Source organism: Mus caroli, unplaced genomic scaffold, assembly GCF_978045245.1.
Source record: "Mus caroli unplaced genomic scaffold, Mus_caroli_1 scaffold_17, whole genome shotgun sequence".
Classification (NCBI taxonomy): Eukaryota; Metazoa; Chordata; class Mammalia; order Rodentia; family Muridae; genus Mus; species Mus caroli.
This window is the reverse complement of record NW_028227272.1, coordinates 55,281,217-55,569,574: the sequence shown is the minus strand read 5'-3', so window position 1 is coordinate 55,569,574 and position 288,358 is coordinate 55,281,217. Positions and strand designations below refer to the sequence as shown.

The following is a 288,358-nucleotide window of genomic DNA, read 5'->3' as shown; positions in this document are numbered from 1 at the left end:
AACATCAATGGACTCAATTCCCTAATAAAAAGACAAAGACTAACAGACTGGATATGTAAACAGGACCCAGCATTTTGCTGCATACAGGAAACACACCTCAGTGACAAAGCTGTGCCACTACCTCAGAGTAAAAGGTTGGAAAGCAATTTTCCAAGAAAATGGTTCCAAGAAACAAGCTGGAATAGCCATTCTAATATCAAATAAAATCAACTTTCAACCAAAAGTTATCAAAAAGTATAAGGAAGGACACTTCATACTGGTCAAAGGAAAAAAACCTACCTAGATGAACTCTCAATTCTGAACATCTATGCTCCAAACGCAAGGACAGCCACATTCGTAAAAGAAGCTTTAAAGCTCAATGCACACATTGCACCCCACACAATAATAGTGGGAGACTTCAACACCCCACTCTCATCAGTGGACAGATCTTGGAAACAGAAACTAAACTGAGACACAGTGAAACTTACAGAAGTAATGAACCAAATGGAGCTAACATATATTTATAGAAATTTCATCCTAAAGCAAAAGAATACACCTTCTTCTTAGAACCTCATGGTACTTTCTCCAAAATTGACCATATAATTAGTCACAAAGCAGGCCTCAACAGATACAAGATTGAAAGAATTCCATGTGTCCTATCAGATCACCATGGACTAACGCTGGTCTTTAATAACAACAAAAATAATGGAAACTGAACAACGCTCTACTTAATAATAATTTGAACTAGCAAGATTTTGCTAAAAGGACCCAGATATAGCTGTCTCTTGTGAGACTATGCCAGGACCTAGCAAACACAGAAGTGGATGTTCACAGTCAGCTATTGGATGGATCACAGGGCCCCCAATGGAGGAGCTAGAGAAAGTAACCAAGGAGCTGAAGGGATCTGCAATCCTATATGTGGAACAACAATATGAACTAACCAGTACCCCGGAGCTCTTGTCTCTAGCTGCATATGAATCAGAAGATGGCCTAGTCGGCCATCAGTGGAAAGAGAGGCCCATTGGTGGTGCAAACTTTATATGCCTCAGTACAGGGGAATGCCAGGACCAAGAAGTGGGAGTGGGTGGGTAGGGGAGTGGGTGGGGGAGCGTGTGGGGGACTTTTGGGATAGCATTGGAAATGTAAATGAAATAAATACCCAATACAAAAATAAAAATAATAATTTGATCAAGGAAGAAATTTATTTAATATATCATCACCTATAAGATGTGCTTTGTAAAATTTCAACTTGGAAGGAATTCCTTTTTAATCACATAAAGTTTTGGCAACTTATTTTATTAAAGATTTTGCAACTGAAACTGAAAGTAGTGGAGGGTCCATACATTTAAATGAACTTCAGAAACCACATAAAGGAAGAAATTAAAGACATTTTAGAATTTAGTGAAAATGAAGACACATCGTACCAAAACTTATGGGGCACAGTGAAAGCAGTGGTAGGAGGAAAACTCATAGCTCTAAGTGTCTCCAAAGAGAAACTGGAGAACGCTTACACTAGCAGCTTAGCAGCACACCTGAAAGCTCTAGAACACAAAGAAGCAAATACACCCAAGAAGAGTAGATGGCAGGGAATAATCAATCTCGAGACTGAAATCCAAGAAGAATCAGAAAGAACTATACAAAAAAAAAAAAAAAAATCAACAAAACCAGGAGCTGCCTCTTTGAGAAAAATCAAGATAGATAAAACTTTAGCCAGACAAACCTGAGGGCACAGAGGCAGTATCCAAATTAATAAATCAGAAATGAAAAGGGAGACATAGCAAGGAAATATATCTTAAAATAATTATTCTGTCTGTTGAATATTAACAGTTGAATAATCTGATAATCTTTTTTAAGTAAACTGATTGTTAGACAATGTACACTGATATATAATGCATTTTAAATATTCACTCACTATGTCAGGTGATATCATATAAGGGCTTTTGAATATATTTCTTGTTTTGTTTTGGTTTGGTTTTGGTTTTTCAAGACAGGGTTTCTCTGTATCGCCCTGGATGTCCTGAAACTCACTCTGTAGACCAGGCTGGCCTCAAACTCAGAAATCCACCTGCCTCTGCTTCCCAAGTGCTGGGATTAAAGGCCTGTGCCACCACGCCCAGCTCTTGAATATATTTCTTTTTTTTTTCAATGTCCAGTTGTTATTTATTTCTTTGATTTTTTCCTATTTACTTCTTTTTTTTTTGATTTTTAATATTTTTATTACATATTTTCCTCAATTACATTTCCAATGCTATCCCAAAAGTCCCCCATAGCGCCCCCCACTTCCCTACCCACCCATTCCCATTCTTTTGGCCCTGGCATTCCCCTATATTGAGGCATATAAAGTTTGCAAGTCCAATGGGCCTCTCTTTCCATTGATGGCCGACTAGGCCATCTTTCGATACATATGCAGCTAGAGAAAAGAGCTCCGGGGTTCTGGTTAGTACATCATGTTGTTCCAACAATAGGGTTGCAGATCCCTTTAGCTCCTTGGGTACTTTCTCTAGCTTCTCCATTGGGAGCCCTGTGATACATCCAATAGCTGACTGTGAGCATCCACTCCTGTGTTTGCTAGGCCCCGGCATCGTCTCACAAGAGACAGCTATATTTGGGTCCTTTCAGCAAAATCTTGCTAGTGTATGCAATGGTGTCAGCGTTTAGAAGCTGATTATGGGACGGATCCCTGGATACGGCAGTCTCTAAATTGTCCATCCTTTCATCACAGCTACGAACTTTGTCTCTGTAACTCCTTCCCTGGGTGTTTTGTTCCCAATTCTAAGAAGGTGCACAGTGTCCACACTTTGGTCTTCATTCTTCTTGAGTTTCGTGCGTTTAGCAAATTGTATCTTATATCTTGGGTATCCTAAGTTTTGGGCTAATATCCACTTATCAGTGAATACATATTGTGTGAGTTCTTTTGTGATTGTGTTACTTCACTCAAGATGATGCCCTCCAGGTCCATCCATTTGGCTAGGAATTTCATAAATTCATTCTTTTTAATAGCTAAGTAGTACTCCATTGTGTAAATGTACCATAATTTCTGTATCCATTCCTCTGTTGAGGGACATCTGGGTTCTTTCCAGCTTCTGGCTATTATAAATAGGGCTGCTATGAACATAGTGGAGCATGTGTCCTTTTTACCGGTTGGGACATCTTCTGGATATATGCCCAGGAGAGGTATTGCTGGATCCTCCTGTAGTACTATGTCCAATTATCTGAGGATCCGCCAGACTGATTTCCAGAGTGGTTGTACAAGCTTGCAATCCCACCAACAATGGAGGAGTGTTCCTCTTTCTCCACATCCTCGCCAGCATCTGCTGTCAGCTGAATTTTTGATCTTAGCCATTCTGACTGGTGTGAGGTGGAATCTCAGGGTTGTTTTGATTTGCATTTCCCTGATGATTAAGGATGTTGAACATTTTTTCAGGTGTTTCTCTGCCATTCGGTATTCCTCAGGTGAGAATTCTTTGTTCAGTTCTGAGCCCCATTTTTTAATGGGGTTATTTGACTTTCTGGAGTCTGCCTTCTTGAGTTCTTTATATATATTGGATATTAGTCCCTTATCTGATTTAGGATAGGTGAAGATCCTTTCCCAATCTGTTGGTGTTTTTTTTGTCTTATTGATGGTGTCTTTAGCCTTGCAGAAGCTTTGTAGTTTCATGAGGTCCCACTTGTCAATTCTCGATCTTACAGCACAGGCCATTACTGTTCTATTCAGGAATTTTTCCCCTGTGCCCATATCTTCAAGGCTTTTCCCCACTTTCTCCTCTATAAGTTTCAGTGTCTCTGGTTTTATGTGAAGTTCCTTGATCCACTTAGACTTGACCTTAGTACAAGGAGATAGGAATGGATCGATTCGCATTCTTCTACATGTTAACAACCAGTTGTGCCAGCACCATTTGTTGAAAATGCTGTCTTTCTTCCACTGGATGTTTTTAGCTCCCTTGTCGAAGATCAAGTGACCGTAGGTGTGTGGGTTCATTTCTGGGTCTTCAATTCTATTCCATTGGTCTATTTGTCTGTCACTATACCAGTACCATGCAGTTTTTATCACAATTGCTCTGTAGTAGAGCTTTAGGTCCGGCATGGTGATTCCACCAGAGGTTCTTTTATCCTTGAGAAGAGTTTTTGCTATCCTAGGTTTTTTGTTATTCCAGATGAATTTGCAGATTGCACTTTCTAATTCGTTGAAGAATTGATTTGGAATTTTGATGGGGATTGCATTGAATCTGTAGATTGCTTTTGGCAAGATAGCCATTTTTACAATGTTGATCCTGCCAATCCATGAGCATGGGAGATCTTTCCATCTTCTGAGATCTTCTAGAATTTCTTTCTTCAGAGACTTGAAGTTTTTATTATACAGATCTTTCACTTCCTTAGTTAGAGTCACGCCAAGATATTTTATATTATTTGTGACTATTGAGAAGGGTGTTGTTTCCCTAATTTCTTTCTCAGCCTGTTTATTCTTTGTGTAGAGAAAGGCCATTGATTTGTTTGAGTTAATTTTATATCCAGCTACTTCACCGAAGCTGTTTATCAGGCTTAGGAGTTCTCTGGTGGAATTTTTAGGGTCACTTATATATACTATCATATCATCTGCAAAAAGTGATATTTTGACTTCATCTTTTCCAATTTGTATCCCTTTGATCTCCTTTTGTTGTCGAATTGCTCTGGCTAGGACTTCAAGTACAATGTTGAATAGGTATGGAGAAAGTGGACAGCCTTGTCTAGTCCCTGATTTTAGAGGGATTGCTTCAAGCTTCTCACCATTTACTTTGATGTTGGCTACTGGTTTGCTGTAGATTGCTTTTATCATGTTTAGGTATGGGCCTTGAATTCCTGATCTTTCCAAGACTTTTATCATGAATGGGTGTTGGATCTTGTCAAATGCTTTTTCCTCATCTAACGAGATGACCATGTGGTTTTTGTCTTTGAGTTTGTTTATATACTGGATTACCTTGATGGATTTCCGTATATTGAACCATCCCTGCATCCCTGGGATGAAACCTACTTGGTCAGGATGGATGATTGTTTTGATGTGTTCTTGGATTCGGTTAGCAAGAACTTTATTGAGGATTTTTGCATCAATATTCATAAGGGATATTGGTCTGAAGTTTTCTATCTTTGTTGGGTCTTTTTGTGGTTTAGGTATCAGAGTAATTGTGGCTTCATAGAATGAGTTGGGTAGAGTACCTTCTGTTTCTATTTTGTGGAATAGTTTGTGAAGAACTGGGATTAGATCTTCTTTGAAGGTCTGATAGAACTCTGCACTAAACCCATCTGGTCCTGGGCTTTTTTTAGTTGGGAGACTATTAATGACTGCTTCTATTTCTTTGGGGGATATAGGGCTGTTTAGATCATTAACCTGATCTTGATTCAACTTTGGTACCTGGTATCTGTCTAGGAACTTCTCCATTTCATCCAGGTTCTCCAGTTTTGTTGAGTATAGCCTTTGGTAGAAGGATCTGATGGTGTTTTGGATGTCTTCAGGATCTGTTGTTATGTCTCCTTTTTCATTTCTGATTTTGTTAATTAGGATGCTTTCCCTGTGCCCTCTAGTGAGTCTGGCTAAGGGTTTATCTATCTTGTTGATTTTCTCAAAGAACCAGCTCCTTGATTGGTTGATTCTTTGAATAGTTTTTCTTGTTTCCACTTGGTTGATTTCACCCCTGAGTTTGATTATTTCCTGCCGTCTACTCCTCTTGGGTGAATTTGCTTCCTTTTGTTCTAGTGCTTTTAGGTGTGTTGTCAAGCTGCTAATGTGTGCTCTCTCTAGTTTCCTTTTGGAGGCACTCAGAGCTATGAGTTTTCCTCTTAAAAATGCTTTCATTGCGTCCCATAAGTTTGGGTATGTTGTGGCTTCATTTTCATTGAACTCTAAAAAGTCCTTAATTTCTTTCTTTATTCCTTCCTTGACCAAGGTATCATTGAGAAGAGTGTTGTTCAGTTTCCACGTGAAGGTTGGCTTTCTATTATTTATTTTGTTATTGAAGATCAGCCTTAGTCCATGGTGATCTGATAGGATGCATGGGACAATTTCCATATTTTTATATCTGTTGAGGCCTGTTTTGTGACCAATTATGTGGTCAATTTTGGAGAAGGTACCATGAGGTGCTGAGAAGAAGGTATATCCTTTTGTTTTAGGATAGAATGTTCTGTAGATATCTGCCAGATCCATTTGATTCATAATTTCTCTTAGTTTCACTGTGTCCCTGTTTAGTTTCTGTTTCCATGATCTATCCATTGGTGAAAGTTGTGTGTTGAAGTCTCCCACTATTATTGTATGAGGTGCAATGTGTGCTTTGAGCTTTACTAAAGTTTCTTTAATGAATGTGGCTGCCTTTGTATTTGGAGCATAGATATTCAGGATTGATAGTTCCTCTTGGAGGATTTTACCTTTGATGAGTATGAAGTGTCCCTCCCTGTCTTTTTTAATGACTTTGGGTTGGAAGTCAATCTTATCAGATATTAGAATGGCTACTCCAGCTTGTTTCTTCATGCCATTTGCTTGGAAAATTGTTTTCCAGCCTTTCATTCTCAATTAACATAGATGGAGAGCTATGAGTTTTCCTCTTAAAAATGCTTTCATTGCGTCCCATAAGTTTGGGTATGTTGTGGCTTCATTTTCATTGAACTCTAAAAAGTCCTTAATTTCTTTCTTTATTCCTTCCTTGACCAAGGTATCATTGAGAAGAGTGTTGTTCAGTTTCCACGTGAAGGTTGGCTTTCTATTATTTATTTTGTTATTGAAGATCATATCCTTTTCTCTGAGATGAGTTTCCTGTAAGCAGCAAAATGTTGGGTCTTGTTTGTGTAGCCAGTTTGTTAGTCTATGTCTTTTTATCGGGGAGTTGAGTCCATTGATATTAAGAGATATTAAGGAAAAGTAATTGTTGTTTCCTGTTATTTTTGTTGTTAAAGTTGGCATTCTGTTCTTGTGGCTGTCTTCTTTTAGGTTTGTTGAGGGATTACCTTCTTGTTGTTTCTAGGGCGTGGTTCCTGTCCTTGTATTGGTTTTTTTTCTGTTATTATCCTTTGAAGGGCTGGATTCGTGGAGAGATAATGTGTGAATTTGGTTTTGTCGTGGAATACTTTGGTTTCTCCATCTATGTTAATTGAGAGTTTGGCTGGGTATAGTAGCCTGGGCTGGAATTTGTGTTCTTTTAGTGTCTGTATAACATCTGTCCAGGATCTTCTGGCTTTCATAGTCTCTGGTGAAAAATCTGGTGTAATTCTGATAGGCTTGCCTTTATATGTTACTTGGCCTTTTTCTCTTACTGCTTTTAGTATTCTATCTTTATTTAGAGCATTTGTTGTTCTGATTATTATGTGTCGGGAGGTATTTCTTTTCTGGTACAGTCTATTTGGAGTTCTGTAGGCTTCTTGTATGTTCATGGGCATCTCTTTCTTTAGATTTGGGAAGTTTTCTTCTATAATTTTGTTGAAGATGTTTGCTGGTCCTTTGAGTTGAAAATCTTCATTCTCATCCACTCCTATTATCCGTAGGTTTGGTCTTCTCATTGTGTCCTGTATTTCTTGGATGTTTTGAGTTAGGATCTTTTTGCATTTTACATTTTCCTTGATTGTTGTGCCGATGTTCTCTATGGAATCTTCTGCACCTGAGATTCTCTCTTCCATCTCTTGCATTCAGTTGCTGATGCTTGTATCTATGGTTCCAGATTTCTTTCCTAGGGTTTCTATCTCCAGTGTTGCCTCATTTTGGGTTTTCTTTATTGTGTCTACTTCCCCTTTTAGGTCTAGTATGGTTTTGTTCATTTCCATCATCTGTTTGGATGTGTTTTCCTGTTTTTCTTTAAGGACTTCTACCTGTTTGATTGTGTTATCCTGTTTTTCTTTAAGGACTTCTACCTGTTTGATTGTGTTATCCTGTTTTTCTTTTTTTTTTTTTTTTTTTAAAGATTTATTTATTTATTATATGCAAGTACACTGTAGCTGTCTTCAGACACTCCAGAAGAGGGCGCCAGATCTCTTTACGGATTATCCTGTTTTTCTTTAAGGACTTGTAACTCTTTAGCCATGTTCTCCTGTAATTCTTTAAGTGAGTTATTAAAGTCCTTCTTGATGTCCTCTACCATCATCATGAGATATGCTTTTAGATCCATGTCTAGCTTTTGCGGTGTGTTGGGGTGCCCTGGACTGGGCGAAGTGGGGGTGCTGGGTTCTGATGATGGTGAGTGGTCTTGGTTTCTGTTAGTAAGATTATTACGTTTACCTTTCACCATCTGGTAATCTCTGGGGTTAGTTGTTATCGTTGTCACTGTTTAAAGATTGGAGCAGAAGCTGTGTTCCACTCACCAGCAGTCTCAAAATCCTGTGGCGGGGGTCGTGGGTAGCTGGCGGGTGTCAGGCGACCCTGCGCTCAAGCTACCCCTGTACTGATCCGGCCGGATGAGGCCTGTGGCCCTACTCAGGCCGGTTTCTGCTTCCCTAACTAATGCAGTCTCAGGTCCAGCGCGCAATTGGATTGGAGCAGAAGCTGTGTTCCACTCACCAGAAGTCTTAAGATCCTGTGGCGGGTGTTGTGGGTAGCTGGCGAGTGTCAGCCGACCCTGCGCCCTAGCTGCCCCGGTGCTTTTCTGACCGGAAGAGGCTTGTGGCCCTATGTAGGCCGGATTTCTCTCTCCCCAACCAGAGCAGTCTCAGGTCCCGCGTGATTGGACTGGAGCAGAAGCTGTGTTCCACTCACCAGCAGTCCCAAAATCCTGCGGCGGGGGTTGTGGGTAGCTGGTGGGTGTCAGGCAACCCTGCACTCTAGCTACTCTGACGCTGATCCGGCCGGATGAGGCCTGTGGCCCTACTCAGGCTGGTTTCTGCTTCCCTAACTCTTGAATATATTTCTTAATGATTCATTTTTAACATTTTATGCTCTTTTACTATGCTTAATTCCTGCAGAATATTTTGTATGTTTTGAAACAATTTAGTATTCAACATAAGGTATAGGATCCTCAGTTACGGATAGTATTAAATATTCATTAATGGTATTTTTAGTGTATGAAAGGCTATGACTATAAAAGTTGAACAAAATTTTTGTGTATTGTTTGATTCTCAAAATATCCAATATTATTAATATGTTTGATGTATAAGATGCATTTAAATAATAAAAAATTAGGAAAAAAATGAGTAGCAATTTAAAAAATATGTTTATCAGGAGCTGGAAAGAGAGCCTAGCAGTTGAGGTCACTGACTACTCATCCAGAGGACAAGGGTTCAATTCCCAAAATCCACCTAGCAGCTCATGACTGTAACTCTAATATCTGAGACCCTCATATAGGCAAAACATCAATGCATACAACATAAAAAATAAGTAATGTTTAAAAGTCTGTTTGACTGCTATACTCTAAGATATTGTGAAAATGCCTTGACATAGTCTATCATGAGCAAAGGCCAGCAGATGAACTATATGCCCAGCTAGTAGAGTAAGGAGCATAAGGTTTTGCAATGTTTATAATAGCTTATATGACTTATAATAGCTCTGTGGCTTCCCTAAAGGTTTATGCCCACCTCCTGTGCCTAGTGTATCTTTCCCAAGATAACTCTCTGGTTATCTTGTGAACTCTCCAGTTTTCTTGTGAACTCTCCAGTTCATGCTTGTGTGGCAAACAAACATTTCCTCCTTTTGAAAGGCTAAATAATAGTTCAGTATGTGTGTGTGTGTTTCTTAGCTCACATCGCACAGCTGCTGTACTACTTCAACAAACATGCTTGCTCAAGGCTTCCCTGGAACACTGACTTCATTTCTTCTGCACATAAAGCTGGTCATGGGATTCCGGCATTACACAGTAGATCTAGTTTAGACTTTTTGAGAACACTCAGCGCTGGTTTCCACAGTAGCTGTTCTAACTTGTTTTCTCACTAATGCTAACAGTGTGCCAACATCCCCTCTGTTCCAATAATTGCCTATAGTTGTTATCATTTATATTTTTATACGTGTGGTTTCTTTCCGTCCCCCCCCACCCCTACCCCAGGGAAAGAATGGTTAGGTAGGCTCTTCTGTAACTCAGGCTGGCCTCAGACTTGATGTGTAACTTAGACTGGCTGTAACTTCCTGATCTTTTTGCCTCTATCTCCAGGGTGCTGGAATTAAATACATATACCACCATGCATAACTCTTAAATTAGATGGGTAGATGATAGATAGATAGATAGATAGATAGATAGATAGATAGATAGATAGATAGATAGATTTGAAACCATATTTAAGAAAAAGAGCCATGATTTGATAATGTGTGAGAAGCATGGTTGGAGGGAAGAAATGGAGGGGAAGAAATGGTGTGATTATATTTTAACTAAAAGTGAAATAAAAACTTAAAACCCTCAAGAGCTGTGCAGTGGTGGTGCACACCTTTAATATCAGCACTGTGGAGGCAGAGACAGGTGGATCCCTGAGTTTGAGGCCAGCCTGGTCTACAGAGCAAGTTCCAGAACAGCCAGGGCTGCACAGAAAAATTCTGTCTCATTCAACTTGGTAACTTGGCCATTGTTCATTTTGTTCCTAATGAAATTAAACTTAAAATTTGATATGAAAAGACAAAATTATATCTAATCAATATATCCACATAGGAAAATAAATGTAAAATGATAATATGGGTCAGAATTGGGCAGCCATGTCCTTTCATTTTGGAGAGGTTTAATAGCATTTAAAACCTCCTGCTGTTATTATTTTAATTCAGTGGAGCTGAAGGTATGAAAAATCTTTGTTGTTAAATTTAGAAGATAAGTCACAAACCCTGTTCTGAGTCTTTCAATCTTTGTATATTTATTTTTTAAAAAGAGGTTTTACTAGATATAAATATATTTTAAATTATTAACATGTTTATGTTGTATAAAAACTCAAATATGTTTATATCATAACTAAAAGCACAGATATGTTATTCTTATATGAGTAAGGACAATGGCCAATATAAATACATCTTAAGAGTAAATTTAACAATGAATTAAAGATATCTATCTCCATCGCCAACCCTATCTATATGCTTCTCTCTGTCACATACACACAGATGGCAGGGGAGGAAGGGGGAGGGAGGGGAGAGAGCGAAGAGGGAGGAGAGAGAGAATTGTCCTGTGGCTATTTGTACATATGTATAAACATTGTTCTTGGAAAAATATTTACAAGTGTTTAATTGCTATGTGATAATTGTTTAAACAAGACAGTAATGTTTATAACAATGACATAAAACATAACAAAAACAGCTGGATGTATACTCTTTTACAGACATATAAACATTTACTGAACTTGACAACATGATAGATTGCATGTGAAGTTTCAACAAGTTCTAACACATCATCAAAGTTACACTGAACATAACATATTCTTTGACTACACATTAATTCAGAAATAATTATACCATATAAAAAATTATATAAGTGCTGATCTCAAACTGTCATCAAAATTATATCAAATAAACTATGTATTTAAGTATATGACAGAAAAATATACAAAATATAGGACCAATGTACATTTTGGCTGGCAAAATTTCCTTATATAAGACATAAAATGGGGCTAGAGAGATGGCTCAGCAGTTAAAAGTAATGACTGCTCTCCCAGAAGTCCTGAGTTCAATTCCCAGCAATCATATGGTGGCTCACAACCATCTATAATGGGATCTGATGCCCTCTTCTGTTGTGTCTGAAGACAGCTACAGTGTACTCATGTAAATAAAATAAATAAATGCTTAAAAAATGTAAAACAAATTTTGAAAATATCCATTGGTCCTCATCCAAGTTTAAAACTTCTGCCTACTAAAAGTATATAGCATGGACGACTATATCAGCAGACCACAGAGACACTGTACATCTAGGTTTGTTGCTGCTTGTTCATAATATCTAAAATATCAAACCAGCATGAGTGTCCATCAATAGAAAAATGGATAAAGAAAATTTAGTTGATGTGTTGGCAGCTATTTTTATCATTGAGAGCACCTAGTTATTCTAGGATTAGAAATAAAGGCTTCTTAACATAGTACTGGAAACACGCAAACAAAATTAACCCTACAAACCTTATCGGAAGGAGTCCATGCTGGTGTTAGCCCACTCCTGGAATTCTAGCATTGCAAAGGCGCAGGCAAAAGGATTGGTTGAGGCTGTCAGACCAACCTAGATACAGACTGAGAATTTGTTTCAAAATATATATATATATCGAGCAATCACCCCCACCAACAACAAAAAGTTCTACATCAATATGGACATCTATATCACTGACAACCAACTTCAGTTAAAACTAGTTGGCACTGACCCCTTTCCAGTAAAATTAGTTAATGACCAAGGTGTCATGTTCTTGCCTGTGAGAAGGATAATCCTGGAGCTCTACCTGAACTCTTCAGATAAGTTTAGTGACATTTTTTTTTGTGTCAACTTGCCATTAGTTTCTTCACATTTACCACTTACTGTATCTTATGAAAAGTCTTGTCATGGCTAAGTCATTAACCATTGGGGAACCATGACAAATGACGGACAATGTACCCGTTCGTTAGATCACCCTCACAGTGCAATTAGCTTATGTACACCACGTGTTTAAGGCAGTCACACGTGATCCTTAGTATTGTTTCCTTCTCCTATCTCTGGTCAAAACTTCAGCTAACAAATCAGCTTCTTATTAATAACCCCCAAATTTCAGAATCTTCCCACCCAATATTCCAAAACATTGTTTAGTCTCCTGCAGTGTATGTGTTTGTCTAAGATGTGCTGCTGATACTATTTCTTAATGTGAACCGCTCATAGGAACTCACCCTGGCATCTCCTAAGCATGTTGTGTGGCAGTAAAAATCATCACAAGGAACTCTTTTAGTAACCCTAAACACCCTCCCACTCATCTTTTTTTCTTGCATCTAAAATGCCTCTTTTCAAATATAAGAATCTGTCTTGGAGCAGCCCTGATAAATGTGTTCCTAATGGTGTTATTGTGAAAACCCACAGCTACTCCACTTATTATCTCAAAAATAACAGTAAGTGCACATAAAAAGACTTCAGAATAATAGCATTCATCCATTTCCTACCAATTTGTCACTCACTGGCACCAATGGTCACTTTTGTCATAACAAGTTGAAGACATATAGTGAATGAGTAAAAATAACTTTTCTAAGTGAAGGGGCTATCTGTGGCTATAGTTTCCTTCTTCAAACTAATCTACAGCACTCACTCAGTAACACCTAATAAAATGCGTGTTTAGTAAAAGAAATTGTATTCAACATGATGTAAACTATAAATATATATAGCTATAAAATATGTATACATGAGAATCAGAATGCTAATTTATCACATTAGATGCTAGATACTGTTCCTATGCAACTATTTGTATTTTACTCATTTTATTTAATGGTCACATAGTTTTCAAAAAACGACATTAAAAGATTGTAATGGCCATTCCTGGCTATCAACTTGACTATTCTAGAATGAACTATAATCCAGAATTGGAGGGCTCACCTGTGATCCAGATCCTGAGGCTGGAAGACACAAGTTTCTGACCAGGATCTTGACATGGAGATCTTGGGGCATAGTGACCATGAAAAGTTTAGGCCCAGGCAAGGTAGTACACACCTTTAATCTCAGAGGACTGAGGCAAGGAGATCTCTGAGTTCAAGGTCAGCCTGAGACAAAGCAAGTCCCATATCCAGGCATGGTGGTACATACCTTTAACCTGGGCCATACCTTCTGATCAAGGCCTACATAAGGACATTGGAAGAAGGAAGACTCACTCTTCTTTGCCTACTTGAGCGTACTTGCCAGCACATCTGTTAGAACTTACTTCTACAGAAGAGCAGCTAAAATAACTAGCCTCACGGGACTGAGCAACTACTAGATTTTTGGACTTCCTACTCACGGCTGCCCATTATTGGGTAAGTTGAACTACAGACTGTAAGTCATCATAATAAATTCCCTCAATATAGAGAGATATTCTATAAGTTCTGTGACTCTAGAGAACCCTGACTAATACAGAAGTTGGTACCAGGGACTTGGGTATTGCTGTGAAAGGCCTGACCGTGTTTTTGTTTGAAAGAATGTGGGTTTGGGGACTTTGGATTTGGAAAGCTGTGGAATGCTTTAAATGGGGCTTAATGAACTATCCTAATAGGAATATGGAAGACTTTGTTACTGAAGTGATTTGAACTGTGCAACCTGGCCAAGAGGTTTCCGTGGAGAATTTCAATATGTGGCCTAGAGACTGTTTTGGTGGTATTTTGGTGAAGAATGTGGCTATTTTTTGCTCTTGTTTGATGAGTCTGCCTGAGGCTAAGGTAAAGAGAATCAGATTAATTGCAAAGACAAAGGTAGTCTCAGAAACACCCATCATAAACTTTGTTCTCTGCTTAAGTCTTGTGAAGAGCAATTTAAACAAGCATAGCACACTGAGAAAGGAAAAATATAAAATACATGGTTAGAGTATTAAAGGGGCACCAGGAAGTGAAATGGAGCTGAATCGTGTGTTCAAGGAGATAACAAATTAAGGGAGTGGGACTTTGGGGCAAGATCCTACCCAGCTAAATTTAGAACCAGGCAGCTTTGACTAGGGTGTTAAGGCTCACACCCACAGTGACACACCTACTCCAACAAGGTCACACCTCCTAATAGTGCTATTCCCTGGCCCAACCATATACAAACCAAAACAAGGATTTTGGTTAAGAATTCATTCAAGCCGGGCGTGGTGGCGCACGCCTTTAATCCCAGCACTTGGGAAGCAGAGGCAGGCGGATTTCTGAGTTCGAGGCCAGCCTGGTCTACAAAGTGAGTTCCAGGACAGCCAGAGCTACACAGAGAAACCCTGTCTCGAAAAACCAAAAAAAAAAAAAAAAAGAATTCATTCAAGTGTGATGTTCTTTGAGTTGCTCAAACAGGTAATAAGGATGAAATATGTAGACTAGGGATGGTTGCACACTCTGTTTTCAGTAGATATTAGATATTTTGTTTATTAGACAGAAAATTAAATTAAATTCATCTTTTTCATGAATGTCAAATACCTATATTTAAAGTCTTGGATCTTAAAGAATATGCAAATCTCCAAAGGCACCAAGTGATCTATGATCTAAAACTTATGTTCTCTGTTCTCTCTCTCTCTCTCTCTCTCTCTCTCTCTCTCTCTCTCTCTCTCTCAGACAGGCTCCACATAGCTCTGACTATCCTGCAACTCATGATGTAGACAAGGCTGGCCTCTACACACACACACACACACACAAGCCTCCTGGGGGCTGGGATTTAAGGTATGTGTCACAGTGCTCAAGCAATGCTACCTCTTTTTTTAAAAAATGAAGCACCATTTTGACAGAGCAATCTATGACAACTACTACTTAGAAGAATATGAGAGGTTCAAGGTCAAACACTCCTTAACTATTAGTAATGGCCTTGGCAGGCTGTTTTACTATAAACATAAAAGAATAAAGGGCTGGGGACATGGCTCAGTGGGTAGGAGCACTGGATGCCCTTCCAGAGGACCTGAGTTGATTCTCAGTACTTACATGGCAGTTCACAACTACTTGTAATTTTAGTTTAAGGGGATCTAATGCTCTCTTCTGATCTCTGCTGGCAGCAGACATACTTGAGGTATATAGATAGATACATATGCAAGCAAATCACCTATACACATAAAATAAAATGTAAATGTTTTAAAAAATTAAAAGACATGAGTACTTACCATACATACCATGCATGTCCTTTTTGGGTCTGAGTTACCTCACTCAGGATGATATTTTCTAAAGTGAATATTAGCCACACACACCCCATCCAAAAAAAAAAAAAGTACAGAATACCCAAGACTCAGTCTACAGAACTAAAACAGGTCAACAAACTGAAGTACCCAAGTGAGGATGTCTCAGTCTCACTTGGGAGGGAAAAGAAAGCAATCATAATTGGGGAGGGAGGGAGGGACCTAGAAGGGAAAGTGGGCATGGGGTGGGAGAGGGGAACCTGATCTGATATTGGGTGAGGGAAAAGGACTGAAGCCCTAAGAGCCAGCAGAAAGACTGGAAACAGGCAACTTGAGGAGATAGGAGGTTGGAGGGACCTCCAGAATGTACCAGAGACCTGGGAGGTGAGACTCGCAGGACTAAAAGGAAGGGACCTTAGATGAAATGCCTGACAGTAGAGAGAGGGACTTATAGAGCCCACCTCCAGCAGGAAGACAGGGCATCAAATGAGGGAGAGGGTTGCCATCCCACAGTCAAAACTCTCACCCATAATTGTTCCTGTCTGAAAGAGATGGAAATGGAGAGGAGCCTGGGGAGAAGATTGTCCAGCAACAGGCCTAAAGTGGGATCCAGCTCAAGGGGAGGTCCCAGGGCCTGACACTGTTACTGAGGCTATGGAGCACTCACAAAAAGGGACCTATCATGACTGCACTCTGGAAGACCCAACAAACAGCTGAAAGAGTCAGATGCAGATATTTGTTCCCAGCCAATGGACAGAAGCTGCTGACCCCTGTTGTTGAGTTAGGGAAGCTGAAAGAAGCTGAGGAGAAAGGCGATCCTGCAGGAGGACCAGCAGTCTCAATTAATCTGGACCCTGGAGATCTCTCAAACACTAGACCACCAAACAGGCAGCATACACCAGCTGATATGAGGCCCCCAACACGCATACAGCAGAGGACTGCAGGGTCTGTGTTCACTCAGAGATGATGCACCTAACCTTCAAGAGACTCGAGGCCCCAGGGAGTTTAGAGGGATGGGTGGAGACTGGAGGCCCCAGAGAGTCAGGTGGGGTGGGGGGATGGGGACATCCACATGGAGATAGGAGGGTGGGGAGGAGGTATGGGATGTGGAACAGTCAGAGGGTGGACTGGGAGGGGGGGCGGGCAATAAAATATGGAGTGTAAAAAATAAATAAATTATTTTTTTAAAAAAGAAATAAACAAGAGACTACTCAAAAAGGAAAAGGGTAAGCACCTTGGCGGCCTGAATAAATGTGAAGGACCTTATGTTAGGCAAAATAATCCATTCAGGGAAGACTTTGCACCAAATGGCCTTGCTTGAATGTGAAATTTTGAAAATCCAAGCTCAAAGAAACTGAGAACAGAATGGTGGTTGCTGGGGCTGAGGAAAGATGGAGACTGGGGGGAAGAAAATCAAAGCATGCAGGCTTTGAGTTATACTGGAGGAGTAAGGTCAAGACATCTACTAACAAGCTTTACCACCCTGAACACCAGTCTGTAGTAAACATCAAGAAGACCAATAGGTTTAGGTGATTCTCATCACCTAAAACAAAGGTCTGTAAGGCAATCCATGATGATTAGCTTCATCTAGCTATCCCATAGAGCATGTGTATTTGCAATCAGCATGTAGTGTGCCATGCTGACATAAATCTTTACATCAGTAAATAATTCTTTAGAGAAAACGATGAGGAAAAAAGCCAGAAGAGGTTAAAGAAGGTAGGAGTGGGAAAGAGAGAAAGATGGAGACGATATGAAGGCTAAGCCAACGAATTTAGAAAAGGGTAAGATGGTGGTAGAGTGGCAGGGCTTGGAGAGAGCTCGTGCAGCCAAATGCTTGCCCTGTAAACATGAGGACCCAAGTTTCATTCCCTGAACCCATGGGAGAAAGCAGGGAGTGCTGAGAGAGAAGTCATCTTCCTCAGGGATGAGCCCCAATCAGTTATCCAATACCAAGTGGTCAGCCTTGAAATCATTTACATGTAAGCAACACTAAATGGACTCTGTGAGGCTAACCTGATCTACATAGTGAGTTCCAGGTCATCCAAGACCTGTCATAGAGAGACAGTGTCTCAGAATAATACAGAAGAAGAAGAAGAAAGAAAAAAGAAAAAAATTTCCAAATACCAAAAAGGTTAAATAGAAAAAAGTGGCTGCTATGAGATTTTCAATGTCTTCGGTAGTCAACTTATAAGAGTTTGGGGTTGGTAGTCACATGGGTTGTAGTATAGCTCCCACACCATCGTTGGGCATCTTTGACTCCATGAACAAACTTCTCTGTATCTTAGCCCATAGCTCATAATTTCTTGTGTCATCATTTTCTGATCAAGGAAAACAAGCATTTGGTCAATAGCTACAAAGATCTTTTTGCTGTTCAGGCAAATGAGAAAGAAATCACTCAGAGGTCATAAAGAACCTTAGCATAAGTGACCTTTATGGTTAATAATGCCTTTGCTAAGAAAACGATTCACAGACTGGTTATGGCTGTTGGTTTAACTGTGTTCATAAATATAGGAGACAGACCAATGAAAGGTTATGATACTGAGCCAAAGAAAACAAAAACCACCCATTATTGTGGTGTAACATTTTTGTGCCATAGTCAACAAATTTCATCCAAACTGAGTGATCAAAAGGCAACTGCATGCACCTTACTAATTTTAATGGCAGCAATCACTGTGTCTGACACATGGATAAATCATTTTCCAGGTACAAGCCTTTCACAGGAAATGTCAAGTAGCTGGTGTGGGGTTAGAAAGTGTGAAAAGAAACGAAAAAATAATTATGCAGTCATTCCTGGAAACTACTCATTAGGGTCAAATCATATTATTTATTGTGCTAGGTAGGATTCAATAGCTTAATTTTTAATTTATTTTTCCAATTTACTGATTGGAAAAGTAGGAAGCTTGAGAAGAAAATTAATGAAATTTAGCCAGGCAGTGGTGGTGCATGCCTTTAGTCCTAACACTTGCAAGACAGAAGCAGGTGGTTCAAGGCCAGCCTGGTCTATAGAGTGAGTTCCAGGACAGCCAGGGATATACAGAAAAACTCTGTCTCAAGCAAACAAATAAACCAACAAACAAGTAAGAAAGTAAATTTAAAAGTAACTATGTTTTTCAAATTAGTCAGGATACATTCAGCTTCAGGCAACAGAAAATATTGTTTAAATGGCTTTAAAAATACAACCAAGACCCATGGAAGTCAGTTTACAAGTTTCCCAGAACAACTCAAACTTTCAGGAGACAGAGCCTCCACCTAGCCTTCTTTGTTGTTCTTGGGTTGTATGCAACCTAGCTTGACCTCAAAGTTGCTATTTGGTGTGGGCTAACCTTGAACACTTGATCCTGCTGACTGCTGGCATTACAGGCTTGAACCACCACACCCAGAGTTTATGCATGCTACACACACACACATGCACACCCCTCCATAACATAGTAGATTGTCACCTCACTGCTTGCTGGGTGGCTGTCCCCGTGTTCCCTAAAACACATGCAGATTATGACAATACTTAGGCCCCAAGATTTTAGATCAGATTTTACAATCTCTGATATACTTAATAGTTTCTCCTAAGCATGTGTTTCATAATAAATGCTTGAAATTTTTAAATAGTTGTAGTGGCTATTCCTGGTTGTCAACTTGACTATATTTGGAATGAACTACAATCTAGAATTGGAAGGCTCACCAGTAACCCTTATCTGGAGGCTTGGAGATAGAAGTTTCTGACCTGGATCTTGGTATAGAGATCTTGAGACATAGTGGCTATGGATTCCAGAAGATTAAATCTCCAAATTCAAGGTCATCTGGGATTAAAGGTATGGTGGAACACACCTTTAATCTGGGCTACACCTTTCATCTGGGATTAAAGGTGTGGTGGAACACACCTTTAATCTGGGCTACACCTTCTGCTGGAAACAATATAAGGACATTGGAAGAAGGGAGGCTCGCTCTTGCTCCCTCGCCTGCTTGCTGTGAGGGACTGAGTAACTACTAGATCCTTGGACTTCCATTTACAGCTACTACTGAACCATTGTTGGAAATTGGACTGCAGACTGGCTCAAATCTGGATATTGATTCACTGGCTGTTTACCACGATCTAATGTAGCCTTCCTTTCATTTGTTTGAGAGTTTTTCTGCTTATACAGATAAAACAAATATGCAGTAGGCTTCCTATGTATTTCGTTCCTGGAAACACCATGATTGATTAACCAGTATCAAAGGTCCAAGCGAGTCATGCCATTATAAATTTCACCTCTCCTGTGCTGACCATTACTGGGTATGTTATTATAAACATTGCATTTTCTACACTGTCTATTATAATAACTAGGTTCACCTTGTCTCTGGCGATTCAATGCTGCCACCTGGCCCTTGTTACCTCAGAATCCAATTAAACCCATTGAATTTAATTCATCTAATTGAGCAGAAGCATCTCCAATGCTAAGATCTGGCACAAGAAAAAGGGAAAGAACAAAACCCTTAAATGTGCTGGTACCCCTCTCACCAGTTTGCGTCTTATAGAGCTGGTGAAGGACATATCTTCTGGACCTTTCCACTGTGGGAGATTAGGTTTTACGCAATATATCCACTCTAGCATTGCAATTTCCCTAAGTCATCAATAAATTCCTTTACTATATAGAGACTATCCATAAGTTCTGTGACTCTAGAGAACCCTAAGTAATACAATAGTGATGTGTTCTGAATCCGAAACCACAGATAGCTGCGTCATTGTGGAATGTCTGGCTTTGTGGGATATGCCATGGGTTTTAGCTGCTGTCTCTAACACAATGTTGGAGGTAGCCTTTGCCATTCAGACTTCACAAATGGCAAAACTCCAAGTAGGAAGTTGTAAAATTCTCTCCCTATTTGTGCTGATAAACTACAGGACAGAGACTCTGAACATCGGACTTCAAGCCATCATATATAAAGTCACATATTAAACATCTGTTAGGGGAAACAAGAAATGATTGACAGAAGAAGGAAGGGCAAACTTGTAAGCCCAGTCAAAGACAAACAAAACAAAATGCTTAGAGTTTTGCTTGCAGCCATCATGTGGCTACAAAGTCATGGTGGATATTCAGATCTATTGAAGTGAACTAAAGCTACACTGCTACTCAATTTGCTGAGGTCAGGCAAACATCCTGGTTTTCATAATTTTTGATCAAGCTTACTCTGACCATCATAAAATCATCAGCATTTCCAGTAGTTGCCCCTGAGTATCTAGCCCATAAAAGCAACCATTCTTCTTGACACTTCTCAGGAAGTTTAGCTAAATGTAGTTCCTCACAACGCCCAGCTATAAAACACTCTTGATTTGATGACTCACAGAGCAAAACAAACTCCTTTTGCCAATAGGATATTCTATGAACTACCCAGGAATATATGTAAATAAACGCTGCACTTCTTCTTGTGCTTTAGTCTGGGGTCCCCAAGCAAATGACAATTGTAGCCCCTTTGTTCTAAAGAAAACATAAAAAAAAAAAAAAACAACTTTAGTGTCAAAGGTAAGTCCAAGAAAAGGGGAAAAATAAGATGGGAGTAATTCCTCAAATTCTCAAGTGAACTAGAAACTCACTTAGAGCAAATGTTGCTGTCAGAGACACTGCTGTCATCGATGGCATCACCGCATTCACATCTCCCACACTCACCCAGAAATTAAAGTGCTGACTCCCTACAACCCCAGGGTGCTTTGCATTGCCCGGCCCTTTCCGCTCCGCCGTTCTCCTACATAGAAACAGACATGGCGCCAGTTGGAATGGCATGATCCTGAAACCCCACTTCCACAGGGATTGGCAGCAGTGAGTGGACACTTGGTTCAACCAGCCGGCATGCAAAATGCACAGATACAAGGCCCCTCGTCCCTCGTCTGGCCCCATCAGGCCCATCCTGAGGTGCTCTACAGTTAGATACCACACCAAGGTCCGGGCTGGCAGGGGCTTCAGCCTGGAGGAACTCAGGGTGGCTGGGATCCACAAGAAAATGGCTCAGACCACTGGCATCTCTGTAGACCCAAGGAGGCAAAACGAATCCACTGAATCACTGCAGTCCAACGTGCAGCGCCTGAAGGAGTACAGTTCCAAGCTCATACTGTTCCTGAGGAAGCCTTCTGCTCCTAAGAAGGAAGACAGTTGAAGATCTGAAATTGGCCACCCAGCTGACAAGGACCCGTGATGCCCATCCGGAATGTATACAAAAAGGAAAAGGCCAGAATCATCAACGAAGAGAAGAACTCTAAGGCTTTTGCCAGTCTCTGAATGGCCGATGCCAATGCCCAGCTCTTTGGTATCTGAGCAAAAAGGGCGACGGAAGCTGCAGAGCAAGATGTTGAAAAGAAAAAGTAATATGCGGTTGGAGAGTTGCAAAAAATTTTCCAGAAAGAAAAAGAAAGAGAGAGAGAGAGAGAAGGAAGGAAGGAAGGAAGGAAGGAAGGAAGGAAGGAAGGAAGGAAGGAAGGAAGGAAGGAAGGAAGGAAAGGAAGGAAGGAAGGAAGGAAGGAAGGAAGGAAGGAAGGAAGGAAGGAAGGAAGGAAGGAAGGAAGGAACAAAGAAACAAAGAAAGAAACTAGGAAGGGCACTAGGTTGCAAAATCCCTAAACAGTTGCAAGCCCACTAAGACATACTTTCTCAGCCCATTTTGGGATACATTCCAAAAGCTCTCCTAGTTACCCAATACACCACCTCTTCGCCATGTCTAGCCCTCCCCTCTCCCACCTGACACCCATATCCCTCTAGCCTGTGGTGAGTGGGGTTGGTTCTAAAAGGAAGGTAAGGATATAAACCACTTCCCTAACACCTGGGGAGGAGAACAAAAATACTTTAGCTTAATTTTCATGACTGTGAACGAAGAAGGATTGTTTCACTTTGTGCTGTTTAAGTTACTAATATCCTCACTCATCGCTTTTTTTTTTTTTTTTTCCCGAGACAGGGTTTCTCTGTATAGCTCTGGCTGTCCTGGAACTCACTTTGTAGACCAGGCTGGCCTCGAACTCAGAAATCCACCTGCCTCTGCCTCCCAAGTGCTGGGATTAAAGGCGTGTGCCACCACCGCCCGGCATCACTCATCGCTTTAATAATCCAGTGCTACATTTGGGAGTTATATTTGAGAGAGAGAGAGAGAGAGAGAGAGAGAGAGAGAGAGAGAGAGAGAGAGAGAGAGAATGAGAAAATAAAGATTTAAAAATAAATTACTTAGTAAACCCCAAACTTATAAGGCATGAATTTATAACACTTATATAAGTTATAAATCTATTAAAAGAAAGTAGACAGACTTGGAGAAGTATGGCCCTGGCTTTTCATTCTGACTCCCTAAGCACTAGCTGAGCTATAGGACTAGGTAGACAATTAATTTCATCATTGAAATGTAGTAATGATACTGACCTCTCAACTTGGAATTTGTGCTGTGTCACATGGACCCCCTCATTAAAGGACTGGGCTCAGAGTGTAGATTGGTGGTAGAACACTTTGTCCTGGTGTATTAGTTTTCTGTCGCAAACTTCTTTTAAAAGGTATTTATTGTGGCTTTGCGTTACAGAGGGATAAGGGTCCATGAGGATGGGGAGAAAAGGCTGCAAACTGTAAGCATAACCACATGAACAGGGATGTTTCACTGCAGGCCGGAGCAGACAGAGCAAACCGGAAGTAGCTTGAGGCTTTAAACTCTCAAAGTCCATCTCCTAGTGAAGAGTTTCCTGCATCAAGGTTGCAGCTCACCATTAGCCTCCCCAAACATTGCCACCAATTGGAGAGCAGATGTTCAACCAAATACCCAAGTCTATGGGAGAACATTTTCCATTCAAAAGACCACACCTAGCAACACAAAGCTCCGAGTTTGATCACTAGGACCAAAATAGAAGCAGTGACCATCAAGGAAGAGGGAGAAGAAGGACTGACAGCTAAAGATTGGGGAAGGTCTAGAGCAAATCAGGATCTTCTGTACAGGACAGGATAGGACTGCTGCTCAAATGAACTCAGCCCCTTTGGTCGCTTTGCATGTTGAACTGGAAATGAGATGAAAGCATTATCTGGCCTCCGGAAAGGCAGAGCAAGGTTCAATAACAATGGCATTTACTGAAAATGGAAAAGCTGAGTCACTGTGCCTAAAGCATGAGTATATCCTTAATCATTCTGAAAAATGTATATGCCCTTACTCGCAATTCATATAGACAATTAGAAGGTATGGCCAAGATGGAAGTGACCTTTGTAGGTGAAGAAAATGATTCCCAATTCATGGCATTCAAAATATGACTGCTCTCCCAACATTTTACACAGAAGAAATGCAACGCACCACAAAAGTTCACAGAGAAGAAGAATGGCTTTCTTCTGAGTCGTTTGCATTTTCTACATATTAGAAAAGGATATGTGGTACAGCAGCCGTGACCGTGTGATTTCTCTTCACAACTTAAGACTGTCTGCGATCTCTGTTTCGGAATCCCTTTGCTAAAGGAAAGCAGGAGCACAACACTAGCTGGATAAAAAACTGCCCAACCTTGGGGAGATTGAGGGTGGGACATGGGGAGTGAAGACAGGAATACTTGCAAGAAGGCATAACGTTATCTTACTCCACTACTGTGAAACAACAACAAAATTGTATTCCCTTTTCAAGTCCTTACCTTTTGCTTAGGACTTGAAAACTGCCAGGCAGTGGTGGCGCAGGCCTTTAATCCCAGCGCTCTGGGAGGCAGAGGCAGGTAGATCTCTGAGTGAGTTCTAGGACAGCTAGAGCTAAAACAGAAATCTTGTCTTGAGAAACCGAGAGAGAGAGAGAGAGAGAGAGAGAGAGAGAGAGAGAGAGAGAGAGAGAGAGAGAGAGAGAGAGAGAGAGAGAGAGAGAGAGAGAATCCTTCAGTCTCTCCTCAATTCTCATCAAACCTGATTCTGTTGATGTCCATATTCAGCTGCTCCTCAGTCAGCTCTCCCTGCTGGGGAGGGGCTTATTAATTGGCACAATAGGTCAGCCTGGAGTTTTCCTTCCTCATCAGAAGAAAAGAGGTTTTGATAAGCTGTCTCTCTGTCTTCAAATCCCATTCATTGACCCATAAAGATGTTGTCAACTGGGTTTCTGGGAATATATTCTGAACTCCAACAACAAATGGAGGACCTGACTGACAAGTGAAAGATTCAGTTAATTCTTCTTTAAAACAAACAGAAGAATTCTAGAGATTGAGACCACATGGAAGAGTTTGGGATTATTTAGGTATAAGATAATGTGGAAGGAGGAGGTCAAAAGATAAATGAAGAGTTAGTGCAAACTTTTGGTAGAAATCAAATTTCATACATTTATAAGGCATAAAGATGGAAGCAAAATTCCATTTGATTACTAATAGAGGTTTGTTCTGACCTTCTGGGAATGGTATGTATATAGAGAGTAGGCTAGACAGTTTAAAGAGTTACATTTAAGGTGACCAAATCATCAAATTGGTCTAAAACTTTCCAATTCGGGCATTGGGTTGTTCACATCTTAGGAATGTCTTTAGTCTATTAACCTTGAGTGGCTGGTTACCCTAAGTTGTTAGTGCCTAGTTTCATTTCCCAGAAGTCTAATAACCTCTAGTGGATTTTTTTTTTCATTAAAGAAAGAAAGGAACAGTTGAAGAGAATGGACAAGAAACTATGATGAGGGGCTGGTGAGATGGCTCAGTGGGTAAGAGCACCTGACTGCTCTTCCGAAGGTCCAAAGTTCAAATCCCAGCAACCACATGGTGGCTCACAACCATCCGTAACGAGATCTGGAGCCCTCTTCTGGAGTGTCTGAAGACACTACAGAAGTACACAGCTACAGTGTACTTACATATAATAAATAAATAAATCTTTAAGAAAAAAAAAGAAACTATGATGAAATATTATACTCAAACTCTGATTGTAGAATTTGAATTTCCTTTCATTTTTTTCAGTCTACAAGAAAAGCCAGGTCTAGAACTTAATTAAAGAGATAGGGTGGGGCATAGTGGGGTGAGGTTTTGTTTTTTGTTTGTTTGTTTGGTTTTTTTTTAGATATTTTCTTCATTTACATTTCAAATGCTATCTCAAAAGTTCCCTGTACCCTCCCCCCCGCCCTACTCCCCTACCCACCCATTCCCACTTCTTGGCCCTGGCGTTCCCCTGTACTGGGGCATATAAAGTTTTCAAGACCAAGGGGCCTCTCTTCCCAATGATGGCGGACTAGGCCATCTTGTGCTACATATGCAGCTAAAGACACGAGCTCTGGGGCTACTGATTAGTTCATATTGTTGTTCCACCTATAGGGTTGCAGACCCCTTCAGCTCCTTGGGTACTTTCTCTAGCTCCTCCATTGGGGGCCCTGACGAAAGGAGCTAAGACAAAAGGATGGACCATCCAGAGACTGCCCCACCCGGGAGTCCATTCCATAATCAGCCATCAAACGCAGACACTATTGCATATGACAGCAAGATTATGCTGAAAGAACCCTGATATAGCTGTCTCTTGTGAGGCTATGCCAGTGCCTGGAAAATACAGAAGTGGATGCTCACAGTCATCTATAGGATGGGGTGAGCTTTTAATCCCAACACTTAGGCAGCTGGGCCAGGTGGATCTCAAGTTCAAGGCCAGCTTGGTCTTCAGAGTGAGTTCCAGGATATCCAGGGCTATACAGAGAAAACCTGTCTCTGAAACCAAAATATAAAAAAATGAATTAATTAAAGAGATAAGAAGGGGGAAATCATTAAAAGTTGAGCAGAGAGGCTAGAACAAGTAGTAAAGGAAAACTAATGAAAAGAAAGAAAGGAGATGTGTGTGTGTGTGTGTGTGTGTGTGTGTGTGTGTGTGTTTCTATATGGATGAAATGTTAATTACACATGGTTCTGTCCCTCAGGAGACATTATCAGATCCCTTGGCTGTTACAACTGGAAGTAGGACATTTGTGTCAACTGAGTGAAAAGGAAACCGGTACACATCACATGATGCATACCAACATCAATAGAAAAAAGAACTTCTTGAACCCAAAGTGTCAATAGTGTCAAGATTATAAAATTCTGACCCAAAGGAGGGGATCGGTAAAGTGCAAACAGGAAGACTATTTTCCCTTAAGCCATATTATTCAATGATATTGAAAAATAAAACAATTTTCAAGTATATAAATTGTCTTATCACATAAATATCATGCTAGGAGAACGTGAACAAAAAGCAGTACTTCAGTGCCAATTTATTGCATTAGTCTGCCATTAAACAATCTGACAGACGAAAATAATCCTTCTTCTAGGTTTTCTGACTTTAGTAGGAAAGGGGGTGTCCCAACTCAAAAGCTATAAAAAACTACTGTTAAATAGAAATTAAAACAACAATTAGGAAAAACAAAAGTCATCCCGTGGTCACTCCAATCCGCTGATTCATTCACTCCACAAGGATAACATGTCTTCAGGCCAGAGTCCATGAAGAAATTGGTTATGAAGATGAAGATTGGTTATGAAGAGTAGCACGCTACTCTGAAGCACAAAAAGGCCCCTGACTAAAGGTGAGCATTGTGCAGCCTCAAGAGCATATCACAGAAACCTGTTCTGCTTGAAGGTGTCTCAGAATATACAATAATTCCCCAATAGTATGTTACCAACATGTATACTGTGCTACCATATGAAGTGCCATAGCAACTAGAACATAGCAGTAAGAATTTCTGTACCTAACACACCTAAATTTACAAAATGAACAGTAAAAATATAACGCCAGGTACTACTAGGGTACTTTCTGTGAGCACAGTATGCCAGTCTGAAAGATGCTCTGAATGGTTTAAGGACAGAATAGTGCATAAAAGTAAAGCCTAAGGCAACAAACAACGTTATGGGTTGCTGCAAAGTTTATAAACAATAGATCTATAAAAGATGTTTTTTCCTAATTATAAACCAATCATAATATATAATTATTTTTACTTCCTTGTACTAGCTCTTAGCTTGAAATAAAAGCATAGGGCTGCTAAGACAGCTCAGTTGTTTACAGCATTTGCCTTGTAACCCTGAGGTGGAGAAGGGGGACTCCCTTGTGTTCAGTTGCAAACCGGACTAGCTTACTTGGCAAACTCAAAACCAGTACAGACTCAGTCTCAAAAGCAAGGGGAAGGTTGTCCTTGGCCCAACAAAGCACTGCCCCCTTCTTCTTCCTCCCCATCCTCCCCCTCCTCCTCTTTTATCTACTGAGGATCGCACCTAAGGCTTCACACATCCTAGGGCAAACAAATTTGAGATAACTGGCTAGGTTTGCAATCTTCCTGCCTCAGACTCCTGAGTGCTAGCTACTGCACTTGGTATGACAGGTGTGCTGTATTTTTGGATGTCTGACAGTGCTGGACTATACCAGCATCAACATGAACACAGGAATAAATACAACTTCCATGGTGCAAAACAACAGAAAAAAATTCGACACTGTACAGTTCTTTACAGTACTACCATCACGTATGTGGACTATTATAGGCTGAATTATATGACATCACATACATACACACACATATGATTATATAACTGTATGATATAAAGCAGTGTTGTTGGTAAAGACATATACTAGGTATAGATATAATGTAGCAATTGTAGCTTGTTTTATTCCTGTGGACCCTGAGGGTAATAGTCAGACAAAAGGTTGTGCATGTATAGTACAAATTCTTGGCAACATTAATTTTACTATTGACAATCACCTAGTTATGACCAATACTGTTTATTATAGTCACAAATCCATGTCCCATTTTAATCACAGTCACAGACTACAAGGTTATATTGTTCTTTCTCTGTTTAGAGATTTCTCGTTCAAAGATGGATTTAGTTTTGCATCTCAGATCTTTTTGCACATATACCAGTATATAGTTTTGTACATATACCAGCGTATAGTTTTGTACATATACCAGTATATACTTTTGTACATATAGCCAGCTGCAAAATAGAGATAGTTTCATTACTTGATAACCAGTTGTTAAATATTAATCACACATGGTAGAATTTGCCTGTGAATTGTACAAGAACAAGTAGATGCATTTCTTTCCTTTAAGTTGGAGGATAGATGGGTTTTAGGATCTTCAGTTATTGATGACTGTATTAGTTACTTTGCTGTTGCTGTGGTTAAACGCCATGACCAAAGCAACTTATAAAAGAAATAGTTTATTTTGGCTGACAGTTCCAGCAGGCTAGAGTCCATAATAGTAGGAACAGTATGGCATCAGGGAGGCAGGCATGGAGGCTGGAATAGAATGCTGAGAGCTCATATCCTCTATGGTAAGCATGAGCAAGAGAGAGAGAGAGAGAGAGAGAGAGAGAGAGAGAGAGAGAGAGAGAGAGAGCTCCAAGTTTGCCTCTGGTGAAACACTCCCACCAACAAGAACAAGTCTCCTAAACTTCATCATCTGCACCAACTGGAAACCAAAACCAACCACTCAAATATAAGAGCCTAGGAGGAGCATTGACATTCAAACAATGTTGTAACCTTGCCTCATTTCATCATAGGTCTTATGGCTGCAGGAGATGGAAATAGCAAGGGTGAAAACGTCACAGGATCTCAGGCCTAAAGAATGACCATTTATGGTAGACCAGAAGTCCAGGAAGAGTCTACACCACTCCCTAGGAGGAAAGGCACTTGCTCAAGGGCCCAGCTAGTTTGAAACCCAATAGGAATTTGACTCTAGGCCTCTGATGCTGTGACCCATGAGTCTCATTTTATTCTTGTCATTTGGGAATCTCAGGAAACTGGGACTCAGGGTGTGAATAATTGCTCGCAGCATCCTGCTGCCGTTATTCTCATGCCACATAAAGGATGCCATTTATTTTATTATCTGAATGATGAAACATTGACCTTAAATTCAGTTCACAAAAGAACCGCACTTTCTGCTCACATTCAGAGATAAGCAAGAATTCAGAAGAGTGAGCAGTCTCTTGCTCATCCACAAGTAACGTTGTGTCTTGGTGAACATTTCTTGAAAACAACTCCTTGTCTCGGTGATGATACCAAAGCAAATGATAGGTTTGTTGTTGTTATTGGGGGGTTCTTTTTTGTTTGTTTGGGTTTTGTGTGTGTGTGTGTGTGTGCGTGTGCGTGTGCGTGTGCGTGTGTGTGTGTGTGTGTGTGTGTGTGTGTGTGTGTGTAAGACGTTGATTTGGGAGTAGTCAGTTAAGATGGAATGAAGAATTTTCACCAGCCCTCCTCTCAGGCAGGCTTTTGTGAGAAGTTAGAAGGAAATGAAGTTGTCAATTGCTGGTAGTCACCTCGGGACAGTACTGAAGAGGTTTGAGTCATTGTTCCCCAGTTAGTTTCTTCTCAGCTGAAATCTACTCTACCAACTCACCAACTTCTCCCACTGCTTCCCTTTCCTAACAACATGGCTTTCTTTTGGTTAGATAAAAGCTAAGCTTGGATCTCCAGGAGAAAGACTATTTAAAGATGCTACCTCCATACCCCTCACCCCCCTCCCCCCAAAACACACACACACACACACACACACATACACAGGTTGAAAGTACTGGAGTCAGCACAGGACATATCAAGGCCAAGTTCTCAGCACAAAGGAATTTGCCCCAGAGGGACAAAAGGCAGGGAATAAGAGAGGAAGTCAGGAAACAGAGGATGAGGGAGAAGGGAAAAGGAACAAAGGACAGGGAAGAAGGGATATTTGTTCCAGAGAGACAAAGGGTAGCCTATGGATAGAGAAGAGACAGACATGATCTATAGGCAATTGGCAGTTTATAAAGGGAAAGGGGGAAACCTTGTGTTAGAATGAATTGGTGTGCTTTGATTAGACAATTATAGTATCCAAAAGAGTGTTTTATTGTTGGATTTTAATACTTTGATAGCTGGACCTTGGTGGTCAGCCTCAGGAATAAGTGGTCAAATAAGGATGTAGACCTTGGTGGCTAGCTTTAGCAATGATATCTATGGTTTAACAAGGAGGAGGGAAGGGGGAAGAGCCAAGCCTACCAGGCCATATTTGACATGCTTGGGTTTGTTAGGGTTCTTTGGGGTTTCTCTGTGTATCCCTGCCTGTCCTGGAACTCACTGTGTAGACCAGGTTGACCTCAAACTCAGAGACCTGCCTGCTTCTGAGAGTGAAGATGTACGCCACCCCAACCCAGCCACTAACTTCTATTTTAAAGAGGAAATTAAAGGGGTGGAGGAGCAGAGCCAAGCTCTAAAAATAGGACTGAGACACAGCTATGGTTTCCTGTAAACAGGAGACTTGCGACTTCCCTCCTGATAAGTGTTTCTCTGCCTTTGTTGAAAAATGTTGTAGTGTCGCTCACCTATTTTAACAGCTGCCCCCCTTTTGCATCTCTTTTCCTAACAGCTTGACCTATAGCTGTGAGGGATAGGACAGCTTGGTCTTTGCTCTACTCAGATCAAAACTGTAATTTCATTACAGTACACACAACAGATCACACTTCACAAATCCCATCTCGGTTCATCCCCAGAGCTATCCAGGAGAGAAGATGCTGTCATTATCATTGTTTCAAAAACAAGGAGGAAGAAGACTTGGGCTATCTGTTCAAGTTTTCTGAGTTCAAGGCAGCCAGTTATCCTGATCAAGTGTGCCATAGGGCAAAAAACCAACTTTCAGAAGTCTCTAATGAAGCCAGAGTTTAAATCTGTGTGGTGATCCTCGGTATTTTTCTACCTGCTTGGCAGAGTCCTTCCCCACATGAGATCTGATTAATCAGTGTCATTGGCTACTCTGAACACTTAGTTCTTGTACCCCTGTGTGAAAATAGGTTGATCTCACAGCTCCTGACTACATGTAAGATAAGACTGGTGCTAAAGGCCCTCTTTCTTTCTTAACTTAACCCATCCTGGTTGTTTGTTTCACTGACCTATAAATAGCAAGGCTTCCCTTATCATTTAGGCTCAGATTAAGCATTCCTTCCCCATGGAAATTTAATTGGCCAGCAGTATTGCCTTCCATGTCTCCCTAGGACATCGCCTGGCATAAGGGACACCGCCCACAGAGCAGATGTAACTCTCAGCAGAGCTGGATTCTCCATGCACAGGTTAAGTGTGTTTCTGGGGCACCAGAAAAACGGAGGCACCACATTATTTTTGGAGAAATTAACAAATTATTATTTTTCAACTACAGAAGAAATTATTTGGGGACACAAGAGGATCTTGTCATTCTATTACTTAACTTACATCCAATGTTGGTTTTACTTCATCTTATATTGTCTTTTGGCACTGTTGGGAATTGAACCTAAGACTTGGCACAAGCTAGGCAAGTGCTACTCTACTGACTAGCAGACACAATTTAACATTTCCTTTTTATCATCATCATCATTATCATTATTATCATTATTATAAAAGAAGAGAGTCCTGGGCCCGCCAGGTACCATTGAACTCACTCTGTAGACCAGGAAGTCCTCAAGCTAGCCATTTTCCTGCCTCAACTTTCCCAGTAGCTGGGATTACATGTAGTCAGGCAGCACTAGGTCTGGGGCATTGGGGTTATTTTTATGTAGAATTACATATAGGTATGAATTCCATTACAGTTGACTTTGAGTCTCTGAAAGTTTCAATTTATCACTCTGTATAGTATCTCTTTACCAATACTTCCATTTTTCTGAAACATTTTAATAACAAATGGGGCATCTATTATACTCAGTTCTATTTTGGGGGAATAAAAACTACAAAAACATTAGAGAGAAGTGTGTGTGTGTGTCTTTGTGTGTGTGTGTGAGAGAGAGAGAGAGAAAGAGAGAAGGGGGGAGCATAGATCCTCTTAAAACCTTTCCCAAATTTCAGAATGTTACTAGATATATTCGATAATTAAATTGAGCATTGATTGATCAAATTTCAAAGTACATGTCCATCTCAGCTAGTGTTTCTATTATCATAATAAAACATTTCGACCAAAAGCAACTTGGGGAGGAAAGGGTCTGTTTCACGTTATGCTTCCACTTCACAGTTCATCATCAAAAGCAGTGTGGTCAGGAACTAAAGCAGGGCTGGCATCTGGAAGAAGGGGCTGATGCAGGGGCTATGGAAGAGTGCTGTTACTGATTTGCTCCACCTGGCCTTGCTCGGCCTGCTTTCTTATAGCTTCCAAGTCTACCAGGCCAGGAGTGACCTCACCCACAACCCACTGGGCCCTCCCCATCAGTCACTAATTAATGCCCTACAGGCTTGCCTACACAGCCTGATCTTAGAGAGGTATTTTTTACCCCCATGGTTGAGGCTCCTTCCTCTCTGACAGCTCTAACTTGTGTCAAATTGAAATAAAACTAGACAGCACAATGTTTGTTCCATGCTCAAAGCCTCTGTACTAGTAAATAATTTACTCTCAGTATGTTTTATTAGGACAAGACCTTCACCTTTCTTGTGTTTAAAAAACCTGGGGACTGAAGGAGACAATCTGTGAGGCCAGGACTGCTTGAGCATTAGGTAATGATACTGTGAATAAATGGTCAGAGACACTGTTGTCCAGAGGATTGGGAGAGCCAAACAATGTTGTATGGAAGCTCTTTTTATCTGATGAAAGTAATTTTTCATTCATCAATGATAGACACTTTACACTTCTCAAAACCTACTTCTCTTCTTCTTCGGGGCTTTGAATTTGTGCCACACTAATGGGTAGGGACAAAACAGTGCAGAGGTTTCTCCATGTTGTATTCCTGCTGAAGCCACTCTGAGATTTAGCTAGAATCTGGTCTCCATGATGAATACTGCCTCGGAAAGCTACCGAACTCTATTTCTAAGAGTCCAAGGTCAAGATGGTCTAGCCAACTTAACTTAGCCTTTGTTAAAACTGCCTTTGCAAAGCTCCCTGCAGCTGCAGAGAGAGATAACCTATACAAGGTTATCTTTGCCTTTAAAAACCTGGTATTCTGGACACTACGGGCCACACCTGGGTCCCTGAACACTTGGGTGTGGTCCCAGCGGGCTGGAATAAAGACTTTTCAATTGGCTCTACAGCGGGGATGGTCATTTCTGGTGAGCTCCCCAAAACACTAAGCTAACATTTAACTTCTTAACACTGTTCATTTGGAAGATATTAGGGTACATGTCTCTAGCTACTTTCTTGCTCACTTCTGACCTCAACTTGGACACTAGCTCCAGCTGTTTTTGTTGTTAGTTTTGTTTTTGTTTATTTGTTTGCTGCTTCTCTCTCTCCTTGTGCTAGAGCTTAGCTCTTGACTATCCTCCAAAGGCCCTTGTATTGAAAGCCTGGAAACCATCCATCCCTTGGCGTTATTTGGAGATGTGGAGGCCTTTGGAAGTGCAACCGAGCGAAGGTAGTTAGGTCAGCTGGGTGTGCCTGTTGACAGGATATTAGGACTCCTGTCCCTTCCCCCCTCTCTTTACAATCTTTGTTGCAATAAGATTAGCAGTTTCCTCTGCCACAGGCTTCTAAAATGTTGTACTTATTCTGTGATCACAGGACCTAAGCAACGTGGCCACCAAAACAGACCACACACTGAAACATCTGAAACCGTGAGTCAAAAAGTCAACCTTCCCCTCCTTTAAGAGGATTCCCTTGGCTATTTTGTCACAGTGAAGGAAAATTACCGGCCTTGACTGTGATTCTCTTTACACTTAGACCATGAAGTAGTCCTTTAGAAAGAAGTTAGATTGCTTTGATTGTTACTTCAAATTCTTTCTATTCATTCACATTTAGAATAATCCTGACTTCAGAGCCTTATCTTCAAGGCCCCCTGGGACTCCTGATCTAGCTTTTCGTTCTCCTACTTCCTCTACTCAGATAAGGACTCATTTCACTGCCTCTAATAACAGGCTCCAGGTAAATTGATCTCTTGCCTTTTCCTGCATGTGAAGCACATACCCAGCTGGGATGTTTGCATGAACTTGCCATGCCTGGATTGTCCAGCAGATCTACAAGTTAAGTTTATACTTGAAACTCTTCTCAAAATTCGTCTAAATTGGATAGAATAAATCAAACAGATATGAAGTCACTGCCGTGAAAGATTTTTTTTTATACTTGCATGACTTCAGAAACAAGGCACATGGGGAAATGTGGAGGTCATTCAGAACAGGAGAGACTGGAGATGAAGATGGCAAAAGCCATGTGGCTTCTGAGAAAACAACAAGGCAAGGAAAGGGGAGAGGAAAAACAAAACTGGTTTAGGATTGGCTCGTTTGAATAGGTAACTAACAGGCTCTGCAGTATAGGGACAATGTTCTAAACTATCTGTTACTTGGCCCTGGGCTGTTAAGGCTGAGGTGTCAGTTAGGGCTTGTGTGGTACATTGGTTAATTCTGCATGTGAGCAGCATGCTATCTGTACCCAGGAATTAGATAACACTGAGAAAGAACTCTCTTCCCAAATCCTTGAAACTCCAGAAGGCAAAGCACAAAGCATCAGGAACATGAAAAGATGGAAAGGCAAAGAAAATGCTATAGATATACAATTATTATTCTGCCACTAGAGAGAAAAAATATATGCCAGTTCTAAGAAAATAGATGGAACTAGATATCATCGTGTTAAAGCAGTCTCTTAGAAAAATATCATATTTTCTCTCATAAGAGGAATTTAGACAAGAAGTACATATAAGTAGGGAAAATGGAAGAGATGATGACGGGGGCAATGACGAGCGAGAGTGATCAAAGAATATAATATACATACTGAAAATGACACACTAAAATCTAATCTTTTATATAATTAAAAAATTATGATTTTAAAAGAGAAGATAGTCTGGTATGATAACATATGCCTGTAATTCCAGAACTTGGAAGGCTGATCCCTGAAGACCTTGAGTTAAAACAACCTAGACTACATACAGAGTCCCAGACCAGCCTGAACTATATATATGTAGAGCTGGTCTCAAAAGAGTGGATAGGGTGGGGGACTAGTGACAGACCACTTACCCAGCATGCAATAGGCAATAGCACATAATGAATGAATGAGTGAATGAATGAATGAATGAGTAATTAAGAAAAATGGTACACCCAGACATTAAATCTTTGACCACTGACATCTCACACCTAGAAAAGAGAAGAGGGCACCTGACTTCCTGTTTGTGCTGTTTATTTAGATATAGATTTCCACTATACAGTTCAAGCTAGCCTCTGAAACTCAACAGCCCACAGGTCTCACCTTTCTAGAACACTGGGATTAGAGCCCTTCCCACACTAGACCCTATCCATCTTTTTTAAGAGTCAAGAAAAGTATTTCCCAAATGTTTGCTTCTCCTAGTCCATCGACTGTTGTTCCACATGTCCTTCAGCAATGACAAAAACAATGGTTGCCACAGGAGAGCTCAAGGTGGTGCTCATTTACACTTAGGGTCTGGAGAAAAATCCAGGCTGCCTTAACATTTATGTGCCAAAGATCTCTAGAGCCAATAGTTTTATATTGACAAAAGTGAAGGCAGTTTGCTTTGGTCAGCAACCTGTACAAGGAAGAGTTCATGTTATGAAAAATAATGTTTCTCAAAGATGCCTGTATCTTTGTGTGTGTGTGTGTTTATGAAGCTTTTTTTTTCAATTTTTAATTTATTTACATTTCAAATGTTATTCCCTTACCCGGTCCCCCCCCCCCAGAAACCCACTATCCCATCCCCCTCCCCCTGCTTCTATGAGGGTGCTCCCCCACCTACCTACCCACTCCTGCCTCCCTGCCCCAGCACTCCCCTACACTGGGGCATCTTTCAAGCCTTCATAGGACTAAGGATCTCTCCTCCCATTGATGCCTGACAAGGCCATCCTCTGCTACATATGCAGCAGGAGCCATGTGTACTCCTTGGTTGATGGCTTAGTCCCTAGGAGCTCTGGGGGGTCTGGTTAGTTGATATTGTTGTTCTTCCTATGGGATTGCAAACCCCCTTCAGCTCCTTCAGTCCTTTCTCTAACTCCTCCATCGGGAACCCCCGCAGTCAGTGCAATGGTTGGCTGAGAGCATCAAACTCTGTATTTGTAAGGCTCTGGCAGGGCCTCTCAGCAGATGGCTATATCTGAAAGATGCCTGTATCTTAACCCATAGAAGTGGTGAATACATTGCCTTATATGGTGTGATGGTTTGTATATACTTGGGCCAGGGAGTGGCACTATTGGGAGGTGTGACCTTGTTGGAATAGGTGTGTCACTATGGGTGTGGGCTTTAATACTCTAGTCATAGTTGCCTGGAAGTAAGTATTCTGCTGGCAGCCTTCAGAGGAGGATGTAGAATTCTCACCTCCTTCTGCACCATGCCTACCTGGATGCTGCCATGTTCCTGACTTGAGGATAATGGAATGAACCTCTGAACCTGTAAGCCAGCACCAATTAAATGTGGTCATTTATAAGACTTACCTTGGCTGTCCAGAGCAGTAAAAGGCTAACACATAGGGCAAAAAGAATTTTGGAGAAGTGACTGAAGTTTAAGACCTTAGAAGGGGAAGACTACCTGGGTGGATAATGTAATCACAAAGTCCTCTTAAGAGAAATAGGAGTTGACCTCAGTGACAGAGACAAGAAGGTACTACTGTGCTTCTGGCTTTTGGTAAAAAATGATGTGACCCAAAGAATGCAGGCACCACTGTGGCCTCCAGATAAGCAATTGTAACCTCTCACCTCCAGAACTATGACACTGCTTGGAGCCAGAGAGCTGTGGTAGTGCCTGCAGCAGCAGGAGGGGCTCAGGGCATGGCTGCTCTTTGATCAGGTTCTGTCTTTACTAGTCAATACAGTCCATGGACAATGCACACCTTTACTGAGTTGGGAAATACAGGATGTCTCCACGCTTGCAGTGGATTTCCTCTTGAAAGTGGCCCAGTCTCTGCCCCTTGTGATGGAGCTCTCCTGGATTGTCATGCTATCCCAGTCCGTGTTTCTCCCACTGGTGCTGTCTTCAGGAAGTTTGCTTCCCAAGGTTAAGATCCTCAAGGGCCATACACAAGAAATAAACCCTCCCCCAACCTCAGACCAGCTTTATTCCAAATTATAGCATTTTATCTATTATAGGAACAGAGAAATGTTTTCCTTTTAACCCAAATCACTAAAATACCTATCTATGAGGAAGAGAAAAAAGTTATTTCCAGTCAAAACATAATAATGCATCTTTACTTTAAATTCGAATTTTGACCATTTGTAATAGAAGGAAGCTTGGGTCTTCAACTTAACCGATCATGGCTGTTGAGAAAACGAAATATTAAATTTAGCTTTGTCTATCTCATCTAACTGCATTTTATAAACATTCTAAGCCCTGTTTTCTTCATCACAGCAAAGATACTATCTCTTTTGCATCTTTTTAGCAATGGTTTTAATTTGGTAAATTAATATGTTTAATCCCTTAAACCATGCTTCTTAAACTGCCACCTCTAGACTTGCTACATCAGCAACTTCAGAGCAAATGCAACAGCAAAGGTCACACTGTAGTCCTACAGAATTAGAAACACTGACCACGGCTAAATATACCCTGTCAGATCATGTAAAAATTGGTTTAAGCTTGCCTGATGCAAAGGTTAAAACTCAAGTCACTGTAGTTTGTTAGGGTAAGACATGCATATTGAGATGTTATTAAAATACTACCAAACTCAAAACACAAAAAGACTGCTTGGCATTTTGCATCACTGTTAGAGTTCCAAATATGTCTTGGACAGGTTACTTCAACAGTGGCTCAGAATCCTTGGGTTAAAAAAGAAAAGATAAAAGCAAGCAAGCTTTACTTTTAAGTCAGTGGTAAAAGGCATCTTTAAGAAAGAGAGATAGAGAAGAAAGCATAAAAAAGGTTGTTTCTTCTTTTCCTACTACCTTATGCATGTGTCTCGTAATCATAACACTGCTGAACACTACCAATATGCACATCTATTCTAATCTGAATAGCTGCATCCCCATTCATATTTTGAAATGTGCAAACGTGATCATTTTAGTATTCAAGGGCTTTGGGCAGTGATTAGGTCATGAGGGTGAGCCCTCTGGATTGTAGCCTTTGCAGAAGAGGTTTCAGGAAGGTACCTTTTCCTTTCCACAGCTGAGGATGTAGAAGTTTCCTTGTGTAAAGAAGCAACCATTCACCAGGCAATCTCCCCATCTCCTGCTCTACTCATGATTCCTCTGAGTCTACAACTGTCATGGTTTGTATATTCTTGGACCAGGGAGTGGCACCATTTGTAGGTGTGGCCTTGTTGGAATAGGTGTGACCTGGTTGGAGTAGGTGTGTCACTGTGGGTGTGGGCTTAAGACCCTCACCCTAGTTGCCTGGAAGTCAGTCTTCCACTAGCAGCACCCTTTGGATGAAGATGTAGAACTCTCAGCATTGCCTGCGCCATGCCTGCCTGGATACTGCCATGCTCCCACCTTGATGATAATGGACTGAACCTCCGAACCTGTAAGCCAGCCCCAAGTAAATGTTGTGTCTTATAAGATTTGCCTTGGTCATGGTGTCTGTTCACAGCAGTAAAACCCTAACTAAGACAACAACCATGGGTTTGTTTTTGATTCAGGGTCTCATATGTAGCCTTGGCTGGCCTGGAATTCACTATGTAGACTAGGCTGGCCTGGAACTCACTAGGTATATATCAGGATGGTTTTGAACTCATAGAGATCTACCTGTCTCTGAGTACCCAATACTGGGATTAAGGGCTTGTGCCACTGGACACACAAGCTTCTGCAATTGTGAGAATAAGTGTTTGCTGTTTACAACAATCTAATTTATGATGTCTTATTACACTGGTCTGGATGTCTGCTAGCCCACTACCATCATTGAGGCAGGGAACCTTCCAAGGCCCACTGCATTCTCTTGAATGTAACACAGCACACACTGCAAACAGAATCTCAGCAGGGATATGTGGTCTGAATCTTCCTCTAGCTTGTCAAGGCATGCTCTCATATAAATGGATGAGTGAATGAAACCATTATATACTCAGAATCCCATTCTCATAGTCAATGCACATTCTGGTATACCATATAGTTTTCCTGGAAATTAGATTTGGGTTAGTGCCAAAGGAATTTCTGTTGCAATAATTTGGTTATAGTAATAAAAAAAAAAGTTAAAGAATTTTTGCACAGGCTACTTTAATTAGAATGAGGAAAGGTTGTACCTGAACCAAGACAAACATCTATTCCATGAATTCTGAACTAAAACAACTTAAAATAATGACCAATGATATTAAACGTTTAGCACAATAAAATATTAGGGAATGGTAGTATATGTTTCCAGAGAACAATAAATAGCAGTTAATAAATAACTTGACTTCACAAATCTGCCATTCAGTGCATCTCTACACTTGTTTCTCCTGAAGTGACCTTCATGTGAAATCTTCTAGAATATGGCTGATTTCTTGAGAAGATTCCAGACTGTGTCGTTCTCTAATTGGATATATGGAGAACCAAATCTGGGGGGGGGGGGGGTGGTGGAACGACACACGACTGTTTTCTTTTTCTCTTTTCCTTTCCTTTAAATATTATGTTACTTAACAGTTTGTTTATGAAAAAGAAACAAACCATGTAACATGTTTCTCAGGAGAGCAACTATGTTGCAATTAGATTTGCCTAGCTAAAGTTCAAGACCCCTCCTTACTGTTGCTTTTGAGAGCCTGGGAGTTACAAAATCCCTGGAAAGCCGACTAGACAGGCTTTGTAATAGAGGTGGCCAGCTTCTTCCTTACCCCCCTGACACGAAACAAAAACCTGACAGCTTAAACCAATGGTTTTCAAACCTTCCAAATGCTGGGATCTTTTAATACAGCTCTTTGTATTGTGCTGACTCCCAACCATACAATTATTTTTGTTTCTACTTCATAGCTGTAACTTTGGTACCGTTATGAATAATAATATAAATATCTGATAGGCCGGATAGCTGATATGTGACCAGTGTATTTCTACTTCATAGTTGTAACTTTGGTACTGTTATGAATAATAATATAAATATCTGATAGGCAGGATAGCTGATATGTGACCAGTGTAGGGGTTTTGACCTACAGGTTGAGAACTGCTGACTTAACCTAAAGGCTTTTAGGCTTTTTATCTCCACTAGCCCACCCCTTGCTGATGGACTGGCTAGACAAAGCCTGCTCAGGACATGCCACACAACAGTTCTGAGGCAATCAAACCTTCTGGCTTTCTTCAAACGGACCAATCCTAAATTGGGGGGGGGGGGGGAGTGGCTTCTTCAGACACTGTCACATGAAAAAGAAACTAGATTGTTTTCCGCTTTCTGCATCCCCACCCCGACCCCTTGCTTTCAGAGGGTCTTTCTCTCTGTGTATCTGCTCCATGTGTGTTTCCTCACCCCAACAAATGCCTTTCTTCAACTGCTGACTCTGTCCCTGCTGCTACCTTTTGAGCTTCTGATTAGCCCTGCCCTTTGATTCTTTAACTGGCAGAGAAAATGAACCTGGGAATCTGATCAAGACCTCTAGACTATATCACTTTAAAAAAAAAAAAAACTTATTAGCATGTTTCTAGCAGTATGTACTGGTTGGAGGTGTTGTGAGAACTCAATCTTTCTCAACTCAAAACCCTTTATTTTTGGAACTCAAATTAGTAACTCCCAACTGGACCCAGTTTGGGAAAGGCTACTCAATATCAAAATCAAGAGTTAACTCCTTCCTGAACTAACAGCCCACAGCACAGTGTCTCACACTATGGTTTTCCTCAGTAGACTATTCCCAGAAGAAACTTTAATCAAAAGCAAAACAAAATAAAACAGCTCAAGTTCTGCAAAAGAAAGCAAGAAAAAAATGGTGAGGGAAGAGAAGAAAGAAATGGAAGTCTGAAACAAACAAAAAGAAGTGAACAAGCCGTTACTTTATGACATTTTAAAAATTCTGTTTTACATACATATAAAATCTCTATCTCTATCATCTCTATCTCTATCTCTATCATCTCTATCTCTATATCTATATCTATATCTATATCTACAGGCCCAATCCATTGAGGGTTTTCCGGTGAGAAGCTTCAGTCCCTTTCTAGCTTGTTTTTTGTCATGTGAGACTTGCTGTGGCTTTGATCTGACTCAGATCTGAGTTTGAACCTGGCTTCCTGCCTATCTTTCTTGTTTTGGGTTATTTCAGTCATACATACCTTCCAGGGTTACTGGAAAGTCACCTGCCTACCTTCTACCCATTCCCTGTTCTATGGACTCCTCAGGTCTGGCTGAGGCTCGTTTTGGGCTTCTTTACTGGCCTTGTATGGACAGATGACTATCAACAAGAGTCGGTCTCATATCTCTTAATGTTGCTTCATCTACCACTCTTGTACATATTTCTTCATCTCAAGGGAGTAATGAAAACTTTATACTTGTTTTGGTGGCCTAGTGCTTTTTTTTGTTAGAGCAAAAGAAAGGTTTTCAGCTATATAGGAGTCAGCCCGATGTGTGGCAGTCTTGTTTAAAAGCTCAAAACCCAAATTGGGTGAACTGAGTCTGGAATACTCAAGTGTACCGTTTGACTTTGTTTTGGGAGAACAGGAGTTGCATGCAACAGGACTAGAAGGTTGTTCAAGAGAGAATGGTGCGGGGAAGAGAGGAGAATTAAGGCTGGAAGGAAGGAAGGAATGGGAATTGGAAAGGGAAGAGAAGGGAGTGTTTAAGAGGTTAGCCTCAGGCTAAGAAGTAGAAAGGTGGGTCTCTAAATGCAGTGCACGTACAAAATGACCCACAGCTCTGGGGTGGAATCTCATCTGGGAAGCCTCAGGAAGCAAAGGAATGCTGAGTGAGAAAAAGCACAACTGAAATCAGAGAAGGGATCAATCAGCAAGGGGACTGGAGGGCCCTTTCTGTCCTTAGCCATTAGCCCTTAGACCACAGACAGGATCTAGGAGGCAACTGACTTCTGTCTTTCTCTAACTGCCTTGGCACTGAGCACACCCACATTTAGCGAACGGCAGGCACACATTAAAAACATCTTTAATGGCTGGGTATGGAGTGTGCTAATGACTGGAAGGATGATTATTCCGTGGCTTGGGGAAAGGAAGGTGAGGCCAGAATGACTAGAGATTTTACCAGTGAGGAAGGGGGTGACTGGAGAGTTATCACTATCATGCTGGCTGGGCAGGAAGGCTAAATAAAGAGATGGGTTTTAGACTTGACACACTGCTAAGCTCATGCTGAACTGAATGCAGAAGATTTAATTAGGAAAGTAGTTTCTATGGCTGGAAGTGCACTCTCGGAGGGATGTCAGGTAGAGGGTAAGTGTGGGAGTGGAGAGTTATGTGAACCTTTCCCATGTATAAGTGAGCCTCAGAATAATGCCAAAGATGTCTTAAATGTCCAGTGTTGACATTTCATTACTTTGTAGCCTGAAATGATGTCTCTCTGATAGATACTTTAAGGGCAGTATTATTCCTCTTGTCTCCAAAGGGCAGAGGAAAATTCAAAATATTTAACTTTGTCATCTACAAATCTTTTTTCAGTTATACAAAATTTGGAACATCCAAAGTCTAAGAGCTACACAACATTAATTTATCATGTGATAAGCACAGAGGCATGTAATTAAACCTTGCCCAGTGCTATCTCTTTTTGCAGGCAAAAACCAGAAGTGCATATGCTTCTTTTCAGCCCCTTAGATAGGCATACAGAAGGCCTTTCATGGGATATGTGTCACACAGCAGACAATTGCTTATTTGTCAGGATATTAAGGCTTAATTAATGGGCTTGTCACAGTTTGTAGCCATTTTTTATTATTAATTTTTTATTAGATGTTTTCTTCATTTATATTTCAAATGCTTTCCCCTTTCCTAGTTTCCTCTCCGAAAATCCCCTATTCCCCCTCCCCCCCACACACACACACTCCCCAACCCAACCACTCCTACTTCCTGGTCCTGGCATTCCCCTATACTGAGACACAGAATCTTCGCAAGACCAAGTGTAGCCATTTTTTTTTTTAAACTATTCAGGATTTGCAAAGATTGTCCTTCCTTGGATGCAATGACTACAAAAATGAAAGCAAAATGTTAGCAAAATGATACCACAAAAACTAAAACTACGAAACAGAGTCCTCCTTTAAGTCATTAGTAAACAGTTGTCAGATTGAATTCTTCTCACTTATACTTCAGGTTTTCACAGCTGGCTGGGTATTCAGTCCGTTTGGGTTGCCATCACGAAGCACCATGTCATATACTGGGTAACTTACAAGCGACTGACCCACAATCCCTGCCACTCTGGAGTCTGTAAGGCTGAGTTGAGGGGGCTGAGAAGCAGGGACCCTATGAAATGCCTTTTTAATGGCTGCCTAATTGCCTGTCATGGTGGAGTTATAAGACTCCTCAGGGAGTCTTCTGGGGTTCCTTCACAAGAACTTTAATTTCATGCATGGTGGCTCCCTCCTCACTGCTCAATTACAGATCAGAAGCCCCACCTCTTAATACCTTCACACTCAGAGATAAGATTCTGCTTAAGAAATTATCTGGGGCCAGGCACATTCCATCACAAATGGTTCCCGGTATCTCTGCCTTTGTTCTTTTACTCATGTCTTATCTTACAATGAACACTTACCAGTAGGTAAGGAAGGAGTAGAGATGGAGAACTGAAGCTCTAGGTGTTCTCCTTCTGGAGGAGCTGTGGGACTCATTCTCTCTGTGGACAGCAGCCAGGAGTTGCTGCTGTACCTTAAGACCAGGAACCACAACGCCTAGCATGCAATCAGGCCTGGCAAAGGGCACTGGACCTGTTATAAGGAAGGGTGGCTGGTGTTCTGGGAAAAGCGTTTGCATTAGTTGATGTTTTCTTTATCCTTGGAGAAAGAAAGCCTGAGTTGGGAGCAGTGATCATGGAACAAAGGGAAGCAGAAATGACTATTTTATTCTATCACCTTATGCTCAGCATATCAGAGGCCCATCTGTGCTTGACAGGATTCCCAGCCAACTTAGCACAGTGTTAAATGTTTTCCAGAAATGTCATAATCCAGAGCGGTGGACAATAATTTTTCTCATATGAATAATTGGTTGAACAGAAAGAAATTAAGCCATAGGTATAAAAGGAGGGCTTATCACTTAATCTGGTGAAGAGTACCACATACTTCTTCACAATATCAGCTATGTCCAGTCCTCTCTGACAAGCAACTCTCCTTTCTTAACAAAAGTTAAAGCCTGGGATACTGGCATATACCTGTATTCCCAGCCAGGACTTGGAGGGTGGAGGAAAGAGAATATGGGTTCAAGGTTAGCTTTGGCTATATAATGAGTTTGAGTCCAGCCTGGGCTTCAACAGACCCTGATGAAGAGGAAGAAGAGAAGGAACATGAAGAAGAGGAGGAGGAAAAGCAGGAGGTAGGGGAGGAAGAAAATAAGGAAGAGGAGGGAGAAGAGGAGGAGGAAGAGGAAGAGGCTGCTGGTGGTGGTTGCAAAAGCAGCTGGGAAAAAAAAACATACAAACACAAATAAAATTGCATTAGGTGTATTCCTAACAAATGCATGCTTAGATACCCAAGGTGGAAAACACTTTGTGACTAAAGAACTAAACAAACAATACTTTTTCTTTTTCAGTTACAAAGCCAATAGGTACTTATTAGGAAACTCAAACATTCAGAAAAAATTGTAAAGGTAAATCAAGCTTTGGGAGCCACTTGCAATGTCAGACAGAGAAAGGAATAGGCTAATACTTTTAGGCATTAACAAACTAGGTAAAAAGGTCAACACAGAGGCATTTATAACACTTGAAAAGAACATGGGTCATGGGACTAAAGTAGAAACCAGAGGGAAACTCTAGCATCTCTCCTCTCCTAAAGTGGAACTTTTCCACAACTGAATAAAAGCTCTGGGCAACTGAGGAGAACAATGGCTTCCCTTTGGCTCTGGCCTGCAAGGGTCAGAGCAGTTAATTGGGGGAAAGTTCAGGAGCCATCCCTCCTGGAAGGGAGGGATATCCTAACATAACTTTCTGTGGGGCAGAGTTTTGTCTTGTTCCTAGTCAAGAGTTCATATTTACTCGGAGAGGAAGATGTCCTTGGATCTGCTGATAAATAGTTCCTTCTTCTGAAGAATGTCCTTGTTATGAGACAATGACTCCAAAAATGATAATATTGTGTGCCAGGTGTAACTAAGTAAAGATGTTATTTTTTTAGCAAAAATTGCCAAGTCATACCCCATGTTTATAAGCTGAAGAAATCAGTAAAGCTTTACTACTTGCCACCAGAGCTGTAGTCCGTCTGTCTCTTTAAGGCGTTTGTGAAGCTGGTCTTAGTCATTTAGTGCTGAAACCGGGGAACTTCAGAACCGAAGGAATGAAGGAAAGTCACTTGCCTCCAAAAGCCGCAGCTAGGTAAGAGAATCGGAGGTAAGGAATAGAGTAAAAATAGGGACAGTAGTAAATTGTAAATACAGTGAAACTAAAAGATGGGACTTTCTGCTAGCGCTGAAAGAGCTCTTTCTGAAGGAATGCTTAAATCATTGATATAAGCTAGAGGGATTTCTGCACATGCAAAACAGATTCATTGCTTTCTTGCTTTTATAGAGGATGTGTGCCCCTGGTTTCCTAGGGATGGTACTATTAATGTGGAAACATGGAATAAAGTTGGTGAGTGAATTAGAAGCTTTTATGCTGCTCATGGTCCTGAAAAGGTGCCCATTGAAGCTTTTTCTTTGTGGTCCTTAGTAAAGGAATGCCTGAGAGGAGATACAGGAGATGAGAAATGGTCACGGGGGACTGGGTCGACAGTAAATCCGAGAAAGGTAGGAAGAGTGGCTACACTATGGGACAAGCATTAAGTAAACACGAATTGTTTTTAAGGGGATCTCAAGGAGAATCCCTCAAGACACGAGGAATATGGGTTAAGAAAATTTGTTCACAGCCAAGAGCTGCTCCAGGCGGGAGGAATAGGACTTAAAATAAAATAAAATAAAATAAAATAAAAAGAGTAAAACACAAAACTACAAAAACAAAATAACAGATGTTAGAAAAATTCTTAGCTCAAGTACATTTATGTTGTTCTTAACTCCCAGAAATAGGAATAATATATGTGTGTGTGTGTGTGTGTGTGTGTGTATGAAAGAATTTGACAAGTTTGAGGAGTAATTAGGAAAGTTAGAAAAGCAGGGCACTGGGGAGCAACTATCAGAAGCTACCACTGTTCCCACTGTGACTCCTCTCCCTTCTCTGGCAGAATTCCCAGAAGAAGGAGATAAAGAATTAGACTTTGAATGAGAGAGAGAGAGAGAGAGAGAGAGAGAGAGAGAGAGAGAGAGAGAGAGAGAGAGAGAGCAGAAAAGCAGTTATCCCCTGTTCGGGACCTTTTAGCAAAAGAGAAGGAAAATGGAAATAAGCTATTTCAAAGCTCTCCTAGGGACAGGAGGAAATCGGGAGACGTCCTGCTTCCTCTCTGGCTCCTATGGAGATAGTCTTAGTTCTGGTTAGGATATCTGGATCCCATTGAGACATCAAGTTCTCTTCCTTCTGTGTCTATTGTCTGTCCTTGGTGCACCAAATTGTCCATATGTCTGTCAATTTATGTTTGTTTTTGTTTTGTTGTTTGAATGATTGTTGTTCTGTGTTTCATGTTGGAAAAAAAATGGTTAAAACTTTATCTGCTGGTTGTCCATCCTTTGATTTAGTTTAACTTGTTTAAAAGGCAGTCTCAATTTGCACAGCAGAAACTGATAAGTTACACTGCATTGTGGCTGGGAGTCAAGTACAGCTGGAAAAGCCCTGCTAGAGGCTGATTATCTACACAAGCAGTACTTAAAGGGGCCAACAGATTTTTGCTTGTAACAGAAAGTTAGCTTAAAATTGGTAACTCAGGGTTGGAGTCATTCTAAACAACATGAGGCATGAGCCAACCCAGGAAAATAGGTCTTTAAAGATACTTCTAAATTGGGATAATATTTTGTGTAATTATTATTCTAGAAACTAGACTTATAAAGGATAGAATTTAAAACAATGTCTCTTCAATGAGGTATTCAATGCTTCCAGCACTAAGGTTATAAGGAATGTTTTAAGTATATTCTTAAGAAAGAATGTCCAAAAATTAGAGGCATGGACAGACAGTCAAATTGTTCCCCTGGTATCTGTTCTCACTGCAGAAGGGATAATCCTTGGGCCAGGACTCTGGCAATATGCTCAGATTATATTTGAATTAATACAAAGTTCAGAGCAGCCTCATCAAGGCTTGTGTGGTGTTTCTTTGGTTTGCAAACCCTTCCTAGGGAAGTTTTGGGACCTCACCTCTCCTCGCCTCCCGAAAATTATTAAAAAAAAAAAAAACAAAACAATCTTGATAACCTGATGAGATGTCTATTTCCTTTTTTTTTTTTTTTTTTTTTTTTGGTTTTTCGAGACAGGGTTTCTCTGTGTAGCCCTGGCTGTCTTGGCACTCACTTTGTAGACCAGGCTGGCCTCGAACTCAGAAATCCGCCTGCCTCTGCCTCTGCCTCCCGAGTGCTGGGATTAAAGGCGTGAGCCACCACACCCGGCGAGATGTCTATTTCTTGTCTCAAACAGCAATTAATTTGGTTATTGCAGAATATTGACATTTGGTCTCTTACATAGTAAATATTTTAGGTAAAATTGATAATCATTACACAAAAGATAAGTTGTTAAAATTGTTTCTATGCATGCTTTTGTATTTCCTGTAATTTTACGCATGCATCCCATAAAGAATACATCTACTGTATTTATAAACAGCCCTTCTATGGGATAGAAGTATATGTGATTGGATCACATGTTTATTCTTTGGAGTTTCCTCCTGCTTCGGCACAGATAATTGAATTGTGTGCTGTAGTCAGTGTTTTGATATCTTAAAAAATCAAGCAGTTGGAGACATTCATAAAGGATATTATAAAATAGCAGTAGATTTGTAAGATCTTTTCTTTGCTATTCCTTTGCATTCTCGGGATTGTGAAAGATTTGCTTTCAGTGTTCTTTCTATTTATTTTAAAGATCCAATGAAAAGGCATGGCTAACAGTCCTACATTATGTCAAAAATTTGTGGCACAAGCCATTCAGCCTAATAGACAACAATAACCAATAATATACATTATACATTACATGGATGATATCTTATTAGCAGGGAACGATCCTCAGAACTTGCTTCTAGGTTATAGAAATTTACAACAGGCATTATCTGATAAAGGATTACAAATAGCTCCAGAAAAAGTGCAAACTCAAGATGCTTATAATCATTTAGGTTTTAGGCTTACAGATCAAGCTGCTTTCCCTCAGAAAATACTTATTCATAGGGACAATTTAAAAACATTAAATGATTGTCAAAACTGTTAAGTGGTATTAATTGGCTTCATCCTTATTTAAAGCTTACTACAGGAGAATTGAAACCCTTATTTGATATTCTTAGGGGGAGTGTTGATCCTACCTCTCTTTGAGTTTTAACTTGTTGGCCTTACAAGTAGAAAATAGCTACTGAAAAACAATTTGTTACTTATATAGATGATTCTTTGCCTTTTCATTTGTTGATTTTTAATATGACTCATACACCTACAGGGCCTTTTGAGGTCAATTGCCTCAGTCTGTGGAACTTGTCACACAGATCCTATTGGAGGTGGTGTGGCACAAACACCATTCTTGCTTGAAAAAAAATTCTATTTATATTGGTCATATAAAAGCTCATCCTGATCCTCCTGGACCTTTAACTGTAGCAAAGATTGTATTGACAAAACTTTGATAGGAGAAGCTTTAGTTTTGGATCCTATTGTTTTGGCTAAATGTGGTGGTCACTATAAAATTCATCTTTGTACTCATACCTTAAGGCTCCTACATAAGATCGCTAAGGAGCAAACTAGAATGATTTTAAAGCAATGTTCTTCTTGCTCTCCATTCTTGACTGTATCTCATTATGGTGTAAATCCCAGAGGTTTACAGCCTAATGATTTGTGGCAAATGGATGTTACACATGTTCCACAATTTGGTAAATTATCTTATGTTCATGTAGTTATTGGTACTTATTCTCATTTTTGTGTTGCTAATGCATTAACAGGAGAAACAGTTTCTCATGTTTGCACACATCTTTTGTCATGTTTCTCTATTTTGAGTATACCAAAGTTCATTAAGACTGATAATGGACCAGCCTATACCAGTAAAGCTTTCCAAAGATTTTGTATGAAATTTGCCATTGTTTTGAAAATGGGAATTCCTTATAATCCTCAGGGACAGGGAATAGTTGAGAAGGCAAATGGTCTTTTAAAGGCTCATTTCAAGAAATTAAAAAGGGAGACATGGGGATTTAAGAATACTCCAAAATCTCTTCTTTTTTATACCTTATTTGCTTTAAATTTTAAAAATTTGGGTGCTGATGGGTTGTCTGCAGCTGACAGGCATTGGCATCCCGAAGATAAAACAAAACCTTTAGTCTATTGGAAAGATCCAATGGATGGCTCATTACACAGCCCAGATCCTGTACTCTTATGGGGGCCGTGGGTATGTTTGTGTTTCCCCAACAGACACACCTTCCCCTCGGTGGTTGCCATCCCGGTGTGTACACCATGCCAAAAAACAAGATGGGAAAATTAAGAAGACAGATGTCTTGTCTTTCCCTTCAGTGCCACCGCCAGGAACCTCGAATGATAACTTCTATGACAGCACAGGATTGAATGCAGCTGATTGCCATGTTGATTAGCATTATCTGGATGTTATATCGAGGCTGCTCTGCATAAGTTTATTGGGCGTATGTTCCAAATCCACCTATAATTCATCCCATCTCTTGGGATGAGACTGTAGATATTCCTGTTTATGTCAATCAAACCAAATATTTAGGACAGTATTCTGATGGTCATATATTACAATTTCATGCCTTTTTAAATTATTCTGGTAAATATGAAGGATCTTTGTTGTGTTTTGGCAAGAACTTGACTGAAAATTGTGAACAAGTTAACATACAAGATGATTGGGACAATAATTTTAAGGCAGGCATACATTGGGACCTGGACTTTTATTATCCAATATTAAATGATCCTAGAAGAGGCCCTGGACATCATCCACAATGGATTCCTGTATGCAGGACTGTTTTGCTCCCGAAATCTGTTTTTTCTCCCTTTTGGAGATATTGCCATGCTAATGAGACTGTTTGCTCTAATACCACCTGTGTGATTGGAATATTTTGGATTATACTAATCATCATTCTATTAATTTGGTTTATGGGATTTGGGCAAAAAATAATAAAACTTATTTTTCTTCATTACGAAAAGCCATTGCAGCCCTTGGGATGACAACAGTTAAAAGAATTAACATCACCTGGATTCCTATCGGGAATATCATTGCATTTCAGGACGAACAAAATAAGACAGAAGTTTTTGTACTTGCATGTGTTCCAGAACCATAGGCCTTTTTGAGTGGGAATTTTTGATAGATAATAATACTGTTAACTGTACTAATTGTCAAATAACTAATTGTGTTAATTCTACTTTAAGTAATTTTTTGATTGTTAAGCAACCTGATTATGTTTATTTACCAGTTAATTTGACTAAGGATTGGTATGATGATAAAGGCCTAGCAATTCTTGAGCATGCAACCACAGAGTTGTCGTTGCGATCTAAAGGGCCATAGGCATGATTATAGCAGGAATAGCTGCCTTGATAGTTGCTATGACGGTAACGGCCATTGCTTCGGTGTCCTTAGTGCAAAGTATACATGCTGCAGCATAAGTTAATGGCTTGGCTATTAATGTTACAAAAGCCTTATATGCTCAAGAAGAATGGGATGAAAAAATTGAAATGAGAGTGAATTCTTTAAAGGATACAGTTGATTTATTGGGTCGTCAATTGCAGATTATGGCTACCCGAGAATTGCTCATTTGTCACGCTGAATTTAAGACCATTTGTGTTACCCCAGTTCCATATGATGATACTAAGTTCTCATGGGATAAGATACAAAACCATTTACAAGGAGTGTGGGATAATTCTAATATGTCCCTTGATTTAGACGAGTTAAAAAAACATATTCAAGATATTATGAACACTCCAAAAATTGATATTAGCATCGCAGAACAGACTAAAACCTTTGTTGATGCTCTTAAATCTGCTTTTCCATCCTTTACATCTTTTAAAAATTGGATAAATGGTGTTATAATTATGGCAGGATTATTAATAATGGGATATATTTTATTTCCCTATTTAATTCGTGGGGCAGTGCAACGGACTCATAAAAGCTTGATTGAAATGAAGAAGTTAAAACTTGCGGTGGAAAAGGATCATCTGCCTCCCATATTCATTTAATTAAAGAAAAAAGGGTGGAATAAGAAGAACAATGGCTTCCCTTTGGTTCTGACCTGAAAGGGTCAGAGCAATTAATTGGGGGAAAGTTCAGGGGCCATCCCTCCTGGAAGGGAGGGATATCCTAACATAACTTTCTGTGGGACAGAGTTTTGTCTTGTTCCTAGTCAAGAGTTAATATTTACTCGGAGAGGAAGATGTCCTTGGATCTGCTAATAAACAGTTCCTTCTAATGAAGAATGTTCTTGTATGAGACAATGACTCCAAAAATGATAATATTGTGTGCCAGGTGTAACTAAGTAAAGATGTTATTTTTTTTGAGCAAAAATTGCCAAGTCATACCCCATGTTTATAAGCTGAAGAAATCAGTAAAGCTTTACTACTTGCCACCAGAGCTGTAGTCCGTCTGTCTCTTTAAGGCGTTTGCGAAGCTGGTCTTAGTCAGACAATGCACCTCATTATGTTGCTGTTTGGGGGATTGCTTTTCTCCTCTGACTCTAGGAAAGGACTCCAGCATTTCTGAGTTTTAGTGAGAAAGAACCACACAGCAACCAGAAGTTTGTTCCTGTGTTGATCAGCATAGCTAAACACCCACTGAGAAAACTACACTCTTTCCCATCCATCTTCCTCCTCCTCCGTCCAAGCCAGTCTCTTGGATTTGAAATCCAAACCTGAAGTAACCTTATACATTTAGTAGCAATCACCAAATTGTTCTCTCAAAAGGAAGTACCACTTTATAATTCCATGATTATTCTTCTGACACTTTTTTTTTTTTGACAAAAGTGGACTCCAGGAATCTTTTAGTTTCTGTAAAAATTATTTCTAATTGTTTATTTTTTTTTTAATGGAACATTGTTGGTATTTAAGACCATTAAGGAAGGGATGGCTCAGTCATTGATAGCACTTATTGCTCCTTCAGAGACCTCAGTTCAATTCCCAGAACCCTCATGGTGGATTACATTCCATCTTAACCCCAGTTCCAGGGAATTAAGTGCCCTCTTCTGAGCTCCTCACACACCATGGTCACATGAAGTGTGCTTACTTATTTACACACAGACAAGCAAAACACACTTCCTAGAGCTGTTGGTATAATTTAAAAAAATACCAGAAGGTCCATTACAGATGAGGGATTTTGCTACAGCACTTGACACACTGTCAGCTTTGAGTTATACTCGGCTCCTTTCCTCCCAGTATGTAGCTCTGCTCTCCTGGGGCGGCAGGGGGTGGGGATGGGGAGGTGGGGTGGGGGGGGTCATTTGACATGTGTTAGTATTTGACAGGCTGGGGCTGTGAGTTGAATGTTAAACAATGAGTTATTTGACAAACACTGCTGCTGAAAAAGCATTCAGAGCTATATGCAGGTCTGAGGGCATTGACCATTGAGGTGGCTGGTGAGATGGCTCAGAAGATGAAGGTACTTATGGCCAAGCTACGGTCGAAGGACATATCCCACTCCACTAAGCTCTTCACTGGTGTCCACATGTACCCACTTGTACTCACATAGGAAATAGGTAAATGTAATTAAAAGAACCTTGGAAATTTTGCATGTTTGTGAGCCATTTTATTAATTATACAAATTACTTGTGATGAAGGCTCTGTCTTCATGGTTTTTTTTTTTTTTTTTTTTTTACAGACTCATAACAAATCTTTGTATTTTCTGGGTACTAATTGACTATTAATTAGCAATGGTTGACTGTGTATTAATTTGTTTCCACCAACCTCATGTTCTACATGTTATGTTCATGGAAAGTGTTGGGATCTGTTCTCTAGTTTATAGAAAGAGAGAAAATCCGGTTCTTAAGACTAAATTATTATACCTATGAAACTGTGTTTAGGCTGTGTACTACTGGATAATCTTGTTTTCAGAGTAAAAATGTCAATTATAGACTCAAATTCCCTTTTCATGTGTGAATCTTCAAACTGGAAAAATTATTACAGCAGATAAGTATACATACATAAATATAGTTGAGACCTCGGTCTGATAGACTTTGGGAAAGTATGGTGCTCCCACTAAGACTGAAGTTTGCAAATGTAATAGCTTTCCCACATTATAGTCCTACTTTTTAAGTCACAATACAGACAATTTATGCACTGTGGCTATTCTTTCTGAGAAGTACTTGCTCTTGGAACAAGTGCTCACAGGAGATAAGACCCTATGACAGCTAGATGATAGAACAGGCAGGATATTCACTTAAGCTGTGGGAGGGTTAAATGGAAATAGAATCAGCTTCTTCAGTCAGGCTCAGCCTTGAGGGAGACATTATTTAAAGCTGAATGACCCTCTGGGTGTTGGTGCTTGCCTTTAATCACTGCACTTGGGAGTCAGATGCAGGCGGATCTCTTGAGTTCAAGGCTGACCTGGTCTAAACAAGAAACAACTCCACAAAACTGAAAAACCCAAGCTTTGAGAAGTGTTTAAGAAGCAAACTGTTAAAAGTTATTACTAAGTTAATGTGTTATATAGAGTTAGCTTGTCACTTTTTGGGTATTTTCAGTCCTGGGGTTGGTTGACTGTGATCTAACACAACTACTGTAGTGTGAGCACTCACACTCACGTACGAGTTGGTTTCCTCTCTCAGAAAGTCTTCCACCAACGATGCTGCAAAAAGCTGGGCTTGAATAGGATTGGTTTGCGCAGTCTACCTGGACCTCCAGAAGAAATACCAGTTTCCCGATCCTTTCTTTAGACCAATGGTTCTCAACATTCCCAATGCTGTAAACCTCATGTTGTGGTGACCCTAACCATGAAATTATTATTATTATTATTAATTTTGTTTGTTTGTTTGTTTGTTTTTGTTTTTGGAGACAGGGTTTCTCTGTATAGCTCTGACTGTCCTGGAACTCACTCTGTAGACCAGGCTGGCCTCGAACCATAAAATTGTTTTTGTTGGTACGTCTTAACTGTAAATTTGCTACTATTGTGAATCATAATGTAAATATTTTTGGAGCTAGCGGTTTGTTGAAGGAGTCGGAGGAGTCCAAGGCAGGTGAGTAGGTTACAGCCAATCTTTGCAGAATATGCAAAGTCATAGTGGTTACCTAAGTGCAGCTCCTATCCTCCTCCCTTAGCATATTTCTTTGCAGGATTAAAAAAAAAATCTAGACAGTGGGGCTAGACAGATGGCTCATTGGTTAGAGAACTCTCTGCTCTTCCAGAGGTTCTGAGTTCAATTCCCAGCAACCACATGGTAAATCAATCTCTCTCTCTCTCTCTCTCTCTCACACACACACACACACACACACACACACAATCTAGGAGTATAGTGTATTCAGGTAGTATCAGCATTTGGAAGAATGAGGCAGGGGGATTATCAAGAGTCAGAAGCCAGCTTTGGTTACACAGCAAGATAAAAACAAAACAAAACAAACAAACAAAAAACACCTTATATAAAAGCAACAACACAACAAAACGGAGGAGAATCTAGGAATGCCCCTCCCCATCGCATCACTACACAGATGGGTATCCCAGTACTTCAGAGTCTGAAAAAAGGGAACGGAGATTTCCATGCCAACCTAGATTACACAGGGAAGTGCTGTCAAAAACAAATCGAGCACACAAAACCTAGGGGGTCAGAAGGAATAAAGCAAAATGCAGGTTTCATTTTGAAGATCATGAAGAGAGCATGAGAGAACTCAGCAGAAACTCTAAAAATTTGTGGTAGTTCTCCAGAAAATTTATCTAGATGGACAAATTCCAGGACTTTTTTTTTTTTTTTGACTACCCTGATGTTCCAAGAGCCAAGCATATAATTACAAAATCTATGTGAGTTATGACAAAGGTAATCTGTAGAAAGGGTAAGAATCGGAATGGTTTGAGCCCTTTCCATGTTTGGATTGGAAAAACAAGTGCAATTTCCTAGGGCTGTTGGTATAATTAAGAAAAATACTAGAAGGTCCATCACACTAGTGGAAGGTCTTCGCTGCCACACACTGTCAGCTTTGAGTTGCACCCAGCTCCTTTCTTTCCAGACAGGAGCGCTTCTCTCCCGGAGGTGGGGGGAGGTCATTTGATTGCATGTGAGTATTTGACCAGACACTGATTTTTAAAAAACATTTAGAGCTATGCAAGTCCGAGGACATTTTTTTTTTTTTGGTTTTTCGAGACAGGGTTTCTCTGTGTAGCCCTGGTTGTCCTGGAACTCACTCTGTAAACCAGGCTGACCTCGAACTCAGAAATCCGCCTCTGCCTCGGGAGTGCTGGGATTAAAGGCGTGCGCCACCACCGCCCAGCGAGGGCATTCTTAATACAAACTTTTTCCTAGTGAAGGCTACAGAAAGAAAGGATAGGGAGAGAGGGAGGGAAGAAGGAAGGAAGAAAAGGAAAAAAGACATGAGGGAAGGAATGAAGAAGTGCCCCTTCATTCTTTCTGAGGTAAGGTCTTTTTAAAAATATAAGATGAACTATATGTTTACACCTACTCCTCTAACACTTTTGTCTTTGAAGAGCAGAGGCAGGAAATTATGTAGCTTTGTGAACACCTCTCCCTTTCAGCTAGAGACCAAATTACCCACTGGGTCTGATGTCACAGACAGTCCAGGGTGAAACTAAACTCTGTTGCTTTCTGCCTCCCATAAGCGCCTGGAAGGAGAGCCCCTTACAGCCTCCCGCCTTTGCTCCCCCGCAGCTTTCCCAACAAACCCGGGCAGGATGGGAGTGTCTTCTTGGCTCTGGAAATCAATCCTCCTACCTTGTCCTGAAGCCACCCGCCGCCCTTTCCCGGCCCTCCCTTCGCAGTGATTTTCCTGTCGGGGACTCCCACTGAGAGCAAGCGGCTGGTGACCACCCCGCCCTAAAGGTAGGAGCCAGAGAGCACAGCTACCGCCCCGGGGGGTCTCCGAGCCCACCCGCAGCCACCCGGCAGCACTTTTCAGCAGGAACTTGGGGGCGGCGGCCACCGAGCATCTGGCGCTAGCAATAAGGTGGAGCTTCCCGCGGCGTCGCACGCAGCCGCCGGGAGACCCAGGGTCCGAAGCTGAGAGCTGTAAGGGGAACGTTGGCGGTCTCAGCCTCCGGGCCACAGTGCGCCTCGCTCCGCTCTGCTCCTCCGCCACATCGGGGGTAGGGGTGGGGGGAAGGGATCGCGTCCTTGTCACCCCGCTAGCTCAGGTTTCCGCTCGCCGCCTGCTCGGGACCCGATGCTGCAGACGCCACGGGACAGACAGAAGCGCGCTGCGGAGAGCCCCGCACATGTCTCTGCGGTGGCCGAGCTCGGGCCTCGGCAGGTAACTCTGAGGCTGGCCACGCTGCGGGTCTGCTTGGCTCCGGGTGCGGGGAAGGCTGCGTTCCCTACCTAGCGTGGGGTTTCGGGATGCTGCCCAGACACTCCGATTCTGCAACCGCTGCGGAGTAGGGAAGGGGACTCTGTGCACTCTCAGACCCTTCGTCCTCTGCCAAATCACCAGAGCGGTGAGGAAACCTCGGGCCCTGAGATCCTCCAGGCAGCAAGGTGTGCGGGGTGACTGGCCAGGAGCTCTCCTGTAGGGTCCCCGAGCTGCTAGGGAGAACTCGGGAGAGTGGTGCCCAGGGGCGCTAGGACTCTGCTCTCCTGGATCGCCCCCCAATCTATGCAGTGGGAGACCCACAGGAGAGCATGGTTCCTCGATCACCATTATTTGTGAAAGGGTCTGTAAGCGAGGAGGGGTGAATGAGACTGGAAGGGTCTTTTTTACCTTACTGAGTTTTCCAAGAAATCTTTCTTGGCACAATAAAACTAAACCTAACAAAATGCCGAGACAGTTTGTTTGGACTGAAGGGCAACGGTGAGAAAACTGCAGTTTTGGCTGCTGTGAATTTTTAAGAGAAGAAACTTGCTATTTTGCGGTGGTCGTTGCCTAGGGAGCTCTCATGGGCTTAGCTCCTTCCTTGTGCACTGTTATTTTGATTTAAAAGAAAAATCTATAAAAAGCGATTTCTAGAAACTAAAGAAACTCCAAGTGCCTTTTAGGGATCGTTAGAGGAAGCCGGGAGAAGGGCAGCCAGGGTGTGAAGGATTATGTTTAAAGGTAATGGGACAGGAAGGACGTGGTAGGTGCTAGCCTATTAGAAACCACGTAGATTTCAAATTCAGAAGTCAAGTTTGTTTTTAAGAGAAACACCTTAATGCCATGAATAGTGGATGGTTTAGAAAATAGCAGGTCCTTAATGGCTCCAGTGCCCTGTCCTGCTGACCTTCAGGCTTCTTCAGCATGTCCTCAGATGGCCATGCCTCCCTATTAGGCTACCCCGACGATTTGACTTTCCCGGTCTTCAAATCCAGAATTTCCTTCCAGCTTCTGACCACGGAGCTATCTTTTTATTGACATGGTGATGTGAAATATTTGGGAAGCTCTGATCAATCAAGGCTTTAAGTGTCACCAAAGATTGCTTTTGAAAGCAAGATCAGAAAAGAAAAAAAAATTTAAAAAATCCCTTAGATAGTTAGTTTGACTTTGAGTAAGGCTATCTGTTTCAGAGGCACCTTAGATAATGGCGATTTGGGATCAAGGGAACTTTTGTGGAAAATGTCTGTATGACTCTGATCTGTTTTTCCAAGCTGCCTCTAAGGCTTGTAGACAGGGTGGAGTGGTCATTCCTTGCCTTATAGTACTTTCCCTGAAAAATGTTCTGACATAGTCCTTGAATGTCACTTTCAGATCCCATTATGTCTTGATGTATTAGTGGTAAAACTAAATAGGACTGCAGTTTTGAAAATATTTTAGGAGACTTGTGGCAGGCACTTTTTTTTTTCCCCGTCTGAAATCAATACAGAAAGAATGTGAGAATCAAAGAGTAGACACCCCTGTCAGAGGGATGCAGTCAAAAAGCATCAGTCCATCTTTTGTGAAATGGCAATTCTCAAGTTTCTCATTCCAGAACTCAGTGTCAGAGAACTGAATTCCACAGCCCCTTTCGTCTACTAGAGATATTTCTGCGTTCCACGTTGAGAAGCACAAATGGATAATGCCCCGCTTCCTACATTTCCATGATAAGCATCGTCAGCCCACCACACACATTCCAGTTGGCTTTCATGCAATTATGAATCTTTACAGAGCTGAGACATCTCTTTAACCTGCATCTAGATGATGTCCACTGGGGGATGAGGGTGGGGTGCGGTGGCATCATGGAGTGTGTATGGAGCACCCATGTTGATCTCTGGTGGTGTCATTTAATTTAATATTCCCAGCAATGCTGAGACAAGACTTTTATCCCGATCTTAAACCTAAAAGTGAAGTCTTCCTTAAGTTGAGGTATAATGAATCCTGTGAAAGTCTGCTTCTCTCCATTTTACATCTTTGTGGAAGACTTACCCATGACATGACATGCATTCTTCACAAATTCTTCCATTGTTTGTTTAAATCTTTACATACATACAGAGACACATAGGTAGATACATAGGCACACAGACACACATAAATGGACATATAGCACACACACACACACACACACACACACACACAGCACTTAGAGCTTGAACTGGTTATTCCTTCCTAACTACCGTTCATTCCAGAGAGGCTTTCTGGTCTGCATGCTTTGGTACTCTTTCCCTCTGATACTCTCAGACTTTCTCTTGTTTCTGTCTTCTGCAGAGTTTTTATGAATCCCTTCGTGTTCTATTAAGTTGGCTGTCTCCAGTGGGTTATATTCTAAACTCATTAGCTTCCGAAAATATAGTTTTCCTGACGCTCCTGCTTCCTTCAAAGGCCAGCTCTGTCTTGCCTGTCACTCGTCTTTCAAAGTCACATTCTCATGCTTCACAATAAGATGAACCTTTCTCTTGTGTATGCCTGCTACTGTGGATAATGGCCTACTAGTCACAGTTCTAAGCCTTATGGTTCGAAAATGTAGTGGAGGCCGGGAGATGATGGCTCAATGGGTAAAGGTTTGCTATCAAGCGTGAGATTGATTTCTGAGACCCATGTGGTGGAGGGAGAGGACTGATCCCAAAAGTTGTATTTTATGACATGGAGCAAGGTTGGCATGTGACAAAATGTGTGCATTATATATGTCAGTCTTTATGGTTCCATATCAGGGTGCCAGAAACTGGATTGTCTCAGTTTTTGTGGTGGCAGGAACTCTTTCCTGATGGCAACGCCTCTCATTGTAGTCACCTCAGACTTGATCAAGAACTTGACTGCTGTACCCTCAGGCTAAGGAAAAGGTTCTAGGAGAGAAGTTATGAGGGTGAGAGAGAATAAGAATCTGCTTTCTCCCACGTCTAAATTTCTTTTCTTGGTCACCCAAAGTAAGAGTTGCTGAACTATCTCTCCTTGCCATACTTTCTGGTCAGATGCTAGTGGAGTTCCTTTTGTGGGAAGTTGAGGAAAAAAAAAAAAAAGCAGGAGGAATGCAATCAGCTCTTAGGAAGTTTTTCTCATCATGAATAATGAAAGCCAGTGTGAAAAGGTCCTGTTCTCTCCCATTCTCTCTCCTTCTCATACAAAGCACGTAGACGACATTGGTTTTTTTTTTTATTTTTTCAGTAGCAGGTAAAAACTCAGAAGACTCTTCATTTTTGTGCCTTTTATCCCATAAGAATGGAAGGATTTTTGTTTTATTTTAACATGGTAAGAAATAAGGCCTCCAGATGAAATACAAGAAAGCTAGATATTTCCACCAAAGCTAGAGGGTCATTCCTGACTTCCAGGTTGTGGAAGTAGGTCTAGAGTTGGTATGGAGGGAATGGGAGCTGCCCTGGGATGCAAGGCCACAGAGAAAAGTAGTTTCCAATGAATCCTGGGTGGCTTGTTGCATACCCATGCATAAGGTAGGGTATTCTTCATGGATAATAAATATAGCTTAGTATGCCTGTATAACAAGAGATGTTATTGAAGGTTGGAGAGGTGTATAGTGAAGAGACAGATAAAACAGAAAGACCCCATGTTCTAATAGAGTGTTGTGAGATTCGGAGTCAATAGGAAAGGTACAAGTGAAAAACATATTTCAGATGGGCTGGGTGTGGCATTGTAGGGATGATGCATCGTGGTGCTGATCCAATAAGATGTAAGCGGGGTGTACTGGCTGGTTTTGTGTATCAATTTGACACAGGCTGGAGTTATCACAGAGAAAGGAGCCTTCCTTGAGGAAATGCCTCCGTGAGATCCAACTGTAAGGCATTTTCTCAATTAGTGATCAAGGGGAGAGGGCCCATTGTGGGTGGGGCCATCCCTGGGCTAGAAGTCCCCTGGGTTCTATAAGAAAGCAAGTTGAGCAAGCCAGGTGAAGCAAGCCAGTAAGTAACATCTTTCCATGGCCTCTGCATCAGCTCCTGCTTCCTGACCTGCTTGAGTTCCAGTCCTGACTTCCTTTGGTGATGAACAGCAATGTGGAAGTGTAAGCTGAATAAAGCCTTTCCTCCCCAACTGCTTCTTGATGGTGATGTTAGTGCAGGCATAGAAACCCTGCCTAAGACAAGGGGGTACTGAGGAAAGCAGACAACTTCTCTGAAGTGGTGCAATGGGTGAGATGCGATTGAGGGAAAAGCCAGTAAAGTAGAGAGCACAAAGAAGGAGATTCCAGGAAGAGGAAACATCAACTCCAAAGATTCAGGGCCATGCGTGGATTTGGAGTGTTTGGGCAAAGAAAAGTCAGTCTAGGAATACTGGATACTGTGTATTCACAGTCTGGATACTGTGTAGCCTTAGAAGAGTACAAAGCGTGGACTGGGAGATAGAGTCCAAGATACACAAGTGGGATGGATTTTGTGGTGCTATTAAACCTGGCACAGAGGATTAACGGGAGCAGCTGGACGCACTTAACTGGACCAGCCTTTACCCATCATGCCCCACACTGCACAGAACTACAGCTTCCGGTGACTGACTCATTGGCAATCATCGAGCTTTTCCTTCATCCCAGCACAGGGGCAGGGCGCAGAGAACCTGCATGGTGTTCCTCCCAGCCTCTGGGGGGAAACAAAAAAAACCAAACAATAAAAAACAAACCTTCACATACTTAATTTCACGTTTGCAACTCTGCTCTGGACTGAGTATCTCATGTCTCTGTGCAACCTTTGGGTTGGCTGGAAACACGTGAAACCACATACCAGAAATTAATTATCTATTCAAATTAAGTCATAGCTGTAAACAATAGCAAGGCAGCCGCTGAGAGAGGCACTGCTCTAAATAACGACAAAGGCTGGGCCTCGCTGAGTTTGTTTCCTATCCTCTGTGTGGTTTGTCATCGGGGTTCATCTTGTCTCTGTCGTGGGAACGTAGTGTCTGTGGCAATTCCTTTTTCATTCTTCTCCAGACATTATCTTGGAAATGTGAGAGTAGTGCACAGATGTGGGATTTTTTTATTTCTGATTTAATAGTAGTACTGGTTTATTAGTAATGCTCAGACGTCCTGTGTCAACTTTCGATTATCCTTTGATTCCAGGAGGTCTCGTGTGACCTACATGTTACTCTCTGGAAAAGACTGACCTAGATTTTAGAGAGAAAAGTCGCCTTTGAGAGTCTTTGATATATGTTCATTTCTCGTTACTTATCTACTAGCTGCTTACTTTGTTGTTGTTGCTGTTGTTTGTTTGTTTTTTGTTTTCTTTTCGAGACAGGGTTTCTCTGTATAGCTCTGGCTGTCCTGGAACTCACTTTGTAAACCGGGCTGGCCTCGAACTGAACTCAGAAATCCGCCTGCGTCTAATTCCTTTCTGTTTAAGAGGACAGCACTGTGGTCAACATATAGAGGTGGCAAACAGTTAACAGACAACACAAATGTTCTAGGTTGCTTTATGTTTCGGGGATAAACACTGACCAAAAGCAACAAGGGAAGAAAAGGATTCACTTGGCTTATAGGTCCACTGCTGAGGAAAACTCGGAAAGGACCTTGAAACAAAACCTAAATCCTGCTTATTGGCCTCCCTTGGCTTGTTCAGGTACCTGTTCCATACAGCCTAGGCCCGCCCACCCACCCAGGGATGACCCCTCCCACAGTGGGCAGGGCCTTCCCACATCATTCAGTAATTGGTGCCCTGGCAGACATGCCCACAGGCCAAACCAAACTGATAGTGGCAATTTTCCAATTTTCCAAAAAGAGATTTCCTCTTCCTGGATGTGTCACGTGGACGACCAAAATGAGTTATCACCCACCTAATGCTTACATCAGAGGTTAGTGTTACTATATTAGCTCAGTTATAAGACTGTCACATTCAGCATGCATCCTGGTAGGTATTGTGATTATCAGGGTGTTGTTTGAAAAGCTCCTCCCGCTGGAAAAACAAAATCAGGTTCATTTCCATAAATTTGTTTACGCTAGCTGAAACTCTAAGCAGGACATAGTGGTTGTACCTACTTCTAATCTTTGAATTTGTGTGGTTGAAGCAGGAGTTTAAGTACTGTTTGGGGTACGTAAAAGAGTCATCTCAAAAAGCAAAACAATCATTCATCGAGAATGGAACCAAAAAACCTTTAAGAGTAGGGGGAAATACTGTATTTTTTTTTCCTGGAAAATTCCAATGTAATTATGCTGGGAGAGATGGATATGTAGATGCCAGCGAGTGAGTATTCTGACTTTTGTTTTCACGTACAGCAAACTGTCAGTACAGCTTCATAATTCCCAACTGTTGGTAATTTGTGTTGGGTTGCTCGGGTTTGGGGCTGCATTAATGAGGCATTTAAGTGTGCCCTCATCATGAATAATAAGATTAATCGACTCTTTAGGAATAAGACATCTTAGCAGGCCTGGTGACTCAGCTCTATCATCACCGTTGCTTTGGAGACAAGAAAATTGGAAGTTTAAGGCCATTATGGACACCTTAGTGAACCTATGTTTCAATATTTGGGTCACGTAACTTGCATGAAGCTAAAAAATCGCTTATGAGCTTTGTATTCATAGTTTCATGCATTGTCTTTCCCCCAAACAGTTTCTTAGGCCACAGTTTCATTGCTAATCAAGTTTCATCTGCTTGTTCTGGTGTTTCCTGGATCCCTATTTGGTATTACTTACCTGCTGTGAGATATCTCCTTAGCAAAGCTGACAAGGCTGGGTGATTGCTAGATAGAGGAAGCTGGGACTGCAGAAAGATTGGTGGGGTTAGGGGGAGCTTGGGCAGGATCTGGGTAAAGCTGGAGAATAAGGGGAATCCTACATTGACGGACCCCTGTTTATGGATGACTGACTATATTTAAAACTTGAAAAATACCTAGGAACGTGACTGAGTGGAAGAGTACTTTTCTAGCATGCATGAGGCATGGAGTTCAACATATAGATATACACACTAGAAAATGAAATTATGCCAGGCAGTGGTGTGGTACATGCCTTTAATCCCAGCATTCTGGAGGCATGGGCAGGCAGGTGGACCTCTGTCCAGTCTACAGAGAGAGTTTTAGGACAGCCAGGGCTACACAGAGAAACCCTGCTTGAAAAAATAAACTAAAATAATTTTTTTAAAAAATCTAGGCCTTTAAATGGTATGGGTGCTTAGCTGCTTTTCCAAGAGGAATTAATTTATAATTTTAACAGAGTGTGACGATTTTAAAACTTTTCTGTTGTACATGGATCTTACAAAGGACACTGCTCTCAAGTGACTTGCTATTCGGGGCGATGTTTCAGGTAAACAGCAAATGACTTAGTTTTACTTTATTGTACCCGTCCTACAAATAAGTTACAACGCTTTAAAAATTAATAGGGTATTAGAGACCGTCGTGCTGTCCGAACTTAAAGCACACATGTTTTTAGACTCTGTATATTTTGGAGGATAGATTTTGCTTGTTTACCACAAAAGCCCGTTTTTTACAAATTTGGTGAGCAGGGCTCTTTGGCATTCATGGTAAAAGACACATATTCAGCCGGGCGTGGTGGCGCACGCCTTTAATCCCAGCACTCGGGAGGCAGAGGCATTTCTGAGTTCGAGGCCAGCCTGGTCTACAAAGTGAGTTCCAGGACAGCCAGGGCTATACAGAGAAACCCTGTCTCGAAAAACCAAAAAAAAAAAAAAAAAAAAAAAAAGACACATATTCTTATAAACCTTATCGGACCAAGCACTCTACCTACGAACACCAGTATTCCAGTGCACAAAACATTCATTCTTTAGCCTAATTTCTTTATGGAGGTTTTAAACTTCTCTTTTAAAGCCCACTACTATGTCACATGATCTTTCTTTTCAATGTCTGGGTTTGACTCTAGAGTCACGGCATCCCCTGGGCTGCAGGCAGGGCTGTGTGGTAACACTGGAGGCCTTTTATTTTGATGTCACACTCTCGGTTTTCTCAGATCCCAACATCATGGATTATTATTTCCTGACTGACTGAGCTACTTAACTCCCCAGAGCCCTGATTTTCCTCACCTGGAAGTGATGGCCACGGAGTAGTTGTCACAATGACTGAAAAGAAAAATACAAGAACAGTTTAGCATAGTTTCTGCCATGTATTCAAATGTCTGTATCAGTGTTATCTACTGTTATTGGTATTACAACTTCATTCTTTCGTTTGTTTGTTTTGAGACAGTGATTCTTTATGTAATCATTGTCCTGTAGACCAGGTTGGCCTCAAATTCACTGAGATCTGCTTGCCTCTACCTCTTGAGTGCCGGGGTTAAGGCGTGTACCACCACTGCCTGAATTTATCATTTTATTCTTATATCTTTCATTGCAGCTATTACTCAGATAGTTAAACCTTATCTTCCTCCCGAAAGCCTTTTAGGCTGAACTTACCAAATGTTGCTGCCCACCCACCTGGTTTGTTTCTTCATAGACGCTGACTTCACTTTGGACGATATGACATAAATATTGTGCTTCTTCAGTTATTTGTCAGTGAATAACACCAGATATGAACTATATAGCTAGTTCCTAGTTAGGTGACTCTAGGTTGATGCCTCTACTTTGAAACTTCCCCTGGGCTGCCAAGACCCCGGTGTCTTGGATAATTTCATTTTCTTTAATGATTTAAATATACACCCCACACACAGATAAACACATATATAGTTAAAATTATTCCTGTTTTAACATGACTTTATGTGCATCTACTTTCTTGGGCTCTTCTACATCTGAACCAAATTTGGCTCTGAAGAGCAGAATTTTAGAAAGAAGCTCACTGGGAGGTAGGAGAGTGGGGATAGAATTTCAGGGACATTGCCAAAGGTCCCTGTAGCCATGACACAGTGTCCAGTGCGACTGAGAACTGCTCAGTGTCTAGTGTAACTAGAGCATAACATTCAGAGTCAAGCCCCTTTGGAGATGAGATGGTTAAGGCTGTGGGAGCTGGCTTGACCAGAATTAAGGACCATGATCTATATATTTATTTATATTTAGCCTGAAGGCTATGTAGTTAGGGAGACGGCTCTATATGGGCAGCTCATAATGGGCAAATTCAATATGTTTTAAACATGGATCTGAGATTTGTATACAGCATCTTAATTGTTCTCTTTTAACTCCCGTTCTTATAAGAAAATGATTGAAGTGTTAATATCATCTCACATTGGGAAGGTTTTTTTTTTTAATTATTAGATATTTTCTTTATTTACATTTCAAATGTTATCCCTTTTCCTGGTTTCTTCTTTGAAAATCCCCTATCCGAATCCCCCCCTCCCCCTGCTCACCAACCCACCCACCCCCTCTTACATTGGAAGCTTCTGTTACTTGCAAATTTCTCTTTTGTTTTTTCTTTCTTTCTTTCTTTCTTTCTTTCTTTCTTTCTTTCTTTCTTCTTTTTTTTTTTTTTGCCAGTTGAAATACTGATAATATTTAATATAAGCAAGTTTTTTTTTGTTGTTTTTTTTTGTTTTTTGTTTTTCGAGACAGGGTTCCTCTTTATAGCTCTGGCTGTCCTGGAGCTCACTTTGTAGACCAGGCTGGCCTCGAACTCAGAAATCCGCCTGCCTCTGCCTCCCGAGTGCTGGGATTAAAGGCGTGCGCCACCACACCCGGCTTAAGCAAGTTTTTAATGTAACAGACTAAACTGAAAAGAGCTTCTCTAGGCAGAAGAAATAATGCATGAGAAACTTAGGAATAGTCCAATAAACTCAGAAGTATATACAAATCACAAAAATAAAGAATCGTCACAGATATATACTGCTAACTAAGTTAATAATTGTTAGATTTTTAAAAACTCAAAAATTTTATTAGAACAACATTAGATTAAAAGAAAAAATATAGTCCAGGTGACTTTCCTTCCTCACCATTTTCTCATCTTGACATCTTGGGTTAGAATGATTCACTTTTTCAAACTGACAAATCAGTATTTGCTAAAGGCTATATAGTTTATATGGGGGCACTGTGTTGGAAATTCTATGGATTCTAGAGTCTAAATGCTGTGTGAGAGTAGAGGCAGACAACGGAAATGATCAATAGCTTTCCTGGAAATATATGCTTTGAAACGTGCACTACTTCTATAATATAAAACAAGATACTTTATAAAACTGTGTATTGACCTACAGCTTCTTTTTGCATAATTATACTTTTTATAATTTATATGCAAATTTTGACCTAGGTTTGATCTAGATTTGTTAGCACTGCGGTTAAATTTTGGCTTCCTTCCTCTCCCTTGAGTTGATGAACCGTTTGTTATTCACAGTGTGTGTGTTACCTGATGCTAAATGTCTGAATCATATTTCTAGAAAAACCTCTACCCTTCTACATCTCCTGTTTACTAATGCTACTGTTGCCTAGTGCTTTTCATTTTCAGGTTCGCCTCCTTGGAAATGATAGGAAATAGGACCCAACACATTCTAACCCTAAGAGCTTAGAATTCCTAGGAAAGAAATAGATGTGAGAGGAAAACACGTTGACAGTTCCTCAAGCAGTAATGAGCTTGGAGATGGAATGTGAGGGGGAGATCTGCAAGGAGGATAGGAAAATAGAGATAAAGCAGATATGTCAGCACATTGCCAGCACTGTGCCAGGCAGGGTGTAATCTATGGGTATGTGCTTATCACTCTTGGGTTTGCTTACAGAACTTGCCAGTTGGTGTGTTCAAATAGACAGACTCCTTGGTATGTACATTCAGAAGAGCAAACTGCATTGCATTTCCGGTTTCACACCTGCCTCCAGGGGGAGCTCTTCCTCGAAGGTGAATTGATCCCTCAGGGAGATGCCCAAGCCTCCTGTGTGGAAGGGCTGGTTCCCAGCTGTGTGGTTGCGCTGTGTGACTGCTGTCCGTGATTGTGTTGGTGTGACTAGATCTTTCTTCCTTTTTAAATGGTTTCATTTTATTTATTTACTTATGTGCATTGGTGTGAGGGTGTCAGATTCCCCTCTAGAGTTACAGACAGTTGTGAACTGAACCTACAGGTGCTGGGAACTGAACTTGGGTTCTCTGGAAGAGCAGCTAGTGCTCTTAACCACTGAGCCATCTCTCCAGTCCCCTAGGGCTATGTTCTTCTTTGGAAATCGAATTGCATCTGATGAGGTCATCCTGGAATTGGATAAGCCCTTAAAACAATTAACTGATGTAAGGTTTGAGGCCTGGGGAAAACACCAGGTTAAGGTGGAGTCTTGAGGGATGCAATTAGTTTATAAGCCACAGAACACCTACGCTTGCCAGCAAAGCTCACGGAGTGCGAGAGAAGGAGCTCCCGGCAACTTCCAGAAGGAACGTAGATCTGCCAACACCTTCCTTTCTGACTTCTAGACCTCAGACCTGTGTGAGACAGCACTTAATTGATCACTTTAGACCCGGCCCCGCTCCAGTTCCTGTAGGCCTGGACACTGGTACAGGGGGTCGGCAGGGGACCAAAGTTCCGCCTCTCTTTGAAGAGCATTTCCTGGCTCTGGGTCTCAGGACTGCCTCACAGAGCAGTCCCAGGCAGACTCTGCCGAAATTCCCTTTTGAGCTGACTTTCAGGCTTGATCACTAGGCCCTTGTCCCTCTTTCTGAAAGCGCCCCATGGGATGCCAGGGGTCAATACCATCATCATGGTTCATTCAGTACCATCAGGTGCCTTTGCCTTCTCCCTACTCAGCTTGTCAAGAGCATTTTCAGGGGCCTGCTTGCTTTCCTGATTAAGATCTGGGATAAACCTTGAATCCTAGCTCTTCTACCGTTTATCTGGCTCGCTCGCCAAGTCTTTATCTTCTCTCTGGGTTTTCCCGGAGTCCCAGGATGAAGCCATGTTGTGGGTGCAGTCTTCTCATTTCTCTGCTCCGGAATAAGCTTTTGAAGGAAAAGAAAAGAAACAAACAAAAACTTAGCATTGCTGTATTTTCAAATGAAGGCCCTGCTTTCTGAGTGGTGTGATGTCTTATGAATAGAGGCTTCGTTCTGCTGCACTTGGTTGGGCATATTAGAGAACAGTCTTCATTTGAGAAGATATACCCTTCTGCTCCAAAACAGCTGAAAACGAGATTTTCAATATTAAGAAATTGTTCAGAGCTTATAGGATATTTTTCTGTTGTTTGGGTTGTTTTGTTCTGTTTTGGGTTTTTTGTTTGTTTGCTCGTTTTCCTTTTTCCAGCAAAGATTGATTTCACACTGTCTTATTAGTTGCTTCAGTTTTTATTTGGGGCTAAGTTTCTAGTGTGATCACAAAGAAAGCACTGTTTTGAAATCCCCAGGGTGAGTCCACAGACACGGCCCAATTCCCGTGATTTGTGCCTGTGTCCTGTGATCTGTGTCCTGGCTTCCAGTCCTAGGAACTCAGCTGGCAGCAATTCCTTTACATACTCTGAGCACAGACTGCCTTTCAGTCTCAGATGAAGTCCTCAGTAGAGGGGCTGCCTAGTAGATATGTACCCTCCCTTCCCTAGCCCTTCCCTTCCTATGAGTTTAAGTAATGTGATTTTTTTTTTTCCTGGGTTTTGGTTTTGGTTTGTGTGTGTGTGTGTGTGTGTGTGTGTGTGTGTGTGTGTGTGTGATATTTCTCAGTCCCTTGAGTATGTTTCAATTCCTTGTTCTTGGGATTTTTACCTGCAGAAAAAGGCGGGAGTTTTAGGCTACTCATATCTTTTAGACAATACATATATTTATCATAAATTACAAAGCAGTATACCTTCAACAAGCAGTTAAGCGATCAAGAGCAGAACAAAGGGTCCTGTTTATGTTCTGGTTAACACTGCTTAAACGTGTGACTGGGGATTTGCCTGTCAGGTGATGGTAATTTGAGCTCAGCCCTTGCATCCTGAGAGTCTGTGGTTTGACCGATGGGGTCTAGCAAATCTAAGATGATAGGGTGAGCTTACAGATGCGCGGGCTGGTGGGCGGGCAGGCAGGTGGGGAGACACATATGACTGCTGCCCCCTTCATCCAGCCAGTTTTCTCACTAAAGTACTAACGTTTCAGTTGAGCTAGTCCAGTGGCTCCTGAAGGGTAGGAAGGAGGATTTTTTTATTTCCCTCAGCCCAGGATTTCTTGGACTTCAGCCAGGAACTGAGAAGAGGAGCTGTCTCCTCGCCTTGCCTACGGAATGTGCTACGGCATATTTGTCGTTGTTTGTGAACACACCACTAAATAGTTGGACTCCATGGAGACTCCTGTGCTGGCATGACTTCTTGCGATGGAAACATCGATTTTTTTTTTTTATTTGCCCCTCTTGGGAATGTGTCATTGTGAGTTATCTCAACTCAACCCCCCCCCCAAGACAAACACCCTTCTTTTGTAGATTGTGGACATAAGTAAATAGTTATACATATTTTGAAATATCTAATGTTTGAAGATGGGTTTTCTTTTTTCCAGACACATTTTTATACAAATAATATTAACGGTGCAGGAATCCCATAGATGAGTCTTCATATATTTGTAGCTCCGACTTCAGTTTACACCTGACAGTCAGTATACCTTGTTCTAATGTCCTTCAGCTAGACATGAAACAAATGCCAGTATTCCTGTTTGCAATTAATAGGTCTCAGGCGTCTCACCGAGTTGTTTAATTGTTGTAAACATTGTCTCTGCAGCACAGTACATACTTCACAATCCTATTTCCTTTAAGAAAAAAAGGGGGGCATTTTTTATGTTTGTACCTTGGGCACAACACAAATGTATTAGACAGACCACATCTGACAAAGAATTCCAGGGAAGCTTTTGTTTATCTGCTTCTCCACACGGTAGTTTTTTTCTGTTTAGTCAGCATGGTTCTTGTAAAAAGAAAAAAAAATCTATTTACTTCTGCATTTGGATCCTTGCTTTTGTTTTGTTTTGTTTTGTTTTTCAAGAAAGGGTTTCTCCATGTAACCCTGGCTGTCCTTGAACTTGCTCTGTAGACCAGGCTGGCCTTGAATTGTTTTATCTGCCTGCCTCTACCTCCCTAGTACTGGGACTCCAGGAGTGTGCCTGTGAGGGTGCTTGGTTGTTAACATTATCATAGGTTCATATAAACTAGAAATTTATTATCTGAAAATTTTTTCACTTATTTTGTTTGTGTATTTGTGGTTTTGCATGCACATGATCATGCCTTGCGCACGTGTGAAGGTCAGAGACAGCTCATGGTGCTCAGCTCTCTTCCTCCTTGGTTCTGCTGACTGCTCTCAGGCTGCTGTTGGATGGGCACGGGTGCCATTCCCCCTGTTCCAAATGTTTTTCCTTCCTTCGCTGTTTCATCTGAAACTGTCTTCCTCCTTTCCCTGCCTGGATCAGTTCCCATAGTTCCCAACCATAATGTGATAAATGTTCACGAATGGTTTGCTGATGGATGTCTCTGAGACACTGTATCCCTGGTGGCTAGAACAATGCCTAGGATTGAGTGGACACGGGGAATTTGTTTAGTGAGTATCACTTTAGAGATAAAACAATGCTCAAAGTTAATTTTACCAAATACTAAATTTTAGCCAACAGTCTTTGCTGTAAGGATTGTTAATAGACTGACAGGAAGTAAATCTACAATATATGGTTTAATAAAAATATATACTAATGGTTCATTTATCACACACACACCTATAGTATACATATATACAGATACTCGTATACACAGATACACGTATACATATATACATATATACACATATACATGTATACACATATACATGTATGCACACACACACACACACACACACAAATTACTCCAAATTAAGACCCTCCTCTCATTTGTAACTGGCTTAGGCGATCATCTCCAGGGCAGCGATACATATGTTGTCACATGTGTGTGCTCTGAGAAGCAGCAGGACAATTCCTAACACTGGAATCTTTGGGTTTGATTTTTGTTTTCTCTCAGCCTGATTTGTTTCTTTATCCGATGTTGTTGCTCGTAACTCAGGAAGGCAACAGGAGAGATGTTTTATTTTTTGTTTCTGTCCTTTCTTTGCCTGGTACCAGGAAACAACTTGGGCTCCAAACATGCCAGTTGTCAAGCACTTCCCCACTGAGCTCTCTCTAGCCCCACTGTTAATTTGTTTTTATTGAAATATGAGCTTACTAAATTGCACAGGCTGGCTGGCTGGCCTTGCCCTTGTTCTTTCCCAGCCTCTAGAATAGCTGGAGCTCCAGAAATGGAGCAGCAGGTCTGGCTTGGCCTGTGTTGATTGTAGTATTATTTTCTCCAGAAGAGAAACGACGAAAGGATGCTCACAGCTTGAGAAAGGGCTGCACACAGATCTGTATATTTTTCCAGGGAAGGTTTCAAAGACGGTTAGGAAACGATTGAAAGCCCGACTTATGGGGCAGGGGTTGGGGAGCAGAAGAAAGTATGAGCGATTGATGATCCAAGTGGGTCTTAAATGCATTGCCAGGCCTAGAAAAAGAACAGAAAGCTACACAAGGGCCTCTAGAGACTGTTGCAGTTACCTTTTACAGTTACCCAACTTTATAGAAATCATTGTGACCTTTACAGCCGCCTTTGTCACTTTCTGTGTTACCACAAACTAATAAATTATTGGCTGTGGTTACTTTCTAAACTCAGGACAAAAGCACTGTTTTTTTTAAAAAATAGAAGTGAACTTCATCTTTGAAATTGTGTACAATTATTACTCAAGATATGACTGTAAGGTTCTCAAAAGACCATGATATCACACATTTTTTTTTTTTTTTGGAACTTGGGAGTGTCCTCATCAAACCTCTTAACCTGTTATTAATCATCATATGCTCCCAAATCAGGGGCTGGAAAGGTCCTGTCCAGCCCGTGTGTGTGTGTGTGTGTGTGTGTGTGTGTGTGTTTGTGTGTACAGGAGAGGAGCAAACACACACACACACACACACAGAGGACTGCATTTTGGGAAACATTGGTTCTTATTCATACTCCATCTTTACCACAAGAAAATATGGGGCCATGGACTAATGGCTTTGAAATCACCTGGGAACCTGCTGGAAGGGAAAGGGATGAGATTGCTCCTCAGCGCTACAGAATCAGAATTGGCATGTCCAGCTGACGCCAATGGCTTTTAAGTGCTGCTCTGCAAATCCCACCAAGTAGGCTGGAGAGCAGAGTAAGTCTATTTAGTAACAGGTGACTCACTTGCCCACAGTGAGACATATTATTATCTTTAGGTAGCCCAAATCTTAGGAAATCTGTCCCAGGAAGGAACTCACACCAAATTCTGTGAATAGCTTTCAACCCATGCAGTTCTCCTTTGTGAAGATCCTTTGTAGACTAGGCTTGCTCCTCTCCCGAATTATTTTCTCTGGGTGTACCAAGGTTCTATCCCCCAAATGGTTTTGACATGACATTGTTGGCTGTTCTTTACGATCTGTTCAGATTAAAGAACCTATCCAGCATTGCAATCTGGATTCTTTTACTCCAGTTACTTAAGTAGTAGTTAGTAGTAGGTGACAGAGACCCAGGAACTTTGTGTCCTATAGATTCATGGAGAAAAATTCTAATGCATAAATTTATCCTGATTTATAATTCATAATTTTTTAGGTTCAAAGTTCTGCCTCACAGACCTTTGTTATTATATGTTAGGGTGGTCATTCAAGGCACCACTTCTGAGTTCTAAAGGTCTAATTTCTCAGTACTTAAAATGTATGTAGTATATTTAAAAAATAGTATTTTTATCTTTTTCTACAAGTTAAAACCCTCCATGGCACAGAATACTGACTGACATTTTTCCTCAGCAGTTTGTCACACGTGTTTGTTTAGACACACACTGAAATAACCTTAGTGTGCTCAACTTTGTTATCTATTTTTGGTGAGCTCTGACTTTCCCTGGCGTTCCGTGATTTTATAACCAGCACATAATTATTTGCCTAGAGTTCAGAAATAAAAGTCCCCCCCCCCCCCCCAGTTTGCTTTTGTCTATGGGTTTACTAAGATCAAGTTAACCTTGTGTAAGAAAAGCTGTATGAGGAGCAGCAACAAAAATTTCTTTACAGGTCTTGTCTTGTCTTTTCTTTGCCTTTCTTTTCTTTTTCTTCTTTCTTTCTTTCTTTCTTTCTTTCTTTCTTTCTTTCTTTCTTTCTTTCTTTCTTTCGTTTGTTCTTTCTTTCTTTCTCTATCTCTCTTTCTTGTAGGAAGTGGTCCATGGCATTTTCTGACTCCCGCTGCTGGTTGTATTGCACCATGATGCTGTCCTGTTCAGTCTGCTCTGTTTTTATTTTCAACCCCTTCCCATTTTCTTCCCCCTTTTAAGGCTTTGAGAGCTAGTAGCTCCTCCTTTCACTTGTGCCTTTTAACAATAAAGGTGAGCTCTCTCTTCTCTCTCCTCTCCCCTCCCTCCCTCCCCACCCACCTCTCTTTCTTTCCCATGTGTGTGTGTGTGTGTGTGTGTGTGTGTGTGTAAGGAGAGACAGTTGCTGCTTTCACTTTCAGCTTGCTTTGGATTCATTGAACTGGATGTTATTTTTCAAAGAGAGTAAGCTGGATCCTTTGGAAAGCCAATCTGGAAGGACAGGAATGTAACATGGACTTTTCTGTTTAATTCATTTAGGTCTTGTGTTTGGCAGTTTCATCTAAACATCCCCATAAAGCAGCTCTTAAGAAATCCTAAATGAGCTGTCTATGCATTCTTCTTTTATTTTTTAACAGTTTCGATTTCTTGTAGCTTAACCATTCTCTAAATATACCCTTGGTGTTTTGTTTCAGCACGCACACGTGAAGCAACAACAAAGCCCCTCATCTTGGATTATTTCCAGCATCAAGACCTCCACATGTCAACAGCAGGCTCCTGAGGCAGTCCATCCTCCTCCAACTCTCCTCACTACATTCTTCAGAAAGAGAGGGTCTTCAGGAAACACACCCCAAAAGCGCAGGTTGGTGGAGGCAGCCCTCCTGCTCTTAGGTTCCTTCTCAGGATGTGATTTTCAGCCCTGGAAATGTGGTGTTACTTGCAGGTAGTTTGGCTGTGTTTCTAGCTGCAAGCTGGTTTTCTTCTTGCAAGGTTTGCAGGTGGCTAGAAGGCTTAGGAGACGTAAACGTAAACTGATTGGTTCCTCTTCAGCATATCCAGAAGTCAAACTGTGGAGGTTAGAAAGCATTTCTTTTAAGTGTAATTTATTTTTATTTTATGTGCACTGTTGCTTTGCATGTCTGTGTGAGGGCATCCGATCTTGGAGTTACAGACAGTTGTGAGCTGCCCTGTGAGTGCTGGAAACTGAACCTGCATCCTCTGGAAGAGCAGTCAGTACTTTTAACCACTGAGCCATGTCTTTAGCCCAGGGAATTATATTTTTATAGTCAACCTGACATGCTTTCTTTGCAGCTGTTTTATGTCAGAATGGAAAGTAGGAGTGATACAACTCCCAGAGGTCAAAGCAGGACATTACCTACATGACAAATAGAGGAGAACCGTGGTGGGTAATAAACCTTGGGTGTGAGGCCTGCTCATTGTGGGCCTGATTTTCTGTATAGATTCCATTTCCCTCTGTCTTTAATGACAGGATTAATAGTAACTTCATTACACCACCCTAATGAACATGTTAGGCTTATTCTCCCAACTGTTTGCACAACTTTCATACACCAACTCATCATTAATTATGAGATAACTTTAAAGCAAAATATCCATCAGGAATCAGCTACTTAAAAACAAACACGAGCTCTTGTAGTCTTTTGGATCCATTAAGATTCACCAAGACAGGATTATTCTACTAGCAAATTTGCTATGGTATAGCCTTTTAAAACGAATTTTGTTAATGTGTGGGTCTGTGTGCTCCTGGGCGTGATCATGAATGTTTGTGTGCCTGAACACCAATGCCACTGCACATGTGTGGAGGCCAGAGGACTCCTTGCAAGAGTTATTTGTCTTCTCCTTCTACCATGTCGGTCCTAAAGATCAGACGCTGGTTGTCAGCCTCGGTGGCAAGCACCGGCACTCACTAAGTCAGTGGTTCTCTACCTTCTGATGCTAGGATCCTTTAACATAGTTTCTAATATGTAGTGATTCCAACCATAAAACAATTTTAGTTGTTACTACTGTTTTGAATCCTAATCTAAACATCCCATATGCAGAATATCTGATAAGTGACCCCCAAGGTGGTCGAGACCTGTAGGTTGAGAACCACAGCACTCAGCCCCGTCTTGCTGGCCCAACTGTTCTATCTTTGGAGATCTTTTTTTATGTGGGGCACATCTTGGATTGAGGATCTTATGCTTTAGCAGCACTGGAAACTTAAATATTCACTGTGCTCTTGGAATTTGGTCCTTGAGAATTTCTTATTTCTTAATCCTGAGATTATCTATGGTGTTTCATAGCTCCACCCCCATCATCCATCATTGAAGGAAGGCTTAGTGTATGGACAGTTTTACTAACTGTAAGAGAAAAGTTAAAATAAGATTTAAAAAGTTATCCCAATCTGCCAGGTGCCTAAATGACAGTTACTACTTGTAATATACTTTTGTCACATAGCATCTTTAATCCCCACGGTGCAGAGGGAAATGAGCCATAAAGAGGCTAAGCAGGGTCTCTTGAGTCGGCAGAGAAATTGCCAAGACTCAAATCTAAGGGTTCAACTGCCAAACGGGTAGCCTTAGCACCCAGTTATGCTCCTGCCTACAAACTGAGAATTGCCTGAAGAAGACCATGGAAAGGTCATGGAAGAAGTCCATGGAAGGGCCGAATCATGGGAGTCTAGAGTGGTGGCCTTAGTGATTTTATATGCAGGTGGCAGATAGCCCGGGCAAGTTTTAGTGTGGATGCGTGCCAAGATAGCTACTGCACTTGGGAAGATTTATGCCAGCTCTCACATGCAGGCTGGCTTAAAGGGAAGATTAGAGGTCATTAAGAGTAGGAAAAATGCCCCAGTGTAGAGGAATGCCAGGGCTGTGGATAAGGCGGGAGTGGGTGGGTGGGGGAACCCCCTCATAGAAGTAGGGGGAGTGGGGAGAAGATGGGGGGTTGCAGATGGGAAATCTGGAAAAGGGATAACCTTTGAAATGTAAATAAATAAAATTTCCAAAAAAAAAAAAAACCCAAAAAACAAAACAAAACAAAAAAACCCAAAAACAAAAGAAAGAAAAGAAATCAAGGAAAAAAAAGAAATATAATAAATACTCAAAAAAAAAAGTTAGAAAAAAAAAAAGAGTAGCAAAGGAAAAAAAAGCGGAGTGAGAAGAAGTGAGTAAGAAGGAGGATTTGGGAAACAAGATTAAGATAGCAGCCTGAGCCTTGTGTGAACGAGGAGATGGAGACACCCAGGCAGAGGAGTGACATAAAACCCAGGCAGGCTCTTTTGGAACCACCCAGAGAGAAGTGGGCTGGATATCTAACACCTTAGAGACTAGAGAGACCTGGACAAAAGACAGAGCAGTGATGTCAGCAGTAGCGTTCATTCCTTATTGATTTGTTTATTCTTGAATAAGTATCACCGTGCCATCACTATGGGGCAGGACTTGTGCTAAGGGGTAGGGTTTTAATCCATATGAAAATGCTCTGCTATGCCCAGACTTCATTACTTCCTAGATCTTCCATTACACATAGCAGTAACTGGAAATACTGCTGTCAGTTTATGAATGGCGATTCATTTGGAGCTTTAAAAAAAAAAAAAAAACAGACCTTTAAATTACATTTTTATTTAATTGTTTGTTGGTTGGTGGTGGTGTGTGTGACAAGTAGCCAGAGGATAGTTTGTGGAAGTCGGTTGTCTCCTTTTCACCATATGTGTCCTGGGGATTGAACGCAGGATCTAGAACGTCTCTACATATTTCCTTCCCAAAACATGAGTAGTATCATGAGACAGTGGTTTGCTTGCTAGGGTGAGTGGGTCTTTTCTTCAATCCCTTTTATCCTCAAAGGGTATTTGTGTTGCCCCGACCCCAACCCCGAGAAAATTCTGTTCATTGGCCTGAGGCATGGAAATTGGAGGAAATTCTAAAACCTTAAACCCCAAGTTTGAGGACTCTCTCAGTGGGGTTCTGTTTCCTTGCCTCTGACTTCCAGTAGTCTTTTGTAAGCACACATCACCCAGGCAGAAATCCAGATTCTGACTCAGAGGATCAGGGCAAGAGTGTGCGTGTCTGTTACCGTGCTGGTGATTCATACTCTGAGCCACGCTAGAGTGCCAGGGAAATGAAATATTTTTTTCTTTACTAGTAACAGATAGCCAAAATGATTTTTGAATGTGTGTAGCTTAACTTTAGTAACCATACTGTGTGCTGTTTTCCATAACCTTGGGTACATATGCATCATGTTGAACCATATGACCATAATCAATGCATTATCACTATTAATACAAGGAGAGCTTCTATGTTCAATCATTGTGTTATCCGACAGCACCAGTAAGACAAACAGTTATAAATTTATTTCCATTTTAACTGGCTGAAGCAAATATGTTTAAAAATTGATATCTGAATATAATATAAAGCCTTTGTATAAAAAATATTTACTGTACTGTCTTAGTGTGATTTCTGCTGCTGTGATAAAATTCTGACCAAAACAAACATGGGGAGGAGAGGGTTTATTTGGCTTTTAGGTTCCATCAACCACTGAAGGAAGCCAAGGTAGGAACCATAGAGACTAGGAACACTGCTTATGAGCATGCTTCCCATGGCTTGCTCAGCCTGCATTCCTGTACAACCCAGACCCGCTTGGTCAGGAGTGGTGGTACCACCTTCAGTGGGCTGGGCCCCTCCCACAATCATTTACCAATCAGAAAAGATGCTACATGTATATACCCACTGGGGGCATTCTCTCTGTTGCATTTCCCTCTTCCCAAATGACTCTAGCTTATGCAAAGTTGGCATAAAATTAGCCAACACATGATTGCTTGGCTTGCTTTCTTATATGGTCCAGAACTAGAGTGAGCTGGGCCCTTCCACATCCATCAGCAAGAAAATGCCTTCCAGAAAGGCCCAGAAGCCAGTCTGACGTAGGTAATCTTTTAGAGCTCCCCCTTCACAGGCAACCCTAGTTTGTGTCAAATTGACAAAACCCAACTAGCACATATACTTTCCCTGAGACTATTTCTGAACAAAGAGCTATATTTGAATGTTCACTGTAGTTTATTTACACTAAACAAAAATCTGCAAAAGAAATCAAATGTCTCTTTTCAGGGGAATGATAAATCAGTTCCTGCATTACTAGCTACAGTGGAAGACTTCCTAGCAATGCAAACTCGGTACAAGCAGCAACAATGAATGTGCTTTTAAGGCATTATGTTAACATAAATAAGATACACCCTGTGTGGCTGCATCTCTATGAAAGTACAGAAGCAGCAAGACTCTAGGCTGTCAGCAGGGATCTGCAAGACTGAAGCGGGGAGCTGACTGCAACCAAGACAACTTGGGGATTGATGAAAATGTTTGTTCTCCTCACACTGGTGATAGCTACAGGATTAACTACATTCTCTAAATCTCATCAATTTGTACAACTGTACTGATGAGGTTTCTGTATGTAAACTCGATTATAATAAAGCTAATTGTAAAAACTAAGCATAGTCGTTACATGTTTATATTATCAAATACTTTTTGCAGCTGGTATCTTCCCGGTAGAGTATTAAAATAGAAAAACCATCCAGCTGTGGTGGTTCATGCTAATGATCTCAGCACTTGAGACGTGGAGGCAGGAAAATCAGGACTTCAAGAGTAGCTTCTGCTATGATGGGGAAGCCAGCCAAGACTATTCTGAGACTAGCTGGGTTTACATGAAACCCTGTCTCAGAAACAAACAAACAAACAAAACCAAAACATCTACTCTAAAGCAAGTGGATCACAGGACAGTAGTGGCACATACCTTTAATCTTAGCTCGAGGAGGCAGAGGAGGCAGAGAGGCAGAGGCAGATCTCAGAGTTTGAGGTCAGTCTGATCAACAGGGTGTGAGTTTCAGGATAAGCCAGGGCTACACAGAGAAACTCTTATCTCAAAAAAAAAAATTAAGTGATGGGTTAAGAGAGGGGAAGAAGGGGTGAGGAAGGGGAGAGGGAGGAGAGAGAGAAAAGGAAGGAGGGGGAAGAGGAGAAAGGCGATGAGACAAGAGGGAAGTGGGGGAAGGGAAGACAGGAGGGAAAAGGGAGGGAAGGAAGTGGGCCCCTGAGAGAAAGCAGGAGTACATAGAGGATGCAAAGTCTCCTGAACACTTCCTTGTGTTTGTGTAATGGAGTGAGAGTTCTAAAAACAGGAACTTTAGTTCATTTATTTTTAACACCCAATAAGTTGCCGTTAGCTGAGTGGTTTTCATGTCCAGCTGTGCTATTAAAAATAAAAATTCTGCTGAAAGCGATTTCTCTCCGTTTCATGTTTGCCGTGAACTTGTTCCCTGTAAGGGGGGTTAGGAGAGTGAGGGGGTTTGGTCATCTGCCTTGACAATGACAGCCTTCATTCAAGTAGATGAAACAGGCTGTCTGCATATGCGCATGATGAAATCTGTCTGGCAAAGCACAGGCTTTCTGCACAGACTGAGAGAAGAGCAAGTGTGGCCGAAGATTAGTGCATTAGCCAAAGAAATGGTGGATGGGAAACAAAGAAACTTAATTATACATGATGGTGCCTTGCTGCTGGGAAGAAGAAAAATAACCATGGCTTTAGAAATTGGTCAGAATTCACATAGTTGGGTACAGTTAGTTGAGACTACTCAAAATAATTTTGGTAGTTGGGGACAGTTAGTTGAAACTACTCAAAATTTAATTTTTTGGGGAGGAGGGGATAAAACTCAGATTATAATTTTCTATAGGCTTATTTGTAGGTGGTTCTCTCTCTCTCTCTCTCTTAATTAGATATTGTCTTTATTTACATTTCAAATGTTATCCCCTTTCCTGGTTTCCTCTCTGGAAACCCTTTATCCCATCTCCCCTCCCCCTGCTCACCAACCCTCCCACTCCTGCCTCCTCACCCTGGCATTCCCTATACTGGGACATAGAGCCTTAACAGGATCAAGGGCCTCTCCTCTCATTGGTGTGCCACAAGGCCATCATCTGCTTCATATGCAGCTGGAGTCATGGATGGGTCCCTCCATGTGCGCTCTTTGGTTGGTGGTTTAGTCCCTAAGGAGCTCTGGAGGATCTGGCTGGTTGATGTTGTTCTTCCTATGGGCTTGCAAACCCTTTCAGCTCCTTCAGTCCTTTCTCTACCTCCTCCATTGGGAACCCTGTGTGCAGTCCAGTGGTTGGCTGTGAGCATCCACTTCTGTATTTGTCAGGCACTGGCAGAGCCTCTCAGGAAACAGCTATAACAGGCTCCTGTCAGCAAGCACTTGTTTTAGGTATTTTCCTCATCTTATTTTTTTTTTTTTTTTAAGATTTAATATATATGAGTACATGTAGCTGTCTTCAGACACACCAGAAGAGGGCATCAGATCCCATTACAGATGGTTGTGAGCCACCATGTGGTTACTGGGAATTGACCTCAGGACCTCTGGAAGAGCAGTCAGTGCTCTTAACTGCTGAGCCATCTCTCCAGCCCCATATTAATATCTTGTAGTCAACTAGTAGTAGCAAATAACAACATTTAAAGTAACAGTTTCTTTTGGTATAATCATGCATCTGTGCTTTGTTTCTTTAATTATAGCCTAGTGAAAATTTTCCAGATATTCGTAGCAGAAAATTCCACCAATGCCTTCAAGTATCTCTTTTGTGAGATAGGTTGATAGGTTAGTATTTCTGAGTCAGTGTATTTTAATAAACATTTATTTATTCAGCGTACGTCATGACATTGTTTACTTTCTATGTGCGTGGTGTTGGAAATTGAATCTAGGGCCTTGTGCATGCTAATAAGCACACAGTCTGACACTGAGCTACCTGCCAGTCTGTCTTTGTTCTAGATTTAAAATGTACCATTACGCTCATACTGTTACACCTTAAAATACTGTTATTATAGATTTCTAAGTTCATTGTGTAATAGTTAAAAATACAGTTATTATGGTTTTACTAATACACAGTTTAAAATTGTGGGCTATGAAATCAGAGAGTTGCCAGTTTGTATTCTGACCACTGCTTTGAGGATTATTAACAATTTCATAGAGTATTTTAAAGCTCTCGACTTAATTATTACATATCAAAGGGTTTAATACCATGCTATGCATTTACTGTGTGCATAATAAACTATTCTGTTAATTACATGGCTCCAGAGGATCAAGGATCTCAGATGTAAGAGGGCCATCCCTGAACATTGGGATGGACCATCAGGTAAAGTAATAAGGACTGTACTTCACAGGGAGGTTGTGAGTTAAAGATTGAGGCTTTCCCATCTGTCAAAGTGGGGTCCAGTGTTTCCAGTAAGTCCTGGGCTAAACAGAGATGGCTGGGTCTTGGAGGCTCAGGCTTAGGGCTGGATCTAAATGTAAGAAATTAATGTAGACTCAAGCTTTTCGTTTTTTTTGTTTTGTTTTCTTTTGTTGTTTTTGCTTTGTTTTTTGTTTTTGTTTTGTTTTGTTTTTCTTTCCCACTTGGGCATGTAATTGCAGAGAACAGTCACAAACTGAGCAATACATATAAAGGGGAAGGATGTGAGCGCTGCTGACCTCATTCCAGGCAGTTTGAACGAGTGTTAAGTGAGCTGAGGATTAGCAGAGGGCTGAATAGACACATGGATCAGCAGCATTCCTGGACCAGGATGTAGAGGTGAGCCACAGACGGACTGGAGGGGTGACGAAGGAGAAAGTTACAGCTGAAGCCTACCTGTGTCGAAAACCATAGGTACTGGGTCACCACAGGCATGCATGGAGCTAGTGGGGTGTTCTTTTCTAATTTGCACAAATATGTAACTTACTAGGTCTTGCATCAGCACTCTGGGTATGAGATCAGGCCTAGTGTGAACCCTTAAGTCATATATCAGTGGCCAAGCGGAAAGCACAAGAAGGCTTCATTTAACACAGAGAGCACAGGGACATGGTTTAGGACCTTAGTAACTTAGAAGAGATAAAAATAAAGTTTGGCTGCCAAGCTGCAGGGAGGAGGGGCAAGTGAGATAGAATATAAATAAATGAATTCAGATATTAGAAAAGAGTGATGTATTGTAAGTACCTACTGGTGGGAACCAGCTTTGGCAAAAGAATGCACTCTGCAGGAACTTGATCAAGCTATGGAGCTGAGCTGCTAACTCTGGGCTCTGCAGCCTGCCTTTTCCTGAACCAAGATCAGCTTAGTCTACAATTGGATATTCAGAAGCCCCTGGAGAAAGGCCAAGAAGAAAGGGAGCCATAGAAACCAGACAGCAGGGGTCTACAAATGCTCAGCATTGGTAAAAGCAAACACCACGGCTGTTTCAGATCTGCTGGTGAATGATCTTGATTTCAAGACCCACAAGGTATTTTTGTACTTGGGGAGTTTGTTTTCACTACTGTTGTTGAACAAACATGCTTTTTTTTTCTTTCATGGCAGTTGAGATTAGCAAGCTCCCTTGGGCTGGAGAAAATATTAAGAGGCCCCCCAAAGAAAAGTATGACCACTTTTCTAGTACCATTTTATAGGGTTTGCTTTGTACGATGGGGAGGGGCAGGTTGGAAGGAAAAGGGTTGAGAATAAAAATTTCAGCAGAATTTGTGTCAGACTGTCAACTTTCCACTCTATTAATTGATGCTGTGATAATTCTGTTGAAGAAATGGGTGGAATTGGCAGCTATAGAAACACTCTGTAATGTTTGATCCGGTGTTAGAAGCACAGAACTGGTCATCTGTGAAGCGTGCCTCTGGGAGAGGCGATGCGTATAAAGATCCTGTTATGACAGATACAGTTTGAGTCATGGTTCTGCTATATGTCAGGTGGGAAACTTCTCTCAGCCCTTCAGTTTTTTCCTCCTAAAATAGCAATGGTGCAAGCTTACCACTTCCTCCGAGGGTGGCTGTCAGGGTGGCAAGCAACGATGACACACCGGCTTCCTTTCCCAGATGTTTTGTCACATACATACCAGTGCTCATTTCTCAATGAATTTATGCCATCATTATTCCTTGGGCAGGTGCCACATGCAAGGAATTTACAGAGAAGAATTAGCATAGAACATTGAGTTCTGATATCTGCAACTAAATCCAACACCCAACTATTCATCAACTTCTGTGTGACAGACCCTGTGCTGGGAGTGAAATATGACAGGTCGTGCCTTCTTTCAGCAAACATGAAGCCATATTTGGGCCACTTACTGAACCATCTGTTGTGGTCTCCATACTTCAACAAACCCAATCATTTTCTTTTCCTACTTCATGGTTCTATAGTCACTCCCAGAGCAGCAAACCTCAAACTTTGTAGGCATTAAGAATCTCACGTTCAGGGTGGTAATCTGGTCACGTGGCTCCCATCTCACCATGACAGGTACTGACCCTTGGTTTCTGCTCCAGAGATAGCTCCTCTTTCCTGTTATCAGCACTTCCAGAACAACCACGTACAGTGAGGAAGTCTCAGATGACAATTCTCCCTTTCAGGTTCTCCTCTTGCTTTTTATCTTGAGATGGCAGGGTGGCATTGGAAGAGATCTCTAAGGGTCAGGCTAAACTCTTTCTCTTAAAGTGTGTGATGGGAGACAACCTTTCTCATCAAGAGGCTCATACCCACATAGCCACTTAGCAAGCTTATTGTAGCCTTTGTTGGGCATGGCTACAATTACTGGCTGTTTGTGAATTTAGAAGCTCAGTACAAACAGTGCATTCTTTTATTATTGAAGAGAAGGGAAAGCTGTTGTCTTAAGAAAAACTGTGTGTGAGGGGGAAGGGGAGAGGAAAGGGAGGAGGAGGGGAGGGGGAGGGAGAGGTACTTACTTCTATGTGTAAGCAGGCCTGAGGTCAACACTAGGTATCTTTCTCCATCACTTTCTTCCTTATTTTTTGAGACCCTGGAGTTCATCTGTGTAGCTACACTGGCTGGTTGGTGAGTTTCCCGACTCCATCCCCACCAAGTGGTAAGGTTACAGAAAGCGCATCCATATCCAGCTTTTTTGGACATCAGCACACAGGTCCTCAGGCTTCCACAGCAAACACTTCATGGAGTGAACCTTTCTCCCAGCCCAAAGGGTTGCCATTTTTAAAGCTTATTTTGCCACACAGGAAAAGTTCATGCCGTGCCCTCTAGGTGAGTTCTGACTTCCTCGAAGCCCCCAGTCCATGTGTGAAAGTTTGTGACTCTCTGGTTTGATCAACGCCTGTGCTTCCAAATCAGCTACCCTTCCTGTTTAATGCCAAGCTCTTAAAATGCACTTGCTTGTTCTGTGGAAGTTAAATTCTAGGCCTTTATGGCTTTCTGAAGCCACATATCCTATATAAAATCCTGGCTGGTTTTCCTTTGTTGCTCCCAGCAACATGGTCCATTCCATGTACTGTGTTATAGTTAGAGAATTAGTCTATTTGTGGAAGCTTTTTCCTGTGAACAAACAGAGGGACCTGCATGTTTATCACCAGGATATCCTGGTTGGCCCTGGCCTTCCTTGCACCTTGCATATCAAAGCTTAAAGTTGGCCACGAAATTCTAGAAAGTACCTAAGCTTCCTAAGTTTCCTTTTTTCAAGTGCTGTGTACAACACCACTTCAAAAACAGGTTTATTTTACTTTGGGAAGGAAAGAAAACAGAGAACATTTTCTTTCTTAACATTTCCTTGTTTTCAGTTGAACCACACATTAGTGAGTGAAAAACAAGACAATAACAAGATTCTCACTTACACATAATGCTGTACTTTATAAAATTACCCCTAAGCGTATGACCTAAGGGATAAAGAAGCAGATTGAATGCTAAATGCTAACAACTTTTTCTAGGGCTCTTAGTTGTAACTATATTTTCAAAGTTTTGCTGATAGTAGTAAATTATATCTTTATCATTTATTTACATGACATGTTATTTTGAGCAGAAATGTAAAGGCTTGTTTTAAGTATTTTTTTTTTTTCTTTGACAACCTTCTACCGTGGTCAGTTGCTTTCTAGGACAGTGTGATAATCTGCTGACACTGAGAGTGTGCTTGTAGACATGTGTGGGCATTCAGATACAAGTGAACTGGTTGACCTAAGGCCCCCACCCTCAGGTGAAATACACAGACTCAATTACAGGTGTGTGTGTGTGTGTAGACTAAAGTTTATGCTCCTAACTCTTCGCCTGTCACTTGAAACTAATTTATTATAATGGTACTTGGGAGGGGTGCCTGACATTCAGAAGTCGCAAGCAAATGGAGTCAGGTGGTCATTACAGTTTAGAGTTGTAGCAAATTTCCCACACCAGGGAGTCTCAGCCATGAGAAAGCCAGGACAATCGTGATACTTAAGATGACCCTCTGTTAGAAAGACAAACAAAAAAACTTAATTTTTACTTTTTGTTTTTTGTTTTGTTTTGTTTTTCGAGACAGGGTTTCTCTGTGTAGCCTTGGCTGTCCTGGAACTCATTTTGTAGACCAGGCTGGCCTCGAACTCAGAAGTCTGCCTGCCTCTGCCTCTGCCTCCCGAGTGCTGGGATTAAAGGCGTGCATCACCACAGCTGGTTTAATTTTTACTTATTGTGTTCCATTTACAAAGGCAAAAACTGGCTTAAGATTTTTAGCTGGGGGATAAGAGAATAGCTCAGAAGTAAAGTACTTCCCATACAGGCGTAAGGAAAAGACAGGAATCCCACCCTCAGAATACATTTAAAATACAGGGCATGGTAGCCCCCTCCCTTTTTTTTAGGCTTTGGAAACAGGGTTTCTTTGTGCAGCCCTAGTTGTCCTAGAACTCTCTCTGTAGACCAGGATGACCTCAAACTGACAGAGATCTATCTGCCTGACTCTGTCCCCTGAGTGCTGGGATTAAAGATGTGTGCTACCACTGCTCAGAAGGCAGAGTCTGGAAGGTCGCTGGGGCTGTTTAGACTAGCTAGCCTGGACAGTGCCTAGGAAAAAAGACAAAAGACAAAAAAAAAAAAAAAAAAAAAAGGACGATAACTGAAGAGGAATGGGACTTGAGCTTGACCTCTGGCTTCTACCTGCATGCACACATACATGTGTATGTGCACACACAAACACATACACAACTAAAATACAAAGATTTTTCACTTCAACTTATTTTCCTTCCTTTCACTTACTTTCCTCTTAGAAGAAATTGCAAATGATTCCAGCCTGAGCTCACTTTGTGTACTCAGGTGTTTGCATTGAGGTTGCTAAATACGGATAAGAAAGAAAGGACTGGTGTGTGCAGTCATTTAGATCATTTGGGACCTTTGTAAGGGACAAATGCACTGAGATCAAAAGATGTGTTCTAGAACTAGGTATTACTTGTCTTCTGCATTTAATCACATAGCAGGAGTTTTTCGTGTCTGTTTTTGAAGAAATGAAGAGGGGGTACCAAGCAAACATACTTCAGATGTTTCTGGTGGTCCTCAAATTTCCTAATGCTGCAATCCCTTGTAAAACAGTTCTTCATGTTGTAGTGACCTCCAACTATAAAATTCTGTTGCTACTTCATAACTGTAATGTTGCTACTGTTCTGAATCATCATATAAACATCTGATTTGCAGGATCTTTGATCATGCAGCCCCACAGGGGTCGCAACCCATAGGTTGAGAACCACTGGTTATATTTTCTGCTCCATACATTATTGTGTATATGTTTATATGCTAGAGAAGATTGCCGACTATATTTTTTTCTGACTATGAAGGTACAATAAATAACACACTAATCCAAAACAAAACTGGATGTGCCTATGCTGTGATGTTGGAAAGTCCAATATGAACATCTAAAAGTTGAAATGTTTCAACATTTTTTTTTCCTGATTTTTAAAAACCGAAAATGAGCTCTGAAACTATTACTCATGATATTTGAAGTCAATTCAGGCTCCAAGGGAGTAAAATGGTTATTCACATCTTGAAGCATATACTTTTTATTAAGAAGGATCAATTAAAAAAAAAAAGATATTCTTCAGTGTTTTTGAAGAAAGGTTTTGGGTATGGATTCCGTTTTTTGAAACAAGTTTTTACTCTTTTACCAAACATGAAAAAGTTTCAGGGAAGCCTCTATCTAGCTTTGATACTACAAAACTGTTGGCTGTTGAAAACTTGTATCCTATGTTGGGAGGCTACTTATGAGAATAAACAGAAGTGTTCTTTATGTTCGGTGAACATTTGCAATGTTATAGACCCATGTCTTTTTCTCTTCTCTCTCTCTAGATTTATTTACTAATTCATGTATTTGAACCATCGTGGAAGACCTCTGCATATTCATCTCCCCTCACTTTGGACTCTGTTTCAGGCAGGCCAGCCATGAAAGGGTATCTGGTGGCCATATTCCTGAGTTCCATCTTCCTCTATTATGTACTATACTGTATACTGTGGGGAACAAATGGCTATTGGTAAGTTTCAGATTTTACTATGCAAACATGACTTCTCAACTAGTGTCCCCCCATCTAACAATTGGCCCCGAATGGGCCAAGCCCTTGCTGCACAGGTGTGTGGACCTGGATGTAGATTGCTAGAACTCACGTGAAAACCAAGCAGGACCCTGGGCATTTGTAACCTGAACCCTGGGAAGGAGGGATGGATTAGATACAGGAAGGTTGCTAGTGATGGCTAGTCAAAAATCAGAGTTAGTTCCAGGTTTAGTGAGAAACTGTCTCAAAAGAATCAGGGAGAAAGGTAGAGCAGCAAGACAAAAACATAACACACATACACACACACAGACATACAAATTCCTGTACACATACACAAACTCACACACACACCTATTCATGTTCACACAGATACATGGTTGTGCACACATACATGTGCATATACACACGCTCACATACATGCTTACAAACATGCACACACATACTTGCACATACACACATATACATATAAAAATGTACACATGTATACATGCAAACACATACATACATGCACACAAACTTGCAGGCACATTCACACTTGTACACACACATGCACAAACACATGCATATACATACATGCATAAATACACAACTCAAACATGCAGGCACACACAATGCAATATACATACACGCATGTACACACACACAAACCCTTATATTCATGCACATACATACATACACACATGCAAACACAAACACACACATACAGACATACAACGAGAGATTTTTTTAAGGTTAAAAAAAAACCTGTTAGATAGCCCTATTTCTTAAAAAAATTAATTTTGTGAATGTATGTACATATTTTTGTGTGATTATGTATGTATGTGTAGATACCCAATAGAGGTCAGAAGAGGGTGTTGTTGGATTCCCTAGAGCTGAATCTCCAGATGGTTGTGAGCTACCCACCATGCATTCAGGGAACTGACCTGAGGGCCTCTTCAGGTATAATATGTTCTCTTAGCCTCTGAGCTTCCTCCTCCAGTCTCAACCTATTGCTAAGTCCCCAGTAAAGCAACAATATTGACTGTCTTCATTCAGAACATAACATTCCACGTCTATACAATAGTTCATTTTCTCGAATTAAGCAGTTCTTAGACTCAGTTTTAAGTTGTTACTGCTAACATATACACTCTACATTTAGTTTCCTTTGTTTAAAAGTGCAGTATGTATTTCAAAGTAGTTTTGATATAAAATACTTAAAAATGTTGAGGCATACTGCAGAGAAATTTATAAGTGTGTTTTTCATACTTCCCATTTCAGTCCATTGGCTAAGAATAAAGTTTAGTTGACCTTTAATTCGTAAATGGATGTCAGTACACAATTCAATCCAAATAAATCAGATCATGACTTCCCATCTTACACAGAAGATCAGTGCTTTGTCAGTGTTTCAGTGGATCTTAGGTTGTTTCTAAGAGATGGAAAAAATTCCCATGTTTCTGTTTTCTGTATTTCTGTCACTGAAGAAGGATGGTAGTGCTTTCTCGTGGAATAAAGTTGGGCAAATACTACTGGAAGGAAACCTTATTCCAGGTGGGTGGTTTGGTCCTACAGGTTTAGCCTTAAGACTTAAATGCTTGAAGTATGGTTAAGAATTTAATGAATATCATCCCACAGGAGTCTCTCCCTTCATGCCTGCCACCTCCTATTAATAGAAGAAATGAAGAAAGAGCAAAATGCTCGCTCTGTTACTATTTTTAATAGGGTTCTCTAGGAGAATAGAAGTGATAGAACATGCATACATGATAAAAGGGGATTTATTAGAATGGCTTCTATGGTAGGGGCTGGATACTTCAACAGTGGCTATCTGACAGCTGGAGAGAGGCTCAGATCATGTAGTCACTCAGTCTGAGAAGCCGGATGCTTCTGCAGACGCAATCCTCTGATGAAAAGCTGGAGGATCCTTCAGAGTTGCTGAGTGTTGGTTCACATTGGAAGACAGAAGTTGGAGTCTACGTCAGTGAAGGACAGACACACTCCTAAGCAGAAAGGACAAGCGAGCTCTGCTGCTTTTTCCCTCTGATCTTTTTCTACCTGGGTTTACCTGGCAGAAGGTGCCGTCCACTCTGTGGTTGGGTCTTGTTCCCTCAAGTAATCGTTACCAGAAATGCTCTTAATACCTACCCAAAGGCATCTCTCTTAGTTAATTCCAAATGCCACAAGATTATATTACCTACCATTCTACGATTCTATACATCCTGTTTTATCACAGAGGAAATGATAAAGATGATAATAAGAAGACTTCGGATGTATAACTATTTTTGTCATCAGAATTTGAAGAGTGTTTAAATTCAATGAACATTAATGATTGACAGGACCTGGGAGATCACGGCTAATGTGCGTGTGCGCTATGGCCTTGTTTCCTTCAAAGCTGTTTAAGGGAGGCTGGGGTACCAAGGCCTTGCATAGTGTTCAAGGATGGACCTGATGGAGCCATCAAGGAAACAAAGACAAGACAGGCAGATGGACATATGGATAGAAAGCTAGGACTGGGTGTCTGGGCTTTCTGCTAGAGAAGCCTCAGCACCCTGGAAACTCAATGTGTTTAGCGTATACAGTTGAAATGAGAGGTCAAGTTATTGTATACAGCTAGAAAAGAAGGCAGGGTTATACATACATGTAAGCCAGGAGGCAGGGTTTAGGGTATACAGCTAGATCAAAGTGACAGGTCAAAATTATCTTTATAGGAGCCGTCTCTGTAGGGGAACAGTCTTCAGGCCATACACATTACAGGAGAAAGCTATGGTGGATACCTTTGTCGTCATATACTATTGACACACAGAATCAGTCCCCCAAGGAAAGCCTTGCCAAACCCTGTGAGTCTGAAGCAATGGGGTCCATGTGTGGCTGTGTCTATTTCAAAAGCATACTTTCACTTAGGACTTTATTCAATCAGGGCTTCTTTTGTTCCCTGTACTTGGGAGACAGTTACATGGGCGGGGAAGATGATTCAACTGGTAAATATTTTCTATACAGACATAAAGACACGAGTTTGATCCCTACCTCCTACATCAACAGCCAGGTGTGGTAGTTCATACTGGCCACTGAGCCTAGCCTAATCCATAGACCTAGGTTCTCAGTGAGATGGTCTAGAGACAGCAAGGTAGATGGTAGTTAAGGATGAACCATACCCAAAGGTGTCCCCTGGCCTACATAAACACACACACACAAAAACCAATAGGAGATGCCTCGGGGGCTAAGGCACTTGCCATTCAGGTATGAGGACAGGAGTTTGGACCCCCAGATTGCACAGTGGATATTGGAGCTCACCTATCACAGATGACATAGTGATTCCCCAGAGCAAGCTGGCTAACAAGTATTTGTGATTAGTACAGTAGTAGTGAACTCTCGGTTTGGGTGAGTGACTCCTTCTCAAGAAGAGTGTTCAAGGGAGATTCCCAATGTCAACCTAGAGCCTCCACTCATACATGCACACACATGGGTGCATCTACACATATGTGACATACATACGTATACATGTATTGTATACATACGTATACAACACATACAAATGAAAAGGAAAAATATACTAGGGACTGTCTTTGACTTCAAAACCACCGAAAGTTTGTCTTCCTAATATTCTAAAGCCGCTGTTTATTTTCTGTCATTGTTTTGCTTCTATGTTTCCTAATCTTAGACAGGAAGTAACAGGCTCATTGAGTATAATACAGTGTTTGCAGCTCGCTGTGATAGTTGACCACATCTGTGTGTTGTTATGTATAAACGGAGGGGTCTTTGCCATGGCAGAATTCTCAAAATATCTTATTACATAAGGACTTACATCCTTCTTGTTCGGTAGCTTACTAGTTCTAATTGTGGAGATTTTACACCTTAAAACAAAAAAGAAAATGATTGGTCTATAAAAGGTTCAGTCTATTCACATTGAGTCCTATTGATTAATTTTTAACTGTTTTTTCTCATTCACTTTTTAAAATTAATTTCTAAAGCATCGATTCTGTACCTCATCAATGACCAGTGAGTTCTTTCGTGAAACTGTTTGGCTCTTCCCTGGCTCTTCCCATCCCCCACCCCTCCTCCCATTTACTTTCCTTGTTGTGTTTTCCAATACCCTTTCAAGTTGTGGAGACAAGTACTCTATTCAGGAGCCAAGGAAGCCAAGAACCTAGGGCAGTGAGATCTAGCTCTCAGTGGTGTGACTTGTGACAGCCTGAGACAATGGTCTGTTGATGCTACTCAGTCAGGAGTATCCAGTCTGCTGTCACTAGGTGTCCCACATATGACTTGTGGATGAAAGCCATGTGCACTTGGGCTGGGTTTGGTTTCAAAGGCCTTTGAGGTCTTCTAAAACTAGAGTGTGGGTTTGACTCCCACCCTGAGGTAACCCAATACTTAGGTCTCCATGAATCACTTCCAACCCTAAAGGTCACCATGGCCTTTCCCACTCTCCATTGACTTTCACTTGTGAATTTCCAAGCTTGTGTAGGATTTGCAGAAGTCTGTGTTAAACAGCAGGGGGGTGCATGTGTGCACTCATGGGACTATGTGCATGCATGGCCTCTGCCTACAAAGCTGGTTAGCAGTGGAACCCAGTGGGTTCCTGGGGTACACATTCCTCCTTGGGCAGGACTCCTGGGGTTTCATTGCCGCTGTTTCTGTCTCTTAGGTTCCCAGCTGAAGAAATGAGGACTAGAAACAATGTCAATAATTGTTTTAAAAAGCCAGCTTTCGCCGATCTTCTGAGGTAAAAAATTAGACCAAAAAAAAAAAAAAAAAAAAAAAAAAAACCTGTAGCCATCGAACATTTGCAAGGTGTCTTCGTAGTCATTTTTTTCACACTCTTTGTCCTTTTCATGCAAACTTTGGTACATGGTAGACCCTGCATGTGTAAGAAAGTGGGCAAGGAGCTTGAATAGTCTGTTCTTGTGGGTTTAGTCAGCACTCTGAGTATAGGAAAGGCATGGGAGTGGCTGTTCTCACTCAGGGGAGACTAGACAGGCCTACTTGCATTTGATCGGAAAATAAAGAACTATTCTTTGTTTTTTTTTCTACCTCTTCTCCCACTTTATTTTTTACTTTTGTTATTTGAGGCTTTTTTCCTCATGTACTATAAACACGATCACGAATTTTTATTAGGATTTCTTCATTGTAGGCTACAACCATTGCTGTCTCCAGGCGCTGCTACTTGGATAGATGGCTAGGCGACACACTTTTATTTTATGTTTATGAGTCCACTGTGGCTGCCTTCAGACACACCAGGAAGAGGGCATTGGATCCCATTTCAGATGGTTGTGAGCCACCATGTAATTGATGGGAATTGAACTCAGGACCTCAGGAAGAGCACTCAGTGTTCTTAATCGCTGACCTATCTCTCCAGCCCCGACACTTTTAGATAGCAAAACTGGTCACAAATTCAGTGAGGTGTGTTTAACTGTCTAACCCAGTATTTGAGACTCCCCTCCCCCAGGTTACGTTAGTTGTTCAGGACTGCTGACTGAGGAATCTAAGATCACAGTTAAAGGGACAGGTAGGCGTGTGCTTGTCGTTTGTGCAGTGTTCTCTGAGGATGAGCAAGACAACGCCTCAGAAAGAGGGAGAGTGAAGCCAGGAGATGAGCCCCAAAGAAGCCCTGCTTGGGAAGCTGGGTTGTGTGGGAGAATCTCAAAGTCAGGCTTGAGTGCAAATTTCAGTTGTCGCTTGTGGGCTAACGGCTCCCACTCCAAACAAGATCTTCACTGCTCGTACTTAACCATAGCAAGCTTTTTGTAGGAGTAACAACTGCAGAGCTGCATTGTAAGAAAAGACATTTTAATCTATATAGTACATATTGTGATATTCATAATTATCACCAGGAAAACTAATACACATCGAGGTCCTTGCTATGTCTGACATATTGTGCCAAATAATCATTTCATTTAGAACATAAATGTAAGCAACAAATAGAGGTTTGACTGCAAACACATGCTAGTTACTGGCTACTGTTATTGTCATATCACTCTGACCAGCTCAGAAAAAGAGAACCCTTTACCATTATTGCCACGTATGACAGCTTGGTTTCTTTAAGAAGACAGGGAGGATTTGGGTCTGTTCCCAAGCTTGAAGCTGGAGACCTGGCACTTCCTCCTCCCTGGTGTAGATCCTGGACTTGAAGAATCAGCACCAATTTTAAGATGACATTTGCAGGTTGGCTCGCCTCCGAGGCCGCTGTCACTGCCAGTGCCAAAGCTGAGGACATACATTTGGTCAGAGAACACTATGCTCTTACCTGCTTCCTTTGCAATGCCAGTTTGTAATGAAGGAGATTACAATTGGAAGCATGTCGGTTTTGCTCCATTGCTATTTCCATTTGTCACGCAGCCGTGTAAAGGTCTAGCCTCACTCTGGTTTCCTCCTGCATGTTTAAATATGAGCACACAGCCGTTGGATGAAGTAAGACAGTGCCTGTGTAGAGCTTGCAGCAAAGTCTGCCAGGTCCTGCCCTGTAGCCCCGTCGTAGTCTTTCTGCTGGGAGAAAATAACGAATTAGTGGTAGTGTTAAGATTGTTACTCTCTCTTTAATAACACACATACGCACTTTTCCTACCTTACAATGGTCCCTTAAAAATTGATGCTGAGTTAAAGTTTATCCACCCATTTATTAAACAGGTGTTTATGAACTGTATTCTGTGCCAGACTCCACCGTGGCTCTCCCTATCTTTATCTTTATGCCCAGGAGAGCCAGGGGAGTCACAGGCCACATCTGGAAGTCAGAGCATGTACCAAGAGGACAGATGTCTGCGATTTTTCTTCTTGAATCAAGTTTAATGACATGAGGGCAGAGTTGAGTTCTCTAACTTTGCTTAACTTTACGTATATCTTCATTTTTACAGTTGGTACAGTTTGTGCCTATGTCACCTTAAAATCTTGGAATGGCTTAGCAGCGATACCTACATAACTTCTTGGCCATCACTTTGCCACACGGAGTTGTTGTGAAAGCGTGGTTAACTTACACTGTGATGTAATGTTGGTCCCTATACCTGAAAACTGCATAGCTCTTCTATCTAGCATTTTACATTGAACTCTTTAAAAACTATTTTCACAGCCCAGGCCATTGGCGGCCATGAGTTTCAGTTGTGAGCTTAGACGGCTGACAGCCAAGCAGGCGTTTGACAGGACCATGCTTCATTCTTCCCTTTCAGATTTCCCCAGCTTTACCCATTTCTGTGCAGAGCTGACTTTATAAAGGTTGCTGCCATGTCCGGTACCAATAATTTTCCGTTGCCCTATGGAATAAAGACCTTTGGTGAGTCTCAGTGTTCTTACCCTGCCTGTTAATTTGAGAGCCTGTTTGATCCGAGACACATTTTGTTGTTGTTGTTGTGTTGTGTTGTGTTTTGTTTTGCTTCCTAACGATTCCCAGGAGATATGACTTGTGGACAGGATGAACATTTTAAACAAAAACACTCTTTTAGAGGCAGTGTAGTGCCAAAGAGTAGTTTTTAAAATTTAATTTAGTTTTAAAATGGTAGTTTTTAAAATTTAATTTATTATTATTATTATTTGAATTTTGAGAAATGGTCTTTCACTGGCTTGGAATTCAGCAGATAGCTTGAGTGACAGGCCAGTGAGCCTCAGGGATTGTCCCAATCTCCTTCGGTCACAGCCTGCCCTGTGCTCTGATTGCAAGCACAGGCCACCATGTTAGGTATGCTGGTTTCAAGGATTAACCTTAGGGTCTCATACTTGCAAAACAAGTGCTGTGCTGATGGAGACATGTCCCTACCCCCGGTTTTCCTCTTATTTATTTTATCAGCAAGGTCTAGATGAATTCCCAGCCTTCCTAATATTGTGACTCTTCATGTTATCGTGATCCCTTGTAATAAAGTTATCCCATTACTACTTCATAACTGTGTAATTTCTCTACTATTAAGAATAATTACCTGTTTTCCGATGGTTTTAGGGGACCCTGGTGAAAGGTTTTTTAGACCTTCCCCCCAAAGGAATTGTGACCCACAAGTTGAGAACCGCTTGCCTATATCTTTAATATTTTAATTTTATCAGTAGATTTTATTTTCATTAAATTGAGAGGGTATTATTCAATCTTTTAGCAACACAGCCATCATCCCACTGCTCACTGGGAGCTTTTGGGCTTACATAGCTTTGACTTCTAGGTTTTGTGGGGAGACTAAAGACACAGTGGTGATAGAACTATGATTTTGGGGGATTTTACTTTTTTAACTGACCCAGTGTTAGACATTTTCACATTTATAAATATATTTTGCAGAAAGCTAGGGATATAGCTCAGTTGGGACAGTGCTTACCTAACATGGTTGGAATCCTGGGTACAGTTCCTTGCATTACATAAACCAAGAACTTCAGCCCAGACCTATAGTTTTGGCATTCAAGAGGTGGAGACAGAGAGATCCAAAGTTTTAAGGCATCTTCAGCTATAGTTTGAGGCCAGCCTGAAATACATATGACCCTGTCTTTCATTCATTCATTCATTCATTCATTCATTCATTCATATGTGTGTGTGTATACAACACATACCCTATATATCAGATTTTGAGTGATCGCTTGAAATTCACTGAATTCTATGGTTAGTTTCAGAATCATTTGATATGGCTACTTTTTGTTATCACTCTTGGGGGGAACCTGAGAACATTTACTATCGTGAGTGTGCTTTTCGAGCACTGTGAACAAATAAGTTGTTAAGTTTTCTACTGATTAACTCCAGTGTGGCAATAGTACTTAAAATGTGTTTGGGGAGGGGGGCTGGTGACCCACTGCCTCTAAGAAGGCGTGTTTCTCCTTTTATTTATAATTCTCCACTTGTTTTTCAGAGACATATTTCAGCTCGGCCCTTTCAAAACTGCAGAGTTGTGATCTCTTTGACGAGTTTGACAGGTGAGTTTATTTCCTTCTCTCTGACTTTCTTTTTTTTTTTTTTTTTTTTTGGTTTTTCGAGACAGGGTTTCTCTGTATAGCCCTGGCTGTCCTGGAACTCACTTTGTAGACCAGGCTGGCCTCGAACTCAGAAATCCGCCTGCCTCTGCCTCCCAAGTGCTGGGATTAAAGGCGTGCGCCACCACCGCCCGGCCTCTCTGACTTTCACAGCTATTGAAAGTGCCTCAAAGTATTTGCCTCAAGAAATGCAAAGAACATTTACTCTGGGTGATTCTACTGAATGTGTGCGATGCTAAAAATCCAACAGTTATCTCTATTCTTATTCCACTGAAAAGAAACAAACTATGAAGTGAACTTAGGAGCTGCAGCACTGGCTGGCTCAGAGGTTTGTAGAGTATTTTAATGAGGAGGAACAGGAGTTCCCACCCATGGCATTTGTAACCCCCATCCATCACCTCTAAGCTGTTTGTACTAAAGAATGAATTCACTTGACTGCTAATGAGTACAGAGTCTCCATCCATGGTAGTCTCCCACACTTCCTGCACGTAGCCAACAGGTTCCTGATAGCTTCTCTTTTTCTTGTTTATGGTTTACTGACATTTGTTATAATTTATAATTCAAAACAATGCCACCCACTGAGAAGTTTCAATTTTTATTTTTATTCAAGAGTTTATTTGGTTGGTTGGTTTTTGGGTTTTCTTTTGGTTTTTGATTTTGTTTTTTGTTTTTTGGTTTTTTTTTTTTTTGGAACAGGGTTTCACTTTATAGCCCTGGGTGACCTGGAACTCACCCTGTAGACCAGGTTGATTTCAAACTTAGAGATCTGCCTGCCTCTGCCTCCTGAGTGCTGGGACTAAAAGGTGTATACAACTACCACCCAGAGCATATCAAGTATTTTACACACACACACACACACACACACACACACACACACACATCACATGTTTGTGCATGTGTGCGCGAGTGCGCACGCACCCCACCTAGCTTACTTTTATATAGCTTTCATTTATAGAGTTTTGATTTGTGAAGACGTTTGGCTTATTTAGGACAATTTTCTCTAATTATTCCAACAGTGAGAGTAAGGCTGGACAGATAGACAACTTGCGGTATCTGGGAAATGCCTGAGCTAGGAAAAGAACTGGGTGCTGTGGCTCCAGTGCCCAGATGTCTGAGGGAAGTGCAAGAACAAACCCTGTAAGGGTTTGCAGTAGGGATCTGTGATTGTTCTGCACATACAAACTATCACCTTTGAGAGTGAGTGACTGGAAATTCCATTCTTGCCTGCTTTTTTATGTTACTATTAGAGGTTTTTTTCCAGTTGCTTTGCAAGGATATCTCTGGCAAAGTGAGGTCTTCAGCCATTTGTCTGTGCCTTAGCTAGCTGTGTTCTTCTTTCTTACTGACTTGGTCTGGCTCAGCCTACTTTTTCCTCTGCACTACTACAAATCTTCCCACTCCCCTCAGCCTGTGCCAAATTCATCCAACAGAACCTTTCCCCTTCATTTTATCCACTTTCACATTTTTTTTTTCTGTTTCAAATATAAGCTCTGTGAGACTCTATTAGTGTGGTTCAGAGCACTTCATCAAGCAAGCCTGCTACTTTGGTGGAGTCCTCTGTTTGGTGATTTGAATAGGTTTGGCCCAATAGACGTATGTGTTTGAATGCTTAGCCCACAGGGAGTGATACTATTAGGAGGTGTGGCCTTGTTGGAATAGGTGTGGCCTTGTGGGAGCAAGGGTGTCACTGTTGGCATGGACTTTAATCCCCTGGTCCTAGCTGTCAGTTTTCTCCTTTTTGCCTGCAGGAACAAGATGTAGAACTCTCAGCTCCTCTAGAGCCATGCTGGCCTGGATGCTGCCATGTTCCTACCATGATGATAATGACTAAGAAATCTGTGAGGGAGAAAAATCGGTTATATTTACAAGTTAGATACCTCTCTCTCTCCCTCTCCCTTCTTCTATCTGTCTGCCAGTTCATCTGTCCATCTGTCTGTTCCATCTATCCATCTGTCCATTCATCCATCCATTCGTCTGTCTGTCTGTCTCTGTTTGTTTACATGCATGTACTATGCAGGGCTGTCTCAGCAGTTCTGTGGTCATCAGGGCAAAGGCCACTCTGTGTTGGATCCTGCCATTCCTCAGTACATGGCTTCCTCTTTAGGGGCCAACACGCAAGCTAGAGTTCAACCCATCACATCTTTATTCTCACATCTTCATTCCTGTCAGAAGAGAGGAAGAATGGGAGAAGGGCATGTACCATTCCTTGAAGCTCCCCACCTCCCCGTTTAATGGATCTCTCAAGTAGCCATAGAAAATGCCTCATTGTACCTAATGATGAGCTAGAGCCAGGGACCCAGCAAGGGAAAGCTATATCTCTTGCCAGCTCCAAGTTTAGCAGCCTCAGCTGGAAGCTTGACCTCTTCCCTAGAGACATAGAGCCTCTCAGCCTGTCTCTTCCTTCTTCTTCCCTCAGAACTGACCAGTAAACATTTACTAACAACCTCTGATAACACTGGATAAACTCAGGTACCCAGCCATCCCTGGCTAGAAAGGTGATGAGAGGTGTTACCTGTTGTCTATGTCACTGTGTGCTCACCTTTAAAAACAGCAAGTCCTGGGGCTAGTAAGATGGCTTGGGAGATATGGGTGTTTTCTGCCAAGCCTTTCATCAGGGATTTAATTCCAGTATCCACATAGGAAAAAGGAAGAACCTAGGGCTCTCTGTCAAACAAAGTAAACAAAAAATGTAATGACAGGAATGTCTTATTTAAAGGACAAAGGAAGCACAATGACAGTCCTTTTTAGTAGCTTTCCCTGTCATTTCTTTGGTCCCCAAGTGTTTCTGAGGCATGGAAGGTTCTGAAGTCAACTAGGCTAAACAGCCCAGTCTAGCTCCTGTCACCCAAGCCCAGTGAGCACTGCTGCATTGCTTAGCGAGCTTCTCCAAAAATAGACATTTCAAGGAGATTGCCAGGGACACTTAAAACTAGCCCAAATCCTAAGGTTCCAACTTCCTTGCTGTCTCTGTCACCCCTTTCTCTAGCTTAGCCCTGCTCCTAGGGATACTGCAATCTCTTGGGTGGAATTTTATCCCTCCCCAGCTAGGAGCAACAGAAGCCTTGAGATGGCAGAACTGTAGCTTCCATGGAAAGTGCACAAACTAGCTCCCTACCCCCCATCCATCAGATGAAGAATGCTTTAGTCCTGTGGCTTAGTTAGTTATATAGTAACTGCATATTAATAGCTTTCCAAGGGAAACACCTGTGCTAAGTCAGTTGGCAGCTAAATGGGAGATGGTCTGTAAAAAGCTGCCTTCTGCTCACTGAAGTGGGACCCATTATGTCAGCTCAACAGACTGGATTGGTTATGAGGCGAGGTGGAACAGGAGGCTAGGATAGAAGAATTAAAAAGAATAGGCTGGAAGCTTGTCAGAGGCACAATGAGCATGGTAAAGGTCTACCACTCATCCACACGCCATTCGACATCCTGCTGAATGAAGGGCTGTTTACCTCATGACCTTTGTAGGGTGGAGGGAACAGAGGGCAAGAGGAAGTTGTGATTTTCCATCAACAGTTGGGTCATTTGTGGGGAAATCACAGTAGTACAACCACGACCTGTTTTCTCTGTCTCTGGGCAGATGTTGAGCAAAGATATGAGCTAGGGCTCTGCAGGCTGGAGAAAGGGATCCTGTCTAACAAAACAACAGGGAAGACAGTGTTGACTACTCTATTTCACACAACAGGAAAACTAAGATGACAGAGGCCAGATCACCAAGCCAAATTCCCCAATGTGCTAGGGAACATGAGTCCAGAACCTGTTGCTACCACCAGTCTCTTGCACATCATGTTAGGGTGTGGCTGCAAGGAATATAGATTGCTGATGTACGATTGCTCACATGGGGTTTCTGATCTGACTATTTGTGGTTCCTCCTGTAGGATGCCATCTATGGCTCCCCTGAGTATAAAGAATACAATCCCAGGAAGTACCAATTTATACCCATAGTTGTCTGAATGAATGTTCCTGAGTTTAGACTACTGGTTCTCAACCTGTGAGTCACAATTCCCATAAGGGTCAAATACCAAATATCCTACATATCAGACATTTACACTATGATTCATAACAGTAGCAAAATGACAGTTATGAAATAGCAACAAAATAATTTTATGGTTGGGGGTCACCGTAACATGAAGAAACATATTAAAGGGTTGCCATATTAAGAAGGTTGAGAACCACTGACTTACACTATATACAGTCTTGGCATCTTCATGGTGTATCTGGTTGAGGGGTTGAAATAGTGGCACAATGGTGTTAGCAATCTAAGGTGGACTCTCTGTGGTTCTTTTCTCTTACATATAAGATGACTGCAGCTGCTCTAACCTTAATTCATCCAGAGCTGGGGCTCCCAGTGTCAGTATCTAGGCTGAAAGGAAGGGGCAAATATATATATATACCATTCTCTTTCCAAGGGCAGAATCTTTCTGAAAGCCTCTGATGTATTCCCTTACTATCTGACTGGTCAGCGATGAGTCATGTAGCTGCCACTAGGCCAGTGATTGTCAGGGATAATGAGCCCAGCATTGTAGGCTTACAAAATAGGCTTCTGGGTTATTGGGAGCATGGCCAGTAGTGGAATCTGTCATAGATTCTTACACGGAAGACAGAGTGATGTGTTTTGATGTATTGTGTTGCCAATGTGAAAAGAGGATACCTAAAAGCACTCAATAAAGATTGTAGGTGGTTTGTAATAGTTACCGCAGTTGGTTTTCTCTGTATTGCATAGGGCAGTAAATCTTCTAAGCGATATGGCTCTCTGCACTGGGTAGCAGTTTTGCCCAGGGTTATGACTCTGCACAGTAGAGACTCTGCCAGGAGTTGTGGCTTTGCAGTGGGCAGTGACTCTGCATGGGGGTGCGACTCTGTACAGGGTAGTGGTTCTGCCTAGGGTTGTGACTCTGCACTGTAGTGACTTTCTGGGTTTTGCCTGGTTGAAGAGAAACCTGTGCTTCCTCTCAGGGAAGTAAGTCTTAGCCTTACTTCCTAAGTGCCTGTTCAGGTTTTTTGGTTAACAAGTTCAGACATGTTGCAGTTATTTGATTTTGTGGCTAAGACGATTAGGAGCCTGTATATTTCCTTACTCCCCACCCCCACCACCCCAGGGTAGAATAACAGAAACAAGCATCTCCTCCAAACACTTAATGTGAGAACTGAACTGATTTGGAAAACACCTGGAAATGAGTAAGCAGTTTAGTTGGGATGGTAGGCAATAGAAATGACACTGCTCTTTCCTCTAGGTATTCAGATTTCACTGCAGCTATTTAAGTATGAAGATGGAGTTAAGGAAGCATGATAAGAGTCACACGGGCACCAGAGGATTCTGAGAATCATTGCTCATATTCAAGGAGCCAGGGCAGCCGGATTCTGAAGTCAAGTGGACCTTGAAAAGTGGGAAGCGTCTGTTCATTTATAGAACAGGAGAATTTGTTTTGAGAGAAACGAATTCTAAAACGAGCAATTCAGAAAGTGTGTACCATTCTGTGCCTGCAAGAATTGTTAGGGAGCTGCACATAAGATGCTAGTGGAGAGGGGCCATGCTAGGAGCACCCCCAATATCCTGTAGCCTATGTGAGCTTCAGAAAAAGACACAGGCCCTTGTAGTTTTCTTTCCTTTGAGGAAAAGTGGGATCCCAGTTGACAAGGTTTCCCTTGAAAGGGCCTGGAAAGCTATCCCACCAGTAAAGGTCCTTTCTCCCCCCCCCCAACCCCCATTTCCTGTAAAGCTGACAAAGATGAAAGTGGAAATGAGATTCCTACAAGCATTGGACACTGAAGTGTGATGAGCAGTGACTGCACTTTGTGGGGATCGAGTCATAGAGGACTCTGTAGAAGAGATCTGCCTGATTCCTATATTCCTTGCCCTCCTGGCTGTGAGTATTATGTCTGTGGGAGATCCAGGACTTGAACACTGAAGGGTGACCAGTAGGAGTGGCATGGCACATAATGGCTACCATCAATCCTTAGATAACTATGTGACACACAACCTTGTCTGATAAGGAGGTACATTCTGGGAACACTATGATTCAGTCTGTCAGTGCACTGCAACATTATGGCGCTAACCCAGTTTGGGCCTGAGCCGAGTTACCTCTTCCAGGAATCAACTTCAGAGCTAGAGCTTATGAGCCAGGAATCCTTTGTTGAAACTCCAGTGTAAGTCTCAGGACGTGTGCTGGTAGCCTTCACTCCCAGCAGCCCTTATCCTATGTGTTTTGTATAGTCAAGCCTGTACTTTGGTATTAGGGACTCCAAGCTAAGGTAGAAGGTGGAGTCCTGCAGTTTGTCCCTGGATAGAAGAATTGAAGTGGTTTTCAGTCTTCAGTGGAGGCAGAGGGATTAGACTGGTAATTACAGATAGTCCTCCCTAATCTCCATTCATGTTGTTGCTTGGAAAGGGTTGTTGTTTCTAACCTGTGTATTCTGAGCCCTCTTGATGCCCAGCCTTGCTTAGGACTTTAGTGAGGAGCCAATTTCAGCAGGATCAGCCTGAGAAAGAACTGACTCTGAGGTTCTGGAGAGGTAGCTGCTCTCTGCAGAGGGCATTTATGGGACAGATCTCCTGAGGATAATAGCTATAATACCCGGACAACAGTGGTGGCCTCCCTTTAGCAGTGAAGAGCAGAGAGCTTTAGTATACTGGGCTTTCTGCAGTTCATATTGAGGCTTGTTAATACAATTCTCTAGAGTCAAGATAATTTCTTAAAATATGTAGACATAAAAAGACATCTCCAGAACATATTGTGACATGTAGGGTATTCATGATGTGAAGGTTTGTGGGCCCTTTTTATTGGACAGTGCCCCCAAAGTCCTGACATATAAAAGTAACTTTTATTTGCCAGATGTAATTGTAGTCTCGGAGGCTCACTGATGAATAAGCTCACCCTTTCTAGCTCTTTCTAAACTCTGGCTGGTTGGTTCAGTTCAGCTGCTCTGGCTCAAACGCCTCTTCAAGCTGACTGATTCAAACTGGCTTCTCTTGGCTTCTGACCGAATTGCTCTGCTTAGAAATACTGCTTCTGAATCTCAGGACTTGAACTTCACTGAGTGCACGAACTGAACAGAACTGCACAAACTCAACTGCATTGAACTCAACTGAACGTCACTGAATTGCCTGAACTCAACTGAACTGCACTCATTATACTACCCTCCACTCCTGACTCACTCTGCGCTGCTCTTAAGTAGCATCTTTGGATGTCATCTTTTGCCAGAGCAAGCCATGTTGCCAGAATAAGATTCCTCTACACTGGCACCCATAAAATTGTTACTTCTTGTTCTTATCTGGTAAAGTAGACACCGATGTAGACAGAACTGATACTTAAATGGAGCTAAAAAGAAAACTCCAGTTAAAGGGGTTTATGAGTGTTTGCAGGAGAGGAGCTGGTGAGATAGTTTAGTGGGTAAAAAGATTTGCTGCCAGTTTTGGTGACCAGGGTTTATTCACCAGCACCCACATGATGGAAAGGGAAAGCCAACTCCCATTAATTGTCCTGTGATCACCACATTTGTACTGCCTATACACAGACACACAGATACACACACACACACACACACACACACAGACACAGAGAGAGAGAGAGAATATAAATGTAATTAAAATGGGTAAGGAATTTATATTTTTAAAAGTGCCTTTGTAATATTAATGCTTAAAACATAAACTAGGCTCTTCCGGTCAGAAAAGCACCGGGGTAGCTAGGGCGCAGGGTCGGATGACACTCGCCAGCTACCCACAACACCCGCCACAGGATCTTAAGACTTCTGGTGAGTGGAACACAGCTTCTGCTCCAATCCAATTGCGCGCGGGACCTGAGACTGCATTAGTTAGGGAAGCAGAAACCAGCCTGAGTAGGGCCACAGGCCTCATCCGGCCGGACCAGCACAGGGGTAGCTAGAGCGCAGGGTCGGCTGACACCCGCCAGCTACCCACGACCCCCGCCACAGGATTTTGAGACTGCTGGTGAGTGGAACACAGCTTCTGCTCCAATTTTTAAACAGTGACAACGACAACAACTAACCCCAGAGATTACCAGATGGCGAAAGGTAAACGTAATAATCTTACTAACAGAAACCAAGACCACTCACCATCATCAGAACCCAGCACTCCCACTTCGCCCAGTCCAGGGCACCCCAACACACCGGAAAAGCTAGACACGGATCTAAAAGCATATCTCCTGATGATGGTAGAGGACTTCAAGAAGGACTTTAATAACACACTTAAAGAAATACAAAGGAACACTGATAAACAGGTAGAGAACAGTAAAGAGGAAGCACAAAAATCCCTTAAAGAATTGCAGGAGAACACTGCTAAAGAGTTACAAATCCTTAAAGAAAAACAGGATAACATAATCAAACAGGTAGAAGTCCTTAATGAAAAACAGGAAAACACATCCAAACAGGTGATGGAAATGAACAAAACCATACTAGACCTAAAAAGGGAAGTAGACACAATAAAGAAAACCCAAAATGAGGCAACACTGGAGATAGAAACCCTAGGAAAGAAATCTGGAACCATAGATACCAGCATCAGCAACAGAATACAAGAGATGGAAGAGAGAATCTCAGGTGCAGAAGATTCCATAGAGAACATCTGCACAACAATCAAGGAAAATGTAAAATGCAAAAAGATCCTAACTCAAAACATCCAAGAAATACAGGACACAATGAGAAGACCAAACCTACGGATAATAGGAGTGGATGAGAATGAAGATTTTCAACTCAAAGGACCAGCAAACATCTTCAACAAAATTATAGAAGAAAACTTCCCAAATCTAAAGAAAGAGATGCCCATGAACATACAAGAAGCCTACAGAACTCCAAATAGACTGGACCAGAAAAGAAATACCTCCCGACACATAATAATCAGAACAACAAATGCTCTAAATAAAGATAGAATACTAAAAGCAGTAAGAGAAAAAGGCCAAGTAACATATAAAGGCAAGCCTATCAGAATTACACCAGATTTTTCACCAGAGACTATGAAAGGCAGAAGATCCTGGACGGATGTTATACAGACACTAAAAGAACACAAATTCCAGCCCAGGCTACTATACCCAGCCAAACTTTGAATTAACATAGATGGAGAAACCAAAGTATTCCACGACAAAACCAAATTCACACATTATCTCTCCACGAATCCAGCCCTTCAAAGGATAATAACAGAAAAAAACCAATACAAGGACAGGAACCACGCCCTAGAAACAACAAGAAGGTAATCCCTCAACAAACCTAAAAGAAGACAGCCACAAGAACAGAATGCCAACTTTAACAACAAAAATAACAGGAAACAACAATTACTTTTCCTTAATATCTCTTAATATCAATGGACTCAACTCCCCGATAAAAAGACATAGACTAACAAACTGGCTACACAAACAAGACCCAACATTTTGCTGCTTACAGGAAACTCATCTCAGAGAAAAAGATAGACACTACCTCAGAATGAAAGGCTGGAAAACAATTTTCCAAGCAAATGGTATGAAGAAACAAGCTGGAGTAGCCATTCTAATATCTGATAACATTGACTTCCAACCCAAAGTCATTAAAAAAGACAGGGAGGGACACTTCATACTCATCAAAGGTAAAATCCTCCAAGAGGAACTATCAATCCTGAATATCTATGCTCTAAATACAAAGGCAGCCACATTCATTAAAGAAACTTTAGTAAATCTCAAAGCACACATTGCACCTCATACAATAATAGTGGGAGACTTCAACACACCATTTTCACCAATGGACAGATCATGGAAACAGAAACTAAACAGGGACACAGAGAAACTAAGAGAAATTATGAATCAAATGGATCTGGCAGATATCTATAGAACATTCTATCCTAAAACAAAAGGATATACCTTCTTCTCAGCACCTCATGGTACCTTCTCCAAAATTGACCACATAATTGGTCACAAAACAGGCCTCAACAGATACAAAAATATTGAAATTGTCCCATGCATCCTATCAGATTACCATGGACTAAGGCTGATCTTCAATAACAAAATGAATAATAGAAAGCCAACCTTCATGTGGAAACTGAACAACACTCTTCTCAATGATACCTTGGTCAAGGAAGGAATAAAGAAAGAAATTAAGGACTTTTTAGAGTTCAATGAAAATGAAGCCACAACATACCCAATCTTACGGGATGCAATGAAAGCATTTCTAAGAGGAAAACTCATAGCTCTGAGTGCCTCCAAAAGGAAACTAGAAAGAGCACACATTAGCAGCTTGACAACATACCTAAAAGCACTAGAACAAAAGGAAGCAAATTCACCCAAGAGGAGTAGACGGCAGGAAATAATCAAACTCAGGGGCGAAATCAACCAAGTGGAAACAAGAAGAACTATTCAAAGAATCAACCAATCAAGGAGCTGGTTCTTTGAGAAAATCAACAAGATAGATAAACCCTTAGCCAGACTCACTAGAGGGCACAGGGAAAGCATCCTAATTAACAAAATCAGAAATGAAAAAGGAGACATAACAACAGATCCTGAAGACATCCAAAACACCATCAGATCCTTCTACCAAAGGCTATACTCAACAAAACTGGAGAACCTGGATGAAATGGAGAAGTTCCTAGACAGATACCAGGTACCAAAGTTGAATCAAGATCAGGTTAATGATCTAAACAGCCCTATATCCCCCAAAGAAATAGAAGCAGTCATTAATAGTCTCCCAACTAAAAAAAGCCCAGGACCAGATGGGTTTAGTGCAGAGTTCTATCAGACCTTCAAAGAAGATCTAATCCCAGTTCTTCACAAACTATTCCACAAAATAGAAACAGAAGGTACTCTACCCAACTCATTCTATGAAGCCACAATTACTCTGATACCTAAACCACAAAAAGACCCAACAAAGATAGAAAACTTCAGACCAATATCCCTTATGAATATTGATGCAAAAATCCTCAATAAAGTTCTTGCTAACCGAATCCAAGAACACATCAAAACAATCATCCATCCTGACCAAGTAGGTTTCATCCCAGGGTTGCAGGGATGGTTCAATATACGGAAATCCATCAATGTAATCCAGTATATAAAAAAACTCAAAGACAAAAACCACATGGTCATCTCGTTAGATGCGGAAAAAACATTTGACAAGATCCAACACCCATTCATGATAAAAGTCTTGGAAAGATCAGGAATTCAAGGCCCATACCTAAACATGATAAAAGCAATCTACAGCAAACCAGTAGCCAACATCAAAGTAAATGGTGAGAAGCTTGAAGCAATCCCTCTAAAATCAGGGACTAGACAAGGCTGTCCACTTTCTCCATACCTATTCAACATTGTACTTGAAGTCCTAGCCAGAGCAATTCGACAACAAAAGGAGATCAAAGGGATACAAATTGGAAAAGATGAAGTCAAAATATCACTTTTTGCAGATGATATGATAGTATATATAAGTGACCCTAAAAATTCCACCAGAGAACTCCTAAGCCTGATAAACAGCTTCGGCGAAGTAGCTGGATATAAAATTAACTCAAACAAATCAATGGCCTTTCTCTACACAAAGAATAAACAGGCCGAGAAAGAAATTATGGAAACAACACCCTTCTCAATAGTCACAAATAATATAAAATATCTTGGCATGACTCTAACTAAGGAAGTGAAAGATCTGTATAATAAAACTTCAAGTCTCTGAAGAAAGAAATTCTAGAAGATCTCAGAAGATGGAAAGATCTCCCATGCTCATGGATTGGCAGGATCAACATTGTAAAAATGGCTATCTTGCCAAAAGCAATCTACAGATTCAATGCAATCCCCATCAAAATTCCAAATCAATTCTTCAACGAATTAGAAAGTGCAATCTGCAAATTCATCTGGAATAACAAAAAACCTAGGATAGCAAAAACTCTTCTCAAGGATAAAAGAACCTCTGGTGGAATCACCATGCCGGACCTAAAGCTTTACTACAGAGCAATTGTGATAAAAACTGCATGGTACTGGTATAGTGACAGACAAATAGACCAATGGAATAGAATTGAAGACCCAGAAATGAACCCACACACCTACGGTCACTTGATCTTCGACAAGGGAGCTAAAAACATCCAGTGGAAGAAAGACAGCATTTTCAACAAATGGTGCTGGCACAACTGGTTGTTAACATGTAGAAGAATGCGAATCGATCCATTCCTATCTCCTTGTACTAAGGTCAAGTCTAAGTGGATCAAGGAACTTCACATAAAACCAGAGACACTGAAACTTATAGAGGAGAAAGTGGGGAAAAGCCTTGAAGATATGGGCACAGGGGAAAAATTCCTGAATAGAACAGTAATGGCTTGTGCTGTAAGATCGAGAATTGACAAGTGGGACCTCATGAAACTGCAAAGCTTCTGCAAGGCTAAAGACACCATCAATAAGACAAAAAAACCACCAACAGATTGGGAAAGGATCTTCACCTATCCTAAATCAGATAAGGGACTAATATCCAATATATTTAAAGAACTCAAGAAGGCAGACTCCAGAAAGTCAAATAACCCCATTAAAAAATGGGGCTCAGAACTGAACAAAGAATTCTCACCTGAGGAATACCGAATGGCAGAGAAGCACCTGAAAAAATGTTCAACATCCTTAATCATCAGGGAAATGCAAATCAAAACAACCCTGAGATTCCACCTCACACCAGTCAGAATGGCTAAGATCAAAAATTCAGGTGACAGCAGATGCTGGCGAGGATGTGGAGAAAGAGGAACACTCCTCCATTGTTGGTGGGATTGCAAGCTTGTATAACCCCTCTGGAAATCAGTCTGGCGGTTCCTCAGAAAATTGGACATAGTACTACTGGAGGATCCAGCAATACCTCTCCTGGGCATATATCCAGAAGATGTCCCAACCGGTATAAAGGACACATGCTCCACTATGTTCATAGCAGCCCTATTTATAATAGCCAGAAGCTGGAAAGAACCCAGATGTCCCTCAACAGAGGAATGGATACAGAAATTATGGTACATTTACACAATGGAGTACTACTCAGCTATTAAAAAGAATGAATTTATGAAATTCCTAGCCAAATGGATGGACCTGGAGGGCATCATCTTGAGTGAAGTAACACAATCACAAAAGAACTCACACAATATGTATTCACTGATAAGTGGATATTAGCCCAAAACTTAGGATACCCAAGATATAAGATACAATTTGCTAAACGCATGAAACTCAAGAAGAATGAAGACCAAAGTGTAGACACTGTGCCCCTTCTTAGAATTGGGAACAAAACACCCAGGGAAGGAGTTACAGAGACAAAGTTCGTAGCTGTGATGAAAGGATGGACCATTTAGAGACTGCCGTATCCAGGGATCCATCCCATAAGCAGCTTCTAAACGCTGACACCATTGCATACACTAGCAAGATTTTGCTGAAAGGACCCAAATATAGCTGTCTCTTGTGAGACGATGCTGGGGCCTAGCAAACACAGGAGTGAATGTTCACAGTCAGCTATTGGATGTATCACAGGGCTCCCAATGGAGAAGCTAGAGAAAGTACCCAAGGAGCTAAAGGGATCTGCAACCCTATTGTTGGAACAACATGATGTACTAACCAGAACCCGGGAGCTCTTGTCTCTAGCTGCATATGTATGGAAAGATGGCCTAGTCGGCCATCAATTGAAAGAGAGGCCCATTGGACTTGCAAACTTTATATGCCCCAATATAGGGGAATGCCAGGGCCATAAGAATGGAAATGGGTGGGTAGGGAAGTGGGGGGCGCTATGGGGGACTTTTGGGATAGCATTGGAAATATAATTGAGGAAAATATGTAATAAAAATATTAAAAAAAAACATAAACTAGTTAATTGAAATATGTGCCCTGCTAAAAGGGTAAATTCTATTACAGAATGCATACATCATCTCTTAACCCAGTCTGGTTCTTTTAAATGCTACATGCTTCTACATTCTCTGGATTTAAATATTACACAGTTTTATTGCACCTTTTTTTTTAAAGTCTTAAAAGTTTTGAGGTTGACTGGTCAGCTGCTTTCTTAAGGAACAGGTTTGCCTTTAGTGTTCCTTTGCTTCAAGGACTAGGAAGGACTAGGGAGGGGCCCTTTGCAAGACTCCTTGTCTACACCCCTGTGTCCCAGAGAAGGAGCCTTATTTTGTAGGCCTAGTGAACAAGAATCCCAGGCCAAGGTCACATTGGCTGAGGACCAATACTGTTCCACCCCAGGGTTTGACTCTGGCCTGCTACAGGAAGCCCCCTCTGTGCTTTCCTTAAAGCCTTTTCAGAAGTACTGTGAGCACAAGTACTGTGAGCACAGTGCTTGCATGAAACAAACAGAAGCAGTCAGTGTTCGAGAAGTTGAAGTGAGCCCAGGCAGGGTAAAGAGAGCTGCCCTCCCTTTACCACATTCCAAACTGGCCATTTCCTCACTCGTATGGTGCAAGAGAAAGCCAAGGGTAGATGAGGAATGGGGAATGCTGGTTTTAAACCTAGATAGCAATGTCGTGTGAGCCATGCTTGCACATGCAAGCTCGAGCTGAGGAAACACCTTAGCACTCTGGAAGTTTGGAATCCAATGCTAGTCCTACGTGTTTAGAGTTTGGACTTTGAATGCTACATATTTTTTTTTCCTCCAAATTTATTTCTTTGTTTGTCTATCAGGAGATAACCAGGTTTCTCTTTCTAAAGTGGTGGTTTTTAAGGACCACAGAGGGAATGGATATGTGCATGAGCCACTAAGGGGTGATGTCAACCATGGTGCTATACTTTCCCTAACAGCAGTATGTTTCTTGAATCTCCGGATCTCAGACACAGTTGGTTCTTTTTCTACTTACGTGTCAGGTGGAATTTGACTTGGTTCCAGAAAGCAGCAGGTTCTTAGAATCACCCGGTTTTGTAAATGCGATGACTCAGTTTTTCCCTTGTCTGTTTGCCCAACAGAGTGCCATGTAAAAGGTGTGTGGTGGTTGGTAATGGAGGAGTGTTGAAGAATAAGACATTAGGAGCAACAATCGACTCCTATGATGTAATAATAAGGTAAGTATATCTCCTAGTCACTAACCTAGAACTGCTTAAAGAGAATGTGGTTTTCTACTCCAGGACAGCTGTGTTTAAAGAGTACTTGGCCACTTATGCACCTGATTATACAGCTCTGCTGCCTTGGTTACTGGCTATAGTAAACTAGGTTTCAGATCACTGATTCAGCAAATATTTAACTAGTCCACTTGATATACCAGGGACAAAGCTAGGCGTAGGGGAGATTAGTGCATGATAAGAGTGTGTTTGTACCTTGTAGTATTTACATTCTAAAAAAACAGTAATCAAATATATAAGCAGATAGTATATCATAGACAAATAAAAGAGATGATACAGAATTATCAAGTGACTACTTGGGAAAGGGTTACCGTTTAGAGGTGAAATTTAATTTAAGCTAGACCAAAGGACACATGCAAGACTAGCTATGTGAAGACAAGTGGAGGAGTTGTCCAGACAGGATAGGTATTGCAGTTTCTCAGGAAGCTTTTATCCATCAGAAGAGCAGCAGATAAACCCTGGTTCAGGAGAGTGGTCTAACCAGAAGCTGCTGAGGTGGGCAAAGAGCAGGCTATGCAGGGATGTTTAAGGCTCAAAGACTACATTATTAAGGCCATTAGGAGCGTCAGAAGCCTTTCACATAGGATCTCAATGAAACATTTCTTGAAAGCATTCTGGCTGCAGCAGACAATGGTGCCTGAGGGATAAGGCATGGGATGAGGCATCAAGAGTCGTTGCTATATTTGGGCAGCAGATGCTTGGGCACAATTGGGGAAGTGGACAAACTTCATGCTAGGTTACACTTGCTGCTTTATTAGATGTGGTGACGTACTCCAAATAAGCAGCCATTGTGGCCACACACTGGGAAGGCCCTGCAGTGCATCTGGAGGTTTTCTGGGTTATAAGCTAATAGCTGCATAGCAAGACATCTTATTTTCTCTTTATTACCCATTTTGAAGAAGTTGTGGTAATTTATAGAACAGTTAGATTCATCCATTTTCCCACGTAGAGATGTTTGACTTGGATACTTTTCAGAACTTTAGCCAGTCTTTGTAGGGAAATATCATGGGTACCTTTTGAAACCCACTGCAAGAATCTAGTAGTATAGAGCTGGTGGCAAAAGGGTAAAACAGCATTTATCCTCCCAGGGAACATTGTTTTAGAAAGAAAACATTTCTTTTTCTAATAGAATGCCTTTATAGTGTGTCCTCAGTGAGTGTCTTGACTTTGGCCTTGAATTAATCCAGCAGTAGTAATCTTTTGTAGTGTTTTTAGTTCAGTTGCAAAAGGCATTCCTCTAATTGGGCGATGAGTGTGATATAGAATTTTTATGGGGCTAATTTCAGAATACTTAAAAAACAATAAGGATTTACTTTTATGAGTGTTTGCGTGCATGTATGTAAGCACACAGTTTGTGTGTGCCTGGTGCCTGTGGAAACCAGAAGGTGGCACAGGATTCCTTGGAACTGGAGTTAGGGACAGTTGTGAGTCAGCATGTGGGTGCTGGGAACTGACCTTCAGGTCTCTGGAAGAACACCAAAAGCTTTTAACCACTGAGCCATCTTTCCAGCCCAGAACACAATTTCAGTGGGTCTTCATGCTTAGTTCAAATGTGATTCTTCATGCTTATCAGTTATGTAGTATACACATCCTCGTATTTTAGTGCTGTGTAGCCTATAGGTATGTAACTTTCTCAAGAATTCTGGGCCTTTAGTTGTCAATCCAAAGTGGCTTTGCGTGGTTATCCACTATGGTCTCTTTCTAACTGCAGTAACTCTTGTGGCTCTGTATTTTCATTTCTTTCAGTTGTGTGCAGGTCAGACTGAATGACTGATGCTATAATTAGTATTTGAATACAGATGACTGTCTTGTGAGAAGGAATGTCATTACTGTAAAATATTAATCTTGGGGTTCTAGAGTGCAGACACCTGCCCATTTCTGAAGCCTCAGAACTCGATGAAATGGCTTACCCTCCACTTATCCTGTATTCTGTTGTCTTACCACTCACAGAATGAACAAGGGTCCTGTCTTAGGCCATGAAGAGGAAGTTGGGAAAAGAACAACCTTCAGGCTTTTTTATCCAGAGTCTCTCTTTTCGGACTCCAGTCACTATGATCCCAATACGACAGCGGTTCTCGTCGTCTTTAAGCCACAGGATTTAAGGTGGCTGGTGGAAATACTGCTAGGTAAAAAAATAGTAAGTTGGCAAAACTATTTAGGTTCAGATTATCTTCAGTATTTCCCCTCCCCCCTCTAAAGTAAAATACATTCCCAACATCCCATTTTCTGTGTTCTTTATTTCAGAATACTCAAGGGTTTTGGAAGACACCAGCCTTAAAACTGATCTATAAACAGTACCAAATCAGAATATTAGATCCATATATCATCAGAGAAGCAGCTTTTCAAATGCTTCGTTTTCCCAGAGTATTTCCCAAGGATCAGGTATGTATATATCATCCCACAGTTTCACACGAAGCATCCAGCCCAGGGCATAGAGGGACATGAGAGCTCTCAGCAATTGCTAACTAAGAACCATGGCTCAATGATAATTTCTTAGGACTATAGATGTGTTCATGAAATTGGACACCAAATGGATATGCTCTCATGTCTTACAGGTTGCCAAAAATGTCTTTAAGGGATGAGTGTATGTTTTGGGGTTCTTTTGTACACACAGCCTTCAGACTCCTTTTTCCTGAATGGCCAATAGTTCATTTCTTACAATGTCATCCTCAGTGTTGTACATCAAGGCCTGAGTGACTAGTGGACTGCACAGCGGCCTTGTGTACAGAAGAGCTTCAGGATAAGGATGTAGCTTTTAAGAGTGAAAAGAATTGTCTCAAGCACTGTGTCCATCCACATGAAATACCTGAGGCATACACACATGTCAGGAAGCAACTCTCCCTCCCCCATTTTTCCAGATAGGGTTTCTCTGTGAAACCCTGCCTGTCCTAGAACTCACTTTGTAGACCAGGCTGGCCTCAGACTCAGAGATCTCCTGGCTTTGGCCTCCCAACGCAATAAGAGACCCTTTTAGCTCCGTTCTAGAAGTTCCTGTCATATGCTGGGGGTGACACACTGTTGTGGGAGTGTGTTAGAATGCTCCAATCTCCAAGGCTGGAGAAGGGAGAAAAATAAAGTGTTGTCCACAAGGGCACAAATTAGTGAACAGACTCTCCTGACCTAAAGACTTTCCAAGATATCAACCATAGTGTTACATCCTTGTCAGAGGAATGTGTTCTCTTTGGGGCTTGAGTCTTACGACATAACGATGGCTGAAAATGTCTCTGTTACTGTTTAGAAATCCATTTTCATCAGACCAGGGCAGCCAACTATGTTTGGAAAGAATGTAGCCTTTTCTGACTTTTGAAGTTTCTGATTTCTTCTTAGAAACCCAAACATCCTACAACAGGAATTATTGCCATCACAATGGCATTTCACATATGCAGTGAAGTGCATCTCGCTGGTTTTAAGTACAACCTTTACAGCCCCAACAGTCCTTTACACTACTACGGGAATGCCACCATGTCTTTGATGAAGCAGGTAATTTTCCCTTTTTACTGCTTTAAAAAAAAATGTATTGTGTTCATGTTTGTAGGTACATACATGTGTGGGTGTCTCAGGAGGTCAGAGTTAAGTGTTAACGGCTCAGTTTCTTTTAGTCTCCCACTGGTACAGAATTTACTAAGCAGTGTAGGCAGGTCTGGCCAGCCAATCAGAGATCAGTCTGTTGCCATCTCTCCAGTGCTGGGATCACAAGTGTGGTCAAAGTTCCCACACTTAGCATTTTACACACATGCTAGAAGTGGAACTCAGGTCCTTACAAGTCCTTTTCCTGAGTTTCGTCTCTCATGGCCTATGTTTCCCGTTTCACATTCTTGAGTTCCCAAAGGCTGAAAATGGGATTCTGGTCGAGTAGTTATTTTCCTGTGGCAGCAGTCTCTAAATTGTGGGTCTTGGATTCTTTGGCTAGCCTCATGGCGTCTGCTGTTTCATCAAATCCCAAGAGGGACTGAGTCTTATTTTAGATTTCTTTAAAAAACAAAACAAAATAATATTTATTATAATCAACTGGTGTGTCAGAGACACATGAACTCACAAAATCATCACTCTGGTCATAATAATTATGCTCCCACTTCAGTTAAGGAGACAAGGCGGTCTAGAAACATGAAAACCCTATAGAAGACTTCATTCACATAGACAATGTGGCAGACCTCTTTATCGGGTCATGAGCCTCTTGATCAGACACTGATGCTGGTCTTGATCCTGAGGGTCAAGTTTTGAATGAGAAGGAATTTCCTATTTTTGGGATTCTTAAGATTAATTATACATCATAAATGTTACATTTAAAAAACATGAAATAGGGAGTAATTGGCAATAAAAGTATCAGGCGGCGGCTCATGAAATCTGTCCTGTTGAGTAATCCCAGAGTACCTCAGAGCTGGGGAAGCAACACTCATGTTGAACTTTACTGCTGCTTCTTGTTCCTCGAACATGAGACCAAATTTTTAAGCTTAGAATCAATTTTGAGCCTTTTCCCTCAGCCCATTTCCTATAGCACTTACAGAATATTGAAACAAGTAACAAGTGCAGAATACCGGAAGCAACTTCCTGGGGATTTCAATAGGACAGCGCTTTTTTTTTTTTTTTTTTTTTTTTTTTTTTAATTGTGGGGCTGGTGATTGGACTAGTATACTATACGAGGCAAGCAGTCAGCCACGGAGCTACCCACCTAGCAGAATCACTAGTGTTTGCAGGATTAAGAATTGAACTCAGGTGTGCAAGAAGGCTAAGCAAATAGTCTACCACTGAGCTAATATCTTAGATCTTTTGAAAAATATCTTATAGGATCTTCCTTTGTAATCCAGGCTGGCCTCTTCTTATGAGCCTCCTGAATCACCTTGTCACACAGTCAAAAAGATAACCATTGGAAAGCCACGTCAGGCTCAGAACTGTTGTTTTAAAGGTGGAGGCAGGAGGACCAGGAGTTTAAGGTCATCCCCCACTACCTAGAAGTGTGAGTAGACCTGGGCTTAAAGAAATGCTGTTATCAACTCACCAACCCTGCAGCCATTAGGTTTTATGATATCTTATCTCCAGGCCAACTTCTAAAAATGGGTTCTAGGTGCTACCCTTTCATCGCACGTCCTGACTTAAGTTTTTGGTCTCTGTACAATTCAGGTGGAAAGTGAGATTTGGGGTCATTCTTGAACCAAAAAGGGCAAGCAGGGAACAAAGGTCCATGCAACTTGTTACTAACTTCTGAGCTTATGATGGGAACTTTTTACCATGCGGGGTATTAGAGCATCTCACTTTGATAATGTCCGGAGAGTAGGATTGGTGACCAGCCTATCTCATTTTCTTTTCCAGAATGCATATCACAATCTGACTGCAGAGCAGCTCTTTCTAAACGACATTATAAAGAAAAAAATGGTGATCAACTTGACTCAAAATTGACCCTATGGATCCAAAAGATGATGATGCTAAACAGTATTAGTTTTATTTTTGTACCGCAAATTTTAGTTTATATTTAAATATATTGGATGAACTTATCAAATTATGTGTATTAAGTCTTGTTGCTGCCTGGTGACTTGTAACCACCGGCTAAATTGCTGTGAATATATTTATGAAAAGCAAGATTTTTAGTTAAGATATCAGGGAAAAATGTAAAGTTTTGATTATGTTGTTTTTAAATGTGATCTTTTTAGCGTTCTGAGGTGTTTTAAAATACCTTTTCATAGTTCCTTCATCTTAAAGAGTTCTAGGAGATTTAGTTGACTTCGCTTGTGCTGATAGTCACATATCACTTTGAGCTGCTTAAGATTGGTTACCTCTTGGGCATGTGACTGGGAGCCAGGTGCAGAACACGAGAATTGCCTGGAAGTCCGTGGTGTCCATTGTGGTTTAATTAAGTTCTCTTTACAATTAATTAAACCAGTAATAATGTAATGATTTGCTGTTAGGGAGAAAAGATAGCCTTCTCCATGCTTGAAAAGCATGCTCTTCTAACGAGCATCCTGAGACTTTGATTTGGAAGGGGTGGGGGGGTGGGGTCAGCTTCTTACTATGTAGCCTAGCCTAGGCTAGGCTGGAACTTGGTTCTCTTGCCTCAGCTTCCCAAGTACTGGGATTGCAGCTATGTGCCAATTGCTGCACCCTCCAGCATCATTTTTCAAAACTAAAAAGTTTTTTTTTTTGTTGTTGTTGTTTGTTTTAGACAGGGTCTATGTAGTGCTGGATGGCCTAGAACTACAATGTAGTCCAGACTGGACTTGAGCTCAGAGGTTAGCCTACCTGTGGGAAGAAGGGTGTGTGTCAGTGTAACAGTTCAAAGAAAACCTTAAATGTTTCTATGAAGAAAATCTTAAGAGTAAAACAATGCACGTAAAACCTTAAGAGTTGAGCTTTTTTTGTTTATTTGTATAGGGAAAAAAATGTCCTATTTCACATGACTAAATTTCACCTTCAGTGAGACATTCAGTGAGGTCATTTCAAGCACATGAGAGAAAAATCTGAAGAAACACAAACAAATGGTAGCCTGCGGGGCAAGTTCCACCTTTCAACTGTTAGTAGAGACAACCAAAGGGGGAAGAATGGGAGAAGAGCAAACAGGAAGTGTTATTATTGGAAATGCTGGTGATAATGGCAATCAATTTGCCTCCTCCCTAAAGAGTTTGTGTGTAAAATAAAAAGAGCGAAATGTCAGAGAAAGAATAAATGAAATACTGACAAACTGTAAATAGGAGGGATCTGATAGTGAGGGTAGCTCATGCTAGCAGTGTCCAGCTCCTAACTGGGGGAAGCTAGCACTGGCTGGCTCTCCATGCTGATGGGGTGTGCCCCTTTACTCTATAGCCACACAGAGCTGGGCTGCCCAGATTCACTTCCATAAGGCAGGCTTGAGGGTTATGGAGTTGCCAGCAGGGGACAGTGGCAGGGGGACCAATGATGCTATACCCACTATAATACTGGTCATAAAATGTGACTGTTGTCAACTTTGAGAAATTTGGCATTTTCTGGACTACGATGTCAAAGTTGTTTTATTTAATCCAAATAATCTGAGCAAGACACACACATATAATTTATTAAAAACACATTAGAATCTCACTATTTTCAACAGCCTAAATTCTAGCAACATATACAAATATCAAGTGACTACAGTACATGCCGAGGTAAGAAAAATACATTCTGGGAGGATATCACGGACACTCAGCCACTTCCACTTCTTCCGTATTTAAGTTTTATTTTCACCATTCCCAGCGCCAAACACAGGTCTAGTTGAGGTTGGTGCCACAGTTAACCTAGATACCCTACAACCATCCAACTGCCTAGAGTTTCTGCAGTTCAAGGACTTTCAAGTTCAACCCAAAAGGTAGAATTAACAACTCCTTTCCACACAGCGGAGCCCCGTTAGTTCTGCTCCATGGAGGATTTGGAACCTCCCCGTCCCGCCCCCCTAATCTCTGGGCTCGTTCTAGTGGTCTTGTCTGTCTTTTCTCTATCTTGCTTTCCTACTCCCTTTACTGTTCTCTGGGTGACAACGTGGAGCCAAGGCACGGAAATGGCTACATCCACTTTTACTGCTTCATCCCTGGAGGCAGGAGGAGGAGGAGCATACACAGAACACGTGATAGCTGTAACTACTGGATACATTCTGTGTGCGAACAGCAAACCCACCCACTGTTCAATGGAAAGTGCAAATAGTGAAACATGAGTTAAATAACTGGACTGGTCCTGTTACTCTCAACAGGAATGACTGCGATCTATAAACAGCATTTAAATAAATGCAAACCAGAATTCAGAATATCTGTGCTGGTTCCAAGGATCAAGTGACAGCCAAGTTAGTGTAATTTTTCTGAAATCTCCTAAGGCTGCACTTGCCACACTGCTGTCTCTAATCAATTGTACTATCAGGAAAAGAGAAACCCACTAAGCCACAGTGACTTAAGTATTGAATATCTCAAGCAAAGAATTAAAGCAAAACAAAATAACCAAGGGGTTTGGTCAGCAATGGTTACTTTCACATTTTACTTGATTGTCTTCCAAAGATTTACCAGACAAGTCATCTAGAATACAAAAAACTAAAAGGAAAAGTACAAAACCAGAAAAAAAAAATCATTTGAATCAGGCTCAGCTCTTTATCTGCAAAAGAAAACCATGTAACAATAACTAGGTACGTTATGAAAACCATTGGTAGAGTGCAAGGAGAGCAGTGGTCATAGGAGTCAAGTCTCACAATGTGTATCGCATCAACAACCATGGCCTCAGTCTGTTCTGAAACAGTTCTGGGACACACAGTTAGAATAGTAGGCTTCTTTGGGAAAACAACTTCATCTTCAAAGGGTCTCTTAAAGCTTCCAATGGGTATGTGACTCGAAGGAAAGGCTACCCTCTGCCCACTAAGCACGAACGAAAATGAAACAGCTAAAGGTTTGCTGTGTTCCCACCTGAAAGGGGACAACTGCATCTTGTGCTCTACACATTCTGACATGCTTTAGTACAGCATCTGTGCTTTTTTTTGCTTCGTAACAACTTTGAAACAAAATGTGCACTGATATTTTCAATAAGGAGAGAGAATTGTGTCCGAGACTCTGCAAGACGAAAGGCAGTTTACAACGAAAGCGATGCAAACCGTCTGAGGAGGTGGCAGAGAGCCTGCCAACAGTGCTGAGCAACGTTTTAAAACGCTGATGTACTTGCGGAAGGAAGCACAGTTAACACTGTTCACGGCTATCCAAATCTAGAGAGGTGTGGCAGTTCTATAACCAGGATGGTACAAGCTGAGAAACGGCTGGGGACCTGAAGGCTAAGTGTACTCTCAACCTGCACACAGGTTCGTGGCGAGGGATAAAGTTTGTGTTTTCATCCAATGTGCTGCTGCAGTGCTAAGCCACTGTAATGTTTAATTTTCCCGACCTGACGGGAGTGCAGCCCTGACAAGTACGTTGCTGGGAAGGATTACACACAATTCCGATGGCACAGCATCTCTGTCAACCAGGTCTGGCACAAAGGACCACTTAAGTCTCTCCCCAGACAGAAGGCAGCAATCACCCAGACCTGGAGAACGCCTGTTACCCTTTTTTCTTTTTGTAGTAGAGGGGATTGAACCTATGACCTTGCACTTGTTACACTGGAGCACTAAACCCCTGAGCCTGAGCTCCACCCCTTATTTTATGAGTGGCCTAGGTTAATCCCAAACTCACTCTGTAGACTATACAGCACTGACCTTGGGGTCCACTTGGGTCAGTTGGGATTGCTGGCTTGAACCATCAGACCTGGCTCATGTTGGTTTTCTTTTTCTTACAATGGTTTACTGAAGAGAACTGAAATTTAAAAAAAAAAAATAACTAAAGTTATAAAATACCTTGGGCCGCCCAGAAAATTTGCAAATTTTTGGGCTTGTGTGTAAAGAAAGCAAAGAAGGCTAAATTTTAGTTCCCCCTTAACTTTTTCCCTAAAGTAATTTACAGATTACTTTAGTGATGCAGAGGACTCCCTTTATAGCTTTTCTAAATTGTAAGTTGCTTCTCTCCCATTTCCCTGTGGAGAAGTATACTTAAAGATGGGAAGGGCTGGCTTCCCGTGACTGCTGCTGAAAAGGAGGCTGCCAGGGTTTATGAACACAGGTTGGAGCAAGGCCACAAAGGGTGGGTGGGATGAGCAGAGGTGAGACCAAGCCCTGTACGAGGAGGTGTTAATACTGTTAAAAGTGTCATCAAACAATGAGTCAGTCCCCCAGCTCACCGCAAGGCAGGCTGTTCTAACTGTGCACCTTCCTAGGGAAATACAGAGAAGTGTATGTGGCCACAGCTAGAGCAATGCTTATCACTGATGGATGTGAGGAGAAAAAAAAAAAGAATGCAGACATCACTACAGGATTAAAGGAGAAGGGACGCGTGATAGTACCCACCTTCACAAAGGGAGAATTTCAAGCCATTCGGTATGTCAAGAACAGTACCATGCATTATTGCCAGCAAGGCTTACAGAACCATCTCAAGTCCATTAATGTACCTGCAGCATTGGTAATAAATACTCAGTGATTTTCAGTTTCTCTCAAGTGCATTATAGGGAGCTTTGTTTCTGTATTAAAAATAGTGTTTTACAGTAGTAACAAACAGGATGCTTGACATGTAGCAGGCGAGCAGTAACTGTGCCACACAGTATCACCTTTAAAGCAAGATGGCAAGGCAAGTAGTTTCTTGTACCTCGGTCACCACATTCCCCTAACCACTTCAGTGACAGATACGTAATACATTCTACATCACTACCACTAGGAATGAAAACAGCCATGTGCTTTAAATGGATGCCTTGTCAGAAAGCAGCACCACCGTCAAAGGATTTCTTTAAAAGCATCAAACTTCTCATCCCTTCCTGCTCCTGATAGCTCCTGGGTGCTCTGGGGCACCTGGTACACCAGTTCCTCTGGGGTAGCAGCTGACTTTCCACCTTTTGGGGTGTCGTACTGAGCCTGGCCGGAGGAACAGCTGTCAGTCCTGGAGAGAGGAGTGTTGTAAGTTCCCACTAAAGCGGGAGGCTGGGTCCCTGCCGTTTTGAAGGTGGATGTGGAGGGCAGACCAACTGAGGCTGTGGGGTGTCCTGACATGTCCATGACGATCGGGGTTGCGTACTCAGGCCCCGTTACGGGCAGCGGTTCAGCATAGGCGTGGTACACTTCCTGCACTGGAGAGTTGTAAGGATCGAGGTCTGCATAGCCTGCTTCCTTCCCTTCCTCAGGTTTAAAGGTGGATCTCTGATGGAGTGTGCCAACAATTCCTCCCACGAGGGGCTGTGCATATTCTGTGGGTACCATAAGATACAATGGGACACTTAGGAAAATGGAGATTATACGCTTTTAAGGTGACAGCTAAAGGTTACGCCAACACCAAGCCCTTTGTCGTGGCACTGTGGTTTTATCAACGTAAAGCTACAGAATTTCCACCCACAGGGACCAGCTGAAAAGCTTGTTGTTTAAGCTCTCTCACAGTAGTAATCTGACATGCCAAAAAGTCTTACTGATGTACTTTTGCATCAGTATTTATGTATGTTCTGTAGATTTACAAGTTGAATCTGAATGGACGAAAATATTTTGACTAAGTATTAGTCTTGGGAAACATCACCGCATCCCCGTCTGGAACTCTCAGGAAAGGTGAGTCTGCAGACACTGGGAGGCAGGATGCCACCCACATCAGGCTCTTTCAGCCTTTCCTCATCTTTCCTGCCTTGTGCACTGGTTTCATGTACATGTGGGGGCCAGAGGTTCACACTGGCCGTTATTTCTCAAGGGTCCGTCATCTTGTTTCTGAGACAGTGTCTCTCACTGGGACCTGGGGACAAGCCAATCCCCAGGCTGATGGATTAAAATGCCCAGTGTCCATAGAAAAGGAACGCTACAGTTTATGAGAGATACGTCTAAGAAGAAATGATTTGTTCTCTCAAGGTCAGCTTTTGAAAAAGTTAACCTTCAGAACATAGTTTATATATTTAAAAAATGGTATGTACCATGTATCTATGTACTCTGTGTGGACCTGGCGCCTGCAGAGCTCAGAAGAGGGCATCTGATCACTGAGTTCCCAGTGTTGTGAGCTGCCATGTGGGTGCTGGGGATAGAACTTAGATCCTCTGCAAGAGCCACACGTGCTCTAAGTGCTGGGCCATGTCTCTGGTCCCAGAACACAGATGATCTTTAACATGTAAGAAAGAGCAAATATATGGTAAACCCTGACACCCTCGGTACAAGCATCAGTGTCTGTCCTCCAGCCTGGCCCTCAGGGCTGCGGAATCCTACCTGCAGAGTCAGCTTGCAGTACTGTGGTGACTTCCCTGGGACTCAGGTGACTGACTTCACTAGTGCTGTAGCGCACTGGCGTCTCCTCATGGTCCACCGACTTAGCAGGGAGAAGCTGCTTCATTCCTTTCCACCAACCTTCATTGTGAAGGGAAGCCAGGGAGCACGCGTTACTTACGGACAGAGACCCACGCTACAGAAACCAGCCCCTCGTGACTTTGCTCTGATAGAATGTTCAGGGCAAAGCAGCACATGGACACATCTCTACCTAATATGCACACAGCAACAAGTCACTATGAATACATGCCGGTGTCACCAGAGAATTTTTAAAAAGGTTTTCTCAAAACTGCCAACATTTTTTCAGCCCTCCTTAAGCTGTACCCCACTATACTCTGGTCATGGCACCATCCTCTCCTCTAGTCGGGAGACTAGGAAGGGGACTTTCAGCAATTCAAATGACCAAGGACCTCCTAGGTTCTGAAAGTGCTAGACTTCCAACTGCTGCTCACAATGGCAGTCACACACACACACACACACACACCACCACCAGAGAGAGAGTTCCTGAGACCCCAGTCCTCCTTATGCAGTGCTTTCACGGATCACACGGGAGGCTGGTCTCCACAAGAAGAATAGTTACAGGAAAAGACCAACTTTCCGGAGGAAGAGATACCAATGTGTGTTTACATTTCTCCTTTAATTACTTATGAATCACATGGTGGAGCATATTGAGTTCTTTTTTTTAACATGATTTATTCATTTGTATTTTATGTGCAATGGTGTTTTGTACGTGTGACTGTGTGAGAATGTTTCAGATACCCTGGAACTGGAGTTACAGAGTTGTGAACTGCCATGTGGGTGCTGGGAACTGAACCCGGCAGGGACCTCTGGAAGTGCAACCAGTGCTCTTAACTGCTGAGCCATCTCTCCAGCCCAGGACAGCATGTGAACTTCTACCTGAGGAGTCCCTAAGGACCTGAGAACATATTTCATCCACCAATATACCCAGGAGAGGGGAGATTTCTGCCTGAAAACAGAAGGAAATCCACAAGTTACCTGCCCGATCCCAGTGGGGTAAATCATAGGCGCCTTCAGTTTTCTTCTTCCTGAAAATCAAAGCGAGGAAGCAGTGACTCCTCTCGCAAAGGGCAGCAAACCAGCAGTGACCACGCAGTCAGGGGCATGAGGTGAGTGGAACAGAAAAGCCTTTAGCTTCTCATACACACTATATTCATGTCCTCACCTCACCACCCCAACAAACAACAATGTCACAACTAGCAGTGACAAGTGGTGGGGGAGGAAGATGCTCCTCCAGGCCTGGAAGGACCTACAGACATCTGTGAGGAAGAGGAGGCACAAGGGCAATGAACAAGAATCATACTGCCTACTCATCTAACTCAGAGCTCTGACTTGTCCTCCCAGGAGAAACTGCTCTGGGTGAAGAATTATTATCTACCCTGATCCTTTTACTAAAGGAGCCCAGGGGTGAAAGGACACTTCCTAATACCCGTGCCAGTCTCACTTGGGCTGGTGAGATGGATCCGCAGGAAAAGGGGCTTGCCGTCAAACCTGAGGACCTGAGCTTGATTCCTTAGAACTCACAATGTGGAAGGAGAGAAACAGACTCTTGTAAGCCGTCCTCTAAGCACACGCAACATGGTACGTGTGGACCTATATACACAGCATATATATATATAGATCAAGACATAAAAATTCCCAGTATCCAGAGGGGAGGTGTTCATGAAATTCCACCCCTATCTGAGGAGCTGATGATAATTAATAGCTACCTAAAGCGGGAGAATAATTACTTTTCTTCAAGGGTGTAGCTCCCAGTAGGTAGACCAGACTCCACTGGATGGCCACACACCACACACCCAAGCATATAAACAATAGGTTAAACAAGTAAAGACAACGTTGGATGGGTATGAAATGGAGGGGGGGGTGTGTGGATCCTGGAGGAGTTTGAGTCAAGTTTGATCAAGATATAATTACGCAATCCTCAATTAATAAAAAAATATATTATAGGGCTGGAGAGATGGCTCAGCAGTTAAGATGTTCAATTCCTAGTACCCACATAGTGGTTCACCACCATCTATAAAGGAATCTGATGCCCTCTTCTGGCCTGCAGGTGTACATGCAGCAGAGCACTCATAAAATCAATAAACAAATAAAAAGAAAAAAATGCTATTAAAAACAACAAACAAGAATTACTATTCACTCACAGCCTTTTACATAGAAAACTTACCAAACTAAAGACCACTAATAGAATCATGAAAATCTCTCCTAACTAAAGGTAGTGTTTACAGGCTACCAAGAAAGATTCTGCTTTATAAATAAGGATATACATAGCTTATGATCTGCTTATACTATCCCAAGTGCATCTTTCACAAAGAGCTCAATCTTACCTGCTAGGATGCAAGGATCTCCAGCTGCTAGAGTCTAGCACATGGGCCAACAGCTGGCATAAAAGAGCAGTCACGTATTTAGATATACTATTTATTGAACAGTGAACAAATACGTCATCTTCTTTCTCCATCAAACCCATCCCTTCTGATGTTCTGTCAACCCACAGCATCGCTACATTACTCCAGGCTGCTGCTGCTTCTGTCACAGAGTCATGCGTCCTGCTGACATTGCTGTAAAGCACATCCCTTTTGTAGAATCATGCTGTGGTACTTCTGTTTGACTAGACTGCTTCCAAGTTTATCCCGATGCCTCTTTCCCCCTCTTTTAGGCACCAGAACCACACTTTGCAAATCCTGTCACTTTCCAGTCATCAGATAATATAATCAATCTGCTTAGCACTCAAGAATTTTCTAATCTATAAAAAAAACCCCTACATTTCTCTTTCCCAGAAAGCCCTTTCTGACCCAAGCTCAGACAGCACCTCCGTAGTTATGTTGGTGGCTAGAGATCTGTCCATCCTAGCAGGCAAACAGCTTGAGCCCTTTGTGAAAGACACACTTGTGATAGTATAAGCGGATCATAAGCTATGTATCCTATAGTTAGGATAGATTTGCATGATTCTATCAGTGGCCTTTAGTTTGGTAACTCTCCAGGTGAAATTTGCTTCCTATCCCTGCACCCCTCCCCCAGTCAATCATGTAAGCAAGCTGGGTACTGACCTGTTTCTCCAATGCCAAGCACACACTAGAATGAGGATGAGTGTGGTGAGGGCCATGACCAGCACAGGGACCAGAACAGCAGCCAGTGCGACATCTGAAGCCATGAAACAGAACGACCACATTAAGAGCGAAGCAGACATCATGACAGAGAAGTCGAAAGCTCAACACTTTGCATCTCCAAGAATATCTTACACATCATTTATGAAACAAAGCTGGCCACAACTGGGAGACACAAGTGTTTACAGACTAGTGGACAGGTCACTCAGCATGCTGCTGGCTCATTCCACCTCCACCTCTGCACACGTTTAACTGCGGGGCTATGGGTATAGGGGAAGAGGGATGAGGGAGAAGGCCCGCCAGAGCTCCTGTGCTCTGGGCATGGTGGACACAGGAGGACTGCCAGATGCTTTCCACTCCTCCCCAGGTGGGCATCTGGCTGTGTGAAGCCACTGACCCCATCCGGTGGGGGTTGGACAAGGGGCAGCCCCGTACCAGGTTCTCAGTCTCTGGCATCCCACGCTGGATATGGCAGAGGAGCTGAGAACAGAATAGGAGCCCCAGGACAGCACCAGGCCCCAGAGATATGGTAAGAGGGCAGAGGGAGAGAGGTTCCCATGCAGGAGAGAGTCCTTAGTCCAGGCCTTGATGAACAGAGACAGTCTATGATTTTAGAGCTTTCTTGTACAAAGGCAGGGGGAAGGAGAAAAGGTAGAAAGAGAGAGAGAGAGACCAGCCATGGTCAAGAGGAGAGAAAGGGAAAAAGGAGAGAGAGAAAAGAAAGGCTAGAGTAAGAGGGAGAGAATGAGGTGGGGCCAAGCAGTCCCTCTTATAGTGGATTTGTTATCTTGCTGTTGCTAGGTAACTGAAAGGCGTCTAGCCTGAAGGTCAGAAGCTTGGGACATTGTGTACGTGACTACTAACCACAGGCTTCTCTTGGCTGTGGAGGCAGTAACTTCGACAGGAGCCAGGGGTCCAGGAGACATGAGGGAAGGCCTTCTGTCCCACGTAGGTGAATTATCACCACTGGGTTTCACCGGGGTTCATGACCTCAGCTCAACTGGAGACCAGGCTGTTTGTGCATAGCCCATTGCCCCACATTTAACAGCAGTGTAGGGTTCTGTTTTGTTTTGTTTAGTTTTGGTTTTTTGAGACAGGGTGGTTTCTTTGTGTAGCTCAGGCTGTAGCCCAAGTTGGCCTCAAACTCACAGAGATCCACCCACCTCTGTCTCTTAGTGCTAGGATGAAAGGCATGTGCCACCACTGCCTGGCAAAAGCAGTATGTTTTAAATTACCAGAAGTCACCAAAATTTAAAAGACGAATGGTAAACTAGAAAGCATCTTATGTATATGTAGTAAAGTGTATATTGTAAGACATCACCGGCCAAAATACATATTATAACAAGTCCACTGTCACCTAGAAACCCATCAAGACAATACAGGTACACCTCAGCTGCAAAGAACTGTCAGGTAGAATGAAAACAAGATGCTATGCTTGCTAATCACACTGGCAGTCACTTGAAAGGAAAATTGAGAATACAGCAAGAAACAGGTTTGCTCATGGAATATAAATAAATATAAATATATATTTCTGATGGGTATTTTGAGGCAGTATGTACAAGAATCTATTAAAGGATACAAGTCTACACCAAGAATTTATTTGGGGGAAACATCAAGATATTGAAAGATACATCTTTAAAGATGCTCACTCCTCTTTCTGCATAAGAGTAAAAACCAGAAGGACACCGAGGATCCAGTGAGGAGAGGGGAACGTGAGCTGCCCTGTGCTTGTTACAGATGAGAGCAGCTACCAACTGAGAAGGGCGTTTCCACAGCATGACAAAAGAGTTACAGATATGGCCAGGTAACAGTGCAGCCAAGCCCAGAAAGCCATGCTGGGGTTAGACCTTGAGTCCTATCGGTCTAGCCTCACCTCATCCCACTGAAAATGGTCTGTTCCAAGTTACTTGGAATAGTAATTCCTTTCTTTATCTCACAATCCTCTTCTGCCAGTGAGCAGAACAGGGGCAGAAAATGCTGACAGTCACGGAGGGCTCACAGCCAGGCACTGTGCTGTCTCTCCCACAGCATCTCCTTTACTACAACTGTATCCAAGAGAGGAAGCAGTGTATGACAGAAAGGTGGATAACGCATCAGGTAGATACTGCATCAGGTAAATGAATGGGTGCCAGGCTAGAGGGAGGGGTGGGCAGCACACACCACTCCCTTTACCAATGCCTGGGACAGAGGAGAGGGGCGTCTGTAGGCTGCCCAAAGGGATTCTCCTTTTTATGGTTTCCACGTTGTAAAGGTGGAAGAGAAACGGAGAGTGAGTGAAAGTCGCTTGGTCAAGTGTTTGAGAATGTGGGGAGTGTTTATAAGAGCGTTAGGAGAGAACAGAGGAGCTCACTGGGGGCCAGAGTACCATCACACATCTGACCGTGACAGGATTTTCTCCATGAAATTAAGTAGAGGAGGGGGAAGAAGAAGAGGAGGAGGGGGAGGAGAAATAAAATCATGACTGAGGCCAGGAAGCACTCAGAATCAGAAACAAATATGCATTTTCTTTCTTTTTCTTTCTTTTTTTCTTTTTTTTACAGTGGGAGGAAACAACATAGGCTTTTATGGCTAGTTTGATTAAATCTCAGACATTCGTGATTAAGACAACTGCCTAGACTCGGGTGCTAGTAACATAGTGGCCTTTGAAACACGAGGTCTTAAATTCAGTCACCAGAATCCATGTTAAACACACACACACACACACACACGCCATGAATGTTGGGAGTGTTAGTATGTTTTGGTCATCCCAGTATGATGGAGACAGAGACAGGCAGAACTAGAGGATCAATGGCCAGCTAACATGGCTTGGTTGGCAAGCTCCAGGCTAGAACAAGATCCCATCTTACAGAAAAGATACACAGTGCCTGAGGAACACATCTGACGTTGTCTTCTGGTCTCCATTTGTACACACAAACAATTCACCTTAGACTTGGAAAACACACACACACACACATACACACACACCCCTGTAGACGACTACCTTCTACCACCCCAAAGCTGGGGTGTACTTGCTTTGAGCTCTCCAGTTTCTCTCTAGCTTCTTCTATACCATGAGGAAGATAAGAACAGGGAAGAAGCTCATGTCTGCAAAGTTGGAGAAAACTATCTGAATTTATACAAACGTTTAGAAAGTCAAAGTCATTATTAAATTATAGAGGGGGAGCTACTGTGGAGGAAGCGCCCTCTAGTGGCAGGAGAGAGTGACTGGGGCTGGAAAGCTCAAGATGAAAGCCAGACCACAGGAGGACTGGACGCTTTTCCCACAGGATTTCATGTGCAAGTAGAGAACGTGTGAGCAAAGCCTGTGAAATACAAACAGAAGTGCAAGTGCAGTTAGACGTCCTATAAAAGGACCGTGTGGCCCAAGAGTCTGGAAGCTCTCCTTCAGCTCAGTAAGCCCACTTGCACTCCTGAAGTGTTTTTTCCTTATAAACTATCTACTTTATTTCTAACCCTGCATCCCTGGTACAACCCTTTTGTGCAGGAGCATAAGAGCCTACCATCAGTCCAGTAGCCTCGCAATCCCAGGAGCACTGCACTGCAGCAGCCTGGCAGTGAAGCATGCTTTTCCTCGTCCTTCTTTTCTCTTTTAGGGTATCCCATGTGCTCCCCACCCCTGGGGGAGGCTGGTTCTCACTTTTTGAGGCCCTTCTCTCCCACACAGCGCTCACCCTGCTTACCAACTTTTCTCCTTTCCTGTTCTCCACCCAACTCTGCGCCTCTGACCATTTCCAGCTTATCTGCCCTGTCGTCTCCTCATCCTGCAACAAAACCGTACTAGAGAGATGCTCTCTTTGACCGAGATGGGCACTGGGTTTTCCTGGTAACACTTTCTTTCCCATACTTTGCTGAAAGTGAGTATTTTTTTTCCATGTTAGCCCTGCTTGCTAATTCTCCTGTGACACCGACATTCTATTTTCTGAATTTGTCTGAAAGTTTTCTTTTCAACAAGCAAAAAGAACAATGATTTGTACAATGTAACACTGTATTTCTCACTGTAATGCAATTTACAAATAACTCTAAGTCTGAATGAATAATCAAAAAGGAAAATTACAAATGTATAGGAAGCAGAGGGCATTTAAAAAAAAAGAATTTTAATTGAAGTACATTTTAAAAATTTAAATGTTTTAAACAATTTATAGATGTTTTTCACTCTCCTCTATCAACTCTCCCCATTAGTGAATTAATATATAATGTGGGTAAAAAAGCTTGTTTGCTGCTGTGGTTTAATCATGTCTAGAAGTGATGAGTTTCTGAGCTCGAGGCTCGTGCTTAGCGGATGGGGATCACAAGAGGAGGCCGAGAGGACACAGACCACACAGCTGAGCACCAGGCTTTCCTGTATCAGAACAGACTGAGCGTCCCGCAGGCTTTTCCGTAAAGACACACGTTTATATATTTATTTATTTTGGATGAGCTGGAAAAATACAGATGAAGTAAGTGAGCTGGAAACTCTTCATTGAGAGCAAGAACCACACCAGGGAAGAGTCGTGCCTGACCTGCCTACCTTTGGTCACACTGGGAGTTACAGTCGTGTTTTTTATATCAGGAGTGGTAGTTGTCTCTGCCGGCTGTAGAGGAAGTTCATTCCTACTTCGAGGTTGGAGCACTTGAGTAAATTTAGGGGCACGACCTTGAAAACAGTTTGAAGAAACCTTTATTTATTTTTTAAACATTAATAACTTAAGGAAACTTCAGTTTTATGTTTTAAATATAGTTACAGGACATGTCACAGACCCAGGGCGAATCAAACTCTCACATTAAAAGCAGGCATACCTTTACCTAGTTTGGGACGAGCTGTAGTATTTTTGAGGTTATTGCTGTTCCGAGGAGGTGGAGTAAGCTTTGGAAGGCGACCTTAAAAAGGGGTTTAGAAATGCTTATACATTTTGCTTTGAAAAAAAAAAATTATAGCTTAAAAAGAGCAATGTTAAATGTTCAACATTTCCTAAATTGCTTAATTCTGCAGAACAATTTTAAATCTCAGAATCCAGTGGATAATTATACTTTGCATTAAATGCAGGAAAACTAAGATTTTTTTCAGGCTTTATAAGATTTTCCAGATTTTCAATAATTAAATAATTAATTCATAGGTAATCTTAGAAGATTATTGGGGAGCAGAGGGCTGTCCAATTCTATAGCTATAACTTAATATGTGCTATATTCAGTTCATTTAATGAGTGTGTATGGAGAGCCAACTATGTCTGGCACAATGATAGCTTTGTGGAATATAAGGAAATAACATTAAAACGTTATAAAATATTGGGTGAATTTATTCCAGTTTTTTGTTAATTCAAAATAAAAGTTACTCAAGCTTAGGTTGCTGTTCTAACCCTCAATGCATGGATCTCAATACACAGAACCTAATTTTAAAAGTCTCCAAGACCAGAACTGGAGAGCAAGGCTGCTGCCGCCATCTCATTTGTATTGTGAAACTATTCTGATGGCAACATTTTAACAGGAAAACAAATGAGCCGTTCCTACTAGAGACAGGACTTTGAAAGGTCAAATACAAAGAAATTGTATCTACCTGACATGATCATTACCTGATCTGATCATTATACATGCATTCACATACTGAAATGTCTCAGTATACCCTAAGTGTGTGATGACTGTGTGTCAGTTAAGTAGGAAATTTTAAAGGGCAATGGCGGGGACCACTGTTGGCCACACTGGCTCTTTACCTTTGAGAGTAAACTGACATCCGAGCAGTTCCACTTTCATGGCAATTTTCTGTTGCCACTGGACAGGGTTCACTCTAATGAAACGTGCAATAATTGGTGGCAAAAAGTTATTACGAACATCCTTGTGATAATCTTTGTTTCCTTGAAATATCTTTAAAAAATAACAAAAATTGGTATTTTACATCAAAAAGAGACCAGAACTAGACTGCTCCACCTAAGCATGTTCAACAACATTGATAAAGAATGACGACAGGACAGACTTCTCAGAAAACAACTCAATCACCATTTGGAAAAGCAGTTATTAAAACACATTTTACCTGGAAGCTTATCTGAGGGAAACACTAAGTATAAAAATGTTGTTAGGATGGCTTAAGAACTGAACAGGAGTGCTAGCTAACCTGGCAATACGGGAGATGTCTCAACTGCAGGGCCACAGTTCATTGCATCAATAAACTATCATCGTCAATCCTTGTGGAACTAGGGATCATCTAAAGTTTATATTTAAAGTGAAAAAGAGCCATCACACAAAGGCCTCAGTTCATGAACCAGGCCTCTACCTTCACCTGCTGGACCAACCATGTTACAGCACTCCTCACACCACAATCCCAGTTGTCATCACTTGCTGCTTACCCAAAGTAGCAACAACCCTGAAATGCTATTTTGTGTTTGATTTAACGACTGGATCTCAACAGCTACAAATGCATTATAAAAACAATCTTTAAGTAGAAAACATGATTAAAAGTGATTATCTCATTACCTCAATCCTTTCAAGCAAATGTGTTTTCTCCTCAGTCAGCCCTTATTTATACAGTACTTTCATGGACTTGCCCTTAGTGGTCCTCAAGGCAGGGCACAGAAAGAGTGGCCACAGAGTGACAGTGTGAGGCCAGCAGCAGGAGCTGAGCTGATTGTGACTACTGACTTAATCGCAGGGCTTCACTGAGTTAAGCAGGGCCTTGCTTTCCCCTTGTGCCAAATGAGCCACATCCATTCCACTAGCTAAAGCGAGAACATGTGCACACTGGACTTCCTAAGTCATGCCCAAGTAGGACAGCTATTTCTTCCTGGCCCATCTGCCTGTAACTAGATTACACATGCTGGAAGATACATTAAGATCTTTTAGTTTCTATAATGTTCTCTCTATACTTCCAACAGTCCCCCTTTCTGTAAGCTTCCATACTTTCCCTAGCTCCTGCTCTAACATAGATTAAAGGCCAATGCTGACAGTTTTGTTATCAGTGAACAGGAACTAACTGAAACAACATTTCAGGACATAACTGTTGGCAAAGACTGGGGATGTAGCCCAGGTGGTAGACTGCTTGCTTATGTGCACAAAGTTCTCTCCCCATCGCCTTATAGAACTGGGTGTGGTGCAGCACATCTGTAATGAAGTCAGCTTCAGAATCACAAGTTCAAGGTCTTCATCAAGTATACAGTGCACACTAGGCTGGCTATATGTGACCCTAAAGAAATGCTCTAGTCCATCTGCCAACATTCACTGAGAATCTGGTGCACAGGGAAGGTTGTTAGACATCCTTAGGAAAATTTTTTGAAAAAGTACACACATTCTCTCTCATTCTCCCCTGAATACAAACATGGTGTAGTATTAGAAAGCAATAAATTATGGAAGTTTAGGAGATTGGTTATACTTTCTGGTTATAAAGTCAAGTTCAGGCTCTGTAGGTATGTAGAGACCTAGAAGACATGTCAAAACAAATACAAGTTATCCGAGAAGTGAAGAGACGGACAGATTGAAGTGTGAAGAAATGTGCTATTTCATTTAGTTCAGAGCCTTCCTCTTCTGTCAGTAACTGACTGAGAGAAGCTGGACCTCAGCCATGAACAACAGAAGAACTGGAAAAGGGCCCGACACAACGCAGTAGTTCTTAAGACACTGGGCAGCGGGCTGCACAGGCTCAGAACTACAGAGTAGGGGCCCAGACATGGCACACTCTGCTTATCAGTACTGACTGGTGAATATCCAGGCCACAGGGCAAGGCTATCCCACACTCTAGAGAACCTGCTAGCCATGAGGTCTGCAGAAACCTAGAATTTCTGGGGTAGAGCTTAGCAGAGTAAGGACAGGAAAGGGACAGAATGAGTCAGCAGGAATGGATGAACTACAGCTAGGCCACTGGGCTCTGTATGAAACTTCCCCTAAGTCCTCAGCCAGAAGCATCTTAGAGTAAGAAAAAGAACCCTGTGACAAATAGAACAAGCTTATGACAACACAGGCTTCAAAACGCTCTCCATTATCAGCACACGAGTAAATTTCATAATACTCAGGACTCTGTCTCAATGGTGACTGTCAAGTTAGAAATACGTACAAAGAAATGTTTTCCTGGTAGCTTAACTGCATCCCAGAATAAAGCTTCACACACACGCGCGCGCGCGCGCACACACACACACACACACACACACACGTAAAGGATTAATAATGCTAATAAAAACACCCAGAAGCAATCAATAGCATTAATGGCTAGCACTGAGGTGTGTGTTTGGTAAAATTACCAGATGAACACACTCCATGCTCATATGCCTATGAAAAAATATATGGAAGAAAATTTAAAACCCAAGGTAAAAATGAAGGAGAGAAAAATACAGTATTGAAATTAAAAATCCATTAGATGAAATTAAAAGGTTGGACACTGCAGGAGAATAAAACAATGGAAAGACAAACTAAAACAAAACAAAGAACCCCACAAAAATCAAACCAAAACAACAAACTCCTCCACGATACTTCATGGGGAGAAGAAAAACAAATTTAATGAAAGAACAAGAAGGGGCAACAGGGTCACTGTGCGGTTGCCATGAGATTATGAAATAAGAGATTATGAAATAAGAAGCGGGCTGGGAAAGTCTCTGAAGGGAAGTACTGCACTTCTCACTGAAAGAAGGCCGTCAGTCCCCACTCCACACAGCACCCATCTTCCCTGGGGACAGAGGCGCCTTCATTTTGAGATTCTCTCAAGGGTAGAGCAGGAACCTGGGGATAGGACAACACCCCAGTGACACACTTCCAATACTCTCCCATGTTGTCCCTGCTTGTCCAGTTCCAGTGTCTCCACAGGATTTCACTAAAACAAAAATGCTGTAACTGTCTTGGAAACTATGGGAATTCTGCAGTGGGAAAACCAGATTTGTCCTGGCACAGAAACTGCTGAGGTGATCTTACAATGGCCTTTCTATCTTTAGTGTACTTCACCTTTTATTCCGCCTCCCTTTCCTCTTGCTTAGTCAAAATCTGAGAACAAAGTCAAGGTTCCATTATTTGGTAGACTTTATAAAAAACAAGGAACTGAATATAACTATTTAGAAATTCTTACTTTAGCAGCCAAAATACTTGGATAATTATCCAGTAACAATTATAACCAGTTCTAATTATACAATCACAAAGACCTAGAATCACCAACAATTTTCTAAGCCTGCTTAGAAACACTATGAAGACAGTAACAAGCAGTACCTAAAACAACCAGAAGAGAGCAGAGTGAGACAACATGGCATTTAACATTACAGGATCGCCTTACCTTGTCCTGGTCCACACCAGGTTCTCTGTACACAGTCCATCTCTGCCCATCGTCACTGTACAGGACTCTGTAGGCAGACACATAGTAACTGTGTTCTATCATGGTAGACCCAGTGGTTACGATACCTGCAGGATAGAGTTCTTCTCATGAGTGCACAGCCTCAGGCTCCCAAAGTCAGCTAGACACACCTGATACGCCCTGCAAGCATTTCTATGGCTTGTTTCTATCTTTGTGGACAGTTTCATTGTATTAGCAGCTAAAGCCCTGGCTTTGCTCCCTTGGACAGATGGAAGAACTGCGGGAACATGCAAAGAAAGGACTATTGTACGTTTGCAGCTTGCATTCATACCATTAGAAGCTACATTCCAATTACTAGGAATGATTTCGATTGCCTGGGTATGGACATTAAGCATGATGACTGGTAGGCAAAAGTCAGTCTTTTAACAAACTTTTCTAAACCAAAATTATCCCAAGTCACTGCTAAGTTTACCTAAGTTAAGTTGATACTCAGTACATGTGGAATACAAGGTACTTATAGCATTTAAAATACATTCTCCTTAACTATATATTTCTAAATAACTAAGATTTTTCTTCTTTTTTTTTTTTTTTTTGTTTTTTTCGAGACAGGGTTTCTCTGTGTAGCCCTGGCTGTCCTGGCACTCACTTTGTAGACCAGGCTGGCCTCGAACTCAGAAATCCGCCTGCCTCTGCCTCCCAAGTGCTGGGATTAAAGGCGTGCGCCACCACGCCCGGCTCTAAGATTTTTCAAGACTCAAAGATCACTTTACTGAAACTCTACCTTAAAAAGATCACATTAAACTAGAACTATTAAAAATTAAATACTAATTCTTCTTTTGGCCAAATTGAAAAAAAGTACCCAAGCAACATTAATACCCGCAAAGAAAACTGAAGCTATATAATTTTCAGTGACCTAATTTCCAAAAATTTCAGCTGCCATGGGTTTCCAAATAAACTCAGTGCTAGCAGTGCTGCAGAAAGCCGTGTCTCTTAACCTGTTATCTTCTTCTCCTTATTAAGGTCTATCTGCAGCCACTGATGCTCATCAGTGGCAAAAGCAGCCCAGGGAGGCCCGGGTTTTCTCAGCCTGGCCTTCTCTGCTGTCCAGCTGTTCTCCTGCCCCATGTGGTCAGTCCACTCCAGTGCAGACGATGCTGTTATCTGGGGATCGGCAATCACACCAGACTCCATCCCAAGAGTCCCATAGCAACCTGAAGGAGAGAGGAAAATCAACTTAGTTCCCTAGAGTTAATTTTGAAATCTCTAAAACAGTGTGTGCTGCAAACTTCTGATTTGCAAACAACTAAGTAACTGCTTCTTGGGACCTTGCCTTTGTGTCCCACCAGAAACCTACAAACACGCAGTCCGTCCCTTGTTGTCTGTGGGGGTTCACTTCCAGGACATCCCATATTCCCTGGTGGATACTAAAACCTGCAAATGCTCCAATCTTTGATATAAACTGGGACAGCACTGGCACATAGCATGCTATCTGTTAACACTAAGTCATCTCTGGGATACTTACAATGCCAAAGGAAATATATATGTGATATACACACACAGTTGTAACACCATATTTCTTGGGGGAAAACAACATAGAAAAAAAGGCTACACAGCACAGACAAAAACAGGATTTCCTCTGAATCTTTCCAATTTGTAGGTATGAAAGCCATGGATTTGAAGGCCGTTGGTGAGACATATCTACAAGCATTAGCTGTTAGTCTAGGGAGATACACTATCCTGTCTCTGGGGACCCAGAGGCTAGAGGGCAACATCCCCCTGGCCTTCTGTAGGTTTTGCTTTATTCTCTGTAAAGCCATCCCCGTCTGACTTCAAGCATCAGACCAGTGCAATGAACTCTTCAGATAAGCTCAAATCAAATTCGTAAAGGGATCCAGTACTTGCTTATAATTCCCCAGTGAATAGTGAACTTCCAATTTAGTCTGTTCTTTACATAATTAGGGCTCTATTTTACTCATGGCGTTCTCAAAAGCATATGAGAAAGAACAAACAATTTGGCAGTCACTAGGTGCCTGGTTGCACTCCATACAGCATTAGTTATTATGCAAAGATGATGGCTTAAGTCCTTGGAAGGCTTACCACTTGTCTTAAATGTAAACAGACTTGCAGATAAGTATCCCCTGAAAGAGAGAAAAGGCCTCATGTGACACTCAATATGTTCTTCATATTCATCACAGTGAATTTCTCCTATTATTTAAAGGGCTAAGATCTCAGGGCTACAGATCAGACAATGATATGCATTAAACAGACAAGTAAACAAAAACCCACCACCAACAAAAAACACTGTTTGAACATCATGTTAAGGGCAGGGGGTAACTGAACACCCTCCAGGTCTCCTGGAGTCTTAAGTGTTCTTGGGTCCCCAGGCAAGTAAGTTCTTCTCTTGTCTGACCCTTCCTCCTCCTCAGCTCACTCACAGACAGGCTCATTTTCTCCAAGGGAAATGCATGACCTATTTCATAAAAAAAGAAGAAATAAGCCTTAAAGGTTACAAGGACATTTGCACAATTGTGTGAACTTTCCATGAAATAGGTCTATAAAACTTTTTTCTTTTCTTTTTTCCTGCTGTGAGAGAACATGAAGACCTGTGTTTTCAGGGAATGAGGTGAGACTCAAAGTCTCCTGGTAAACACACCAGAGCTGGCTACTGCATTTCCCTTGGAGAAAATGAGCCTGTCTGTGAGTGATCTGAGGAGGACGAAGGGTCAGACAAGAGAAGAACTTACTTGCCTAGGGACCCAAGAACACTTAAGTCTCCAGGAGACCTAGAGGGTGTTCAGTTACCCCCTGCCCTTAACATGATGTTCAAACAGTCAGGAGAGGGATGCAAAGTATTTTTTTACTTTGTTTGAGGCAGTATCTCTCACAGCCTTCCCTAACACTGAAATCACTAAATAGCTCAACTCGAGTGTGAACTCCCCCCATCCTCTTGCTTCTATGGCCTAAGTGTGGGGATTGCAAGCACGCACCACCACACCCATCTTGGATTCCATCAGAAACCTACACACACATGCAGCTGTGCCTTGATATCTATGGGTCCCAGTCCCAGGACTTCCCATATTCCCTGACAGATATGAAATCAGCAAATGTTCCACATATTTTATATGAGATGGTACAATATTGGCACATAACCTGTCAACTCTTAAAATGCTGAAAAATATATACTTTTTTACATACGAAAGAAAATGGCACATACCCCAAACTCTCTCTAAAGGGTAGAACACAGAAAAGAATGAAAGGAGGTACAAATAATTATATAAAAGAAAGCAGCATGCTTACTACAAAGAACATTTGCACTTACACCATGGAAGTGACGTTGTTGGCCAAAGAACTTTCATAATACGGGGTCCCTTTGCTAATCACAATGCTGATTTGTCCACCCAGCACATTTGACACTACTCCTGCATGGATTCCAGCCATACACAATGGTGAAGACTTGAAAAAGCAAACAACAAACAAAATAACAAAATGAAAACTTTTCCTGATTCATAAGCAAGATACTTATTCTTTCTCAAAACATTATCTGATCTCAGAAACATAGGTTATTGTAACAAAACACATTTTTAGCATGAGTTAGTTTTACTATAAAGATGTCAGACATATATGAAAAAACAGAGACACATAAGTCAAAGTCATCTTGGGACAACCAGGTGGCATCCTAAGCGTTTCTGAGTTTAAAATAACAGTACCCACAGCAGCGAAGTCCGTCTGCATTCAACTTACATCTCTGTATCCATGAGGAATTGTTCCAGATATTTCAGCAAAAGGCAAAAGACAGCCAGCTGGGCAGTACTTACTGAGAATGAAAACAAGTGAAAGATTACAGAATGCTCACTTTCTGCAGGGAAATATGCCAAAGAAAGACCACATACACTTCGTACGTGCGTCCATTCAGCATATACAGCACAGCCTCAGCATGAAATGGGGCCATGTCTTGTTAACCCATATAGACTTCTTCCACCCACACACATTGAACAGACGGACAGAAAATATTCTCAAAAAATCTACAATTCCTTATTTTACTTCACCATGAGCAGCAGACGTCTTTCTACTGTCAGACCTAGTTACCATGGCTCACAGGTTTATATGAATGTCCGCCATGTTATCTGATGAGGCCTGGGACTTATGAATGCTAATGAAATAAATACAGCCCTGTCACCTAAGTCCATATTCAAGGAGCAGATGAAAACACTTAGCCAATACTCATACAGATATTTGGGGTGGAGAAGATGGATTTTGAAATAACTAGGAGAATTACTAATTAACAAAACATACATTTATCAAACATGCTATGTATGGGGCAGAACCCCAAGTGTTTCAGAATCCCACATAGGAGGTACTTTTATTATTATTAATTCCATTTTACAGGCAAGGAAAGTAAAAGAACTGTGCACAGGAGTCACAAAGATGGGCTCCTATTACATACAGCTTGACACAGCTTATTTGAGCTAGTGGGGTCTCACTGAGGTAAGTCCGTGATGGGGTATGCACACTGGAAGCTAGAAAGAGCATGGCCCCAGACAGAGAAAAGTACAGCGAATACAGGAAGGTTAGAGGGGCAGGATCCAGACCCCGCAGAAGCCATGTGGGTCTTCTACTTCTACAGATGTAGGGGGTACACTTCTAGATAAACAGAGGAAGCCAGTGAAGGATCAGAACAGCTTACAGGCTTAACCAGGTGAGGAGTTTTTTAGAGAGGTTATTCTGGCTTCTAGGAAAGAAAGAGAAAATGAGCAGGAAGCTCACGAGAGGGTGACGAGAGCTCCGATGTGGGTGGTGATGACAGTGCTGGGAACCAGAGGGAGCCCAGCTGACCCTTCCGCCATGTTGCCCAGAATACACTGTAACAACAATGAAGGTAGCATGTTTCCCACAGAACTAACAATCTATGTGCACACATGTCTGTGTGTGCATGAATACATGTCCATTTGTGTGTAGAGGATGGAATCAATGCCAGGCACATTCTTCAGTGTTTCTTCACCTTATTTTTTGGAGAAAGGTTCTTGCCCTGAACCTAGAATTCAAACTTGGGGTTGGAGAGATGGCTCAGAGGTTAAGATAACTAGCTGCTCTTCTTGAGGTCCTAAATTCAATTTCCAGCAACCACATGGTGGCTCATGAGCATCTACAATGAGATCTGGTGCCCTCTTCTGGCAGGCACATTTGCAGGCAGAACACTGTATGCATAATAAATAAATAAAGAAGAACAAACTCATCAACTAGGCTAGGCTGGCTGGCTCTGGGTTCCAAGGTTCCTTCTGTCTCTAGCTCTCCTGCACTGGGATTATAGGAGTGTGCTGAATGGTTATTTTGTAAGGTCTGGGAGACTGAACAGCTCTACTGTCCCAGTCTTTGGGGGAGTACCATCATGGCAGAAATCACCGAGAAGGGCATTAAAAAGATGAGGGCATTCTGCTAAGCGGTGAGGGATACAGTAACTCTATGCAAACTGTCTTGGGAGAAGCTTAAACACTGCATAGAGACAAGACTGCGGGGAAACCCAAGGGTTACCTGTCAAAAACACTGGAAACTGGGCTGGGAATATGCACAGCTAAACACACACACACACACACACACACACACACATACACACTATAAAGAGTTTCAAAGAGTTTTAAGTAGGAAAACCAGGATTGAATTTAAGAAAATCAAATGCCAGGGGTATGACTAACAGAAAAAACTCAACAAAGATTAGAAATAAGGGCCCGGGGTGGTGGTACACGCCTTTAATGCTGGTACTTAGGAGGTAGAAGCAGGTGGATTGTTGAGTTTGGGGCCAGCTGGGTATACAAAGTGAGTTCCAGGCCAGCTAGGACTACACAGAGAAACCCTGTCTTGACACTCCCCCAAATACAAAAGATTAGAAATGGGAGATCAAGAAGTTAGTTCTTATCCAAGCATGAAACAAAGGCATAAAGCAGATATTGCTGGAGGTGCTAAGTAAGAACACTAAGAACTAAGAATGCTCTTATAGCCTATGCCATTTATCTATCTATCTATCTATCTATCTATCTATCTATCTATCTATCTATCTATCTATCTATCTACCTACCGATCATCTATGTATTTATCTGAATAGAAAAATAAAGACTATGAGCCCCAAGCTCTATCTGAAGAACAAGTGATGGTGGCTGAGAGAGAGGGTTTGGCCACTGGCTTGTGCCCCAGTGATGGCCACCCATGCATGAGGGAAGGTAGTGGTGGATGGCTATTACCAATATATATATATTATAAATGTAGGAGACCTTTAAAGAATAAAACACTATTAAGATAAAATTTAGAAAGATTTCGCCACTTTAGGAGCAGCCTTGCCAGATTTAAGAGACTGAGCCCTTTTACCTTCAGGGTAGACTTTACCTAGAACCCCAGCTTCTGGGACACAGAGGTGGGATTATCTCGAGTTCTAGGCCACACAGTGAGACCCTGAATTATATACATTACCATAAAATCCATAAACAAAATTAAAATTATGCTTTTGTTTTAAACTCCGAAGTCAAATTTAAACATGGCAACTGGATGACTTTAAGTACAGTTTGACTGGAGTGTTAACCAATGTATCACACTTTACACACTACCATGCAGTATAAAAGAATGAGAATGAAGAGCTGTGCTGGAGCACAGACAGACAGACAGACACACACACACAAAGTACATACCTGAACTCTGGTTCCAAAAAATTAGATACAGTATCCAAACAAGTGATTAAATCTAGAAAAGATGTAAAATAATCTCAAATTGTATTCATCTGAATTTTAAAATGTTACTACCTATAACTTTACAAACTTTTGTTAATCAGTTTCTCTCATTTTATGATCTTCGTTTCTGAAACTGTTTCCTTAATATAGCTTTTTACTATATCACGTCCTGAGTTCAGAGACCATATGTAGTCATAGAGAAGTAGAGTTTATATATTCTTCAGTGGTTTCCGTAAAATACAACCCTCAAGTCAGAGAGAAAAATATTTATTAGTTATTATGACTAAAAATGACCTATGCTATTTATAAACAGAAACAGAAGCAATGATAAAATACAAAAGAGGTAAGTTAATCTTACGGCTCCAACTAGTTAACTCCAAATGTGCACAGGTGGAAGCAGTGGCAGCGACATCTCCTGGGAACTCTAAAGAAAGCGAGCCTTCTGTCGCAACCAATGCTCCATGCAATCACTAAGCACAGTCAAGGTTCAGTGCTATAAAGGAACTATAACTTCAACAGTTAATATGAATAAAAGCGAACATACCTCTAATTAAAGACCCAGTCCAAGGCACATAAAAAAGTAGCTTTTACTTAAAAAACATTAGGTGTCTTCCCTTCCTTCTGTTAGGATAGAATACACAGCCCAGATTGCGGCCCACAGCAGGATGCAGGGTTGACCTTACTTCACTGTCAACCTCATCCTCACTTCAGCTCTTGGCCACATGGCTCTTTCCTGCATCCCTGGGCACATACTCTCCTGCATCCATAGGCGCACACACTTTCCTGCATTACTGAGCAACAGTCTCCTACATCCCTGGGCACACACTCTGCTGCATCCCAGGGCACACACTCTCCTACATCCCTGGGCACACACTCTCCTGCATCCATGGGCACTCACTCTCCTGCATCCCTGGGCACACACTCTTCTGAAAAGCTTTTCTATTGCTGCCCCCGTCTCCTCCCAAAGCCTAACTGACTACTAATATCTCAAATTTACTGTCAAAAGAGCTGCCTAGCCCTTTACATGTGAAATCCCTTTAGCCACAAACAACACTTCCATTCTATTTGATTTAACCAACACATCATGCTCCCAGCATAATATGCGTGATAAAAAGACTAATTTGCTGACAGATCTGTAAAGTTATAGGCATTATTGTAACATCTCATCCTTAGACAAAGGGTAGAACTGTGTTTTCCCTTTTCTGAATTACAAAAATTAGGAATTACCGTGTTTGAGTATACAGGGGACTTTCAATGAACATTTTCATGGAATATCTGGAAGAACTAAAGGTTCTTTCTGTTTGTTGGCTTGTTTGGCTGCATCCACTCATTTACTGAACCTAAGGGTGAAAACCTGGAAGGAGACTGACTGGAAGGCAGTAACAGAACTTGTTATGAGCATTCAGTGTTGGTTAACTTTGCCAACTTGACACAACCCTAGAAATATCTGGGAAGAGGGAATATCTTTAACTGAAAAAAATGGCACACGGGCAAGTCTGAAGGGTACTGTCTGGATCAATGACTGATGAGAGAGGCCCTGCCCACCGTGGGTGGTATGAGTGGTACTATTCCTGTGCAGGTCGTCCTCGGGTCTGTAAGAAAGGATTAGCAAGCCAGCAAGCAGTGTTTCTTCATGGCCCCTTCTTCAGTCCCTGCCTTTGAGTTACTACCCAGACTTCTCAGGATGAGGGACTACAAGCTATGAGATTAAATAAACCATTTCCTCCCCAACTTGACTTTGGTCAAGGTGTTCTGTCAGAGCAGTAAAACCCTAGCTGAGATAGATGCCTTTCAACCTCACTGTCAGTACATAAATGTCTCATTAACAGTCTCAGCAGCAAGCCCAGGATAATCCATCATTTCACATAGTTACTCTAAAAAAAATATGTTCACTACTCAATTGAAGTATGTCTTATAAGACCCTGCGTGTAGTGTTAAACAGATAGGAATGCAGTGTTTTCAGAGCAACTTGTAGAGATCAATATGTTTGCACCACTGTTAGCTGAATGATCAGTTAAATCTGTGTATTAGGAGTTATCTACAGGGTTCACTGCTACCTTGTTAGTTCACAGGAAGGGTAACCAATGGAAGGGTTTGCCTATTCACCTTTGCACAGCACCAACAATAATCATTTTCTCCTTTCTTGATCTAGCAACAGAATTTCAAACCTCTAAGGTGAGAAGCTTAGCTTCTGAAATGAAAAGCCTGCCATGGGCAGTACCTGTGTTCTAGCTGCCAGTGGCCTCGGTTACCTTTAGACCACACGCACAACGGTGCTTCAGCACTAGGTCCATGCAGGGCTTAAGCCACACACCAAGCCATGCTATGTGCAAATAATTACCTGGCTCTCAAATTCCACTAGGGCTGCCCAGAGTTCCTGAAGAGGAAAGTAAGAATCCAAAGTGGACAACTCGGAGAGCCAAAGGACTGAAGACAGGAAGGGAAAACCATGAGTACAAACTCTGACATTTACAGCTCCAGGAAGGCAAATAAAAGCCACCAAATTAAGGAGTTAAGAAGTTATATGCCTTTCCTGAAAGCTTTTCCCAAGGAACTACCTTTCCAGAAAACTGTTATTATGAAGCTCTCAGTGAATAAGAACACGGCCGGGGCAAGGTGAATATAGTTAAAAAGAATATATCTGCCCTTAGAGGCACTGACAGCAATGCATAGGAAGTTATTGTGATGAATTGGAATAGAGTTAAACCTTCACATTTATAACCAAGTAAATTTTGACAACTGTATTTGGATAATGCAATGGAAGAGAATGTTGGTGTGTCAGTCTTTTTAATAATGCTAGGACAATATGACATCTCTGTATAATGACACATTCATTCTCAAAAGAACTAGTTACCTACCTCAGATACACAAACACTAACTCAAAGTGACCTAAATTTAAGAACTAAAACTGCAGACCTTTCAAATAATACAGGAGTAAATCTTGACTTTGGATTAGGAGTTGATATCTTAAAAATGACGGGAACTACAGCAACCCAACTCAAATAACCTGAAGTGATAATGATAGACTTCTATGCTTCAGAGGATAATATTAAGGAGAAAGCTGGTGACAGGGATTGAGTGAGAATGTCCCCATAGTCTCTGGCATTTGAACACTTGGTCCCCAGGTGGTGAGGGTGTTCAGGGAAGACTTAGGTGGTGTAACTCCCTGGAGGAAGAATGTCACTGTGGATGGGTTTGAGATGAAAAAGTCTTGCCTACTTCCAGGTTAATCTCCATTTCATGCATGCCTGGGCTTCAGATGTGAGCTTTGAGCTCTCTGCCTCGCCACCAAGCCGTCCCCATAGTATGAACTCTAGCTCTCTGGAATCATAAGCTCAAATATATTCTTAATCTATAAGTTATGTCTGCATTGGTGTTTTATCACAGTAACAGAAGAACAACTAAGACACTGGCACACCAAATTATTCTTGCAAACCATACATCTGTTAAGAATCTAGAAGCAGCCAGGCGGTGGTGGCGCACACCTCTAATCCCAGCACTCGGGAAGCAGAGGTAGGCAGATTTCTGAGTTCGAGGCCAGCCTGGTCTACAGAGTGAGTTCCAGGACAGCCAGGGCTATACAGAGAAACCCTTTTTCAAACAAACAAACAAACAACAACAACAACAAAAAAAACCAAACCAAACCAACCAACCAAACAAAAAAGAATCTAGAAGCAATATCCAAAAGTATTAAGATGTATCATTAAAAGGACAAATGCATATCTAGCCAATGGAATATAGTTTGGCTGCAAAACCAATGAGCACTAGTTACAACCCGAAAGAACTTGGCAAAGCCAAGTAGTCAAAGCCACCAGTCACGGTATCCCACATTATCCTTGATGAAACATCCAGAACGAGTGTAGCTAGAGACAAGCAGGAGTGGTAATGATGGTGGAGGGAGTTCAATGTGATGAATGGAGACCCACTAAGACTAATTGTGGGCTGTTTTTAAGATGTTGAAAAGAATTTTAAGATGTTCTCAAACTGTGGTGAGGATGACAAGAACCTGAAAACTCTGAAAAATAAATTACATACTCTGAGCATGACGGCCAACCTGTATAGGAATTTCATCTTTATAAAGTTGTCATAAAAATTAAAAATAAAGTGGTATTATAAGAATTAATAGCCATTTTACTTTAATATATAACACATCAGCATGGCTGGATAGCATAAGGCACAATAAAGAGCCACAGTGGGCAATGCATACAGTTATTTCCCAGCAAACATCAACTATATAAATATGACAGGTATTAGCGAAATGGCCAGTCAGACAAAGATATGTGCATATGGAAAGTATACCTCCAAGTGGGAGAGAGTAGGAGAATATATTATTATAAAAATGGATATATAGTAGAGCTGACAGTGATATATACACACTTTAGACAAACAAAAGCAGTAAGAAGTCACAGGAAGTAGAGAGAGGGAGGTAGGGGAGGGAGGACGGGAGGGAAGAAGGGAGCATAATCAGGTGTGGGAGGAGACACGGGGTGGGGGAGAAGTACAGAGGGTCAGGAAATTGAACAGAGGAGTGTAGCAGTGCAGGCTGGGGAACTGGGAGTAGTCACTAGAAAGTCCCAGATACCAGGAAAGCAAGAAGCTCCCAGGACCAGTGGGGATGACAGTAGCTGAAATACCCAAGAAAGGGGAGAAAACCTGTAGACCATATCCAGTGGTTAGGCATGGCACCCTGGTTGAGGGATGAGACCACCCACCCATCTCAAAAATATTAACACAGAATTGCTCCTGTTTAAAGGAAATGCAGGGACAAAGAGTGGAGCAGAGACTAAAGGGAAGACCATCCAGAGACTGCCCCACCTAGGGATCCATCTCATCAGCAGACACCAAACCCAGTCTGATGCCAAGAAGTGCTTGCTGACAGGAGCCTGGTATGGCTGTTCCCTAAGAGGCTCTGCCAGAACCTGACCAATACAGATGAGGATGCTCACAGCTAACCATTGGACTGAGTATGGAGGACCCCAAAGGAAGAGTTAGGGGAAAGACTGAAGGAGCTGAAGGGGTTTGTAACCCCATAGGAAGAACAACAATATCAACCAACCAGACCCCCCGCACCCAGAGCTCCCAGGGACTAAACTACCAACCACATGGAAGGACCCATGGCTCCAGGGAAGGGAAGCCCTTGGTCCTATGAAGGGGGATGCAAAGGCACTGAGGCAGGAGTGGGTGGGCGGGGGAAGCTCCCCCATAGAAGCACAGGGGAGGGGGATGTGATGGGGTTTTGCAGAAGAGAAACAGGAAAGGGGAATAACATTTGAAATGTAAATAAATAAAATAACCAAATTTTAAAAAGAAGTCAGGAAAAGCTCAATACTTAACTTTTAAGAGGTATGTCCAGTATGAACTTTACTGCAAAGGCAACATCTGATTAAAACTTTAACTGGGTGATGAGGTTTGGGGTATGTGGAGCTGAAGGTAGGTACAAAAATCAAAAGGTCCCCGACCTCAGTACCTATGAAGCCACGGTGAAACAAAGTCAAAAGAGCAATAGGCAATTGAATCCTATAGGGTCCTGGAGGCAAGAACACTTGGCAGAATAAGATGGGAATTTCATCTTAATAAGATCACACTACTACTATATTAAAAGCAGAGTCAAAGAGAAGGGTAGAAACATAGGTCAGAAAGAAATCCATTATCATAATTGAGGTCAACGCTGACAGTAACTTCAACTGCAGTGGTTAAGAGTGTAGCTGTGGACATGTAATCAGATTTTCATATATCTCAAGGAATGGCAGATGATTTGGGAGTTTAGAAATAATGGCAAGATCTTTGGACTGAAGAACTTAAAAGACCAGCTCAAATGTAAAGTATTTAATATTAAAATAATAAATACTGATGTGGATTCTACTTGGTTACTCTGAACTGCCAGAACATCAGTGCTCTACTAGATGTGCAGACAGTGTATAATAATAATAATCACATTCTTAGCTAAGAGCTTCTGCACGGGGCTTTTCTATAAGTGCTAGTCAAATACATATGTACAAGACTGCGCATGCGCACACACACACCCGCACAGGAACATGTGCACACACGGGCGCACACATTATTATACAGCATGTTACTTCTCTTCAGGGCTCTGGGAAAGAGCATCTACCAGGGCCCTTCACTCTTGCTCTTCTGTGCAGCTCAAGGAGAAACCAGCATCTCCAGAGGCAGCACTACACTAGCTGTCGCAATAGAATCTAACCCAGAGGGAGTGCCTCACCAGCATCCCCAGAGGCAGCACCTCACCAGCATCCCCAGAGGCAGTACCTCACCAGCATCCCCAGAGGCAGCACCTCACTAGCTGTCGCAATAGAATCTAACCCAGAGGGAGTGCCTCACCAGCATCCCCAGAGGCAGCACCTCACTAGCTGTCGCAATAGAATCTAACCCAGAGACAGTACCTCACCAGCATCCCCAGATGCAGTACCTCACCAGCATCCCCAGAGGCAGCACTACACTAGCTGTCGCAATAGAATCTAACCCAGAGGGAGTGCAATCTTAATTCCCACCCAAAGCCCCATCCATCCTCTAACTCTGAAGGGCCAGACTCAGTTATATTTTGGTAGAGACCATCCTATTTTTCTACAGCAACTTGAAATTTAACACCATTGCTCACAATATTGCAACAATTTTGATACATTTAAAAAATAAATTTAAATATAATTTATAGAGAACTTTGCAACTGCTCTATGAACATGTATTTGCACATAGTTTAAAACCTTTGGCTGACCCATATATATACTGTACATATGATAACTTTTTTATGCCAGCAAATCATTTAACATAGAACACATTAGTTTCTCTCTTAGAATAGGCTATTTTGATTGATAGCACTAACTTTTTCTGACATAGCGTAATTATGACTATTTTAATTTAGACTTTCCCTAAGTCATACTTTAGTCTGTTCTTGATTGAACTGCAAAAACTCCCAGTAGCATTGGGAACTATTATATAAAACAGTTTCCACTATATTATATAAAACATACAGATGTGGTATGCAATATTTTGTACAACTATAATCATTTCTTTCTACAGGAATAAAACCTAATTGTAACAAAACATCAAGTACTGTTTGTAGGTGATAATATTTACTTACTAGAACTGAGAAAACAGGGGAAAAAACCCTAAATATATACTTACAAACTTTACTCTTTCGTTTCCTCTAAAATTCCTTAAAAGGCCAGCTCCCCACACACAACCTGAGGGAGTCCCTGGCATAGCAACACTGTTTTAGTAACATTACTTAAGGGTATGTAGATGTCTTTGTTTAGAAACAAGAGGATGTGGAATATAGATGATTTCTCTGATCAATACTTAGAGGCAGAGCTTAAGTATTAGGCTTCTCTTAGACAATGATCCCTGAGGAAGCAGATCTCTATAACAGGGGGTCGGGCATATTTCTGTGATGAAGAGGAAGGTTTCTTAACAACGATGTAAAAAAAATGGCTAAGCTGCCTAAGTAATTAACAGTATAATTAGATAGGCTGTAAGCCACATGCAGTTAATGTCATCAAATGAGACACACACACACACACACACACCCCATCTAACTTCCCACATACATTCAACACCATGTTTCTTTTGTCATCTACACAGCATCTAGGACACTAGTGACTACTAGTCACTAGTGACCGTTTGCCTTAAATCAGTGAAATACCTATGTGGCTCTTTCACAGAGTTTCTAAGTTATCAGAATCCCCAACAACACAGAAAACACTAGAGACAGGATGGTCACCAGGCGGTGGTGGCGCACGCCTTTAATCCCAGCACTCTGGAGGCAGAGGTAGGAGGATCTACAAGTTTGAGGCCAGCGTGGTCTACAGAATGAGTTCCTGGATGGCCAGGACTGCACAGAGAAACCTTGTCCCCTCCCCCAAAACAAAACAAACAAACAAACAAAACCAAAACCCAAACAAAACAAAAACAGAGCCAGGATGGCACACTTCAGGTTGTTTGTATGTTTCCATCCCATAGGGCTGACATGCCTCTTTTGGCCCACCATTTTAACAGATTCATTCTATTTTAAATCTTGTTTAAGATTCGTCCTGTCTGCAAAGCTGGTGAAACTGCAAATCAATACGCTTGTCGTCTAAATTAACACTAAAATACAGTTGTTTTCTGGTATGCTATTTATATTACCCACACATGACTGTGTGGGTTCCTTTTTCATCTACCTACAAACAAGGGCACATCTGGAGAGAGGATACAGATGGAAGCTTCATAACAGCTTCACTACATTCTGAGGTTTAATACGTGTGCAGGACACGACAATTACAAAAACTAAAACCGCAGCATGGCAAATACAAACAGAAACCTGACTAAGAGCAGACCCTGACATAAAACTGATCTTGTGTCACCACTGTGCAGTCAAGGCAACAAACAGTCTGAAAAATTCATACCCTAGTGTCAAAAGCAAAAACACTCCACATGGAAGAAAAAATAACCAGCAACAGAAACTAATATTCTATTAATATATATATATATATATATATATATATATATACATATACACATACATATATATACATATACATATATTTTCTGCCCTATGTGTCACAATATTTTACACTCTGATGTAAGACTGAAGTAATGGAAAAAAATTCACAAAATATGTAGTTAAAAGAAAGTAACAATCAGAAAACCTTTATGACATTGGTGTTGATTCTAAAAATACTTCAACATCCTGCAACCACGACCCGCTAATGGGGTGTTTTCAGGCTCAGCTGTTCAGAAGTCTTACGTTCAGTGTCAGCACACTCTAGGGTAGAACACCTATGAGAGCTCACGCTAGGAAGTAAATGCGGATCCATATTGACCATTCTGTGTCACATAAACTATTTACTACTTTCCTCCAAAACAATAAAGGCATGTTTAGGCTCCCTACTCCAAAATTCTGGGTTGGCGAGACCCAAAATAATGTAGTATTACCTTTAACATTTTGATTCAAACCTCTCTAAAATGTGTCTAAACTGTAATTTTCCAATCCTGTGTGTACACACCTATCTACATACCAGTTATGGAACATACAGAGGAACACTGCCTTGAGGAATTTGAAACTTACTTTCTTTCTTAATTTGAAACTAACTTTTCTTTCTTTTTCTTAATTTGAAACTTTCTTTCTTTCTTTCTTTTCTTTCTTTTCTTTCTTTTCTTTCTTTCTTCCTTTCTTCCTTTCTTCCTTTCTTCCTTTCTTCCTTTCTTCCTTCCTTCCTTCCTTCCTTCCTTCCTTCCTTCCTTTCTTTCTTTCTTTCTTTCTTTCTTTCTTTCTTTCTTTCTTTCTTTCTTTCTTTCTTCCTTTCTTCCTTCCTTCCTTCCTTCCTTCCTTCCTTCCTTCCTTCCTTCCTTCCTTTTTTATATACCTTTAAAAAACTTTTTTAATTTATTTTATGTATATGAGTACATCATTGCTCTCTTCAGACATACCAGAACAGGGGGACATCAGGTCCCATTACAGATGGTTATGAGCCACCATGTGGTTGCTGGGAATTGAACTCAGGACCTCTGGAAGAGCAGTCAGTGCTCTTAACCACTGAGCCATCTCTCCAGCCTGAAACTTGCAATGTATAATGTAAGCTCACTGCTATGTAACAGAAGTTCTAGAACCACTGTTGAAAATACTTTTAGAAGTTGGCCAGGGTTGACATGATTCGAAAGCAGAAATTTAGATCACACATTTATAGAATTCATTTTATTTTTCAAGCCCAATTGAATGCTGTTTTTAACTGAATTTTATGTGTATGCTTTTCCTGCATGTATGTATATGCACCCCATGTAGGCCTGGCACCCTCACATGTCAGATGAGAGTGTTAGGTCACCTAGAACTGGAGTTAACAACACTTATGAACCACTGTGTAAGGGTTGGGAATGAACCTGGGTCCTCTGAAAGAATAACAAGTACTCTTAACTGCTGAACCGTCTCTCCAGCTCTCAATGACGTTTTTGAATTGAAATTTACTCATAAAAAGAGTTGCATTTATTACCAACCCTGATTGAGAGATCTGAGTTACAAAGTTATGAACTCTGAGAGGTTAGGTTTGACTCTTACTGAGACCAGCAGCAACTCAGGAGCCCTTCTCTGTGGAGAACCTCCTTAGTTCTTGCTCCTATGTTCTGGATACCTCACGGGCTCATACACATCTTTTCAGAAAGTCCAGTTGGAATGTGATGTGATTCTGCCAGTTCACAGCAGAGAGGCTGTGGTGATTTGAACAGGATGTCTTGGGCACTGCGATACTTGGTCTCCAATTGGAGATGCTGTTCGGGAGGCTTTAGGGGTGTGGCCTTGGTGGAGGAGGCATGTCACTGGAGGCTGGCTTTGAGAACTATTTTGACTTTTCTCTTGGTTTCTTGCCTGCTGCAACTTGGAGTTATGAGCTAAAATAAATCACACTCCGCCAGTGAGTGGGGGACATAAATTCTCAGCTTCCTGTTCCAGCTGCCCTACCTCTGCTCTGCCATCATGGACTCTTCTTGTCCTTGTCCTTCCGGAAATGTAAGCCCCAACACACCATGTCTTCTGTCTTTGGTGGCGGCATTTTTAGCACAGCAAAGGAAAAGTAACTCATAGGACTGTCCTAAGGCTTTGCAGTGCCCCCTTCATGCACTTCTGTTCACCTGCACTGACTAGGAAGCATTGTTCCACAGTAGATGCAAGAGACTCTCTTTGGTCTAAAAGGAGGGAAAAAAGGACAAAAAGCCTGGTAACTACTGCTCACTGATAATTAAAAACAAAACAGGAAAGAGGGAAAACACCCCATGATGCTTTAGAATCAAGAAACAAAAGTGGAAGGGGATGCTAGGGAAAGACCCCAGTATGACATGGGCATCGACAATTCTGGGCGCCTTCAAGAGAAATTTGCCATCAGCAAAATCTCTCATTATAACTTAAAGCACAAGGACAACGAATTCCAATTCTCTGAAGTGTGTTCTTATAGAAAGTGAATCTGTTCATGTCTTTACAATTGGACATCACTCTAGTGTTTGTATCACATGACCTTTTAATTCTTGGAAGAGTATCTAACACACACACATACACACAAACCTGGTCAAGTCACTCTACCAAGTCTAAAGCACAAAATGGAAGAGAACATAACTTTGCATGTGTTCTGATACAAAATAATGAAGTCACCCTATCTTACACAAAACTGTGACTCTATACATACTATATAGTATGCATATATAGTATATATACATATAAACCATAAAACATACATTAGCAATCTTTGTGAGAGTCTATGAGAAACCAAGCAGCTGCTGAAGCAAGACTGTTCACACATACACATTTTATTCTGTTACTCTACATTTCAACTAGACTCCTTAGTTAGGGACAAGTAGCGATGATCCTTCTATGTATTTACGGAATTTAGTGGCAGCTCAGTTTCCTGGATGGAAACAAACTGAGATCTTAACAAAAGCCAAACAGCCTCTGAGTAAAGTGAGTTCCTAGAAAAAAATAAATGTGACTGAGAGGCCACCCAAGAAGTAATAAGAAATTCAGCCAGTGTTTCCTCAAATATGTTTTTGCCAACTGACTTCAGTCAAATTAAACTATGTTTGATGAACAGGACAGGACATACAAAACTTCATGCTTTCAGATGTCAATTGGGTAATGAGGTTTCTCAAGATTGTCCCCTTGGGAAGTGTTAGTATCGAGTTCCTAAGGAGCCTATCTCTAGTTTGGAACAGAGATTTGTAAGTCTTCAGTGTGCTGACTCTATGGGATTACCAAGAACGTCAGAGATCTTAAGACAGCCAGCTTGATTTATCGGCACCAGTTCCCAGAGCTCAACGGTCTCATCTTTGGGAGGCTCTTGAACTTTTTTCATTTAAAAAGCATGAAGTTAAAGTTAATTTTTAAATTTAAATGGCCAACTTAGAATATTTACTGTTGAACATAGGAATAACCATCTATTTTCTAATGCAAATGGCTGTTTCCATAATCCTTCCAATGACACCGCTTCTGAGCTGCCTTCTTCAGTGCCTCTAATAATGAAGATGAAACACAAGCCACAGCAGTGAATGCACGGCAGGTTTTCTATTAGAGACCAAATACATTCTGGATTCTATTCTATGTAATATCCTTGACTTTAACCCCTCATCCCCTTTAGATCCTAAACATTAACAATGAGAAAAGACCTTGGTATGTCCGGCCTCAGCATTTCTTAGGAAGCTCTTGCTGATATGAGAGCTGAGCCTTTGTAAGCAACAATATGGCCTTTTATACAGAATTGTGAAATTGTATCTTGTAGATAGTAAACCTTTAAGTTGATACAGTTTACCTCAATGTTTTACAGATTTCTGTTAAAATTAAGACAGTTTGTGTTCTAATCTCACAGAAATAAAAAACTGGTATTTCTTCTACTAAGGAAAAGAAAGTTCAAGGACTTTTTATAAACATCCATACAGTCACGTTTCGGAATGCAGACCCAGATCTTCCTGGCCTGGTGTGCATTATGAGATGCTCAGTCTTTCTGTTCTACTCCAATGTCAGATGACGGGCATTTGAATCATTTCCTTCTTGCTGTTAGAAATGACAAAATGTGGGACTATAGTATAAAGTGAAAATTACCTTCTTTATCTATAACTGAGTATGAAGCCAAAAATCCTCGCCCAGCAGCATGGGTTCCACTCATAAACAGCACTGTGACTTCACTGCCTTTGGACTCAATTGACTGATTCATTTGTAAACCCAGACCACAGTATTTGCCTAGGAATGAAAGAAAAGCATGCATTTAGTATGACTCTCATAAGGTCAATATTTGTAATGCACATAACAATATAATACAATAAACCAGTTGCTAAATTAATATAAAGAAATAAGTAAACTTAGGTTAAAAATCAAATTATTATGGAGGAAAAACTGAATGCCAAGTAATAACTATTTAACTGATTCAAAACAGAACAAAACAAAAGCCCTACAGATTTTTAACTAAACTTACAGAGATTTAATTTCTGTAAAAGACAGATATGCTTTACAAAACCATGATGAAATAGCTTTAGAACTAGGCATTGCAGACAGGTGGTAGCTGCAAATAAGAGATCGGTCAGCAGTGTTTATACAGGGTTCCCTCAGGGCCTCCTAGTTTCACCTCAGCACATTCCTCAAAATGTCCTCAAGCTGGACCTATGCAGCTTTATTTCTGAGTATTATCAGATCTTTCTTGATGTTTCAGTGATCAGGTGGACTCGCATGGACTCAGCTACGAACCAGAGACTCAGTCACTTAACCTCTGCCCATAGCCTTGACCTGAAACTCAGATGCATGTATTCAATGTGTAACACATATGTATAACAATATATACGCTTAGAGCAAATCTAAGTGAACTAAGATAGAAGAGAGAAGGAAATTATTGACACAAAATAGCCACCAATAGGTGACTAAAAAGGATTTCCTTATGTGGCTTGTAATGGAACTAGTAAATCTGGAACAGAGAGTCCTAAAAATTGTTTCAAACTGTGGCGACATCATCATTTGAATAAGAATAGTGTGCATTTCATATGATATCATTCATCACTGGAGAAATGATATTAAAACCATGATGATATATCATTACACATCCCAAGCTGTAGTCAATAGAACAGATAGTTTATGAAGTATCAGGAAGGGTGTGGAGAAATGAGAACCTTTACAAATCAATGGCAGAAATAAAACAGGCAATTCTGAAACAACTGTTATCTATGCAGGAGAAAAGAAATACACCCACAGAGTATTCCGAAAATGAGCCAGAATATTCGCTAATTTAGACAGGGGTGAGGCTGTTGATGGGAAAAGCCAAAGGCTGCTGCTGTGGGAGGAAGAGAGCACTGGACACTCTATAGATCTGCTCCAAAGTATCAGTAGCCCCTTCCTAATGAGGGAGTAATATGTGGAAGAAAAAAGATGGGACATGAGAGAGAATGTATGTGTTATCTTTATATTAGTGTAAGAAGTGTACTATAGCCTTAAACATCAGATAGTCATTTCCCAACTCTCTAGAAGTTCCAAGTTCTGAAGAGTGATTATCAAAATATACCAGTAAGGGAGTGAAAAGATAGCCCATAGAATGACAGGAATATTTGCAATCTACAAGTCCAAAAGGAACTCATAACTGGACTGACTATATTTACAGAACTCCTACAAATGAATAAAGACACAAACAAAAGCAGGAGAGCCAGGCACTGGGACACACGTCTGCAGCTGAAGCAAGAGAATCATTTGAGGCCATGAGTTCAAGGCCAGCCTCAGCAACATAGTGAGATTCTGGGAAAAAAAGAGGTGGGGAATTAACCAATAGAAAAAGTACAGAAAAATCAACACTCTTCACAAGAGAAAGCATTCAACTGGTTAATAAATGTGACCATGCACAGTGTGAGCCATCATGGAGACACAAAGAGAATTATAAGGCAGCCTCAGCACACATCCTATACAGTGATACCATTAAAATTAGAGAACACTGCAGTGGAGTGAGTAACAAGTCAGCACTCACTGCAGTCACTGAAGCCCCTAGGGATATCCAGGAATCTAAGCATCATCAACAAATGACCCCAAACTCTCCTAGGTATAGAAACGTATGCTGAGTCCAGAGTGGATGGCTAGTAGTTACCCAAACCTGGTCACACCACAGGAAGAACTTCATCATGTTTAGTGTGAAGTTGGACTCACTTCTAAGTTTTCTACATAGTAAATAATGCTAACACTGCAACAAACATCATTCTAACACACGTTAAGTTCTCTAGTGCTGACTCTTTAAGAGTACCACCCAAGCCAACTCCACTCAGTATGGTATCCTCAGTATAAAAACAGGGCTACCTTAATCAAACCAACAAAACATCTGAAACTTTAAAATCCTTCACTTATGCAAAGCACAGGGAAGGAATGCAGCTGGTTTTAAAATCTTTGGTTGTAAGTATTACTGACCCCTGAAATATTCTCTCTTGGGATTGCAGCTGACTGAGGCATGCAGGAGTGCTAGCATGGCAGACCAAAGCATCCTAATACAAAGATTACAGCATCCGGAGGGATCAAAGTATCCACTCAGTATGACTGATTTGCCCTGTCACACTCTTCTGAGTAGACCTTCCCCCACCCTTGTGATACTTCCACAAGAAGAGAGACTTCTCTAAGAGAGACTTAAGAGGTATGATAGGTCATACAGATTCACATGGTTGAAAAAGAAAACCAGTTCTTACAAGTCCTCCTCTGATATGCGCATATGCATTCACAGACATATACACAAATAAATGTAATTATTTTTAAAAATTATTTTCTGAAGGCCAGTTTGGTGGTACATGCCTGTACCTAGCACTCAGGATGCTGAGACAGGAAACTTATTCGAAGCTTGAGGCTAGCCTGTGCTACATTATGAGGCCCTGCCTCAAAAGATCAAACAAACAAAAAAAAAACGAGCTATCTTCCAGAAAACCAACAAACTTCTGGCTAAAAGTAAACTTCATATTCTATTTAAATGTCTTGATAAAATCTTCTAAAAGGGTGTTGTTATAAGATCCTGGCTCTTCTAAAGCTCACAGCTTTGTAAGGATAGTGTAGGATAGTGTAAGGATAGTCCCTATGCCAACCACTGTAGTCTAAAAAGCAGAGGGTCGGCACGTGTAAAACCAGACCTGTTGCCAAGCAACAACAGGGCAGCACGCACGGCAGCCAAGAAAGCTTTCTCAAAGCTTTTCTCAAAAAATAAACTTTTATGTGAAATATCAAAACTTTAAATAATTCCTAAGAAGACTCACAAATGAACCAACCGTACCTCAAATGGATGACATAAGCACAGGGAAGGCCTGGAAGAGAAGGGAAGGTTGGTTGGTTGTAACAGTGTAGAGGCAGCACTCCCTAAGGCGAAGATCCAGACAAATAATTTTAAGTAACAGTCTCCTGCAGGCATGGCCAACCAACCGCCTACAATCCAGGAACTCACTTAGAACAGCATGAGATCTTTGCTTTTGTAAGCTCATTGCACAGCTCTTCAGGGTTAACTACAATGAGAGCTAGATATCTCACTAAGAGAGAAGTGACTTAGAGCATGCGCGTGTGGTGGCGTGAATATGCTTGGCCCAGGGAATGGCATGATTAGGAGCTGTGGCCTTGTTGGAGCAGGTGTGCTACTGTGGGAGTGGGCTTTGAGATCTTCCTTCTAGCTGCCTAAATTACAGTCTTCACCTGGTTCCCTTCTGAACAAGACATAGAACTCAGCCCCTTCTCCAGTGCCATGCCTGTGTGGATGCTGCCATGCTCCCACCTTGATGCTAATGGACTGAACCTCTGATCCTGTAAGCCAGCCCCAATTTAATGTTGTCCTTTGTAATTGCTGCCTCGATTATGGTGTTTCTTTTTTTTTTTTTTTTTTTTTTTTTTTTTTTTTTTAATATTTTTATTACATATTTTCCTCAATTACATTTCCAATGCTATCCCAAAAGTCCCCCATAGCGCCCCCCACTTCCCTACCCACCCATTCCCATTCTTTTGGCCCTGGCATTCCCCTATATTGGGGCATATAAAGTTTGCAAGTCCAATGGGCCTCTCTTTCCATTGATGGCCGACTAGGCCATCTTTCGATACATATGCAGCTAGAGACAAGAGCTCCGGGGTTCTGGTTAGTACATCATGTTGTTCCAACAATAGGGTTGCAGATCCCTTTAGCTCCTTGGGTACTTTCTCTAGCTTCTCCATTGGGAGCCCTGTGATACATCCAATAGCTGACTGTGAACATCCACTCCTGTGTTTGCTAGGCCCCGGCATCGTCTCACAAGAGACAGCTATATTTGGGTCCTTTCAGCAAAATCTTGCTAGTGTATGCAATGGTGTCAGCGTTTAGAAGCTGATTATGGGACGGATCCCTGGATACGGCAGTCTCTAAATGGTCCATCCTTTCATCACAGCTATGAACTTTGTCTCTGTAACTCCTTCCCTGGGTGTTTTGTTCCCAATTCTAAGAAGGTGCACAGTGTCCACACTTTGGTCTTCATTCTTCTTGAGTTTCATGCGTTTAGCAAATTGTATCTTATATCTTGGGTATCCTAAGTTTTGGGCTAATATCCACTTATCAGTGAATACATATTGTGTGAGTTCTTTTGTGATTGTGTTACTTCACTCAAGATGATGCCCTCCAGGTCCATCCATTTGGCTAGGAATTTCATAAATTCATTCTTTTTAATAGCTGAGTAGTACTCCATTGTGTAAATGTACCATAATTTCTGTATCCATTCCTCTGTTGAGGGACATCTGGGTTCTTTCCAGCTTCTGGCTATTATAAATAGGGCTGCTATGAACATAGTGGAGCATGTGTCCTTTTTACCGGTTGGGACGTCTTCTGGATATATGCCCAGGAGAGGTATTGCTGGATCCTCCGGTAGTACTATGTCCAATTTTCTGAGGAACCGCCAGACTGATTTCCAGAGTGGTTGTACAAGCTTGCAATCCCACCAACAATGGAGGAGTGTTCCTCTTTCTCCACATCCTCGCCAGCATCTGCTGTCACCTGAATTTTTGATCTTAGCCATTCTGACTGGTGTGAGGTGGAATCTCAGGGTTGTTTTGATTTGCATTTCCCTGATGATTAAGGATGTTGAACATTTTTTCAGGTGCTTCTCTGCCATTCGGTATTCCTCAGGTGAGAATTCTTTGTTCAGTTCTGAGCCCCATTTTTTAATGGGGTTATTTGACTTTCTGGAGTCCACCTTCTTGAGTTCTTTATATATATTGGATATTAGTCCCTTATCTGATTTAGGATAGGTGAAGATCCTTTCCCAATCTGTTGGTGGTTTTTTTGTCTTATTGATGGTGTCTTTAGCCTTGCAGAAGCTTTGTAGTTTCATGAGGTCCCACTTGTCAATTCTCGATCTTACAGCACAAGCCATTACTGTTCTATTCAGGAATTTTTCCCCTGTGCCCATATCTTCAAGGCTTTTCCCCACTTTCTCCTCTATAAGTTTCAGTGTCTCTGGTTTTATGTGAAGTTCCTTGATCCACTTAGACTTGACCTTAGTACAAGGAGATAGGAATGGATCGATTCGCATTCTTCTACATGTTAACAACCAGTTGTGCCAGCACCATTTGTTGAAAATGCTGTCTTTCTTCCACTGGATGCTTTTAGCTCCCTTGTCGAAGATCAAGTGACCGTAGGTGTGTGGGTTCATTTCTGGGTCTTCAATTCTATTCCATTGGTCTATTTGTCTGTCACTATACCAGTACCATGCAGTTTTTATCACAATTGCTCTGTAGTAGAGCTTTAGGTCCGGCATGGTGATTCCACCAGAGGTTCTTTTATCCTTGAGAAGAGTTTTTGCTATCCTAGGTTTTTTGTTATTCCAGATGAATTTGCAGATTGCACTTTCTAATTCGTTGAAGAATTGAGTTGGAATTTTGATGGGGATTGCATTGAATCTGTAGATTGCTTTTGGCAAGATAGCCATTTTTACAATGTTGATCCTGCCAATCCATGAGCATGGGAGATCTTTCCATCTTCTGAGATCTTCTATAATTTCTTTCTTCAGAGACTTGAAGTTTTTATTATACAGATCTTTCACTTCCTTAGTTAGAGTCACGCCAAGATATTTTATATTATTTGTGACTATTGAGAAGGGTGTTGTTTCCCTAATTTCTTTCTCAGCCTGTTTATTCTTTGTGTAGAGAAAGGCCATTGATTTGTTTGAGTTAATTTTATATCCAGCTACTTCACCGAAGCTGTTTATCAGGCTTAGGAGTTCTCTGGTGGAATTTTTAGGGTCACTTATATATACTATCATATCATCTGCAAAGAGTGATATTTTGACTTCATCTTTTCCAATTTGTATCCCTTTGATCTCCTTTTGTTGTCGAATTGCTCTGGCTAGGACTTCAAGTACAATGTTGAATAGGTATGGAGAAAGTGGACAGCCTTGTCTAGTCCCTGATTTTAGAGGGATTGCTTCAAGCTTCTGACCATTTACTTTGATGTTGGCTACTGGTTTGCTGTAGATTGCTTTTATCATGTTTAGGTATGGGCCTTGAATTCCTGATCTTTCCAAGACTTTTATCATGAATGGGTGTTGGATCTTGTCAAATGCTTTTTCCGCATCTAACGAGATGACCATGTGGTTTTTGTCTTTGAGTTTGTTTATATACTGGATTACGTTGATGGATTTCCGTATATTGAACCATCCCTGCATCCCTGGGATGAAACCTACTTGGTCAGGATGGATGATTGTTTTGATGTGTTCTTGGATTCGGTTAGCAAGAATTTTATTGAGGATTTTTGCATCAATATTCATAAGGGATATTGGTCTGAAGTTTTCTATCTTTGTTGGGTCTTTTTGTGGTTTAGGTATCAGAGTAATTGTGGCTTCATAGAATGAGTTGGGTAGAGTACCTTCTGTTTCTATTTTGTGGAATAGTTTGTGAAGAACTGGGATTAGATCTTCTTTGAAGGTCTGATAGAACTCTGCACTAAACCCATCTGGTCCTGGGCTTTTTTTGGTTGGGAGACTATTAATGACTGCTTCTATTTCTTTGGGGGATATAGGGCTGTTTAGATCATTAACCTGATCTTGATTCAACTTTGGTACCTGGTATCTGTCTAGGAACTTCTCCATTTCATCCAGGTTCTCCAGTTTTGTTGAGTATAGCCTTTGGTAGAAGGATCTGATGGTGTTTTGGATGTCTTCAGGATCTGTTGTTATGTCTCCTTTTTCATTTCTGATTTTGTTAATTAGGATGCTTTCCCTGTGCCCTCTAGTGAGTCTGGCTAAGGGTTTATCTATCTTGTTGATTTTCTCAAAGAACCAGCTCCTTGATTGGTTGATTCTTTGAATAGTTTTTCTTGTTTCCACTTGGTTGATTTCACCCCTGAGTTTGATTATTTCCTGCCGTCTACTCCTCTTGGGTGAATTTGCTTCCTTTTGTTCTAGTGCTTTTAGGTGTGTTGTCAAGCTGCTAATGTGTGCTCTTTCTAGTTTCCTTTTGGAGGCACTCAGAGCTATGAGTTTTCCTCTTAGAAATGCTTTCATTGCGTCCCATAAGTTTGGGTATGTTGTGGCTTCATTTTCATTGAACTCTAAAAAGTCCTTAATTTCTTTCTTTATTCCTTCCTTGACCAAGGTATCATTGAGAAGAGTGTTGTTCAGTTTCCACGTGAAGGTTGGCTTTCTATTATTTATTTTGTTATTGAAGATCAGCCTTAGTCCATGGTGATCTGATAGGATGCATGGGACAATTTCAATATTTTTGTATCTGTTGAGTCCTGTTTTGTGCCCAATTACGTGGTCAATTTTGGAGAAGGTACCATGAGGTGCTGAGAAGAAGGTGTATCCTTTTGTTTTAGGGTAAAATGTTCTGTAGATATCTGCCAGATCCATTTGATCCATAACTTCTGTTAGTTTCACTGTGTCCCTGTTTAGTTTCTGTTTCCATGATCTGTCCATTGGTGAAAGTGGTGTGTTGAAGTCTCCCACTATTATTGTATGAGGTGCAATGTGTGCTTTGAGATTTACTAAAGTTTCTTTAATGAATGAGGCTGCCTTTGTATTTGGAGCATAGATATTCAGGATTGATAGTTCCTCTTGGAGGATTTTACCTTTAATGAGTATGAAGTGCCCCTCCCTGTCTTTTTTGATGACTTTGGGTTGGAAGTCAATCTTATCTGATATTAGAATGGCTACTCCAGCTTGTTTCTTCAGACCATTTGCTTGGAAAATTGTTTTCCAGCCTTTCATTCTGAGGTAGTGTCTATCTTTTTCTCTGAGATGAGTTTCTTGTAAGCAGCAAAATGTTGGGTCTTGTTTGTGTAGCCAGTTTGTTAGTCTATGTCTTTTTATCGGGGAGTTGAGTCCATTGATATTAAGAGATATTAAGGAAAAGTAATTGTTGTTTCCTGTTATTTTTGTTGTTAAAGTTGGCATTCTGTTCTTGTGGCTGTCTTCTTTTAGGTTTGTTGAGGGATTACCTTCTTGTTGTTTCTAGGGCGTGGTTCCTGTCCTTGTATTGGTTTTTTTCTGTTATTATCCTTTGAAGGGCTGGATTCGTGGAGAGATAATGTGTGAATTTGGTTTTGTCGTGGAATACTTTGGTTTCTCCATCTATGTTAATTGAGAGTTTGGCTGGGTATAGTAGCCTGGGCTGGAATTTGTGTTCTTTTAGTGTCTGTATAACATCTGTCCAGGATCTTCTGGCTTTCATAGTCTCTGGTGAAAAATCTGGTGTAATTCTGATAGGCTTGCCTTTATATGTTACTTGGCCTTTTTCTCTTGCTGCTTTTAGTATTCTATCTTTATTTAGTGCATTTGTTGTTCTGATTATTATGTGTCGGGAGGTATTTCTTTTCTGGTCCAGCCTATTTGGAGTTCTGTAGGCTTCTTGTATGTTCATGGGCATCTCTTTCTTTAGATTTGGGAAGTTTTCTTCTATAATTTTGTTGAAGATGTTTGCTGGTCCTTTGAGTTGAAAATCTTCATTCTCATCCACTCCTATTATCCGTAGGTTTGGTCTTCTCATTGTGTCCTGTATTTCCTGGATGTTTTGAGTTAGGATCTTTTTGCATTTTCCATTTTCCTTGATTGTTGTGCCCATGTTCTCTATGGAATCTTCTGCACCTGAGATTCTCTCTTCCATCTCTTGTATTCTGTTGCTGATGCTTGCATCTATGGTTCCAGATTTCTTTCCTAGGGTTTCTATCTCCAGTGTTGCCTCATTTTGGGTTTTCTTTATTGTGTCTACTTCCCTTTTTAGGTCTAGTATGGTTTTGTTCATTTCCATCATCTGATTGGATGTGTTTTCCTGTTTCTCTTTAAGGACTTCTACCAGTTTGGTTGTGTTTTCCTGTTTTTCTTTAAGGACTTGTAACTCTTTAGCCATGTTCTCCTGTAGTTCTTTAAAGTCCTTCTTGATGTCCTCTACCATCATCATGAGATATGCTTTTAAATCCAGGTCTAGTTTTTCAGGTGTGTTGGGGTGCCCTGGACTGGGTGAAGTGGGAGTGCTGGGTCCTGATGATGGTGAGTGGTCTTGGTTTCTGTTAGTAAGATTCTTGCCTTTACCTCTCGCCATCTGGTAATCTCTGGAGTTGTTATAGTTGTCTCTGTTCAGAGGTTGTTCTTCTGGGGATTCTGAGTATCCTCTGTCAGCAGACCTGTACAGACTAAGTTCGGCGGAGTCCCGGAGCCAAGATGGCGCTCCCTGCAGGGCAGGTCACTGTTCTCCGGCTGGGAGGGTGTCGGATGTCTGCGGCCCCAAAAGGGTGCTGCCTCAGCGGTTCTGTGGCTCCCGCCTGTCCCAGAAGCTGTCTGCCTCTGTGGTCCTCACTCTGTCCTGTGCAGACTAAGTTCGGCGGAGTCCCGGAGCCAAGATGGCACTCTCTGCAGGGCAGGTCTCTGTCCTCCGGCTGGGAGGGTGCCGGAAGTCTGCGGCCCCAAAAGGGTGCTGCCTCAGCGGCTCTGTGGCTCCTGCCTGTCCCAGAAGCTGTCTGCCCCCGTGGTCCCCACTCTGACCTGTAGAGACTAAGCTTGGCGGAGTCCCGGAGCCAAGATGGCGCTCCCTGCAGGGCAGGTCACTGTCCTCCGACTGGGAGGGTGCCGGATGTCTGCGGCCCCAAAAGGGTGCTGCCTCAGTGGCTCTGTGGCTCCCGCCTGTCCCAGAAGCTGTCTGCCTCTGTGGTCCTCACTCTAACCTGTAGACTAAGTTCGGGGAGTCCCGGAGCCAAGATGGCGCTCTCTGCAGGGCAGGTCTCTGTCCTCCGGCTGGGAGGGTGCCGGAAGTCTGCGGCCCCAAAAGGGTGCTGCCTCAGCGGCTCTGTGGCTCCTGCCTGTCCCAGAAGCCGTCTGCCCCCGTGGTCCCCACTCTGACCTGTAGAGACTAAGCTCGGCGGAGTCCCGGAGCCAAGATGGCGCTCTCTGCAGGGCAGGTCACTGTCCTCCGACTGGGAGGGTGCCGGATGTCTGCGGCCCCAAAAGGGTGCTGCCTCAGCGGCTCTGTGGCTCCTGCCTGTCCCAGAAGCTGTCTGTCCCCGTGGTCCCCACTCTGACCTGTAGAGACTAAGCTTGGCAGAGTCCCGGAGCCAAGATGGCGCTCCCTGCAGGGCAGGTCACTGTCCTCCGACTGGGAGGGTGCCGGATGTCTGCGGCCCCAAAAGGGTGCTGCCTCAGTGGCTCTGTGGCTCCCGCCTGTCCCAGAAGCTGTCTGCCTCTGTGGTCCTCACTCTAACCTGTAGACTAAGTTCGGGGAGTCCCGGAGCCAAGATGGCGCTCTCTGCAGGGCAGGTCTCTGTCCTCCGGCTGGGAGGGTGCCGGAAGTCTGCGGCCCCAAAAGGGTGCTGCCTCAGCGGCTCTGTGGCTCCTGCCTGTCCCAGAAGCCGTCTGCCCCCGTGGTCCCCACTCTGACCTGTAGAGACTAAGCTCGGCGGAGTCCCGGAGCCAAGATGGCGCTCTCTGCAGGGCAGGTCACTGTCCTCCGACTGGGAGGGTGCCGGATGTCTGCGGCCCCAAAAGGGTGCTGCCTCAGCGGCTCTGTGGCTCCTGCCTGTCCCAGAAGCTGTCTGCCCCCGTGGTCCCCACTCTGACCTGTAGAGACTAAGCTTGGCAGAGTCCCGGAGCCAAGATGGCGCTCCCTGCAGGGCAGGTCACTGTCCTCCGACTGGGAGGGTGCCGGATGTCTGCGGCCCCAAAAGGGTGCTGCCTCAGCGGCTCTGTGGCTCCCGCCTGTCCCAGAAGCTGTCTGCCTCTGTGGCCCTCACTCTAACCTGTAGACTAAGTTCGGGGAGTCCCGGAGCCAAGATCGATTATGGTGTTTCTTCACAGCAATGGGAACCATAACTAAGACAACACAGAAAAGAATTAAATGAATCATATAAAATATCAGTATGAACTCAACATCTTAAATAAATACCACTAAATATAAAAACATGTATGCATACAATTACTTATGCATGCATGCACTGTGGCTCTATGCATAGCTGCACATCAATGTGTGAGTCTGTGTGCAGAGGATATGGCAGCCCACCATTCCTGAACTAAAAAAGATTCTGATTTCTAATTTTATTGTATATTAAAAGAACAAAAGATTTCTTGAAGAAATAATGAACTGTAAAAACTGGACAAGATAAATTTAAAAACTCTGTGCCTTACATTAAGGATTAACATATATATGTATATATAAGTCAAGGCTCTTTTCCCCTTATTCCAACACAGTCTGCGTCAGTGGGGACAGACTGCAGATCTGGAGAGCTGTTTTAAACTCTATCATTAAGAATGGCACTTGTGCATCAATGTTTCTATTCATGGTAGTACTACAGAGACTTACTCCAAAATCGTCTTTACAGTTTAGCAGCTCAGAAGTCAGCTATAAACAACAAGGTTGCTAACAGACAGACATAAAGAGAACAAGAGGTCACTGTCCAGCTGCAGCGTAAACCGATATCTTGTCAGTTAAACACATCCTAATGAGTTCAGGACTTAAAGCGTCCTTCCTCTAGAAGCCATTCTATTTGTTTCCTCTAACTGATTACTGCAGACTACTCCTTCTTAGGGAGAATAAATCTAACGCTTATAACACCCCACAGCTAAGTTTCAATACTGAAATGGATGCGGTGTATTTGAGCCTGCCTCTGTTCTGAAGGGGCAGTGAGTCAAGACTAGAGAAGATAAAGAACTCAGAACCTACATCGCTGGAGTCTGGAAGCCCTTATGCATGCCTTTCTTCTATAATCCAGTACAAAGAGGCGCCGGTCAGAATGTTAAATGCCTATTTTGAAAGCATTTCACTTCCCTGCGATGTGTCGGGAAACACATCCCTACCATTAACATGGATGTGTGTCAGTGGGGACAGGTGCATGAGGAGGCAATGTGGCACAAAAGCTGAGCTTCAGCAGGGGCCATCAGTACTTGGTCCTTTGGCCTTCCCGCAACTTTGTACATTGTGCAAAGGGTAGAGGAGGGGAGGAAAAAGCAGAAAGAATGGGAAATAAAAGGTGGCTATTAAACACTTTAAGCGATTAAAAGGAGACCATTAAACACTTAACACGTGCCAGCAGGGCTAAGTATGATTCTGTTCCATGCCTTTAAAAGTAGAAGGTTGAAACCTGGGCAGGCTCATGGCTGGTGGGAAGGACTCCCTCAAGGAGCTCCTGGATGCTGGCTAGACAGAGCAATGTCAAATCCATGCCCCCAACGTGTTCCGGGCCTCTGTTGTTCTTCCCTGGTCACAAGGCCATGGTTCATTGCCCAAATACAGAATTCACTAACTTATTAAAAACGTTATCCTGGAAACACCCAAATACTAGAATGTTAGCTCCTACATGACCCCTTTGGCTTATCCCTTTTCTTACCCTCTTTCTTAAAGAAATACTTTAAAACCATTTTTACTCCTAAAACAATCATTCTTTATTATCAGTGAATGACCAATGCCTCCTAAATTTCTTTAATAAGCTTAAAAATATCTTTTAAACACCATACACCTACGACCCAGGACTTGAATAATTCAAACCAGATTGACCTTTGAGCTTCCTTTCTGTGATGTAGTGCCCATGGTCCCAGAAAATACTATGCAACCTGTCAAGGGATGAGAGCAAATAAATTGCCCTACCCTGCTGCAACACCTATGACCATGACAATTTTGCAAGCATGGCAAGAAATGCATAAAGATAGAACAGATAGCACTTGCGTGCCTGTGAGTCTAATTGAACTTCCAGCCCACAGCACAGGAGGGAAACCATCCTGGTACTGGAAACCCAGTCAGCTTCCCAGGGATAGTGAGTGCAAGGAGCTTAGAAGAGAACGTACTACTGCCACTCAGCTAGACAAGCACAGTTCCTGACGACATTCTAAATCTTATCCTTACACCCAGAGGTCCTGTGTGCCTTCCAACCCTTTCAAAGAAGTCTCTCTACAGAAAATGGATACCATCACAGAAAAGCACAACTGGCCACAATGCAGACATGAACAGATCATGGGGAGTCCAGTCCCAATGGATATCACAGCTCCTGCACTTATGGTTCAGGTTGCATTGTAGAAGAGGTGCTACATCCACTCCAGTAGTGACAAGCACGACAGGCCCCGAATACCTGGGCGCTGTCCCGAGGCAAAAAGTTCACAGAAACTTAGTCTCCTGGAACAGTGGCATCCTGTATAAAGAATGCTCCAATGTCCTTGCTTTAGTTGGTAAACGGATCTGTGTGCTTTCCCTTAATATTGCTTTATTACAAGTGCTCCTAAGGATTGATATTTTGACATATAGCTAAGCTAGATTCTAGGCAGTACTTGATCCGACCTTGGGCATGGATACCTAAGTCACTGTCCTACACAGAAATTTACCTTTATCTAGAAAGAAGGAAGTTTGTGGCCTAAAAAGGAACCAGAGTAGATACTTAGAACTATAGATAGCTGAGTTACACCCATACACAAGTATTTACAACGGTCCAGGGGGAAGGTAGACTATACAATAGACTAGAGTAGGAACTATGGCAAGGGCACGAAGCCCTTGCCCCTGGCTTCTAAGATTAAGTGGACCTTAGGTGGAGCTGTTTTTGATCCCAGTTGTTAACATTGAATTTTATCCCAGTTGGTTCCTGCCAGTTCTTCTGTGTTTGCATTCCTCTGTTTTGTTTAAGAATCCAGAAACCTTTTTGTACCTTGCTGGTGTGTCACCCAACTTCCCTATTTTCTTCTGTATAAAAAGTTTGATGCTCAATTTGACAAATTACATTCAGATCCACACTCCCTTGTGTCGAGTCTGTCTGTCAATTCCCACCGACTCCTTGCCCACCTGTGACTAGAGACCCGTTCCACGCAGACAAGGGACCAAGAGGGTCTGTGGCAAAGAGGGGCAGAAAGATTCTAACAGCTGGAAGACCAGGAAGTACGCAGTGAAACAGCCTCTCCTAGAAATGGCCACATAAGCAGGACCAGAACCATGGCAATAGCAAGGGATATTCTAATGTAGAAAGGGAGAAGATTTTCAGGGGTCCCACCCCAGACAGAAACTAACAGGCTACTAATGGCTGCTGGGAGAATGATTATCTCAGGAAGTCCCCTTATTGGGTTTCCAACGCAGAGTGGTCAGCTCGGAAGTTATATACACACAAACAAAAATTCCCCCAGACTCAGCAGGTTGTATTTATATGTACTTATGCACACACATACACACATGCTTAAAGAAAAAGAGGCTATCAACTTGAGAGTGGGGTGCATGGGAAGGGCTGGAAGAAATGTGAGGGGGGGGCGTGATGGAACTCTATTCAATAAAGACCTTATTAAAAACAAATAAAAAATTGAAAAAGCAAGCAAAATTAAAATTTAAAATGTCTTTAAAATTAGCCATCCTCAATTCTCAATCCGAGTAACCAGGACCTAGTCATAGCTTTCGGCTCCTTCTCCTTCGCATTCTCCTCCTTCCTCTTACACATTATAATATGTGGACGAAATGAGACCATTTGTTTTGACAGAACTTCTCCTATTTTAGTTTTAACTTAGTCCTTATGGGCACATATACTTGATTTTCCATCTTCTGTGTGTTCGTTTTCACTGCTGTCTCAGTTGCACTCACAGAGTCCTCCTGAGAGCCCTCAGAAGCACTATCTACACATCCATCTCCCACCAGTACTACAGGTCCACGGTGGCCACACTCTCCAGAGGCATACGTTCTGACAATCTCACCCAACATTGTATGGTGAAGGTATGGAGGAGCTACTCAAGCTACCAGGATAACCATTCTGACAACTCAGAGGTTATCAATCAGCAGCAGGAAATGGGCTAGGATGAAAGACTCAGCTAGGGATGGAGGAGTCAGAGGATGACTATAGCTGGACATGACAGCACATTCCTACTGTAATTCTGAAATATGTTACATGTTGATCCCAATATATGCTTCCAAATAAGCTCAGAGAAGTCCAGTGGTCTTTACTTTGTATCAGTTCACTAAAACCTTTACAGGTTTCAGCCTTTTGTAACAGAATGGCAGTGATCTCTAAGCCAAAGCGTCTAAATCTTGGAGGCAAAGTAGATTTGGAAACCTTTTATAACTCCAAGGCTTCTGACTCACACAATCAAGTTCAATCTGTTGGATGTGGATGGAAAGCAGGTCTATAGTGTGTAAGTCTCCCAGGTGACTGTTACACAGTTATAACTGAGAACCACCGCTCTTTTTTTTTTTCCAGCTTCTTCTTTTTTTTTTTATTATGTATTTTTCTCAATTACATTTCCAATGTTATCCCAAAAGTCCCCCATACCCTCCCCCCCACTTCCCTACCCACCCATTCCCATTTTTTTTTTTTTTTTTTTGGCCCTGGTGTTCCCCTGTACTGGGGCATATAAAGTTTGCATGTACAATGGGCCTCTCTTTCCAGTGATGGCCGACTACGCCATCTTTTGATACATATGCAGCTAGAGTCAAGAGCTCCGGGGTACTGGTCAGTTCATCATGTTGTTCCACCTATAGGGTTGCAGATCCCTTTAGCTCCTTGGGTACTTTCTCTAGCTCCTCCATTGGGAGCCCTGTGATCCATCCAATCAATAGCTGACTGTGAGCATCCACTTCTGTGTTTGCTAGGCCCCGGCATAGTCTCACAAGAGACAGCTACATCTGGGTCCTTTCAGCAAAATCTTGCTAGTGTATGCAATGGTGTCAGCATTTGGAAGCTGATTATGGGATGGATCCCTGGATATGGCAGTCTCTAGATGGTCCATCCTTTCGTCACAGCTCCAAACTTTGTCTCTGTAACTCCTTCCATGGGTGTTTTGTTCCCAATTCTAAGAAGGGGCACAGTGTCTACACTTTGGTCTTCATTCTTCTTGAGTTTCATGTGTTTAGCAAATTGTATCTTATATCTTGGGTATCCTAAGTTTTTGGGCTAATATCCACTTATCAGTGAGTACATATTGTGAGTTCCTTTGTGATTGTGTTACCTCACTCAGGATGATGCCCTCCAGGTCCATCCATTTGCCTAGGAATTTCATAAATTCATTCTTTTTAATAGCTGAGTAGTGCTCCATTGTGTAAATGTACCACATTTTCTGTATCCATTCCTCTGTTGAGGGGCATCTGGGTTCTTTCCAACTTCTGGCTATTATAAACCAGACAGAATGGCTAAGATCAAAAATTCAGGTGACAGCAGATGCTGGCAAGGATGTGGAGAAAGAGGAACACTCCTCCATTGTTGGTGGGATTTATTTATAAGAACCACTGCTCTTACACTAGGAATACAGTCATCATTCTGTTCTTTGCACCTAATCTGCAACCACACATTGTTCCAGGCTCTTCACACACACACACACACACACACACACACACACACACACACACACATGCATAACTGAGAAAACAGTGGTCAGGTGATCCCAACAGATCACAGCAGGCTAATGGCAGATTTAGGCTTTAATTCAGAATAGTTTGGATTCCAAACCCATGATCAGTGTGCTACACTGTGTCCTGACCATGCATCACTTATATCCGAATCCTCTGACTATAAATAAAACGATCAAAGGGACCATAAAATCTACCTTCTTAGAAGCGGTACAGTGGCATCCTGCATGAAAGTAACCAAGTGTGTCTTACACGAGGGTACCATGTGCATCTTGTACTAGGGTAACCATGTGCTAATAAGACTAGCATCCCGTCTTCACAAAAGAAGATACAATTTGAGATGTCTACATTGTCTACAATGTTTTATGTGCCAGTTAGTTAGTATTAAGTAACAAAAACTGCTTCAGTTTTAAAACTTAAGGAAACAATAGATAATATGCATTAATGCCTTACCGATTTCCGTTCTGCTGACTCCAATTCCATTAAAGATTTTCAGGTAATTAAGGTGACAATAATCAGAATCTTCAATGTCAAAGTCACCGAATTTGATGCGAATCCTTTCTCCCGTCCTGACTCGAATCTCCCATTCACACACAGTGCTGTTAGGATAGGTATGTGGGTAGTTGATGGATGTAAGGGTTCCACTCTCAGGGCCTAGTACAGTGTGTCCACATCCATCACCTAAAAATACAAAAACAAAACTCCAAATGGATGGTTCTCCCTCCTCAAGCTTGCATGTAATCAGTGTCAATACACAGACCTAGCACATATTTACAGAGGCAGTTCTTCCTTTTCAAAGAACACAGCAGACAACACGGTTCTTAGCACATCTACTCAAGATGGAGAGAAGGAGCCAAGAGAAGGCAAGTCAAAATCAACAATGATGAACACAATTCAAAGTACTATAATTTAGTACTAAAGTTCAAAGGACTTTCCATGTGAACATACAGTTATGCAGTACTTAAAGACATACCATAATAAATCCTATTGTTAAGAGACTATCACCATGTATTTACAGTAACCACTCAAAGTAAACATAATGTGACCAGCTGCTAAAGTCTCTATGAGCAGGGGCAGGATTTTGAGAAAACACTAACACATGGCAAGATGTCCTAGACAATTGGCCATCTTCAGACAAGGAACTACAGCTAGATTTGGTGAAGTTTCATTCGATATTCCATTGAAATTGGGCTGTGTGACTTCTCCTCCCAAATTTGTCTCTCATAATAAAAAGGAAGAGACACAAAGTCAATGGCTGACTGCAGAAATGACTTTAATATCTTAACAGCAGGATAACTTTGTTTCAGAAATTTCTTCAGCAACTGAATATCAAGTTTTAGTAACAGCATATTGTTTGCATCTTAACTTTCTCACAGATGATTTTTAACTGAGTATAGAAGTCATTAACAAAATGTACAAAGATTCAGCTGTTGCTCCCAAAGTAATGTTCAACATTCAGTAACAACGAGATTCAGTGAGTCTCTTTTTAATAGGATGATAAATACATCCCTTTTTTTTGAGAATTAATTTTTTTTAATTAGGTATTTTCCTCATTTACATTTCCAATGCTATCCAAAAGTCCCCAATACACTCCCCCCCCCACTCCCCTACCCACCCACTCCCACTTTTTGGCCCTGGCGTTCCCCTGTACTGGGGCATATAAAGTTTGCAAGTCCATGGGCCTCTCTTTCCAGTGATGGCCAACTAGGCCATCTTTTGATACATATGCAGCTAGAGTCAAGAGCTCTGGGGTACTGGTTAGTTCATAATGTTGTTCCACCTATAGGGTTGCAGATCCCTTTAGCTCCTTGGGTACTTTCTCTAGCTCCTCCATTGGGGGCCCTGTGATCCATCCAAATACATCCCTTTTTAAATAATGGGGTTTTCGCCTTTAAAAGAACTATTCATTATCATCTTTTGAAATAGTATAGAACTTATAGAAAACATTAATATTGACACTTGTGGGTTTAACTTAATCATTACAGGCATAGATGGTGGTAACAGAATTCCCCTCATGTTATTACCTAACCATGTACTATGCGTTTCATTCACTAGAACAAATTAAATGTTACAACAGCTTAGTAGTATAGGGCAAGTGAGAGGTGGGGCAAGGAAGTGTGCAGTCACTGACAGCAATAGAGTAACTTCAATTTACCAAAAGGCAGTTTCATTTCCACAAAGCAGCAACAGTGCACACGCAGCCCTTGACGGTCCTGAAGCAGCAGTGGCTTCGGCTGGGGTTTTACTCTCTGACCCATGTTAGTACTGCATGCTGCTCTACTTTTGAGTGGGATACTATAAATTCTGCTTTCTGAACAAACACTTCTCATATAAAGTTTAGCTTTCAGGCAACACTACACTTTATTTCCGACCCCTGATTTCATTCATGCACGAGAACTAGGCATAGTGGATTAATAATATAAAAAATATGGAGAGAATGAAGTAAATGTGGGTGTGAAATACACCCACTGATTTTACAGTAAAACAGGCTCTTACATAATAAAAAAAATACCATTTCCTTCCAAAGCTACCATAAAATTCCCTCTCTCTGCCTCTCTCTGCCTCTCTTGGATATATAACCTAGAGTAAAATCATAAGGCTATAAAAACCTCCAGTGTGAAAATAAGCAACTGAAATACAAGTACCTTTTGAACAGTCATTAACATTTTCCCTTCCAGAGGCAAAAACAACTGCCCTAAAATAGTATCTAACATTTGAAACTAGCTTGTGGTTCCTAGAAGCGTTTCAATATTTAAAAAACAATTCTCTGATAGATAATTAAACATGTCAGATTATGCTATTTTTGATATGCAGAACCTTGGAAGTGTAATGGAATTCTCAAAGTCAAGAGTCACCTGCTGACAACTCAGACATGACTGTGACATACCATCTGGGTTCACGGATTCCTCTGCAGACTATCAGTCAACTTGAGATTGTTATTTTAAAATCAACGTTACCAAAGAGTACCATTTTCAGTAAAGTATAGAGACTGTTTCTTGTTTTCTCCACCATTAACAGTAGTTTAAAGTTAACAAAATACCTAATAATTGATGGAAACAGGCCTTCCACATGCCTGGTGAGGATGAAAGCAATTAAAACAAGAGCTGACTTTTTTCAAACTCTTGTGTCGGGGGAGGGAGGGCATAGCCAACGAGTCTACAGCAGTGTGCCAAGAATGCTCTAAAATATGTGCTGGAGCTCAGCACTCCCTCCTCTCCAGGCAGATGATGTGCACCAGAAGCCCCAGTTAAAAAGATGTCTCCAGTCTGCTGCAGTGAACATTCTAGAATGTTTTACATTTCAAGGAGTGATAAATTTAACCCAACTAGACAGAATTTGCCATCACCTATGTGTCCAGACAGCTCAGTTCGAGGGGGTCACCAGGCAGAGCACCCATACCTACTAGGCCAGCAGTTGTCTGTTTTCCTGTTGCTTTCAGTGAAGAAATACATTTACACTGTGGCTCTCCGCATGCTGGCATACAGACTCCTGACCTGCTGGACTCTCTTTAACCGACTAAAGCAGTGGTTCTTGAACCTGTAGGTCACAACCCCCTCAGAGCTGAATAACCCCTCACAGGGGCCACCTAAGACCACCGGAAATACTGGATATTTATGTAATGATTCAGAACAGTAGCAGCATTGCAGTTATGAAATAGCAACAAAAATAATGTTATGGCTGGGGGGAATTGCTACAACAGGAGAAACTGTATTAAAAGGTCCCAGCCTTAGGAAGGTTGAGAACCACTACTGAAAGGTCCATACCTGCAGAGTGGAAAATGCTTCCCACCACTGAAAGGCCCCATGTTAAATTCAAGACAAGGAAAACCAGGTCCTTGCTTTCACTTCAGAAGAAGCAATGATTTCCTGATTATTTTTATGAGTGTTAAAACTAAAGTTGATCTATGAAAACACCTGAAGTATGTAAAAATATTTAAAAGTGGAACCAAGCCCTAGACAATTATCAAGGCCATCTAACTTGCTGACAGCAGCAGAGGGTCCCAGGCAGCACAGCATGTTTTCAGTCATCTCTAATGGAGGCAGAGGGCTGTTCCAGACAGCCGAGGCAGAGGCTGGAGTGCTACCCACGCCTCTCAGCATGGACCAGAGAATGAATGGCCTGAAGTGTGAGTAGACTGAGATTCAAGAGTATGACTTAGGACCAAGGCTAGAAAACCAGTGTCTTAGTCCCTGGCTGTGCTTATCTAGCTAAAGGACAGTGCAGCTCAACTCACTCAGGGTGCAGCTAGTGTGTGGAGAGTCCTATCTCCCACTTCTCAGTATCTGAAGCAAGTGAACCCTTTGTTTTTAATGGTGTACTGTCCCCAGATTTGGAGACTAGTGTATTCTGATAGCAGTGATGTTCTGTGCCTAGCATACACTACCCACTCTTACCCATGTTTGCTTACATGACAGAACGGATGAGGTATAAGTACCACCACAGAAAGATAACCAGACAACACTCTCAACCCTACAGCACTACAATTTGGGCAAACTCCACCATCACCGCCATCACCTCCAACTTCCTTCTCCTTCCCTGATGGTCTCCTCTAGACTATAACTGACCAGAAAGGGTAGATGCTGTTATTGTGCACTTTTCATCTTGAATGTATTTCTGTCAGGGGAAGAACACTGGAACTTGATCCGACTGCCCCGCTGCTGCAGGCGTCCCCTACGATTACTTAGAGAACATGCATTCACTTCCTCTGAAGAGTGCACGGTCAGACGTGTTAAGCCAGATAACAAATCTTGATACTGTTCCAGGAAAATAACTGAATGATTTTCTTTTGTTTCGATTTTTTAAGAGTTTCCCCAAGGAAAACATTGAACATATTCAAATGTCTGTGAAATAATCCAACTAGGAATACAGTTTATTTCAGGCTGTTTTATCCAAACTCCAAACCAGGTATGGTTTTTAGACAAGTGTGTGCTGTGATGGTCCAGCCACCCTTGCACACTAGTGATACGGTTACTAATAAATAATATAGTTGCCAAATTTTAACAATAGGAGCCCTATGTATTCTTTTACCACAGCAAACACAGATGCTGCAAACCTGTAGAAATATGCCCCAAATGGGGAGCAATGGAACTTTCATTACACTGAAACTTGTCCAGAGTTTTCAAGGACTTTGGTTGTATAGTGAAATGGTGAGTCTGACTGAACTGCCTCTAAGCATCGCTTTTGTCATACCTCGGAACACACCCGTTCGATGGTTAGAAAAACACACAGCACTTAGTGAGCAGGAGAAAAGTTCACAGAGAAAAGATACAACTATTAGCGATTCATCCAGTTTCATTTGCCTACAGTGCAGTTTTTTTCACACTGTGAATTTTCAGACTAGAAATTCGAGGCAAACCTAAGACTCCCAGGTTTCCTAAGCCGAATATCTTAACTATAACTTCATTTCACTTACTGGTCTTTGTCCCTGGTAGTGTGCTGTGTTCCAAAAGTGAGCTCTGATGTTAATGCTGGTGGAGTACTTTCCTTTTGATTGTCATTCTCACATGATAGCTCTTCCACGCACACAGTGACACTATTAAGTAGACTTCTTTCCTAGAGCAGCTTTAAGCTTTAGCATTAGGCTCATCACGAAGGGCTGGTTAGAACTGACTGATCGCAACAGACGCATCATCTCTCAGAGCTCAGTTTACACCCTTCTTGGTCCTGCACATTCTATGGGTTTAGGCAAATACATCACTGGATGCTAATGGCCATGCCACATATCTCTCTCCTTCCCATCACCCCTTCCCCACACTGCCAATCTTCACACTCTCTCTGGCAGTCACTGTTCCTTAATATCCAGTGCTGCCTCTCCCAGAATGCCAGCAGGTGGACGCATTCCCTGTGCTGGCTTCTCACATTGGCTCTGTGCCTCCTATTTTATTGCTTGGTGGCCCCTTTCTCTTATTTATTTTCTTAATACTAAATATAAGGTAGATATGGATGCAGTGTCAATGGAAATTTTTAGAAAACTAAACAATCCCATCATCCTCTTGTCCTAAACTTACCCCTCCATGTGATCTTTAGTATTTATGTGTGGGAATTTCATACGAGTACTGTATTTACATCCTCCTCTCTCCTCTCCAACTCCTCTGCGCCCCTCCTCTTATTTTTATTCAAGTTTTAAACATTTATTTAGGAATTTACAAACATAGTGGTATTTTTCTACATGTACATCTTCACACCAGAAGATGGTATCAGACGGTTGTGAGCTGACATCTGGGTGCTGGGAATTGAATTCAGGACCTTTAGAAGAGCAGTGAGTGCTCTTATCCACTGAGTCACCTCTCCAGGTCCCCATAACCTCTTCTTTAGTTATCAGTTACAGATTGTGTGTGTATGCATGCATCACATGTGCATAGACAAATAGAGCCTCCTGAGTCCACTTAGTGTTGCTCATTTGTGTATGTATTTAGTGAAACCACACCCATTAAATCTCCAAAATATGGTTACCTAAACTAGACTTGAACAATGACAACATCAGCTGACATGACATACCAATGTACACAGGGACAGCTCATGGGCCCCACTCTAGATAAAGAGCTGCAGGTAATTAAAGGAGAAGACGAATTAGTCTTTTCTAGGCATAAGCCCCCATAGGTTATCCGACCCATGCAATAATTTACAGATCTGAATTGAAAAGGAATGCAGATCGTCACTACTACACACACACAGACAGAGAGAGAAAGAGAGAGAGAGAAAGAGAGAGAAAGACTTTACCCAGGACCCCATGGTTAAACTATTGAGAATTCTATAGCAAGCTCAGAAGTCCATTCTCAAGGACTCACTGTGACCTTGAGGTTAGCTGCTCTAGCTATGCTACGGTTTTACTCTCTGTAAAATGGCAACGGTAAGAATCCAGTGATTTATTGTATGAGCACACCTGGTAGCAAGGGCAGAATTCACACTCATGCTCTTAATCCACACTGGTGGGGACTATTCTCACAATAGCACAATAACACTCCTGAAAATACATCTGAACGGCCTTTGTCTTCTTTTGTGTTGACCCGTTTATACTTTGGCTACAATCTAGCCAATTAACAGGAAGAACAATGCCTTGTTACTTTAGGAATGTATAGCGACTTCAGAGGCCCAGATGGTCTCTGGTCTTATGAGGATGATAATAAATTCCTGAGAGTTGCTCTTTACTAATTATTTCTACTCCAACTGAGCAGCTTGTTCACTTGGAAAGTTCTAGATCTCTTCATCTTTATCCCAAGCCTCAAAATCCATTATCTAATTATAAGATCACCAACTTCTGCTCAGCTGTCCCACAGTATTTCACATTCAGTATACCCAAGCTGACAATGGACAGCTTTTGCATGGCATGGTGGGCCCTGTCCACACAGTTTATAGCAGGACAGATACAGCAAGTATTTCCAGGGAGGGTGAGTTGTACCAAGAACTCCTTGTTCATATTTTAATATGCTTAATTACGCACATTTATGTCAGCTTGGCATGGTTATCTGTCAATGCACTCTACTCACGTGGACAGCCACGGACAAGAATAAAACAGTCTTAACACACCATGCTTAATTCAGAAGCAAACCCCGATAACTTCTGAGACTTTCCACAACTTTATGTAAGCTCACCTAAATGGGATTTATACCCAGGGCAATTGAGTGGATTCAATAAAACTTAGCTGTGTGCGGTGGCACTTGTTACCATGCATAGATGTTACCATGCACAGAAGGCGGGGACAGAGACCTGTATAGAGCCTAAAGTTGGCCTGAGCTAAATAGCTTACATCAGGCCAGCCAGGAATACATAGCACCCTGGTCCATGGGTGGGCACTGAGGGACAGTTGTATATGACCTTATGCCCTCTGGTCAGCTGCTTGGCCCATGGGTGGGCACTGAGGGACAGTTGTATATGACCTCATGCCCTCTGGTTAACTGCCTGGTCCATGGGTGGGCACTGAGGGACAGTTGTATATGACCTCATGCCCTCTGGTCAGCTGCCTGGTTCTGGATGGGCACTGACTCACCCTCTGCCTACTCACTCTTCCCTCTCTCTAATTTCTATGTTTTGCTCAAAAAGGAAAACCCAGAGTGATTCCACTTTAGCACTTCAAGTCTTGGGGACTTCCCACAGCCATGACCCCTTCCACACAGAGAAACCTGTGAGAGGAAAGTGAAGCTGAAACCTTGGTTTCTGAAGAGCAACTGCAGGCTTTTCCCTTGACTTAGCAAGGTACAGCTCTATTCTAAAATCCAGTAGGTTCTACTCTACATTCAGCAGACCTGGATTTCAGTTTCTAGGATCCCAAGAGTCCTGACTAAAACCTAGCCTCCACCCTTGCTGCCCCTCGCATCCAGACAGTGAGCTCCTAGGATACAATGTGAACACTGGCAAGCAAGAGAGGACAAGATAAACCACAATCCAACTGTGACTGTAGAGGCTGAAGTTCAAGAACAACTGAGACGCACAGAGTTACAGAGTTAGTGCATGGCAGAACTAAGGCTTAGGTGACTGTGGCCACTTATAGACTAATCCTCCAATTTTACCTTGATAACTGAGTCTTCTACTCGCAGAATTTGACGCATTGAGCCACGCAGAACTTCTATGAACAGTAAATGAGGTGGGAACCAAGATTAGGGAATGGAAAAGTAGGTCTCACACATTTGAAATTGGGAGGTTTAACTGCTGAGTTTCGAACAGTTGGACTAATTTCATATACTAATTCACTTACTCAAAGACCTGAGAAGACAGGTTTAAATCTGTGTGGTTGGTAAATTTTGACATAATTAGTCAAACATGACTGGAATTCCTGATCTATTTTTCCCAGGAAGTTGCTGGGGGCGGGGGGAGGAGTTGTGGCAATTATTAGAACCAAACTTTAAGTGCAAATCTGAAAGAAAGGACACAGGAGTTCACTCAACTTTTTGCCAATGATTTGGGCTGTCACTGTTCTTGAAAGCAGCCAATCAAAGAGAAGGAATCTATAGTCAGAGTTCCAGCTTGAGAGAACTCCCAGAGCTGAGACTCTATAGCAAAGAACTGGTACTCCTGGGAGGGTAGGCCCAGGAAAGACCGACAGACTCCCAGGCCCTGGGAGAGAGCTCCATTCCTTGGGGAATGAGATAAGAGCCCAAATCCTGGACTCATGGCTACTCGTGGGACTGAGCCAAATGGCAAAAGCATGAAAGACTGACACCAAATAATGTGCTGGGACAACAGATCTGTAGCAGATATGGGGTTAATACAAACATTCAGTATAGCAGACAGCATGGGGAAATATTATCAGTAGGAAAATACGTAACACTCAACCCAGCACAGAAAGTCCAACCTGGATATGGGTGGATGGAGATGCTTACACAACTCTTCCTAAGGACAATGCTTGGTGATTTTCAAATATGATTAATAAGAGAAGAAAAGTAAGGGCAGGGGCTCCAGGTACAGGACACTGCTATATAAAGATACCAGCACAGACACTAAAACAAAATGTTCTGAAATTGCTTAAAAGTGTTGACAGGTGCTGTATGGGGTGAGAACAAAGACCAAGGAAAGAACCAGTCGCTAGTGTGTGTGTGTGTGTGTGTGTGTGTGTGTGTGTGTGTGAGAGAGAGAGAGAGAGAGAGAGAGAGAGAGAGAGAGAGAGAGAGAGAGACAGAGACAGAGACAGAGACAGAGAGACCGAGGCTTTGGACAGCATCCTGTAAGTGATACAGGAGCTGATGACAGATGCTAGGGAGGTCACTATGAAGAGCAATATCCTACTCCATTAGATCAGGGCTGGCTCACAGTAACCAGTCAACTGCTACCTGACAAATGACTAGGCAGAAACAAAGGGCACAGTGCTAGGGAAGGAGTGATGGCACGGAGCACTGGCCAAAGCTTGCTACTCAGTGTAAGAGGGTAGGCCTTTGACTCCCTTCTGTTGAGTCTACCATCACCACTTCTCAAACATCTGCCAATCCTGAAAAGCCCAGCCACCTAAAACTACGTATCAACAAAGCCTTGGCTTCCTTCCCCAGTCATTGTAAAATGTCTCCTGTAATCCATACCACTGTGCATGGCACTCAGTGGAACATAATTACTTGCTCAATTTGTTTGTGGAGTGTCTGAAGACAAGGTGCTGTTTTATCTCCTCTGAATGTTACAGGGTTGTACTGAATGACACATGAATGTTCTCCTGAGAGTGCAGGGTGGCTACCCCACTCCCAGTTCTTGATGAAAATTAAACAGAATACTGGTAACTCCTCACACATCCCAAACAATACAATTTAACCCAAAAGCTAAAGGTACTTAACAAAAGTCTTGCAGAGAATTCTGGACCACTGTCGTTCAACTGCTGTCTTCAGACTGTGGGCTGATTTAGCAAGCAAAGTTCAGTAACTTTTAGAAGTCACCATTATACTGGCTTTCATTAAAACTAGCCTATCTGAATACTTTCCCATGCTCTTGAATTATGTTGATTTAGTCCAAATAATGACCTGGAAACTTATCATGATATACTTTATTAAACTAACATTTTCAAGTGAAATACTTTCTTAAACATTCTCTCCCGAGTGACAAATTTAATAAAATGTAAAAGAAAATACTGAAAATGAAAGCTTAAGTGATGTGACAGCTTCATAAAAAGTGAATTCCTTGTGATAAAATTTTACATTTTATAATTTGCTGGTGTTTTATAAATATGTTTGCCTGTGTTAAAATTATGAAACTATGTGACTAGAGAAGGGGGAATGAAAAATTGATAAAGTAAGAGACAACTGTGGATCGTTACCATCTGAGATTTTTTTCTTTACATTAACACTATCTTCTGTAAAATATTTTCTAAGATATATATGAAGTGCTGTGGCTGCAAAGTTGTGAAAAAGTTATCTAAAACCAAACAAAGCAGGAACCCCGCAAGAAAAGCTGCTAGCCTGGCTCACTTCCTGTCTCAGAAGTCACATTTGGGCAGTGGGACTATCTATCACTCCTCATCCTAGGCCAGCGTTCCACACTCTTCCAAACAGCCACTGTCTACTTGTATGTATTTAATCCTGGGTCACCATTTACAGTCTTACATTCATATTGCTCGTTAGACTACAACTACATAAATTACTCTGTTGAACCTGGATTAAACACATGCAAATATCGGGCACCTACTTCCATATCTTGGTCATTTGGAGGGATGACCTAAGCTGAGAATGATTAGGAAAAGTCAAAGACAGACAGCCTCAGATTAGAGCTACATAAAAGAGCCCTGTTTTGGTTTAGCACAGTGGTTCCCAATCTTCCCAATGCTGAGACCCTTTAAAACAGTTCCTAATGCTGGGCTGACCCAACCGTGTAACATTATTTTTGTTTCTACTTCATCGCTCCAATGTTGCTACGATTATGAACAGTAATGTAAATGTCTGATATGCAGGATATCTGATATGTGAACCCCGTGAAAGGGCCGTTCAATCCCAAAGGGGCTGTGAGCCACAGGCTGAGAACCACTGGTCGAGTGGTTGGTTGATAGCTTTTTGAGGTAGGGTCTCACAAGATGGATGGTGTAGCTAATCAGAAAGCCCTGACTCCCCTGCTTCAGCCAAGAGCTAGGATGGCAAGCTGGCTTGTTGCAGCATGTTTTGTCAAACCAAGAGAAGACAGAAAATTCTAAATCTACCTAGTATGGATAATTATAAATGTTTCTTTGCTGAGGAAGAAGTTCTTCATTTCTGACAATTTGTAAATTCTGGACCTCCTTAGCATCACACAAGCCAATGAAGGTACTGCTTACCAGAATAAAACTTCCCCATGCATCAATGACAAGTACGACTGTTTAACTGAAATGACTCTCTCAAAGAATCAACCTGACCTGTTTCATAGGTTATTAAATTGCAAAATCAGTGTCCTTGACAACATGCCATATGAATGGCTGTAAACAAATCACTCTTAATGGATTTTAAAAATTAATTATATTCTGGTATCATATAATTTCCAAGTCACATTCTAGCCCACAAGGTAGACAAGTCTTCTGTAATATAAATGAGGAAGCTGGGTTACTGAGATGAGGTGACCCAAATTCCTAGTCATAATGTAAACTGGAGATAGAAATTCTATCACAGTAGAGTATTAACTGCTTATTATGAAAATGTATTACAGCAGCAAATATGCAATCAGGCTAAGCTCTACTAATTTCAGTTCTGTTAAAAAGATGTATATTTTTTTAAAAAAAGGTTTTGAAAATGATCTTAATATAAAGATTTGAAGGTGAACTTACCATGAATTTTAGAATTCATGTATATAAGCTGCATCTAAAATGTCTATATTATAAATATATGTAAGTAAACCAAGTCTATTTATTAATTTAAAGAATACTAGTTAGTTATGATACATCATTGTGAAGAATTAGGTTTTCGAAAATGTCATGAACTTTATTCTAACCCAAGGATAAAGAAAAATCACTTTTGGGCAGGAAATCTGCTGAGAAAGAGCTATGTATGGCCTTAAGTAGAACAAAGGCAAGAGACAGCATCATTTCAAAACAGTGTCAGGAAGATAAAAATGCACTTATGCACTCCCATGGACACGGAATATGTTTGTACCTGGTAGGCTGCGTGGGGAGCAAGACTGATTCAGCCAGCCTATTTTCTTCGGTTTATTTTTCATTATAACTACATGCAAGTAGCAGACATTTGGAAAGGTTTTATCACTCAGAGACAGCTGATAAGGTCACATTATTCCTTCCAAGCTTCTTCCCAAGGCTTCTTAAGAGAATACAAAGTCCACCTTGGAACACATGGGCATTCTCATATGAAAACGTCTAGAGGTGTTTAAGAGATTCACATCCTGAGTGAGGGAATGTCAGCTGACCCTGAAGGAATGTGTTATCTTAGTTAAGACTAACTTCAAAGAAATTTCACTGCAAGCAGCACTAGAGCCCTCAGAGGGAGAAATTTTTTTTAAAAAATATCAGGGAATTCTCCTCTCATACAATTTCTCAATTTTCAGATACTCACCAAACTAGTCCTTAATTTACTAACTTAGTAACTCGTGTTTAATAATTGATAAACACATTATGCTTTCCCTTTGTAAAACTGTGTGTTACTGGTTCATTTACTTAATCTATGAAAGAGACATGCATTCACTTATGAGCAAGACAGAAAATTGATACAAAGGTATTAGACAAACAAAACTACCCAATTTTGAAGAATAAAAAAAAAAAAACATGTCTTTTTATGCTCTCTAACATTATTTCTATTTGTTTTGGTATCTTTTGGCCATGGGAGACAAATATATTGTTACAGTGCTGACTAAAATGATTCAAAAATCATTTTAAATAAGATAATGTTGCATGTTACAACAGTCTGGGAATGACTACTCCAAAAGATAACGGTGTCCTATATAGCTGACTCTGTTACTCGAAGATTTGTTTTAAACATGACGTGAAATTCTAGATGTAAGCCATCTAGAAATGTTCAAACACAGGAGTGTACGTACTGCTTAAATGGTCATATTCCTTTCTACATTAAAATATGCTGTATTCACTGTGCATCGGTTTCCGTCTGCTGGGAACGGGTTAACCATCTCACCAAGCTGTGTGTTAAATGCACTGATTTACACAAACCACTTAGTCCCGGGCCTCCCCCACACAGTAAGCTTCTGTAGCCATATAAGTCTGTCTCCCCACCATGAGAAAGAAAAACACACACATAGATGCCAAAACTTCAGAGGCTTCCACACTCTAAAACAGTAAGCGCTGACTGAAATCTGCCTATTAGACCTCTAAACCTTAGGTTGCTCAGTTTAAATGTGACTATTAAAGAGTACAGTTTACGTATTTCCCTTAGAGATTACCTCTCACACATCCATCAAGGCTGCACCTTCTCAAGAGACAATCCCATGACCTTGAAGGTATTCCTTACTGACAAAAAGTGCACACAGTGGGAAGCTGAACTGAGAAATGGAAAATGTATTTCAAGAAACTCTTTCTAGCAATTAGTAACAAGAAAAGCCATGGAAGAAATAAAGCCAAACAGAATGTGGTACGCTGCCCAAAGCAGCAACATTAAAAAGTTCAGTCCTGTATTCTCTTTCTACTGTTGATGATTTATCAACCAACAGTTGTGCCGGCTTCTGGAATGGGACTGTAGAAGGAAAAAAAGCTTTGTCACTTTCTGAGAAAGTTTGCGCTTTTGGTAGTGGACCGCTCCTCTGGGCCACTTCTGTGTTTGATCAAGCCGATCTACAAACCACCGTCCTCAGTAATGGGCAGGTGCTCTGAAGAACGAATTGCAAACGCAAGCAAGGCTCTAGAGAGCACTGCAATTTGCTTCATTCGCGTTAGAACCTGAGCGCTATCCCTAAGAACAGCAATCACTTTCCTGTCTTTAATAAGCTCAAGATGCTTTTCAATTTGCTCCCTACTCCGTCCATCAGTCCAGAAGGAGACAGCAAGGAGGCCTCCACGGCAGGGTCTCATACGTCCCTCTTTCACAGAAATGAATGGCTTTGCGGAAAAGTAAAGCGACACAAACTTGAGACACCGGGCGGCACCACCACCCCGGCCCGGCCCCCGCCACATCAGCCTCGCCAGTGTGGTGTCTCTGCATCTCTGGGTTCGTGGGCAGGTTCCTCCAACAGCCAAGAGCCTCAGGAGGCCGACCGGTGCTGGCCACCACTCACCTTGCTGGCCTCCAGCGTCCTGGAGCAGTAGGAGCAGCAGAAGGAGCAGCCGAGGCCTGGAGGAGGAGTTGCGGCCAGGAGGGAGGGGACAGCAGCCGGCGCTGGGCAGCGCGGCCCGGCCGGTGGCGGCGGGCGCGGCCGGGCCTCGGGGACCCTGGGGGCTGCGCGCGGCTCTCAGCGGCGCCCGGCTCGCCATCGCGGCGGCCGGCAATCCGCCCGCATAGTGCGCGCGCCGCGGAGCCCCGCGCGCCCGGGGCCCGCAGCACCCGGTGAGGACCGGGCGGCAGCGCAGCGCGCCTCGTCCCCTTCGCCCTGCTCCCCACGCCCGCTTCACCGAGCTTCCCTCCCCGAGACCCCAGGCCGGAGCGCGGCGGACCGGAGGATAGCACCGGGGCCCGAGCTGGAACGCGCTCCCGCCGCGCTCGTAGCCCGACCGTCTCTCGGGCGGGCCGGCCCCGCTCTCTCGCCCTCCCTCCCGCGCGCGCTGGCCACGCCTCCTCCGCCTGCTGAGACCAATGAGCGGCCAGATCTGGTCCAGCTCCTTCCGTGCCGTCCAATCAGCACGCCGTCTGCTCTGTCGACCTGTTAGCTCCTCTCCTAAAGCTCCACCGCCCCTCATCCGCGTCTGCCAATCGCCCTGGACCTCTGGGAGCGTCCCACCCGCCTCTCTCGATCCGGGTTCGCCCCCAAGACGGGGCCGGGAGCGGTCCCCGCCCCGCTGAAGAGCCTGTAGTTTTTGGGACCACTGCCCAGAGTGAACCCGCCGAGACTCTCTGGTCAGTGACTTCCGGGACTTCCCCATCCCGCGCTCTCCAGCTTCCCAGAGCCAGCTTGCTCCTGGCTCCTCCCCCGTCGAACATCAGGCCACTGGAAGGGGTGGGATGGCTGGATGCTGGAAGATTTCAGCTAGGAGCTGTATTTAAGGGACTGTTTTTAAATAGCAGAGTATGTTTTTCTTAATTAAAGCTGCAGTCAATTGCAGCAACATCTGCGGGTACAATTACAAATGTAGTGTTCAGTTTTTGCAAAGATAGCTTCTAGGGCTTTGGAGAGGAAATATAAAATAAGACCCGTGTTGCTGAGACTATTTAAGTCCACTATCTGTAAAATTGTGCTCAGAGAAGCCCCAGGAATTAGAGCCACCTTATAGATAATTTGCAGATTTTGGAATGGGGAAGAAATGTCAGTACATCATGCCGAATGAAACAAGTACAAATTCAAATAATAGGCAATTTGATGGAGTCTTTGAGCAGGCAGTATGGCAGAGGAAAGATCAGTCTTTAAAGAAGAATCCACAGAACTAGACAGTAGTTTTATAAAGAAGAAACCATCAGGGATATTTTTAATAGGGACTCCCTAAGAAAAGTATTGTACCCTTAACAAACAGGGACTTAGGTAGAACAGTTTGCATAGCAAAGGAAGTAACTATAGGGCATCTGTATTATCTTTCAGTTTATGGTGGTTCATCTTGGTTGATTTTTCACTGGACCAGCAGTATTACTGCTGTGCCCTGTCCTGCTGATGACTGCCTTTAACAAGCCATAATTTTCTGGCAGCTGGGTCTTCTCAAGGCTAAGCAACAGATGCTGTACAGCAAACTGATACTGGCATAGGATGTCTACTACCTTGAGAGTATTAAATGCTCCCCTGAGTTAACGTGTTCTCAAGTGATGGTGGGTTTATAAAATGTGACTCTTAACATAAGCTGAGAAGCAGCTATACTGGGATGCAAAGCCAGAGAGATAGGCCATTGGTTAAGAGCCCTTGCTGCCAATCCTTACGATCTGAGTTTGATCCTCAGGATTTACATGGTTGCTAGGGGAGAGAACTGCTTCTGCAAGTCGTCCATGGTCCTCCAGATGTGTATTGTGGAACATCTCCCCTCCCACCCCCATACTAAATGAATAAATAAATAAATAAATAATAAAATACATGCCTTTTAAAGAAAAAAAATCGATATGGATATACAGCTAATAAATGAGGCTATAGAAAAGCAGGTTGTACAAATGTCAGTGTGAGAAGTATGTAGGAATTGGATCTGGAACTTGTGAATACATGTGAGAGTCCTAAACACGTAAAGCACTCACATCCGTGTTTCAAAGAAAACGCAAATGCTGGAAAGGATTCTAGAGGCCATTTTTTCCAAGTTTCCTGCATATTTCTCACACAATAAGCCCCCCCCCCCCCCCAGTCGTATCTGCTAAACATCTATCGTGTAGTGAAGAAAGCACTACCAATATACGCCCTGGTCATACAAAGTTCAGTTAGAGAAGCTTACATGCTAGTGGAGAAGACAAACATTTAAACAAATCCATCGTCACCAGTGCCAATTTGGAGGCGAGAACTGACAGACCTAACACTATGACCTACCCCAGCAAACAGCCAGTCCTAAGCCAAGGATTCAAGTGATAGTCCCTGAGATGAAGCACCTCACATGTTGGATCACTCCTTCTGTATGACCACCTAGTGATAACCGGAGGCCACAAGGTGGACACAGCAAAGGGTTAGAAGCTGCTGGCTAGGATTCCTTCAGCTACATGGAACTGCACAAGAAGCAGAGTGAACTAGCTCAGGTACGGGAACCTTTCTAGAAAAGAAAACGCTGGAGTTGTGGCTGTCCCCCCTCTGGGGAGTACAGCCTGAAAAGACTCCGAATTTCTTATAAGTAATTCCCCCATCACAAAAGAGAGGGGTGCTCTCATTTTCTGTTTTGGTATGCTAAGAGTTGTTAAAGTAGAAAATAAAGCGGTGAAGTGTTTCAGAGGACAGAACAGGGAAAAGAAGAGAGGGAGAAACCAGCGTCTGAAAAATGATGCTAGCCGTCTGTCCTCGTACTCTTTTGCCTTTCAGCTTCCTGAGTTTCCTTTCTGGGGGTTTGGCTGGAGAACAGCCGGAGAACGTTCCCCTACTGCCTGACCATGGGAAGTCATAGGAGGAGCACCGAAGCGAGAATTGAGACAAAGTGCTGCCCACCATGTCTCTCCACTTCTGATTATGGTTGTACAACCAGTTTCAGAAGGCTTCTGTGAGATAGCGGAATGTTTCCCGGGAACCTTCCACCAAAGTCATATATCAAGCATTCGAGTCTAGACCAGTCACTGCCAGAGGGCAGTCCAGGTTTACATTTACTCTCCCATACTTTCTGCATACTTCTCTAATCCACCTTGCCTTTCTCTTTGCCTCGGGGGACTTAGTTTCCCTGTAGGCTGATGTCCGCTGAGTCAGTGGGGATAGGGCAGTTTGACCCATGAGATTCACCTGCGCAGGGCCAGGACCTAACTGGTGATTGTGAAAAATCACTCAGCATGAATAGGTTTGTAGAAGGTCACCACCGTCATAGGGGCCATAGCTAGAAGCTAGAGTGTGTCCCGTTGTCAAGCCCGGCCCCTCAGCTTTCCTACAGAATCTCAAGAAGGTGAGAACTTTAGAGATTCCCTTGGGTGCAAAACAACAGCACAAGCCCAGAAGTAGTGGAGGCCTCACAACACACGAGATCCTGGACATGAGCCAGACCCTGCAACCACCGCAGTTGTCTCTTTGGGTTGGTAAATGAAATAATGCTTTGAATGTAGGCTCTAGGGCAGAGATGGACTTGAGGAAAACACCACATAGGATAACTGAGTATGATACACTAGGAATAAAGGTCTGTATCATTTTAATGCATAGTCACTCCATGGGAAGATGTTTAAAAATAGAAACAGATTTCTGATGTGAATTTTAATTTACAAGATCTTCTCTTCCCTGATATCTCCTTCTTCCTCTTTTTGTTTTCTCGTTCTTTTCCTTTCTTCTTCTCCTAGTTAATAAAGAGCAACGGGACTTGACATCCAGAGAGAAAGAAATATGAGGAGCCACACCCCACAATTTCATCTTGTAAATGAGCTTAGGAAAGGAGAACAGGAGGGAAAGCCCCCGAGGGCTGTCGGCCTGGGCTTCTGTCACTGCAGACATCTGGCTTTTAATGACATGATATGGGAAGAATCATTTGGCACCATCATTGCTGTTAAATGTCTTTCAAGCATTAATAAAACATAAGAGACTCGCTTAAAATGGCATTTATACTGGAAACCTTACGGTGATGGTATGTCATGAATCACTGGTGAGCTTTATCCGTGGCCCTGTTTTTGGCAGGAAAACTGAAAGGGGGGAATGAAGGAGAATTTGCCTTTGTGATCTTCCCCTGAGGTCAGAGAGAGAGAAGCCTATGGCAGTCCCCGGAAATACTTCAAACTTCAAAGACGAGAGGCCTAAGCTCTGGTCTCTGTTCTCACAGGAGTGTTTTCTTTGTCCGGTGGCCGTCCAGGCAAATGTTTATAGCCGTGTTTGCTGCTGAGCATCTGAATTCTGCTAATGATCCCTTCTGTGAACAAAAATGGTTTGCAGACACCCCTCCCCTTATGTGCTTGTCTTTCCTTTGGCTCATCTTCTCAGACAAGGCTTTCAGGTTTAGTCTTCAGACTTCTCATTTATCAACTTGGGAAAAAGATAGTTGTTGCAGCAAATTCAAGGGAAGGGTGTTCATTGTATTTCTTTATATATTTTCTAGGAGGTGTTTAGTTTCTACAAGCAGGTTATTAGTTATAATTTTTCTTGCAAGAGTAACATCAGCGTATGTCACTGACTACTATGATTTCTTTCCACTATGTTTTAGTTACTGCAACCATCTCTCTCTCCATTTCTGTTCTTCACCACACTATTACTCTACCCGGGGTTTATGTTTTAGCAATATAAGAAATTTGGGATTGAGAGTGTGGTTCAGTGGTAGAATACTTGCCTAGTATACAGAAGACCCTGAGATTAATTTCTATACTAAAGGTAAATTAATTAGATAAAATGAACTGGTTAATTCTCCCGTGGTTCAGAACAAGAAGCCTCTACTCGAGTGTTTCTCGCTGATGGAAGGCTTCAGTGAGAGCATGTGAAAATTGCCTAGAAATAAGGGAATTAATTATACATGAATGGTTAACATACCACTTACATACAAATACTGAAAACAGCTCAGTGTCCGAGACAGTGTGTTTTAGAAGTGAAGTAGCTACATACTGCCATGGCTCTATCCTCTGTCTTTTCCTGCAGGCATTTTTGCTGGGAACAGCGAAGAATTAAAATTTAGACCTGAGATACTGTTTAGCATCCGAGAAACTCAGCTGTTTCAGCCCTGGAGAAAGTGTATGCACTGAGCTCCTGCTGCGGACGGACGGCTCTTTAGCCTGCAAGGTCCCAGCCTCAGCTTAAGTTTCTCTGTCAGGTACAGAAAATGGATGAATACTGTGAGAAATTTAAAGATGAGTGATTTCATCATTTCATTGTCTGTCCCGCTTCCTCCCTTTGTCCACCACCCCATTTCTTTCTTCACCTTTGTGTGTGTGTGTGTTTGGGTGAGGGAATGCAGCGTGTATGTGTGCCTTAGTGTATAGTAGAAGTCAAAGGCGGACCTTGGGGTTAGTCTCAGCTTCTGCCTGCCTTGCTTGATACAAAGTTTCTGATTTGAACCTCCGGCTCCAGGTTAGCAAACAAATAGCTTCTGGAGTTTCTGCTGTCTCCCCCTACTATATCTCCATTGGAACACTGTAATAAGGGTGGGCTCTGGAGGTCTGAATTCAGATCTTCAAGTGTGCGTCGAGTAAATGCTTCCCTCACTGAGCCAGCTCCCCAGTGAGTTCTCCAGTCTTTTATCTCTTGGATAAATTCTAAGTCTTTCGTTTCCAAATTGCTACATAATATGGGAAGGAGAGAGAGAAAAAAAAACTGAAGAATACAGAATTGGTCTCTGGGAAATGTTTACTCTGAACAGAAGTGTACCTAAAGGGGTGCTTGAAAAACAACTCCCAAACAAGCAGGCTAACTCCACATCAGCAATGCCTGCGTGGATAGGCTAAAAAAGAATAACCACTGTTCTGTTCTGTAGAGGAAGTGAGCAGGACCTTGGAGTAAGGAAGGTAACATTATCCAGAAGAAGACAGAATCAGAGGAGATAAAGCTGCTTAGCTATGTGGCAGGAAGCTGCAGCTGCCAACACTAGAGAAATAGAATTATCCAGTTGTATGAATGCCAAGGTGCCTTGAAACATTGAACTAAGTCAGGAGTGATGCCTGCAGTCTCAGCCTGGTGGGAGGCAGGCTGGATCAAAACTAGGACATGGCCGACTAGCTCACACAATAAACAAACAGGTGCTGTAATAATAATTAGAGAGATCTGTTTGTGTAGCCAGTCTATTAGTCTACCCGGGGATCCATCCCATAATCAGCCACCAAACCCAGACACTATTGCATATGCCAGCAAGATTTTGCTGAAGGGACCCTGGTATAGCTGTCTCATATGAGGCTATGCCAGGGCCTGACAAATACAGAACTAGATACTCACAGTCATCTATAAGATGGAACACAGGGCCCCCAATGGAGGAGCTAGAGAAAGTACCCAAGGAGCTGAAGGGGTCTGCAACCCTATAGGTGGAACAACAATATGAACTAACCAGTACCCTCAGAACTCGTGTCTCTAGCTGCATATGTAGCAGAACATGGCCTAGTCGGCCATCACTGGAAAGAGAGGCTCCTTGGTATTGCAAACTTTATATGCCCCAGTAGAGGGGAATGCCAGGGCAAAGAAGTGGGAGTGGGTGGGTAGGGGAGCAGGGCTGGGGGAAGATATATGGAACTTTCGGGATAGCATTCGAATGTATATAAAGAAAATATCTAATAAATATATTATAAATATTAAAAAAATAAAATCTTAAAACTTTAAAAAAATAATAATTAGAGAGATCTAATAGAGAAATTCAGGACATTTGTTGTGTATGATATATTGCAATCTTTGCTCTTTTCCCAAATGTTCCATTCCGTTTGCCAGTCGTAGCCTTGATTTGGATGAAACTTATGGCATTGGGAAGGGCACTAGGACAGTATCTGGCTTATTGATTGTACATAAGAAAGGGCAGTATCCTTAGGAGGTGAAAAACGAGAGATCAGGAGACTGTCAGAACCATAAGTATGAGAAAATTAAATCTTTATGCTACCCCCTACCCTCTTGACAAGAAACTAGAGTTCTAACTCTTATTAGGTCAGTATATTTAAAAAGGTGGGCATAGCTAGCTAGAGAATTTGGAATCATCTAGGTAACTAATACCCATTATACTAGGAGAAGTAAATAATATAATCAAATTTAAATATTCTGTGAACCAAGAAAACAGAAATAGAAACAGTAAGTTTAAAATACATCATTTCCTTCAACTATTTGGTTTTAGCTCTTCAACTACATATTAACTTAAATTCTTTAAGTTTAAAATAAGTCAATAATGTAGGATTCTAGCATCAAGCCTTTAGAAATTTGGTGTTTGAAAGGAAGACCTAAGGTCTTTTAAAGCAAATAAGTGTATTATCCCTTTCATACCATGTTCACTGGCAAGCTAATGTTAGCCTGCCTAACACAATAACACATAAATGAGATGAAGATGTATATTCTCACTGAAGCAGGTTCTTTTTTATTCTTGACATTTTGTTAACCATGGCTTACAAAATGATAGATTGTGGATGTAAAGCAAATGAGATATTATTCAGGATAACCCAATTTTCCGTGACCTTCTGCATTGATAGTCAGATTTTAATGCCATTGTAAGTATTGCATTTGACTGACACACACTATCATTTGGTTCAGAGCTAACATAGAGTACAAAAGGAACAAAGTGGATGATTTCTTTTGAAGGATTGACTGCTGATTGCAGTAACTTCTAGGGGAGAAACAAAAGAGAATATTATTTGCCTACACCGGTATTTCTCCCTCATCCTAAAGGACAGGACATGTCTAATCCGTGTAGACTTTTGAATAAATAAAATTACTTTCTTACCACTTATATAGATTTACCTATCACTGCTTCTTCTAAATCAATATTTCATGTACATTTGTGGATCTGAAATTCAATTTGGGTGTGTATAACAATATACATGACACACATGCCTTTTACTACTAACCTAACGAAATGAAAGGGAGAAGCATGGCCTTTGTAAAAGTCACAGATTATTAAGTCACAAAAACTCATATAGGGACAAAGAATCATCCATATGGACACAGATATGAACAGTATCCATCTAAGTATTTATTTAGATATTTTGACTTCAAGTAGTTATTTTTCCTTTTAAGATATATTATTGAACATAGGTAAACCAGGTTTCATTTAGTCTCTCTGTTATTTTCCACTCCTCTTATATTCAAAAGTAATATCCAGAAGGTACTTACACAACATAAATCACTCATGAACATATTCAGTATAGCTACTGTTAGTTTATATATACACATGCCATTAATTAAATCACCTACAAAATAATATTTCTCACCAGAGAGACAAACTGAATTAGCCTCACATTTTAATGATAACTATCTGCATAATTAAATTGAAATTCCTTCCAATGAACAAACTCATACGGCCACTCATGATGGTTAAAGAAGCCATTCATTAAGAGAAAATAATGTTATACATGCCCAGAATGGAAATTGAAATATAATTATTTTGCTCGTGGAAAATAAAATGAAACAATTAAGCTGTGTCTAATGGCATGTAAAAATATTATCCTCAAATCTCATCTGTAACAATGCCCTCTCTCCTGTAACTTACTTCTCAACTTCCATGCTACCTATTGTGCATATGAAACATTCCAATTCTTACCTAGCAAGATTTTGTTACTGAGTCTGAAATTATTTCTGTAATTGATGTTCTTTGTCCATTCTGTTTGAATAATTAAGCCTTGTCTTTATATTCTCTAGTCAGACAATAAGAGAATTAACTAATATTTATGGAAGAAAGGATAGCTATGGTCTAAATATCCTTTCTCAAATATTACCTCTGTGATCTGGGTATGGTGGTATATATCTATAATCCTAGACCCTCGGGATAGAGACAGGAGATTATGAGTTTAAGACCAGACAGGGCTGTGAAATAAGTTCAAGACGGCCTGTACTAGAGAGACTCTGTCTCAAACACCAAGGGTTATGGGTATAGCTCAGAAGTTTGGCTAGGACTCACATGGTGTGGGTTTCAGTCACTGACATCGCCAAAGAACAGAGAAAGGTTACCTTTATGCGTTTAACAAAGGCAGCAAAGGATACAAAAATGTTATTTAGAAGAAAACAACATGAATTATTGTGGAGGCCATCCTGAGAGTATGAAATGGTCAGAACATATGACAATGTTAACTATTTTCCCATCAGGTTTCCAATACGACTGAGAAGAAAATCAGCCATCTAAAATAATAAGTCTTAAGTCTGTGAACTATAGCATACACTGAACTACTCCACAGAGATAAAGGCCAAAGTTGGGACCTTCCAACTTCGGAGAATCCCTCATAGAAGCCTAAGGCTTCCCTGAACAGTGAGGAAACTGTTGAGAACAATTCCACTCTATGCTTGATTGTGACAATTAGTTTGTGTGGGTTCCATCATTAGCATTTTATAATTTAAAAACCTGCATGTTTTTACCTTGGGTCTATCCGAGGCTGTATAAATGCTATGTGCATTTGCCTCTGATGTAAAAGTCTAAATGAAACACTTGGCACTCACATGGTGCCACTGACCTGAGGTGCCTCTGTCACAACACTGATTTGTAGCTACAGGAACACTGGTCAGCAAGATAGGCTGCAAATAATATCTAAACCTTAGCAGCAGGTCAGACACGATGCTTACCTAATAGCCCTTTCACCTTAAACAAGTAGATCACCCATGGCAGTGGATTCAATGTTATCTTTGTAATGTTGTTTTCACAATTTCCTTTTACTGGTGTGTGACGGGAGGTTCTGATACTAAGGTCTAGTTCCCTAATTGGTTCTTGATTTGTCAATAAGGAAGACCAGGAGTCAATTGCTGAGTGTGACAGGTGGGACTTCTGGGTCCCAAGAGGAAAGGAGATGAGGGAAGGAGAGAAGGGGCTTTTACTGCCATGCTTTGGAGGAAAAGGGATGCAGCAACCATGTAAGACCTTGGAGTCAGCTAGGGCCTGTGGCTTCTGCTACAGGCAGGTTCCCAAAGATGTTTGGCAAGGACTAGGTGGAACAAGCCATTGAGATTAAGGCAGGAGGAGAAACAGAGATAATAAATTGGAAAGGACGGTAGCGTGATTTTACAACTGCACCCAACACTAGTGTACTTCAGAAAGAGGTATGTGACAAGGGTTTGAGGTACCTTCTTGCAACTAGTGAAGAATCACAAACTTTAATATGGAACTACCAACTCCCATGCCTAGTGCCAACTCTAGCCACTGGAGGACAAGTAGCACTCAATATTCAGCACTTCATGCATGCATTACTCATGTCTCCTAGCTCTCAGTGAGGTGAGTGTAAGGATCTGCAAGTATGGGCACACGAATCAGCTGAAAATGAAGCCCTGGCCACGTTACTCAATGCCTATAGGTTTAATGCGAGGATACTGAGCCCCTTCTCCACCCTGGTGTCACAGTGAGTATCCAAAAAGTCATAAAGGATGGATTGTTCTGAAATTTCACTTAAGAATCTGGAACACTCTGCCCTGCCATATTATGCAGCGGCTTAACTGTCCTTGTAGACCTACTGTGGGCTGTAGTATGCCATGCTTCATTCAGTAACTACGACCGTCCCATGTCTCTGAAGTTCAATGCCTGTTTCCATTTTCATAGCGACTTTCCTCATGGACAAGAGCATGCTCTGACCTAGAGCCTTGCTAGATTGAGGAGCAACAGACCAAGATCTATAGAGTTGGCTGAGCAACATAAAATCCTGATTTTTTTTTCTCATAATCATGCTTAAATCCCAAGTTACCAATCTATTTGTTGCTGGGGAACAGCGAATGTTTTACACTGGTTTTGTTGTCTCATGTCAAGAGACAAAACGATAGCAGACTGCAGTGAGGATTTTTCTTCATTATTATTATTATTATTATTAATTTTATTAGATTTTTTTTTACATTTCAAATGTTATCCCCTTTCCTGGTTTCTGCTTCGAAAACCCCCTTTCCCCTACCCCTGGTCACCAACCCACCCACTCCTGCTTCCCTATCCTGGCATTCCTCTAAACTTGGTTATAGAGCCTTCACAGGACCAAGGGCCTCTCTCCTCCCATTGAGGTCCCACAAGGCCATCCTCTGCTGCAATAAGGCTAGAGCCATGGGTCCCTCTACCATGTGTACTCCTTGGTTGGTGGTTTAATCTCAGGGAGCTCTGGGGGCACTGGTTAGTTCATATTGCTGTTCCTCCTATGGGGTTGCAAGCTCCTTCAGCTCCTCCATTGGGGACCCTGTGCTCAGTCCAGTGGTTAGCTGTGAGAATCCACCTCTGTATTTGTCAGGCACTGGCAGAGCCTCTCAGGAGACAGCTATATTAGACTCATGTCAGCAAGCACTTCTTGGCATCTACAGTAGTGTCTGGTGTCTGTATATGGGATGGATCCCCAGGTGGGGCAGTCTCTGGATGGCCTTTCCTTCAGTCTCTGCTCCACACTTTGTGTCTTTATCTCCTCCCATGGGTATTTGGTTCCCCCTTCCAAGAAGGACTGAAGTATCCATATTTTGGTCTTCCTTCTTCTTGAGCTTCATTTGGTCTGTGAATTGTATCTTGGATATTCTGAGCTTCTGGGCTAATATCCACTTATCAGTGAGTGCATACCATGTGTGTTCTTTTGTGATTGGGTTACCTCACTCTGGATATTTTCTAGTTCCATCCATTTGCCTGAGAATTTCATGAACTCATTGTTTTTAATAGCTGGGTAATATTCCATTGTGTAAATGTACCACATTTTCTATATCCATTCCTCTGTTGAGATGCATCTGGGTTCTTTCCAGCTTCTGGCTATTATAAATAAGGCTGCTATGAACATAGTGGAGCATGTGTCCTTATTACATGTTGGAGCATCTTCTGGGTATATACTCAGGAGTGGATCTTCTGGTAGAACTATGTCCAATTTTCTGAGGAACTGCCAAACTGATTTCCAGAGTGGTTGTACCAGCTTGCCATCCCACCAGCAATGGAGGACTGTTTCTGGAGGAGAGGGTTTTTAAAATCGCCAGTATGTGCATAAAAGAATGGAGGTCAATTTTTATTTAGATAAAAATTCTGTTCTCATTTAGAATTTAGGTATGGCCTTTCCTAAGACTTCCCCTCCCCCTCCAGATATGGATGCTTCCTGAGAAAATATCTTCACTACCATTCTAGGTTGAAGCATGTTAGTGATTGTTATTTACCCTTTCAAAAATATCCTACTATTTTTCCTGGTCAAGTGGATAAGATTCTAGATTTTATATCTGGGCTTCACATCAAAGTTCTGGTTTATTAATCTGTAAAATGGGGTTAGTAAGAGGATCTTGACACAAAATTGTTGAGGTTTAAATAAGAGGTGCAGTTAAACATTTTGGTGTAGGGCTTAGCAGAGGGTCATTCCTCAGTGAATGTTTATCACAGGCACCACTTTTGGGAGGGTGAGTGTCTATGTAATTCCGTGTACCAAAGATTAAGAATATATATTAAGAAACGTATGCATAATATACACCTGTGTAATTGCACCATTCTCAAGCCCTGAGAGATCATCACTCAGTGTTCAGCTCAACGGGCAACGGACCAGTAAAACCACACACAAATACTTAACACAGATATTCTCTCTTCCCCGTTTTCAACGTCTTATAAATTTTGATATTAATAAGGAATCTGTTAGTCATATTTAGTTACCAATGTAATTTCCCTCTTTATTTCTCTCCTTTTCATTTGGAATGGCAAAGTACTCTATTAAATATACACATGTACATCTTTCAAAAAAAGATGCCCAAGTGACTTAATTCTGGCCAGTAAAATATAAGAACCATCAGGGAAGGTTCCCATAAACTTGTAAAAGGGAAAGGCTTGCTCAGCAATGCCATTTGTACTATTTCTTTCTTCCTGCCTATACATGATCCTCTATGATAGCTGAGTAGTACTCCATTGTGTAAATGTACCACATTTTCTATATCCATTCCTCTGTTGAAGGAGATCTGGGTTCTTTCCAGCTTCTGGCTATTATAAATAAGGCTGCCATGAACATAGTGGAGCATGTGTCCTTATTACATGTACAAGATGTAGTTTGGAATGTAAAGACAGAAGCTAGTTCACTGAGTACAAAGTAGAAAAATAGAAGGAACTAGAAGTTCTGATGGCATCCAAATCTACACTATAGTTGCTACCTATAAATACATTTATTTGAGAGGAGAAAAAACCAAACCCCACTTAGGACTACATATCATGTTTCTGTTCTTTGTGAACAAAGTCACTTGTACCTGGACAGTTACAACAAAACACAAGACAGATGCGTCCACACTGAACTCATTCTAAGGAGAGATCCTACTCTACACACTTTGCTATAGGTCAGAACTACTGTCCTCTTTACAGAAGTGGAGTACAGAATTGGAGTAAAACTGCTCTTCTCTACTGAATGACATAGATCTCAGTTAATTTATAACATACACTCTTCGTTAGCATTATGAGAAATGAGTATGGATAAGTAGTGCTGTCTCCTTTAAGAGGCTTAGGATTGCAATTCGGATAACTACACAAATATGTATACTACAGAATGTCTTAGGGTAAATATAGAGGATGGTGACATTGCTGCTTGTTGGAAGGATCTGGAAGGTGTCACAGAGAGGAATAGTCGGGGTTTCAGTAGAATAAAGTTTAAAAGAAGCAATTCAGTAAAATAAAGGTTAAAAGGAACAAACAGTATGAGCAAAATAAAGGTTAAAAGAAGCAAACAGTATGGGCAAAGCATGGAGGGCCTAGGGAGGGTCTGGGAGGAGATCTCAAGATTTAACAGTTGCCCTATGAAATATGCTAATTGTTTTCAGCCCTTGTGTTATGGTAAAAAAATTCATTTTAGAGAATTTTGAGCTGGAGATGTAATTCCATGATACATGTGTCCTCTGTTTCAATCCCAAACACTACTATAGACAATCTCTAGGTCATTTTGATATCACGTTTAAATTTTAATTCAACTAACCATCAAACTTTTATTGGCTAAAAATGTGTTTCCCCATTCAGTTCTTCGAAAAAGCAATAGAAGCATGAAGACATTGCAGTTTGAGAAAAATTAACACAAATGTGTATTCTTTGCCCATACGGCCTGTGAAGGCTTACAGAATACACTGGGACATCTTTATTCTCCGTGATCTGAAAGTTGTCTATTTTGATGATATCAGGAGTATAATGGCTACAGTCTCCTTGGCTATCCTTGTCTTCTGTATCATGTACCAATGCTTTTAATTGTATTCCTTGCCAAGCAGAAGAATATTGCACAAAGGAAGAAATAGAGCCTTGGAACTGATAAGAGCTTGTGCATTGTGAATTGTTCCACAATGTAAGAGAGTCCCCAGTGAACCCTTGTTCACCACTTTATCTCCTTCATTTTCAAAGTGTGGTCTACGACATGCTTTCTGACTGGGTGGTAGGATGGAGAGATTGTCCTTCTTCAAGGTTACCGCAAGTAGTTAATACCATGGAATATTTTTTCTTTAAAGAAAACTTCTCGTAAGCATATCTAAGTGAATTAGCAGGCTATGAGGGTTTCAGAAAAGTTTAATTAGTAAAAAGTATATCTGCAAAATTAGGCCAATATGGTCTACAAAAGCTGGAACAATGTTGCTTTTGAGACTGGTGTGTGTGTGTGTGTGTGTGTGTGTGTGTGTGTGTGTGTGCGCGCGCTCGCGTGCATGCACAAGCACTGTGGAGACTGTGTGCTGTGTTGAGAATGCACTGTTTGAATCCATAAAGAACACATTCACATCCCAGCCTATGGATTGCCACCCTTGTTGTTGGATGATGCAGAGCCACCCAGGCAATTCTCAGGTTGTTATTCCTTTTGTCTATTGTAGCTGAAGAGATTTTCTTGCAGAATTCCCTGTCTTCTGACATTTCTCCAAATGTTACTTTGTGTGGACCCTGGGTCTCAGGATTCACCAGTGTGTGGTTGACTATGTCCTTGACGCCCTACGGTATCCTGAGAGCTCCACGTGGTATCTAGTCTTTGGAGATTAGGTTAAGTTTTCTTGGTGTTAATTATTATTATCCCAGAATCCAAGGCCTTCCCCTAACTATGACTTTGTTTGCTTTAAAGAAAATACCCCTTTGTGGTCCTTGTATGAGGATATATAATACAGTGTTTAGTCAGGAACAATTTCAGGTAGATATCTTGTGGTCACTATACCATAAGGACACAAAATGCAGACATGGTTCTCTAAGAAGAAGCTGTCACTAATGACATTGGAATACCAGCTGACCTGGGTCTCTTCATATTTTGTCACCCACTCTCCTCTTTCTCCCAAAGGATATTCAGTCAGTCCATAGCTCTAGTCGATGAGAAGTTTTCCTATTTTATAAGTTAAATTGTCATCGTCCTTCTGCCCTTCATACACCCTACTATTATAGCACTTCCCTGGGTCTCTGTGTGTCTCACCACCTCCCAGCAGCTGAAATGATAGCCCCTGGCTGGGATGGAAGCATCCAGCCTTTCCCTGAGACTACGGCTGCCACCTGCTCAGCAAAGAACCTACTCTGTCCTCATCATTCACTACTTGGCATTTCTGAACCTGATTCAGAGAAAGGAAAGTCTGAGGTTCTGTTCTCAGTACCTCAGAACTGCAGGCTGACTACTGTTACTTGGCAAGTGGATTTGAAAGGAGAGCTCTGTCTCCCTTCACAATCCCAGCATTGTGGAGAGATGGTGTGTCTGTGATGCCACACCCCTGACTGGAATGTGGAGAGGATGGCTGACGATGGGAATGAGGTTAGAAATGCAGGAGGAGCATTTCAAAGAAAAAGCTGAAAGAAAGGTAGAAAAACACTGTGTTTCGCTCATAACAATCACATGCCAGATATTTCCTGTTATTGACTCAAAATAAAACCTCTCAGGGCAGTAAATAAAGAATGAAGTTTTGATGATTATATATAAATGTTAAATATAAAATATAAAAGTCCTAGAAGACCCTAGACCCTAGACAAGGATTTGGCTTGGTTTCTTTTCTTACCCTTTCTTTTGTCACATATGAAATGTAATTTGCAAGTGTGAAGAGAACACAGAAAATCTAGGGATGTGATGTTGTATAAAGAGCGTACATGAGCTGTCATAAGGCAGGTCTGGGTTCAAATCCCGTTCTGTCTTCTCACTAACTTCTCTGTATAGCAACTTCCTCCGAATATACGAAGGTGAATAATGCTTTCCCTATTGTGATGGTTTCTATACGCTTGGCCCAGGGAGTGGCACTATTAGGAGGTGTGACCTTGTTGGAGTAGGTGTGTCACTGTGGGCATGGGCTTTAAGACCCTTGTCCTAGCTGCCTGGAAGTCAGTCTTCTGCTAGCAACCTTCCAAACTGGAGGTAGAACTCTCAGCTTTTCCATCCCCAGGCCTGCCTGGACACTGCCATGCTCTCACCTTGATGACAACGTACTGAGCCTCTGAACCTGCAAGCCAGCCTCAATTAAGTGTCATCTTTATAAGAGTTGCCTTGGTCATGGTGTTTGGTCATAGTAGTAAAACCCTAACCAAGATACCTCTGTAGTAGTTGCCAACCATTAGCAAGCTGATACAGGCAAAATGTCTACTAGTGTGCCACTCCAAAACACGTGCTTGGTAAATTTGCACGTCAGAGTCTGGAATACTTTAATGTAGAGTGAAAGAATTAAGAACTAGAGGAAAGAATCTGGCCAAAGAGAATGGGAGGGTCAGGGTGACCTAGGTGACGTAGTGTGTAGGGAGCTGGCAGAAGAGCAACACAGGAGAACAAGGAAAGAATACAGCTGCAATTTCCGGAGCATGAGCCAGTGGTCAGGAGCTGGCCTCTCATAGCAGGTCAAGGTCAAAGACTGCCCTGGCTCACATGGGAAGCCTTTTTTCCTTTGAAGATAAAAAGGTAGCTGTGCTCATGTCTAGACAGCGGAAGGGAGAACAGAATTCTAACAGAATGCTTCATTCACCTGATGGGATGCTCTGCTGGGTTGATAGCCTCGATGCTCATGGATTCTTGGAGGAGAACTTTAAGAGTGTTTGGGTGCACTATTTTGATCCCCCACCAATTTTGTGAAATTTTGGTTCATAATTGTGCTTTCTGGGAACGGCTTCTGCTGCTTTTTCACCTGTAGGTGTAGGGCATATGCTGCACCAAGTGTTTAAGTACTTCTGATACAGTACCATCTCCATTTTAGAAGTAATTTGTTTAGAATTAGAGAATTGCATTCCAATGACATAGCTTTATATGCATGTATGTTTACTTTTAGTTTGTATAGTTGTTGTCTTGTGTATTGTGGGGTTTTTTTTGAAGTCTTTTTTTTTAAATATTTTTTATTACGTATTTTCCTCAATTACATTTCCAGTGCTATCCCAAAAGTCCCCCATACCCTCCTCCCAACTTCCCTACCCACCCATTCCCATTTTTTTGGCCCTGGCGTTCCCCTGTACTGGGGCATATAAAGTTTGCATGTCCAATGGGCCTCTCTTTCCAGTGATGGCCGACTAGGCCATCTTTTGATACATATGCAGCTAGAGTCAAGAGTTCTGGGGTACTGGTTAGTTCATAATGTTGTTCCACCTATAGGGTTGCAGATCCCTTTAGCTCCTCCATTGGGAGCCCTGTGATCCATCCAATAGCTGACTGTGATTGTGGTTTTTTTTTTAATTTTTTTAGTTTTTTAGTTTTTGAGTCAGGTTCTTAGGCATCCCAGATTGGCCTTGAAAGGCCCATGAAGCTGAAGATGACCTTGAAGTAGCTGAGGGTAACTTTGACTTTCTGATGTCTCACTTCCACTTCCAAACTGCTAGGCTTACAGGTGTGCACTGCCAGTTGAGTTTATGTGGTACTGGGGAGAAAATCCAGGGCTTCCTGTGTGGTAGGAGAGTATTCTACTGGCTTAGCTATATACCCAGACAAGGTCTCTTCTGATTCTTTTCCCTCTTACCCTTGAAGTCAAATCCGATCCATGTACCAATACACAAATCTGAGGATGCATGTGACCCAGCCTGGAAAGCATTCCATCCGCATGAGAGGAAACATCTTCCAACATTGCAAATGGAAGAGAAAAAAAAAAAGGAAGAACAGACTTTCTTCTGCCATTATTGAACCTCTTGTTTAACATCATGAGGCTGGTCAACCTATGTGTTGTCCTCTCCAGTGGGCTCGGAAATGTGCTTACTTAAGTACATTATTATTTAAATAATATTTAATTTTATTTAAACAAGCTTGGGCAGAGTTTTCTGTTATTTTCAGACAAGTACATTCCAGTGGGTCCTTAACACTATAGTAAAAGGAAAGATGTCATAGGAAACAGACACACAAGCAGTTTAACCCTTTAAAGCCATCTCCATAAAACGAAATAACTCATGTGTGTACTTCGTCTATAATTGTTATAACATTTTCCCCTGTAATAATTGTAGGAATAACTTTAGTTGCGTTATTGTATTAAGGGTATTTAAAAGCATTACCATTTAAAAAGTCATAGGTGCGGGATTCAGGATGTGTATTGTGAAAAACCTTTGTTATGTAGTATATATGCTTTATGGAATCACAAGCATTCAGAAAAACTGAGGAATGCAAGAATGTAATCAGGAAGATCTACAATGCAGCAGCCTCAGCCTGTCACTAAAGAGGTGGGTGCTTTTAGAAATTGACCTAAAGAGACCTTTGACAGACTTTTACTTGAGAGGTAACCCTTCTGCTTTCTCTTTCCCTTTCCCTTTCCTTTCCTTTCCCTTTCCCTTTCCCTTTTCCTTTTTCCTTTCCTTTCCTTTCCTTTCCTTTCCTTTCCTTTCCTTTCCTTTCCTTTCCTTTCCTTTCCTTTCCTTTCCTTTCCTTTCCTTTCCTTTCCTTTCCTTTCCCTTTTTTCCTTTCCTTTCTTTTCCCTTCCTTCCTTCCTTTCTCTTTCTTTCTTTCTTCTTTCTTTCTTTCTTTCTTTCTTTCTTTCTTTCTTTCTTTCTTTCTTTCTTTCTCTCTTTCAAGAGGGATTGTAGTGCTTCCCTGCCTTGACAATTGGATGATGTATGTGCACCAACCCAGATGACTCTGCCCTTGACTAGTCCCAGCTCCTTACAAATAATAATAAGCAATTCAGTAGGCTTTCCTGCTGAATTATCTCCCTGGATCATCCTGATATACATTCCCTCTCCAAACTACAAGGCTATGAAAAGGCGTTCTTTACAGAACACTCTCATACGATTACCACAATCCACTTAGAGCCTGACTCTCTTGTGGGTGCTCTATAGCATTGAGAGTTATGGAAGAATTGGGATGATGAAAAGGATAATCTGTGAGCAGCTGGGTCAAGGCTGATTCTGCCAAAGGTCTAGACAGGAAGCCAGCATCTTGTGTAGTCCTAAACCTCAAGCTTAAGGGCAATCCTGAAGACCTTTTCTCACTGGCACTCATTTTATTTGCACTTTTATCAATGGCTTATTTTGACAAATACATATACTATGATATTCTAGACTTTTTATGAGACAACACTAAGAGAAATAATTGGAAATAAAATCATAACTTGTGAATTATTTTTATATATAGTTAACATAAGTGAGTTCATTTGATTCCTATTTTGTAGATGAAGGACTTAGGAAATAGAGCTAGTACCTCGTGTCTTTTCCCAGGGTACACGCAAGGAAAGGATAGAGGTAAGATTTGTGGCTCAGAAATCTGGCTGTAAAATACCTCCACTTATTTTTTTTTTTTTGATGCCTTTAACATGGTGTAATAGTTAAGCTGGTAGAATAGATAATTTTGTTTGCTAAGAAAAATGGCAAAAACTACAAAGGAAGGAAACAAATGATTTACTTAGAAGGTCCATGAGGATCACTGTTGGTTGCTGCTAACAATCTGGATCTCAACAGAAGAGAAGCGACTGATTGTAAAGAAACATTTGGTTCAGGACAATGGCAACTGTTCCATCATGCTGTAGCGAGAATATTCCAGAATGTTCTATTTAAGTCTGCTGTCAGAGTTCAGAAGCAATGCTTTCAGTCCGATAACATGACATCAGAGGACCAGGGATTACTTTGTGTTAGCTGAGGTAGAAGTTTGGTAAATACAGATTATAGTACCAGTTTCCCATATTTTAAAAATCATCAATTATAGCAAGAATGGCCTGGAACATCTCAGAACAAGACCAGGTAGATTCATGTAAATAGTGAAAGTCTTGAAAATGTTCAAAGGCAATAAATAATCAAAGCTACTTACTTCAACAGGGAGAGACCAGCCAGTCAGCCAGTTCTACAAAGCATTCGAGCAACACCATTTGTTAAGCTTCTTTTTGGTTAACTATTAGTATAGTTCTCTAACCAAAGTGCTTTATAATACCTAGATTTCCAAAGGTAGTTTTTAAACTTAAAACCAGAAAGCTTACACAAACAGTTGTTAATTAGAACCCATTAGTATGGACTTCTCAGGATTCATATCAGCATATTCTGATGGGAAATACTAACAACTAAATATGGGAGAATGATGCCTGAAATGAAAGATCTAAATTGCTTATTATGCAGCTGAGGAAAATGTTGAAAAGTCCCCTTCAAATGGACAGGTCTCTGATGGCTTCGTGTCTGTAATTTCTCTCTGTCTTTGAAAAGATGCCACAAAAATGTCAAAGTTCATAATTTAAATACCTGTGTGAGATCCACAGTGAGGTGCACCTATGGTGCCTTAAGAAAATAGATTTTTTTTTTCATTGTAATCAGAGAGGTGACTCCTGGATAACCCCAACAAAATTTCTTGTGAGTCATTTATGCTCAAATTTCTTTGAACTATGTCTCTCCCAAGGGAGATGAAGCAATTACATAGACATAATGTCTTACCCTTTCAGTACAATGCAACCCACATTCCTCAACCCATTCATCATTGCCCATGGTATTTGTGTGCAGTGCTGTCATGCAGAGCTGGTTGCCAGCAATGATTTTTTTTTTTTTTAAATCCATATGGTCCTACATTTAGGAGACAAAGCAAAACCAATTTTCACCATGTTTACTACGGAGACATCCATCCATTAGGGGAAAAATCCCACAGGAGCCCCTCATGGGACTCTTTCCATGAAGATTGTCTCCAGAAAGGCCCCCAGGGAGCGCCTCAGTGAGACTCTCTCCGTGAGGACTGTCTCCAGAGAACAGAGAGGCAAATGAAGTGATTATCTGTCACTCCTGGCTTCTCTCTCCAGGAGCTACTACTTCGCCTTCCTCACTCATTGATTATGAAGGCTGTTTTCTCTTTCCAGATAGCCTGCTTTTAGTCTCAAAACAAACCAAAGGAAGAAAGAAAGAAAATCCCAAACACTCGTTTCATTACATTACTAGAGACAGTTCATGCAGCATGCATCCTATCTAGCTCATGAAGATTCCTTTCAAGTTCTTAGACAAAAGAGAATGATGGAAAGCTAATCTCCTTTCTCCTCCCCACCCTCTCCGTCCACTTCCCCCTCTCTCCTTTGTCCTCCCTATTTCTCTTCCTGCCCCCTTTGCCTTCCTTTTTTCCCCCATCCTCCTTCTTTTCTACCTTCTTCTCTTCTTCCTCTGCCTTCCTATGCTTCTCTTCAAAATGAAAACTTTAATATCAGCCAATTGCCACAGCACCATAGCAATACTTGCAATATGCCTCACTCAGAAATACTCTAACCATATTATACATATTGACTCATTTAACTGTCTTAGTGATTTTAGGAGGTGGGGATAATTGTTAATTCTATTCAAACAAAACTGAGGCATGAAGGCGTTATATAATTTGCCACATGAGAAATGAGGTCTAGCCATTTCAGAGTCCATGTGTGAATCAATGCTACACACCACTTCATAGAGGAAGGAATTGAGGAAGACAGAATGAACATATATGGGACCCCTAATTTCTTCCAGCACTCATTTTATGCATTACCGATTTTGATCTGACCAGCAATATTACACATCAGGCATGATTATCCTTGTTTTAATAGATAAGATTAAAATAGCCTTACCCAATTCGACTGATAACCAGCTGATTGTGTAAATTTTCCAGGCTAATGCAGACTAGATTGTCACCTGCTACTGGAAATGATCTAAGTGGCTTTCATCTGAAGTCATGTCTTTGGTACTTAGTTCTTGTTCATTCTGACCACTTGGACAGACATGCTAAAGACTTCAACTCGGCCAGTCAAAGCTACAGCTTCCCTGTACCTGTTCTTGAGAGTCCATTCTCTTCCCTGAAAGACATACAGGACACACAAATCTCTTCAGAGCCCAAGTCTTACTTCTGACTCTGACTTATATAACACCCTTTTTCTTTATTAACTTCAATCTGATATGGTAGATATTGAGAAATTTAAGAAAGAGCCATATATATTATCTTATAAGACATAATCATGGAATCACATGAAACTATCTTCATATCACATATAACCAAATAGTGCTATTTTGTATGAATCAACATCATTTACATTTTCTTTTTCACATTTTAATTCCCACAGTTTGTTTAAAAATGATTAAGAACATAAGGTATTTTAAAGGCAAGTGGCTAACTGTCCTCAAGAAAACACTGTCAGTAGATTTTATATATTTTTTTTCATGTGAATCATAAGTATCAATGATACAGTCCCAGGAGCTAGTGTCTGCCATGCTATAATACTTTAAAGAAAAATTTAAAAATATGCTGTGCTCTATGAAAGGGAAAATACAAAGTATTGAAATTTGGGTAATGAATTAAAGCAGAGCTAAAAGGAGAATTTATAGCACTCCTAGTGTAGAAAATAAGACTATTCTCAAGTCAATAATCTCACTTCCCATATTAAGTAGTCAGAAAAACATTATCAAGATAACTTCAAATCAAACAAAATATGAAATATCAAAGATAACAACACAGACCAGTGAACATGACAGCAGAAGAAAACAACATCAGTAAAACAAAAAATGTTTCTTTGAAAAGATCGATACAATTGATTAACCTCAAGCAAAACTAGGAACAAGTAAAGGGACTATGCAAATTACATATAATAGGAATGATAGGATATGACTACTGACCTAGCAGACATTAAAACTATAATAAAAAGTCACCAAAAACTTGATATATATATCTTGTATATCATATATATGTATATATATGTATATATATGTATATATATGTGTATATATATATATATATATATATATATATATATATATATAAATTGTATAGCACAGTTGAAATGAACCAATTTCTCCAAAACCACAAACTGTTATAGTTCCCTTAGTATGAAACAGGTAATTTGAGTAGCTCTGTAAGTATTAAAGAAAAGTATTAAAGAAATTCTGTTTATAATTTAACTTATTTCTCCAAATAGTTTTAATGGTGAGTTATGCCAACTATTTAAGTAAGAATAGGGGTCAATTTTCAACAAACTCTTCAGAACAAAGAACATGTTCCAATTCACTGTATGTTGTCAGTGCTAACTTGACTCCAAATTCTATCAAAGATATAAGAAACAGACTATGTTGTCTCCCTATGGCACACACACAAAAATACCCACTAATATTTAGTCCATTAAAATTAGGAATGTTTTCAAAAGGGCCATGAAGAAAGTGGGATTAATTATAAGAATATAAACTTAGTTCAAGTTTTGAAAATCAATGAGTGCAATCAATGATATCAGTGCGATAGGGAAGGAATACACCACAGGATCTAATCAGTTGGTACAAGAAAACACTTGAAAAATTCAACACTCAGTTTTATAAAAATTCAGCAAAGTCTGAATGCATTGAAATATCCTTATTCCTATAAAACATATGGATAAAAGTAGTTAACTAGTATTTGATGAAAAACCATTATTGCAAGGTAACCTTTGTACATAGAACATACACGAACATGCTTAAAGCTGAATAGAAAGTGCTTACTCTCAGGCTGGAGGCTGCACAGGGGAACTTGCCCAAACCATGCAGCTGTGAGGTTTTTCTATGCACTAACACCACATCCTGGTTGACACACTCCAATTAGCAAGCACAGTTCCCACCATGACAATAATGGCCTAACCCTCTGAAACTGTAAGCCAGCCCCAGTTAAAAGTTTTCCTTTATAAGAGTTGCCATGTCGGGCTGGAGAGATGGCTCAGCGGGTAAGAGCACTGACTGCTCTTCCAAAGGTCATGAGTTCAAATCCCAGCAACCACATGGTGGCTCACAACCATCTTTAATAAGATCTGATGCCCTCTTCTGGTGCGTCTGAAGAGACAGCTACAGTGTACTTAGATATAATAATAAATAAATCTTAAAAAAAAGAAAAAGAGTTACCATGTCATAGTGTCTCTTCACAGCAATAAAACTCAAACTAAGACAGTCAGTTCATTCTAAGATCTGTGCCCTGTTTCATCTCCATACAAGTTCAATGGGCATGAGTCAAATTGTGGACTAATGACAAGGCAGGGACTTATACTGTCCCCTCAGTACTAACAATTTAACAGAATTTACTCTCTTCTTTACATGATTAAGAAGGCAGTTGATCAAGCAGGGTCCTACAGTGGGAGCTAGGAGCAAAAGGCCTAATGGCTCTAAGTACAGTAGTCAACCAGGGGGACCAGAAAAGCAAGGATTGGTACCAGTTACCAGATTCTGGGCTTCTCTTTTCTCTCGTTCCTGGAGGTTATTTTTGATCATGGTTGTATTTTCTGTAATTACTTTGATTGTCTTAGAGGTGATAAGCCCCCCCCCCCCAGAGCCATGCAGAGACCTTGTTTCACAAAGAAGTGATCCAGATTTCTGTGACTCTGAAGGACAACCTCTGCTAAGGGTCTACCTGGGCAGAGGTCCTCTTGCAGCACTTCGAGGTGAGGGTTGTGTAAGGTGTGAAGTTTCAGAGGGAGGTTGTTTCTCCTTTTCTAGGCTCCCTCTCTCCTCAGAAACATAGTAGCTCTGTCTCTGAGGGCTCCAGGAGGAATTTCCCTGGGATAGAGACAGCCTTTCCCCCCTCATTCTCCCTCTAAGGAACCTGGTGCAGTTTGACAAAAGAAAATTTTATATATGAAGTTTTCTTCAAAAAGTTACTTAAATCATTGTCTATACTACAAATTTGTCAAGCATGACTTCCTTTGCTACCTGTAATAGAATGACCCATAGGAAGCGCTGAAACAACTTGCTGTCTGCCATGTACGCTTCTATAAAGTCTGCTTGGTTGTCCATCCCACCTCGTAGTTTTAGAATATAAAATGAGAATACAGACTAGACCCAGGATCAAAGCCATTTAAGAGCTATCCTGGTATCAGTCCAATGGTGACATCTCCTCTCTCCACCCTCATTGGTATGGGAGTACTTATTCCAGGAAGATTCCTGTAGCTGCCTTTTGCTACTTTGTGGGTTTTTTTCTTCCACCCTTCCCTAATCTTTTCCTACCCTTTCAACCCACTAACACTAGGTAAGAGAGAAAAAAAGAATAGAGTGGAAAGGAAAGAAATCCATGGATAAAGTCAGGGGTCAGAAAGGAGTGTTGAGTTCCTTGGGACAACTTTGATCTTTGCCATCAGGATATCTAATTTCTTCCTTTATTTGTTTCTTCCTAATTATCAACAACTGCAACAATATCTAACAACCAACCAACCAATCCACAACCCACCCAACCTCTCTAGGCTTTAGCATTTATACTCCTTATCACACAATTGCAGAAACTATCTGCAGCTGACAAAACCACGCCCCTGCTAGAGCATGAGGCAAATCATAGTCAGCTGCTACTGACATTCTGAAGCTGCTCCATATCCCCACACCTGGGATTAAAATGAAAGCACACTAGAAATTATGCGTTTTTTGTTTGTTTGTTTGTTTGTTTGTTTTTAAAGAAACCAAAACTCCAGAATTCTCAGTACAGACTCCCAGAACAGTTAGAACCTTCTTTTATAATGCTATATATAAAAGAGTTGTGATTAAACATCTATACTTGTCAGTTTCCATCAGATTGACAAAGTTCCCAACATAAACAACTTAAGGAGGAATGATTTGATTTGATACAGGAACTCTGTTGTTTCAGCCCACAATCGCTTCACTACAATGCTCTGGGCCCCCACATAATGAGAAGGAACAACAATGATTGGCAGGGGATGTGAGGTAAAGAAGAAAACACACTTCATGCTGAGCAGGAGACAGAGGGAATATGAAATAGAGTGAAGGAAGACTTCAGGGACATAGAATTTGTTCATAGGCATCTGACAGTGACCTATTATAAATTATCAATGGATTCATCCATTGATGATATGGACACCTCACAGAAGTGCTGTCAAGCCTTCAATAAATGACCTCTTTTTAGTATTTTTTTCATTCCTTAACAGTTTCATAAAAGTATGTGACATATTTCAGTCTATTCACCCTATCCTTCCTATTCCTTTCTCACTCTAGTGTATTCCTTCTTCCCAACTAGACTCCCATACCATTTATATTCCTATTAAATAGGAACTCTTCCATGTAAGCACAGAGTCTCTGACATAGTTTAACTGGTTGGATTTTTTCCAAATTCATACACTGAACTGTTCACCTCTCCAAGTGGTGGTATTGGGAGATGAGACTTTTAAATGGTGATTAGGTCATGACAGTGGAGCCCTCTCAGATGGAAGTGGTACCCTTATAAAGGAGGCATTGAGAATAATGAAATACAATGTAACTAAAAAGCGAAACTATCAGCTATCAATCCAACATGACATGTAGAATTAAATCAAACATAGAGCAGGGTACCACTATACATCTTTTAGAAATACTAAAATGAAAATAAAAAAACAAAACCAAAGACACCATTCCAAGTACTAACAAGGATTCAGAACAACTACAGACAATAGACTCACTTTGGAAGAGAGTTTTGCAGTTTTCTATAAAACGAAATATATTTTAAAAATACATGCTATTTTTACGTGCTATAAAAATACGACTGAGGAATCTCACTCTGAGGTATATGGAAAACTGAAACTTGTTTACACAATGCGTAGAAAAAATTTAAATTGATGGACACATCACTACAGGGAACCTCTAGGAGACTGTGAGAAAATTACCCATGTTTTCATCCTGTCTCTTGGTTTTATTTGCTGTCTCTGGGCTCTTGAGCAAGGGGGGATTTAATCCTTTTGCTTCTGTTACTAAGAGATGAGTCAAACTTAACATTTTTCCTGCTTTCTTTCTATTTATTCTTCTCTCATACAATACATCCCATTGCAGTCTCTCCTTCCTCCACTCCTACCAGCACCCCCCTGCCCCAACTCTCTCACCCCCATCCATTGATCTTCCAGTTCTCTTCAGAAAAGAGCAAGTCTTGCAGGGATATCAACTGAACATGAGTTAATAAGATGCAACAAGACTAGGCACATACCCTCATATCAAGGCAGGAAAAGACAACCTAGTAGAATGAAAAGGGTCTCAGGAGCAGGCAAAAGAGTCACAGACATCACTGCTCCCACAGCTAGGAGTCCCAGAAATACCCTAAGAACAAAATCATATATGCAGGGGGCTAGTGCAGACCCATGAACGCTCTGTGATTGTCACTTCAGTCTCTTTGAGCCCCTGTGAGTCCTGCTTAGTTGATTCCATGCACCGTGCTTTTCTGGTGTCTTCAAACCCTCTGGCTCCTGCAATCCTTGCTTCCCCTCTTCTGCCGGATTCCCTAAAAGCTCAGCATCTTTAATTTCCTCCAAAATTGTGAATCTGACAAGTATGAAGAAATATCGATAACAGTTATGTGTACCCCAGAAAAAATTACAAGGCTCCTATGTTGCCCGTATTTGAGAAAGAATAGTACAATAGTAATGTCTGGTGTATTTTGTTTACTATATGCAAGTAACTGCTTCCATCCAATGAAGCTTTCTTCTTATCACTAATATATCTCTTTTCCCAATGAAGAAGTAATGACAGAGTAAGGCTAGGTTACTTGCTAAAGATTGAGATTCCTAATTTTTGGTTTGAGATTAAACCCAAATTTTAATCTTTGTGCTCTTTCTCTTGGCTGAAGCTCTGGCTATAAACACTTTTAGATGCACTAAGTGTGAGTCAAAAGTAATCACTTATGGAAGTTAAAGATGAGTACAAGATGAGAAATTTGCCAGATTCATTGGCACATCCGTCCACCTGATTGTTTGAAAGTAAGAATTGTAATTATAATTTCTATTTTAATAACAGGATATCTGAGAAATACAGAGATAGAAAACACCTTCTGACATAATCTAGGATGTTTATCTTTAAACAAGCGATGACTAGAACAACAATTTTGAAAGTTATCTTAATCAGGATAGTTTTCAACAGGTAGGAACAGTCTAAATGATTGTAAGTTATAGTCCTTGCGTTATAGACTCATTCTCATTTCACATTTAGAAAGCCATATATAGCAATATAGAGTAATAGTATTTTATATAAATACCACAGTGGATCACATAGACAATACACCCTTACAATCTTCAAGTGATCAATGTTTGTATGCATTCTAGTAGTGGTAGAAGAGTGTTGACCATCTACAAGAAATTTCTTGCAGGGGAGGAGCTTGAACTAGGACCAGGATAGGTTACATCTAAATAAGGTGTTGACCAAAGGGACCCCACGAAATTGCCAGCCAATGCAGGCTGTTGCCAAGGCCATTGATTGTTTTCATAAACTGATGACAAGGCCCTTTTGCTGAAGACAACACCTATATAACTGATGGTACATGGAAAAGTCAAATTGATACCTACCTGGAACTTTCACTCTACTGACTAGTGTTCATGGTACTGTAATGTACTCTACATGTTACCAGAGGCGAAGCTAAACACCAACCCAACTACAAACCCTTTGCTCTACAATTGTGATCTGCCTGCAAAATATGCTAGTACAATACTGGTACAATAATTGTGGGAATTGTAGGCTTATATTTTTCAAAAGGTACTTTAATAAGGGTTCTTAAGCTCTTCAACTTCCCTTATAACCCATCTGCCAAAGGTGGGGGAGGAAAATGACTAATAGGACAGGGGGTGTGGACCTGTTTAGAAATAGTTCCTTGGGGGTGATTCTAACCTTTGTTGTCTGAAGTCAGGTCCACTAGCAAAACACCAGACATGAATCAGCAGCAATGGCTCCATCCAGAAGAAATAGAGAGGCACCACTGATCTACACGAGTCTGCTATAGTGGTAGGAAGCAGCTGGAACACCACCAGAAGTTCTTTGGTGCACTTCTTTTTACAAAGTCACAGCAAGCAAAGACCAGCAAAAATCGCAATTTGAACCAAGGCAATAGTACCATCAGTGAAGACCAGCATCAGAGAAGACCAGTGAAGGCAAGCAAGGTAAACCAATGCCAGAGTGTCATCCACTGTCTGTCGGATTATACTTCTACTCTTTCCAAACAGCACATGTCCTTTCAAGCCTCTGCTTCAGCAAAACATTACATGCCCTTTCAGCAGACAGCTTCTAGAAAAGTATCACATGTCTGTTCTTAGCAAAACATCCTCTCATAAGACCAATTCCAGAAAAACATCACATGACACAACTGAGTCTCCAACAAAACCAATAACTACCACTTCAGGGAATAACCACCACTATCTAATTGGATTTAAGGTCCACTCCATGAGATGAAACACATGCCTAGCACTGCTCAGGCGCTCAAGAACCTGACATTAGGTAGGCCATGGATCTAGGAGAAAACCAAATACTATTGTTCTGAGAAAGGAAAATAGCAATAAAATAGCTCCTAATGAAATTCCGTTTTACTCATAGATCAGTGTCCTGCTCAGCCATCATTAGAGAAGCTTCCTTCTCTGTAGTATATGGTAACTAATACAGAGACCCACAATAGGACAATGTACAGAGAGTGAGAGAACTTGGAACACTTTGTCTTCAATGGGAGCCTTCATCAAACTCCTACCCTTAGGTTCAGGGAGCTATGAGGAAGCAGAGGCAGGAAGATTATAAGCATCAGAAGGGCTGAAAGTAACCAAGGAAACGGTGCCTTCCAAACACAAGAGGACTGATGCACGTATGAACTTACAGACTGTGGCAGCATGCACAGGTCCAAGTCACATGGGATCTTAGTGCTGCAAAGGAAACTGGACATGGGCCTCTATCCTTAACCCAGAAGCTATACTTCATACCCAGAACTGATAACTGCTTACAAAGGAAAAAGGAGTTTTCTCCAGTGGAACCGTGCTGGATATACAAAACCACAGTTTACAAGAGACCTCATGCCTAGCAGGACCTGACCAACACACACACACAAAAACCCTCAATGGTATTTTTGGAGATCGTTTGCTTCATAATGCTTTGTTTGTGCATATATATTTTTAACCTTGTCTTTTGCTTATCTATCATGGTTTCTGATTTTGTGTTTTTTAATGTTGTATGTGTGTATGTGTGTGTGTGTGTTTCTTGTGCTTTTTCTTAGCTTTCTTTCCTCTTACATGTTTTTTCTTCCTTTTATTCTGTTTTGATTTTTTTTTTTTTTTTTGGCCACTTGTTTTCTAAAAAGTAAGACGAGGAAGGCATGAGTTTTGAGGGTGGGGTGGTCGGGGAGGATCTGGGACAGACATGAGGGAGGAGAAACTGATCAGAACATGCTATCTGAAAAAGATTTTTTCAATTAAATAACATTAAAAAGACATACATTTTATTTTTGTCCTGAATGCTGTCTATTTGTAGAGAAAGACAGATGTATTATTCTGCTTCATTTTGACTCAGTCACAGGAAAAAACATTCATTAAAAACTCTCAATAAAAGAAAGATCTATAGAGAACCGGGACTTACTTTCTTTAGTTAGAGCCATGTAAGCTGTTTAACAAACCCCCAGAGAGGAAGTGACATTAATATTAGGACCAAGGAAACACGGTTAATACATTAAAATTTATGCTACGTGTACTTCTGTTTACAAATCACCAGCTGTATCTCATCATTCCATTATCTCTTTAATTGAGAGTTACAGGATGAAGAGCTAAAGGCCGGGTTAATTTGTGACAGGCTTTTCTTCAGCACCTCCTGGATTGTTTGCCTCATTGTCCTTTCCTTACTAAATAGGGAGAATGTTCTTAAAACCACATTAAGAAATAATTACAGAAACAGCTTCTTTTGAAAAAAATCATATTTTTCTCTGTGAGAGAAAAGACCAAACCAATATCAATGAACCACAAATCTTGTTTTTCCTGGAGAATAAATTTTCTGCTCACAAAGTAACTGCACATCCCTCCCATCCTGTTTTTATTATCCTTTGAGTCACACAGTGAACTGTGAGAAGAAAGAGACACGTTATTGTACCCTGTCCACATACCAAGCGGTGCTGGAACACTGAGGTACGAGTCATCCTGCCATTTCCTTTATGAAATGTGATTCTTATCATTTCCTTGGAGTTAGCCAAATAAAATATCAACAGCATTATGTCCTCTTTCAGATACTGCTGAGTAACATAAGGGGTATATTATTTTCAGCGTAAGCCCTCACACATGCTTTTATACTAGAGTTCTCTTTAAATAAAAATATGCAGGTGAACTTATAGCTCACCTGCTATATGAAGGCAGCAGGGTACATCATAATTGTGCTGCTAGTACTGACTAACTAGGTAGTGAAGCACAGAGAGGATGCAGGAAATGTTCTTAATGAAAACATTGTTATCTGGATGTGAATGAAGTGATTGATTGATTGATTGAGTGAGTGAGTGAGTTAATGAAAAGGCTCCAAGAAAGCAAGATGGGTGACAGACATGTCCAAGATGATAAAAGCATTGGGAGTACTAATTTTTATCTGCAGCGGGGTATGAGAACATTTGTTCCCTGCTGACGCAGAGTCAGAGCCCCAGATAAAAACGAAGAGTTGCCAGTACAAGGTTTCCTCATTAGAAACTCTTTTTATTTATTGGAGAGTGTGGATCTATCCAGGCCGTGCTGGATGCCCAGGGCTGAGTCAGATGCAGTGATGACCCAGATGGGCTTTCCTAGGAGGTGGCTGGGCTTGAGTTGAAATTTGTAGAAATAAGAAAAAATGATTCAGGCTAATAATGAGTGGTGAATCAAGAGAGAAGTAATGAGTGTGTTTGGTAGAACATGAGCTACTCACAGGGGAGAGAGGAATTCCAGTCCTGCCTCTATGGACTTACTAACGTCAGTAAGAAGGTGTTACTAGTTGCTTCAATGTGTGCCATTTCACTGCAAGGAAAATACATCTGATTGAAAGTGAACTCTTCCTTCTTCCCAATAAGGTGGACAGAATCAAAGTAACCTGGAATTTGTATATATAGTCATTGTATTGTAATAACTGAGATGAAAAAAACCGGTGCCTGAAATACCAACATCACCAGCTTAATTGTATTCACAGAGGAAAAGCAAAGGGAATTTGAAACTTTTCTAGAAGATTCCAGAGTGCATGCTATCTGGTGATTTTTTTTTTCTGAAATCATTTTACTGACAAATGTAAACACAATGAAAATGACAAGCCCGCATTGTCTCATATTTCTTTACTGATTGTGTGAGAATGCAAAAGGTGCGAGTTTATAGAAAATTCATTTCTGATCAAATCCTAAATGGGGGATATGGAAAAGAAGGTATAATATATGGATATTAAGAAAATAAATCCTTTGATGATTAATCAGTGACCAGTAGCCAAAATTAGAAGAGTTAGGCATCTTTAAATGGACTTACAGGACACTGAGAAGTGATTTAATCTATGTTAGAAATATATTTTTAGGGACTAGAGAGATGGCTCAGTGGTTAAGAGCACTGACTGCTCTTCCAGAGGTCCTGAGTTCAAATCCCAGCAATCACATAGTGGCTCACAACCATCTGTAATGAGATCTGATGCCTCTTCTGGTGTGTCTGAAGACAGCTACTATATATATATATATATATATATATATATATATATATATCTTTAAAAATAAGAAATACAACTTTGCTTAGTGTGTGTGTGTGTGTGTGTGCTTGTGTGTATATGTGTGTGCGCGTGCACGCGTGTGTGCACGTGTGTGGTGAGGCTATGCATGCCATTGCACACTCTTGGAGTCAGAAGACAAGGTTATGGAGTAGTTAGTTCTCCTTCCATCCTCACACTGGTTCTGTTTCTCAAACTCAGACAGTCAGGTTACATCACTAGACAGCAACCAGGTCTAGACTACAAATATTTTAACAAAATGGCCCCACACAGAGCCATCATTCTGTTCCTAGAATTTCCAAAGTGACAGAATATGAGCAAAGACATGGCCTCTTATGGGAAATGCAGGCATGGTGGGTGTGTCTTTAGTATTAACTTCCAAAGATTTTAGTGTTACCCACCATTGTGGGAGTGTTTGCTGTGCTAGACATACTGCAAAATGTAGTTCTATGTTCTTATGCCAGGTTCTGTGTCAAATACTCCTTATCTAATAACCCAAACACTACAGAGTTATGAAGTTAATATTATCTATTTCACAGGTGGGGAAACTGAGACTGGAATGCTGAACTTCTTAAGCTTATACAGCAATGATTTGCATCTGTATTTTCTTAGCTCTAGAAGAATAATCATTTATACAATGAAACCTGATGCCACAAAAAGAAAAAAAAATCCACTTAGTTTTAAAGATCAAACAAATCTTTCAATAAGTGTATTTAAAGTTAACAAAATTTGATTCTAGTTCAATGTTGTTGAACACCTTTTAAATATTATTATTCATTGGAATCGTAGTCAATACAGAATATGTTTTATGTGGGGCTTTGGTTGTGGGGAAATAAAGGGGGGGCCCACGTCCCACCAGAGCTCTGGGGCTCTGGGCAGGCAGACTCAGGGGACTGCCAGGCACTCTCTATGCTGCCTGGGTGGGTGTCTGGCTGTGGGAAGCCATGAAACCCCAGTCCTGGGGGCGGGAGGGGGGTAGAGAGGGAGCAGTCTGGGGTTTCTGGGCCTCAAGGAGGCCAGTGAGGACAGGTTCTCAGTCTCAGACATCCCAGACACTACTGGATGTAGTGGAAGAGCTGAGAACAAAGTGAGGGCCAGGGAGGTGGCTCAGTCAGTCCCAAGGCCAAAGGGAGAAGGGGGTATGGGGAGAAGGTGCTGGGTGGTTCCCACTTGGGAGAGTCTTTGGTCTGGCCTGGCAGCTGGAAATGCTGAGAGGCCTGCCTGTGGGAGATTAGATGTGGCTCTTTAGGGAAAGGCCTATCTCATTGTTCTAGCAAGACAGATCTCCAAGAGCAAAGATTGTCCATGGTTTTAAGGCATTTATTTTAGAAAGGCAGAGAGAGGGAGAAGAGTAGGGAAGTAGAAGACAGCCATTGCCAGCTGGAGAGAGGAAGGAAGGGAGGGGAGAGACGAACAGAGAGGTGAGAGGCAACAAAGAGAGCAAGAGCTTAAGAGAGAGAAGAGGGGCCAAGCAAATATCTTCAACAAAATTATAGAAGAAAACTTCCCAACTCTAAAGAAAGAGATGCCCATGAATGTACAAGAAGCCTACAAAACTCCAAATAGACTGGACCAGAAAAGAAATTCCTCCCAACTCATAATAATCAGAACAACAAATGCACTAAATAAAGATAGAATACTAAAAGCAGTAAGGGAAAAATGTCAAGTAACATATAAAGGCAAGCTTATCAGAATTACACCATATTTTTCACCAGAGACTATGAAAGCCAGAAGATCCTGGACAGATGTTATGCAGATCCTAAGAGAACACAAATGTCAGCCCAGGCTACTATACCCACCAAAACTCTCAATTAACATAGATGGAGAAACCAAAGTATTCCATGATGAAACCAAATTCACACAATATCTTTCCACTAATCCAGCCCTTCAAAGAATAATAAAGGGAAAACACCAACACAAGGACGGAAACTACACCCTAGAAAAAGCAAGAAAGTAATCCTTCAAAAAACGTAAAAGAAGACAGCCATGAGAACAGAATCCCAACTTTAACAACAAAAATAACATTTTAATTACAAATAATTACTTTTCTTTAATTTCTCTTAACATTAATGGACTCAATTCCCCAATAAAAAGACATATATTAATAGACTGGCTACACAAACAGGACCCAACATCTTGCTGCTTACAGGAAACCCATCTCAGGGAAGAAGACAGACACTATCTCAGAGTGAAAGGCTGGAAAACAATTTTCCAAGCAAATGGTCCGAAGAAACAAGCTGGGGTAGGCATTCTAATATCGAATAAAATTGACTTCCAACCCGAAGTTATCAAAAAAGACAAGAAGGGGCACTTCATACTCATCAAAGGTAACTCCAAGAGGAACTCTCAATTCTGAATATCTATGCTCCAAATGCAAGGGCAGCCTCATAAATTAAAGAAACTTTAGTAAAGCTCAAAGCACACATTGCACCTCACACAATAATAGTGGGAGACTTCAACACTTCATTCTCACCAATGGACAGACCCTGGAAACAGAAACTAAACAGAGACACATGGACAGTAACAGAAGTTATGAAACAAATGGATTTAATAGATATCTACAGAACATTTTATCCTAAAACAAAAGGATATACCTTCTTTTCAGTGCCACATGGTACCTCCTCCAAAATAGACCATATAATTGGTCACAAAACAGGCCTCCACAGATACAAAAATATTGAAATATCCCATGCATCCTATCTGATCACCACGGACTAAGGCTGATCTTCAGTAACAACATAAATAATAGAAAGCCAACATTCATGTGGAAACTGAACAACACTCTACTCAATGATTCCTTGGTCAAGGAAGGAATAAAGAAAGAAATTAAAGACTTTTTAGAGTTTAATGAAAATGAAGCCACAACATACCCAAACTTATGGGACACAATGAAGGCAATCCTAAGAGGAAAACTCATACCCCTGAGTGCCTCCAAAAAGAAACTAGAGAGAGCATATACTAGCAGCCTGACAGCACACCTAGAAGCTCTAGAACTAAAGGAAGCAAATTCACCCAAGAGGAGTAGACCGCAGGAAATAATCAAACTCGGGGCTGAAATCAACCAAGTGTAAACAAAAACAACTATTCAAACATTCAACCAAACCAGGAGCTGGTCCTTTGAGAAAATCAACAAGATAGATAAACCCTTAGCCAGACTAACTAGAGTATCCTAATTACAGTATCCTAATTAACAAAATTAAAAAATGAGAAAGGAGACATAACAATAGATCCTGAGGAAATCCAAAACATCATCAGATCCTACTACAAAAGGCTATATTCAACAAAACTGTACAATCTGGATGAAATGGACAACTTCCTAGACAGATACCAGGTACCAAAGTTAAATCAGGATCAGATTAACGATCTAAACAGTTCCATTTCCCCTAAAGAAATAGAAGCAGTCATAATAGTCTTCCAACCAAAAAAAGTCCAGGACCAGATGAGTTTAGTGCAGAGTTCTATAGAACCTTCTATCAGACCTTCAAAGAAGATCTAATTCCAACTCTCCTCAAACTATGCCCCAAAATAGAAACAGAAGGTTTCTACCCAATTCATTCTATGAAGCCACAATTACTCTGATACCTAAACCACACAAAGATCTAACAAAGAGAGAAATTCAGGCCAATTTCCCTTATGAATATCGATGCAAAAATACTCAACAAAATCCTCGCAAACTGAATCCAAGAACACATCAGAGACCGAGTAGGCTTCATCCCAGGGATGCAGGGACAGTTTAATATATGGAAATCCATCAATGTAATCCACTACATAAACAAACTCAAAGACAAAAACCACATGATCATCTCGTTAGATGCTGAGAAAACATTTGACAAAATTCAACACCCCTTCATGGTAAAAGTATTGGAAAGATCAGGAATTCAAGGCCCACACCTAAACATAATAAAAGCAATAGACAGCAGTAGACAACATCAAACTAAATGGAGAGAAACTCAAAGCAACCCCACTAAAATCAGGGACTAGACAAGGCTGCCCACTTTCTGCCTACCTATTCAATATAGTACTTGAAGTCCTAGCCATAGCAATTCGACAACAAAAGGAGATCAAGGGGATACAAATTGGAAAGGAAGAAGTCAAAATATCACTATTTGCAGATGACTTGATAGTATATATAAGTGACCCCAGAAGTTCCACCAGAAAACTCCTAAACCTGATAAACAGCTTCAGTGCAGTAGCTGGATATAAAATTAACTCAAACAAATCAATGGCCTTTCTCTACACAAAGGATAAACGGACTGAGAAAGAAATTAGGGAAACAACACCCTTCTCAATAGTCACAAATAATATAAATACCTTGGTGTGACTTTAAGGAAGTGAAAGATCTGTATGATAAGAACTTCAAGTCTCTGAAGAAAGAAATTGAAGAATATCTCAGAAGATGAAAAGATCTCCCATGCTCATAGATCGGCAGGATTAATATAGTAAAAATGGCTATCCTGCCGAAAGCAATCTACAGATTCAATGCAATCCCCATCAAAATTCCAACTCAATTCTTCACTGAGATAGAAAGGGCAATTTGCAAATTCATCTGGAATAATAAAAAAAACCTAGGATAGCAAAAATTATTCTCAACAATAAAAGAACCTCTGGGGGAATCACCATGCCTGACATTAAGCTGTACTACAGAGCAATTGTGATAAAAACTGCATGGTACTGGTACAGTGACGGACAGGTAGATCAATGGAATAGAATTGAAGACCAAGAAATGAATCTACACACCTATGGTCACTTGACCTTTGACAAGGGAGCTAAAACCATCCAGTGGAAAAAAGATAGCATTTTCAACAAATGGTGCTGGCACAACTGGCGGTTATCATGTAGAAGAATACGAATCGATCCATTCTTATCTCCTTGTACAAAGCACAAATCTAAGTGGATCAAAGACCTCCAAATAAAACCGGAGACACTGAAAATAATAGAGGAGAATGTGGGGAAAAGCCTCGAAGATATGGGCACAGGGGAAAAATTCCTAAACAGAACAGCAATGGCTTGTGCTGTAAGATCAAGAATTGACAAATGGGACCTCATAAAATTGCAAAGCTTCTGTAAGACAAAAGACACTGTCAATAAAACAAAAAGGCCATAAAGAGATTGGGAAAGGATTTTTACCAATCCTAAATCTGAAAGGGAACTAATATCCAATATATACAAAGAGCTCCAGAAGCTGGACTCCAGAAAATCAAATAACCCCATTAAAAATGGGGTACAGAGGTAAACAAAGAATTGTCAACTGTGGAATACCAAATGGCTGAGAAGCACCTGAAAAAATGTTCAGCATCCTTAATCATCAGGGAAATGCAGATCAAAACAACCTTGAGATTCTACCTCACACCAGTCAGAATGGCTAAGATCAAAAATTCAGGTGACAGCAGATGCTAGCGAGGATGTGGAGAAAGAAGAACACTCCTCCATTGCTAGTGTGATTGCAAGCTTGTACAACCACTCTGGAAGTTAGTCTGGTGGTTCCTCAGAAAATTGGACATAGTACTACCGGAGGATCCAGCAATACCTCTCCTGGGCATATACCCAGAAGATGTTCCAGCTGATAATAAGAACACATGCTCCACTATTTTTATAGCAGCCTTATTTATAATAGCCAGAAGCTGGAAAGAACCCTGATGTCCCTCAAAAGAGGAATGGATACAGAAAATTTGGTACATTTATACAAGGGAGTACTACTCAGCTATTAAAAACAACGAATTTATGAAACTCTTGGGCAAATGGATGTATCGGGAGGATATCATGCTGAGTGAGGTAACCCAATCACAGAAGAAGTCATTAGATATGCACTCACTGATAAGTGGATATTAGCCCAGAAACTTAGAATACATAAGATACAATTTGCAAAACACAAGAAAATCAAGAAGGAAGACCAACGTGTGGATGCTTCATTCCTCCTTAGAATAGGGATCAAAATACTCATGAAAGGAGTTACAAAGTTTGGAGCTAAGATGAAAGGATGGACCATCTAGGGACTACCCCACTTGGGGATACAGCCCATAATCAGCCACCAAATCCAGACACTATTGAGGACCCTGATATAGCTGTTTTGTATGAGGCAAATACAGAAGTGGATGCTCACAGTCATCTATAGGATGGAACACAGGGCCCCCAATAGAGAAGCTAGAGAAAGCACCCAAGGAGCTGAAGGGGTCTGCAACCCTATAGGAGGAACAACAATATGAACTAACCAGTACTCCCAGAGCTCGTGTCTCTAGCTGCATATGTAGCAGAAGATGGCCTAATTGGCCATTGTTGGGAAGAGAGGCCCCTTGTTATTGCAAACTTTATGTGCCCCAGTACGGGGGAACGCCAGGGCCAAAAAATGGGAGTGGGTGGGTAGGGGAGCAGGGTCAGGGGAGAATATAGGGAACTGTACTGGCTAATTTTGTGTCAACTTGACACAGCTGGAGTTATCACAGAGAAAGGAGCTTCAGTTGAGGAAATGCCTCCATGAGATCCAACTGTAAGGCATTTTCTCAATTACTGATCAAGGGGAAAAGGCCCCTTGTGGGTGGGACCCTCTCTGGGCTGGTAGTCTTGGGTTCTATAAGAGAGCAGACTGAGCAAGCCAGAGGAGGAAGCCAGTAAAGAACATCCCTCCATGGCCTCTGCATCAGCTCCTGCTTTCTGACCTGCTTGAGTTCCAGTCCTGACTTCTTTTGGTGATGAACAGCAGTGTGGAAGTGTAAGCCGAATAAACCCTTTCCTCCCCAACTTGCTTCTTGGTCATGATGTTTGTGCAGGAATTGAAACCCTGACTAAGACAGGAACTTTTGGGTTAGCATTTGGAATGTAGATAAAGAAAATATCTAATAAAAAAAGAAAAAAATCTCTAGGTTCCAGTTTGTGATCTATACTGAGGTGGAAAAATCTTTGCATTAAAAAATTCATAGACTAAGTGTGTAAACACACTTGAATACCAGGAGTAGGGAAGTAACAAAAGATTACAAAAGGTTGGCAAATATACGTGGGCTATCATATTATTTTGCACATTAAATGAATATAAATGTGTAGGAAATATTCTGGAAGAATCCACAGTATTATTGTCGGTAACTTGCAGGCGTCTTTGATAATATGGGAGGATGGGATAAGTTTTTCAATAATTGGATGTTTATATCACATGGTTCTTTGGGAATCCATGATTTTGGTATAAAATATCTCACAGTGGTCATAACTATTTGAAAGCCAATTAAAAATTAAAAGTGATTGATACCCTTCCTCCTACTCTCATCAAATTCTGAAAAGCCAACCAAAAGGAGTAAAAGCTTGTAAGTTCCCCCTAAACAACAGCAAACACATGGGTAATGCTGAAGATTTTATTGTTATGAATCATTACTAAGATAGTACCACCAACTCTCTCATGCTTAAATTGCACAAAAACTATTTGTAGTCAGAATGTCTTGGTTCTTTGTTAAACATTGTCAAGTGTTTAGTATATTACCAAGCCTTGTGTTCTTTGCAATGCCTTTTTGGACCCAAGGTCTAGAAATCAGAAAAGCTCTGGGTTAGTCACTGAGACTGCTGGGAACATAGTAAGCTCCAATGGTAGATAGCTGACACCCTTCCAAATCAGACATGCATTGCAGAAATATGTGGATGCTCTTCGGGTTGTCTCCATCATCCCTTCAGACAGAAACAGGAACATGCAGAATCTTTTCTATCTATAAGTCTCTCTATAAGTATGGTGTTTAGATACATGACATTGTACAGTGCTAGGTTGACCTCACCAAATGAAAACCCCTCAAAGGGATGCATACAATTACATCTTACCAAAACCATGATGCTACAGTTTCTAAAACCATTCCTTGGCACCAATTTCTAAAAAGATTAAACAAAAATATGTGTTAGTCTAACAGAAAATTAGGGAGTAATATAATTTCAATATGAACATATATAAGGAAAACAAAAAAACAAAACAAAGAAACAAACAAAAAAAAAAACCTAGGCCAAACTTTAAATAATGAAGGAATAAATTTTGTCTCTTTTGAGAAATCTTTTTCATGTTAGGACTTGAGTTATTACGTTTGATTCACTGGGTCTCATCCACTAGGCTGTATTCTCACTGAGATAATTTACAAGCAAATGATTCATATGGGCTGTGACAGTCAGTGCTGCTTTTTATCTACCCTAATACCTGTAAAGAAGCCTGTCTTTGACAGCTTGCTTTGCCAAAGCAATGCACCTGCCCGAGTTTATAGTTATAAATGGGCCATGGTTGGCCCATTGCTTTGTGCTTGTAAAATTCTCCTATAAAGTGTCCGTGTCTTTCTGAGTCCCCACTGCAGCTTTTGGCACATACTTCTTATATCATTCCACCCAAAACTCTAATTCCAGCGCCCCGCACTCAGAAGCGTTCAGTGAATTACTTTTAGGTTTATACTCTAGCCTTTCTAAAGGCTAGTTTTATATGTTTGCTTGCTTGAGGGTGGAGAAGAACATTTTTCTGAGTTGAGTTGTATACCAGAAACATGAGCATTTTGAATATGGAAAGAAATAAGGAAAGGAAAGAAATAATTAGTTCACATGTTTAGGATCATGTAAAGTGTTTAAAAGGAATGTTCAGAGAAGCCATGATATTTATATATTTATTTACTAGTTTTTGTCTCCTCATATATTTTTGACCACCCATTAGATCATTTCTTACTTATCTAGTGTGGAGAGATGGGGTGGGGGTCAAAGTCAGGAATGCTGATGTTCTGTGTTCTTCTGACCCATCCTGACTTGGCTGCCTTACTCTGCTACAGCTCTCACATAATGAGCTGAAACCTCTGAAACAAAGAAACTGTCTATTCATTGTGCCTGTACTGGGTATTGTTGCCATAAAAACCCCACAAAAGTAACTAACATACTATCCATAACATTTTTCAGATAAACTTTCAGAAGGCCTTCACGTTAGGACTCATGGTGTTGAGCTGGTCTGGCTTGCTCTCATCCACTACACTAGCCTCTCACTTGAGGTAATTTACAGACAAAAACAATTCTCTGGTTATTGCAGACTGACCCTAGCTCTTATCCATTCTGATACCTGTACAAAGATGCCTCCTTCTGAAAGCTTCTTCGCATCCAATGTCTTTGGTCCTTGGTTGTATTCTATTTATCTTTAAAATGTTTCTTGCTTTTCAATGTGATGTCGCAAGCTTGGTCCAGGCAACATCATTTCTCATCCATCTCTCTGCTACAGCTTCCTGCTAGTGTCTACACCTTAACTGCCACTGTCAGATAATTTACCTAAAACTATCCTTTGGTTGTTTTCTCTCATCCCCTTCAGTGGTGCAGTCTCATGTGTGAGGAGCCGCCCTCACATTCGCCATTACAAGATGGCGCTGACATCCTGTGTTCTAAGTAGTAAACAAATAATCTGCGCATGTGCCGGGGTAGTTTTCTACTCCATGTGCTCTGCCTTCCCCTTGAAGACAACTTGGCCGATGGGCTGCAGCCAATCAGGGAGCGACACGTCCTAGGCGGAGGACAATTCTCCATAAAAGGGACAGGGTTTTGCCTTTCGCTCTCTGCCTCCTGAAGAAGTAAGCAATAAAGCTTTTGCCGCAGAAGATTCCGGTTGTCCTGAGCGTGTTCTTGCCGGCGGGAACAAAAGCTAGGGATAAGTGGTGCCGAGAAACTCGGGAACTACCATCACACCGGCGCAAGGAAGATCCCTCGTTCGCGGGTGGAACCAGAACTGTGGAACATGTTACAGCTTTACAAGGTATGTCTGGCCTTGAACTTTCTCCAGTGTTAGAAGCCTTCTTGTTCCTTTTCACATGTCAACAAGTGGTTAAGGCAGGGCGGAGAATTCTGGACGAAATTCAAGACAGTCTATCAGAAGTAAAGCGGGGAGAGAGAGTAGGAGCAAAGAGGAAACATGGTGCACCAAATAAGTATACAGGCCTTTCCACGGGTCTTGAACCCGAGGAAAAGTTAATGTCAGGGAAGAATACCTGGGGAGAGATTGGAAGGAAAGAGGAGAAAAAACAAAAGAAAAAAGATCAATCAGCGGAGGTTTCTAGGAGAAGGAGCCTATACCCATCACTAGATGAGTTTAAGGAGCCAGCTCTTAGTAGCTCTGAATCAGATGAAGAACTTAGCCCCTCTGAGGAAACAGACTTGGAGGAGGAAGCAGCTCGTTATGAGAGAGAAAAGTACCAGCCAGATAAAATGCGAGCTAATCGGTCAAGAAAAAAGCCAAAAGCGGCTGGCGAAGGCCAGCTTGCTGCTCAGCCTCCGGGCAGTTGGCTTCAAGGTCATAGTGCACCTCCGCCCTATGTGGAGCCCCTGCCCTGCATAATGCATCAGCCCTGCGCAGAGAGGCAATGGACAGAGAGGCAATGCGCAGACTCGTTCATTCCAAGAGAGGAACAAAGGAAAATGCAACAGGCATTTCCGGTCTTTGAAGGAGCCGAGGGTGGGCGTGTTCACACTCCGGTAGAGTATATACAGATTAAAGAGCTTGGAGTCTGTCCATAAATATGGAGCCAATGCTAATTTTACCTTGGTGCAGTTAGACAGGCTTGCCGGCATGGCACTAACTCGTGCCGACTGGCAAATGATTGCAAAAGCCGCTCTCCCCAGTATGGGCAAATATATGGAATAGAGAGCTCTATGGCAAGAGGCTGCACAAACGCAGGCCTGAGCAAATGCTGCTGCTTTGACTCCAGAGCAGAGAGATTGGATTTTTGACCTGTTAACGGGTCAGGGACCTTATACCGCTGATCAAACAAACTATCACTGGGGAGCTTATGCCCAAATTTCCTCCACGGCTATTAAGGCCTGGAAGGCTCTCTCCCGAACAGGCGAAGCCAGTGGACAACTAACAAAGATCATCCAGGGACCCCAGGAGTCCTTCTCAGATTTTGTGGCCAGAATGACAGAGGCAGCAGAGCATATTTTTGGAGATTCGGAGCAAACTGCACCTCTGGTAGAACAGCTCATTTATGAGCAAGCCACACAGGAGTGCCGAGTGGCCATAGCCCCAAGAAAGAACAAAGGCTTACAAGACTGGCTCAGGGTTTGTCAGGAGCTCGGGGGACCTCTCACCAATGCAGGCTTAGCGGCCGCCATCCTCCAATCCCAAAAAACGCTCCATAGGCAGAAATGATGGGAGGACATGTTTTAACTGCGGGAAGCCTGGGCATCTTAAGAAATATTGCAGAGCTCCAGACAAAAGGGGGGGACCCTCACTCTTTGCTCTAAGTGTGGCAAGGGCTATCATAGAGCCAACCAGTGTCGCTCTGTGAGGGATATAAAGGGCAGACTCCTTCCCCCGCCTGATAACCAATCAGCTGATGTGTCAAAAAACGGGCCATCGGGCCCTCGGTCTCAGGGCCCTCAAAGATATGGGAACCAGTTTGTCAGGACCCAGGAAGCAGTCAGAGAGGCGACCCAGGAAGACCCACAAGGGTGGACCTGTGTGCCGCCTCTGACTTTCTACTAATGCCTCAAATGAGTATTCAGCCGGTGCCGGTGGAGCCTATGCCATCCTTGTCCCCTGGAACCATGGGCCTTATTCTCGGCCGGGGTTCACTCACCTTGCAGGGCTTAGTAGTCCACCCTGGAGTTATGGATTGTCAACATTCCCCTGAAATACAGGTCCTGTGCTCAAGCCCTAAGGGCGTTTTTTCTATTAGCAAAGGAGGAGATAGGATAGCTCAGCTGCTGCTCCTCCCTGATAATACCAGGGAGAAATCTGCAGGACCTGAGATAAAGAAAATGGGCTCCTCCAGAAATGATTCTGCCTATTTGGTTGTATCTTTGAATGATAGACCTAAGCTCCGCCTTAAGATCAACGGAAAAGAGTTTGAAGGCATCCTTGATACCGGAGCAGATAAAAGTATAATCTCTACACATTGGTGGCCCAAAGCATGGCCCACCAAAGAGTCATCTCATTCGTTACAGGGCCTAGGATATCAATCATGTCCCACTATAAGCTCCGTTGCCTTGACATGGGAATCCTCCAAGGAGCAGCAAGGGAAATTCATACCTTATGTGCTCCCACTTCCGGTTAACCTCTGGGGAAGGGATATTATGCAGCATTTGGGTCTTATTTTGTCCAATGAGAATGCCCCATCGAGAGGGTATTCAGCTAAAGCAAAAAATATCATGGCAAAGATGGGTTATAAATTTTCATAACAATTTTCATGTGACAGCTGAAACATTACGCCGTCGTTTCTCCTTGACCAGAAAAGAAGCCCGTGACATTGTTACTCAATGTCAAAGCTACTGTGAGTTCTTGCCAGTTCCTCATGTGGGAATTAATCCACGCGGTATTCGACCTCTACAGGTCTGGCAAATGGATGTTACACATGTTTCTCCCTTTGGAAAACTTCAATATCTCCATGTGTCCATTGACACATGCTCTGGCATCATGTTTGCCTCTCCTTTAACCGGAGAAAAGGCCTCACATGTGATTCAACATTGCCTTGAGGCATGGAGTGCTTGGGGGAAACCCAAACTCCTTAAGACTGATAATGCACCAGCTTATACATCTCAAAAATTCCAGCAGTTCTGCCATCAGATGGACGTGACCCACCTGACTGGACTTCCATACAACCCTCAAGGACAGGGTATTGTTGAGCGTGCGCACCGCACCCTCAAATCCTATCTAATAAAACAGAAAGGGGGAGTCGAGGAGGCTCTACCCTGAGTACCAAGAGTGTCTGTGTTTATGGCACTCTTTACACTCAATTTTTTAAATCTTGATGCTCATGGCCATACTGCGGCTGAACGTCATTGTTCAGAGCCAGATAGGCCCAAAGAGATGGTTAAATGGAAAGATGTTTTAAGTAACAAATGGAAAGGACTGGATCCTATTTTAATAAGATCCAGGGGAGCTGTTTGTGTTTTTCCACAGAATGAAGACAACCCATTTTGGATACCAGAAAGACTCACCCGAAAAATCCAGACTGACCAAGGGAATACTGATGTTCCTCGTCTTGGTGATGACCAGGGCGACAATAACAAAGGGAGAGCAGCGTTGGGGGATAATGTCGACATTTCCACTCCCAATGCCGGTGATGTATAATGCTCAAGTATTCCCCCGCTTTTTTACCACTAACAAGGAACTGGGTTTGGCCTATCTACCAATAGACACTCATATTGCACAAGTGACGGAGGAGAACAGAACCATATTTCCGGAGGGTAGTCTTTGTTTTAGGGTAACCAATGATAGTTCCTTGGAACACCCATGCCTTCTGTTACTTAATTACTCCTATGCTGGATTGGAGACGACTGTTAAGACCGATGATGGGTATAAGGCCAATGCCACAGTCTTATACGGCTGGTGGCCTCATGTCCACTCAATAGATGATGATCGTTCCAATCCTCCTAGATAACCTCAATTGGCCTCCTTCTGCACAGGTATCCCGGCTGAAGGCACCCTTTTCCCTTGGACTGGCTGTCAAGCCCGGAGATCAGGTTGGGCTAAAAGAGGGATTTTTTCATTCTCCCCCCTTGAGGGTTATGGAAACTTTACCACTATGGACCCATGGAGATATGATATCAATCCCTTTGATTTATGGCTGCTTTGCGGTCATAATGGTAGTTGTACTGACCTATGCTTTATGTTGGGATGCTAGTCAATTTCACACAGCGGTGGCGGCGGCTCGCATGCCCTGCTTTGTGCCGGTACCTGTTGATATGCCGGGAACCTTGGCCTTGTTCAGACAAAAAAGGGATTTTGGGATATTGGCCATTATTGTTAGCATTGTCGCTACAGTGGCCGTTTCCACCTCCCTTACAGCCTCGGCCTTGGCTCTGTCTGGACAGGTCCAGACGACTGACACCATTAACACATTGTCAGCCTCGGTGACCACAGCCATGGATAAACAGGCCTCAGCTAATGTCAAGATACAGGGAGGTCTCATGCTGGTTAATCAACGCATAGATCTTGTCCAGGAACAACTAGATGTATTATGGCAAATAGCTCAGCTGGGATGTGAACAAAAGTTTCCAGAATTATGCGTTACATCCATTCAGTATGAGAAATTTACTAGGGCAGCTAATTTGTCAAAAAGTCTTTCTCAGTATATGTTACAGAATTGGACGGCTGAATTTGAACAGACCCTTCGGGAATTGAGACTTGCCATCATTCAGGTCAACTCCACGTGCTTGGACCTGTCCCTGACCAAAGGATTACCCAATTGGATCTCCTCAGCATTTTCCTTCTTTAAAGAATGGGTGGGGGTGGGATTATTTGGAGCTACACTTTGCTTTGTTGCTTCTCTGGTTGGTCTGTAAGCTTAAGGCCCAAACTAGGAGAGACAAGGTGGTTATTGCCCAGGCGCTTGCAGCACTAGAACATGGTGCTTCCCCTGATATATGGTTATTTATGCTTAAGCAATAGGTCGCTGGCCACTCAGCTCTTGCACCCCACGAGGCTAGTCTCATTGCACGGGATAGAGTGAGTGTGCTTCAGCAGCCCGAGAGTTGCACGGCTAAGCACTGCAGTAGAAGGGCTCTGCGGCATATATGAGCCTATTCTAGGGAGACATGTCATCTTTCAAGAAGGTTGAGTGTCCAAGTGTCCTTCCCCCAGGAAAAACGACACGGGACCAGACCAGGACCCCTCCGGGTGATGAGCCTGGGAGGAGGTTTTGTGTACGGCTCCTTAACCTGCACACTGGGGATTTGACCTCTTATCTCCACTCTCATTATAATGGGTGGCCTATTGCTCTTAAATAAAAGAAAAGGGGGAGATGTGAGGAGCCGCCCTCACATTCGCCATTGCAAGATGGCGCTGACATCCTGTGTTCTAAGTAGTAAACAAATAATCTGCGCATGTGCCGGGGTAGTTTTCCACTCCATGTGCTCTGCCTTCCCTGTGACAACAACTCGGCCAATGGGCTGCAGCCAATCAGGGAGCGACACGTCCGAGGCAGAGGACAATTCTCCATAAATGGGACGGGGTTTTGCCTTTCGCTCTCTGCCTCCTGAAGAAGTAAGCAATAAAGCTTTTGCCGCAGAAGATTCCGGTTGTCCTGAGCGTGTTCTTGCCGGCGGGGACAAAAGCTCGGGATATTCATGGCCGAATGCAAGCTCAGCAAACAGGGAATGAACACCTTCCTCTGAGTTTAAATGCAAGAAAGTGCATGTGAAAAATTAAGATAATTTCTAATTTCAGAAATGTCGACAGGGGCAAATACACTGCCCCAGAATAGTACATCTTTCATCTCTACAATTATAGGAAATCAATAGAAAACTATTAGCAAATTCCATTTTATTTTATTATTGTTACCATTAGTACTAATATTGCCAAGTATATATTGACATGCACTATCCTATCAAGCTCATATGCAAAGTTTTTGCTTCTTAAAATTTTACCCAATCTTTAAAATGATACTCCATAAAACATTAAACATTTAAAATGATACTCCATAAAACATAAAACTCCATAAAAACATTTATTTTCAGAGAATTGCATATATTTATGGTATACAACATGATGCCTTGATATAAGTGAAATGATTAGTCACAACATACAGCACGTTAATTCTCTCTTCTTCTCTGTCTCTCCTCTTCCTCTCCCTCCTCTCTCTCCCCCTCCCCCAGCTCCCCTGCAGTCAAGCCATATTCTGGTTATTGTCTTTAGGTTCTTTACTGTCTTCATGATGCAAATCAGGCCCTGAGCCTTTTGGATTCACTCTTTGGAGGTGACCTCCGCCTTCCAGACTGCAGCATAGAATGCACCAGCTCCGGGTATTGCTCAATCCTGTCATTTGAGGACCAGCACCTTGATATTTGGTACCCATGGTCTGAAGTGCAACTAAGTAAAAAACATCACCTCAAAAGCTGCTCCCAGATTTCTCTTGCCTAAGGCATCTGTATGTGTTGGAGAAAACACCTCATGAATGTGAGTGGGAGCTTTGGGCAGGGTGTGGAGGAGGAGGAGGAGGAAGAGGAGGAGGAGAAATACAGAGAAAGCAGCCACAGCATGCATGATAAGGAAAGGCAAAGAAACCAACACTTTTCCTATGTTTTGGTTTGTTTGTTTTTTGTTTTGTTTTTTTGTTTTGTTTTGTTTTTGTTTTCTTTTTTTTTGTTTTTAACTTTGAGAAAAGGGGAATGGGGGAGGGCATAGAAAAGGAACATCAAACTAGCTTAGAAACCTCCAGAGGTGAATAAACAAAGTTAATGGCAAAAAGACTTTTTGGATGAGTGTATCTAATCGTCTTATAGCTTTTACAACTTTTTAATACTGCTGTGACTATTTTCGTCAACATCACCACGACTACCCCAGGGAAATCTACCAAGGGAGTAAAGAGGTGAGGCCACATGTGTGAATGTCACATCGCTATGGTGTCTGACGTTTGTGGTGGAAAATAGCTCAATATGCCTCCCAGGTGAAAACAATAGACAAAATGAGGGGTTGGTGGAACCAAGAAAGCAACCAACCCCTCCCTCATCTTCATGCTGACCCAGATAGGAACTACTTATATCTGTTTTCTTTGTCTTATTTTTTAAAGGTCCTGATTAGTGGAGACCTTGGATTCTGCCTTTGTACTCGTAGGTAAATCTATAGTACAGGTTCACAAACACAATTAGAAAAATGAGCATTTTGATTGATACAGAAAGACAACTCTAACACACATCTGAGTGAGGCTCAGTTGGACATTTAAAATTTATCTCAATGTCTATAACAGAAACTATATCTTTAGTATCTACTAAACTATAGCTAAAGCTTTGGTTAAAAATCAATATTCCCCGGTGCTTGCTGTTAGAAACTAACAAAACAGCTGCAACTAGCTCAGCAAGGACATAGCTGAGAAAATATAGTGAGGGTGGTTTTATAGGTGTGAGAAAAATTATTCAGTAAAAGTTAAAATGGACTGATTTTACTTAAACATTCATCCATATCTTGCTCAGTATAATTCATTATCATTGTTAAGCAGCTTGCTGTGATCTCTTTTTGAATGACACAGGAGTGCTGTTTCTGAGTCTCTTCAAGGAGAGTGGTTTATATGAAAATTTATATTAATTCTCTTACAGATTAATGATTAAGAACGTCCTTTAGTGATAGGAGAAACCTTGACAAACGGACCAATGATGAGTGCAGTACTAGTTAAAGCAAGCCCAAACTCTAGTTGACTCCCAATATGCTTTCTGATAAGGGAACTCGAGGGATACTTTTTATAAAATCCACTGAAGCAACTTAGGATAGAATTTTGTAATTGTCTTAACAAGAAATATTCAACGTCTCTTATCAAGCTGCGCATCTGCCTCCCAGCTGGGATGCTGGAGCATTGCCCTGCTGCTGGCAAGCTGCTGCTTATTCCTGATAGGGGTTCCAGCCAGTGTCCTCACACACCCCCGCACCCCCCCCCACCACGCCCCCGAAAGCACCAGGGAGATCTGGGACCATGCTGTGGTTCTCAATCTCACTGGGGACCTCAGGGAGTAGAGAACAGGGCTGCGGGCCTGCCCTTCTCCTACCCACGGGGCAGGAAGGGGATGTTTGAGCACAGGATGGGGCAGAATCTGGTTTAGTTCCTAGTTTAGTGCAAAGGTTACTGAGGGGTTGAAAGAGAGAAGGTCTTTTCCAGAGATTTAGGTGAGGCTCTTTACAACGAACGGCCCCTGCTCCCCCTCCCCAATGTTCATCCTTGATGAAGATGAGGGTCTTTGTCCAAACATTTTTTTTTATTTTACTGGGGATATGAATGCATACATCTTACTCAGGGTGAACCAACCAGAGATTAAATACCTTCGGCAGGAAAGAATGCCCAGGAAGGGAAGCTCATTGGCTAAATACATTAATTGGCATGGCGAACTACAGGTTTTTATGCTATGTGACATGTTGTTATGGTCCTCTCCGTGCGGTATCATGGTTAGGTGTTTCAGGACAGGTAGAGCTTGGCAGAGAGCTGGTTCCATGCCTATCGTTCTCAATTCTGAGACTCCCTGGGGTTTTGAACCTGCCTCAACCTCGCCAGTTCTTCTCTCTGGTGGCCCAGTCCACTCGCCCCACAACCCACCATTTAGAAATCACAGTATCAATAACTAAGTGAAATCAAATGCAAAGAACATGTGGCCCTGCATTTAAGATTTTTACAATTTACAGTCAAGTCTAGTGTTAACATAGGCATTAAATTAGCGATGTCACACAGTGCCCCAAGAGAAGCTCAAATAATAAGCTATGAATCGAAGCATTCCCTCCCAGAGGCAAGAAAGATGCACACACAACTCAGGAGCATTGCAATGCTTGCAGGACTCACAAGATTGCAAGAGCAGGAAACAGTTGCCCAGGGAAAGGAGAGTCTTCAGCAGTGCAAAGAACACCGGGAACACTACTTACCATCTAAGCAAAGAGGACACACAATTGGGAGGTTAGGGGATGGGACAGATCTGAGAGGGAGTGACTACAATGTATGGCATTTTCAAAGTGCCTATACACATAAGAAAAAAAAAACGACCAATGGATATTGACTTAGTAAATTGAGGATGGTTGGAAAATAATTAGTTAGAGCTGATAGTCTATTGGGTGGGAAAGCAGATATAAACGAAAGAGAGGTAAGAGGTAAGACTTCAGAAATTACTTGGAGGTTATTATAGGATGTTCTCAAGGCCTGGGGTTTTTGATTTATTTGGGAGGGTTGATAGAAAATTAGATGTCTTTCCTTTTATAATCAATAAGTGATACAAATTGTCCTTGTAAAAATACTAACTGGTGGAGATATTAGAAAGTATTTGGTAATTAGTGTTTAACCATTTAACCATGTATATGAACGAAGCTTATGTAAATACGGTAGGGTCTAGTGGGAGAGCATGTGAACTCCTTCTGGAGTCTCTCCCATGACAGGAAGACTAAGGAAAGGAAGCAGGGCAGCAGTACTCTAATCATACAGCTTGTCCCCAAGGATTTGTGTATTCTACTGAAGAGCAGACAGGAAAGGAGGACACCAGGTCAAATGACCAAAGCCTGCCTGGGATTTACAGGGAAGTGTCTGCTCCCCCCATCCCCCACCCCCAGCCGTATCTTCACTTTGTACATTTCATAGCGACCAGGGCCACTGTTATCTGGTCTACAATCAAGGAATTCCATAGGTCTTGTCTTTACTGGCCAACTTGCTCCATCTTTCTTTTTCCTGATGTAATACTTCCTTTTCTTTAGAGAATTCCTAGCCTCTTTATATGCTCTATGTATACAGTTCTGTCATCTGAGGCTCATGCTTGAATGCTTGATTCAGGCTGAGGCAATCATTACATCACTTACACTTGGACAGTTATAATTCACAGAGTGAATGCATCAACAAGGCCTGTTGGACTTCTTCCCTAGAACTTTATGGTTAGATATGGAAATGGATCACTTTTCTCCAGTTAGCTTGTGAACTGTGAGAATGAAGGTCTTGATAGCCATTGGCTATACATTGCTACTCACAGTGAGCCCTCACATAGAGTGGGTAATAAAGAAGGTACTAATACAAAGAGAAGCAGATATCAACTAAAACACACAGTGGCATGAGCTAGCCATCACACACAATGGCAGTAAGGTTTGACCAGAGTGAAGCACTGGGCTCTGTGGCTTCTTCTCCAAGTTTATGATGAACCTTGATATGCATCCAGAACAAATGAGTCAATCTATTGTGGCTGGGTTTGAATTCATTTTTGTTGGAATGTGGTCATATATAACCTAAGGAATTTAACTACTAGTGTTAACCCTTGCATAATGCTACAACAATTCAAGAAAACAGGAGTCTGAGTCAGCTGTGTTGTGAAATACCAGATCTTATTGCTACCCAGGCTCCTACGTTTTATTGACCTGAGGCACAAAGGTAGGAATAATGATTTGGATCTCTTATCATGTCTTACTATCAAAATCCAACATTACTAAAAACCAAAGCTTTTGAATTCAAATAAGTGTTGCAGACTTAGTACATAGCAGCAGTGCTGGAATGTGTACCAACACAACAGCATCTTCTTGTGATGTCAGTGGGTGGCTCTTCCTGTTTCCACATTTAAGAACCACAATGATGACTGGAAAGATAGCTCAGTGACTAAGAGAGCATGTATTGCTTTTGCATACGATATGAGTTCAAGTCCCAGTAGTAATACTGGGCAGGTGGCAACCATCTGCAAACCCAGCTCCAACACACCTCTGCATCTACCTACACAGAAACACATACACACATACTTTAATAAGATAAAAAATTTAAAAAAGAACCACAATGACACTCTCCCTACTTCAGTAGTTCTCAACTTGTAGGTCATGGCATATCAGAGGTCCTCCATAGTGATATTTACATCATAATTCATAAACAGAAGGGAGATTACAGTTATGAAGTAGCAAAGAAAAAAATTTCTGGCTGGGTGTTACCACAACATGAGGAACTGTGTTAAAGGGTCACAGCATTAAGAAGGCTGAGAACCACTCCTCTGGTTCCTCCCTGCTGGACACAGGGAAATGGAAAAGGAACAGCCCGCACAGTCTGGTTTGCCATGGAGAGAACAGAAAGACCAGAGACAGCTGGCGAACACCTCAAAGTCTAAACTACAGTCCAGTCAATCACATGGGTAGGCTCTAGGTGGGAGAATTTCCTGGAGCTGTGATGCTGTTCTTTGTGGGAGTCTCTTTGTACGTCTCAGGGTGTTATTCTCTCTACTCCTCAGTAGTTCTGTGAGCTGGCATGTTCCCGCTCTCTTGCTGGCACCAGCGAGCCACAACACTCTGCCCTGCTCTGTCCCACATTCCAGTAACCGAATTGAGCCACCAACCTCACGGTTAGATATCACAATATCCAGTAATCCAGTAAAATCAAAACTCTTAATGCTAATAGTTAACCAATCAGATTTATGTATCAATAAAATCACAATTTACAAGACGCCAATACAATAATTTCTGAACCAATTGATAATGATAAAAGCTTTATCCCAATTATCCTAACCTTATGATATCATAATGACCTGTGGCTGGTAAGAACCATTCTGGTTCACGTCTGCAGCCATCTTACTTTTTTCCGAGATGCTCCCTCTCTCTGCAACTCTTAGCTCCGCCTCCCTTTCACCTGTCCTATCACCAGCCTCCTCTGCACTAAAGTAATTGGACAGGGAAAATCCTGCAACGGTTCTGAACAGGGTACGGGTGGTATATGCTTTCCAAGGGGGTTTTAAAGCTTGGTAAGTGCATTCTCATGAAGGAGGCTGGAGGGTCAAGACCCCTGTTCTGTCTCTAGCTTTTTTGGTCAAAGCCCCATTTTCTCGAGTAATTTACTCTCCTCTAAGTAGGCTACTGATTGGTTTTGCTTAAAAAAAAAAAAAATCCTGTAGCACCTATAGCCTATTTAAAAACATGTCTCCCAGAATTGCTTCATTTCTGTGTTTTACCCCTTTGCCTTTCATTTTCTCTCTTCTTGCTATGTTACTCAGACAAGCCTCTAAACTGTCAGTCTCCCAGCCTCAGCCTCCCCAGTGCTGGGCCTACCTACAGATATCCCTAAATCCAGCTAGTGGTCTCTGTTTAAGCTTTTGAGCTTGAGTGAGAAGATTATACCCTCATCTGACTTCTCCCTGGAGAACTTTAATCAGCTGGGGGATTTTATTGGTTTATTTTTATTGTCATTAACTTTTCTGTCACTCAAAGCTTTTTAATCTCATTTCTCACTTTTGAGCTATGTTCCCGAGCCAGGAGGGCCCAAATTCCTAGCCTTTCCTCCTGATTCCTTTCAGTTTGCTTTTGAACAGTCAATTCTTCCTGACTTCATTTCCCTCTGGCAATGTCTTGCTGAACAAAGCAAAGGGTCCCTAATACACAGTGCTAAATTTTGGTTTCCTACCCTTCTTCTTCTTCCTCCCAGTTGAAAGCCTATTTAAAGCTGACGTCCTAGTGAACACTTACCAATGATTTTTATCACTATAAAACACATTGCTATTCAAGCTACTCATATCAGCTTTCATGCCCACTTTAAAAAAAAAAACATGTAACTTGGGTTATTTTAAACTGCTACTTGACATTCAGATACTAGTTTCCTTACTGGGATGATTAATGCCAGCTGCCACAACAGACATTCCTAAATGACACATAGTGACAAAGGCTTCATACTCTTCATTCTACATAGTCAGAGAGAATTGGCGGATAGAGATTGAGAAGTGCTGTTCTCCATGGGAGACTGAGCTGGAAGATTCATCACATGGCATCTCTGCTAGTCTAGGAGGGACAGTTGTCCTTCGGGGCATCTTGCAAGGAATTAAACACTAGAGAATGCCAACCCTTCACACCTCAAACCCGGGCTTGTGAGTATCACTCTACTTATGGCCCATTTGATTTAAATAATCACTCAGCTCCAGCCCAATTGTAAATGAGGCAGGAGGCTGGGAAACGTAAGGGGCTTGTAGTAAGCCTCGAGTGACTCAGGCCATGGAGGCTGCTATAGCAGTATGCAGATGTGAGGCTGCAGATTGGAACATCCTGGAGGAGAGTGTCTGGAAGTCATTAGCTCTGTTCTGAAAATATTCCCAGTTCTCTTTCTCAGCGTGTTGTACTTCTGCATTTCCCAGGAGGTGGAGTGCTGGATGTCTTTGCCTTTCATTGCCTTTTGCAATGAAATGTGAACAGAAGGGCATGTGTTTCTTGCAGGTTGACTCCTCTCGCCCAGGATGCGATTGTTTGCACAGTATCTTTCCATCTGTGTTAACCCCCAATGGCACTGCAGACAGAGGTTCCTTCATTAGCCTGGATACCCAAGTGAGGATGACAGGAACCAGAGATCCATCCAGCTAGATCATTGGAGACGTGTGTGAACATACACACTAAAATCCCAATTCTGAGACACTGAGATGTGTGTGATTGTTTGTCATCAAAATACTTCTCATTCCATTCTGATTCATGTCATTCTCTCCCCACCCCCTTGTTTTTCCACTTTGCTCTTTTTAATGTCAGGGAGTCTGTAAATGCAGAAGGAAATTTCAAGTCTTTGCTTGTTTTTACCATTTTTCTTGGGTATCTCTGTATCTATTATCAGTGGCTATATTCCCAAGCAACAGAATGGTTTCTGAATACTGTTCAAGCTAGTGCTCATTGACAACAGGGAGCATCCGTGTGGGGGAAGACCACCCATGGCTTTTCCTAGCTGTGTTTTTAAAGTAACACTTTTCTCAGAAGAATGTTCTCTCAGCCCTAAATCACTGGGGGCTGCCTTTCATTCTCTTTTCTTCTTTGCTGGAAATTCATCCGTCCTCCATTTTGCTGCAGTAGAATGTTTTTTCTCACATAAAAGTACACCAAATGTTTTTATTTTTATTTCTTAAGTAAACACTCAAAATCATAGCTTTAATTATTCCACCTTCAGACCTACTTGGCCTTCGGTGCCCACCTCCCTCACCTCTCCTCCATAAAACAGTGACTGCTAAAGTAGACATAGAAAATAAGTGCCTTCACTGCCCAACTGGATTTGGTTGTAAGCAGAAGAGATAGTGGCCAAAGCACCACATATAGATTCAGGGACTTAGATTCAAATTGTTTCTGCTTCTTACTAGCTGGGAGAATTTTAGTTAATTTCTTTATCACCAAGTGAGGTCAGTACAAACTGCTTGTCTCTTATGTTGCTATAAACATAAAATATATATATCAAACAAAAACAATGGTCACAGATGCTATTTAATATTAATATAAAAATAAACAGCATAGTTAGCATAGAGACCTTCATGTGTAACTGTTGCCTGTTTGTATTAAATGCCTTTAAGGCCCCAAGATAGCTTTATCCTATTCTGTCCCTGGACTCTTACCTCATGGCCATACTGGAAAAACCTTGTTGAGGCAATGTTATTGAGAATGAATGAAAATAGAAAGTAAGGGAGCTGGAAATGGCTCAAGGGGTTAGCACCAGCTGCTTTTCTAGAGGTCCTGAATTCAATTCTCAGCAACCACAATGGCGGCTCACAATCACCTATCATGTGATCTGATGCCGTCTTCTGGCATGCAGGTGTACATGCATATAGAGCACTCATGCACATAAAATAAATAAACAAGTCTTAAAAAATAGGAAGTAAAAAATTCTATTGGTTGAAACAAAGTTGGCTCAATTCAAGTTTGTATATGATCTGCTTATAGTTTTTTAACTTTATTCAACAACAACAAAAGAAAAAATGAGAGGGACCAATAGTCCCAGCTATGAGAATGCTATTCAGTTGAGAGACCACAGCCAAATCATATTTGCAAACCTTTTCAGTGTTTGCTTTTCATCCTTCTCTCTAGGGAATGGGCAGAAGATGTAGCAGACCTCCATGTGCTCAGAGCTCCATGGTGCCATAGGTAACTGCTCCTTCCCATGTCTTTCAGGTGCTTTTTGTCTTCGCTGTGTTACTTTGAATCATGCAATGACTCCTGTGCCCCTCGGTGCTCCAACTTTTTTTGTTTCTTTTACAACTTCAGAGAATTTTCAATCTTGGTGAAAGTTTTTCAAATACTTCACATATACTGGTTATTTCTGGAAAGTTGACCATCGCTGTTCTTAATGTCACAGAGGTTAAGAATAGGCCAGATCTTGTCCATTGGCCCTCTGCCATTCTATCTTCCTGTGAGGTAGGCTGGCTTGTGTGGAGGCCACATGCTGGTATATTCTTGGGCTTCCTGTTAAGTGTCTAGGGAGTCTTGGCAGTCTGTGGAGAAGGGAAGGGATTGTGCCCTCCAGGCCAGGTATAAGGTCTCCTCCAGCTGACTTCCTCCCACATTCATTGCTCTAAAGTCAGTTGCCCTCTCTGTGGGTCTTGCTCTGTACTCTCCACTCCTGACAGACTATTAGACTAGTTCCAATTCTTGACTACATGATTCCCATAAACCACATCTTTGCAGATAGTTTTTTTGGTAACTAAACCCATGGAATTCTTCTATTTGGATCACACCATCTGTTTCCTCTTGGGACAGTGAGTACAGAGGCCTTGTCTGGATCTACTGTTTCTACTTTCTTTTTTCCTGTTGCTGTTGTTGATATTTTCTTCACCTCTATATAGTGTCTTCTATATTCCCGTTCTCTCTCTCTCTCTCTCTCTCTCTCTCTCTCTCTCTCTCTCTCTCTCTCTCCCTCTCTCTCTCTCTCTCTCTCTCTCTCTTTCTCTCTCTCATTTAATATTGTGTGTCTATGAATTAAGGGTTGTTGTATATAGTATGTTTCTTCTTTTTCTCTTCTTTTTGACATAATTAAAAACACAAAAGTGGTAAGAATAGACTGAAGACTTTTGTTTTGTTTTGTTTTTCTGAACCATTTGAAGAAGTTAAGAATCATCCGAACTTGGGCCAGCAGTATGGCTCAGTGGGTAAAGATGCCTCCTGCTAAACCTCAAAACTGGAGTTCAATCCTTGAAATTCATATGGTAAAAGGACAAAAAGGCAGTCCTATAATGTGCCCTCTAACCTTTGCATATGTGCTATAGAGCATGTACACACAAGCACATGTATGCTCACACAACACACACACACACTCACACACACACACTTAATTAAAGTTTAAGAACTTGATCTAATTCTAAACACTTTAATGATAAATATAGTTCTTCTACATAACCATAGAAACACCATCTAAATTAATAATGATAAATCATTACTGCCCAAATCACAGATGTTGTCCTAGTTTTAACAGTTGTCCCAACTACGACCCTAATAAAAGACTTTTTATGGCAATCAGCTGTCATGTCTTTGTTATCCACTCTAATAAGGAACAGTCCCTTATCTCCCTAAACGTTTTTATGGATTTATGATTTTCTTATTAGTTTACAAAACATCTTAAAATTTGGTTTATCGAGTGTTTCCTTTTGATGATTCAGTTCGGATTCCCTTTGCCAATGAAGGACTGCAGTGGTGATTTTGCATCCTTATGGCTTCAAGCTACAGGGTGCGAGCGTTCATTGTATCCCTCTGCAGGTGATGTCAACAGGATCCATTGGGGGTGATGTCGGCCCTGTTTCTCTACTGTACTGTCATCTTCCTTACAATTAATCCTCTTTTTGATAATGGACCAGGTAAAATAATCTCATCTCTCTAACTTGCACTTGAATTTTAGCACTTACTCATGTTTCTTGCCCAAATTACTTATTACTATGATGCTTGCAAAATTGTTACTAATTTTATCATATCTTCTATATTTATTAGCTAGCATTTTATTATTAGGAATTTATTATTCCCAGTTAAACTATGAACTTATGAATGCCTGTCTTATTTGATGGGTTATTAAGTCTGGTGCACAGATTACAGATTTGCCAGCAAGAGCCCCTTTAAAATGGCTCCAATAGGAATTTGACCATTTCCTTGATATGCTGAATGAAATATTCGGGTTTGTCTTTCATCTCCTATGCTTTAACCATAAAGTCAGCCATTTGCTGAGGAGTACTGACTCTTAGTAGACAGTTATGTGTAGAGACCAAGATCTGGGCACTTGTATACTCATATATTCACTTGTTTTGAAGTGTTGCTGCCCTCAGACCTGTCAATGAATACTCAGGGAATTGATATATCAATTATATATACATACATATTTATCATATATATTATGTAGTATGTACATATTATATGTATATATACAATTATATAGACATATATTTATGTGCATGCATATACATGTGAGCTTGTATGTGTGGATATAGCCACCCCTGTTTAGTATAGGAGAAGACTATACATAGGTACAAATATCTAGAGACATGGAAGATTGAGAATTATTTTAAAGTCTGACTACCATGGTGTCCATGTTTATTACACTATCTCTTATCCTATACCTCTGTACTTGTGTTTGTATGTATGTATGTATGTATGTATATATGTATGTATCTATGTATCAAAGCTTTGTGTTCACCCAAATGTCTTCCCATCCAATCATGTTCAACTTCAGTGTGTGTTTTTCCATGACACCGAGAAAGCTATATTCTCAGTGTTCATAGTCTGCTGGCCCTATGGTAAGCACTGGCCCCTCTGGGTATGTGTGCCCTTTTCTTCACATGGATTCTTCCCTTCACTACCTCACTAGTCTCTTCTGCTTCCTCACCTCATAGGGGTTAGCAACTTACCGAGGATCCTATGTAGTGACTCCTGAAATAATTCATTAAAAAGGAAAGGTCAATACTATGCCTACACTTTTTCCCTCATGCATTGTAAGTGGTAAATAGGAACAATTTATCCTGCTTACATTTGGATTAGAGAAACAAGTGTTATGATTTAATACAGGCTAACAAAGATTCTTCACACCTATGTGAAGGTTTGAGACATCCATGTTTCCTGTGTAAGGTAAATCAGGCACTTACTTTGTCTGTGGAGTGTTGCTTGTTTAGCCTGCCAAGAATGTTCTATGAAAGCTTTATCTAAATATCTTAGTCTTTGTCTCTATTTTCCTTCTTTTCTTTACCCTCCAGGTCCTGGACATTGATGGGCACACTAATAAGACTTGATTATTCTCATAGCAATCTTCAGGAGGTTGTGTAGTGCTGAAAAAGAAAGCCTTCATCGATACTTAGTAAGAAAAGCTGAGCCTATCAGAATGTGGAATGTTCCACCTCATTTTGACCTTTATATAAGAAACTTTCTTTCAGAATATAGGTAAGGATTCTTTTTTAAAAGTTGCCGTTATTCTTGTGTCTCTACCGATGTACTTACTGCTGACCTAGAGACTTCAACTTCAAAATGAGAAATCTGAATAAGTGAAACAAGATGTCCAACGCACAATTCATGGTTATTCCAACAATATGATGTCTCTACATTGTACACTGATGAATCATACTAAACATCATTCCTACGCTGGTGTATTAGTTAGGGTTTTACTGCTGTGAACAGACACTATGACCAAGGCAAGTCTTATAAAAAAACATTTAATTGGGGCTGGCTTACAGGTTCAGAGGTTCAGTCCATTATCATCAAGGTGGGAGCATGGCAGTATCCAGGCAGGCATGGCACAGGAGGAGCTGAGAGTTCTATGTCTTCATCCAAAGGCTGCTAGTGGAAGACTGACTTCCAGGCTACTAGGGTGAGGATCTTATACCCACACCCACAGTGACACACCCATTCCAACTAGGTCACACCTATTCCAACAAGGCCACACCTTCAGATGGTGCCACTCCCTGGTCCAAGGATATACAAACCATCACATTCCACTCCCTGGTCCCCATAGACTTGTTCAAACACATGAGTCTATGGGGGCCATACTTAAACATAGCATAATGCAAAATGCATTTAGTGCAACTTTCAAAGTCCTCATAGTCTATAGCAGTTGCAACAATGTTAAAAGTCCAAAGTTCAAGGTCTCTTCTGAGATTCATTCAACTTAATTAACCGTAATCCCCAAAGCAAGGCAGGAAACCAGCTGGGCAAACTCCAAACTCTGCATCTCCATGGCTGATGTCAAAGTGGTCTTCAGATCTCCACTCCTTTTTCATCTTTTTTGACTGCAACAAACTGCTTCCTCCTGGGCTGGTTCCACTCCCTGTTAGCAGCTTTCCTCAGCATGTATCCCATGGCTCTGGCATCTTTAACATCTTTGAGTCTCCAAGGCAATTTCAATGTTACAGCTTCTTGTTTCAGTGTCTGGGATTCCTCTTGATCTTTTGGACTCCTCCTAAGGACTGGCATCACTTCTCCATCTCTGTCCTCTGTAGCACTCTATGCTCAGGTTGATCCACTCCATTACGGCTGCTGTTCTTGGTGATCATCCCATGGTACTGACATCTCCAATACACTGGGGTGTTCCACTCCAACTAGGCTTCACCAATAGCCTCTCATAGGCTCTCTTCAGGGTGCCAAGCCTCAAATACTTTGCATGACCCCTTCAATCCTGGGCCATCAACTACAGCTGAGGCTTCACCTTCTCCAATGGGCTTCCCTGGCCTCTCACAGTGCTAAGCCTCAGCTTCTCTCCATGATCCCTTCATTCCTTCACAAGCAGTACCACCTGAGTGACTCTTACACATTACCAAGTCCAGCCACAGCATGAGGTACAACCTTGGGTATCTCTGGAAAACAGCTTCTTTGTGCTCCCAGAAAACAGTTTCCAGAAGATTTCACCTCAACGATGCTGGTCTCTTCTTAATCACCGCTAATTCCTTAGCTCCAGCTAACCAGCATCAATTTTCCCAGTAGTTCCTTCCATTCCTAACTCTAGAGCCAGAAACAAGGTGATCCTAGTCATTATAATGGACAGCGTAGGCAAAAGAATGTTTATAATGACAGACCCAGTAACGGTCAGCACAGGAGGAGCTGAGAGTTCTATGTCTTCATCCAAAGGCTGCTAGTGGAAGACTGACTTCCAGGCTACTAGGGTGAGGATCTTATACCCACACCCACAGTGACACACCCATTCCAACTAGGTCACACCTATTCCAACAAGGCCACACCTTCAGATGGTGCCACTCCCTGGTCCAAGGATATACAAACCATCACAGCTGGTCATTTCATTTTCCCAGAAGCTAGGGTGAATTACTAGATGAGACATATCCTGAGGACTATGAGACAGATGCCCCAGATATGTCAGAGAGTCAAAAGCAAGCAGTTCAGTCTTCAGTGGTTGCCACAGAGAAGCATAATGGAGCCCTTTGGATTTGGAAGCTAGGCACAGTTAAATCACCTGTAGGACTGTGGGAGCTTTGAAGAATGTAGACATAAATGTTTATGCATAAAAATGGCAGTTTGTTATAGTCTGACTATGAATGATACCCGGCAGGGTGACAGCATGCACCTGCCAGCACCAGAATACAGAAACTTCTGAGTGCAATAATCTGACACCTCACTTTTGAGTAAGTTTTGGTGAAAGCCAAAGACAGAGTTGTCTGCAGAATGTGCACACTGGGGATTAGACTCAGTGGGAAGTTAAGGGAGGGCAAACAGATTAATTTTGAGTTCACCTCATGCTCTCTGAGGTCAACATGACATAAAGCAAATGTGTCAAGTGATTTTTGTGCTGGGAAGTTTCACCACTGTTTACCACATGGCTTTGTTTTTTTAAAATAAGGGCCAACGCCATGTTGAACCCAAAGTAAGTTTGGAAAAATTGTTCCAGTGAACCAACAACAGAATGAAGTAAACAGATAGAAAATATAAACATTAAAAAATGTGAATATTGTCCTTGGAAGGAGCACAACATGTTTCAGGATGGGAAAATATGAGCACGACTTGAACATATGGTACATTTCCAAATCCACTTCTGCCTTGGGCTTTTGTTTCGCTGTGTTAAATCTTCATGGAATGAAGCTAACACTGGCATTGGGACATACTTCTCTGCAATTTTAAGGGATAACAAAAGAAGATTTGTTCAATATGAATTTTGACATTAAAATTTCCTCAGCATCAGCCTTGTAGTTTTAATTCCATTTGATGTATTTACTATGATCAATTAAATTCACAGACAAACTTTATTGTACAGAATGCATGAGAAGATAGGAAGAGCCGTTCCCTCACTTGGGGAGAGAAGAGTTGGGAAGAAGGACCAGTCACAGGTGTTCTTTCCCAGGCGTCATTAAGAAAAAATTATTACCTTCACACATAAATAAAATCAAAACTTGATTTTGCTAAGTGTTTTCCAGGTGCTTGCATTCTTTTCCCTTAGAGTCGTTCACTCTTTGCTTTGACTTCATAAGAGAACTTGAAGGAATAGGGCTGATGTGGAACATCATGAATTTTGCAGGCAAATGGACGGAACTAGAAAATATCATCCTGAGTGGGGTAACCCAGACCAAAAAGGACAGGCATGGTATGTACTCACTGATCAGTGGATATTAGCCAAAAAGTATAGAACACCCATGATACAACTCACAGACTGTATAAAGTTTTATGAGAAGGAAGGTCCAAGTGAGGATGCTACAATCCCACTTAGAAGGGGGAAGGAAGTAATCATGGTAGGCAGATGGAGGGAGGGATCTGGGTGGGAGAGGGGACAGGGAGGAGAAAAGGGTGACAGGATCAGGTATGGGAAGGGGGGCAGAGACAGAAGAGAAGTCCAGAGGGCCAGGAGAATGAATGGAAATATGCAGCAGCAGGGAGTGGGGGATGGTGGGAATCTCTGGAAAGTCCCAGAGACCTGAACTCAATAGGGATGGCCTTAGCTGATATACCCAACACTGTGGAGGTGGAACCTGAAGAGAAAACCTCCAGTAGATAGACAGCCCCCCCCCCCAGTGGAGCAATGGAGTCACCAAACTACCTTCAAACATTTTCACCCAGAATTGTTCCTCTCTAAAAGAAATGCAGAGACAAAAATGGATCAGAGACTAAAGGAAAGGCCATCCAGTGACCAGTTCAATTTGGGATTAATCCCATGAGCAAGCACCAATCCCTACACTATTACTGATGCCATGTTGTGCTGGCAGACAGGAGCCTAGCATGACTATCCTCTGAGAGGCTCTAGCAGAAGCTGACTGAGACAGTTGTAGGTACTTACAGTCAACCACTGAACAGTTACAGACCCCCATCAAAGAGTTAGGGGAAGGATTGAAGGAGCTGAAGGGGATAACAACCCCATAGGAAGAACAATATCAACTAACCTGGACCCCTCAGAGCTCCCAGAGCCTAAGTCACTAACCAAATAGCATACATGTGCTGATCCCCTCGCAGATATATAGCAGAGGACTGCCTTGTCTGGCCTCAGTTGGAGAGTATGCGCCTAATCCTGTAGACACTTGATGCCCCAGAGAAGGGGATGCTGGGGAGGGAGATGAGGGGCTGGAGGGTGGGAAGGTGGTTGGATATATTAATAAGGCAATCTTTTCTTCAGTGGGACTTTCAGCTTCAGACAAGCAACAGGTCTGTGGTGTTAGGAAGTGTCCCATAGTCTAAACTAGCCTGAGAATGAAGGCAACAGAGAGGAGCATGTGGCTGAGAGGAGGAAACTTGACTGGACATTGAGGCTGTTTCCCAAGGTCATTCCCAGTAGGTGTTTATACATTTGTTTGATTTTAGATTATTTTATGGTAATTTTATATCACGTTTTTATTTAAAAATTAGCAGAAAGTAAATATGGCAGTTAATATTGATTGGCAACTTGACAGGAACTAGATCTTCTAGGAGACAATTCCCTGGACACGCCTGTAGAAGGCTTAAATAGGCTTCATCAATCAAGGTCATAGAGCTCACTTGAAATGTGGACAGCATCATTCCACTGGCTGGGATCCTGGAAAAGGAGAAAGCAAGCCTAGGACTGGCGTTTATCAGTCTCTGCTTTTGACTGTGGATGCAGTCTGACCAGGTAACTTCCCTGCCATGATGGTTTGGACCCTCACACTGTGAGTCAAAGCAAACTCCTATGTAGTAAATATGGCCACTCTGAAAGTCAGTGTGATTATAGTGTGACAAACAGTAAACTCACACCCTTTTAACACCTTTTCCCTTTAACTTTTCCCTATTGATTAAGAAACATAGCTAAACATTTTAGTAGGGTTTTTTGGTTTGTGTGTGTGTGTGTGAGAAGGTGCTGGTTTACCCATGTGGTGAAAAACACTCCGTCTTCAAAACGGCCCCATGGTGGAATAACTATTGGCACCTTGACTTCACTCTGGAGGAAGATGACATGTACAAAGACCCTGTAACTTGCCTCAAGCCATAAAGGTGTGAAAGGCAGACAGACCTAGGGCTTGGAGCTCACCATGCTGCATTCAGATATGCCTTCCTTGGTACTCCTCACTGTCCTGCACTGTTCAAAATTGGAAATACAAGCAGAGAGGAAATGTCTGTTCGTTCTTTGAAGGGAATTTAGGTTGAGGACATTATCAGGCAGTTAATACTTTTTAAAAAAGTAACCCTGAGAGGTAAGGTAGTATTACAAATCAGAGTGTAGAGAAAGAGCCATTGACATAACCCAGCAGTAACTACCAGCTCTGTGGGTTAATTACTTTACCGTGTCTCAGCTGCTTCCTATGTGAACTGGAGTAAACGGTAATATATATATGGTTTCTATCCATTTTTTTTCTGCTACAACAGACTACCAAAGACTGTGTAGATTATAAGAATGAAATTTTATTTCTTACACTCCTGGAGTCTAAGAAACACAAGGATATGGGATGACCTCTGGCCTTGCTGTGTGCTTACATCACAGAAGGCAGAGGGCAAGAGAGGGTTCTGTGGTTCCCTGTAGAAAGTCCTTAAACAAGGGTACCTAACCCCATTCACCATGGCTAGACCCAATGATATAACCATCACTAAAAAAATGTATCTAGATTATAGACAGGATTATTTGTGTGTATATGTCTATGCTAGTTCTGATTTTCTTTTCTCTCACATATTAGATACCAACTGAACTTTTACTTTCCTCTTCTCCTCCCAGTCCCTCCCTCCCACCTCCCCTCTCCCCAAAGTCCACTCCTCCTTTATTTCCCTTCAGAAACAGCAGGCCTCCCAGGGATGTCAACCAAACAGGATGCAATAAAACTAGGCATCTCCCATTATACTAAGGCCGAGAGAGGCAATCCAGTAAGAGGAAATGCGATGCCAAAACAGGTAAAAGAGTTAGAGACAGCCTCTCTTTCACTGCTAGGTGTCCCACAAGGACAGCAGGCTAAACAATTACAGTATGTATTCAGAGAATCTAGATCAGACCCATACAGGCTCCCTGATTGTACCTACAATTTCTGTGAAGCCCACAAGCCCTGGCTAGTTGATTCTATGAACCATTTTCTTGTGGTATCCTCTGGCTCTTCCCTGTCTTCCACAGGATTCCCCAAGCTATGCCTTATGTTTGGCTGTGGGTCTCTGCATCTGCTCTCATAAGTTGCTGGATGAAGCCTCTCTGATGAAGATTATGCTATCTATAAGTATAGCAGAATATATCTATATGTTAAATATACATATATGTATATATGTGTGTGTATATATATATGTGTGTGTGTATGTATATATATATGTGTGTGTGTATATATATATATTAAGTTGGACCAGTCATTGGTTGGCCCCTCCCACAAGTTCTGCATCACGGTTTTTTGGCTGGCTGGATATCCCAATCCCTCCACTGGAAGCCTTGTTTGGTTAGAGGAGATGACTGTTTCAGGCTCTGTATTCTCAATTACTAGGACTTTTTGCTAGGGTCACTGTTGAACTAGATTTCTACCATCCCCACTAAAATAGATTCCAGTTGCACTAGTTTTCTACCATCCCCACTAAATGACCTGAATTCCAGTTATCTCTCCCAGTACTCTCTCCCTCCATTTCCCTCATCTCAACCTGTTTTCTCTGGTTCCAAGCCCTATCTACCCCCAGTCCACCCATGAAATCTATTTCTCCTTCCCAGAGAAATCCAGGCATCTCCCTTTGAGCCTTCCTTGTTACTTAGCCATGGAGAGGATTCTTTCAGTATCTACTGGTATAAGTTATTTTAGAGGTTTAAAATTGGAGTACTTATATGGCATTTAACAGAGCACATTAATTAAGATATTATTATTTATTGTTATTAAATCTCATCTTTCACTCTTACAGTTATATTTCTCCCACATTTTTGGCTTTATTTTTTGAGTCAATGCTTATAACTATTTTGTTTTGATTATACCATAATAATCTGTATTATACTGTCAAAAGACCATTCTTTTCATTAAGTCTGAGTCTTTATTCTTCTCTGATCTTGTTCTAACTACAACTCCCTGTTCAAACAGGATTTTCACTTGAATAAGGAAGAATTAGGGTGGTGTTTTAGTTAGGGTTTCATTACTGTGAACAGACACCATGACCAAGGCAACTCTTATAAAGGACATTTACTTGGGGCTGGCTTAGAGTTTTAGAGGTTCATCATGGTAGAAAGCATGAAAGCATGAAGGCAGACATCGTTCTGGAGGAGCTGAGAGTTCTATGTCTTGATCTGTAGGCAACAGAGGGCAAATGGATTCCACAGGCAGCCAGAATAAGGCTTTCTTTCCATACTGGCTGCAGCTTGAGCATAGAGACCTCAAAGTCTATCTCCCACAGTGACACACTTCCTCTAACAAGGCCAGTCCTACTCCAATAAGGCCATACATACATCCTAATAGTGATACTCCCTATGGGGCAAGCATTCAAACACATGAGTTTATGGGGGCCAAACGTATTCAAACCACCACAGGTAGAATAGCTCTGGTCTGCTTCTGTTTTAAGTAATACTTCTTTCTAGATTGTGGATGATTCCCTTCTTACTAGTCCTCCAGATGATTGAGATGGAATTATCTCTGATCTGTTTCTTTCTTGAATCATCACTAATCCGATTTTGAATTCCCCACTTCATAGCTCTGTCTAATTAGTGCCTCACAGAATCCCCACCTCCAAATACCATCAATTTGAGGAGTTAGGATTCAATACACATACTTGGAGGTTGCACATGCATTTTCTAATATTAGGGCTTTCTTGATAAATTAGGTAGGAAGGTTAATTTAAATGTAATTATCATAGTCTACCATAATTGCATATGACCTTTAGAGTTTGGACTTTAAAACAAGGTTATTATTTAAATAACTCACTTCTAACATTTTGTGACCCAATTTGCAGTTAATGAGAAGAAAAACTGTCTAACATTTTTACTTAATCTCAGGTTTTATGTCCAAAACGAAAAAAAAAAAAGCTACAAGAAAAGAAATTTCCTTTCACTGTTTTATCTCACTGCTAATGAGAATTGTTGTGGAATGAACATCACCCGTTCTCTTGGGGATTTCTCTGGCTATCGCTGCAGGCAGGATATGGCATCAGATGGACAAACATGACCCTGTGATCCCTTAGCTAATGTGGACCTTTGAGAAAGATTAAGCAGATTTTGCAAGCAACTAGTTTAAGGTTCAAAAGCTTTGAGGTAGATAAAATGGAATCCCCATGCTGCTCCACCTTGACCCCCACCAACTTCTCTTTAAAATTATGAGTCATTTTCCACTTAGCATGTAAAAACACTATGAAAACAATTCACTCATAAGTGAATCAGAAAGCATGTCTAGAACTGGAGGCAGTGTTTGTTTTCAAGTATTTGGGGGAAGATACCGAACTTCTCTGGTTTTCCAAGGTTAATCGAACTGTTCTGAATCTTCATGACTTTTGATGTAGATTATGAGATAGCTGAAGTTGTTAGAGTTTGTCATGTGGTCTTGAGGGTGACATTCTAACTCATGGTCATGGACAAGACATTGGGTCTCTGGATTCTTTCATGAAGTGAACTGTTAGTTAAAAGGAAACCCACCAATTCTGACTTTGCCCTAACGTTGTTTGAATCTAAAGAAATCAACCCAAGCAAGAGTTTAAGATGAGAACTTTCCAAATGAACTAAAACATCCACTGATATGTTGTTTCAAAATGAAAACAGAGTCAAAACTCCCAACACACACAAAATGTAAAGCTTCTACTCTTTAAGTGAAAATGAGAAGGCAGTGTAACTAAAGAATGACAAAACTTATTTGACCTCTCTCCCTTCCTCTGCATTTGACAGATGACTTCAAGGAACTCTCATACAACGTGGGGGCTTTTATAAATAAATAGGGTGAGGCCTACTGTGAGGTATGGATTGCTTTTGTATATAGGAAATAAACAATCTTTGTTCCTCCTGAATAACTCATCAGGGCACTTCTAAGAATACACAGTAAACCCATAAAAAGTGACTGGATGGGCAAGCACAACATCCAGGAGATCCTTCCCAGAGTAATGAGCATCATGACAAGTCAGGATGACATAGGGTCAAGGAGAGATGTTTACAGTCTTAAGAAATGAGAAAAATTGCATCACCATAAAAAAAAAATCTCAAGTAGGATGCTCCGGAGGAGGAACTGAATCCTGGGAAGTGGATTTCTACAACTTTGAAGTGGATTTCTACAACTTTGAAGTGGCCCCAAGGCTTAAGAGAGCTACACCATTGAGCCAACCAGAGCTTAAACTTAAAAGAATTAGAATTGGAAAGAAATCACCAAGTGGGTGGTGACTGCATTTCATCAAGAAGCCTGAGGTTTCTGTAAATCAGTGGCAGCAAAAACTATTGGCTCTCATTCTGTCACCAGAGAACTAAGTTCTGGTGTGTGTGTGTGGGGGGGGGGTGATGGGGGATGAAAGAAAACGGAACTTAGTGTCTACACCTGCTCACAGTTAAGACCTTAGTCTAAGAGCTAACCAGGAACAAGTGCCAGCATTGTGAAAGCTGGAATAGGGAAACAGCATTATTTGTATTTTCCCCCACATTTCAAATTGCTTTTAGGAGTGGGAGAGAAGGGGTTGAGTTTCATGTAGGGAACTTAACAATTAATTGTATCTGTGAGAAATGGAAAGCTGTAGAGGTAAAGACATCTCAGTGTTGCTGCTCCCACAACACTGTTGGCATGAATGCAATGCTGACTGGTACTTCCTGGCTTTAGATTCCATCTGAGGACAGAAGCTTCTATGGAGGCTTCGAAGATGATTCTTCCTTGAAAGGAGTAGAAGTGCTGTGAACAGGGTCTACTTCCCTTTTTTTTTTTTTAGCAAACAGTTAATTCTACCCATTTTAGTTAACCTGACTGAGGCAGAAATCTGTAGAAATTAAAACAACTCAGTTACAGGTGAATGATGGGGAGCTATACTTGGAAAAGGAAACATGGTGATCTATGTTTTCTCTTCACTTACTCATTTCTCTAGTGATGGAAATACCATTTTTAAAAAACTTACTTTCTCCATCTGCTGTTCAATAGCAGGCTATACCTGCCAAAAGGAGAGATAAGAGACTAGGAGCCTGATTATCATCAGAAAGGCTTCCATTAACTGATGGGAGCAGATGCAGAGGCCCACAGTTAAACATTAGGCACAGCTTCGGGAGCCCTGAAGAGGAAGAGGAGGAAGATTGTGGGAGTCAGAGGGACTGAGGACACTATCAGAACACACTCCCCAGAATCAACTAAGCAGGGCTCATAGGAGCTCACAGCTACTGGAGTGGCAATAGTTGGTTATTGATAACAAATTGCAGAAATCAACCACAGCCTTTCCTTTTCCTCTTCTTACTATGCCAAATCCCTTAATGGTTATTGTACTGTTTTGATTTCATTGTCAATTTGACACAGCTTACATTCACCTTGGAAGACTGGAGTCTTAAGAAGGAATGTCCTCTGGGCATATCTTTGGGTGAGGTCATGATCACGAATTGACTTAAGAAGACCCATCCCATTATGGGTATCACCATTCCCTAGACAAAGGGTCCTTACTATATAGGACAGTAGGAAACTAGGTGGTAACAAATGGGCAGCAAGGATATGTTTGTCTCTTTCTGCTCGACTGTATAATGGATATGGCTGGCTGCTTGAGTTCTTGCCTTAGCAAGTGATGTACTGTAATATGGAATTGTTCACCAAATAAGCTCTTCCTTTCCTACATTGATGGTGGTTTATAACATTTTATCATAGTAACAGAAATGAAACTAAACAGTTATTCACTGGTTCCCTCACCATGGTCATGTCGATGTTACAAGTTTTACATGAAATGGTCAGCATAGATGTAAGTGCTTCCAGCTAGACTCTTATCCCATCTTTTACTCCCAGTCTTCTTCTCTTGTGCTCTCACTTCCAACAACACAAAATAACACATGGCATGTAGGCCTCCTGCCCCAAACAGTTTGTTTCTATTTCCATTCAGTTCATAGATCTGTCATCTCCTGTTATCTGTGAAATAATTACTAGTGACTCTTATCTATCTATCTATCTATCTATCTATCTATTTATTTTGAGATGGGGTTTTACTATTATGATGATTTTAATCAAAATAATCTCCATAGATTTTGTTTGAATGCTTGGTTCCTACTTGGTGAACTGTTTGGGAAAAATTAGGAGATATGGTATTGCTGTGAGAGGTAGGTCATAGCTTTGAGGTTTCAAAAGTCCATTCCAGGCAGGCTCTCTCTCTCTCTCTCTCTCTCTCTCTCTCTCTCTCTCTCTCTCTCTCTGCTGGCAGATCACAATGCAAAGCTCCAGCTACTGCTTCAGTGTTATGTCTGTCTGCTTCCTACCAAGATGATCTTGGATGAACCCTCTAAAATTGTAAGGAAGTCCCCAAATAAATATTTTCTTTTATAAGGGTTGCCTTGGCCATGGTGTCTCTTTTTAGCAATAGAACATCAAGTAAGACAACTATGTAGCCCAAGTTTGCACGACACTAGTATTTTCCTCTCCAGCTTCATGTCCTGACTGAACTTTCAGGCATAGACCACTAATCTTTGATGGAACTTTTTACTTGCTTTTTTGATTTCCAAGTGAAGAACTGGCTGTTTGTTTTTCTGGGAAATGTGACTTTGGCTTCAACCAACGTTTAATGGTATGTGATAACAGGCTGTAAGTTTTTCTTCTCTGTTTTCTTATAAATTGGATTGATATTAGAGAGTTTAGCATGATATTTAGCATGATAGTGCAACTTATTTAAGCAGGGTAAGAGAGGAGTTTAGTGCTAAGACTTCTTCCATAAATGAATACATTTTAAATGTTTACAACGATTTAAGTTTAGTAACAGCAGAATTTGAGGTTATTCTCCATCAAAGTTTCCTAGAAACTGCAGCAGTTGCACACCCCCCCCCACACACACACTTATTTTTCTATGATAATGAATCAGTAATGATTGTTTTCAGACTGAACTGTGTATTGGTTAGGTGATATATGTTATTAGCAATAAAGGGAATTTATATTTATTGAGAGTCATAATTATGTACCAGAGATTTTAAATATCAATATTACTTCATTAGAAATAAGTAATCAAAGTTCAAAAAGGTTAGGTAACGTGAGTGCTTTGAGTGTGAGCTCTGATTTATTTTACTCTAAATTGCAGCCTTGAATCAAGCTTCAAGTTATGCTTTTTCTTATTTGAAACTGTGTTTCCGAAAGAGACAGAGACAGGGGAGAGAGTGTGTGTGGGGGGGTGGGGAGACAGGGGAGAGAGAGTGTGTGTGTGTGGGGGGGTGAGGGATGGAGAGCATCTTTATCTGCTAGTCTTCATCTGCTCCCCCAGGAAGGCAATATCTAAACTTAATGAATCAAGCAGCCAGTGTAGGCTGGGAATGTAGTACAGTGCTGGGACACTTTCCCCAAAATGTACAAAGTCCTGACTTTAGTCTCCAGTGCTGCCAAAAGGGGAAAGGAAAATACAATGAAAGCAGATATCATACACATATTATTTAGCAATTGGGAGATTAATGTCAGTAGAAACAGTCAGAAGAGACAAAGCACAAGGAGCCCAGAGACTGGTGCTCCAGTCTTTCTTTCTTTGCTTTCTTGATGTTTTAATCATAAAATTAAATAAAGTGCCTATCACATGTATTTATGAGAAAAAAAAATCCTAGCATGATTGAGAATAACATCTTAATATGCAAAAACAAACAAACAAACAAAAAAACCAAAACAAAACACCCACAAAAACCAAAACAGAAACAAAAATCCCTGTGTCTCACTATGTATGTAGTCTGGACTAGCATTAAACTTGGAGTTTTCCCACATCAGACTCCCAAGTGCTGGAAGTACTGCTGGACACTACTTCCACATATGACTCCAAATGAGATATTTTAAATATAGGACACTCAAAGAAATGGCGTCTAGACTCACTGGGAAAGAGTGCTGTGAGTGTCCTTCAGACACTGAAGTGCCAAGGAGTTATGTGTACAGTGTTCTGGCCCCTACTAAATGGACAATGATTGCTCATGGGTCCTGTGTGGGTGGAGGTGGTTTCCTTCAGGAACAGGGTTGGGGAGTGAAGCCACAGAACTCTACTGAGATCTTTACTAGGCATAACTTCTGGTCATTTAGGAAGTTGTTTTGTGGCTCTATCAATATGGTATTTCCCAGCTGTGTCACTGCCTCCCACTATTGTCTCTTTCACTTGACTGATGGCTTCCTGGCCTGTGTCAAGGACAATTATTCCTTTACCACCAACCCCCAAGGCTGCTCACTTGACTGCCGTAGTGAACAAAGCAATTTTTTTTTTTGCTGTTTTTCCATTAATTAATTTCTTTATTATTTATTCAATTTACTTCTCGATCACTGTCCCCCTTCCTGGTCCCCCATCACAAGTCTTTGCCTCCTTCCCTTTTTCTCTGAGAGGGTGAGGACCACCCCCCCCACACACACACACACCTCATGCTGGCACATCAAATCTTGATCTGGAATTAATACCTAGAAATCAGTCTTTGGAAGGTGTGGGGCTTAATGATGCTGGATTCTGAAATTCCGGTGGTGGGTAAGGTCATCTGAGCATTCTTAGATTAAACTTTTTCATTGCTGTTTGTAGAATAAGTCAGTGGAATCTAAAATATTTCCTGAGAGACTCATATTATTTCTTTTTATAAATAATTCATTAATTTTATAAACATTTTTCTGGTAATAAAATAATAGATATGAGAAAACACAACAAAAATAGGTGAAATTTTTGATTGCAACAAAGAAGGCCATTGCTAACATTTTGGTAGATTTTCTGTGTGTCTGGGAATGTTGTGGTAATTGAAATGATAAGAGTTCATATTTATGCCCTTTCTATCTGTTTAGTTCATATTATGGGGATACTTTCCTAAATTATTAACAATGAAAAAAATCATCTAAATCATTTTGAGTTTAATGATACGATTACTCTCAATACTATTACCAAGTCTCCTTACTAGAAACACATAGTACTTGTGTAATATTCTTCCCTATAAATCAGACATGTTGGAGCTAGAGAAATGGCATAGTGGATAAGAGTGTGAGCTCTGCTTGCACAAGACCTGAGTTCAAGTCCCATCCCATGCATGAGGTGGCTTCACATCCACCTATAACCCCAGCTTTTCTGGACACCATGAACACCTACTACTGACACATACATATAACTTAAAAATAGTAAAAAGAATTCTAAAATATCCTTCAGGTTTGTCCAAGGTCATGTACCTGGTTGTTCACAAGATTAGGGCAAGGAGAAAAAAAAAACAAAAAACAAAACAACAACAACAACACACCTCTCCTCTTATTCTTATTTCACCGAAGGTATAGTCCAAGCAGGTCTTTGTTTTTTGCACATCCCCGAGGTGTTTTATTAAAATTAAAATGACACATTCTCAAAGAAACAACACGTTGTGTGCATTTAGGTTTTCTTTTTCGCAACTCTTACAAGATTCTTTTTGTCTTAAAAGAGCTGCGTGTCAGTAATAAAACGTACCAAGTAGTGCATGCTAATGGCATTTATTTTGCCTGTTAAAGAATACATCAGCTCTATATCTGTATCAGACACAACGCAGCAGATTATCGGTGACAAAGGTTAAGACATCACGGCGTCTGGAGAACTTAGTGGTGCTGCGGTTTTCACTGTAACAGGCTCATCAATAGTTCGAGCATGAATATGGCGGTCACCCCCACCTCAGACTTCCTTTGGAGCTTGATATAGATGAAGGCACGGGGATGTGGAAGTCTAGTCGCTTGTCTTCTTCTACAGAGGGAGCTGAGGGCCGCACAGCTGGAATGGCAACCTCAGGGCCTGGCTGGATCCCTGGCTTTGTCCCTGGGCACAGCCAGAGGCGGAAGGCTTTTCTCTTTCCAAGCAGAGCTTTGGAGTAGCAGCTTTCAGAGATTTGTTTGACATTGACTCTGAGCTTTCTGAGGAGCTTTGGCAGGAGGAGAGGGGAGGAATTACTTATCCCTTGGCGTACATTAGCATGCAAATAAATCACTTCTGGGCATTGTAGAGTGGCTGGAATTATCCCGTGTACAATATATCTTTTATCAGCAGGTCTGAGTATAAGGGTGGCTCTGAAGGGTTCACGCCTTCTTCATTCGCCGTGCTTCTTTTTTCTTAGGATGAAAACTTCTATTTGCTGTCATTTTAACAGAAAGAATTATTAATTTGCTCATTGTTAAAGGTCTTTCCCATTTTAAAAAAAATATGGTTTGCATTATTACCACATTTTTAATGTATACAAGGAAGCTTTAAATCAAAATAAGAATTATGATCACAAAAGGAAAATGGTTTAACAATGTATACAAGGAAGCTTTAAATCAAAATAAGAATTATGATCACAAAAGGAAAATGGTTTAACAATGGCTAGTTTGGGATTTAAAATATTACTAGCTTCATGATCCTCACCAGTTGGATATTTTCACTAATGAGAAAACATCTTCATTTAATATCAACCTTCTTCTTGATATTTGGCAGGTATGTATCCTAAGTTTGTTGCTCGCTTCTTTCCAATTTTTGGTAGAAACATGACAGACACTCTGATCCAGTGGTTTTGATCTAGGGCAATTTTTATATCCCAAGCACTGTTTGCAAATGCCTAGAGAAGCTTTTGGTTGTCACACCTTGAGGCACTATCCTGTGGTCACTTGGTTAAAGATTAGAAAAATGTCTGACAAATCCAGTAACAAGCAAGTTGCTTTCCACAATGGAGAGTTATCCATCCCCAATGTCAAATATCACTGAAGCTGAAAGTGCCTAGGCTACAGACTTACTCTCCTGTATAACTTCTCTTAAGTTATACAGAAACTGTGGAGATTTCCCAAAGAGTTTTCCAAATATTTATTTATGTCCCGATGCTTTAGGATATTCTTAAACTCACTGAGGAACGCCAGATGGAATCATCTTTATCCATCTTTTACTGATGAATCCAGATCATCACAGGGATTTTTTTTTCAGTAGCTGTGATGACTTTCTTTTGTTAACTTGAATGGACTGAGAATCATCGAGGGCATTAATGAGTCACACTTTTGGGGACTTTTCTATGGAAGAGTAACTGAGCAGGAAGGATCTCTTCATCTCTGCTCAGTTAAATGAGTAACCTAAAGTAACCTAAAATCTTCCCTTCCTTAAATTGTTTCATTCAAGCTATTTTGTCACAACAATGAGAAAAAGGACAACTTGTAAGGTTGATCTTTACATTAAGTCACCCCAACTATTTATAGTCTCCTAGAAGATAGCTCTGTTGAATGTCCTTCACTTTAACTGAATATGAGAGGTTATCCCTGTGGGCTGGGTTCATAGACTGAATAAAAAGAAAAAAAGAGAAAGCCAGTTGAGTGCCAGCTTCCACTGCTCTCTGCTCCTGGTCCATCAAGATGCGAGGAGTCCGAGTGAAATGCTTCCACCTCCAGGAACTCCATCATGTTTTCCCAACCATTGTGGGCTGTGCCATCCATCACAAAGTAAATTCTTCCCTTCCTTAAATTGCTTCATTCAAGCTATTTTGTCACAACAATGATAAAAAGGACACCTTGTAAGGTTGGTCTTTACATTAAGTCACCCCAACTATTAATAGTCTCCTAGAAGATAGCTCTGTGGAATGTCCTTCACTTAAACTCAGTCTGCAGGCAATCTGTTTAGTCAGAGGCCACTCTAGCTGGTGAAACATTGACAAAAACATTCTCTATTTTTTTTCTCTTGATGGCTGTAGTGTCAGAGGTTACAAGTCTTTGTTTTTCTGTGACCTTACCCTGAGTCTTAATGTGAATAAAATAGTTTTTCCATGCCCAATTTCATTAAAAATTACAATAAATGTCAAATATGGAAGGAGTAAATCTCATGAGGTCTCACTCTTAGATTAAGAACTAAAGATGAGTAGTAACTGCTGAGAGAGTAAGAACTGGGCTCTCCCAGGGATGAGGATAACCTTAATTGGTTATCCAGTACAAAGTAGTCAGCCCTGAAATCAAACACATATAGACAACAAAAACAGACACAGCAGATTCTATTAATAAATGTATGCATATATACGTGAAAATAAGCAAATATCAATTTAAGAGGCAATAGGAGATAGGACAAGGAAGGGAAAGGGGGATATGGTATAATTATATTTTAGCTAAATAAAATTAAAAAGAAATTAAGCTTACAGTGGTATAACATATCAAATAAATTGGACAGAAAGGTACATGATCAGGTATGTTTTGATAGGTACACTTTTACAAAACCTTCCATGGGTAGAAGGTGATGAAGGTGCACATCAGCTGCAAAGGTTTCATTTGCCCCTTGGTAGATGCTCCTGCTGATTCCTCCAGCCTGCAGCAGCCACTGGTCTGCCTTCTATACCTTAGGTTACTTTGCGTTTTCTCAAAAATTTACATCACTAGAAACTCAAAGAATGTCTTTTCCTTGAGTATTTTTTTCATCACTAGAATTATTCTGGTTAGTCTGTTTTTTTGTTTTTTGTTTTTTTTTTTTGCTGAGTGTCTATTATATGTGTTACCCACAATTTATTATTCATCTCTTTGAAGGTAATGATAGTCTACTCAGCAAATGGTCCTGAGAAAACCCACAACAGGAAAATAGATTCTCATCTCTAACCCTGTATAAAAATAATTCAAAATGGACCAAAGACCTGATTAAAGACCCCCAAAACTCTAAAGCTGATAAAGAAAAAGAGACAACACTTTAAGATATTGGTATAAACAAATAAGTTCTGAATAGCACTACAGTACTTTGAGAAATAGCATCAACCAGTGACAATAAGGCCTTTGTGAAATTCAAAGGCTTTGCACAATGGTTAAACTAAACAAAAGACATCCTACAGAATGAGAGAAAAATCTTTGATGTCCATACACCTGAAAGATGATTAATGTCTAGAATATGCAAAGAGCTAAATCTAAACAACAGGAAATCAAACAACCCAATCAATAAATGGCGCAAGAGAATGAGTAGATACTTCTTAAAAGTCTAAGTGCAATGGTCAGTAATGGTCAATAACAGTATCCACCACACAAGTGTGAACAAACACTGTGCTGAGATTCCACCCCTCCCCCAATTCAGAATGTCAGTCATTAAGAAAACAACAGTGAATGGTAAGGATGCTGAGACAGAGAACACTTATATACTGTCTAGTTAGAGTTTCCATTGCCTTGAAGAGACACCATGACTAAGGCAACTCTTATAAAGGAAAGCATTTTATTGGGGCTGGCTTACATTTCAGGGGATTAGTCCATTCTCATCATGGTGGGAAGCATGGTGGCCTGTAGGCAGACATGGTGCTGGAGAGGTAGTCAAGAGTTCTATATCTGGATCCACAAGCAGCAGGTAGTGACAGTGAGCCACTTAGCCTAGCTTGAGCTTCTGAGACCTCATAACCCATCCCCTAGTGACATACATCTTCGAACAAAGCCTCCCCTACTCCAATAAGATCATACCTCCTAAAACTGCCACGCCCTATGAACAAGCATTCAAACAGTCTATGGGGGCCATTCCTATTCAAACCACAACATATACCATGAATAGAAATATGAACTAATCCAGCCACTATGAAAATAAGAATGGAGGCTCATCAAAACACTAACAATAGGTCTACCATATGACCTAGGTATACCACTTCTAACTACATCCTGAGCACCCCAAGTCAACACAGAGATACTTCCACATCAGTTTTTTTTTAATTGCAGCACAATTCACAAAGGCTAAGTCATATGAACAACCTAAGTCAGCCCACAACAGAGGAATGGTTATAAAATGTGTGGCTTTTATACACAACAGAATGTTTTTCCAGTCATAAAAAATACAATTATGTCATTTCAGGAAAACAGGCAATTGAAGATAAAAATATTAAGTGAATCACTTCAGTCACAGACAGACAAATATTGCATGTTTTCTGTTATTTGGGGGTATAGTCATGATAGATGCATAATCTAATGTAGGCACTGATGATGTGACAGTAGAGACTAAACTGTCTGGGAAACAAAGGGAGGGGAAGGAAGCATGAATTCTAGAGGTGGCATATGTTCAAAGGACATTGTATACTTGCATGAACATGACCTCTGCAACCCTGTATGATAAACATAACTGGAAAAAAGTTAGGCCATATTGTTCTGAATTTTTTTGAATAAATGTTTTCATTTCTCTTTTTGCTTACTCAGTATTTATTTGAAAAGAATGTAACATATATAAATTAAGAAGGCCCAGATGGTAATCTCTATTTACCAAAAACCATTACTATATATACATAAATTATTTGGCATCTTCTTTTGAATGGTTTTAGCAAATAAAAATATACTAGATAAATATTAAAACCCCCACCACCAAGTTATCTAAGCAATGAAAGCAGAGCGAAGAATGAAGATGCTTGCTGCCTAAGGTCAAGTCATTTTGGAAACCAATTGGTCTCAGTGTTTCAGCCTGCACAATGGGGATACGGATAAGGTTGGGGGTGGAAGCGGAGGTGTGGGATGAGGTCCCATTCTGTTCAGTGAGTGGGACATTGTAGGAAAGATAAAAATTCCTCAGGAAGCATCAAGGACTTGGGTAACTGCCCAGTAGAGAGTTAGAATAATGAACTGCCCTTCTTACCTGAATGAGGTATTCCTCAGGACTCTCATTTCATATTCTAGCACCCTTTTGGAAGGGTTCCATCTCTTCAATTAGTTGCTAGTGAGCATGAAGTGTCTGCTTCCCAGGGCTCTTTGATTTTAAAGATATTGATTAACAATTACCGGTCAGAAGATGCTAACAAATTTTCTATTTTAGTGAGTTATACTTAAAATCGACTTTAAGAGCTTCTAGTCATTGTGGCCAAGAGTATTAAATCAAAGCATGCATGTCACCAGTCTCCCCCCAAATATTAGAATTTCTGGTCCCTATAGTTTTGAGCAGAAGGGAACCTGTAACCTGGAGTTTTTCAGTCTGTAAAAGCACACACAGTAGGTAAGAACAACTAGAGATTGGTTCCGGGACTCTGCTGAGGGCAGTCTGCACAGGTGAGAGTGTGGAATACAGAGGCCAGCAGTCTCTGGGACAGGCGAGAGCCACAGAGCCTCTGAGGCGGCGCCATTTTCGGCTCCAGACAACCTGCCACCTTCCTGGTCAGAGCACAGGTGTCTGCCCGGCCCGAAAGGCTTCTGCCTCAGGTTCCGCGGGAGCCACCTTGGTTCTGGGACTCCGCGGAAAGTAGTCTACACAGGTGAGATTGTGGACTACTGAAACAATGGCTTCTGTGACAGGACAAAGCAACACAGCTTCTGGGAAAGATCCTATTTTGGGCCTTCATCTTCGGCCAGGAGGAGGTCCAAACACCAGATAACTGTGCACCTTCCCTGAAAGAGGAGACCTTGCCTCAGAGACTGCTCTGACCACTGAAACTCAGAGGAGAGAGCTAGTCTCCCAGGTCTGCTCATAGAGGGTAACAAAATCACCAGAGGAACAATCTCTAAACAGAGACAACTATAACAAATAACTCCAGAGATTACCTGATGGCAAAAGGTAAACGTAAGAATCTTACTAACAGAAACCAGGACCACTCACCATCATCAGAACCCAGCACTCCCACTTCGCCCAGTCCAGGGCACCCCAACACACCTAAAAAACCTAGACCTGGATTTAAAAACATATCTCATGATGATAGTAGAGGACATCAAGAAGGACTTAAATAACTCACTTAAAGAAATACAGGAGAACACTGCTAAACAAGTAGAATACATTAAAGAGGAAACACAAAAATCCCTTAAAGAATTGCAGGAAAACATAACCAAACAGGTAGAAGACATTAAAGAGGAAACACAAAAATCCCTTAAAGAATTGCAGGAAAACACAACCAAACAGGTGATGGAATTGAATAAAACCATCCAAGACCTAAAAAGGGAAGTAGACACAATAAAGAAAACCCAAATTGAGGCAACGCTGGAGATAGAAACCTTAGGAAAGAAATCTGGAACCATAGATGTGATCATCAGCAACAGAATACAAGAGATGGAAGAGAGAATCTCAGGTGCAGAAGATTCTATAGAGAACATCGGCACAACAATCAAAGAAAATGGAAAATGCAAAAAGATCCTAACTCAAAACATCCAGGAAATCCAAGACACAATGAGAAGACCAAACCTATGGATAATAGGAGTGGATGAGAATGAAGATTTTCAACTCAAAGGACCAGCAAACATCTTCAACAAAATTATTGAAAAAAACTTCCCAAATCTAAAGAAAGAGATGCTCATGAACATACAAGAAGCCTACAGAACTCCAAATAGACTGGACCAGAAAAGAAATTCCTCCCGACACATAATAATCAGAACAACAAATGCACTAAATAAAGATAGAATACTAAAAGCAGTAAGGGCAAAAGGTCAAGTAACATATAAAGGCAAGCCTATCAGAATTACACCAGAGTTTTCACCAGAGACTATGAAAGCCAGAAGATCCTGGACAGATGTTATACAGACACTAAGAGAACACAAATTCCAGCCCAGGCTACTATACCCAGCCAAACTCTCAATTACCATAGATGGAGAAACCAAAGTATTCCACGACAAAACCAAATTCACCCATTATCTCTCCACGAATCCAGCCCTTCAAAGGATAATAACAGAAAAAAAAACCAATACAAAAACGGGAACCTTGCCCTAGAAAAAACAGGAAGGTAATCCCTCAACAAACCTAAAAGAAGACAGCCACAAGAACAGAATGCCAACTTTAACAACAAACATAACAGGAAGCAACAATTACTTTTCCTTAATATCTCTTAATATCAATGGACTCAACTCCCCAATAAAAAGACATAGACTAACAAACTGGCTACACAAAAAAGACCCAACATTTTGCTGCTTACAGGAAACTCATCTCAGAGAAAAAGATAGACACTACCTCAGAATGAAAGGCTGGAAAACAATTTTCCAAGCAAATGGAATGAAGAAACAAGCTGGAGTAGCCATTTTAATATCTAATAAAATCAACTTCCAACCCAAAATAATCAAAAAAGACAAGGAGGGGCACTTCATACTCATCAAAGGTAAAATCCTCCAAGAGGAACTCTCAATTCTGAATATATATATGCTCCAAATACAAGGGCAGCCACATTCATTAAAGAAACTTTAGTAAAGCTCAAAGCACACATTGCACCTCACACAATAATAGTGGGAGACTTCAACACACCACTTTCATCAATGGACAGATCATGGAAACAGAAACTAAACAAGGACACAGTGAAACTAACAGAAGTGATGAAACAAATGGACTTAACAGATATCTACAGAACATTTTATCCTAAAACAAAAGGATATACCTTCTTCTCAGCACCCCATGGTACCTTCTCCAAAATTGACCACATAATTGGTCACAAAACAAGCCTCAACATATACAAAAATATTGAAATTGTCCCATGCATCCTATCAGATCACCATGGACTAAGGCTGATCTTCAATAACAAAATAACTAATAGAAAGCCAACATTCACGTGGAAACTGAACAACACTCTTCTCAATGATAACTTGGTCAAGGAAGGAATAAAGAAAGAAATTAAGGACTTTTTGGACTTTAATGAAAATGAAGCCACAACATACCCAAACTTATGGGACACAATGAAAGCATTCCTAAGAGGAAAACTCATAGCTCTGAGTGCCTCCAAAAAAGAAACTAGAAAGAGCACACATTAGCAGCTTGACAACACACCTAAAAGCTTTGGAAAAAAAGGAAGCAAATTCACCCAAGAGGAGTAGAAGGCAGGAAATAATCAAACTCAGGGGCTAAATCAACCAAGTGGAAACAAGAAGAACTATTCAAAGAATCAACCAATCAAGGAGCTGGTTCTTTGAGAAAATCAACAAGATAGATAAACCCTTAGCCAGACTCACTAGAGGGCACAGGGAAAGCATCCTAATTAACAAAATCAGAAAGAAAAGGGAAACATAACAACAGATCCTGAAGAAATCAAAAACACCATTATATCCTTCTACAAAAGGCTATACTCAACAAAACTGGAAAACCTGGATGAAATGGACAAGTTTCTAGACAGATACCAGGTACCAAAGCTAAATCAAGATCAGGTTAATGATCTAAACAGTCCTATATCCCCTAAAGAAATAGAAGCAGTCATTAATAGTCTCCCAACCAAAAAAAGCCCAGGACCAGATGGGTTTAGTGCAGAGTTCTATCAGACCTTCAAAGAAGATCTAATTCCAGTTCTTCACAAACTATTCCACAAAATAGAAACGGAAGGTACTCTACCCAACTCATTCTATGAAGCCACAATTACTCTGATACCTAAACCACAGAAAGATCCAACAAAGATAGAGAACTTCAGACCAGTTTCCTTTATGAATATTGATGCAAAAATCCTCAATAAAGTTCTTGCTAACCGAATCCAAGAACACATCAAAACAATCATCCATCCTGACCAAGTAGGTTTCATCCCAGGGATGCAAGGATGGTTCAATATACGGAAATCCATCAATGTAATCCAGTATATAAACAAACTCAAAGATAAAAACCACATGATCATCTCGTTAGATGCTGAGAAAGCATTTGACAAAATCCAACACCCATTCATGATAAAAGTCTTGGAAAGATCAGGAATTCAAGGCCCATACCTAAACATGATAAAATCAATCTACAGCAAACCAGTAGCCAACATCAAAGTAAATGGTGAGAAGCTGGAGGCAATCCCACTAAAATCAGGGACTAGACAAGGCTGTCCACCCTCTCCCTACGTATTCAACAGTTTACTTGAAGTCCTAGCCAGAGCAATTAGACAACAAAAGGAGATCAAGGGGATACAAACTGGAAAGGAAGAAGTCAAAATATCACTTTTTGCAGATGATATGATAGTATATATGAGTGACCCTAAAAATTCCACGAGAGAACTCCTAAGCCTGATAAACAGCTTCAATGAAGTAGCTGGATATAAAATTAACTCAAACAAGTCAATGGCCTTTCTCTACACAAAGGATAAACAGGCTGAAAAAGAAATTAGGGAAACAACACCCTTCTCAATAGTCACAAATAATATAAAATACCTTGGCGTGACTCTAACTAAGCAAGTGAAAGACCTGTATGGTAAGAACTTCAAGTGTCTGAAGAAAGAAATTAAAGAAGATCTCAGAAGATGGAAAGATCTCCCATGCTCATGGATTGGCAGGATCAACATTGTAAAAATGGCTATCTTGCCAAAAGCAATCTACAGATTCAATGCAATCCCCATCAAAATTCCAAATCAATTCTTCAACGAATTAGAAAGGGCAATCAGCAGATTCATCTGGAATAACAAAAAACCTAGGATAGCAAAAACTCTTCTCAAGGATAAAAGAACCTCTGGTGGAATCACCATGCCGGACTTAAAGCTGTACTACAGAGCAATTGTGATAAAAAAAACTGCATGGTACTGGTATAGTGACAGACAAGTAGACCAATGGAACAAAGTTGAAGACCCAGAGATGAACCCACACACCTATGGTCACTTGATCTTTGACAAGGGAGCTAAAACCATCCAGTGGAATAAAGACAGCATTTTCAACAAATGGTGCTGGCACAACTGGCAGTTATCATGTAGAAAAATGCGAATTGATCCATTTCTATCTCCTTGTACTAAGGTCAAATCTAAGTGGATTAAGGAACTCCACATAAAACCAGAGACGCTGAAACTTATAGAGGAGAAAGTAGGGAAAAGCCTCGAAGATATGGGTACAGGGGAAAAATTCCTGAATAGAACAGCAATGGCTTGTGCTGTAAGATCGAGAATCGATAAATGGGACCTCATGAAACTGCAAAGCTTCTGCAAGGCAAAAGACACCATCAATAAGACAAAAAGGCCACCAACAGATTGGGAAAGGATTTTTACCTATCCCAAATCGGATAGGGGACTAATATCCAATATATATAAAGAATTCAAGAAGGCGGACTCCAGAAAATTAAATAACCCCATTAAAAAATGGGGCTCAGAGCTGAACAAAGAATTCTCACTTGAGGAATACCGAATGGCTGAGAAGCACCTGAAAAAATGTTCAACATCCTTAATCATCAGGGAAATGCAAATCAAAACAACCCTGAGATTCCACTTCACTCCAGTCAGAATGGCTAAGATCAAAAATTCAGGTGACAGCAGATGCTGGCGAGGATGTGGAGAAAGAGGAACACTCCATTGTTGGTGGGATTCCAAGCTTGTACAACCACTCTGGAAATCAGTCTGGCGGTTCCTCAGAAAATTGGACATAGTACTACTGGAGGATCCAGCAATATCCTCGGCATATATCCAGAAGATGTCCCAACCGGTAAAAAGGACACATGCTCCACTATGTTCATAGCAGCCTTATTTATAATAGCCAGAAGCTGGAAAGAACCCAGATGCTCCTCAACAGAGGAATGGATACAGAAAATGTGGCTCATTTACACAATGGAGTACTACTCAGCTATTAAAAAATGAATTTATGAAATTCCTAGGCAAATGGATGGACCTGGAGGGCATCATCCTGAGTGAGGTAACCCAATCACAAAGGAACTCACACAATATGTACTCACTGATAAGTGGATATTTCCCAGAAACTTAGGATACCCAAGATATAAGATACAATTTGCTAAACGCATGAAATTCAAGAAGAACGAAGACCAAAGTGTAGACACTTTGCTCCTTCTTAGAAATGGGAACAAAACACCCATGGAAGGAGTTACAGAGACAAAGTTTGGAGCTGTGACGAAATGATGGACCTTTTAAAGACTGCCATATCCAGGGATCCATCCCATAATAAGCTTCCAAACGCTGACACCATTGCATACACTAGCAAGATTTTGCTGAAAGGACCCAGATATAGCTCTCTCTTGTGAAACTATGCCGGGGCCAAACAAACACAGAAGTGGATGCTCACAGTCAGCTATTGGATGGATCACAAGGCTCCCAATGGAGAAGCTAGAGAAAGTACCCAAGGAGCTAAAGGGATCTGCAACCCTATAGTTGGAAGAACATGATGAACTAACCAGTACCCCGGAGCTCTTGTCTCTAGCTGCATATGTATCAAAAGATGGCCTAGTCGGCCATCACTGCAAAGAGAGGCCCATTGGACATGCAAACTTTATATGCGCCAGTACAGGGGAACCCTAGGGCCAAAAAGGGGGAGTTGGTGGGTAAGGGATTGGGGTTGTGTGTATGGGGGACTTTTGGTATAGCATTGAAAATGTAATCGAGGAAAATACCTAATAAAAAAAATAAATCAAAAAAAAAAAAAAAAAAAAAAAACCAAAAGAACACCTAGAGACCGCCCCACCTAGGGATCCATCCCATCTTCAGACACCAAACCCAGACACTACTGCTGATACCAAGAAATGCTTACTGACAGAAGCCTGTTAATAGCTGTCCCCTGTGAGGCTCTGCCAGAGCCTGACCAATGCAGATGCAGATGTACACAGCTAAACAACTGAGCTCAGGGACCCAAATAGAGAAGATCCCCCCCCCAAAAAAAAAAACCTCCCAAGGACTAAATCACCAACCAAAGAGTACACGTGGAAGGACCCATGGCTTCAGCTGCATATGTAGAAGAGGATGGCTTTAGTGGGCATCACAGGGAGGAGAGTCCCTTGGTCCTGTGGAGGCTCAGTGACCCAGGGTAGGGGAATGCTAGGGCACTGAGTCAGGAGTGGGTGGGCAAGCACCCTCATAGAGGCGGGGGAGGGGGAGGGAAAGAGGGCTTGTGGAGGGACAACAGGGAAGGGGAATAACATCTGAATGTAAATTAAAAAAAAGTAACCAATGAAAAAGAGAAAAAAAGGAAAAAAAAAGAAGTAGGAAGTTTTGGGGTGGCCTTCAACACATTCCCGGACATGGGTGAGTTTAGTGTTTATTGTGAACTCTTTGATACCATGGCATCAGCTAAAAAATGTAGCTCCAGAGCATGTCGTACCATAAACAAAACAAGACAAAAAAACCAAAAATACCAAAAAAACACAAAAAACCAAAACAACCCCCCCAAACCTCTAAGCAATTAATGCATTCATTTGGTAAGCTTCCTGGATTTGATTAGGCCTACAATAGTCTCCTAGGGAACCGATTATAGTAAATTTGAGTTCTCATATCTCACGTCTCCTTCTGGAAAATTAGTAAAAGCAGCATTTTTCAAAAACACTCATCTCTTATCTTTTGTTATTGTAAAATGCAAAACATATTTTTCTAGTCTTACTGGGAGATGCCAAAGGGCCCGCCCTGACTCCCTGGCTTCTCACTGTTCCTTCTTTAATTGCTTTTACATCATGAAGTCTGAGCGCTTGTACTTAACACAGCCGGGTGAACTCAACTAGGCTGAAGGACCTCAGCTTTAAAATTTTCAGTCTGTGAAGGATTTTTTTTTCTTCTTCTTCTGTTTCACAAGCCTAAAGGGGCAAAGGTCAAACCTTTTCAGCTGCAGATGAGGTCATGCTTGCTGATGGACTGCAGCTGATCACAATAAAAACAGGGTCTCCCATGTGACCAGTCCTCCCCATTTAGGAACAGTGATGTCATCTCTGCTGAGACAGGATGAGACATGTTTAAAACTTGTTTTAAAACACATAAATTTTTCTTCTGATTTCACCACGTTTTTTTCATGTGTTTTAACACAAGGATTCATTTGATTATCATCTCAAATGAAAAAAATGATAGATAACATAGATGGAGCTTACATCTTGCATGGCGTCGTTCATCTCAATTAAGCTGAGCTCTGTGAAATCAGCATTCTACTTGGCCAAAAGATTACATACATTCTATCAAGGAGTGGGAGGGAGACCATGAGTCTCCACCCTAACTGAGGAGCTGTGGACAGAAACGGCTTCTGGGGGAGGAGGAATTAGTTTTCCTTATGGGTGAGGTAGGCTTTTCACTCTCCACTGAATTTTCTAGAAGTATAGACAACACAAATTGAAGTTGATAGTTTTTTTACTCAGGTTTTATTTAGGAATATATGTGTATATTCCTAAATAAATATATATTACATGTATAATATATTATACTATATATTAATGTATTATGTTATTATATAATTATTTAATAGATGTATGCATATATATGTGTATATACAAATACATATATGTATGTAATAACAATTAAAGAAAAAAGAGGCCTTGAATTTGAAGAGCAGGCAGGGGTATATGGGAAGGTTTGGAGGGTAAAAAGGGAAGGGAGAAATGTAATTAAATTGTAGTCTTAAACAAAAAGCCATGGAATTGTGGAGGTACAGAGGACTATTACAGATTGTCATCCTCATAGTCCAAAGACCCTTGCATCTGGGAACATTCAATGTCTTTCTGTCTTGAGAGATGGCTCAATGGTTAAGAGCACTGGCAGTTCTTCCAGAGGTCCTGAGTTCAATTCCCAGTTCCCACATGGCAGCTCACAGCCATCAGTAATGGGATCTGATGCCTTCTTTTGCTATGCAGACAGACATGAACACAGTGCACCCCCCAAATTACATTAGATAGTGCATATCATACATTAGATAAATAAGTCTTTTAAAAAATCTTTCATGAGCTCCAGACCCAAAAGGACCTTAGTTTAATTTCTACCTGTGCCATTTCATCTGAGTGATATTAATGTTTTTTTTTTTTTGATAAGTTGCTGAACTTGACTACTCGGTTATGAAAACTAAAGATCATAGCCTGATCACCTAGAGCTCTGTGTCACAAATGTAAAATTTTTGCTCATGAGTGGTGTTCAGGGAAACAAGTCTTTGCATGTTTAATAAAGATGTCATTATTTTCTGAGTATTTTCTACCCTTGGTTGATTAAATCTCATATGTGTACAGCCTTTCTGTTTTGGTGCATATCAGTATTGTGTAACAGTGTCTTTGGGTATAGTTTGAATCTGTAAAGTAATAATAGGTACCAATTATTACAGTTTGTTATTTTAGTGAACAAAGAATAGCTGAGCCATGTATCATGCAGATTGGATCTAAGCTTTCTGTTAGCATTTCACAGTAGCCATTAAAAGCTACATAGACACGTTTTATCCTTTAATGACCCAGTAGAAAGATCCCTGGGTGATATGCAGAAACAAATCAGATTATTTTGCTTTGTATAATATGTATTTTAATCACAAAGTCTTTCTGGGATATAAAATAAGTGAGAAGGAGTTTTAACAAGCTAAGAATATAGAATTTTAATGGACAACCGAGGAGAAAAACAGAAAATGAAGAAAACAGAAGCACCACACAAAGACAAAAGAAACACTCTTATAAAAAGCCTTGCAGAGAAAAGAGCAAAGCAATGGATGGGATTCCCTGCTTGGGATATGAGATTGTGCAAGCATTTCAAGCATGTCAGATTGAGGAAATGGCAGGACCATATCCTACGAATTCACTTCCTAGAAACGTGCGGTGGCCTGTGAAAGAAAATATGACCGGCTTCAATGATGTTTGCAAGAAGTATGTGCAATTGTGTTATAAGTCAATCGATGACCAAAACAGAAGAGCATCTTATTGTGACTGAGACTACACCAAGACATTTTCAGCTGAACCACTGGATCATTACAATGAGTGGAAATAGTCGGAGATAAGTATGCTTGCCATAAGATGTCTAAATTATAGATGCAAAGTCATTTATTTAATAAGCAGACATGAATATAAACAATATGATCACTGAGCCTGAAAAATAATGGTGGTCTTGCTTGATAGGAACAGCCAAGGGTACCTTTCCTGTTTAACAAAGACAGGTACATAAATTGCAAATTCTAAACCAATAAGATTTTTCAAGTAAGCCTTACATAATGATATCACTGATAGAAACAACAAGTAGTCCTCATGAAACAATGCCACTATATAGAAAAGGGTCATGGCTCAGGACCACAGGACCTCTGCCTTTGGTAGGACCGCATTAACTTTACACTTCACTCCTGGTACTAAGAGGTGGGGGTTCGTACCCTCCTATGACTACTCTCTCAGGGATTGGGTGTACACCTGTTCAGGGGGGTGGGTAGGGGTAGGGGGCAAGATTTGCTATGCTGTGCCTAGATCATAGCCAATTAAAAGGAACAGAATAGGGGTGAGGGAGTGAGATGAGGGAGGAGAGAGCATAGGGCATGGTACTAGAGTATGGATGGACTTTGATATCTGAGAGAGTTTCTAGAACCTGACTCTCCTGGGTACCAAAGAGCAAACGTACAGTGGGTTCTTAGTAAGTGGGTTAAACCACTTACTAAGAGTTTCCAACTCAACAGCCTGACCTGCCTTCCATTTATTTGTTTCTATACCTCATTAAAAAAAAAAATCAATGTCGAGCTGGGCAGTGGTGGCGTATGCCTTTAATCCCAGCACTTGGGAGGCAGAGGCAGGCGTATTTCTGAGTTCAAGGCCAACCTAGTCTACAGAGTGAGTTCCAGGACAGCCAGGACTACACAGAGAAATCCTGTTCTCAGAAACAAACAAACAAACACAGAAATAAAAAAAAAATCAATGCCAAGTTTGTTTATACACTCATTGAAAGATGTCAAGGAAGATGAGTTCTAGAATTACCCAGTAAGATGATTTTTTTTAAGGGTTCACAGACTTTATTGGTTCAACAATGAACAGCAAAGGAAATGTTAACTATTTCTCCAGGGGTACCATGTAGACATGAAAGCCACCCTTGGACATCTAAGATGATTTCTTAACCTCTGAGCCACCTCTCCAGCCCCTGAGCATGCCTAGTATCTTAAGAACTTGCCCAAGTGGCTGTAAGAATCTTTCTCTCTCTCTCTCCACTCTGCTTTTACTCCATCTCTGTCTCCCGAAGATGCCTGTATAAGGTACCATTTCACCGTCTCTGTCACGTGAGTGCACCATCTCATCATTCTGCTGAAGAGGCTTCTCTCTTGTGACAACTGACCTCTCCTTGCTGTGACAGCAAGACAGTCTCCATGGCAAGGATTTTCCTTAGGCCCAGGGTTTCTTAAGAAAATGGGTCCTCTCATCTAGTCACTTGCTCTACTGCAAGATTCAGTTTCCCTTTGTAAAGCCAGGGCCTTAACCTTCGGCAGTGTTGAGAACACTGGGGAAAGAGCTATACGTCTATTGTAAAACAGCCAGACACTTTACAAGTTACAGCACCCCAAGGACAAATTAGTTGAGGTTCTATGGATTAAGACTGGCTAACAGTGTACCACAGGGAGAGCCAATTAGCAACCATGGATTCCAGAATAGGCTTTGGTTTTCCGATTTGAGACACGAATGGAGGCTGTAAGGAAAGCCCTTTCCTTTGTGCATAGATGGGCCCTGTTCTATCATTCAGCCCCAACTGCTCTCTCTCACTCCTCCTTGGTGACACTCCCTCACCCCTATTCTGTCCCTTCTAATTGGCTATGATCTAGGCACAGCATAGCAAATTCCCTCTACAAATGAAGAAAAGCAAGAAGCCTTCTCCTCTTACACTGCTTGGGAGGAAGAACTGGACACAATTTCATTTTTTTCCCCAGGACACTACTTCCCTCTGCTGGCGAAAGCCTGTAACTTCTCCCATTGATTTGACTGCTGAGTTAGGATGTAGAGTAATAGGTGCACAAAGCAAATGGCTGTCAGAATCAGTACAGCTTCTAAGGCATGGTTTTCAGGTTTCCTAATGCTATGCCCCTTTAATACAACTCTTTATATTGTGGTGACCCCCAACCATGAATGTATTTTTGTTGGCGCTTTATAACTGTAATTGAGTGGTAATGTAAATGTCTAATATGTGAGCCTGCGAGGCTTTCGACTGACACAGGTTAAGAAACTCTATGGAAATCAAGTGTCACCTTCTTTTTATATTTTCTTAGATGCCTAAAAGGATGTATTTGTGTCTGTGGAGAGTCTGCAGCCACTTCACTACACAAAGCATAGTCTCCAAGCTTGACTGTGTGTGTGTCCAAAAAGCCAAACCACCAAAATTAAAATTTACAAGCAAGTTTAAAAGTATTTGTCTTTAAAGATGTCCTTTTTGCCCCTGAGAATTGAAAGTACAGTTGTGTTCCACAGAGGCTGGAATGAGTAAATGGATAAAATTTATCCATTAAATTTATTTGCATTCATCCCAGCACTCGGGAGGCAGAGGCAGGTGGATTTCTGAGTTCGAGGCCAGCCTGGTCTACAGAGTGAGTTCCAGGACAGTCAGGGCTACACAGAGAAACCCTGCCTTGAAAAAAACAAAACAAAACAAAACAAAAAAATTATTTGCATTCAATTTAGTCAGCATTATAAGAGCCTTGTGATGTAAATCTCTGAGTTCTGTCCTCCAAGAAAGACCACCTCAGTTCTAGAGAGACTGGACCCCCTTCCCTGCCTTATGTGCCCAGAGATGACATTATTAGGCTCACCGTGGCTATAGTTGGTCCTGTCACATGTATGGGTCTCAGCAATAGTGTGGTTTTTGCATCTATAGTCAATAAATAGAGAAAAGACAAGAAATGTAAACAGAAGTGAAAAGAGCAAATTAAATCCTGGATTAGACTCTTTCCTACTGTCAGACAGAGGTGACAGAGTTGAGATAATTCCACCATCGCTACTTCAGAGCAAATATGCTAAGCATTCATATCATATATGCAAATATTTAAATTTGTTCTTTGGACATTAATACTCCCGCCTCCCCCACCAAACTTAGCTCCCAAATTATTTTTGAAAGCCTGAGTGGTTTCTTCATTTTCTGCTTTTGATGCACATGTGTATTGAATTAAATATTTGCCTTCTCCTAAAGAGTACTTTGGAAAGTGTTAAAGAGGAATGACTTGTGAGGGATACAGCTGAGCAATTTGATTATCACTGAGTGAACATAGACATATGTAACCAGTTTCGAAGAGAATTCAAAGAACAGACATATTAAGGTCAGGAAGCCTGAAATAAGTATGCAGATATAGGCAAAACTGACTTTGCCACTAGAGGAGGGGAAACATATTGTCTCTCTACTGAACAGGCCAGGATTTATGCATCAGGAGACTACAGTTGGTTTTTTTTTTTGACAGTTACACTTATATATTTAATGTACAGAATTGTAAAATAGCTACAGGTCAGCCACCGAAGAGACTCAAACCACCCTTAGCATGTCATATAAGGTACAGGTTTCCAGGGAAAGCACAACTATTTTTCTTTAAGGGAATACTTTTCTGCTTGAGGTTCATTCTTCTATCCCTTTTCTTACAAACTGGCCATGTTCCACAATGGAACACTTGGGAGACTACCTCGTGATTTCGCTCTCACAAGATCCAGTGAGCTTAGGTAGAATTTGCATGAGTCATCATGTCTCTCAAATGAAGTGCTTATCCAGATGAAGCAAATATTCTTTGCTTATACATATCCTTCTGATGGATACGCAGTCTATTCATTTAGTAAATATTTCCCATTTGCTGACTTCTCTGTCAGGCTGAAGAAAATGGGAGTAGACAGTCTGTCAACAAAGCACTCAAATATAGCAGATGCTGACTTAACCCCATAAACTCAGGAGAACAAGAAATACAGACGACCTGATTCTGAGGCTCGGATCCCTGCTTTGCAGACTAGATAATCTTCATCCTTGACTGGTTTCTGTGGTCCCACGGAAATGATTCCTGAAACTGATTTGTTGTCTTTGGTCCTGAAAGAAGAAGCTGTGTGAGATTTTAAATGTACTGCCTTCCATCTTCATCCATAAAAGTCATCTCTGCTTTTGGTTGTCATTGACTAGGCTACTTTGCAATGCTGTAGTTCACAGAACCCTGACTGACATGCACACAGCCCCTGCAAACAACCAAACCAAGATTCCTGTTCAGGGCTATGCAGTAAATTCCATTAGACTACAAAGACTTTCTCCTTGACCACACTGCAGCTCAAAATGCTTAATACTTCTAGACCCTTAGACCACCAGACTCACTCTTGACTAGGTTAGGTTGCTTAGCAGCAGTGAGAACCTTGCTTTGTCACTTCAGAGAGAACTCTCAATCTTGGTGTCTGATTACCCTGGGTAGCCAATCAAATGTCCTGTCTCTCAATGTCTCTTGCTGTCTCTCAGATCTCTCATACCCTGCCTTGCCTTCATTGTGAATTTTGCTGAGTCTGTATAGCCAGAATCTTCTTTGACCATAAAATCTTATGCAGTAAAGTGTGTAAACCTTTCCACATCTTTGGACAACTTTCATAAATTTTTCTTCTGCTATGCAAATCCTATATGAATTATATTATCAAACCAATTCTAATTAATTTTTTTTTAGAATTTCATATGTGAGTACTGTATTTATATCATTTTTATCATTTCTCTCCCCAATCCATTTCTTCTTATGGTCCTCTCAAATTCATGTCCTCTTTTCTTAAAACAAAAAACAAAAATAAAAAAAACTCTAATTCTCAGAGTGTCAAGCTTCATAGGACTTGACATGATTTGATCATGTTCATGCCCTCCTGAAACTCTTCCTAGATACATGTTCCCTGTCATATCCACCCAATATTTTTCTTTTTTTAATCCTTCAAGGCCAGTTGTGCCACTCAAATATTCTTTCAGCCTATCAAGAGTTACATTCTTGAGAAAACTGTCTCTTGTGACCTCTTCTTGATCCTCAACTCTTCTTGCAATTCCAGGAAAATCTCAAAGGATATGTTCTCTCGAGTGTAAAAAAGAAATATTTGTCTGATTAGGCTTATTTAGTGTGCTGAATTGCATGTAAGAGCATACTGAAATAAAGAAGAGAAATTTAATTGTCCCTACATTAAAATTTCAAGGGCCATATAGGCTATATCCAGGTATGATACTAGTCATAGATTTGTTTGTTTGTTTGTTTGTTTGTTTGTTTGTTTTTCGAGACAAGGTTTCTCTGTATAGCCCTGGCTGTCCTGGAAATCACTTTGTAGACCAGGCTGGCCTCCAACTCAGAAATCTGCCTCTGCCTGCCGAATGCTGGGATTAAAGGCATGCACCACCATGCCTAGCTGATTTGGTTATTTTTAAAAAAAATATTGTATAGTACATAAATAATCTAGTTGCCATTGTTAAAAGAACTCTCATCAGACCCAAGTCTATAGCCAATTTAAGGCTTATCTTTCTTGAGTAGGTTTTGTTTTATTCTGATCCTTTCCAAAATGGGGTTAAACTTTGAATGTGTGTGTGTGTGTGTGTGTGTGTGAGAGAGAGAGAGAGAGAGAGAGAGAGAGAGAGAGAGAGAGAGAGAGAGAGAGAGAGAGAGAGAAAAGAGAGAGAGAGAGAGAGAAAGAGAGAGAGAGAGAGAGAGAGAGAGAGAGAGAGAGAGAGGAGGTAGAGGGGGAAATATGAGATTGCTCACAGATGTCAAAACAGAATATTCGATCCCAATGAGTAATAGGCGTGAGCCACCTGACATGGGTGCCGGGAACAGAACACAGGTCCTCTGAAAAAGCAGCAGGGACTTTTAACTGCTGAGCCCTCTCTCCAGCCCCTCAAATGTGTTTTTAGTGAACCTTAGGATGGAATGCTTCATGAGGGAATTCCTTAAGTAGCTTTGTGGTCATGCCACTGCCCTGAGTAAGGATTTTCAGCAGTATAGTGAAAAGGCTGAAAGATTAGCACATAAAACTACTTAACCCAGAATTGTGCAGAGCAGGAATTAATTATCAGAGGTAGAATGGAATGGTATTTATTTGGTAGAAGGGGACTCTAGTGTGCTTCTCTGTTGCTGTGATAAAACACTGGCTAGAAAAAACTTGGAAGAAATATTTATTTAGCTTACAGATTACAGCTCATCATTAGAGAAGCCAAAGTAGGAACTGAAACTAGATGCTTGGAGCTGAAATAATGAAAGAACATTAATTTCTGACTTGCTTTCCCTGACTTGCTCAGTCTGCTTTCTTATACAGCCTAGGGCCAGGGATTACATCACTTACTGTGGGGGCTGGGCCCTCCCATGTCAATCATGAATCAAGAAAACTTCCCATAGACAGTCCCACAGGCCAATGTGAAGAGCTTACACCTCAGCCAAGGGTCCCTCTTGCCGGTGACTCTTGTTAATATCAAGGTGTCCCAAACTAACCAGCACAGTATTTTCTTGGAACAATGTTTCTGCTGCTTTTAAGCTCTATTTTCTGAATTGAAAGAGACCCTCCCTCTTTTCCTTAGGTTGTATGTGACACATAGCACTTAGGTAGATTGTACTCGTATAATCAGAAATAAAGCAAGCCTTCTTTGATAATTTTGCGCTGTCTTCAGAATTCCAATCTATCTGTCCTCTGGGCTCAGGAAGTGGGTTTATAGTCTCCAAATGTTAACGCGTGTCATTGTTTTTGTAGATAACCCTCTCATTAAATGCTTGACTGTTTGTACCATCTAGGAAATATTCTCTAGTACCAAGTCTCAACAGATGGTTCAGCTGTCCCAGATTATAAAACAAGGTGACAGCGTTTGAAATAGACTTCTATTTTTCAAGAAGAGTGCTTCTGCTCTGCCCTCCCTGCCAAAGAACAAGAGGAGGAACTAGCATGCTTCCTCTTTGACCAAACCAGGGTCTTTCAAGCCCCCGACTCTCCTCCCTTCAACACCTCTACTTATCATCACTACATCAGTCAGTGCTAAAAATGAATCTTAGCAAGTTGGTTTAGCCAGAACCTCTGCCCTGGAAAGTTGGTCAAATTCCTCACTCCTCTAGATATTCCAACTCCTGACATCCTCTGTGATGGCTTGGCAGCAATCCTTGCAAAAGTAGAAGAGGATACGCAGGGTCACACCACTCATTTATCTTTCCTCTGTTCCCTTACTTGCCTCTTAAAAGGCACTTGACTTTTATTCTTGCTCTCCTCTGGTATAATTTTCCTATTAAGTGTATTTTTCTGAAAATGAAAGACAAGAAGGAAATTGTTAGAAAAATTCGCTTTGGTCTCATAATGGCTCCACATCCAAGAAGAAGAATCATGCCCTTCATTTCCCTGACAAAAACAATGAAAGGAAAAATATAATTAGATCCAAACCATGACTTGTATCTCAGGAAGTTTCTGTCATAATGATAAGACTCAAGTTCACGATAATGATTATTTGTATTTTCAAACTTTTGTGAAATACTTCATATTTTTCAATGTACACATACACCAGGAAGGCAGGAAGAGCCACATGAGAAGTGTTCTGGTCCATGCTTAGCAGCTGCCTAAAACCAGGTGACATCTGGAGGTTCCTGGGGGCTTCTCTCTGGTGCCTTTTGGAGTGCTTGTCCTAGAGAAAAGTAGCCACCATACGGAACCTGATCACCTCAAGTTCACCACAAAAGAGAAGACCCAGGCAAGTTCTGTGGTAGAGGCTGTCCTCCAGGTAAGGGAGCAGACACACAGGACACCTGCAGGCCAGTTCATGCTTCAGATGGCTGAGATAGCATTATGGTTCCTTCATATGGCCGAGAGAGCACGATGGTGCAAATGAGAACTGCCGACCTGGGCACTTTGTGATTCTTTACCCACACACTAGTGAGCAAGCAAAGTGGTGGTTGTTTTAAACTAGTATTTTTACATAGTTGGCCATGTAGGAATGGGACCATAATAGGAAGAAGACAACATTTTTAGAGGAGGCACTTGAATAGATAATAAATGTGACAGAAGAATGAGAGATAGAGTATGGACTGAGAGTCCTTTTGAAAAACCATTCCTTCTTTCGGGTGAACAGAAAAGTGGGTTCAAGGGCCAAAATGGAGAGAAAATATGTAGATGGGCTTGACTACATTAAAATTTGAGGGTTCTGAAATCAACACTTATGTCCATAAAAGAGCTTAAACACAAATATCCACCAAACTGGAAACAGCTCAAATATCCACTAACAGGAACTAATTTAAAAACCTGTATTATTTAAAAGAAACAATTTTCTTCAGTGGCAAAGTGAAAAATTAAAAATACAACAGATGGGAATGAACAAAACAAAAATTCAAGTCATTTACAATGTATTCCACTTGAGCTACTTTTTTAAAAAAAGTGATTTCCCTAGAGAACAAAGAGCTGAGAAAATGAGAATATGAGAAAATGAGAAAATGACCTCTGAGAGATAAGCCTTCACATACATAAACAACATTTTGTTTGGCATATCACGGGCCAGGTATAATATAAAAATCTGAAGTATTTGCATGTACATTTTGAACTACCATTTCCTTCGAGCTGTTGATCCTCTAATCACAAATAATCACCACGAACTGTTAGAATGTGTGTGTATGTGTATACATATTTATGAATTTAAAATATAGCTCTCATCTATTACAGATGAAGTGACAATACACGTGTTGAAATGTTCTAATAGCTCAGAGTATGCAATGGCAAAACAACTTGGCTTTTGTTTTCAATAGTCATTTCTCCTTTTTCAGATATACCCACTGTAAACAAAATGTGGATCTTTTAAAAATCTGTTCCTGTGTGAACTTAAATATGTCATCATATGCAATCAGTTTGCACCCAACTGTGCCCTATCTTGATGTATATGAGAGATGTTCTTTTTAGATTGCCTCTATATTTTTTATGTTACAACATGCCATGGTATAGATGTGCCAATATATCTCTTTATATGATAAAAGTTGATGTATAGCTCTTGCCTATATATTATGTTTAACATGTTACTAATGAGCATTTAGATTGCTTCAAAAATTACAATGGTAGGGGCTGGAGAGATTGCTCAGTGCTTAAGACCATGTACTGCTGTAAGAGATTTTAATCAAATCTATTAGTTTTTGATATGACCTGACCAGCCCCACAATAATAAAGGCAGAGTCCTATGGATTTTAAAAATCAGTTCTAGCACAATTACAGGGCGATTTATCCCTAATTTATCTTTCTATATGCTAGACTGCTAATTCCCAGCTACACTCCCCAACTACTTGTTTACATTTGCTTGGGCTGTTTCTGCCTGTCCTTAGGGACCACTTCTCCTGGCCACATGCTCATGATCCATCTGGCCTCATGGCTGCTTCCTTCTCTCCTCTTCCTGTCTCTTTCCTCATGGTCCCTACCTGAGACACATACCCCCAAACTCTCACCCCAAAGCCCTGAAACCCTGCCTACCTCTATTCTCTCCAGTAATTAGTTGAAGCCACTTTTATTTAATCAATAGCTTTAAATGTGGGAGCAAGGTTTACACAACAATGACTGGTGTGTGTGTGTGAATTCACATTGCTCATGGCACCTCACATGAAAGACACCTCAGTGCATCTCTCTACTGAGAAGATTTTTGTTACTTAAGCACTAACCAGAATTTCCCAGCAAGGATCTGCTGGAAAAAAAATACTGTGTCTTCTTGAATTGATCCAGTCAAAGACCCTACCAGGATAGAAGTGTTTCCCAAGGTCTGGTGCCACAAGACTGCTGTCTTTCTGGAAGCCAAGGAGTAGAGCATCTAGATGGAGCAGAATCATTCCTGAGGAAATCACAGGGAGTGAAGGGAGACGTGAGCTTGGAGTAGCTGGTCACATTACATGCACAGCAAAGGGAAATGAAGCGAGTGCTCAAGATACAGGCACAGGCAAGGGTTTTTATAAAGACAAAGGGCTATTACAGGAACTACAGATAGGCTGGTGTGACTTGAAAAAACTGTGAGCAGCACAGAGAAGGAAACAGTCACCAGAGCAGAAGAGACAGCCTGTGGAATAGAGAAAAGCATAGTTCCCAGCTATGTATCTCAGGAGGAACATCTAAAATCTCTAAGGAACTCTAAAGTTTAAATGGCAAACAACAACAACAACAACAAAAACAAAACAAAACAAAAAACCAAACCATGTCACATCATTTTAACCAACAAATGGCCACTAAACTGAACATACAGTTTCCAAAAGAAGAAATACAAGCAGCTTAAAAATGAAAAAGTACTTAACACCTGTAACCATCTTAGAAATGCAAATCCCATTGTTCAGAAGGTAAAGAGAGAGATGCCTTGAACTAGCTGACTAGCAAATCTAGCTCACCCAGGGAGAGCCTGACTCTGTCTCAAAGAACAAGGAGAAGAACAACTAGGGTGTATATGCATATTGTATATATCTGTAGAAATTCAGTTTGAATGTGTGTACATACACATTATACTAGCATTTATGTTAGCATTGAGACGTGATAATTTATCTATAGCACAAACTTCTGGGATGGAAGAACTCGGTCAAAGAATGTACAAGTATTTCATAATATATAAACATTATATTTTGCAACACCATGCCACATGGCTCCCTGAGAAGATTTTACTATTTTTTTACTCCCATGGCTTTATCAGTGATATAATCCTTGAACACATTTTTAATGTGCAGTTCTAACTATTCCATTTCTTTAATTTTTGTATCTGTCATTACTAGCTAGGCTTAGCACTCAACATATCTTTGGCCAGTTAATTTTCTTTTCCTAAATTTACAAGTTTCCTTGTTTTGGCAGATTTTCAGGGTCTGTTGTCCATAGGATTCTTTCAGCATAGAGCATGGGAGAGCAGTGGGGTGGGTGGAAACCATTCTTGTCATGTCTCCAGTTGGAGCAAATGAATAATACAGTATGGCATTAAAAGCAGAGCTCCCTCTCAAATGCTCAGCCCTGAGAATACACATATAAGGAACATTATACAGGCTAAGTAGGTTGTATGTATGTATCTAGGGATATACATATACATATATATACATACATATATATATACACGATATATATATAATATATATATATATATGTATGCACATATATGTATATAACAACAACGAATGAATAAAAAGCCTGTAAATTGAATGAGAGTAAGGAGTGGTATGTGGGAAGGCTTGGAGAGAAGAAAGGGAAGGAGGAAATTACATAATTATCATTTCTAAAATGAAAAAGAAAACTTAAAATTCTGAGGCTTCTTAGAAATACTTTTGAGAGGACTATGGTTTCTGTTTTATGGATAAGCCTATAAAGGAACATACCTACAATAAATATATCTGATATATGAATAGTAAATAAATGGGCTATGCCATCTGTATGTTACTTTATGTACAGTGGACAAAGTGATAGGAAAATCCTTAGATTAATAACCAGGCATTTGTTCTTGCTTCTGAGGTAGGGCCTTAGTTGCATTCTGTGGTACAAGACACACTTTCATTCTAAACATTTGCTTCCATTGCTCTGTTTCTAGAATAGATTAGCACAGATAGGGTGTTTGAAAATATAGCTGAGCATTTACATGGTGTGTTAGTTTCTGGTACAAGTTTTGTAGCACCAGGTGAATTGGTTTTCTTTGGTTGGGATCATTGTTCCCAGGGCTGTGGAGTGCCCCAAACAGCAGAGATTGTATTTTCTCTAATGTGTGACTATTAAGTTAGGATTTAGTGTCTTATATTCAAATAAAGATATAGACTGAGAAACTGAGCTCCCAGTAGCTCTTACACAAGTCAGGAAGTATGCATGAGCTGTCCAAGGAACACAGTGAGGTTTTAAATGGAGTTCTGCTGTCATCACAAATGACCAGGACACAGCTAGCTCTGCTGTCTTGCAAGGAAAGAAACATTCCCGCCCTCTACCATTGTCGGTTTCCCTGCAAAGCTTCACCCTGTCTCCTGCTTGACAAAA

General features: G+C 41.3%; 2 protein-coding genes and 1 pseudogene across 9 annotated transcripts; 2 read left to right on the top strand and 1 right to left on the bottom strand.

Moving 5' to 3' along the window:
• The first annotated feature begins 17,380 nt into the window (after positions 1 to 17,380).
• Positions 17,381 to 21,908, top strand: LOC110311325 (large ribosomal subunit protein eL13 pseudogene; annotated as a pseudogene).
• A 34,048-nt stretch (positions 21,909 to 55,956) lies between these two features.
• Positions 55,957 to 118,183, top strand: St3gal6 (ST3 beta-galactoside alpha-2,3-sialyltransferase 6). 5 transcript variants are annotated; one of them, XM_085832359.1, is made up of 11 exons: positions 55,957 to 55,977; positions 74,458 to 74,624; positions 87,844 to 88,025; positions 92,662 to 92,739; positions 95,174 to 95,277; positions 96,818 to 96,881; positions 111,803 to 111,898; positions 113,906 to 114,092; positions 114,200 to 114,337; positions 115,283 to 115,435; positions 117,263 to 118,183. In XM_085832359.1, exons 3-11 carry the CDS (start codon positions 87,937 to 87,939, stop codon positions 117,347 to 117,349), a joined length of 996 nt encoding a protein of 331 aa, XP_085688485.1. In that variant the 5' UTR covers positions 55,957 to 55,977; positions 74,458 to 74,624; positions 87,844 to 87,936; the 3' UTR covers positions 117,350 to 118,183. The 5 variants fall into 5 exon arrangements, with proteins under 5 accessions (XP_085688485.1, XP_021040508.1, XP_021040509.1 ...); XM_021184849.3 differs by lacking the exon at positions 55,957 to 55,977 and adding an exon at positions 56,171 to 56,401; XM_021184850.3 differs by lacking the exon at positions 55,957 to 55,977 and adding an exon at positions 56,471 to 56,828.
• On the bottom strand, positions 115,601 to 187,082 carry Dcbld2 (discoidin, CUB and LCCL domain containing 2). 4 transcript variants are annotated; one of them, XR_015045763.1, is made up of 17 exons: positions 186,654 to 187,082; positions 172,503 to 172,730; positions 155,367 to 155,504; positions 142,760 to 142,811; positions 139,827 to 139,899; positions 139,405 to 139,538; positions 138,183 to 138,223; positions 137,081 to 137,296; positions 136,068 to 136,192; positions 132,541 to 132,691; positions 131,633 to 131,713; positions 131,364 to 131,489; positions 126,800 to 126,893; positions 124,731 to 124,780; positions 123,678 to 123,815; positions 121,119 to 122,689; positions 115,601 to 115,924 (listed from the first exon to the last, which is right to left on the bottom strand). XR_015045763.1 is itself a non-coding variant. In XM_021185350.2 (16 exons), the coding sequence occupies exons 1-16, from the start codon at positions 186,847 to 186,849 to the stop codon at positions 122,223 to 122,225; spliced, it is 2,310 nt and encodes a 769-aa protein (XP_021041009.1). In that variant the 5' UTR covers positions 186,850 to 187,082; the 3' UTR covers positions 118,285 to 122,222. The 4 variants fall into 4 exon arrangements, 2 of the variants coding, with proteins under 2 accessions (XP_021041009.1, XP_021041010.1); XR_003835114.2 differs by lacking the exon at positions 115,601 to 115,924 and having other exon boundaries at positions 118,285 to 121,215; positions 121,803 to 122,689; XM_021185350.2 differs by lacking the exon at positions 115,601 to 115,924 and having other exon boundaries at positions 118,285 to 122,689.
• Between the last annotated feature and the right edge of the window lie 101,276 nt (positions 187,083 to 288,358).

Coding starts and splice junctions, on each gene's coding strand:
- St3gal6 (XM_085832359.1), top strand. CDS start 87,937: ATGAAAGGGTATCTGGTGGCCATATTCCTGAGTTCCATCTTCCTCTAT. Junction 92,740..95,173: donor GCTTTCGCCGATCTTCTGAG/GTAAAAAATTAG, acceptor CTTCCCTTTCAG/ATTTCCCCAGCTTTACCCAT. Junction 96,882..111,802: donor CTCTTTGACGAGTTTGACAG/GTGAGTTTATTT, acceptor TTTGCCCAACAG/AGTGCCATGTAAAAGGTGTG.
- Dcbld2 (XM_021185350.2), bottom strand. CDS start 186,849: ATGGCGAGCCGGGCGCCGCTGAGAGCCGCGCGCAGCCCCCAGGGTCCC. Junction 137,297..138,182: donor GTTTACATTTAAGACAAGTG/GTAAGCCTTCCA, acceptor TCTCTCCTTCAG/GTTGCTATGGGACTCTTGGG. Junction 132,692..136,067: donor CTGGTGTGGACCAGGACAAG/GTAAGGCGATCC, acceptor TATTTTTTAAAG/ATATTTCAAGGAAACAAAGA.